This window comes from Durio zibethinus, chromosome 15, assembly GCF_047325235.1.
Source record: "Durio zibethinus cultivar Kanyao isolate XHJ-2024 chromosome 15, ASM4732523v1, whole genome shotgun sequence".
NCBI lineage: Eukaryota > Viridiplantae > Streptophyta > Magnoliopsida > Malvales > Malvaceae > Durio > Durio zibethinus.
The window spans coordinates 22,753,259-23,021,815 of NC_143176.1; the positions used below are offsets into that span (position 1 = coordinate 22,753,259).

Sequence of the window (268,557 nt, forward strand, 5' to 3'; positions counted from 1 at the left end):
AATTTATCGGACAATTTAAGATCTTTTAAGTTTCCGGTTGAGGTGCATAATATGATTTGCGAGGTGGGTTTCAGCTAACAGCACCTTCGCCAGTGGATTGTTTTGTTGGTTTTTGTGCATATGTTGCACAATCCAATGAGGATTCAAGGCATATGTGCTTTTTGTTGCCTTTTAACTAAACCAAGTGTTCTGGAACGAAAGTAACATTTCAGGAGTGGAAAGAGATGCAAAGTAATCGGACATGTATGCAAGAGGGAGTATGGGAGTATTTTGGAGGCAATGAGGAAACAGTCATCTTAACTTATTTTGAAACTGTGGATCAGTCATTTTTTTAATCTGTCTTCATGTTTTTGCAAATTGATAACACTTGGTTTATGTTGCTATCTTTATTCAGATGCCCCTGCACTTGGGACTAAGAAGAAAAAAAGGTGGCGAATTTTTCGCAACAAGCATTTGAAGTCACCAGATGAATATCAATATTGAATGTGCTGACAACTTAAACTACTGTTTCTTTTATCGTGCTTGTTGCTTTTGCTAGAAGCTCATCTCTCGCACCTGCTATTTTCTACCATGTTGGATTCAATGTTGTTTTTAAGCACAGACAGCAAAGCAAGGGCTGAGACTGTAAATTTCTACCATCTTGCTTCAATGCTGCAGTAGACTGTAAATTTCTTGTATGCAAACCTATCCTCATTTATTTTTTCAAATAAACAATGTTTTCCCTAATGTATGACTTGCAAGCTTGTTGTGCATGCACTATTTCCGGATTCATGTTATTTCTTTTGTTGTCGCCCCACATTCCCACTGACGTTTTCTGGTAGCACGCTGAGCAGAAGTATTTTGGTAATAACAAATTTATTAATATAATATATGTTAAATAAATAATAAAATATACAATTTTAGATATACTTTGGAGCTGAGCATCACTATTAAAAAAAATCACCCTTTTCGGATCCGGGGATGGTACAGAACCGTCCGATGCGAATCTTTTTGTCATATCGTATTACAGGTAAGGTCAATATGAAACAAAACAAGTTGAGTTGGCGAATTTAAGGTTAAGAGTAATGCTGGTAAGAGTAATGCTGGACTAACCTGGAAACGTTTAAGAATCGTGACCAAATTGAAAAACTCATCAGCAATAACAAGAAGAAAGACCGACGGCGCCTTGAATTTTTCGTTTGTGAAGGATTTGATGCAACCCTTGGTTAACAAATTCTTAAAGTTTCCTAAACATGTAAGAAAAGTACATCTTCCATCCGAAATTCCAATAAACAAGAGATGAAATTGATTCATTATCACAAACTTGTATAGCCATTCATGAAGCCATTGTTTTTAAAGGAAAATTCGAAGCCATTGTTGCATCCAGTTCTTTGAATTGGTACACAAAAACTTAAAATCCGAGGATAACTGACCTAATAAAAAAAGGACAACAAAGACGGTGAGGGAGAAATGTATATCAGACTCTGTTTAATGTATTTATTCATCCGAAATGACATGCAACTTCTTCTGTTTTTAATAAATTCTCTCAATCTTTCCCTTCTTTGTCATAACTTCCTGTCACCGATTGCAACATTGCTATCTCATTGGGAGAGAACTCCAACTCAAAGTTTGCAACCAAATCAAACTCAAAAGGTGGCAAAGTAGGTTCAGCCCTCGAAACCACGCAGTTCTTCAACGTATCTTGATTGTCAGGGACAACTTTTGGCTTACAAGAATTCGAAGAAGGCGAATAATCCGATAAAAGCAAAGGCGGCTCAGAGGAAAAAGGAACCAAACTAGTGGGGTTTGAAAGGACAGGAGATGAACTAGGCAAAGCGATGCCAGTGCCTGTAGCTGCAATGATCGATGGCTCAGCTTGGCGCAAGAGCCATGCTATGGTCTCCCCATCCGTCTTGTACCCAAGTTCTCGAGTGAGCTGGAAAATTCTAGCAGCACAGATAGGCGGCAGCCTGATGCGCCTGTCTCTGCCATCAACCTTTGCATGGCGGTCTTTAGTGATTTTTCTGCTGGTAACAAGCTTGTTTTGGGAAAAGGGCCTCCGTTTTCTCGTTGAAGCGTTTGACAGAGCCATCTCTAAACTCATGTTCTTCGAGGCCATTGGATATTACAGAAGGAATTCAATAAGATTTTCAGGGTTTATTTAATAACACCTGACTTCGTTTTCTGAGATCAGAAAGAGAAAGAAAAGGCCTTTGAGTTTGAATACTGGAAATTTCAACTGACGTCTTGTGTAATTTTGTGCTGCTTCGTTTACAAATGTGCACCAAAGCCCTTGACTACTTTCTTTCTTGGTAACGTGCCGATGGTGATGTAAGCCCAGCAGTCCATGGATATCTCTCTCTTCCACATGCAGACATATAAATAAAATATATATATATATATATATATAAAACATATTATATAAAAGAAAATGTGCTGTCTAATAAGGAAGGTATTTGGTAATTATTTTGTTACTGAAAATGGATGTTGTGAGAAAGCAAATGGCAATTTTTGAGTTGTGCTGAGCAGACCCTTGCTTTGCTGCAGCTGATATCCCCTATGAACACATTTAAGACCAATACTCAGCCAAACATGAAAATAAATGTTGCTTAGTTGTCATTCAATATAATTAGCAAGTGCATATAGCCATCTTTGGTATACTGATGATATTAGGACAGAATAAAATAAAATGATATTATGAATATAATTTTATTAAATAATATTATCTTATTTTATGTATGATGTATATAAAAATTAAAATAAAATAATTTATTTATTTATCAAAAATATATTTTTTTAAAATTTATAAATTTAAATTATTCATATAATTTTTGAAGATATAATTGGACTTATAAGTTTAATTCCATAAATTAAAAATATTCCTCTCTACTTGAGAAGGATTGAATAATTTTATGCTAGAAAATATTGATCCTCTTTATGATCTTTATTATTTTCTTTAGATACAAATTAAATATGATATATGATAATTATTATCATATTTTATTAATAATTTTATATATCAATCATGATTATAATATACTAACTTATAAATTGCGTGGTGCATACAATAATTTTATTTTTTAAATATATATAAATATTAGAAATTAATATATATATATAATAATAAAGAAAAACCTAATTATGCCATTTGTTATTTTTAGAAAAGAAAGTTAAGTAATACCTTATTTGCGACGGTGAGCATGAGTTTTACCAATGGTCATATGAATAAAAAACCCACAAATATTCGGTCATCATATAAAAGGAAAAAAAAATAGATGATAATATAAAATTTATTTTCATTATATATTAGAAAAAAATAGCATGAAAAATAATTAAATAAATTTAAATGGTTAACTAGAGACATTAAAGAAAATCAAGCAATCAATGAAGAGGGCTCAAAGTTGTTACATGATTAACTAAAATTAAGCCATGCATCTTTTATATATCTGGAAGGGGAAATTATAAGAAGTAAACTAAATTGATGTTTGTGTTAAACACTATCTCCTATACTATTTAGAAAATTTTCTCCAAGAATGATAATAATGGAAGGATTAAATTATATAAATATAAAATAATTTTTTTTATAATTTCATATAGAATTGATATTTTTATAAATCAATTGTTAAATTTAATAATTGATTTATATCGCATGTAAATGTTTTTTATTTTTTAATATATTTTAAAATATATATCATCTTATTAATTTTATTTTTAGAATTAAGAGCTTCACTTACACTGAAATTATTTAAATAAAAAATTAAATTAAATTAAAACTATAGTTTTTACTTTAATTAATGAACCAATGTCTAATCATAATCTAACAAATTTCCTTTTATGTTAAGAGATAAAAGTTGAAACTATTTGAAATTCACACTTATAATATATCACGACTTCTCTTTTAATCATTCAATCAAAAGATTGTTAGCGAATCAAACATTATAATTTATTTATATTTTGTAGATTCGATGATCATATATTTAAATTATATCAAATATAAAATTTTATATATTTATGTCATATTTTATATGAAAATTATATATTATAATTAGTATTATATTTAAGTAAGGGCATAAATGAGAGGTATAAATAATATATTAATAGTTACAAGTTATTTTGATTTATTTTGGATAAAATTTAGATTCGATTCAATTATTATCGAATCAAATTTGAACTCGAATAATTCAATTTATTGAGATAAGTTGAATTTAAATATATTAATATTCGACTCGAATATTCTAAGAATTTAATTGAGTTTTTAAATTTTAATAAATTTTTATTATTTTAATTAAAATTTATTATTTTACTCTTATATATATTAATTTGAGTTTAAACATATAATTTAGTTTGAAATTAAGTATAAAATTAAACTTATTTTTATTAAATAATTTTAATCAAGTAAATTAAAATAATTTAATTTTTATATTGAATTGAGTTTGAATTTAAAAATTAAAATGAATTCAAACTAAATTTTAAATAATAAATTTTAAATTAAACTCAAAGTCAGAATTTATTATTGTATGACTCGATTTGATTATGAACTCTTGGACGGAAGGATCTGTTTCGAGCGGAATCAAACAAAAACAAGACATAGACTGAGGTTTCTACGATGTGGAAGAACGTTCACTCTCACTAAAAATCTATCAGACGCCCTGGTTCTTACTTTCCTACCTGCCTCCTTATCCACTCTGCCACAAAACCAACAACGAAAAGAAAGCATTATTTTTTGTTAGTTTGGGTTATCAAAGGAAAATGGCATCTGCTAATGCTCTTTCTTCAGCTTCTGTTCTTTGCTTTTTCAAACAGGTAATTTTCTTTAATGGGTTCATTTCATTTTCCCTTTTGTTAGTTGCAAAAGCACTGTCTTTTGAGCTACACATGGTACCACCTTATGTTACCTTGAATTTTTTTTCTTTTTTTATTGTTCTTTAACGGAAGAAATGATGAAAGTTTGGTGTTTCTAGAGTTTTTAATGGGTGTTTATGATTGCAGGGGAGTTTGAGGAGGAGAGGAAATCAGCAGAAGAACCAAAGGCTAAACTATAGGCATGGAAACAGCCGATTTGCTGTGAAAGCTTGTGCAAAGGAAATTGCTTTTGATTAAAGCTAAAGGGCTGCAATGCAGGCTGGTATTGATAAGCTTGCTGACGCTGTTGGCCTTACTCTTGATCCTAGGGGTAACTTCTATTTCCATTATTACCCATTGTTCTTATACTTGATTGTATATTTGTATTCATTCATGTTTTAATGTATGAAAATTTTATCTTGAGCCTATTCCTTTTTGGGGTGAAGGAAGAAAGAAGAAAGCTGATTCAAGGGGAATGAAAGGTGGGAATTGCTTTGATTTGTATGTTTTAGAAAATATGAGGTTCATATATCATAATCTTCTATGTATATGTATGCCTTTGACTAATTGTGTTATTATCTGTATCTGCTCGTAGCTTTACAACTCTGTCATGCATCTTTAAGCATGACCTGTTTTCTGAATTGATACAATATGTTTTAATGAAAATTTTCTAGCGAAAACGGGGATATAAAGAGAGCAAGAGGTAGGATAGGAAGACGTAGAAGTTAGAAATATTGCAAGTTGTTTCCTAAATGTTTGAAAAAAAAAAAAAACGTTTTTGTGTGTTTGGTTTTTTTTATTTTTTATTTCAACTTAAATGCTTGTTTTTACTTATTGTGATGGCTAGTCTCAACTCTCAATTATGTTAACTGCAACATGTTTGCTATTTTGAAGGGAGGAATGTTGTCTTGGATGAATTTGGAAGTCCAAAGTAAGTCAATGATGGAGTGACAATAGCCAGAGCTATTTAGCTTCCTAATGCCATGGAAAATGCTGGTGCAGCTCTTATTAGAGAGCTTGGCCCTTAATCTTTTTAGTGTTTGTTCTCCTGATCATATGTGTTGATAAGCATTTAATCTCACCCTGACATGATCATTGGCACTGACATTTTTTGTTTATTCTTTGGCTGTGGGATGAAGGTTGCAAGTAAAACTAATGACTCTGCAGGTGATGGGACAACAACAGCATCTGTACTTGCACGGGAAATAATCAAACTAGGACTTCTGAGTATAACCTCTGGTGCAAATCCAGTCTCGGTAAAGAGGGGTATTGATAAAACTGTACAAGGGTTGGTAGAATAACTGGAGAAGAAGGCCCGGCCTGTTAAAGGCCGTGATGATATCAAAGGTATGCCGCAGAAAAATAGATTGTATTTCCACACCAAACTTATCTGCCACTAGCAAGCAAGCTCCCCTTTCTTATTTGTTTGATTGCATTAGTCATACTTTTACTTTTCAGCTGTGGCTTCCATTTCTGCTGGAAATGATGACCTTATTGGAACAATGATTGCTGATGCCATTGACAAAGTTGGGCCTGATGGTGTTTTGTTAATTGAGTTATCATGCTCATTTGAGACCACAGTTGATGTTGAGGAAGGAATGGAGGTATGTCTTGCTTCAGGTTTCAAACACTTTGTAGAAGTAACCTGGATGTTTTTGGTGGCAGTTACAGTCTGGTTGTTATTCCAATTATCTTTGTTTCTTTTTCTGTCTACTTGCAGATTGAGAGAGGTTACATCTTACCACAATTTGTAACAAATCCTGAGAAATTAATTTGTGAATTTGAGAATGCAAGAGTGTTAATAACTGATCAGAAGATTTCAGCTATAAAAGACATAATTCCCCTGTTGGAGAAGACTTCTCAATTAAGATCTCCTTTGCTTATAATTGCTGAGGATGTAACTGGTGAGGCTCTGGCGACACTTGTGGCGAACAAGCTGCGGGGAATCCTCAATGTTGCAGCCATTAAAGCTCCTGGTTTTGGTGAAAGTAGAAAAGCTCTCCTTCAAGATATTGCCATTCTGACTGGTATATAAATTATTGTGGAGATTTTCTTATATTTATTGGAACATTACTCCATGGTTTTAAGCGTTTGTTTCATTTTCTAAACTGTAGGTGCTGAGTTCCAAGCTAGTGATTTGGGTTTGCTTGTTGAGAACACATCAGTCGGGCAGCTTGATATAGTCAGAAAAGTGATCGTTACCAAGTATTCAACCCAATTAATTGCTAAGGCTGCTTCAAAGGATGAGATACAAGCTAGGGAGGCACAACTAAAGAAAGAGCTAGCTGAGACAGATTCTATCTATGACTCAGAAAAATTGGCAGAAAAGATTGCCCAACTGTCTGGTGGTGTTGCAGTCATTAAGGTAGGGGCTGCAACCGAGACTGAACTTGAGGATCGCAAGCTAAGATTGAAGATGCCAAGAATGCTACATTCGCTGCCATAGAGGAAGGTATTGTGCCAGGTGGTGGTGCTGCATTAGTTCACCTCTCAACTTGTGGTCCCACAATCAAGGAGAAGCTTGAAGAGGCAGATGAGTGCTTAGGAGTCGACATTGTGCAGAAGGCAAACTCAGTGAAGATTTGCCGTCCAAGTGATGATTGAATTTCGTTTGACTATTATGGAAACTCTGTTTTACATCGAACTATATTTGGAGATGTCATAAATGTGAACTTTCAGTCAGTGTGAAACTTAATGCTCTTATCCTATATGATTTAACCGGACCGACATTTATGCTTCAATTTTTAAAACTATTCTGATTCATTATGTTTGCATGCAGGCTCTGGTTTCACCAGCCTCCATGATAGCACAAAATGCAGGAATGGAAGGTGAGGTAGTGGTGGAGAAGGTGAAGAGTAGTGAATGGGAGATTGGTTGCAATGCCATGACAGACAAGTATGAGAACTTGCTGGAGGCTGGAGTTATTGAGCAAAGGTGACAAGATGTGCACTGCAGAATGCATCTTCAGTTGCAGGGATGGTCCTTACCACTCAGGCCATTGTTGTTGAGAAACCCAAGCCTAAGGCTCCTGCAGCTGCTCCTCCTCAAGGTCTTACTATTTAATCACTATGGTCTATATGCTGGTTACTTTTTTAGAGATGAAGAGCAATACTCTCCTTGAATCACAAGAAAATGCCAGATGAATTGAGGTTTTCCTGGTTAGAAGTGTACCTTTTTTCTTTTGTGTGTAACGGCAGGTACAATCTTTGGTTTGCAAAAATGTATTCTAATGATTCATACGTAACATATATGCTCAGCTTGCTTAAGAGTTGTAGGAGGAAATGAAAAGTCTAATTGGGTTGCGTGCATGCATCATTTTGAACCCAACAACCTGGCACCTCGAAAGCCACTTATACCTAGTACCTATTGATACAGAAAAATCCATGAAAATATTTGGTGAGCACTATCCATTCCATGTCTTCATTTTCTCTATTTCCTTGTTTTTCTTTTTTCTTCCAATCTTGTGGTAAGGCTTCTCCTTCCTCCGTCAACACAATCTAGCTAACAGGATAACATGGACCATGGATCATGGTCGAGATGATTGTTCTATGTGCAGGACGCTGGGATCCTTTTGCATTTTATTCTTTATAAAGCAGCATTTGCCTTAGCAATTTAGTTGATGCGGGGGAAAATTTGTTCATAGTAATGAATGGTTTTTTTCTCTTCAAAGCAACATTGGTAGATTCCATAAATCCTTGTATAAAATCCAGCGTTAACTTTTTTTAAATGTGTCGAATCGATAAATAAATAAAGGTTTTACATTAAAATTTGAGGCCTACAACATAAATTGATAGTGCATGATAACCATTAAAGGTAACAATATAAAGCAGTCTCTAGTGTGAATTTCTTTGAAGTTAACCTTAATGTATTTAAATAGGCTATTTTCTCCATTGTTGGTCCCAAGTGATGTGATTCCACGTTATAATCCAAGTCAATATCGAGAGTTCAAGACCAAGGATGAGAATCTACTATTTTCTCCATCACATCTTTGCTGCTTTGTGAAAGTTCTGCTGGGTGCTGTCATGGTCGCTGGCCCATTTCAAGATTCCATTTCATTGGATTTTAACCCTCTGTTTGCAAATTTTCTCTCAGGACAAACAGCTTTGGCGGGTGCAAATGCAAAATCTACACATTGAAGAACCAAAACTAGATAGACACAACCTTTTTCTAGATGGATATTTTTTAGTAGGTTGTGCTTGTTTGGTTTTCCTACATGCTCATTGTTCTTCCCTCGCTGTGAAACAAATGGCTTTTGGCGTAAAGAGACTTAATAATTTAAAATATGTTACGATGATATAATATAAGTATAATATAAAAAAATATATACAAAAGTGATATAATTTAAAATTTTAGTAATAATTATATAAATATTTAATAAAATTTTTAAAAAGAATGTATTAGTACAATTATGTTGTTCGATTCAAAATAATCTTGGTTTTTTTTTTTTTAATTTCAAAAACTTATCAATACAAGTAATTATAAACCTGTTTATTCCCCTTTTGAAATTCTTGTTCTAATTGTATGTTTTGTTATTTGAGCAATGAACCAAATCTTGAGATGCCTCTGTCGACTCAACCATTGATGATTGATTGATGATCGTGTTGAGAAGTGAGAATTTTGTTGTCCTCTGCTGGTTTTGTAAGCTTACTTTTGCAATGTCTAGCAAGAATCATCTGCTAATAAGTTTTCTCAAATTCAAGTGGTCTTAATCTTTATCTGAAAAGTTATGTTTTGTTGCTAAAACATTTGAAGCCGTAGGTTAAACCAACGATTCTCCACCATGGATGCTTTCTTGGCCATCAATTTTAAGCAAAGAAAAAAAATGTAGATAGTAAACGTTCATACAATGGAGAATCAACAGAATATGTTCTTTTCATATATATATTTTCGAAAAGAACATGATCATTCTTTAAAGTTAAGGTTTAAAATTCAAATCCTTTTTCTCTCCCCGAATTTCCTTGTCGACCAAAAACAAAAATTCACATTTCAAATTTTCCTGATTCTTTTGGGTTTTTTTTTTTTTTTTTTTTCATAATTTCAACAAGAATTGATAGACCCTGTTGGAGCTGATTTGCGTGATTCTCTGTAAATTGTAACATGACAAGGGCCCTTCTTGCTGTGGAATATATGACTGTCTTTGATTGAGACTAATTCATAATAGTTCGTCGAATGTTTTAATGGTTACAAATGAAGACCTGTCAAATTGACAATTACGAGAAATATTCTTGAAATTTGTATATGAATCAAATTTTGTTACATTATTATTTATTAGTTTTCTTTTCGGTTAAAAAAATTTAAGAGAAATTATCTCCTTCTTAATAATGAAAAAAACTGTTACAATGAAAATTGAATTTAAATTTTATAAATAAAGCATTTGATTTTTATTAATTTAATCAATCTTCTACCATTGTTAATATCAACATTGACATTTTTTAGATTTGATGATTATATATTCGTATCTTATAAAATATTAAAATTCGTATATTATATTTTATATAAAAATTACATATATTAATTTATATTAAAATAAAAATATAAAAATTATTTTTTTAATTTTATTAAATTTATATATAATTATTACTAAAATTTTAAATTATAATATTTTTATATTATATTTATAATATATCATCATATTTATATTCATATGGCATTATTATATTTGAATTTTAATTTATCTAAAAATTCTTACTGCTATTGGCATTTATCTCCCACGGGAAAATAGAGGGCAATTTGACCCAAGAAGAACACAACATGGGACTTTGGGAGGTCACACTCAACAGATAAGGATGTTTCTTTTGGGTAGGGGCGCCAACCCGGCTGCAATATTTGAAAAAGTCCTATTCGAGAGCAGCCAAAAGTTTGGGTCAGCTCATTCAATTGTGTGCCCACATTGTTTGGGTATTTAACACGTGCAATATACTAAGACTTGTACATGTTGCCTCGTCAAAGTCTTCTATCAACCAGGTTATTATCACGTGGAACAGAAACATATTCCTATTTTAGATCATTTGCAAAAAAATATTTCGCATGATAATTGCAATTTTCTTTATCATAATTTTGTAATTATCTTATTACGACAAAAAATTACATAATAATTCATACTTCACCTTGTGTGATAAAATTTAGTTATACATGATAAAATTATATTATTAATATTATGAGTGTAAATAATATATTAATATCTATAAATTATTTAAATTCGATAAAAATAAAATTTGAATTCAATTATATTATTATTGAGTTAAGCTCAAAATCAAATAATCAACTTATCAATCATGTCGAATTAAATATTTTTATATTTGATTTGAATAATTCAAAATTTTAATAAAATTTTTATATTTTAATATATTTTTATTAATAAAATATTTTAAACTTTAATTGGAGTATAAATAATTAAATTTTTGTTTAATATAAAAATTAAATTTATTTTTTTATATTAATCGAATCTAATTGAGTAAGACCGAGTAACTAAATTTTTACGTCAAGTCAAACCTGAGTTAAAAAAATAAATTTGATTGAATTTAAATTAAATTTTGAATCTTAAATTTACAATTAAACTTAACTTGAATTTAATATTATATCGATTCGAATTTAGTCAATTACATTTTTAATTAATATAATAAATAATTAACAAATTGTGTTGGTAGTTTAAAATGTGGTGTATCCTGCATTGTGTAGAAAGATCACTTATAAATGGTTTAAAAGAAATTACTTATATTATTTAAGTAATTGAGCTAAGTGTTGGAGTGAGCCAAGTCATTTGGGCTTGTTAGGAGTTTTTCTAGTGAGTTGGACAATTTTAAAAATCAAATATGGGCATTTGAGCTTGTTTGACAAATAGATTTAATTTTAAATCTTTATTATTATTATTTTTTATTTATTTCAAAATATTATTGATTTCGAATAAATATGCTTGAACAGTAAAAGACATGATTGTTTAAAATAAAGTTTATTTAAATAATAAAATATGACTATACAAAATGTCATGACTTTTTTAATTGGTTTGATTAATGACTATTCATTTATTATAAATAGATCTTTCTACCTAACTAATTTCACTACTTTTGATTTAGAGAGTTTTAAGGCTTTTTATTGTATCTTATAGGCATAATTGCCTTTAAGATAGTGTTATTCACGCCTCAAAGCCATATTTCCTTCTTTCTTACTATTTCTATTTTTCTTAAATCTACTAATAATTTAAAGGCAATTATGGATACTACATCTACTATTGTCCCTACTACTGCTATGGATTTGGAATCAAGCATGAAGGTTCATTTTCAAAATCAAGATGTAATCAGACTTGATCATTTTAATGGATCAAATTACACTAGGTGGAAAGATAAAATGGTTTTTCTATTAACAACATTGAAGATGTTTTATGTACTTGATCCAAATTTGAAACCAATTCCAAAACCAACTCCTGAAGATTCTGATACTATTAAGGCAACAAGAAGCAAACGTGAAGAAGATGAACTAGTTTATCAAGGTTATATTTTGAATTCATTATCTAACCGTCTATATGACCTATACAGAAATATAAAAACACTAAAAGAGATATGGATTGCTATTGAGCACAAATACATGAACGAAAAGAAAGGTATGGATAAGTTTTTGGCATTGAAATACTTTGAATTTTTAATAACTGATGATAAACCAATCATGGACCAAGTGCACGAGTTACAAATTCTGGTATCTAAGTTAAGTGAGCTGGAAATTAACGTTCCTGATTCACTTCAAGTTGGAGCTATTTTGTCAAAACTTCCTCCTTCATGGAATGGATATAAGAAGAAAGTTTTGTATTCAACAGATATTTTTACTATTGAAAAATTTCAAACTCACATACAGATTGAAGCAAAAAATCATGCAAGAGATGCACTTTTCCTTGGAGGTTCCAATGTGAATTACGTGAGTGGACAAATTTCTAAAAAAACTCACAAGTCTTTTGGTAAATTCCAAAACAATTTTAAAGTCAAGAAGAATGGATTTAAGAAGTCCAAATTTAACAAGAACAAAATATGTTTCCATTGTGGAAAGAAAGGACATTTGATTAAAGATTACAGATTTAAAAATGCTAGAATTAAGATTGATTCTAATTCTAAAAGCAAGGCAAATTTGGTTGAGCAAGAAATTAATAAACTTGTTGTAATGGTGACTGACATGCAAATTAGAATGATCACCGAAGTTCATATAGCTACTACAAATAAGTCATCTGATTTGTGGCTAGATTTTGGTGCAATAATTCATGTTTACAACAACAAAAAGCAGTTCAAGACTTATGAAGAATGCAAGAAACCAGAGAACATCCTTATGGGAAATCATGTTCCTGCCAAAGTGATTGAAAAAGGAACGGTTGAATTGAAATTCACCTCAGGGCAGAAATTAACTCTAATTAATATTTTTCATGTTTCTGAGATTAGAAAGAACCTTGGATCTGTAAATCTATTATGTAAAAAAGGCTTTAAGATTGTATTAGAGTCTGATAAAGTTATAGTCTCCAAAAATGGTGTATTCATTGAAAAAAGGATATTCTAATAATGGTATGTTTAAACTAAGCATTGATGAAATAAATAATGTTTCTACTTATATTGTTGAGCATTCTTTTTCTTTATAGCATGCTAGATTAGGACATTTAAATTATCATTATATGAATCATATGACTAAGCATGATTATATAACATACCAAAAAAATCATGACATTAAATGTGAAATCTGTGTCAAAGCAAAAAATGACTAAGAAACCTTTTTCTAAAGCTGAAAGAAATACAGAATTATTAGAACTTATACATTTTGATATTTGTGAGCTAAATGGTTTATTAATAAGGGAAGAAAAAAGGTATTTTATAACATTTATAGATGATAGTTCTCGTTATACTTTTGTGTATCTAATGAAAACAAAAGATGAAGCCTTTGATAAATTCAAAAAATATAAATCAGTTGTTGAAAATCAAAATGAGAAGAAAATCAAAATTCTTCGAACAGATAAGGTTGACGAATATTTTTCAGATTCATTTTCTCTTTTTTGTGAAGATAATGGAATTATTCATCAAAAGACAGCCCCTTATGCACCTCAACAAAATAGTTTAGCCAAAAGTAAAAATAGAACCTTGGTTGATATGGTAAATAGTATGTTGTTAAATACTAAATTACCTCTGAATCTTTGAGGAGAGGCACTTTTAATAGTATGCCACATACATAATAGAATTCTTTCAAAAAAATTCTTAAAGATACCATATGAACTTTGAAATCATGACAGAAAACTAAATTTGGATTATTTTAAAGTGTGAGGGTGCATTACCTTTTATAATATACCTCATCCTCATAAATCAAAATTAGGACCTAGAGGTATTAAAAGTATTTTTGTTGGTTATGCACAGAATTCAAAAGCATATAAACTTCTTGATTTAAATATTAATGTTATTGTTGAATCTATTCATGTAGAATTTTTTGAAAATAAGTTTATATGTGATACCAAAATTGATATGAATAAACAAATTGAAATGATTCCTACGAATGAAAATAAAAGAAAAGAAAGTAATGATTCTGTTGAAATAGAATGAGCAAAAGAGTTAGAAAAGATAATCTTTTGCTTTCTGATTTTGTTTCTCCAGATTCTATAATATTCATAGTAGAAGGGAATAGAACCAACGTGCTTAAGAAAATACCAATTCTACTAAATGTAGATGAAGACCCTAAAATATTTAATGAAGCTATAACTTCAAGAGATGTTGCTTTTTAGAAAAAAGCTATTAATAATGAAATGGACTTAATCATGTCCAATAATACATGGGTCTTGATAGATTTACCTTCAGATTCTAAACCTATAAGATGTAAATGGGTGTTTAGAAAAAAATATAGTACAGATGGTTCTATACAAACCTTTAAAGCAAGATTAGTTGCAAAAGGTTTTAAACAAAAGGAAGGCACAAATTATTTTGATACATATGCTCCAGTAGCTAGAGTAACATCCATTAGAGTTTTTACTGCTTTGGCTTAAATTCATAAACTGCATATGCATCAAATGGATGTTAAAACAGCCTTGTTAAATGGTGACTTAAAGGAAGAAATATACATGAAACAACCAGAAGGTTTTATTCTTTTAGGTAATGAGAATAAAGTTTGTAATTAAGTTACTTTATAGGCTAAAGCAAGCTCCTAAACAATGGTAATGGTATGAAAAGTTTAATTCAATCATAATAGCCAATGGTTTTAAACATAATGGAGCAGATAAGTGTATTTACTCAAAATTTACTAAAGAATATGGAGTTATAATATGTCTCTATGTGGATGATATGCTAGTTTTTGGTACTAATATGATTTGCATGAATGAAACCAAAATGTCTCTGATTTTTAATTTTAAAATGAAAGATTTAAATGAAGTTGATATCATTTTGAGAATTAAAGTTAAGAGATATAATAAGGGTTTCATTCTTAATCAAAGTTATTATATTGAGAAACTACTTAATAAGTTTAAATATCTCAATATAAAAGAAACCAATACTCTATATGATACAAGTATAAAATTAACAGAAAATCAAGATAATGTAATTGCACAACTTGAATATGCTAGTGCTATTGGAAGTATTATGTATGCTATGCATTGTACTAGGCCAGATATAGCTTTTGCTATTTATAAGTTATCGAGATATACAAGTAAGCCTAGTATAAGTCATTAAAAAACCATAAGAAGAGTTCTAAGTTATCTTAAAAGAACTAAAGATTTTGGCTTATTTTATTTCGGAGATCCGGCTGTTTTGGAAAGATATTCAGATGCAAGTTGGATCACTAGTATAAGTGACAATAAATTCACTTCAGGATGGATGTTTACCCTTGGAAGTGGTGCAATTAGTTGGGCATCCAATAAACAAACTTGCATTTCACATTCAACTATAGAATCTGAATTTATAGCTTTAGCTGTAGCAAGTAAAAAAGCTGAATGGCTAAGAAATTTATTAATGAATATAGAGTTGTGGCCACAACCAATGACAGCCATTTCCTTGTACTGTGATAATGAAGCTACTATGTTTAGAGCTTATAGTGAAATTTATAATGAAAAATCTAGACATATTAGTCTAAGACATGATTATATCAGAGAATTAATAAAAAATGGGGTAATTACCATCATATATGTTAAATTTGCTAAAAACTTAACAAATCCTCTTACCAAGGCGTTACCTAAAAATTTGGTAAGAAGCACCACAAGTGGAATAGGTTTAAAATTCCTTTTAAACACCAATAATAGGAACCTAACTTTGAATTAGTAACCTCTAATTGCAAAGTTTAATAGGTAATAACAAATTATTGTCATGTGTCTATAAACACTAGTCAACCCATTCTATATATTTGGAATACTAGTGTAAGCCATTGCGTAAATGGAGGATGAGATTGAACTCTTAATAGAGTTAACAATTAAATGTCTATAACAATGGAGACATAAATAAGAAACTCTACCTATATAAACATAAAAGTGGTGCTGCTTGAACAAGAAAATTAAAAACTTTCATGTAAATGTTTATGAATAAGGATAAGCACATGGCCATAATAGTGCTAAAGCGATTATAAACCTCTGACAGAATATTAAATAAATATTATGTGTGTTATATTTTCAATTTTAACATTAGGAGTTGAGGTTTAATCTGCGGATACCATCAACTTTGTTAGAATTCTAAGTTATATACGCTAATTGAAGGTTTAAATCGAAAGATACTTTATTGTATTCATAATATTTATTTGTGTGAAAGGTTAACGATTAAGCATCAACATTCCAAACTAGTGGGAGATTGTTGGTAGTGTAGAATGTGGTGTATCTTACATTGAGTAGAAAGATCACTTATAAATGGTTTAAAAGAAATTACTTACATTATTTAAGTAATTGAGCTAAGTGTTGGGGTGAGCTAAGTCATTTGGGCTTGCTAGGAGTTTTTTTAGTGGGTTGGACAATTTTAAAAATCAAAGATAGGCACTTGGGCTTGTTTGACAAATAGATTTAATTTTAAATCTTTATTATTATTATTATTATTATTATTATTATTTATTTCAAAATATTATTGATTCTGAATAAATATGCTTGAACAGTAAAAGACATGATTGTTTAAATAAAGTTTATTTAAACAACAAAATATAACTATATAAAATGTTATGACTTTTTGAATTGGTTTGATTAATGACTGTTCATTTATTATAAATAGATCTTTTTGCCTGATCAATTTCACTACTTCTGATTTAGAGAATTTTAAGATTTTGTTATATTCTATAGACATTATTACCTTTAAGACAATGTTATTCACGTCTCAAAGCCATATTTCCTTCTTTCTTATTATTTCTGTTTTTTTTAAATCTACTAACAAATTGATGTTGTAATTTATATAATATTTTATTTATAATAAAATTTAAATTTGTTTTTTCAAATCTCATAATAAAATATATATATATATGAAATTAAAATTATAATATACTATAAATAACAAAACAAACTTGGCAATTGAAATAACTTTGATATCTCTTATATACACAACGGTTCATATATCGACCATTTCAAAGTCATCTCCAAAATTTCATTAAAAAAGAAAAAAAAAAAAGAAATTAATAGCAAAAGCAAAAAAACAAGGTGGCGGGTCATTGTCAAAGTGTGTGGACAATATCCAATTGAATTAATTATTTGTAAAACGATTTGTCGAAAGATTAGTTGATTTACTCAAATTCTACAAAGATTTAGCAATCTCGAGTAAATGATGACCCAAACCCAAAGAAAGTGGTTGAATTGGATATTTTGATCAGCATTTAAGTGTTACCTAATTTTAATTTCCATATATGAAACTTGTGTGACGCGCCCAAGCCACAGTTACCAATTTTTTTTAGTTTTTTTTTTTTTTCAAACGCATCGTTTAGTATTTTTATAAATATTTTAATTTTTTAATACAATCATAACTTTAAAAAAAATTAAAAATAAAATAAGTCCAAACTTTTGACAATAAACGATAATTTATTTTAAAAGTTATCACATATCACATATAATTATTGTAATATAATTAATTAATCAAAATTTAAAATTATATAAAATTTATTAAATTTTTATAAGAAATTTCTATTTATTAGTGATTAATTTTTATATAATTTTTTATTATAAATAAATAATTATAAAATTATAATAAAAAATTATGAATAAAATAATTTTATGATAAGACGATTCAAACGTTATTATTTCAAAAGGGAAGAAAATTTATTATTATTAATTAATTATTTTAATAAAAACAAGAATCTAACTCGATTTTTCACATTTCCTTTTGTATAACCTTTCACTAATTAAAAAACATTTAAGAGCGAGTTAAAAGTCAATTACATAACTAAAAGGATTAATTATTGTTAATTGGTAATTATTTTATATTTTTAAAACAAAGGACCATAATTTAAGAAAATTAGAGAAAGAAAATGGTAAACATTGAAAATCAAACCTTAGCTTTGCAGAAATGCACATTAAAAAATTAAATAATTCATTCGGATTAAATATACAATTACTTCTTTTTACTTTTACAAGAAAAACAAAATTAAGAGAATTAAGCTAGTAACTTTATTAGGATATTTATTATATGAGCTACGCCGGTGCATAATACCGCTTTACACTGCCGCTGTACTGGATAAAAAAAAATACTGGACAAAATTTTAACAAATTATAAAAAAAAAAAAAATGTATTTATGTGACAAGTCCTTTTCTTTGTCCTCCTTTCTCTTTTCCTTAATTACACAACAAGGACGGCATGGATTGTTCATTGTTTCACCCTCTTCTTATTTTAAAATTACTTCTGTTGCCACTCCTGCTTTTATCTGACGTTATATCTCTATAATTTTTTAAAATTTTTTTAATGTAATATTATAATTAATTAATTATAATAAATAATTATATAAAATTCATTGCAAAATTTTATATAATTTTTTTTTGAACTTAATATAATATTAAACTATAATTAATTATATTATAATAATTATAATTGATATGCTTTTATCTTTTTCCTATACTTTGAAGTGTCAATCAACAAAAGTTTTAATAATTTGTTTACAAATATATTTAATTTTTGTTAATTTAAATTCAATTATTAAATTTCTCAAATAATCTTAAATAATATTTTTAAATTTGTTTATTAAATGAATCGAATATAAATAAATGTATGTTTAATTTATTTATATTTATTAATAAATTCTTTTATTGATCATTTAAAACTCATTTTTTTAGAATTCATTTATTGGTCAATAATAATAATAATAATTATTATATTTTTTATTTTAATATTATTTTAGTATTATTTTATGTTCGTTTAAAATTTATTTATATTTATTTAAAATTTATTTATTTAAATTTATTTAATTATGATTTATTTAATATTCATAAATTTATTCATTTATTTTTATATTTATAAATATATTTATTTAACATTTATAAATAAATTCTTTTAATTTAATTACATAAAAAATAAATTAAATACAAATATCTTATAATTTAAACAAATCAAACTTAAATAAATAAAATAAATTTTTTATGAAACATGAATCAAATCAAATACCTTCAAAAATAATAAAATAAATCACAAATATAAATTCATTCATATCCGACTTATTCGTTCTGCCACCCGAGCGTCCCCAAACAAAAGTCCCGTAACTACGTAATTCCTTGCCAACAAGAGGCGATATCTGTCTTTTAGATTCCCCCCGCAATTGCGTTTTTTGCATAAAGAAGAGAGAGAGGAGAGAGAGAGAGAGAAGAAGGAAATGAAAGGAAAGGTAAAAAAAGAAAGGACCCGTGGAAGCTTTGATTGCATGATACGCGTTATCGTAGTGGCCCGACCAAGAAATGGCTAGTGATCCTTTGCCTCTGCTTTTCTTCTCTTCTTCAACAAAATGGCGTTGCTCGCATTTCATGATCTATAGAAAAACCAAATCCTAACAATCTTTCTTTCCCGTTCGGTCACTTTTTCTTGATTTTTTTTCTTCTCGTCCGATTTCGTTGTAAATATTTTAAGGTTTGATTTCGGATTCATCAAGTGGTCTTCATTGATTCTCGTACATTGCCTTATTTCAAAACGCTGATGTTTTGAATTGGAATTTGTGTTTTTTGGTGCGCAGAGAGAGATGGGAGAGCTAGTCAAGGTTCTGTATTTAGTTGTGGTGGACGAAGGCGAGAAGAGGGAGAAGGAGACGTCGTCGTTTCGGTACACGCGTCCCGTTCTTCAGAGCACCCTCCAACTCATGGGCTGCAAAGCTCGTCATGCCTTTAAGGTTTTCCTTTTTTTTTTTTTAATTTAATCGAATTCATTTTGTAAAGCAATTTGGATGATTTGTTTAATTATGGATTTACGATTTAATGTCGATTTCCGTTTGATCTTTGTTTCTTTCTGTTATATTTTTGTTTGATCGATAAATTGTAATTATGATATAGTAAATCGAAAATGTAGATGATGTGGTGATGGATCTTGATTTCTTATAACGTATTCTATAAAATTCCTAGGTTTCAATTTTACATGATTTTGTGCTTTAATGCTGAGTCAAAACAATACGAATTTTAACAATTTGATAGTACTTTTTTTTTTCTTCTCAGTTGAGAAAAAAACCACATTCTTTCGTTGTCATAGAGTTTTGACTGAATATTTATCTTCTCATTCCCTTTAAAAGTGATCAATTGTGTAGTTTTTAGGTTCCACTTTGTTTCTGTAAAAGGTTTCAGACTTTTGGAAATGATTGAGATCGAAGAAGATGAAATTGGTAATGATCTGTTTCCATTTTTGTTGACCCTCTGCATTGTGGATGCTGTTCTACATCGTGGATTGCCTCATATTGTGCACATTATCGGTTTAAGTTTCAGTCGGAAATTTACTTTCTGCTTCTTATTGGGATATAGAGATCTTCATTATCTTGTTTAGGGAGAGGTTGATACCTAGATTAATTGACTTGTGTAAGATGCATATCGAGTTTGGGACTGTCGTTTCCTCAATCAGATGTCTATATAAAATTCTTGTGTATTGGTCAGATTCTTTGTTGCCCGATCTCTTTTGACTTTATATTAGTTAACTTGTTAATAATTTTAGGGTGTTGGTTGTGATATGTTATTTCTTCTTTAATTTTCTAATTTTCCATGATTGGTTTTCTTTCATGCGTCTTTAATGGTTATGGCAAGTGGATCCTTTTTTCTGAATGTCCTCTTTGTATTTCTTACCAGATTAGCCAGAGGGTTTTTGAATTGATTAGAAGCGAACCTTCTTACAACTCTCTACTTCAAGATGGAATTGAGATACTGAATTCTTGTGGTTTAAAAGGAAACACTGAGAGGGAAGATGTTCGTCCTACCAATGGTGACTTTCGTAGAGCAGAGGCAGGCAGCTGTTTAGTTTCAGACAAAGATGATGAAAATAAAAGTATACCATTTGAATTGTATAAAAGACGTACATCTGTTTCTGTAAAAAGAGAGACTTTCTTAGATGTTGTCTGTGATGCTCTTGCTGAATATAAGTATGTGGGTCCAAACCAGAGGGCTGACTTGGTTTTGGCATGCAGGTATTGTATAACATCTTATACCTACAAAAAAAGAATTGCAATTATACATGTCGTATAATTAATTGCATGCATGGAGAATCTGCATATATTCCTTTAAATTTTTGTCTTTTGTTGGTAATTTTTAGTGGTGATTGTGGTAGCTTGGAGATTGGTAATTCACGCTTCTTAATTTCTTCTATTTTATAGAATATATTTCGAGAGATATTCTATTCAAGCATGATTTTCTCCATAGATGATTGTTCAATTGTCCACCTACATTTTCTTTTTTCCCCTTTTTGGTGGTTTTGCCAACAAGACAGTTCCTTATCACAAGTATTCCATAAGCTTTTAATGTAACATGTATAGATTTTTAATGCCTAGTTGCAGCAAATGCACATATATGATTTGATAGGGGATCGTGATAGTGGGTTTAGAATTGTCTTGTTCAGTGTCCTATACTTGGGGTGTTCAAATCAGATGCAAGCACCTTCTTGTCTCTCGTTGTAACCGAATTGGTCTTCACTGCAGAATCCGAGAGAGGAAGGAATCTGTAACTGTGCTGTTGTGTGGCACTAGCGGTTGTGGCAAATCTACTTTGTCTTCTTTGCTGGTATCTTTGCTTTGCATATTAATGTTGTGTGGCCCTATCTGTTGCAACTGCATTCCCATAAATAGCTAATCTTAGTGCTTTTGATAATGTCATGCAGGGTAGCAGGTTGGGAATTACAACTGTGATTTCAACTGACTCAATTCGCCACATGATGAGGAGTTTTGTAAATGAGAAGGAAAATCCTTTACTCTGGGCATCGACCTACCATGCTGGGGAGTGTTTGGATCCTGTGGCAGTTGCAGAAGCAAAGGCTAAAAAAAGAGCAACGAAAATGGCAGGCATTGCTCAATCACTTCCTAAGGGTGAGCTAGGTGATGGTTCTTCAGCTTGCAAGTCTGATGCCCGACCAATAGAAAGTGGTTCTACTAGTACTGAATTGATCAATCCCAAACAAATGGCAGTTGAAGGATTTAAGGCACAAAGTGAGATGGTCATTGATAGTCTAGACAGACTGATTACTGCATGGGAAGAGAGGAAAGAGTCTGTAGTTGTTGAGGGTGTTCACTTAAGCCTTAATTTTGTTGTAAGTAAACTTTTTGTTTATTCCCTGCAATCAAATGTGTTCATTTCCCCAAACTTCATTTATTCTTATATTGATTTTTGATCTTTGTGTGCAGATGGGGCTTATGAGGAAACACCCCTCAATTATACCATTCATGATATACATTACGAATGAAGACAAACACTTGGAAAGATTTGCAGTTCGTGCTAAGTACATGACATTGGACCCTGCAAAAAATAAGTATGTGAAGTATATAAGGAATATCAGGACAATACAAGATTATCTATGCAAACGGGCTGATAAGCACTTGGTACCAAAAATAAACAACACAAATGTTGACAGAAGTGTGGCGGCTATACATGCGACAGTTTTCAGTTGCCTCCGCAGGCGTGAAGCTGGGGAGCCACTTTATGATCCTATAACAAATACGGTTACTGTAGTTGATGAGGAATACCGGAATCAGTGTACTGCAGCACTGAGCTCCAAGGGAATGTTTCAGTTGATCCAGAGGAATGGTTCTTCCAGGCAACTGATGGCTCTTCTTAACACTGATGGATCTGTTGCAAAAGCTTGGCCAGTCGAATCAGTTGATGGTAATGGAAGGCCTATCTTTGGTCATGGGACTGAGGGTGAAATAGGCATTCCCTTGTATGGACCTCTAAAAATTGGCAAGGCCGAACCCGTTAATCTTCAATTTGGTCACTTTGGAATTAGTGCCTGGCCTAGTGATGGTGGCACAAGTCGTGCTGGAAGTGTAGATGAGTCCAGATGTGATGGCACTGATAATGGCAGTAGATACCAATCCTCTTGCTGCAGCTCACCAAGGATGTCTGATGGTCCTGCAAAGGAGGTAGCATCTTAAAATTTCTTTTTGTTTCTTTTATTTTGATGTGTATATATAGCAAATTAGATGAAATAATAAGCAAATGGAAGCCCCCTTTAATGCTAGTAGTGTGGTATTTTTCTTTCAATTTATTTGGTTATGCTGTGCTTATTTTGGGCTTAGATTATTGATTTTCTCTCTATCTCACAGCGAAAGGAGGAAAATTCAGTGTATGGCAGTGATGAAGAAGTTGACGATCCACCTGAGGTGGACAGTGATGACGATTTTAGTGATGATGGTGATAAACAGGTCCATGAAGAGGTATGAACATGTATTAGATTCTTCTACTAGAGGTGAAATATGTATATCATTTTCGTGTTGATTTTAGAGATTAACTTGCAAATGGCATCGCAACTTGCCATGCAATAATACAAAAAGGAGTTCTTATTAGTTCTTTATTATTCCTCTTATCTGGAAGAGGTTTATGAAATGGCCTATTTGGTTTTATCCATATTGGAAGCTTGGTTCAGTGATACTTTTTATGAATGTTTGATGATCGAAATGGCATTAGGTCCACTTCCACTTTCTAATTTGTATAGATTTTTATTCTAATCTGTCTTCATCTTAGAATTCCAGATGAAAATAGGTCTTATTATTTTGCTTTCAGGTTGTGTGGATTTTATTCTAATTTTTTCTTCTTTTTTTTAATTCAGGTAGGCTCCATTGATGAGGGCTCAACAAAGTCAGATGAAGAGTATGATGACCTGGCAATGCAGGATGTTCAGGAGAATGGATACTGGTCAGATGATGATGAAGGCCCTGATGATAAGGTATTGCCATTTTCTGGGGACCAAGCAACCTGCACAAGAGGGGATAAATATAAAAAGAATTTGGATTTCTTCCTTAGGAGTATAAGTGAACAATTTTCTGAGCCACTATTCTCTCACTCTTCGGTTCTTACGGAGAAGAATGAGAGGGGATTGGCACCTTTTGGCAATGTTAAAATGAGAAAACGCTCCCTCAGCATTCCAGCCTTGGGAAAGCATGGATCAGTAATTAGTGATCCCATACTTTCCGGGGCTTCTCAGTGGAAGCGAAACAATTTTGTTCTTGGTATTTGATGTTTTCTTTATATCCCTTTTGTGGCTCCTATAATTACTAGGTAATTTAATCCAAGATGCTAACCCTGCCCTTCCCACTTTCCCCTCTCATGTATAGTGATGCATGTTATGTTTGCATGATTGGTAAACGGCAATGATGCTTTAATGTTGATTTTTGTTTTTGGATAAATGCCACGAGCAACTTTGGGGTTCAATCTTTTCTTTTTTGGTACAAAGGGTTAAACTTAAAAGCATGTTATCGCCTGAGCCAATTAGGGCAGATGTCATAGGCGAGTCTGCAATAGTTAGTTTTTGTCGATCAAGTGTCGGGCTCTAGCGTCTTTAAATTGCGTTGGAAGTTTATCATAAGATGGGTGTCCTCAAACTCATTGGTTAGCAATGTTGGCTAGCTTTTGCTATGAATTTTGCATATCGTTAATTCTAGTAAAATATGGCTTCGAGACAACAACCTCCAACAGGAGCAAGTTTATTGATACCCACCTCTAGTAGTGCATAGACATCCATGTGGCCAGTGTGCCACTGTCGGATTGTGATATGAATAAAGCATGAAACGGGAAATTGACAAAAGGGAAAAAGCTAAAGAGGAAGAGGAATAATATTGCCACTACCTATCTCATCTCTCAACGTTTTGGCCGAAACCAAACATCATCAGGGCCGGAGACAGGCTCCATAAGAATCAATTTTTGTTCAAAACTTACTTATCCACGGCTCTTCTCTGCATCAATGATATAAGCTCTAAATCATGATTAGATGTTTTGAAGTAGGTTTCATGTACGTTAGTAATGCTTTTTCCTGGTTATGCAGCCCAAGTACAAAGACTATAATGAGGTGATTGCTATTCGAATCCATCAGGGTGCCAAATTTTCATTGCAGGATTTTGCAAGATACGCTCCCCTAGAAGCTTAAACCACTATCAGCACCTCTCAGCAGCATATCCTGTTTGTCTTTTAATGGACATCCACCTTGCCTGTAACAACTGGCTTTAGAACCCTTGGCTTCCTGGAAGTGATCTATCAGACAACACCTAAACCAGTTTTTAAGCCCTTTATTTATTGCATCTCATGAAGCAGCATCCCACTCCACTAAATTTCTTTCTATGAATTATTAGCTGATTGCGGATGTGAAGCTTAGCGATTTAGGGCATATACCCCTTTTAATCATTATGTTCAGCAGCATCTTTGCTTTCTCAGTCTGATACATTTCACACAATAATTTCCCCATCTGATTACATAAAGATATGTCAGCATGAAATCCTTTCCTCTCCATCTCAATTCGCAACTCAAAAGCTTCATCAACCATCCCATTCAGGCAAAATCTATCAATCAACATATCATACATAACCTTGTCCAACTCAAATCCCTTATTTTGCATCTCATGTACGTACTTCATTGCCACTTCCATTTCTCGAACGTTAGAATACGCGTTTATTAGCGGCCAATATGTATCGACATTTGGCTTTATACATCTGTTGCTCATTCTATCAAACAACAATAACACACTCTCTAGTGATCCTGATTTCAAATAGCCATTTATCATCAAATTATACAAATAAGTATCAACTCTCAAACCTTTATCATGCATCTCCTCAACCAACCTGTCAGCTTCTTTGATTTTCCCATAGCTTGTATACCCATCAATCAAAAATTTATACGTCTCAACATTAAATTCCACTCCGCCCTTTTCCATCAAACCTAACACCAAATCTAACTCCTCAAAATTCCATCTTTTTGCACAAGAATCTATTAGTGTATTATAAGTTATTACATTGGCTTTAATCCCTCTACCAGCCATCTCCTCCACCATTTCTCTACCTTTCTTTATATCCCCATTTCTACACAACCCATCAACCACAGCTGTCAGTGAATAAACAGAAATTTCAAGACCTGTTTCTACCATTTGATAAAAGAAATCTAAAGCCAAGCCCAATTCATCAGCTCCCTTAAGAGCAATTAAATGAACAGTACAAGTTCTCTCATCAATCTTAATCCCATTATTCTTCATATAATCAAAAGTCTTTGCTACTTCACCAAATTCTCCATTATCAGAGTAAACTTTAAGCATCAAATTAAAAAACTTTGCCATAACTTTAGACTCAAAACAGCAATTCTCAACAGCAGAAGCTATAACAAGAAAAGGGTACCTGGGATTTTCATTAATCGACAGAGATTTTAACACAGATTCAGCATCCGAAAACAACCTGGCTTTGAGAAGCCTAGAAATAAGGGTCATGTGGGCTTGGAGATCAGGCTTGAAGGAAACCAAAGATTGGTTTTTGACGACCAAGTTGAAGAAATGGAAGCATTTGGAGGGTTTGAGATCTGGGTTTGCGAGGATATCATGGAAAATGGTGGGATTGAGATCGGACAGAGTAGAGGCATTAAGGGGCTTGGAAATTGCTAGGAATTTGGAGATTAAGTCTGGTAAGTGTTGATGATAAGGTTTTGAAGAAAGGGTTGATGGGGAGCAATTTTTAACAGCTTTCAGGGTCTTGAGAAACTTTCGAAAAGTCATTTGTGGGGTTATGGAGTTTGGAACAAGTCTGCAAATTCTGAGCTTTTTGACACCTTAAAATTAGCCACTTATTGTCACGCCTGTTCCCAACGGCAGTTTCCGGCCGGCTTTGCATCTGTTTGTGGGCTGTGGCTGAATCAGAAAGTGGGCCTTATTTGTTGATTGTTATCTTTTGGGTTTGGGTTGAGACTGTGGGCTGCCCATTCCTTCCCACTGAGGATTGTTTCGTGACCTTTTTAAAGTATCGATTGTCTTTAACAAGCATAATAAAACCAGTAAAGAACACGCATTTTCTGGGCAACAAAAAGCAACCTCATATCTAATGCTGGTGTCATCTGAAATTATCACATGACATCATTATTTTGCCCTCAATAATTGATGGCTGTGACTGTGACCAAATTTCTCCTTGATTCTGAGCTAGATGATTCTAAAAAAATAAGTTTCCATTCATGGTATTTCTCATTTGGTCACCTTTGTAGTTTGTATTAAAAACCAGCAACTTCATTTAGCCCTCAACTAATATAGCATGAGGTGCTGTAGGAATCACAATAACTGCTGCACCCTTCAAATTCATTATTATGGGTGCCTTGATTTTTTTATGTCCAATCATGAAAGATCTGTTGGCAGAGATCCATTTCAGATGGTCCTTCACTTGCATGTCTGCCACATGAATACCCACTGTTTCTGTCAGATGGACCACAAAAATACAACATTCGGGACCATTGTGGTTTTTTGGACCCACTCAACCAAAGGTTTGGATCAAGTTTTCATTGGACAAAAATTTGCATAGGTAATGACCGAGCGAGCGAGCGTGCTTTAATTGTCTAATCTGATTTTCATGACATGAAGACTTTTGATTCAACGATTTTGAAATACAATAGTCTCAACAGGTCCTTCACGCCTACAATATAGCTTTTCAAGCAATTCCCTATTAACTTTGATTGGATTCAGATGTCAAAGAAAAGACCATTGCGTGGCTAGCCATGCCCATGTTTCCTCTGAAAATTATCTACAAAAATCACATTATCAAAACCTAAGACATGCTTCTTTAAAACGGATGTGTAGAAAAAGAAATAATAGCTTTGATTTATTTAAATCAGAAACACATGTACAGAAAAGAAATTTTGGAGAGATATATATATATATATATAGTTAAGTCTTAGTCTTTGATTATGGAATGCTAATGCATGGAATTATCAGAATTAACACGGAACGCCTAGGGGCAGAATGAGTAGAGATAAAATGAGAGAGAATATCATTATCCGAAGGATTCAGCTATAGTGACTTGTATTCAGTCTGATCAGAAGCTTAATAAGCTTCAGCTTCTTGAACTTGAACTGAACCATGCATACAAGACTAAAAGGATATAATTTCAATCCTTGTAAACTTGACAGGAAAAAGGGTTTTTGTTAATGAAACATGCATTTCCCATGTATTCATTTGTTGGCTCGCTTGTTGCATGATGTAGCAGACTAGCAGTCTCTTTTCCAAGCCAAGATGGGTTGGAAACCATCATTCATCATTTGTTCAAGCACCAGCTAACATCTGAAATTAAGTGTGGTGCATCTTTTCAAAAGGCATCTATATTATTTCTCGCTCGTCATATCGTAGCATTCAAAAATGTACCAAGAACTTAAAACTTTCATTATCAGAAAATAATGTGCAATCTACGGAATTAAGAAGAAAAATGTATCAACAAGAGTTCATAGTTTCCTTGTATTTTTCCCAAGATTCAGATCAGTTATCGATATCATGGATTATATATGAATCATCTAGCTTTTGATGCAAGTTTCAGAAATAATATAATGGAGTGAGTCTGATATGGAGTTTATATGGTACTTGCAGATGTGTGCGGTGTGAAGATCTCGAATGCAGGAGCTCCCAGTTTGTCTCCCTTCCAATTAGTTGAGACAACAATGCAAAATCTACCAAGCAAAGGAAAGAATCATGGAGAAATCCTAATCCTGTTCCCAAGCTTTGAAAGCAATTAAAAAGTGACTGGAACAATAATGAAAAACACACTATTACTCACCAATAAATTCGGAACTTGTAATTGAATAAAGTTTCACTGTTTCATCGATATTCAACAGTACTCAGGTTCAGAAGTACTGACCATAAGCAAACATGTTATCAATCTTACAAGAAAAATTAGATGGCAGCATAACTTATATTACAGCATTAACTCAGCAAAGAAGTGGAGCAATCAAAATCGAACTGTGATAGAGTTTCTCAAATACCATTACCATTTGACATCAAATTTTGTCGTTGACAGTCCAACATGACATGGCTTGGGAATCTTAGAGCAAGAATATTTTGTACAAAGTAGGGGCCATATATAAAAATTATTGATATCATGAAATATTTTGTTGAGAATATATTAATGTACCTTTGATTCCCAGATGGATCCTATGCTATAATTGTACGTCTTTCTTCTATGATTGTCGAAGCATTTGAATACAATTAAACATACTGATGTTTTATCGAAACTGCAGCATCATTAAATAAAACTGCATGAGAAAATTTGATTCGATAAACTGTTATCTTCATAGTCAACAATGGTTGCTGAACAGGAGAACCCTGGAAGATGTTACGGATTTGAACCAACACATAATAATTAAAGCATTATCAAAACTAATTAATTTCTTATCATCCCAAAAGGGTCCTATTGGGTTTAATATGAAATCATTGGAGTATCACATTGAGTTGCAATTCTTTAGCTTTTTGACCATGAATGCAAATAGAGAAACGAAAGACAAGAAAAACAATATAGTATACCACCGAGTAGTAGATTTTTAATTTTGGTGATCGAAGTTTAACCTTAATCACTTCAAATAAAAAAACAATAATATAATATCGACTACATATGACTCTAATTTAGCAAATGTATGTATACGTACAAACAATGCAAGGCCAAAATCTATGAGAAAAGATATCCCCAAAGATTGAACCATGTAAACCAACAGATTTGACGAGAAGTGAAATTAAATTTAAAGCGAAGTAACTTTTGCAGGAGATTTCTACAGATGAAAAACTAATCATCAGAAACTAATGCTTTAATCTTTACTTGTTGCCTTGAACATTTTCTAGTTTTATTCCTGACTTGGTATCGTACCTAATAACCATATATTAGTATGCAGTGTTTCTGTAGACACACAAATACGTATCCATAACTGCATAAGTGTACTAGCTGGAGCCATTGTACGATATATGCATCAGCTTGTCTATCTTTCTTTTGGAGTATCTGAGAAAATTTAAAATGGGGACCCACCAATCAATGATGATGAGACTTCATTAGTCTAATCCAAAATATTGTGTTTTTTAGGACTAATGAAGGAAATAATTACAAAATAGAAAAAGCACATGATGAGAGTTTTATATACACAAATTTCGTATTCACTATTGATTGAGAATGTAAAAGCATTCTAGTGAATAACATCACAACTGCACCCAAGTGTTTCCAGAAGTCAAATTCAAAAGATCCACCCTTATCAGATAGTATATTTTGTAAGCTAGTTAGCTTGAATGTTTCCCAACTTCTGAACATGAAATATTGAATAAGAAAGTTGCAGATATGATTGTTCTACATCTGATGTCAATAAGAGAAGGCGATGATCACAAATTTTATAAGAGTATGGAGTTCAAATAAGTGACTGACATAACAAGTGGAGAGATAGGATAAATGATGAGAATAGACTAGAAATCGTACGTGAATGATTATTACACTCACAGGCAGAGAAATAAAGGGATCGAAAATTGAAGAACGGATTGGAGAAGCAAAACAAGCTAAAGGCTCAAGTTCCAATGCTGACGAGTTACAAAATTCTACATATAATACCTGCTAGACAACCCAGAAAACCCTGAAAGATTTTTCTGTTAAACTGAAACCAGAAACTGGCTCAAACAGCTTTAGTAAGAACTTGTCCAAATCCAAATTACCTTAGAGAAGAACCCAGTTCTAACTGATTGAAGTTACAACATCCAAAAGGAAACTTGATTTCTAGCTATATGCATGTTGTAGCTAGCTAGATATAATACCATCATTTTCTTGGCTAAACCCTTTATTTCTCTTTGTTGAAAAGCAGACACCACAAAAGATTTTCCAAAATTATTAAGTTAGAACTTGTAAGGGTATTGTATATATTTGTAAGAGTTGATAAATCAGTGGTCCAAACATTTTGAATCGGTTTGGCTTAGGCCTAGCTGAGGGAAATTATAGGCATGTACCATATGTAGAGCACAGATTATGAGAACCAAAGCTTGGAAAGTGATGGAGGCACACAGATATCCATAATTTTGTAGACTGAGTTATCACTTTTATCATGACTGGTGAAGCAATATTATGAAGAAAATTTCACTAGTATTATTGAAGGGATGAAAAAAAGGTGGGACTCAATTGTGTTCAGAGTTCAGAGAGAGAGAAAAGGGTCCAAGTTGCAAGATGCGTTTTCTCTGGTGGTTGGTCCACCAACAAGGAGTGATGGGTGATTAATGCAAAAGCTATCAAACACAAAAGAAAGGCAATGACAATCACACTTGTTCCCACCATGATTCTCTTTCACATTGAAGTTCCAATTTTCAACGATCTATTAATTCTACAGACAAAATCCACTTGGAAGAATGTCCACAAAATTTCTTTAAAAAAAAATAAGTTCATTCAAATATATTTTGAATCTTGCAGTAAGTTATTTAGCTGATATCATCAAATCCCATAAAGAAACAAATCTAAAATACCTCATTTCTCTCACCTTTCTTCAGAGTTCACAGTTTCTGCTCAAAACACTCTCCTGGAGCCAGCCAACACCTTGTTCGCCTTCATCGAAGCTCATCAGACCAGTACCATCTCCTGATGGAAAGATTGCTCCATTGCCTATAGAACTGCAATTTCACAAGCAAAAATCTATAACGAAATAATCAAAACCAAAGATCTGCAAACTAAAAGAATGGATCTAATTTCTTTTAATTACATCAACCAAAGATAACAACAAGAAGAGAGAAGAGACATGGATCGATTGATAAAAAAAAATTCACCTTTTTGAGATATTCTCGCAATAGCTTGAAACAGCATAGTAGACGCTACTTGTTATGGTTACACCTTACCCAATCAAAGTGAAAAATAAGAAGGAACATAATATTATGGAGATAACCTTTATTAAAGAATACCCCATGAAAAATTTGTAGTAATAGTATAACAGAAAATTACTATACCAACCTGACAAAAACAGAAAAAAAAAAAAGAAAAAAACTTGCAAAGAGAGAATCACCTTGTTTTTGCAAAGTGGCACACTATGCTTTTGAAACTGAGAGAAAGAGATTTTTTGTGTGTGTGTGTGTGTGTAGTCGTTTATTGCCGATGCAGCATCATCAAGATTCTCAGTTTCATAGAACTTTGGCAATAAAATTAGAGAGGGAAGAAGGGGGGGGGGGGGGGTAAGAGAGAGTCATCATCAGTGTTATTATCACACAAACCTTGCATTTGCATGTGAATCTTGATGATGCTACACCCGCAAACAACGACTGCAAATCTATGTGTCTATCGAAATACTCATGCACATATATATAGAAAGAGAGAGTGATGGCCTTTGCTAAAAATCAATATATATGAGATTTATATAAAAGGAGAGGGAGAGATGAAACATTGGAGTTTGACCCAAACTCCCAAAGGGTCCAAAGATCATGGATGAACATAAAAGAAAATAAAATAAATTAAAAAGAAAGACAGGAGGACCAGCTGATGTGGCCTGTTACCAGTGGTTGAAACATAAAGTGATTACGTGAAGGCTGCTCAAGAAGTCATCCAACAAGTTGAACTCTATCTTTATTAATAAACAAAACCCTGTTTTCATGTAAGTATGAACTAAAAAGAGGGAAGTTAAGTATTTTTCATTGGAGAAGAAAAAATATTTCTTGTATATCATTTATATATAAGTAATGGGGACAGCTATTCACTGAAAGGCAAAAATATATCTAAACAAATTTCCTTAAGACATGCAAAGTGCAAACGCTAGTGTTTGATTATCTATGAGGTTACAACATTAAATAAATTAAAAATAGTTCATAACTGTAATTGGAAAAATGTGAATTAGTAATTCATATATTATATGAGTAGTCAATTTGGGAATTAAAGTTGTGAATTATGATACGAGTGGCCAAAAATTTTATATGGCTGGAAAATAAATAAAATAATAAAATAATAGTAAAATGATAGATTCCGCCTCCACCTGAACCAGGCCCATGTCCGTAAGATCTAATCTGGCTATGCAGATTTTTCTTTTCATTTTGTTTGCCACTTGAGCCCTTTTTCTTTTCAATCATCATGATTGGAGAAATTATACATATTGGAACAGATGCTTTCTTTTTTATTTTTTTAAAAAGTTAATTTGACGCTGTTATTAAATTTATCACATCATCATTTTTTTTTTATTTTTTTTGTATCATTACCCCTTTATTAATTCTGATAAAAAAATATATCATTCCCCTTTAAATTAAAAATTAATGAACTTTATGAGGAAAATTTTAAGAAATCAATTTGATAATCATAGTCATTAGTGGTCAAAGTTTTAATTTATTATTATTTTTGGACAACTGCCAAAATATAGTGTATTTGATAGGGTTATATCTTAATTGATTCAAAATATTCAACAAATCACATAAACATTTTATTTTTTGGTAGAATGGATATTTCTTGAAATATATTCTGATATGATCAGATACCCATGCTGTCATTCCACAACAACACATCTAGAAATGCCAAAGCCATCAATGGAGATCAGCAGTTAAAGTGCCTGAATCAAGGACAAAGACAGCTAGCACAAAAACCCTTGTACAATGATGAAACTTTTATTTTTCTTTTTGTTCTTTAATTTCAATCTTTTATTAATTATATGGAACAGATCTTGCACACGTTGCATTTAGCAACTAACATAATCATGATGTAAATGTAACATCAAAAACAAGCAGCCAATCCCTTTCTTTGACAATGTAAAATATATACTTACAAAGGCGGATTCCATGCATGTAGTCACAATTAAACAAGAAAACAAAAGAAAGGAAAGGAAAGGAAAAAGGAAGGAAAAAGACGAGAGATTTAGAATTCAATCATGGGATTTGAAGGGTTTTTTCAATTGAGAAATATTTAGAGCCCAGCCCCACAATGTAGAGTAGAAAAGCTAACCAATAAGGAATTGAATTGACTAGGCTTTTGCTTCAAAATGGAATGATGAATTGCACATCATACATAATACGTAGCTTGCTAGCTATATCGTTTTTGTCACCTTGTGAGTTAGTGATTGGATAGATAGAAGGTAGGCGGTTCGCCATAAAATGATGATTGGCCTTTAGAGAGTAAAAAATGTGCCACGCCTTTGACATTTTAGCCACTTCGCCCATTCGTGTACTTCACATCTTAATTTGACCTTTTTTCTGTGATGAAATTGCATGGTGATCATATTAGCACAATGAAGTCAGAGTCACAAGGTAAAGCTGAGGTAGCTAAAAAGGTTGAGGTAGACAAAAAATTGAGTTGGCTGAAAATGTTAAAATAAAGGAAGAAATTAATTATAAAAAGATGATAAAATATTTGAATCAGTCACATAATAAGAAGCAATAAAAATGAGGATGTTGGGAAACTATTATAAGAGTTGACAGAATAAAAATAATTAGTTGATTATTGAATTATTATTACTATGTGCTAAATTTTTATTGGATAAATTTTAGAATTATGATGTCAGCACATAGATTGAATATAATCACTTTGTACACGCGATTGAAGAATGTGAATGAAAATTTACAATTTCATTCTATTTTTTAAAACTTTCTCTTCTCTCTATTTTGATCTTTCATTTCTCTGATTTCGCTTCCTTCAATCAACTGACTCATTACATAACATCCTCATTCTACATTATTACGAATTGTGAAGCAAAAGAAAACCAAGAAATCATACACGAAAAGTAACAAATTTTATTACGTCTTGCATGCAGTACAAACTTGCATGAACACCTGTGCCTCGCATTTTAATGACTTTAAAAAGAATATTGGTTTATAAATTTAATAAACTTTTTTCTTGTTAGTAGTACTAAGTAATATTTAATTTACAAAGATGGTGATAAAAGTTGAAGTTTGAAAGAATTTTGAGAAAAGAAAGGGTTGAGAAAGTTATGTGGTTCGAATGCTTACTTGAAGGAAGAAAAAGAAATAAGGAAGTGTGGGGGAGGAAGTGTCAAGTGGGAAGCACGGTGGTTCAAATGGCGAAAACTGAGAAAGGGTCATGGAGAGAGGCAAGTAGTTAAAAAGTTTGATTTTGAAGATTTTATATTGAAAAAGATTGTACTTTGATTTTTTTTTTTTACTTTTCAAATTCAAGTTATATATTGTAGATGTCATTGTCTTGTTAAAGAGTACATGAAGCGTAATTGGTCCCATTCATCAATCTTTTATATCCGTTATCAAGCCAACAAAAGAGCCAATTGCCATTGCCAAGACACTCCTATGGCTAATGTACTTAGGGTTTGCAGAAAACTTCAATTTTCCTTAATTTTGTAGGGTTTGTATTTGAAATTCAATAAATCACTTATGAACTAGAAGAAAAAAGTGATAATTGTTTTGATATTGAGAAAGAGAAAAATGAAATGAGCATTGTCAAGACCAAAATAAGAGATATCAGTGAGGAACATACTTTAGTACTTCATTTCATTATCATATCATTTATACAAAAATATTAGATGTAATAGTTAAAATATGTCTCATTGTTTCAAAGGAGTTTCACATGGTTTTTGACTAAACAATTGACACCATTACAAGATTTCAAAAAGTTAACATTAGTGATGGATAAATTTCCAAAGCTATAATCCTACTATAAGAAAATCTCAATGTCTAACACTTTTCATTGAGATTTTTCTTTGAAACTCCAAGATTAGCCCCAAGAAATTCAAACATTGCTTTTAGAAGATCTTTGGTCATTATGTCAGGAATTTGGTACTCAAAGTTACAGTGCATTAAATTTACTACACCAAGTTTTTTAACTTCTCTAACTACATAAAATTTCACATTAATGTGCTTAGTTCTGCCATGTTGCACTAGATTCTTTGTGATAGCTATAACAGATTTGTTGTCAATTCATATTATAGTAGCTTCATTCTGGTATTACTCCAAATATTTCAAAACTTGTTTAAGCCAAATCGTTTGATTAGCTACTACTGCAGTAGAAACATACTCAGCTTCAGCTAAAGATTAAACCACCACATCTTGCTTTTTTGAATTTTAGGAGAAAACACCACTGCCAAAAGAAAAAACATAACTTGAAGTGCTTTTTAATCATCCACACTTCATACCTAGTCACTATCTGCATATCCTTCAAGCTTATTACTTTCATTCTTTAAGTACTATATTTCATAATCAACTGTACCTATGATATATCTCAAAACTCTTTTAGCCATACCATAGTGAACTTGACTAAGAGATTGCATAAATCTTGAAAGTAAACTTGCCGAGTACATTATATTAGGTCTAGTGGCTGAAAAATACAACAAAATCCCAATTAAGCTTTTGTATACAGAAGCATCAACCCTGCTTGCCATGTTATTCTTTGATAATTTTTCATTAGCCACTAATGGTGTAGCCACTGATTTGCACTTTTTTATATTGAATTTTTTCAAGATCTCCAAAGCATATTTCTTTTGTGCAATGAAAGTCCTGATATCATCTTGATAGATGTCCATTCTAAGAAAATATCTATTTCACCTAAACCGAACATCTCAAACTCTTTTTTCATATTCAACTTAAATTGCTTCAGAGAACATTCATCACCATCTATGACTAACAAGTCATCCACATATAATGACACGATAAGCTGCACTTCAGTTTCAGACCTTTTTACATGTAGAGTAGCTTCACTTTCACTTATTTTAAAGCTTTCTTATAGGAAATAGGCATCAATTATGTTGTATCAAGCCCTTGGTGCTTGTTTTAGGCCATAAAAAGTTTTGTAAAGCTTGTAGACTTTATCTTCATTACCTACAATGTAAAAACCTTCTGGTTACTCAACATAAATATCTTTTTTAAGCAATCCATTCAAGAATGCTAATTTCACATCTCAATGATAAATTTTTCATCCCATTTTAGCTGCCAAGGCTACTAAAATTTTGATTTATCATGTCTTGCCATGGGAGCAAAGGTGTTTGAAAAATTAACATCTTGTTGTTGTGAATAACCTTTAACAACTAATCTGACTTTAAGTTTGTTTACTGAACCATCTGGATTTAGTTTGTTTCTGTAAATGCATTTTACTCCAATCTCCTTTTGATTACATGATCTATCAATAAGTTATCAGGTTTTATTTTTCTATATCATATTGATCTCCTCCTTCATAGCAGCCCTCTAATCATTTACTTTTACAGCATCATCATAGCTTAAAGGTTTTAAAGCAACTAGATTACATCTGACATAGATCTCCTCTATAGTTTTTATGCCTTTGATTGAAACTTTAGTATCATTTTCAGGTTCTTCATGTTGTTCCTAACGAACTTTAGATTGACTAGAGGTTATGGTTTCTTCTTTCTCTCAATTCCAACTTGCTAGCTCATCCAACTTCACATTTCTGCTAACAAAGATTTTTTTTCAAATTTTACATTATAGATTTTATAACCTTTTAGAATTGTTACTGTACCTCATAAATATCTTAACTTTTGCCTTTTGATTTAATTTATCCCTTTTGACATCGGGTATATGAACATAGCAAACACAACCATATATTTTAATATGCTCAACTGAAGGCTTTACTCTATGCCATGCATCATAAGGAGTTTTGCCTTGCAATGCTCTTGTAGGCAATATATTCAACAAATAAACTGAGGTATTAACTGTCTCAGTCTAAAATATCTTAAGTTGGTTCTTTTTAAACAATAGACCCCTCGTCATTTCTATGATTATTTATTTTTCTTGTGACTCACACCATTTTGTTGAGGAGTATAACAAATAATTAGTTGATATTCAATCCTAGCTTGCTCGCAGAACTTATTAAATTCCCATGAGGTGTACTCAACTCCATTATTAGACCTGAGCTTTAGAATTTGACAGTCAGCTTACTTTTTAACCAAAAACTTAAAATTTTGAAATGCAATAAACACCTATGATTTTTGCTTTAAGAAAAAGACTCAACATATCTTTGTAAATTCATTAATAAATAATAGAAAATATTTGTTGTCTTTCAAATATGGTGTCTTCATTGGACCATACACATCAGTATGCATCAGTCGTAACTTTTTTTAAGCTTTTAAATTTGTTTTAGGTGGAAATGACAGCTTCTTTTGCTTGTCATATTGACATACATCACATATATCATTTTTATCATGTATGCTACATAAATTTTGAACCAAGTTATTCACATACATGTTCTTCAAAGTTGAATAACTAAAGTGGCCTAGCCTTTTGTGCTATAAATCAAAATCATCTACTGCACTGAAGTAAGCATGCATTTTTGTTTGTTTCCACTCAATTGAAAAACTTTTTTATTTCATCTTTGTTAACATCAATTCACAACTAGATGGATCAAATATGATGCAAGACATGTTTTTAAAATGTAGGACATAATTTTTTTCAAGCATTTGTCCTTTGACTCATTTCTAGCACAAACAACACATCATAAATGAGTTTTGTACCTAAGGGAGTCTTTATTGCAACAACACATTTTACTTTGACATCAACATATTCCCAATTGTCAATCTTCATTTTTGAGATGTAGAAATTATCTAGCTCCTTGAAGATGCTAGCATCATGGGTCATGTGATGGGTGCAACCACTACCTACCAATCAAACTTTTTTGCTACTATTAGTTGCATAAAATGTAGCAATAAAAAACTTTTCCTCATATTTTTCATGGTTTTCAGTAACTTAAGCTTGTGGTCCTTACTAGTTTGCTTTGTTTTTACAAATTTTTTCCACATAACCAAGCTAGTTGCATACTCTACATTTAACTTCAAGCCTAAACCAGCAGTAGTTCCCAGTGTGATTTTTCTTTTTGAATTAAAGACAAAGTGGATACCTTCCTCTCTTATCTTTCCATTTATTGCCATCTATTTTTTTTTTACTTTAGATTACTTTTTACCTTTATTATTGATTGCATGTTTTTTTTTAACCTTGCTTGAAAGGCTTCTTTTGATGCTTCTTCAAGTCTGATAGCTTTTATTTGTTTCAAAGCTTAAAAAACATTCATAACTTCTATCAAAACAAGCTTAGATAGATCTTTTAAATATTTCAGAGAGGAAATCTTTGATTTAAACCTCTCATGAACACTTACAAGCACCTTTTCAATAATTCTTTTATATGACAATTCTTCTTTATGCAACCTTAGTTGGTTAATCACCTTTATGAGTCTATCAAAATACTTTTTGACAGTCTCAGTGTCTTTTATCTTTAAAACCTTAAACTCCCTCCATAAGTTGAGCACTTGAATTTGCCTTGTTCTATCACTCCCATGGAATTCTTCTTTAAGTTTGTCTCATGCTTCTTTGGTTGTTTCACAAGTCATTATTCTTATAAAAATCATATCTAACATAGCTAAATGGATGCAAGATAAAGCTTTGTATCTTTTGAAACTTCCTTACTATGTTATTTAATTTGAGCAATTGTTGGATTTGCTCTTAAGGGTAATGGATCTCTCACTGTTTCCATTACTTTCCATAAATCAAATACTCTCAAATATGACTTCATTTTTACTGACCAAATGGGATAATTTTTTCTGTAAAAATAAGAGGTGATAGAGATGCAAAATTGTAACAGGTTCTAAAGGTTTTAAGGTTTTAAAAAAGGAAATTTTTTTGATTTGCACTCTAACTTATAGCCTTTAAGATCATTTCTAATACTCTGATACCATGCTATGATACTGAGAAAAAAAAAATGAAATGAGCACCATAGAGAGCAAAATAAGAGATATGAGCTAGGAACACAGTTTAGTACTTCATTTGACTATCATATCATTTATACAAAAACATTAGATGTAATAGTTAAGATATGTCTCCTTGTTTCAAACGAGTTTCATATGGTTTTTGACTAAACAACTGACACCATTATAAGATTTCAAAAAGTTAACATTAGTGATGAAAAAATTTCTAAAACTATTATTCTACTATAGGAAAATCACAAAGTCTAACAATAATTCCCATATGCTATGCTTGGCAATAATATTAATTTGACCCATTTCATAGTTTTTTAGATCGAAAATCTCTTAAATTTTTATTTTATCGTCAATGCGGGATTATTTGTATATATGTATGTGATACCCCAGCCCAAATAATAATTGGGCTAGACTAATACCAAAGCCCATCAGTTTATTAAGAGATTAATTAGTAAAAAAAAGGACTGATATATTAAATGAAAAAAAAACTTAGCTATTGAGAAACAGAAAGAAAATAAGAGTCTTTCTTTTTCATTTTCTTTAAGATTAGGGAATATGAAAAATCAAGTTGGTGATTCAAAAGTAGAGGCTAAAATCAAGTTAATCTCCTAAAGGTGAGTATATACTATCTTTTTATTTAAAAAAAAAATATCATGTTGATTGCTATTATATAGAGTTAAAGTTTTGAAAGAAAAATCAAGAAAATTATGAAATCTTTCATTAATCTTCATGATCTATTTTAGTAAATTACTGGACTTTATTTATTTCATGTCTTTAAGATTTATTAATGATTATTGAATGGAGTTTAAAGGCTGAAAGTGGGGATTTAAATTTTTAAAGATTAAATGAGAAATTTTATTTTTAGATGAGATTTTATAATCTATAATAGTGAATTAAAATAGGATTTTGTATCAATGGATAAATTATTGCTATGATTATTATATAGCGTTGGAAAGCATGTTGAATCTACTTTCTAATGAAATAAATAAAAGTCGAATCTGAATTTTTTATGAAGAGTTGTCTAATTTTTACTTAAAGATATGCAGGCTATAAGGTAGTAGCATCAGGGTTGAATTTCAAAAATTGTCTTAGTTTTTATACAAGGATTTATAGATTAAGCCATATATGTTTGGAAAGCATATTGAGTCTACTTTCCAACAGAATAAGCTGAATTGAATTTGGAGTTTCCTATGAATAAATATGTAATTTTTATGAAAAGGTATACAGGCTGTCTGATAACAACATATGATGTGGATTTCAAAAATTGTTATAATTAATCCGCAAGGAATCACAAAATGGACCATATATGGTTAGAAACCTTATCGAGTCTAGTTTTTAAAGCATTAAAAGGATTTTAATTCTAAGTTGGATATCGTGAGATATAGTCATTTTAGTGAAAGTAATGCAAGCTGCCAAAATTAGTTACTTGAGTTATTTCTTGTTTAACTTAGTTGTTTTGGTATAAGTGGTCTCAAATGGGTTGATTAATTACTGTTATATTGAAATTATCTTGAATAAGCCATTAATTATTATGAAAAAAAAACTAAATAATGAAATTAAAAAAAGATAAGTAGAATTTCATACACTTTACTTGTTTTTGAACTTATGTATATATATATATATGTGTTTCTTAATGAGTAAATATTTTATTTCATTATTTTTTATATATGAAAATAGGACCAAGCATATGATTATTTTGTGTTTTTCTATATAAATGATGGATCATGCTTATGAATGAAATGAGAAAATGATTTATGTTTAAGGAATGATTTTATGATAATTACGTTTTTACATCCCTGAAAAGTGGGATCATCGACACCAGAACTAGTTCTACAATCCTGGCTAATGGGTTATAATAGTTAGCATAGACATGATCATACAGCCCTGCTAATGGATTATAGTAGTCAGCATAAGGTCATGGCTAGTGGATTATAATAGTTAGCAATGGTCATTAGAGTGAAATTGTTGATACGACCAATGTCACGGGTTATAATAGTGACCATAGCTAACGATAAATAAATGATAATGATGATTTATTATGATTTTAAAGATTGATCCATGATTTGTATGAAATATGCATTTAACCATGATTTATGATTCATAATTCATGAATTGACATGTTTTGATATTGATTGAAAATATTTGACATAATTATGATTTTTAGAATGTTTTGACATTATGATTTGATGAGTATTTTGAATGATCTATATAATATGTATAAAGACGATGCTTGATCTGATAAGGTATGTGAGCCTATACTTACTGAGCTGTGGTTTGCTCATTCTCATTCTTCTTTTACTTTTTCTTTACAGATGAGTAAATAATAAATTTGTTTAATTTTGTAAAAGTTAGAAGATCAAATGAGAAAGATTACTTAGTCTTTGAAGACAATATTGGTCAATGAGATCTTATAAAACAGTTTTATATTTTCATATAGTTTGTATTTGGATATATAGAGATGTATTATTAGTTAGATTAATGATATAGATTTTACTTGACAGACTATATCAATTTATTAAAAAATATTAGAATGATTAAAAAAAAAGTTTCATATTATTTTTGAGTTTACTTCAAAATAATATGATCGTATTGCATCTTGACATCAGGGCACAATCTCTTCTTTGGATTTTATGGTGCAAATGAAGATGCATTTCAAGGAACCAGCCCGTATCCAGGGGAGGGGCCGGGGGTGGTGGTTAATTTATGCTCCTCTTGTTGTTTCTGACAAATTAATCAGCTGTTCCAAGTCCTAGCAAAACTTTTAATAAAATAGCAACTTGGAATCATGAGGAATAAAAGCTAGCCCCTACCAGGTTTCAAGAACAAGACTACTTGATCCTCCTTTATTTATATATATATATATATATATATCTATATATATACATATACATATATTATTAACTTGTACTGTGTCAGCATGGAATAATTTCTTGGGTGGATTAGCTGTACTTTGTAGACTTCCATGCAAACAGGAGAGTGAGATAATAGTTATGGAAAATAGTGAAGTGTGTTCGCTACAATCCACCAATTGTATTCGTCCTGGAAATCAGTTTCTAGGCGTATGACAATGTATCATTCTTAGATTGTACCCATCCAAAGGAATGGTGATGGACAATTTAAGCTTAATCACCAGGCAATCCAAATAAGATAATAAGAACAAAGAATTCGTTTGAAATTCGGCTGTTTTTCAAGCCATTGTGGATGACACATTCAGAAGTAATGATGATTAGTCGATATATACCTTTCATAACGCAAGGGGAGATATAAAATTGAGTGAAACACATACTAAAAGGAAAACAATATATATATATATATATATATATATAGCTCTAGAGTGAAGTGGACGAAAATGAATTATTTGTGATAGCATGCTTCTTCCTTACATCCATGCTTGCTACCCTTATTTATTGGCATCAATTATTGAAACATCAAAATGAAAGCAGGACTACATCTCAAAATTACCTGTGGCTTCCCATGTTGGGAAGTTTGGGTGTGTGTACTATGGTTTATATGAAGTTTCACGTGAACTCAAACCAATTGATTTTGAATTAATAGCATATTTTATCTTTAAACTGAAAATATAAAATATATGATCTCTTTGCCCCTATAAGCCGCCAGCGATAAACTTATCAAAAGTAGTGTCTGAACATTTCAGCTAAATGGGACTCACGCTTCACATTAGGTAAACTTCTCACATCAAGAAATTTGGATATTGAATATGTGTTATATGAGATTTCATGTTAATTCAAACCAATTGATTTTGAATTAATAATACATCCTGTCTCTGAAAAAAAATAAAATTACCTTAGTTGGTTGGTCCACTATATTCTTCCGTTCAAACAATAATTGTACAGGAAGATACCAAAAACTGAACAATCTCTGATCACCGTACAAGCTTTACTGGTGCTTTGGATCAAGCTCCCATGGTTAGCCGATCAACCCCAGATCCATCCACTATTGGGTTAGCCTAATAGCTCAAATAGAAAATTTGGGCTTGAACTCGTTGCCATTCTTGGTCTTGGGTGTAATATATTAGGAGAAATGAGCTTGGGCTACAGTCCAAATTTGGGGCCTTCATGTTATTCTCTAGTAAATGACCAAAAACCCCAGACCCATAAAGGGGAAATTTTGTTTATCTTCTATTTTATTATCATTGATTGATGCATAGTAAACCAATATTCATGGCAGATTCTTGTGGCGGATTCCCTCACCACTAGCTACTCTATTATTTTTGTGGTTTTCTCCAACAATAACTTATTTTTTCCCTTTATTTTTCTTCTGGAAAATTTTCTCTTTTTTCTCAGGGTAAGCCATTCTTTCTATGTATTTTTTTTCTCTTCTTTTCACAGTCTGGTATCTTTTATTTCTTATTTCTTATTTCTTGAAACCCCATCTTGTTTTTGTTTTCTTTGAGCTGAATTTTATTTTCTTATAGGTTTTCAGTGAATTTTAGGGGTTTAAATTGTTGGGTTTTTTTTTTGCTAAGATTTTAATGGGTTGCATTTGATTTAATCTGGGTTTGCTTTAGTTTTGCAGGTAAGCTTGCTGACAGTGATAAATTATTCAATTGATTTGCTGTAAATTTTGGTTTTTTAAGGAGAGACGTGGTGTTGAAAAGCTGGGATTTCGGTGATTGAAGGGGATTGGGCCACTATCAAATCGGGTCAGTCTCTTGTTTATTGTTATTCAACAAGTTAATTTCTCTGGCTTTAATGTTGTAAGGACTTTTGTTTCTTCTTTGTAGCCTTCTGTGGAATTTTATCTTGTGTCTGCTGTTTCTTTTAATGCTTTAATTGAGCTGTTTTCTTTGGGTTCGAATAAGATATGTGGATAGCTCTGCATTGTATGCTTTGAAGATATTTATGTTCTCAATGTTATAGCACTCTTTTTATAAACATTGGTTAGACAATGCCCTAAGAGTGATTGCATAAGGGCACGTTTAGTAGTTGTGTAGAATTGATGCTTCACAGACTTGTGGGGATTTTGTTGCCTATCAAGCTATGAAATTGTATAGAACAATTCAATAGAATATATGAACAGAACTTTATAAGTTCTGGCTTTGGAGCTTTGGTTGTTGATGCAATAACCTCAACAGATGTTTGTGGTAAAGGAAATCTTAAGTATAGAGATTCCGGGTCCCCTATTATTTTACCATCCAAAGTTTGGCAATGTGGCTTTGATTCTGACTTAATGCCAAAAGATATCTCTCTTGTTGCATTGAAATAAAACCAGGATATATTTGAATCCTTTAATTTATCACAGAGCTCTTCTATCAAAAACAACAATGTTTTTCTAATGTTCTTAAATAAGACTGAATTTTATTGCTTATATAAAAAGATCTTTGAAATGATTATAAACTATTTGTGGTAGGTTGTGGATGATTCCATTTAGAAGCCTTAAAGACATATTTTCTGGATAAAGACCTGGCATCAATGAACAGACATGGATTTGCCTGTTAAAGATGAATACATTTTAGTTCACAGGTGAACCTGTAAAATACATTTGAATGTCATCTATAAGTACATTTTTACTAAAAAAGAAGATTCATCTGTGTGACTGTTACCTTTGTTATGTTTCCCGTGGGCTAGGTAAATATGCTTTTCTCATACTCTCTAAATGATTCGTTGTTTCTCAGACAACTTAAGATACTTTGACCATTCTTGATGCTTATGTTGAATGGCTTTTGCTTATGATAGTGACCCATCTGATTCTAGTATCTACAGCATCACATATGATTCATTCTCTGTCCTCCCCCCTCCTTATTAGGAATTTGGGATATAGTCTAATCTTTTTGTCACATTTCTGTTGGTGTTAATGAACCATAGCTTTTTTTTATTTTTCCATTTTCTCTGCAATCTGTTTTGAAACTTTATCCCGCAGTCATCTTAGTTCACATGCTTCATTCTTTTACAAGGTGGCTGTGCTGCATTTTGCTGTCTTCTGCACTTGCTATTCACAGTAGGAAATTTGTTGAGTGGTCTGATTGCTGTGTAGTTTATCTCACGATCTGCAATTTCTGGCTAGCTTAACTACTAGTAATATTTATGCTTCATGAAGAATGAAACAAAATCTGATTAATGCTCAAAGAATTTTGGATTCTCTGATTTAGATGTTATGACACTTGTTTAGGAATCCATCAGCGAGAATTGTGGTTATCAGATTTAGCACTATCCATTTGCTGTTCTTTGATTTGGATGAAATGAAGACTTTGGGACTAATTTTTTGATCCGAGTATGTGGGGCTTAAACACAGATAAGTTAGATGTTTCTCAGCTCCATATTAACAAACATGCTAGTAGCGACTTCAGATGATTTGCATTTTGCATACTGAACTCTGTAGGAGCCAGAATGTGTTTTCTAGTCTTATAGAAATCAATTCAAGATAGCTGATGATCTTAAAGCCTCATCTTTTATATTCTTGACTGCAAAGAAACGGGGTTTAGTTGGCCTGGGCAAACTTTCATTCGGACAAGATGTTTCAGTATTGCTCATTCTTGTTTGATTGGGCCTTCTTGAAATTTTCATGGTTGTTTTTCTTTGTAAAATTATAGGTGTTTGTATGTTTCTTTAGTTGTTAATTTTAAATGTTGCTTTGTTAAACTTTGAAATGCTTACATTAGAAATAATTGCTTTATTTCAGGCTCACTTGTGTTATGATATTGCTCTATTTATGATTTGGCCCTGTTAGCCTCTCGTGTCACTTCTCAGTATGAATAAACAATTTGGTGAAGATCAAGTAAGCCATGGAATCTTGGTGATTATTTGGACTATTAAAAATTTGAAGAGTTTAAACATGCCGTCTTTTGTGCAGGATGAACCAACTGTCATGGGGTTTGAAGTGCCAAGATCACCTGATTCAAGTTATAATAATGTGTACCCTGGGAATGAAGATGATGCACGGGACCCACCAATTGTTCCTCCACACCTGCATCGTACCTTGCTTAGCTACCCCGCAAGCATGAATGCTTCTGAGGATCTTCCTTCGCCAGAAAATGTGATTCTAAATCACCTTTACATTGAAAACCCGGAGGCACCAAGATCTGTTGTGGCACTTGGATTCACTCACCGCTTCCTTTCTAAGTATGTTACTGTTGTGCTATACAAACCAGTTCCGAGAAGGGGGAGTGCCAGTACTTAAAATATGAATAGAGAATAGACCTTCTCATCGGATTGGTTGGTGGTTTGCCCTTGTGATGGAATTAGTTGCAATAGACTTAAATACCGAATTAGCTGAGAATATTTCTTGGTTTCACGGTAGTTGATGACTTAGGGGTTGTCCATTGAACCTGAAAGTTAACATTTGACTTGAAATATCAGTTATGTTGTGAAGGTCGAGTTGCTATACATATAAAGCTTTCTCGTTATTCTTTTTAACCAGTATTTATGGTGTTGTGAGCTTGTTTGCTAGCTAAGTATGGTACTAAACTTACAGCTCTTGTATTTGTGGACATTGGATTAATCGATTGGTTCATTTTGATGGGTATGCCTGCCAATTTCCATTTGCCATTATAAAATAGCTTTATGTTATTTTTAATTACATGAGAAAACTTTTATATTGCTAACACCTGAATCATCCGTTTACCAGCTATCAACCTTTGATAGAAACAGGTGCTTCGAGATGAGCCGACTACCCTCAAGCTTATCTTCATTCTTCAATTTTCTTTTTGTTCTGAGATTGATCAAAATAGATGAAATGTGTTTGTTTATTAGTTGATATGCATTTGGAATTGGTTGGATGCATGAAATCTGAGAAATATTTCATACAATATTATATTGGTTTACGGTGGGTACTATCTTCCAAACGCAAACAAAAGCATTCAAACAATGTTTTCCATATATTTTGGAGTTGCATAAGTCAGTGCCATCTCTGCATGATAATATATTGATCATAGTTCAAACTTTCTGGCCCCTTGATATAATCTGGCCTCTTGATATAATCTTGAGCTGGATTCTTATGGTTGAGTGCTTATATATATTCTGTTTTGATAAGCTTATCTATCGGTTGTGGTTGTTATCATTCCCATTTCTTTTCCTATTTTCATGCAAGTAACTGTTATATTATCCACTTAAACGCTAACTTGTGTTTTTAATTTCTTTGTTTGAAACAAAAGTGTCAAGATAAGAAAGAGAACTGTACCCAAATGGTTTTTAAAGTTAATTAGAACTTAGTTCAATCATAAATATCATATCACCCAAGTACCCTCAATCAAGCAACATCAAGAGACTTTCCTATTTTCTTTGCGTATTTTCTTCTAAAACAAAAACATTGAAAAAATGGCTCAAAATGAAGGTACCTTAGGGACTTCCATGCATGGAGTAACGGGTAGAGAACAAAGTTTTGCCTCCTCAGTTGCATCATCTAGTGCTTTCCCAATTGATACCATGGCCAAATTTGCTCTGCTTGTTGATTCAGAGCATAGGGCCACAGTTTTCGAAGTCTTTTCCTTTGCTAAACCTCACATGAGAACCTTTCACCTAGCTGGGATCTCCTTTTTCATCTCTTTTATCTCTACTTTTGCAGCAACACCCCTTATTCCCATCATTCGTGATAATCTTGATTTAAAACCAGTAGATATTGGCAATGCTGGGCTTGCTTCCGTTTCAGGAAGCATTTTCTCCAGGCTAGTGATAGGTGCCGTTTGTGACCTAATTGGTCCAAGATATGGAACTGCATTTCTTCTAATGCTATCAGCCCCAACTGTATTCAGCATGTCTTTTGTTTCTGGTGCCCAGGGATACTTAGCCGCCCGGTTATGATCGGATTTTGCCTTGCAACATGTGTCATGTCAGTATTGGACAACAATAATGTTCAATGGCAAGATTATAGGGCTTGTCAATGGATGTGCAGGTGGATGGGGTGTTATGGGCGGTGGAGTCACTCAACTCTTGATGCCCTTAGCTTATCATTTACTCAGGCTAGCTGGTGCAACTCAATTCACTGCCTGGAGGATTGCCTTTTTCATTCCTGGGTGTTTTCATCATGTCATTATAGGTATCTTGGTTCTAACTCTTGGCCAAGACTTGCCTGATGGAAACCTTAGTGCTCTACGGAAGAAGGGTGAAGTTGCCAAAGATAAGTTCTCCAAGGTAAAGTTTTTTTAATACCACTCTCTTATAACTTCATATGATCCAACGATATATGGTGCTGATTTGCTTTTCTTGATCAGATATTTCGATACGACATCACAAACTACAGAACGTGGATCTTTTTCCTCCTTTATGGGTTTTCTACGGGCATTGAATTGACTGTTAACAATGTCTTATCAGGATATTTTTATTACAGGTACTATCCGGACCATATATCTTCTGTCCCTTTATGTCACAAATGACGAACCAGCCATAACGATATGATTTTTTTATTATTATTATTTTTTATGTGCAACAGATTTAATCTTGAGCTTCTCACTGCTGGGAGCCTGGGACTATAGCCGCTAGCTTTGGCATGGCCAACTTCTTTGCCCATCTCTTTGGCGGTTATGCCTCTGATATGGCAGGAAGATTGTTTGACATGAGAGGCAGGCTATGGATCCTTTGGTTCTTCCAAACTCTAGAAGGTGTCTTCTGCATCTGGCTTGGTCGTGCTGGTTCACTTCCAATTGCTGTCTTGGCAATGATGCTTATCTCTTGGGATTCAAGCTGCTTGTAGAGCAACTTTTGGGGTAGTCCCGTTTGTTTCTCGACGATCCTTGGGATTAATATCAGGCCTAACTGGCGCAGGAGGGAACTTGGGTTCTGGATCGACACAGCTATTGTTTTTCTCTAGCTCAAGATTATCAACAGCCACAGGTCTTTCTTTGATGGCTGCTATGGCTGTGGTTTGCACAATTCCTGTAGCCCTGTTGCATTTTCCTCGATGGGGGAAATAACTGCTCTGCTGTAGTATTAATTACAGACTTGTTCTATTAATTTCCCCCTTTTACTTTTTCACTCTGTAATTTATGAGCTATCAGATGAATTATGAAGTTAGAAAATCCATTTCAGCAAGCCAGTGTATAAAAATTGGCTTTTTGTACTTTCTCTTTCTTTGTACTTTGATTGTTAATGAAGAATATAGACCCGTATCTGCATTGAAATTTTGGTTTTCTCAATAAAAATGGGACGATAAGTCATCTTGATTATCATAATGCATTAGTTTAACTCAACCTGACAGACAAAAAATACTATTTTTATGAGGCTTAGTGGTAACAAATTAAATTTAAGATCCCAAAGAGAATTGGCTGCAATTATAGAACATGTCAAGGTATTCTAGAATTATAAACATAAAGATCTATTGTAGTGTAAAATACGTTAAAGTGGTACTGTCTCACATTTTGTTATCTTATATTTAAGTAGGATTCTTTCACTTATTATAATATTAGAGTCAAGATTTTTTTTTTTGTCGTTCTTTTCAAATTTGTCACGTAAAATTTTTTTTTCACTTTTACCTACAAATGATGAACATGTTAAAGTGATATTGTTTCACATTCTGTAATCTTATATTTAAATTAAATCATTTCATTTATTATCCGTTAATATTAAATTTGATGCTTAATAAAATACAACTAAAAATTATATTTATAGTAACAAAATTTTCACTTTATTATCGGTTCTTTGGGTGCATGAAACAAGGCATTTATATGATCTCTGAAAGCGAAAAAATAATATTATTTACATCATCAATTTATTAAAAGAAATAGAAGAGGGTCAACTCAATTTATTCCGATCTGCCATGGGGCAGCAACATTTGGGGTGAAAACAACAACGTTGTTTGAAGCAGCAAAATGATTGGAGCAAAACTAGTAGCTTAACTTTCCACTTCCTCCACAGCGACTACAAAATCGAGTGGAAGAACACTTTGTGCAGCAGCTCCATTTCTTGGGAAGTCTGTAATGGGTAAAGGTCAAATACTTCCATCGAGTTTCATAAATTGTTGAGTACACCTATAATTGACAAGAACTAGAGATCCAACAATAATCATCCAGACATCAACCTGCGGACATTCTTTTTCATGTCATGGCAAATAGATCAGAGCTAACTGCCAAGGATAAAATTTAGCAATTTTCTTTTAGTTCCAGACAAGAAAAGGATAAAATTAACCTTATTCTTGAAGTTTCTTTTCATGACATTCTTATGTTAATTTTACAGCTCTATTATCTTTAAGGTGATTAAAGACTGCTGGGATCATGCCATCTCTCATCTAGGATATACCAAGGTCTCAACTTGAGCTTTTACATTATTAACCATAATTAAATCCAACTTTTACCAACACTTAATTATGGAAACCCTGAGTGTAAGCCTTCTGGATGCCTTGGGTGTTCAGTATATCAAAATTTGCTCTCTGACCAATGAAGGTTCTTGATTTCTGGTTTCAGTTTCTGAACAATTATAGCAGTAACTACTAAGTTTTTACTGCATATACTTTTATGTTCCTACCAGCTGAAATTTTGATGAGAATTTATTTGAAGGGCCACAAATTCTGGACGGCCATTCAATGCATATTGGCACGAAACTTAAAGATGCATAGGCAAAACGTGAAACTAGTCTCCAATTTGCACCGTGGAAACTAGTCTCCAATAAATGTCAACATCTCATAAATGGTTTAAAAATTGAAAATTAAACCTCTTCTTGACTTTCATTTAACAGTGCATCTTCTCTCACTGCTAAGTGACTTGATCAATACTTATTTTGCTAGATACTTGCCAACCAGCCGCCATGAACCAATTATCGAGTTTTGCTGCAAGTTATTATGGGTAGGAGCTATGAAAGTCGAATTGTCGGATGCTTTAAAACTATTTCTTTTTTATTAATATGCAAATTATATATGCAAGTGAACACGAAAAGAAAAAGAAAAGATTGTCATGAAATGAAACTAAGGCAACAGGTGAAATTATGATCTTCAGAACTTTGAAGTGTAACCTCAGCTTGGATTCACCAATCAACTACATATGACAAGTGACCTATATATTTAATGTGTCCATGTTCGCAGACCAAAAGGGGATTAAGGTTGACTTTAGAAAGTTGTTGTAAGATTTTCAACTTTTCCTAGATCAACTACATTGCCTCTTTCAGCTTGCTAATTTTAAATGCAGCCCTCAATTAGAAAATCTCGACTCAGGGTTCCAAGTTTTTCATGTTTTTCATGTTTTTCGGTATTTCATTATTACTATCATACATTTGGGTGAAGCTTATTGATGTTTCAGTTCTGATGAGTTCAATTCTTTTTAAAGAAATTTTGCTTTGATTGTGTGTAATAAAAGAAGCTCACGGGCATCTCAACTCAGCATCACCTCACTCTTCAAAATGCTATAGCAATGGCTTATGTCATATCTTCTTTATTTTCAGCTACTCACGAGCCTATTTAAAACCCTCTATGGCACTTTCCTTTGCTTATCCCTTTAAAAAAGCCTCTCTCATTAAACCCTTTCAAAAACCTGTCCATTCACAACGAAACGAAACCATTAAAAAAAAAAAAGAAAGAATTCAAACAGTACTTCTCCCTCCAAAATGTCTGCCACGATATTTTGCTTCATTTTCATCTATCTCCTATCATCAGATGTTGCTATGGCCGGTCGCAACATCCCATCAAGTGTTCCCAGCACAATGAGGCCTGCATCCGTGGATTATGTGAAGATGAATCCTAAAGTGAATCATAAGCACGAGGCTTTCAATGAGAAGGAAGTTAAGGGCTGCATGCCAAAGGGGTCTACGCATTCATCAGCTCCAAGCCGCTATGTTAACTATCAAACCCTTGGTTCTTCTTGTGCTACTAAAACACACTCTGAAAAACCTTGAAGATATGCCATTCTTTTTGTCGGATTTAAGAGAAATATGTGAGGTGATGTATCATGCTCATGTACGTGTAATAAGATCAGTTCGACTAAATTTTTTTCCTTTTTTTTTCCCTTTTCTGAGGGGCACAAGGATACGTGTCCTTGGCCTTGGATTTTTGCCATCAAATTTTGGATTGTATTGGTTTGTTCTCAACTATACTTTGGAATGAACTTATATTATTAACATTACCAATATCCACTCCACTAAGAACTGATAACCTTTTGAAAATAAGAAAATTAAGATGCAGGGACCATGTCCATGGCCAATTGGAAGACAAACACCCCCCCACCCCCACAGGGTTATGCGCCATAGCAGTCACCTGGCTCCAGGTTCCTCAAAAAGCATGTAAAACGAAGCAATGTAATAAGGGCCCTCCAATTAAATGGGCAAACTGGGCTGGATGTTGGCGTCTCCCCACCGATGCAAATCATGGATTTGAATTGGTCTGCCAGACCCAGATTTTCAGACCGAGAGCTTCCTAGCTACTACAACTTTCCACAGAAATCAAGTTCAGTAGTAGCTAATATTTGCAACTTGATAAAGACTTAGCGACTAACCTGACATAAAAGCATTTTTTTTCCTTTTAAAAGGGGTACTCCAACTATTAAATATTACTCAGCTATATACTAACAACTCTAGGCTGAACTTAAGAATCTTAAAAGTTTGAAGTATTGGTAATAAAATCTAAATAAACATTGGTAGCCAAAAAAGATTAAAGAGTAGAGGCTCTTTAAGTTCAAAGTAATCATCCATAATAATAATAATAATAATAACACATTCTAGTACATACGCCTACATTCTGGATTAATGTGCTAAATCCAAAATAAATGCAATATCTAATAAAGACAAAAGGCTTAGCTAAAAGGAAGAAGTGTCCGGACTCCGGCAGGTTACAATTCAACTAAACAGCAGCTGGAGTTGGTGAAAGTTGTTGCAATTAAGGCAAATTGCTTGGCAGTTCATTAAGCTGAAAATTGGAGTAGAAGTTTGGTCTTTTCCGAGTAATAACTATTCTGCTGCTGTAGTATGGAAGATCTTTAGACTTAAGTAAGAAGGTCAGATGACAGGTTAATATTGATTCGCATACCATATTCTTCAGCACTCATTGATACCTTGGATGGATATGCTGAGAGCCGAATGAAAACTGATGACGGGTGCGAGTTATGCAAGACTGAAGAAAAACAAGGGATTATATGCTATTTTGTAGTGCATACTCCTCAGGAAATATGGCGACGGTTGCTTTAATCGCTCAGAGCAGTGGAGAACTGGCGTTTAGAATTAAACTGGGCAACAAATAGATTGAAAGGAAAAGCATTCACATCCATCATTTTGAGAATAGCATGGAATACCTACATATATCAATATGGAGGGGAAAAAACCTCTAGAATACTGAAGCAAAAAGAAAAGACAACACACAACTGCAAAATCAAATTAAAGATGATTGTTCGAATATGGTTATAAGAGCTAAGCCATATTGCTACAGATAGAGTCTAAAAGTTACAATGCTTTGGAACTTAAATGTGGCTATACTAAAGTATGCTACTAATTAATTGTACAGACAGTTGGATAGTTACTTTGTAGTAGAACTTTGCTTTGGATAAATAAAGCACAACTTATCCAAAAAAAAAAAAAAGGGCTTTGCTAAACCTAGATATATTAACCTAACTATACAGATCATCTTCGTCATCCCTAGCAGCAGCGGAAGTTGAAAATGGATCAGATCCAGTGGCAGTGGTTCTAGTCTCTGAAAACCTAAACTCAGATCCGAAACCCCTAGACTGCTGCAAGGTCTGAGCAAATGCCTGGTATTTGCGAATGTCAGCATCACTAACACTCCTTCGTGCAAACTTCATGGACTCCTCAAAATGCGCAGCCTTAATCTCTGCGACTTCTTCCTCCACATCCTCATCCATTGCTTCAGAATTCTCTGTTCTTCTTCTTTCCCTCTCAATGTCCTGCAAACAGTTACCATTTAATTTAATGTTTAGTTATCAAGTTATCAACACAAGACTACATCAATATTTAGTCTGCCCAGCAAGCAAAGCACTCGAGGCATGAAAGTTAGCAGGTGAACAAATTGAAGATATCATTAAGTAGGAGTAATTTTAAACAATATAACGAGACTGCAATCCAAAAAAAACCCATAAAGCATATAACCATGTGAAAAACAAGCCGATAGTAGCATCTTAAACGAGAAGATGAATATCAGGAAATGAGCCACTTATGAGTACCTCAATCATACATATTAAAACATGAAAAAAAAATACAGTTTTAACTTTTTAAAACCATTTACAATGTACAGGCAGCAGAAAGGTACCTTTTCAATATTCTCTCTGATGGCATACTTGCATGCTCGCTGGCAAATCTCAGTAATATCAGCCCCGCTAAACCCCTGGGTATACCTAGCCAGTGACCTCAAATCAGCATCTTTAGAGACCGGTGATTTTCTCAAACAGGCCTTGAAGATCTGATGACGTGACTCCTCATCTGGAAGAGGAATATAAATTAACTGATCAAGCCGTCCAGGCCGTAAAAGTGCTGGGTCAATAATGTCAGGCCTGTTGGTGGCCCCAATGATAAAAACAGTCTTTTTAGCTGACATGCCATCCATTTCAGTTAGAAGTTGGTTTAGAACCCTATCAGCAGCACCACCTGCATCCCCAACACTGCTTCCTCTCTGCAAAAATTACATAATGTCATCAAATGAGTAAAAATAACTATTCAGTATTCTCATTTTAGTGGATGACCAAAACACATGCATATATTGAAACTTAAATCATTGATAGAGCAAATATAAAACCTGTGTAGCAATGGAATCGAGCTCATCAAAGAAAAGGACACAAGGTGCAGACTGTCGAGCCTTGTCAAATATTTCTCTAACATTGGCTTCACTCTCACCAAACCACATGGTGAGCAGTTCAGGACCTTTAACACTGATGAAGTTTGCTTGGCATTCATTTGCAATAGCCTTAGCAAGAAGAGTTTTACCACAGCCAGGAGGACCATAGAAAAGGACCCCTTTTGAAGGCGACATGCCAAATTTCTCAAACTTCTCTGGGTGCTCCACAGGATATTGCACAGTCTGCAAAACCAAACAGAAATACAAAAACAGAAGTGTTAAAAACAAGCTTGAAAATAAACTAAAAGAGTTAAGCTATAAGATGATAAAGTAATGACAACCACCTCCTGAAGTTCTCGCTTAACATTCTCCAGGCCTCCAATATCCTCCCAGCTGACATTAGGCACTTCAACCACCTGGATGAATAAAAAGTGAGCTATTTAAGACAACTGAAAAAAATTCATTTATCTTGAGATAGAAATTAATCATATATACACATCATGATCAAAGCTCAAAGGAAATGAAATAACTTACTGTTTCACGCAGAGCAGAGGGATTGCTAGTTCCAAGGGCAGTTTGGAAGTGTTCATTTGTAACTGCCATTGAATTAAGTATCTCAGCATCAATAGAATCATCCTCCAAGTCAATGACATCCATCTTCTCTCTGATGCACTGCAGTGCAGCTTCAGTGCATAAAGCAGCAAGATCAGCACCAACATACCCATGAGTGTCTTTTGCAATCCTTTCTAGATCAACCTGATGAGAGAGAAAAAAGTTAACCAACAGTAAATGCAAAAGAGAGCAAGACGTGGGGAATTTCTGGCACAGAATATAAGCTGATTTGAGGGCCCAAATCCAACCAATCTCAGATACATCATTAAGGTTAGTGGCTTAAGTAGTTAAATCCATGTACAAACAACAATACAAAAACCATGATCTAATAATTTTATTTGCTAGACATAGAACTACCAATAAATAAATAAATAATGCAGATATAAAACTCACATCATCCGAAAGCTTCATGTTCTTGGTATGGATGCGAAGGACTTCAAGACGACCAACTTCATCCGGAACACCAATGTCTATCTCCCTATCAAACCTGCCAAATCTCCTCAAAGCAGGATCAATGCTGTTTGGACGATTAGTAGCCCCAATAACAATCACATGAGCCCTTGATTTCAGACCATCCATGAGAGCCAAAAGCTGTGAAACAATCCGTCTCTCAACCTCACCATGTGTCTTCTCACGCTTAGGAGCAATTGAATCAATCTCATCAATAAAGATGATAGATGGAGCATTCTTCTCAGCTTCTTCAAAAGCCTTCCTAAGGTTGCTTTCACTCTCTCCAGCCAATTTGGACATAATCTCTGGTCCATTAATACAGAAGAAGAAAGCTCCGGTTTCATTAGCAACAGCTCTGGCTATTAATGTCTTACCAGAACCTGGTGGTCCGTAAAGCAAAATCCCTTTGGGTGGTTTAACACCTATTGATTTAAAAAGTTGAGGATGCCTTAGGGGCAATTCCACCAACTCACGAATCTGAGCCATCTGCTTTCTAACACCACCTACATCATCATAACCAACTTCATCCAACCTATCCTCATCTTCCCTTCTAACAGGTTCCCCCTCACAGAAAATTTCAGTGTCTGGGGCAACTACACAATACTCTGCTGGGTCAGTCTCAATGACCTTGAACTCCACACTCCTCATTCCTCCTCGAACAAGGAATAGATCTCCTTTCCTCACAGGGCGATAAGCCTCCAAGAAATAAGCTGCAAAGTGCAAACCACACAGACAAACATAAAAAAAACACAATCCAACAACACCAAAACAAAGAACAATTCAGCAAAATATGTATATATATAAATATATAAACCAATAAAATAGTAATAGATGTGTGCATGGTCGGCAAAGCTAACCAACAATTATATTTACAGGAGTAGGTTAAAAACTTACGCTTCAAGTAAGCATCAAACAGACTCCCAGTAACACCTTCGATGGTATCGTCAATGGGAAGAATGTGAACACGTTTCCCATACTTCACATCAAGACATTGGTGCACAGACACAACATCTCCAAGTCGAACCCTCAGGTTCGACCGAACAACTTTGTTCATTCTAATCTTAGGCACCTCGCATGTCTCATCAGCAAGAGCAATGCAGATTGTATCCTTTCGCTTCTTTCCCTATAGCAACCAAATCCTCAAATAAGAACAACGCCATCGAAAACATTGGGAAACCCTAAAACATCAAATTTCAGGTTTTTAATTAACACCAATTTTCATCAAATCCTGCTATTAAGCCTCCGATAATCATAAAATCTAACTCCTATCGCGTTAGAATTTAGGTTCTAGAGCTACAAAAGACGGTCTTGAAAGCCAAATATTAATTAAAAAAATAAACGAACCGTAACCAAACCCTACCATCATAATTAAAAAAAGTTACCTTGATGAGAATAGTGTCTCCACGGAAGAGCTGCAACTTCTCCATGGTGTCGGGGTGCAAACCAACAACGGAGTTGTCATCGTTGACAGCCTCATCAACGACCAACCGATTCGGCGACTTTTTCCTTTCCAAAATCGCCGTCGAGTAGTCTTTCCTCTCCGATTTCCTGAATCAAAGCAGCAAAATTTAAGATTAAGCGGAACAGAATTGAAGACCAAAAAATCATAGAAAAAGCAAAAGGAAAACCGGAAGAAGTAAATTGACTCACAGGTCGGACGACTCAGCACGGTTACTCATCTTTCATCGAGATCTGAAAGAGCAACAGAGAAAAGGAGAGAGCAAAGCGTAGTTAAAAGTGAGCGTTGGGAAAACGCTTCGACCGATATTTATCGTCTTTTATTTTCTTTATCTTGACAATAATATATATATATATATATATATATATGTTTAATTTCGGATTCCCAAGTTTCATTTGACATTGGAGTCATAATATATTTTTTTTTTTTCGGGATATCAGAATTAAAGAAAGTTTAAAGAAAAACGCTAGATAAATTAAATTAAATCTATATAGCTTTGGATAAAAAGTAATCTCAAGGTATCGATGGTTTGAAAATTGTGAATTGTTTGTTTGAGTTTTCTTTATTTTTGGGTTGTTTCATTCTAAATTTTGTAAGTGAAGACCATTGGATTTTGAATTTAATTTTTTTTATATATGAAAATTTATGTTATCTCTAAAAGAATTTATAATTGCTTTTGACAATCTTACCCTGATAAATGTGAACGTCATCAGTAATCAATAGTCATCTTATATTAGGAAATAATTATATATATTATTAGGTAAAATATACATTCAAAATTTTTATTAATAATTTTTTATTATATTATTTTTATAACATATTAAAACCTATTTTTGTAAGCATTTATCACACAAATATTTTGTTATCACTCTATTATATTATGAAAAAAATAAATTTTAGACCACACCCAAAAACAAATCATTCTCAAAATAATAAAAAAAAATTTGTTATTCAATTGAAGATCAACAATTACTATTTATTTATTATGACAGCACACAAAATTTTTAAAATAATTATCTATCATGATAATGAATAAAGTTCTCAATAATTAGTTATAGCTACAAACTAAGTATTTTATTATAATTTTTGTTTAACAACTGCTCTTTTTATAAATTTTATGACTTTAAAATGCAAATATAATATTTTCTATTTAGTTTTTAATAACTTTTTTTGTCAATTATTTTAACAAAGTTTTGTACAATTGATAATACTAACTTTATATTAAATTATTTTTAATTTTAATTCAATTAAATATTAATTAAATAAAGTATTAAAAATTAATTTAACAAATAAGACGAAGCCAAAATTCAACACTAGTTAAATTAAAATTTAAGGTTTTTTTAACTATCAATTTTAAATTTTGACCAAAGAAACTATTAGTTATAAACCCTTTTTTTCCCTAGATTTTAAAATAGGAAAGAAAAAATTTTGGGTATTAAAATTTTCATATTTATTTTTTAATTATTAATATAAAATATAACAAAATCAATATCATCACTTTTAGTGTAACAAAATCAAAACTTCAAATTCTAGTGTGTTAATTATTATTATTATTTATAACCTAAATAAATTTTAAAAGTATCAAAAGAATAATTTGACTGTGTTTGTACTTCTTTATCTTTTATATTATCCAACAATTTTTTTGTAAATTTAAATTATTTTTTAAATTTCTTATAGTAAAACAATTAAATTCCCCAATTTTAACTCTGGGCTTTGGCCCAATCTAGGAGTAACTGGACAATCCAGTGTCTGTTAATTTTTTGGATACTCACAATTAACGAGTCCCTTGGGCCTGAAATTTGCCATGGGAAAAGCCCAAAGACCCATTTAAAGTAGTATTTTGAACTCAATAAACTATGGCAGAACGGGGAAAAGGAAAATCAAAACATGTAACACTAGAAATGCAGTATTTTTGAAAAAAATTATTTTTTAAATTTATCAACCTGATAAGCTATTATTGCATATAGAAATGTCAATAAATAAGGTATAAGACAAGCAAAATATTTTTTTATTATTATTTTTTTATTTTAAGATTATATATATTCTTATATTTATATTTAATGGGTATTTTAAATTTATCTTTATTTCAAATTTTGTAGGTATTTAATGAATATGAATAATTTTTGTATACATAACTTTTTTTTTAAATAAAAATAAAAATTTATTTTGTTAAAATTTTTTATTTTTATCTTTCATATTTATGTAACTTTTTACAAATATATATATTTTAAATTAAAATATATTAGTTCTAATTAATTTAAAATAATAATTTATATTATTTAACCAAAAATTTTATTTATTAAATATTTATAAATATATATGTAAAGTTTGAGTATGGTATGAGTACAAGGTGGGTACTATATTACTCGTTTACCTCTAAAAAATTATAAATCATGTCTATTCTCATTCCCATTTTCATAATGTGATAATTATTTTTATATTTATTCAAGTAAAAAATCTTATTTTTTATTAAATATGAATAAAATTAACATATCTAATTATTTTTTTAAATAAATTTAAAATTTTTAAAAACTAATATAATAAAAAAATACACAACAATTTTTTTAATTTAGTTGATATAATTATTTTTTTCTTACAAAAAGCATATAAAATACAATTTCTTCAAAAAATTAAAAAATTTGCTCATGTTCATACATAAATAGTTGTTCCGATTAGGTCGAATCAAAATTGCAAAAGTGTATACATCAAGCACATGTTAAGACACTAATTTAAAAGTCATTAATGAATAAAGCAAAATCACTACTATTAAATTATTGACAAAATAACTCAATATATTATCTTTTCATGTAGATTTTGTTATACTTTTACAAAGAAATAGGTATTAAAAGTTGAAAGACAAAAGACAAGCGCGTAGAAAAAGTAACTATTTAAATAAAATGTTACTATAAACCTTGTCAAATCCTAAATTAAGATCAAAAGCATATCTCTAAGTAGAAGATTGTTTGGACATTTCCCCAACAAGTTGTCTCTTGGGTAAGAAAAAAGGGTTTCAAGTGTTTCATATATGTGACCCACACGTTTTTATTTTTCTGTTTATTTTATTTTATTTTATTTTTTGTTTTTAATGTGCTATCTTATCAACCTTGGTAGTCAAGAAAGAAACCAATGGATAATTGAGACATCCAATCCACTATCCCCTTAAAGCAATTTTTTTTTTGTCATAAAAAAAAAACTTAAATAATTTAAAAGATAGTGTGATACATAAACTACCTTGCCGCATCGTGTGCTTACGGAGACTTGATAAAGTCATGATTTGTGGACAATTAAGCTCTGTTAGAAGCTTCTTGCAACCATAAATCAAAGGTTGAAGAATAAGGTTAGGGATGGATGGATTTGTAATCAAAGCAAATAAATTTTTAAAATTATATGAATTAATCAAATTAAATTTAAAATTTATATATCGGTTTTCTTAGACATATATATAAAAAAATTAGGTTTTCTAACCTATTTATTTTAACAAATTTCTGATGACATTTTAATATAAAATTTTGTTGTTTCTTCTGACATTTTAATAGATTCATTAGTTGCATTGAATATTACGTGACCAGGTAAATAGTGCATTCCACTTTTATCAAAGTAGAACAATAATAATTTAAAACAAGAAAAAAAATGGGACAACGAATCATGGTAACAGCTAAAGTAATGAAGAGGAGCGCTTTTGAAAGGGTCTGTTGGCAAACTAACATCATTACATTCTTCTTCAGAATAAATTAAAGCGAACCTTGAAAAAGAGAAAGATCAAGGACAAAAAAAATTATGTTTATATATAAAAACCTGTTGATAGTTTCTTTAGGTGTCGTAGATTGGGGAAAGCTGAATGAAGAATAAAAGGTAAGGAAACCTAGATTTGCAGTTAGAAAGTCAGGCTAGAGAATGTTGGAGTTGGTTTTTTCTAACGTTTTTCAACGCTTAAATTAATGAGGTATTAGAGTTTAAAAAGAAGAGAGACGAAGTGTATTGAAAAAATTACAATGAAAAAAATTTATTTAGGTTTTACATATTTAAATTTCGATTTTACTTTATATATGAGATAGGGATGAAAAATTCATTGGGGAAATTGATAATTAATGATGAATTTATATAATATTAAAAAAAAATTACGTGAATAATTTTAATAATTTAAGGTAAGTTAAAAGTTAAATATTTAATTTTAAAATAATATTTTGATGGAACTTTATTGAACACCAAGTCGAAACCTTTGATGACAGGCAAACTAATTCTTGGGATAAAATAACGTGATAGTTGGGCACAGATAAGCTGGACGATTTAGAAGGTTGACTTTGTTGACCGAATAATTAGGCCTAACAAAAACAAAAACAATAAACAATAAAGAGTTCAGAGCACACAAGGAGATGCCAAGCAATGAAGCAAAGCATGTTACTATTTTGTGGTATCAGAAGGCAAAAGGGCGACCCGGGAACAGCGGGTCAAGTAATCCAAGAACCGAGTTTTTAGATTACTTATTTAGTAAGACTAATAAAAACTAAGACCTCTCTTTGTTTCATTCATTCACACATTCACTTAACTCTTTGCACATGATTCAACTCTCTTTCTTTCTCTTTCTCATTGAAGTTCTTTCTTGCACAGATCCAGGTTTGTCTCTTCCTTACACTTCTCTTTAGCTTTTGATTCCTCTTATTATTATTCAGGTTAGTTTGTTTGACATGGGTTATTCGCTTTATAGCTTATTTTGTCTGCTGTTGGGTACTTGAGTTACTAAGAAAAGACCAAAAAAGACAGTGTTTGAGTTTTTTTTTTTTTTTTTTTATGTAACCCGGCGAAGGAATGATGGTTTCTGTTAAAAGTTTTAATTTTTGTAAAGCAGGAAGGGTATGGGTTTCTTTTAGTTACTAGAAAGTTCAGTTTTTTTTGTTGAAGGTTTCATTTTTTGAGTATTTTCGTGCATTATTTTGTTTCGTAATGAAATGGAGTAGTGGGTAGTTTGAAATGTGTCAAGTAAACAGATAAACTCTTTTGCTTTCCTATAGTACCTTAGTTCGAATTTCAGAATCATTGCTCAATATTAATTTTCATTTAACAGGTGACATGAGAAATAGGGGTTGTTAAAGCATTGAAAGTGTGGATGGTAAACTCATGCGTGCAGATATAAATTAGTTTGATCCCTTAATTATTTAAGTGGGATACTAGGAAGTTTCCCGATTCATTTGCAAGTGCTTCTTGTACAATAGAAGATTTGAAAATCGGGAGTTATAAATGGAAGAAATACAGTCTCAATCAGACAATTATAGGTCTTCATCCTCTTCAGCCAGTAGTCCCACAAGTAGAATGCCTTCTAGTAACTTTTTCTATTTGCGGAAACCTGGTTCTCTCAGACAAGCTATCTCATTTGAGGATTCACCTGAGTGGGAGGATACTGATGTTGGTGCCAGAGTGGAGGAAGGAGGTGACTCTATTAATGCCGCAACCACACCTGTCTCCCCATCTCTCTCAAAGCTCAATAGTGGGTCCTTGCCATCACCACCGCTGCCAGAGGGTGCAGCTGTTGCAAGAAAAAATGCTGGCGCATCAGTTGTGTGGAAAGACTTGACTGTTACTATAAAGGGGAAAAGGAAATATTCTGATAAGGTGGTGAAGAGTTCGAATGGTTATGCATTACCTGGCACAGTGACAGTGATCATGGGTCCTGCAAAATCTGGGAAGTCCACACTTCTAAGGGCTATTGCAGGTCTTTTAGCATGACATTTATTTTGGCTACTTATTGAACAATGAGGTTTTTATTTCATTTCAGATGTTGAAGACTAAATCCTTTTTCCTCTTGAATATAGGTAGATTACATCCTTTGGCTAAAATGTATGGTGAAGTATTCGTGAATGGGGTGAAAATGCACATGCCATATGGTTCATATGTGAGTTTCAGTTACATTTTCATCAAGGGTGAAATTTTTATATGTTTCTTTTTATGCTTCCTACGGTTCTTCTGTTGTTAGGGTGATTCTTTCCTGGTAAAAGTGACTAATTTTTCTCCTTTTTTTGTGCAAATCGATGTGCATTTTTTTTTCCATTTTCTTACATTAAACTTTTTGGATTTGGTATTTTGAAATTATAATATGTCCAACTGATCCTAGAGAAGTTGAGATATACTTGAAATTGTCAGCACAGGTCTTAATCCAGTTTTGAGTCATAGGTTATAATAGGAAAATTTCTGATGAACTATCATCTTATATAATACCAAAATCCTTGTTTTTTTTACTTGTCTCATTATGTGAAACATCATAGGTGATTAATCCTTTAATACTTGTCCTACTTAGGTTTCCAATATAGCAAGCAGCATGAATTGGGATTCCATGAACTCCCATTTTTGAACTGATAGTTGATTTTTGTTTCACATACCTGTCCTAATTCCATATTATTTTTGTGGAAACCAGGCTAATTTTTCTTATTTGAAAGTGCTAGTTTTAAATCTTTTCCTTTTCAAAATTAATTCTATTTTAGTTGAACAGAAGTTCCAAGGAAGCATTCAGTTTCATGGTTGGTTTTTTGACTTCCAAGCATCCAATCTGCAGGGATTTGTTGACAGAGAAACCGCTCTAATTGGTTCACTTACAGTCAGGGAGTATCTATACTACTCAGCTTTGCTCCAACTTCCTGGTTTTTTCTGTCAGAAAAAGAGTGTGGTAGGGGAAGCCATCGATGCCATGTCCTTGGGTGACTATGCAAACAAACTGATTGGTGGTCATTGCTATATGAAAGGCCTTCCTAGTGGTGAAAGAAGGCGTGTTAGCATTGCTCGGGAACTCGTGATGAGGCCACGTATCTTATTTATAGATGAACCTCTTTATCATCTTGACAGGTTAGTAATTTATTTATTTTCCTTTTTTTTTTTTCTTAAAAGTGTTTTATTTTTTTCTTGTTCCTTGTCTCCTGCATGCTCTACAGTGCTGACTGTATGATTGGTGTGCCACTGCCATTTAATTTCTAAAGAATCAAGATGATTTATGCTGTTATAGCTAAAATTTTTAATATTTTATTTTCTTCAGTGTCTCTGCCCTTTTGATGATGGTAACACTGAAGAAACTTGCAAGCACAGGATGCACTCTAATTTTCACCATTTACCAGAGCAGTACTGAAGTGTTTGGGCTCTTTGATCGTATCTGTCTGCTTTCAAATGGAAACACCCTGTTTTTTGGGGAAACATTAGCTTGCTTGCAGGTAATTCATGATAAGAATATAATTATTTTTGCTACTATTGTCTTTGTTTTGATTTTCTATTAGTAGTGACTTCATAATGTGAGCATCATTTGATATGGAAGAAAAAAAAGGTCCTTTTAAAGATTCTGTTTTAGGCTTACTTGGTTCCTGTAACAAGGAGCAAGGAAAAGAAGATAGAATCCATTTATAAAGATTTGAATTTCTTTTCTTTTCTTTTACCTTATGAATATCTGTTGTAACTTCTGTTTATTCTACTTTATCTCCCTTTTCTTGATGAAGCACTTCTCAAATGCTGGATTCCCTTGCCCGATTATGCAAAGTCCATCTGATCACTTTCTGCGTGCCATAAATACAGATTTTGACAGGATCATTGCGATGTGCAAAAATTGGCAGGTACTTAATGATTCTCATTCTGTGTATTGTAGTTCAGAGCTTCAATGGTAGTTGAAGAGAACAAGTAAAACCCCAAAAATGAAAGAGTAAGAAAAGAGTCTAAAACATTTGAGTCAGATCTCAAAAGCTGTTGGATCATGCTACACCTTGTCCATTATTTTTGGCTGCACCTTTTATGTCACTTAAATTAAAGTGGAAAAATAGTCATTTCCAGTTGTAATCCTACCTGTTTCTATGTGTTAGTATTGTACCTTTGAATGATGGCTTATAGTCTTTAATGTTGCTATAATTTGCATAATTTACTTTATATGAACTGGTACATTGAGACAGGATGACAATGGGGAACTTTCATCTGTGAATATGGATACCGCTGTTGCAATTCGTACACTTGAGGCAACATACAAATCGTCGGCTGATGCTGCTACCGTTGAAACTATGATACTGAGACTCTCAGAGAAGGTACAATATATATTCTGTTTAGTTTTGAACCATTTACAATTTCTTGGCCTTTGCTAATAGGATTATAGGAAGATTTAATTATATGTGTCATCATGTATGACTGGATGTTATACTGGTTGGTTATTTGGGGCATGTGTTAGATTTGCAACTAATGTGCTCCCACATCCTTACTGTTTAATTTTACATTACAAGGAATGGTTTAATGTACCTCAGGTGTACACATTAAAAGTTGGAATGAACAAAGGTAAGTTATGGTGGAGTGTAGCTGGCTGACATCTGTTTACCACGTATATTAAGCTTGCATTGACTTCCTTGAGTCTTATGGTGGCCATAAGTCGGCCTTTCTAATTTTTGTTCACTTTTGCTGCATTCTACAGGAAGGTCCAGTTCTCAAAAGCAAGGGAAGGGCTAGCAATGCCACAAGAATTGCAGTATTGACTTGGAGATCATTATTAATTATGTCGAGGGAATGGAAATACTACTGGCTTCGTCTTATTCTTTATATGCTTCTTACACTGTGTATTGGAACTGTATTTTCAGGCTTGGGACATTCTTTGTCCTCAGTTGTGGTGAGTTAAACCTTTTGTGCATGAGTCAATATCTCTGCTCTTATGTTTAAGGTGAATTTGACTTAAGTTGACCTAAACTGGTTTTATAATTATTTGTGCAAATGTGATGCATATATTTGTAGTTGTTATAGTTGTATCTTGTTTATTCTCTATAGAGTATTTTCCTTATTGTTATGCTTACTGCTTCTATCTCTCGTTTGTCATAGTTAGCATCTGCTAATTTCATGCTCTCATGGTAAGTAGGCTATGTTTTTGAGCTGCACAGGTCCACCTTCTACTAGCTTTCTTTCATGAATGCTGAATTTTCTCCAGTAACTTTAAATAATTTAAAAACTGTCATTCATATAGTGCCTTTTTTTTTTTATATATATTCACTTCATCCAGTTGATGAAGTAATATTTCTAGACATGCATTTCATAGGGATGTTTGCAACAAATTACATTCAGTGTGATAAGCAAATAGAGAATGTAGTTTGATTAACACATATGCAATAGTTCATCATAATGATTCCTGCCTCTTGAATGCATGGTGTAAGTGCTTGTTCTATCTTGTTTTTGGAAGTTTGACTTATCTTTTAATCTGTTTTTCAGAACAATAACTGATACACTCATGAAGCATGGGCGTGTGTCTAACTTTTATCTTCTCTCATTGCAGACAAGAGTTGCAGCAATTTTTGTATTTGTATCATTTACTTCACTTTTAAGCATCGCCGGAGTACCTGCACTAATGAAAGAAATCGAGGTGATCCTACTTGTCTTAGTTACTTTGTCTATTTTGGTTTGAGCGTGATGGCCTTTAAAAGTTGTTGGCTGAGATAATAGGCTATTCACTGCCACGTCTTACCTCCTTAAAGGAGGTCTCCAATTTGAAATCCCCTCATCTCCCATCTTAACTAAAAAATAGGAGAAGTTTTTTTTAATTTTGATTGATAAAAATTTTTGGTTTTCTCTCCCAATTTGGAAAGTTGCATGATTGGTGCCTTTCTTTCATACTCAAGGTGCTTTTCTGTTTTGCAGTTATATGCCTGCGAGGAGTCAAACCAGCATTCAGGAGCTTTAGTCTTTTTGTTTGGGCAACTTCTCTCCAGCATTCCATTCCTATTCCTCATCTCCATATCATCAAGTCTTGTCTTCTATTTCTTACTAGGGTTGCGAGATGAATTCAGCTTGCTCATGTACTTTGTGCTGAATTTCTTCATGTGCCTCTTAATAAATGAAGGATTAATGCTGGCTGTTGCTTCTTTGTGGCAAAATATTTTCTGGAGTGTCTTAACACTAATAACCATACATGTGAGTTTTCACTATATATATAAGACAATTATTTCGTGCTGCACCTAAAACTAGTTGTTCTCAATTTGTCTACGTTTTTAGAATTTTTTTTATTTCCAATATTTACCCTTTACGTAGCCTTTGCTAATCTTATGACCAACATGCATGATGTTCAGGTGATAATGATGCTTGCAGCAGGCTATTTCAGAATCCGGAACGAGTTGCCTGGACCTGTATGGACGTATCCATTATCATACATTGCTTTCCACACTTATTCGATCCAGGTGTGTGCTTCTTAGAACATTAGGTCATCTGTTCCTTCTTACAAACCACATTGCTCAGCATTGCGTGATTTTCTTCATATCAAATTGTAGTTTGCTCATACTCAGTCTCTGTATGCATCGGAGAAACCATTCTGGGCAATTTTATCTTTGCTGAATGGATCTTTAATTTTGTAACCTCTGTATTTGCCATAGGGGCTTTTGGAGAATGAGTACCTAGGGACCAATTTTGCCGTTGGACAGGTGAGGACCATATCCGGGTTTCAGGCACTCCATAGTGCTTATGATATCTCTCCAAGCAGTAATTCCAAGTGGGAGAATATACTGGTGTTGTTCCTCATGGCAGTTGGATATAGAATTCTTGTGTTTGTTTTGCTACATTTTCGTGTAAGGAAAAATGTATCCCTACGTAGACTTTGCCAGTGTCATCGCAATTCAACAACCTGAGATGAATGCGAGTGGTACTATCGATCTTTGTCAGCGATTCAAATGGTATAATCCCTTTTCTTTTGGCTTTGCTTGTCCAATCCAAAGTTGTCATTCATAAATTTGGCTGTGAATGTGATATAGGAAAGGAGTGCCAAACTTTGATGCATCAGAGGACAGATCCACCTGACCCTAATGTAAGGAAAGAAAGTTACTTGTTCTATAAGCAAGAATAGTGACAAAAATCCAAATTACATCCTGTACTAGAAACATTAAAGAAGAAATGGCAGTAACAAAAAGCTGAAGATGATGATTCAAATATTCAAACTGAAATCATCAAAACCCTAGTCATGGATGACGGATATTGGGAGGAGATGGTTTTGCATTGAATTTTAGCCTTCAGTTCCTTGATGAACTGTTCCATTTTTTTTTCTGATGATCCATTGAGTGTCAACTCATCTTCTAATGTTGCCTTCACCTCCTTGAACTTGTCTAATGATCCCTTGATTTCCACTCATCGGACGGTGGATATTATCAGAAACTTCCTCCTTTGTGGTGGGCTCAAATGAATCTCAGTTCAAGTGTTGAATTACCCCCGCAATGAGTCAAAAACCCTCCTGTTCCTGGGTGGGCCAGCACTTCATTTTGACAACACCAAGGTATGATCATCGAACGGTCACGAATCTCCTCCGCAAGAGGATCAGCATCTTCAGAGCTCACAATATCAGGCCTGATCACCCAAATAAAATTCACTTTCCTAAGCAAAAGCTCAATGGCTATCTATTAGGTCAGTTTTTTAAACATGGGCACATAGCTACCAAAAGACACTTACAAAACTGAGCCATGAAGATTTTTATCGAGCCATTGGGTGCAACTGGACACGGACCAAAGGCTACCCATGCATGAACTGGTCATGGTTCAACGACCTGTCGAACCCAACAGGGAGTCCATCATGTTATTCATCACATAAAAAAAATATATGAATAATAGGTCTTTATATTCTTTCTCATTGATCAATAAAAAATATTTTATTTTATATTCTTTTAAAAATTTATTGTGGAGATTAAAAAATTTTCATATATATTAATATATTAAAAAATTGTTAACATTTTGATTTTGTAAAATTTAAAAACTCCATATTTGAAAGAAAGAAAAAAAAAAAAACTCTATCAATAAATTGTAGTAGTAATTAGATAAAAATCTATTATCCGAAGTAAATAAATAAAAGAATATTCTAAGAACATGGGTCCCATGTTTCAGGCGGCAGTCCAATGAACTTCCTCGTCGACCACAATCCGATGGGCTATACCCCTCGATTTCCGAATTCTGACAAAACAGACAATCCAAAGCGCTTTCTATAAAAGGTAAAACAATTGAAATTAAAAAAAAAAACTTCCTTTTGAATCTAATCCTTCCCGCGTAAAGTCACCGTTCAATCGTTTCCGATCTCCATGTGGATCTCCCCGTCGAAGGCGATGAACGGAGAGAGAGCCGTGGTTCTCGTCTTCGTCTTCCGTATTCTCTCCTCTCTCCCCTTCTCCCTCCTCCCCCACGCCCTCTCCCTCTCCCTCCTCTCCCTATTCTCTCTCTTCGTCGAGATCCGCGCTGACGACTCCCTCTTCCTCTTCAAAACCAGGTATGTAAAAGGAACAAAGACAGATCAAAATTTGATTTTCAATTGCACAGCTAGGGTTTTAGAGAATCTCAATTTGTTAAATTCTTTTATTTTTTAATGTGAAAGTTTGAACTTTTGTTTGTTTTAGTAGGCCAGGTGCTTCATCAGAAAATTTGATTTTCACTTGGAGAGTTAGGGTTTTAGAGAATCTCAATTCGTTAAATTCTTTTATTTTTTAATGTGAAAGTTTGAATTTTTGTTTGTTTTAGTAGGCCAGGTGCTTCATCAGGAATAATGTTAGGAGCAATTACGTTGCCAACTGTAATGCTTTCGAAGTTGATTCAGCTCTCAAGAGCTTTCTCTTTGCAACGAATTGAGCTTGATGGTACTCCTTTTCGCCTTGAAAAATGTTCTCTTAGTTAGATTAACAAAGCAAATTATGGATTCACAAATGAATTCTACAAAGAATTTTAGGGAATATATAAGAACATTTTGGATTTATGTTTGATGTTTGTGTGTAGAGCTTGAACATATGACAATGCAATTTTGGGCCACATCAGCTTGTTGTTGCGGTGTGCTCATATTCCTCTCTATAGTTATGTGGTGTGCCGCCAACAATAAGAATCCCCATTTCTCCTGTAGTGTTTGGGATGCAAAGTTTAGCTTAAGCTGTGTCATCTTATATTCCGTTGTTTGCTGTATATCGCTTGCTACAATATCTCATACTGGTAAGTTAGTCATTCTGTTGTTATTGCATTTTTGTTTTTAGTTTCATGCATTGAGTAAGCTGTGAAGATGAAAATTAGCGTTACTTTCTTGCATTGAGTAACCAATGGTTTCATTTGTCTGCATACAGGCTTTAACACAGCTTTAAAGTTACTGTGGTTGCTATGTCATGGATTTGCTGCAGTGAAATTAATTCAACATCTTCTCAATACATTCCCATGTTGTGCTTCAATCGGTTTGTTTCATGATACTCTCTCTAGATGTCAACTTTTATCAACCAAATGTTTCTTACTGAGCACAGTGAAAAGATTTTTTTATGTCCCTTGTTTTTGCAGGGGAAGCACTTTTGGTGACTTCAGGTCTTGTACTCTATTTTGGTGACATGTTGGCATGTACCATTTCAAAGGTTAGGGCTGCTTTATCACATCCAATACAGGCTGTCGTGACTGCAAAATCCAGCAGAATTAGCATTTCAATGTTAACGACATTGTTTGAACAGGTCTGTAGACTCTTGCTTTCACCGGAGTTGGTATCCATACGATATGGAATTAAAAGAAGTGAGATAGGTATTATTATTCAGGTATGAATCTTCAAGTGATAAAATTTTTTGTGAATGGTCTAGCTGGATAGTGAAAGTTGTTCTCTTCTATGCAGGGCGTGCTGCTTGGACTTCTTATTTTTTCAGCAGTTTTTAAATTTGTTATCTGCTTATGGGAATACTTCTGGGGAGCTGACAAGTCTGAATCAAGACAAAACAAAGAAATCGGGAGATCTCTCATATTCTTTACTTCTCTTGGATTTATCATGATTGCGGTTGCCCCATCTTGGATGATGATCGTCCTAGATTTTGATGTACATCCTCTGTTATGGTATATCTTTGCTCATAGATATTTTCAATTTGACTTATAATATAATGTTTTTTTATCAACATCTTTTTCTTTGACTTTTATCTATCCCCTTTTACATTTGGTTTCTGTAGTGTGATCTAATTTTGAGGTAAGTAGGTGTTTATCAAGAGGTTTTAGTGACTTTAAGTTTAACTGTTTGGTGACGGATATAGATATTATTGGTATAATGGGTGGTTTTGTTTCTGTGGTATTTGATATCCTATCTTGCTCCGGTGTTGCTATTAATACTTATAGCCTAGGGTTGCAAGTTATTTGTGCTACAGTCCTTTTTTGGGCATTCTAGAGATAACGGTTGTGCAGCAGAGAAAAAACTGATTTATGCTATCACATGACTTTAACGGAATTATTATTATTGATAATAATGGTTCTCTTCCTATGCTACCATTATTTGGTTTTTCTCATGCTGTCTTCTGGTTTCCCTACAATTTTTCCTAGTACCTTATCTTTACATCATACATTTTTTACAGGATATTCCTGTTTGTTTTTTCGGAACCATTGAAAAGACTGTCATTATGTATCTACTGGTTGGGTTTGATATTTGCTTCTGTATTGCGGTTTTACAATATTTCTAAGAACAGTAAGATTGAGAGGATTCTTCTTCGAAAATACTACCATCTGCTGGCTGTTTTAATGTTTCTGCCTGCTCTTATTTACCAGGTGATCTGAGTATACACTTGACTATCATGTATCTATTATTTAGCAACCTTTTTCCGCTCCTTCACTCTAGTAATGGTTTGCTTAGATATTATATTGACTTTTTAATTTCTTATTGCAGCCAAAATTTCTTGATCTAGCATTTGGTGCAGCTTTGGCAGTTTTCTTAGTATTAGAAATTATTCGAGTAAGTTCACCAAACTTGCAAATATTTTGTAGATGTTGACAATTTATCAAGTAATAATTTGTGTGAAGTTGCTCTACTTTTTGCCCAAATGTTCACTAGTTAAGGTTTTGAAGGGTGGTGTTTTTGCAAGTATCTCAAATTAAAAATTCATATCCTAGTGTTTACGATTTAGAAGCAAGGTCTATGTTTTCTAATGTGCTGGGAAACTGTTGATCTGTTTTAAAGTTTCTTGGTTGATGTTGCATAACCTTTCCTTTGTAGCCAGGTTTGGAGAATTTGGCCTTTAGGGAAACTTGTGCATCAATTTATGAGTGCCTTTACAGATCATCGTGACTCGGATCTTCTTATTGTCAGGTACGGCATGTTACTGTTATTGGAAACTAAAAGGCATATACTTGTTGCAAGCAATTTCAAGTAAGGTCCCTTTTTGATTTATGTAGCCACTTTTCACTCTTATTGGGATGTGCACTTCCTATCTGGATGTCCTCCGGGTTCAATGATCGGCCTCTTACCCCTTTTGCTGGAATTTTAAGCCTTGGAATTGGAGATACGATGGTAAGAATGCTTATTGTTGCCATTGGGGCCTTCAATTTCTTGCCATTACAAATTTCTCACTTTTGTATTTACCTAAGAATTTCTAGATGTTTCAGAAAAAAATGCAGTCTGATATATCACTAGCACATTTGGTCTTCTCCAAAAATTCATGCTCCACTCCTTCAGTCTCCCCCTTCTCATAATTTTGCTGGCAAGCTCTTTAAGTCTTACTTTAATAAAGAAAAAGGTTGCATCATGTTCACAGTTATCATTGGTTGTTGATATTGTGCCACATGTCACGATGGTTATGATGTTGCCAATTGCTGCTCTTTTGCTTTTCTTTGATGTTAAATTTGGCTCTTGAACTAAAACTTTATGCAATTTTGTTCTTGGATTTGCTCATTATCAAATGATTAACAGTGTTAATATCCAATGCGAACATGACCAAAGTTTTTAAACCTAGACAAGCATTCTACTCCAAGCCAATCCAGAAAGAGATAGAAGGGGAAAACCTTAGCCATCTTTAATTAAGGATTAAAAAATCCACCATGACTCTACCACCTCCACCACTAGTGCCACATGAAATAACTGCAGGGAGTCCACTTGTTATGACTATATTGCAAAATAATTTGCTAATTCATGAACAATAATTGGAAACAATGTGGACAATCAACAACTAGTAGAGATATAAATATAAAAAGGTTTACAAAGTATCAAATTAGCTGACTGCCTATTACTCCTTCCAAGTTTATCATACAGTCGTGAACTTTTTGCTTTTATGCTTAGGCATCAATGGTTGGCCACAAGTATGGTGTCCTTAGGTGGAGCAAAACTGGCAGTAAGAATCTTCTTTCTTTCTCTCTTCTCCTTTTATTGCTTTGTATACTTAAGGTTTCTTGAGGGGCTTTACAATATACCTGCTAACAATAGCAAATTTGTTACACTTAAGAGAAAACTATTGAAGGCACTGCAGCTGGTATAACATCTGTCCTTGCTGCTTGCTCTGTCCTGCTTCCACTTTTGGCATCCACCGGATATATTCTAACTCAGGTATCTCTATCTCTCTCTCTCTCTCTCTCTCACACACACACACACACACATTGACTGACACACTCATCATAAGCACATTTGTGGCAACTTAACCAGGAATGAATTTGTTCTCTGAAACATCCAACCTGGCTAAGTTTGTTTCTGTTTTATTAAAGTAACTCCTAAGTTCTTTGAATTTGCACCATAAATGTAGACTTGACTCTCCCGGATGAGTCAATTCATCATGGGACCTAGATGGTTCCATGGACCTAATTAATTGTTTAGGTTATTTATACATATAGTGATGTCTGAAATTCCAATTTCCACAGCACTGGTTCCCTCTTCTCATAGCCGTAACCACAAGTGGTTTATTGGAGGCCTACACAGCGCAACTTGATAATGCTTTTATACCACTTGTCTTCTATAGCCTTCTCTGTTTGTAAATGCACATTTCAACCTTCCAAAAAGGTAAGTATACACGGATAGTTATAAACAAATCCTTCTACATGTGCTTCCATTTAGCATCTTGTTTCTTGATAGATGTTTCTAACCACCCTCATGGAATCCAAAGAGCCTGTTGTATGCCATACCATTTGTAGTTTCAGAATAATCTAGAATTTGGTGTAGGATGAGCTTAGTCTTTATATTTTATTAGGTGTTTTGAGCCATCAGAAAGAGATGAGTAGCAACATGAAAAGATTGGTTTGTAGAGAGTAAGGATTGTTTTATGTAGTTTATTACATCATAAATTGTCGCTGTAATCATTTGAAAATTTCTTTCTAACATTAATCCTAGTAATTCATCGTTGGATAACTTTGTTGGCATCGACCATTATTGAAAATTCTAGAAAGAGTGATACTGCAATTTCATTCATAACATTTTTCAAGTTTCATTTTCGTTATTTCATTTATTAAATGACTTTGAACCAACTTATGTGTTTGTCTCCTGCCTTATCAACCTTAAAGTACTCTTCTTTGGATAAATGATGAATTTGTTTCTAATTAAAAGTATACTTTATACAAATGAATAATGCCGGTCAACATAACAACTAAGAGGACCCCACTTTCCCTTTTGGGGTAGGGGGGTTGAAAAAACTATAGAAAAGTAAATCCCAACAAATTTGGTATGGCACCCAATGGTTGTTTGCATGCCGCTTATACAACATGTTGGCTCTCTGTGGACCTATTGCAGTAATGTTCTTTGTTTCTCATCGATCAGAGAGATGGGGTTTCATTTCATGTCGCCTCTACAAATATCTTACGAATGATGACAGCCTAGACCTGACCTGAATCCCCCACCCTACTCATCCATCAAATGTTTCTTTCATGAATGTTTTAAACTTTTTTCATTTCCCCAACACATCAATAGTTAGAAGAGATTTCAGTTTAAAAGATTTAGAGTCCAATTTTGACAGTTAAGTGATAAAGGGTTTATGAGTACTAGAAGGTTAAGCTTTTAAACTTGCATTTTGAGTTTTGGAATCCGGTAAAAAGTAATAAAGTGGGTAAACATCTGTGAAATGGATAGATTGCTATCGTTTGAGATTGCTAATATAAACCGATTACTATATCAAATAAGATGAGTTATTAGATTAATGGGAACAAATTAAAGGCGGTTGACTGACAAAAACAGCAACTATATTTGAAACATAGGCGTGACTAGACAGAAGTTGTAAGGACCAAAGCCATTGAAGGAAAAAGAATGTTTCATGGTGAGTGGAAACTTGAAAGGCTCGATTGAAATCACCCATATGTGCTGCTCTCCCCCATTGGCTTCTAACTCTGTCCGTCCAACCCGTGTTCTTGTTTCTTTCTTTCTGGCTCTCAAACTTGTGCTCTATATACATAAACCAAAGTCATTAACAATTTAACATTCTAAAGTTAAGGTACGGAATAAATGGCTAAGCTCAAAACTGTTCCTGAGAATTAAGCTATGAGAAATCGAATTCAAACTTGTATGGTCAATCCACCAATGTACCTGAAGACGTTAAGGGAGAGCACTTTGCCTTTATTGCTATATATTTGTAAAGATGACGAGAAAAAATTCATTGTTCCATTGAACTATCTGAACCACCCCACGTTTTTGAGGCTGTTGGAGCAAGCTTCTGGAGAGTAAAGAGTGCAGCCCAGGGAGCTTGAGAGGCTATTGACTTAAGGGTAAGTTGCTCTGCTGTAATCGAAGTGAGCTTGGATTGAAACTTGAAAGTGAAACTCGTGATGAGCTCGGTACAATCATTACAAAAGCTGATTTCTTTATATTCCAATTATAGTTGCAGTACTTAAAAAGAATGGACCATTGCTCCCGATATGTTGCTAATTTCTTAACAAGATTAATCGTACTTTATACTTTGTATCCATACCCTGCCTGCCTTATCATTATCCTTGATGTGAAAATATGTTTTGTTTCATTTTTCGGGGGTATTCTTAACATTAATGGTGTAATTAAAAACTCAACCGTTTTTTTCTTGGTATTCTTAAGAAGTTGAAGTTTCATTCATGGCCTAATTTATCGTCATTTCCAATTTTTCTAACATGGAAACTCTTCATGAAGTTGTATATTTCTCCTTTGGGTTCCGTTTTAACTCCCGATTTCATGTTATCTTAACCAATTCAGGGAAAGGTACAAGGCAAATTTTGAGGCTATTTTTATACTGCAGTTGTCCAAGCTGGGCATAATATTTTCATAAAAATTATTTCTTTCTATTTCCAATTACACATAAAGTTGATTTGGCAATTCAACTAGTCAAGTGTTTGACTGCAGTTACCAGCATATTGTGAAGCAGGAAAAAAAGACAGGTATTGGTTGAACATGGAGTTGTTGTTTTGTGGTTTTGAATAGGTCAAGACAAGGTAAATGTTGTTTTGAACTCATCAAGCTGGCTTATCCATTCCCGGTAAATGTTGTAGGGCCTCTTTGATCACTCATGTTTATGAGCAAAATTTCTTATTTAACAGCACTTCACACTTCACACCTTTGAAACAAGTAGAAAGGACCAAACCAGTGACTAGGACCCCAATTAATATTTAGTTGGTAGTCACACAGTACTGTGAATACCCGGCATCTCAATCTTGGAAAATCCATTTGTTTGCTAACTATTGAGTGTACTGTTGCCTCTCCTGTAGGCCAATATGAATAGTGGTTATATATATATATTGCTGTTGAGTGTTGAATAGACTAGAAGCTAGCAGATAATGTTTGCTCACAGAAATATCTAGAACAGCAGGAAAATTTGATATTGAATCCTCGATGCAGTCCACCTCCCATGTTAAATATGAATATGGTGATGATATATCAATTTTTGCACTTTTTCCTTCCAGCTCATCTTTATGTGGGATCCCACCAAAAAAACTTTCAATCCAATCTGAAGAGACTATAGATGTAAGGGTAAACAATTTGATGTGCAAAATCTGTCATGGACCCTCTCTTAGTCAGCTTATTAGCCAAAAGCAGAGGAAAGGAGCATATCAAATTTTAGTACAGTCGAAAACAACGTATCCTTCATAAGATGCTTGAAATGTATTTCATTTTATCTGATTTTTTTTTTTTTAAATTGAATGGAGTCTTGTTCCATCATTAACATGCTTGAAAATGGTTCTAATATGAAGAGACATCCTTTTTTATGATAAAGTGGTGGGCTAGCTAGCTACATCTGAATGTTGGTCCGAATTGTCTTGGAAGCTAAATTAAAGTAACATTTTCCATTATTTTGTCTATGATGAGTTATCTTTTCACTATAAATCTATGGTATGCAACCGATTTTCATGACTTAAGACAACCATTTTACCTGCACTTCCAGGCCCGCAATCAATTTAAATTTCCATCTATTTTTTCCCCTATATACATACATAAATTGAAGCATTTTCCAAACATATTTTTAATGCAAAAATACCGATCCAACCTGAAGCTTATCTTATGCATGTGGATAGATTTTGAAGGAAGGCAGGGTAAGCAAAGATATTTTCCTTCAGGTTTGAGTTGTAAATTGTAATGCTTTCCCTCTTAACCATTATATAGGATTTCTCTCAGACATTGAGTTTCCTGATTAGGTCTTAGAACACAAAATGTTTTAGTATTAATTTTAGGAATACTCTAAAGTTTAATGCAGTCATTATCTATAATTGGGATAGTTTATAATCTATTAGAGACATTTCTTTAACTTGGCCTATAATAATTGTGGGAAATGAGGTCTTAAAGCATTTCTTAATAGCCGTTTGGATTCCACTGCATCTTTCATGCGGTGCGATTAAGCTCACCACACATTCAGTTAAATCCTAACACCAACTCCAATAAAATCAAATCAGCATAAATTCTTCATTAAAATTTTTTTTCAATCATAATTACAATAATATTTTTTTTAATCACAGTTACAGTAATTTTTATTAGTAGTCATTTAGATCACACCGCTTCTCTGGTACAGTGTGATTAAGTTTACTGCACCTCTAGTTGAATCCAAATGCTAGCTTTAATGAGATCAAGTTAACATAAATTTTTCATTAAAATTTTTTTTCAATTGCAGTTACAGTAATTTTTTTTTAATTGCAGCTACAATAAGTTTTATTACTGTTTTCAATCTCACTGTAAACAATCTCACCGCCGGTCTAAATGAAGCCTTAATATAAGATCCTAACTTTTTTTCATACCGGGGAATTGAGCAAACTGAGAAATTTTATGGTCATGGATTAAGCTGGAAGGCTCATTATATTGACTTTCCTTTGGATTTTCTGCAAGTGGAACCTACAAAATTGTCAAAAAGAACAAGGTCACCATCTTGGTACATCGTTAAGTGAGTGAAAACTCTGAGTTTTAAATTCATGGCATATTGTCCGTCATCTTTGGAAGCTGCATGCGTATTGGGTGATTTACAACTAAGAGCTACCAGAAGTTAAAGAGTATTCGATGTGGAGATATTGAGGGATAAAAATAATGAAACTTTTCCTCATTTTCCATTTATGATCTGGTCATTGGTAATTGATCTTTGATCAGAATTGGTTCATCTCAAGCTTGTTGACCAAAAGTGTGGAGATATTGGCCTAACTGCTAGTCCTTATTTTCTTCTAAAAGGAAGGCATCAAGTTCAAATCTTATCTCCTTAATTGTTAACTACACAAAAATGCACTGTTATTATTTCAAAATGTCATATTGATTAGGCTCTTAGAGATCTTGTTTTCTAAATGTTACTTATAACAAAATGCTACTAATAAAAACAACAGAAGTGGGGATTCATTTTTCTGCCAAATTTCTTTACCTATACTTACCATAGTAATTAGTCATTACAAAGTTGAAAGAGCAAAGATCCAACTTTTTCGCTTCTTAGGTACTTTTACTCAATGTACTTTTCTTCAGGTGACTGTTCAAAAGCTGTTAGCTAGTCAATGCCCAAATGTGCTGCTGATTTATCTGTTTGAACAGAAATACCAAGGAAAACTATGGATCGACCTACCTTTTGTTTTTTTGGCCAAAGAAATTATGAATATGTACTTACTTGCTCTACAGCAATTGCCTGTGACGAGAAGCACTGCTTTCCTAATGAGGAACGACTGCAAATAAACAAGATTTTCTCTTTTAATTATTTCATGTAGTTGCCCCCGTAGAATTAGTACAAAACATGAATTGAAAAAGGAGATGATCAGAAAACAATTCACGGAGTCTACAAGGAAGATCACTAAGTACTAGGGGGTGGAAAATTCATCAAGCTATATATATTAATATCGAAGCCTGTAGCTCCTTTTCTGTTTCGATAGCTTTGTATCGTGGCTTCACAGGCACCCCAGTTGACTTTAGCATTTGAGTCCGCTTCTTGCCATTGCTCGGCTAATATCCTCTCAAGCTCACTTGGACGGCAAGGAATTGTCAGGGCTCCCTCGCGATTGAATCCATACTCCTCTGCTGCTTGCTCCAATAGCATTAAAAACTTCGGATGTGTCAAATAACTCAATGGAACCACAAATCTCCTTGGTTCCTTACCATACTCCGCAACCACAGCAAAATGTCCTTTTTTTACATCTTCAGGCACATAGGTGGAGTCATGAATTTCATCACGTTCGTCGTTAAACGAGTTCCATTTCCTTCCTAAAAAAAGACCCTTGTGCAGCTTCTCTACAATAATCTTGAGCTTCACAATTCCATTCTTCTTCTTGCTGCTACTCCTAAGCTTAGCCATTGACAAAGTTTTGCAAGTTTGTTCTAAGTTACTATTGGCAATCAGGCAATGTGGTTAAATATATGAACTGTTTTTTGGTTGGATATCATTTTGCGTCCTAACTCCATCTATTTATAGACGTGCTTAAGACTCTGGTCTAGAGCCCCTAGGGTGAGAAATAATTGAATTCCATTGAAAGAGCTAAGTCGAAGAAAAAAAAAATTGAAAAGGACATGGTCGCTTGCCTGAGTTAATTGGAAGACCAGTCATGTGATTAAGCGATTTCTTGGCTTCAATAAACAGTCCTTTTCAGTTAGACGTGTTTGTCTGCCTTAAATTCATTAAGACACCGTCATCCTGGTTTATCTGTGATCATCATTACAAATTACTGCTCTTAACAAAGCCTAATTTAAGCATTTATCTGATAAATTCACTTAGAATTAGACAAGATATAGAAATTCTCATGAGAAAAAAAATGACAGGAGAAGAAAAACTACAGTACATTCGATATGTACTTTTGGAATTGCCTGCATATGTAAGCTCATCAGAAAAAGGAACAGTAAACATCTATGGCATCATGGATTCACCATGTGATATTGTTTCCAACAGTTGAACTAAAAAATTAGTAACTTTAATTGGTTTCAATCGTAGAAATAATTGTGAAAACTATAACTTTCTTTGAACCAACTAATGCAGTTCAGATCCTGTGGCTGAAGTTAATGAATTCTTTAAATGTAGTTGACATGTTTGGTTAAGATTTCATAGCATGTTTCAAACTCAATTTTTATTCTCTGTACCCCACATAATGCAATTTCTTTTATGTGGATATCGAACCAAGAGTTTTGATTAGATCAATCTGAATGTCTCTTATGCCAGCACAAACCTCTTATGAATTGCGGCTTTCAAATCAATTAATTTCATGTTAAGTTTTTAAGAGTCTTCAGTTTTGTCTCAAATATAAGTAACAAATAAATATCAGGAGCATATGATTCGGTTGCCTGAAAACAATGATCAGTCATTTTTCATAGAACATTTTTTATATCGACTAAACACCTTTCCAACAACAATCTAAATAATTTCAATGACAAAAGGCACCTTAGGGTTCCAATAGCTGAATTTTTTTCTACTTCTTTTATGGTATCATTATGAGCTACTTCGGAGTTGTTCCACCAACTGCACTAAATGCTGATTAGACCCATCATATTCTTCATCTAGTCATATGCAATATGATTATGGAAGGGTTTTTTTTTTTCTTTTTAATTTTAAGTCATAGGATTTGAATCTAATCATTAGAATTAAAATTTTAATATTCTATTAACAAATTAGGAAATTTTTTACCATGCAATATAAATATTGAGAGAGGTAATGTGTTGGAATTCCTCTTCTAGTCAAAATTAATATATTTATAGTAAAATTTATTTATGAGGCCTAAGGATCAGATAAAACAAGACAGTATCCAGAGATTACAGTTGTACCCATTGATATCTTGATTGCTTTCTCTCACTTTTTTTTTTTAAATACTTGATGCATTTGGAAATTATGGAAACTTGCCCTACATCACCTTGTAAGCAACTAAACCATATCTGCCATGGCTGCCATCATTAGGAAACAACATTTTAAACTGTGTTGAAGGGCAAAATTTTGAACTGTGTTGTGGGTGTTTCTTCCTGGAAGTATATATGGAGCTAGCTATTGTTAATGATCATAAAAAAAGCAAAGTCTATCTATAGAAGAGTAATGTGTAGCAACGTCGAATGCATAGCTTAAAGGTTGTCTAGCTTGAGTTACGATTGCAAATATCATACATATCATAAATGTTTCTACTGACAAGTTTTGCATTCTTATCAGATGACTAATTTTTTTCCTTTTCCTTTTTGGGGTCATGGGGCCTTGCGGAAAGGGTGAGGGAGAAAGGGGTTCAAGTTGAAGGAGTTATGGATCAAACTCTTGTCAATTTTGTTCCAGGGCAAAAGAATTTCATGCACAAAAAGTACTGCAGCCAACGAAGTTATTTATTGTGATAGCAACTGTTAAAAAGGAAAAGAAAAAAAAAAAAAAAAAACGGGGGATATATGGCTATGGCCAAAAGAAATGGTCATTTTCTATCCAAAGGCCTAATTTGGAAATGGAATGAGAAGAAATGGTCAAAAGAATCCAAAAATATAATTGAAAAGAAACAGAAAAGGAAGCTATGGCCAGCATCAAGTAGGTATTTATCTTTATGTTTTCTCAAAGCATTTTAGCACGAGTTACATGATGCAATTGTTCAACTATATATTCCTAAAGGCCACCGAGCATATATATATATATATATATATATATAGTAAGTTTAGTCGGGGAAATATCTAATCTCTCTTATCTTAATTAATCTGAATAATTATATGTATGAGTAGGTATTACCTAAAATGTAAATACAAACCTATTTAAAATAAAAGGGGGGGAGAATGAATCATTTATAATCATCAAATTCGAATGAGTTAATATCATAAATACTCTTTAAATTATAATAAAATAAGTAGTTAAATTTTAAAAATTTTTAATAAGATATCCGAATTATAAATTTATTAATTAAAATGATATTCACTTTTAATGTGATTAATTTCAAATATCAAATGATGAACAAATAATATTTTAATATCATTTCAATAAATAAATTTATAATTTAAATATTACATAAAAAATTTTACAAATTTAAGTATTACTTTAATCATTTCACTATAATCTCGAGATCATTTATAATATTAATTTAATTCAAAAATAAAGATGATCTTCCATACATTCTCTTATTTTCGAATTACAGTCTTTTTTTTTTTTTAAATATAGAGTGAATATTATTACCACATGCCAATGACGAAAATGAAACATTTTGTCCGCTCTGAATCTGCAATGCCGCTGCTCCACCTGTATCATCGACAAGTTTGAAAAGGAAATCAATATCTGACGACAAAGAATTAAAGCATGCAATTCTTATAAACAAGTTGGTCAACTTAAACTTGTATCAAATCAAAATTTTGCTTCACTTAAGCTTAGGGGTTTTCAACTTGCTTAAACACGATCCAAATTGTCAGAATTTCATTTTGTAAAAGCCTTTTCTATGGATCGTTTGTAATCTCATTTATAATTATTCTTTTGGGGCCAAAACCAAATTCTCATTTTCATTTATAAATTTAATAGGGAGATTGGTAAGCCCCTGTTGGGATCGAGTTATAAATCGTGATGTTAACTTCAAAGGCCCAAGTTGAGCTCGGTTTTTTCTTGAAAACCCAATGCCAAACTTTTTATGTAATTGTGGTCAAGACCAAAATTGAGATTTTTTTGGTCAAACCCAAAAAACTTGGGCTGCCCTCCCTTATCCGGGACAACTCTACTATCAACGACCACAGCATTCCAACTAGAGGTGTAGTCCATCGACCGATGTAATATTAAATTTGAACTTGATTTAACATTTAAAACTCATTCGAGTTCAATTATTTTTTTTTTAATTTAAATTCAATTTAAGATAAAAAAATAAATTATTTAAATTTATTCAAATAAATTTAATTAACATATAAATTTTAATTTAATTTTTATATTCGATAAAAATTTAATTATTTATATTTTAATTTTAATTTTAATTTAAGATATTTTATTAATTAAAATATATTAAAATATAAAAATTCGATTAACCTCATAAATTATTAAAATCACATATAAAAATATTCAAACTCGATTCAATTGATAAATCAAATTATTCAAATTTTAACTTGATTTAATAATAATTAAATCGAATTCAAAATTTATTCAAATTAAATTTGTATAATTTATAAATATTAATGTATCACTTACATCTATAATTCCAATAACATATTTCTATTGAACGTTTGCCAGCTACATATAAAAAAACTACTCACATTATCGAATTCAAGATACTGTCAACTACAACGTAGGACTGAATATATGATGCAACAACTCACCGGCTCGAAGCCTCGCATCTTTAGACCTAAAACAAATATCGCTCAAAACGAACAAAACCAAGGACAAAAGCGATGACAACAAATATGAAATACCCGCCTACTAACCCCAACAGAGGATAATGAAACCCGATGGCTTCAAACAATAACAAAGCCCTCGTTACCAGTGCTCTGTAGATATTATCTTAATCCTCCATAGGAGAACCCTCATCCGGGGAGGTAACCATTAGTTGAAGTTATACTAATTAATGCCTGCTTCAATCAGACAAACCAGCTTTACTCTTGAGATGCTCCTTGAAGTCCATAATGTCACCCTCCCACCGTGTTACAGCTTGATTTTCACACACCCAAATCTCCTCTGCTACCTGGTTTATGAGCCTGAAATCATGACTAACAAGTACCAAGCCACCATCCCACTCATTCAATGCCTCAGCCAGCGAATCAATTGTCTCAATATCCAAATGGTTAGTAGGCTCATCCAGCAGCAGTAAGTGGGGTTGTCTATATGCTAACCATGCAAAGATGACCCTACTCCTTTGTCCATCGGATAAATTCTTCATTGGCATCACTTGTGATTTCCCTGACAATCCAAACTTCCCAATTGCAGCTCTCATCCTCTCTTCCTCATTTCCAGGGTACTCTTTTATCATATACTGGAGAGCAGACATTTCCAAGTCTAGTTTCTCGGCCAAATGCTGATGGAATTGTGCAATTCGCAGATGATTATGCCGTCGTACCATGCCATCAATAGGAACCAAGTCCCCCGTCATCAGCTTCAGTAGCGTACTCTTCCCTGCACCATTAGGTCCTACTAGCGCTATCCTTGAGTCCAAGTCTACTCCAAAGTCAAGATTCTTGTAGATGAGATTATCAGGTGTATATCCAAAAGTAACTTCCACAAACTGCAGTACCGGTGGAGGAAGTTTTCCAACATCAACAAAACGAAAGACAAGAACCTTGTCTCTCACTACCTTCTCTGTGAGTCCACCCCGCTCCATCTTTGCCAATGTCTTTTCTTTACTCTGGGCCTGCCGGGCTAGTTTGGCTGACCCATGACCAAAGCGAGCAATGTACTCCTTCATTGAAGCAATCTGTTCCTGCTCCCACTTGTACTGTTTCATCTGGTTCTCTTCCAATTCAGCACGAGTTTGAACATACTGATCATAATTACCAGTGTAAAGCTTAAGGCTTTTGTTTTGCATGTGGATAATATTTGTACAGACTCCATTGAGGAAATCCTGGGAATGTGAAACCACAACAAGGATACGATCAAATTTCTTCAAATTTTCTTCCAACCAGACACAAGCTTCTAAATCTGTTTCAAATTACAAAAAATGTATATTACATCAGAGATGATAAGCATAGTGAAAAAGCTTTCCATGTCAAACAGATTTCAGATGAGAAACAGGAGAAAAAACCATATAAAAGTATCATCCCAGACTGATGACAAACAGAAATAACCAATAAAGACCAACCTAAATGATTGGTGGGCTCATCAAGCAACAGAATGGTGGGATTCATGAAAAGAGCCCGTGCTAAAGCGATCCTCATTCTCCAGCCACCAGAGAAATCTCGGGTTTTCTTTGCCTGCATCTTCTTGTTGAAACCAAGACCAAATAAAATTTCAGCAGCACGTTTCTCAGCGGTTGATGCATCCATGGCATCCAATCGCTCATAGATACGCTCAAGTTGCTCTCCACCACCATCATCCTAAAGCAAAATTTAATATGAAAAGAAAAAAGTTACAATGTAAGTTTTTGAAGAAAAACCTATAGCAAGATTAAAACACTGGTTAACAGAATAAACCTGCGCTGCCAAGGTTTCTGCTTCTTTCTCCAATTTCAACCTCTCCTCATCACAACTTATGACAGCCTCCAATGCAGACATGTCAGAAGCTTCAATCTCCCTCGTGAGATGATAGATATCCATGTGCTCTGGAATTGGAAGTTCACGCAAACCTATTGCAGTAAGCAGAGTGGATTTCCCACAACCATTTAAGCCAAGCAAGCCATAGCGTCTGCAAAGATAACATGAAATAGACAGTGTGGTCTCATCAGATAACAATCCCAAATGAATTACTATGAAATATGAATATTCCCAAGCAATATAGCTAAGGTCAACAAACCTGCCATAGTTAAGCTCCAATACTGAATCAACAATGAGATCATGTCCATGGAAAGTAACTGATAAGGATTCTATCTGCAACAAAGAAAAAATGCCAATTCACCATCAATATAAATTCTGACTCAATTACTCATCTTTGACACACATAAAGCTTCTTGTACCTCCAATAATGGAGTACAACAAAGACACCAAATATGTTCAACTAATTTGTCTATATCCATAAATGGAAAATCTCAGAATAATTAAACCTTCCAATATAGTTGGTGAATGCCTACTAAGCTCGCAACAATAAGCTAAAAGAACAAGCTTTACAAAGGCAAAAAATCTAATATCCCTTTTTTTTTCCTTTTCGTCAAACAATTTATCATAAAAAAGAGTAAAAAGCTAACATTTTCACCAAAAATAGCTAAAAGATAAACATTTAAGCTCATAAAAGTATGCTCTTTCAACTTACACGAATATCTCTCGAAAGAGGGTGCGAGCAGAGAACGCCAGTACAGGTCCGATCAGAAATCTGGAGATCACTGACTCCATCGGAAACCTTATCCACTCCGTTCTCTGCGGCCGCCGCAGAAGCTGCCGTCTTGGAAGATGCAGCAGCTGCAGCTGCCTTCCCTCCTCTTTTCGCGGCGGCAGCAGCCTTCTTCTGCGCTGCCTTCTTCTTGCTCGCGTCCGACACCATCTTCAGTTCTAGCCACCACAACAGACCCAAAAAAAGCAAAATTTTTTTTAATAAATAAATCAATAAATAAAAGTTAAATATATAAAAATTCGATATCTCGATTTAGAGTTACCTGAGGGAGGATCGGAGATCTAGGGTATGGAGGTACGGAGTTTTGGTGCTACACTTCGATGGTGAAGAGAACAGGTGGTAAACTTCGAAAAATAGGGTTGTGAGACGGAGAGTTTTCGGAGGAGGAAAGTTTCTAAAGTATTTATAGGGAAGATGAAAGGCGGAGCTGACACGTGTACGGCGATATCGCCACCGATTAGTCTTTAAGCGGACTGTATTTGCCTCTTAGCCTTTCGTATCCCAATCTGATTGGTAAATGCGTCTGGTCTCGGCTCAGGAAAAATCTACTCTATTCAAACGTTGTCGTTTTTGTTTTTTAAGGGGGGGGGGGGGGGACGTTGTCATTTAAAGTCATCAATTCCGCCACGTTTTTTTTTGTTTCTTGGGCATTGCAGCGGACATATTGACCTGGCCCATTTCTGTGTCTCTGGAAAGGAATTTCTCTTTCGATTGTTGCCATCAATTTGGGCTTCCCTCTTTTGGTAACTTTTTTTAATTTTTGGATTGGAAGTTAAATCTAATTTGAGGTGACGTTCACGGTTGAATTTATTTGTTTAGATGTTTGTTAGAATGTAAAATGTTTGATAATTTGCCTCAGTGAAAATTGGACCGTGTTTTCTTTAACTTGTTTAATTGTCTAACTGTATATTCCTGGTAAAGCCAAGTGGTGTTTTTATCTGAATATGCTAACTTCTGAATCTTTAGTCATTGTGGGATTATTGATTACCGCTTAAGGGAATATCAAAGTGGTGTTTTACTTTTAAAAATCTGGTAAAATCTTGAACTTGTATTTATTATGGGGAAGGAATGAAGATCCGGAGACAAGCTACTGGTGGCAATGGAATTAGACAAATTAGGTGATACATATACTATGAGGCCAGCTCATTGATATGGGCTCTTGAAACAAGCTGATTAGTCTAAGCAAGCAAGCAAGTAGTGGAGAAAGGGATGATCTGCAGGAATGTTAGGGTGACGGCTTAGGAAAAAGAAGAATGGGTAGGGTTTGATTGGCTCGATTGTTGGGATAGTGAGTGCATTTGAAAGGAAAGGGCTAAGGTCTTTGAGGTCTAATGATCTATGAGCCTCTGACATTTCTAGCTTTGGAAATCAAAGCCCAAAAATCTATAGCAAGTTGATAATATCATTCACAAAAATGCTTCATAAAAAATAACATCTAAATATAAAGTTAAGGGCATATGTATTCTTCCTAGTCAAAAATAGAGATGGTGATACTGAAAAATAGAGAGAAGGTCAAGGGCATAGTTTTATCCTACTAATCTATGAGGCAGCCAAATATATCAATCCTACTTTTAGACTCTTTATAACTGAATCTGAGTCCTAAGTTTTGGATAGTAGGTGAAAGAGACACCTAGAAATGCCCAAGTTAAACACCCAAATGTGAGGCTAGTTTTACATACTTTATCATCTTGTAAGTAGCATATCTAGGAATGAAGATTCTCATTCATGGAATTTTAAATCTTTCCTGAATGACTTGGAGGATACTAGTTTGAGGAATTCATTCTACTTGTATGTCCAAATATTCAGGTCTCTGTTACTATGAAGCTTCTTTGTCCTGATCTTTCTCCTAATTCTTAGCATGGTCTTGAAGCCCTAAACCTCATGATTTTTCTGTTTCTCCAGCACGTTATCTGGCTGATGAGACAACTTGTAGCTAAGTTTGACTAGCTTTGTCTGTTGCAACCGTAGTTTATCGCTGTCTTTGGTTCCTTCTAGTAACTTTGATTCTTTGATATGTTGTAGGAGTCTTCACCTCTTTCACCATTCTATGTTGTCTTGTTGCGTATTATCAGAAACTGCTGTTATCTACTATGTTATTTAATTTATGGCCATAATTGCTGAAAGAACTGTATGGCTAGACTATATTATTATCTATTTATCATTTACATATTAATTAACTTTTCAAAAGAATATGTTATTAGATACAAAAGTTTGCTAGTTGCCAGTTGGGGCTATGTAACTCTGTTGTGAACAATTCTTGGAGTCTGAGAACAGCCATAAATGACAAAGACAAAGTGAATATAAAAATTCCTTACATTATTAAAATTTATACAGAACTATCAATCATGTTACCAGAAAATGCTAGGTATGGGTCCTAATATCAACAACTGCACTACCTGAACTTAACAATAGGCATCCATCCAACTTTTCTGGTAGTTGAGGATGCAGAAGAGTTGCTGTTATACTTCATCACGTTCTCCCACTTTTTGTTTAGGAGCAGGGAATCTGCAGCTATTGAAGTGCCAAGAGAACCATTCAGGTCCAATCATTTAAATGTACAACTTTCAAAATTGTTCACAAGATGTTCTTTTGTCGTGATGTGTTGGTCGACTGTAAGACAATTCCTAAAGTTCTATTCAAAATTGGCTATGGTGTTGCTCTTAGGGTTATAACATAGAATGAATCATCCATTATTGAAGCTCACTATAATGTTTGGTAGGCTTATAACATAGAATGTATCATCCATTAAGTATTTGTCAATCAAGTCTATGGAATAACTTTAGAAGTGGTGAAGATGCTCTTGCAACCTTAGTATCATATATGTCAGTATTATACTTGAGTTTGGCCTGCAAATGAAGCACTTTGTTATTATTACGTACTGCTATAAAGTATAAACTGCAAAACTTGGAAACTGATTATGTTTTATTATGTTAAACAAAATGTTAGGGTGCTCAAAAGGATGACAGTACTGAAGAGGTATGTGCCGAGGTTGTTCATATCACTCAAGTACGTCACAGCAAATGTTGTAGACAGAAATAAGGGATGGATGGTTGCAACATCATCAACGGTTGATCACGGCATCAAGAACTCATTAGTGTGGACGGTCTTGCAATGCCAAGGCGGCAACCATCGTTGGAGAAGTGTTGGCTACGCGACTCAAGGTGGTGGGTCTTGAGCAAGGACAGGGAAGAGGAATTCATGTTGATGTAAACAAGGAGGTTGAGAAGAAAGGCTTTAAGAACAGGACCAAGGTCTGGGCTGTAGTCAATTCCCTTAGGAACAATGGAGTTAAGTTGTGCTTGAAGATGATGAAGATAATCCATCCCGGCAAAGTTGCCAATAATTCATGTCATTTTACAAAACTCTAACGTTGATTCATAAAAAGAAAAAAAAAATCTTACTGATTGAACTGATTCATGTGGATATAAATCTCAATATTATTACAATTACGTGATTTAAATATCTTTTCCTTTTTATTTTGGAAAAACGAAATGAAATTTCTTACAGAACTAACCTGAGTGAGCATATTATTACTCAACGTAGTCCCAAACAAATCAACCCGTCAAAAAGTTTCTTGAATCATCATGGGTTTGTGCCACTTGCTTTCCAAAACTCATCATGAACAGGTAGACTAGAAATCCATGCAAAATAATAATAGTAGTAGTACCAGCTTTGAATTTATCAAAACTTGCATATTCTATAAAGTATCAACTATTAATGTCTTGGCAATTCCACAAGCTTGCTTTATACCTCTGTAGGCCAAATTATCAAAAAAGAAAGAACCTTTAACATTTTTTTAATCACTTTTTTTTTCTTTTTATCCCTTTTTCTCCCTTTCTTATGTCTCAGCAATATCCATATATATATATATATATATATGAAAAATGAATCCCATTTTTCTCCCTTTAATCCACCTTTTGATAGTCTACTTCTGCTCACATGGGATTGAGCTCATGCAATCATAACATCCTTATAAAAAGGATTCAAGAGACCCTTTGATCACATGAATTTGGAATCTTATCCTACATAAGTAATTTTTTTTTCTTTTGTCCTCTTGAATTTACAAGGAAGAACATACCCTCAATTTATCCATGAAATCAAATCACACTCTTAATTTCTTTTCTTTACAATGTCAAAGAATATCTTGATCAGAATGATGGGAAATTAAGAATAGACAAGCGTTTTGTACATAATCCCAATTTCTATCTAAGCGAAGATTTATTAATTATTCAAATGATTGTTACCAAAATTTTTGATAACATTCAAAATTAAGTGTTTAGGTATTGTTTGTGACTTCGTGTGCTACCTTTTCCCACCCTTTGTGGAAGGTTCCCCTTTATTTCACAAAGGCAGACAAAGGGAAATGGGGGATTGGAAACATGGTTGTACAGCTATCTGCTGCACGAAGGGCACATTGAGACATTATCACGATGGGATTCATGTACATGCACACCACCCACATCATGATTTTACAGGTGCACATGAAAAAGAGATAAGGGTTTTTTTTTTTTTTTTTTGGGCTTGAAGAAAAGGGTTAAGTCTACATGACACGTAATAATGAGTTTCCTTGAAAAAGGAGTGAAAAGGAATATGTTTGCACAATGAGCTATTTGGAAAATGGAAACAATGACTGAAGGAATTGGAGAATACATCAAGGGCCAAAAAAAAAACCAAAGCTTACAACCAGGTGATGGCAACATCCAACATGAAAAATTGGCTTCTTGCACACTGCTCTGGTGGCTGGTGTGTTCCTTTTACTAAGGTGTAAAACTTCGGCACGGGGACTGGGAAGAGCCCGTGAACATTCCAGGAAATGCCGCATCTGCTCATCCTGTATTTGATAACAAGACAAAAACAAAGCCTTTTTCCCTATTTTCCTATCCAGGACAGCAAAGAAATTGATTAACCAATGCCTCAAGGCTTAGGACACAAAATAAGGACACACAAAATGTTAAGGCGTGTATCGCAGGGTTCAGGGACCAATTTTGTCGAATAATTTGGTAGGTCTATGATTCAAACTCTTTTTCATGTCATTTATGCTGTGGACCCAAAAAGTGACTCCTCCAGCAAAGAGGATAGTCTGCTAATTTCATTTGCCTCGGTCATCGCTAACCAGTTACCAATCTTCTGCTGATACCATAGTGAGCAAGCCTTTGCGCATTCACAAAATCATGCAAAGTGCATTTTCTCTCCTGGTTTCCTACTTTGAGAGCTTTCCTTTACATTCGGTATGCTTGAAAGATTAAAATTTCCCAATCCTGACGTCCCTCATTTGAATAACTGTTATACATGGTTTAAATTGATATATCTTAGCAATTTTCTTCAAAAGAATTACAAATCTGATGATTCCAGATGTATATATTAAGTACCATAAGGCTGCATTTCATGGGAAATGAAAATAATGCTTCACCTAATTTGGCAACTTGTATGTATGTTGATTGCTAGTTTGCTAATACTATGCAATATTTATATCAGATGTATATTTCCCAAGCGTCAGTCAAACTATAGAAACAGGGATATAAATTCTGAAGCTGTTATGACCAAAGAAGACAGCCTCAACAGGCTGCAAACTAGAAAAGGTGAAAAAAAACAACCTTAATTGTTCAACTCATTGAATGGGGTGAAGGGTAGGTGTGAGTGACTAGATTTTTAAAAACAAATAATCTTCCAGGTCAAGCATGCTTTCAAATGTCTAATAATTTTTGTAAAGGTTTTTCTTTCTCTTTCCCCTTTTCCTTTGGGATTAGATGGAAATGAATGAAACAGTAGTGAATATGACTTGAATGTGTGCCAGTGTCCAAATCTTAGTGGTTATACATCACCCAAGAGTAAGCTGTAAACCCCACCCCCTTGTGTTATTTTCCATTTATTGAGTGGCAGCCTCTATTCTTCCTCTTTAGTGTCTCACCCAAAGTAGAATTGCCAGCTGCAAATTAAAACAAGACAAATCCCACAAACCCCACATCACAAAAAAGTTACAATGCTAGTAGCCAGTAAATCAGATGAGAGAACAAAACATTGGTTACATAGCAAAATAACACTAATCACATTAAAAATGCCGACAGTCAAACATTTTTAACAACAAATAACAAGATAAAAACCCTAGAATCCAACATATATAAAACCCAAACAGGCTGTGAAGCTCCAATTTTAACCCAAAATTTTCCTTCCCAAGTAAACTCTCTTCTCTATTTCTTATATACACTTTTCCATTTTACCTTAACCTAAAGAGCTATAGCATAAACCCCATTTCTCATTTCTCCTCACAAAATGGCACAAGCATTAGGATTCTCATCATTGAACATCTGGTGAGGTGGATGAACAGACACCGGGTAACCTGGCACGTAGCCAGGGTAACCATATCCATGTTCGTGCCCTTGTGGGTGCATGTGCCTGTAACCATAGCCGTAGCCCGGGTGCCCATATCCAGGATAAACCGGCATGTATCCAGGGTAACCAGGCATGAATCCAAAATCGGGTTGAACCATAAACTCCATCCTGTTCCCGTCCGTCTTACCACCACCGCCACCAGCTGCAGCATTAGCCTCATTTCCACCATCTCCACCACCACCACCACCACCACCATTGCCACCTTTGTTCTTCTTCTTCCCACCGCCGCCACCACCGCCACCACCACCACCATTCTCGCAGCCCTCATTTTTGCCATCTTTCTCTTTCTTAGGTGGCACAATCTCAACATTCTTCTTCAGTTTGCCCTTCAAAGCCTCAGCCAGGGCTTTAACATCCATAGTCCCCTTAACAGTGACCAGCTCCTTCTGCTTATCTACTTTCAACTCATGCACTCCTGTCAAAATTTTAAAGTCAGAAACTAAAACAAGATTTCAACGCCCTTATAGTAACGGAACGGTGAAAACCTATGCTAGCAAAAGGCAACGATAAAGTCATCACCTTTGGTCTCAGCGACAATTTTGCGAATCTTACCAACGCATCCCTGGCACTGGCATTTCAATTGCACCTTCAAATCCGCCGTCGTTACCTGGGCCTAAACAAAGATAATAAATAATCATCTTAAATGTAAACAACAAGAAAGTTTGTAATAAATTTTTGACAGAGATGTTGATTTGAAAGCACTTCAAAACCAACATGCAAACACAGTTATTTGACTGTCGAAATGAAATTAAATTTTGAGAAAGAGAAATGTAAATTTTACCTCTTTGGGTTTTTTCTCTTGTTTATTATCAGAATCTGGGTTTTTGTCTTTGTCAGGTTTTTTCTCCTTTTTCTCTTCTTTGTTATCATCTTTCTTTGGTTGAGGAGAAATGACGTCAACTTTCTTCTTGGTTTTCTTCAGGAGTTTATCTTTAATGGCCGTTGGATCCATTGCTCCATTTACTGTCACTTTGTTTGAGCCGCTCTCTGTTTTCACTGTCTCCACCCCTGCACAGAGGAAAACATAGTAAACAACAAAAGATGAAACAAAATGGAAATCTTAAACGTAAAAAATAAATTATACCTTCAAAATCACGAATGTATTTGAGAATTTTGGTGGCACAACCTTCACAAAGACAATCAACTTTGAGAACAATAGTTAAGGAACCCTTTTCATTCTTTTCTCCATCCCCTCCTTTCTTGTTTGCACTCTTTTTCTGTAACATAGACAACAAACCATATATATTATCAACCCAAAAGAAAAGAAAAGAAAATGAAACGGCAAAAAGAGAAAGAGAAATGGGGGAGAGAATATTTGCTAACTGACCTCTCCCATTGTTGTGAGTCAAAATCCGTTATGTTAATTGGTTTTTGAGATGAGTGGAAATAGGAGGAAATGAAGGAGCAGGGGAGTTGGAGTATTTATAAAGGGGAAGATGGCGTGGCAGAGTTAAATGCTGATGGTGGTTTAAAGGCGTTAAACGAGGAGTGTGGGCCGTGTGGCGAAGGGGCAAAAGTGGTGGGTTAAAAATGACTACGGCTGGAGTAATGTTTGGGGGGGGGGGGGGGGGTGGGAAGGAGAGAAGGAGAGAAGGAAGATTGGAGGTTCTTGGCTGTTTCTTTGTTCCTGTCCCTTATGCTGCGGTTGGGCTCTCAATAGTTATTGCTCCACCACCAGTACCTACCTCAAAAGTACGAGGCTCTTTAGGACACTGTATCCTTCATCATTTTGATTTTTTCTTTCTTTTGTTTTAAAAAAATTCAAGGGAGTCTTTCTGGGTAGATTGCAGGCCTCATGAAGGATTTGTATTAAAGATCGTCCATCAAAAAATTTTCTTAACAACAGAAATCGAATCTAAATTTTAGAAGTAAAATATTCAATCTTTGCCAATTCAACCAATTTCTATTGGCATCATTTTGTTTTTTTCTAGCTCCTTAATTTTCATTGATGTGTTAAGATTCATGATTTGAAGAATGATTTGTAGTATTTTTAGTGATGTTCTTAAAGAGCATGACCCACGACCATCAGGCATTGAATTTTAGGCACCCAACTCTCAACCTCTAGAATGATATCTGGACTCATGATTACTGACCCAAATAATCGAAATCTCTGTTGATAGTAACATCTCTTGGCCCAACAGGAAACCTAATCTAGGCCTGGAAAGCTATTTGAGCGATTTGTTTAAAAAATTGATGGGCTTGAGATTTGGGTGTACGCAAGGGCCTATCTTGGGCCAGATCTTTGGGTCTTTCATTGTCGTCATGTGCAATAAGTAGAGGATGAAGAAGTGAGGATAGAATCAGAACCCTTCGACTTCGAGATATGAGCATCAATTCACCCCTAAAAATAGAGGAGCTGCCAATGAAATCCATCAAGTCATGGCAGTTGTAATGATGTTGAGTTGAATTAGCCAGTTAGGAGAAGAGGGTTAATGAAGAAGAGAAACGCCAAATGGATGTATGGCAGGCAAAAGTGGAAGCAGGAAAACCTGATTTATTCTGGAACAAACTAAAATTCTGTCACTCTAATCTAATGACAAAAATGATTTTTTCAGTCTTCTTGAGTTCAATCCATAAGCTCTGGTAAAACACGTTGAAGTTCTTGTATTAAGCTGAAGGTAGTGATCAGTACTCTTTGAATTCCCATGCTGATATTTATGCTTAATTTCATCATATTGCATTTGGGTTAACTTAGATTGATTCAAAAGTCTTAATATATTACAGTAGTACTATTTATTTTTCTGTCAAATGATTTACTTATTTGGTCTTTGATTCCCTCCTAGGTCTAGAATATCTAACTATTAGAATAATTATTGGATTAGTAAATTTTTTATGATTATCTTTTTCAATCATTTCTACCAGACAGTCTATGGTTAAAAATGATTAGACGGACACAGAATTAAAAATCATGCATAACAAAGTCTAATTCAAAATTTTCGGCCGCCAAGCGAAAAATATCAAGTATAGTAGCCTCATATCATGGATTGATCTAATATCTTAGGAAGAATTAGTAAACAAGAAAAAGGTTGTTGTCAATGGGCGGCTGCAAAGTTGAACATACAAAAAAGTATTATCCTTTTCAAAAGGAACGTTTTCAAAGCGATGTAAACTGAATTAAGCAAATTGCGAGAGAACTAATACCCATTTGTGGACCAGAAAAATATGGCTAGCCAAGCTACCTTTGTCATTGTCATGTTTTATTTTATAGAGTTAAAACTTGAACGGAGCTCCATGTGCTATATGTGACTTGGATTTTAACGCATCTATCGTATCCAATCTTCCAAATACCAGAAACCAGGTTGGTTTCCAGGATTCAGCCAAGGCCCAAAAAATTTATGGTCCATAGAAAATTCCTGGAGGGTGAATCCCTGACAGCATCCGAACCTGTCGATGTTGTTGTCTATTTCCAGGACTTAAAGCGTTTCCAGATTCTAATAAACAGTGTTGATTGCTGATAATCGATAACAAGTCTGCACGTGCAGGGCCTCGAAAACTACAGGGGGTTTAATTATTTGATGATCCAGGCCCCAAATGCGGTAAATGTTCTATGACACATCTATTAGAACCAAAATCGAAATCTGAAATCTGTTTATGGTAAATTAAAAATAAATAAAAAAAAATTTGAAGGCGTATAACAGTGAGATTTTTTAAAGATTTTATTCGTTCACATTTTATTATTTATTTAATATGAATATAAAAGAGTTATAAATAATAAATTTTTGAAATATAATAAAATTTAGTGATTGATTATATTTTGTATGAAGAAAACAAGTCACCAAATATTTATAAACAAATTATAAGATATCGAATTTTTATAAAAAATTTTTACATTAAAATTTTACTGATAAAACTTTAAAAATTATTTAAAAAAACAGAAAGTTTTGCAAATTATTTATGTTCTACGTTTTTCAAAAACATAGAAGAACTATTTATAATTAATTAAATGTCTTAAAATTTTACAAAAATAACTATTTGTTTTAAATAAATAGACTGTGTTTTTCATTAAATAAAAACTATCTGTTTGAATAAACAAAAACGTTTATTTTTTAACAGATTTAACTGTCTTTTTTTTTTAATTTTAGAATTAAATTTCTTTAAATAAAATAATGTTTTATTTTCTACAAATATCAAGTGTTATTAATTAAATATTAATATATATGTTAATATATTAACTAAATACAAGATTAACCAATCTTAAAAATCTAAACCCATGTTTCATTTTACACTTTAACCATTAAATCTAACTAAAATAAACTTTTATTTCTCTTAATTTGAATGACGCTTTTTTTTTTTTTTCAATTAGAATTACTTTCCTCACTTTTATTTTAAAAATCTCCAATAATATCAGCTTTATTCGACAATTTTCTCCATTATCATCAGTTGAACCTTGTTTGATTCATACTTCCCGCCCAGGGAGGTGTCAACTTTATTCAACAATTTTTTCCATTATCATCATTTTTCAACCTTGCCTGATTCATATGTTAGGAATCATCACAGACTCAATCCAATCATATTAACAGAAGTAAAATCAAATAATTAATCAAATACATAAAAATAATAATTTAATATAATTCGATCCAATTGATTTACGTCCACAAATGAAAAATAATATTTATTAGTTATAAAAAATTATAAATATATATCAAAATATATCAACAATTTAACAATCAATACCCATAAACCTTCTTAATTTCTTTTAGTCTTATAGAGTATTCTCAACATAAACAAACACATCTCATGTATACTTTTTCAACACAAACAGGCATATATCCATATGCACTCATACATCATACATATATAAATCATCTCAGTTTTCTCTATCTAATCTCATACATACACACTTATAAGACGTAAATCTCTAGTAATCTTATAGGATGTTTATCTCATTAAATCTTATAATTTTCTTATATCTTTTTTTCATATCTAATTCTAAAGAGACTTTACTTATTTATAAGCATATAAATTTGTTTATTAAGAATTTTTTTTCTTTTAAAATTTTTCATCTATAAGTTAAACTTGTCTATTAAAAAAATAACTTTGCGTTTTAAAATTTTCTTTTACTAATTTTTTTTATCATCAAATAATATCTAACAAATTTTAAACAAATTTCTTATAAAATTTGAACCATTATTCTTAATATCATACTTGGCCTTAAGCCTGGTTGGACAGTGGGGCAGCACAAAAACTTTGAATGATAAAGTAAAGACAGAATAAATATAAGGAAAGGGACAACATTGCTTTTTCTCTTTATTTCATCTCAACAAAACAAACCACAGCTTACAAAGAGTGAGAGTATTTTGTGCTGCATTGTACCATATAGTAAGAGTAATTAAGCCAAAACTTCACTTTGCTTTTTCATCCATTTAATAATTACAAGGCATTTTTCACTATAAAACTATGCCTATAAGTATAGATAATAGGAATGATAATGGTTCAATTCGATTTGATTTTTTTAAATATTATATAATATTATAAAATTTTAAAATTTGATTCAAATTTTAATTAAAATTTCATTGGATCCAAATCGAATTGTATTTTATCGATTTGATTCAATTTATTAGTTTTTAATTTTTAATTTTTTTAATTTGTATGTATCATTTTAATATAAAATTTTAATATATTTAAGTAGATTTTGATATAAAATTATTACTTTTATTTTATAAAAATTAAAAAAGTACATAAATTAAGAAAAATATATCATTCGGTTTGGTTTGATTTTTTTTTTAAGCTCTTAATTCAAACTTAATATATACATTTAATATTCAAACTTGATTTGAATCAAATAAAAAAAATTGATCCAAACTAAACTAAACACTATGATTTTGAATCTATTTTTTGATTTTTTGATTTTTTTTTCATTCCTAATAAACAATGCTATGATAAAAAATAAAAAAGTACCCACATAAAAAGAAAACATAAAAAGCACTACAAATAAACTAACAAAATTTTTTAGTCTAATAATTAAGGAGCTTTTAGGAAAATATAGAAATCTTATGCCCATATAAAAATAAAAATAAAAAAAAACTCCCAAGAAAATAAGTAAAAAGAAATAGGTTTTTATATAATGCAATTAAAGATATTTTACATTTGTTTGAATTTAGATCTTGTTAATTTTGCCGTCCCTTGCTATGCTATGCTATGCTCATATATAACAAAATCATGAAAATAAGTCAAAAAATATTTTTTTATATTACAATTAAAGATATTTTATATTTATTTGGGTTTAGGTCTCGTTTAGCATTGTTGTCACATGTTATGCTCGCGCGCGCGTGTGTGTGAGTAAATAGTCAGTCCGATCGGTTTAGTTTAAAAAAATCAATAATCGACTTAATTGATTTTTATTTAATAAATAATCAAATCGATCGAATATTATTAAATAATTGATCATAATTGAACCGATTAAGATCGATTCGATTCGGTTAAATAATCGATTTTTTTATCATTTTTTTTCTTATTATGAATAATTATTTAATCACAAATTCAATTCAATAAAATTCAAATTCTAGTATAATTTAAACTAAATTACTAAAGAATTTAATAATTTCAACAATATTTTACAAAAAAAAATAAAAATATTTATCTCAATTTTTTTTTTATTTTTAATTATTAAAAAATCAATTAATTCGATCAGTGCGGTTATCAATTTTAAAAATAAAAAATCGATCAAATTAATCAATTTAACCGATTTAAAAAATCGATTATAACTAAAACCAAATAAACCGAACTATTCAATCAAATTCACTCGATTTCGATCGATCTAGTCGGTTCAAATCAATTTTTGCTCACCCCCATATATATATATTTATATATATATATATATAAACCATGAAAATAAGTCAAAAAAAGTTTTTTTTTTCTTCATTTTTTGTAGTGCTAAACAATAATAACAATAAAAAATAGCTTTTCAGTTTAAAAGCATGATTTTTTAATCCAAACAAAAAATTTATCAAGATATGCTTTTGCGGTGAAAAGTGCATTTAGAATAAAAATTTATTTTATTATTTTATAATATCTTTTTTGATATTTCAATTATTTATAATATATTTTTGGCAACAACATCAAGTACTTGAAATTTTTAATCATATTTTTTATCACACTTTTTAAACATACTTTTTTTTTTATTGAAAATATTTTTCAATTACAATAGTAATGTTAACTAGCTCTTAATCTTCTTCATGAACAATTTAAAAAATGTGCTCTATCAATTGAATACATTTAGATTTCATCATAGTGTTTTCTACAAAAATCAATTCTTAAAAGCTCTTTTTTTTAATTAAGCCCTTGTGATATAATAAATAAATTATAAAAATGTCGTGAAGAATATTATAAAGAAAACAACACAAATATAAAAAGCGGAACATAGAAAATATAAGTCGGTGCTATGTGCAATAAAATATTACACTGAAATGATGCGCTTACATATTTAATTTTATTTAAAAATTTAGTTAGAAAGTAATAAAATTTATATAAATTATAATAAAATATTAAAATTTTATATTTTTCATATATGTATAAAATAAGTTATTATTTTTAAAAGGATTGATTAAGTTACATTAAAAAAGTTTAATATTTTTTATTTTTTGAATTATTAATTTTAATAAATTCAAAGATAAAATTAAATTATTTTTTTATTTAGCTTTGGCTTGGCTTGGCTTGGGACAGGAGGGTGTCGCTATCAGATAGAGAGAGAGAGAGAGAGAGAGAGAGAGAGAGAGAGAGAGAGAGAAGGGTCCTACTGGCAGGCTAGCTTCCATTGCCATTAGTGACTTTGCAAGTGAAACAGAGAACATTTGTGGAAGATCCGCTCTCAAAAATGCCTTTATTTTTTCCCTTCTTTTATCCCATGACAAAACTCAAAGCCACGAGGCAACCAGCTCCCATTCCAGTGAACTGGCAGACGTGTCGTACACGTGGCACTTCCTGATTAGTAGAGATTCCAATGCCCACGTGCTCTTACGTCTCCCATCACGTGGCCATGGAGGAACCCACCCAGGCCAGGCCAGCGTTGGTCTGTGAGACAGGCATAAATATGGTTTACTTCCCTCTTTTTTATTATTATTATTATTATTTTTCACACAAACAAGGACATTAAATAATGGAGGCTTGGCTTGTCAAATCTTATCCCATTCGCAAGTGTTTCCCTTTTTGGTTTAACAATCCCTTTGGCCCTTCGGCTCTTTCTAAAAGGTAGTTTGAAGCCCTCCAGGCCCCAGCTTTTCTATTAGTACTTGGAGTCTTAGATATATGGAGTAGTATTTTTTATTCTCAGAAAAGTGCTAGATGGCTAGCTTTGAGAGGATGGTGCCAATATTTTTGCAGCGGGCAATCCCTTGCCAAGATGTAGCGTTTATCTGCATTTGCACCTGCACCTTCTTGTTTTCATTTGGTTCACTTCAGCACCTTCAGCCTCAGAAACCAAAGCATAGCAGATGGGTTTGTGGTGGCAGGTGGAGGAAGATAGAACCAAGCAAAGAGGTGCAGGTGTAGGTGCAGGTGAATGCCATTTTGGCTTCTGTTTTTAAGACACATACCCATATTACTTTCCATACTTCTATCATGGTGGCTAGCTTGTGCTTCTGATACAAGGTTTTCCTGTTTTACAATTTGAGTTTTCACTTTTCAAAAGCTTTCACAACTCCTTGGTTTCCAGTGTATGATTGTAAAAGGGCCAAAAGGGCTTTCAGTTTTCAGGTCTTATATGGATATAGATCTCAGCAGTCATCGTTACACTACTAGCTAGCTAGGATCCAGCTACTAATGATGCTTTGAAGAGGTTCCATTACACATCTCTAGGGCTTCTTAAGGTAACAACTAACAAGAGTATTCTCTCTTTGCATATATGTGTCTCTTTCCTTCCTAGGACACGCATCTGTTGCTTTGATTTTATTGGAGAATAAATTAATCAAGGAAGAAAAGTTGATTTCCTGATAAGAGGATGACCTAAGATTTGGATCAAATTTAACATTGTCATATACACAGATTCCCCAAGTTTTTTTTTATTGGGTATTTCCCTCTCTCTCTCTCTCTCTTTCCCTTTCTCTTTCTCTTTTTCGTAAGCTTTTCTTCTCGAACGAGGTCCCATCTTCTTATAAATATCTTATGTGCAGAATTATTTGATCAGTCTTTTTCTATAGCCTCAATATTATTGATAAACTTCGGAAAGGGAAATGTTGTGCATGGGGCTTGGGATGTAGTATTATATACCTTAGGGAAACCATCAAAAGCCACATCTTGTCTTAAATATGTTAACCGATTTAGCTTGGTAACCACATCAATATTTAGACATTAGTGTAAATGATGATTTTGTTTCTTCTTCTTTGGAGACTGGAAAGCTGTGGATCTACCTGTGGTGCAAGTCAGTAAGTACTTGCTCCGCATAACTGACGTTTTCAAGATGGGAAGTTATCTTTGAAATTAGACTACACAAGCTCTAACACGCAATTAGCTATGATATACTGGATAAACATGTCTTTGTATAGTATATTTAACTTGACTGATGCTGCAGGTACGATTCCTGGTAAGCTCCTTAACCAAACTTTCAGTAGTTGCTCCTTTCTGTTTTTCTCTCAGCTTTACTGCATTAGGGGATGTTGCCACTTATCCGAGAATCATTAATGAACTTCTGTTTACGAGATATGTTGCTGTCTGTCGTAGCATGCTTTTGAGATGAGCTTTTTACACTAGCATTCCAATTATTAGTTGTCTCTCAGCTTAGCTTTTCAAAGTCAATTAAGCTTTAAATATTAATTTGCATGAGACTGAAAGTTGGGACCATGAAAGATGAGCAGGAACCCTATCAGTCTTGGCTATTCAACCAGCATTGGCAAGCACCAGTGCTTTAAATGATGAATATGAACATTTTGAGCAAATCGCAGTAGATCATTCAAACATTGAGGTAGATGAGAGTTATACCAAGGTACTAATGATCAGTAATCAGGCCTTCCTGGTAATATGCAGATAGTCTGAGGTTGAAAAATGAGATATTTTTTCTGAAAAAACAAAGAGATCAATCTACCGAAACTTTTTTTTATAGTAAAAAAAGTGATAAAGTTGTTTCACTTATGATATAAAATTATAGTTACATGGAGAAATTATACATACTGTATATTAATTGACATGAAAAATTATAGCTACTCAAGCTGAATACTTACAGTTTTCTATCAAGGAATTGGTATGACTTTCAATTGAGAAGTTAAAGTTTTCCTAATTTCTTCATGCACTAATTTTTTTTCAAAATTTTCCTAATTCTGAGAGTTACAGCTCTTTGGGGTAACAGAAATGAAATTTCCAAGAAGAACATATTTAAGTCAGTAAAAAAAACCCCATCATTTATGACGATTGAGATTCAATCAAGCAAGGCAATCATAGAATTGAAAAAAAAAAAAAAGAAGAAGCTCAAAACAGTTTCCATGGATTCTGACTGAAAACCTGGCTGCAACAGTTTGAGAGCTTAGCTACTAGAAGAATCACTTTTCTGCAATATGCTCAATTCTTGCTCAAATTAATCCACTTATGTTGGGAAATATATGACTTGTATGGTTACAAAATCCATTCCTCCATTCATGCTTTACCTTGTATCAAACTTGAACAGACAAAAAATTGAAAAAGCCTGAACAGATGACTCTTTTTACCCGTCTTCTTGTTAATGATTATATATGTACTTCCATGCCTTAAGGTCATTATACGTACGTGGCATATTCCCAGCAAGCAGCTGAGTACTTTAATTTTGGTTGATCTGCTCCATTAATTACTGTCCAAGTTAGTGTATTGAGCCTAATTGGTGAATGACTATAAAATGCATGCGTCCAGAAAAAAATTTAAAACTTTTCATTATTCAATGTTATTGCTTCTTGGAATGAAATTATCATGTTTTGGAGCTAAATAATCCGTGCTGTAACACCTGCTTTGCTTATCTGCATGGATCAATTAGCACACTTTTTGACAAGGTGGCTTTGTGGAAAAGTGCGGAGTTCATGGAGTAGCTAGAAGGAAAAAACAAGAATTTGTTTCAAAATTAAGTGAGGAATTTGTTATGTTTTGCTTCCCCTAACAAGAAAATATAGGGGGCTTGTTCTTGAAGGGATATATGTTCCCAGCTTACAGGTAGATGATTAAAGCATTGCAGCCTTGCTAAGTCTAATTATTGGCCCAGCAATTGTGATAATTTAGCAACAATCTTTTGTCATTGTAATTTTTCCACAATTAAATAAAGACAACTTTAACTAAACCACTAGTTTGTGTTGAAACAGAATCACAGGATTTTACATTTTGGATCGTACTTTGGCTATTAGTTCTCTCCTCAGGATTTTCCCTGAAGCTGACTTTGGGACACTGCTTACGAATGTCACCCTCTGTAATCTTTTGAAAGGTGCCACCTGTAAAGGGGAAAAACATATTCAATTTTTTTATGCAAAGGAGAAAAATTATGGCAAAGGCTTACTAGATCAAAACATAAATCACCTATTAACTATCAGAAATAAGAAGATAAAGCTCATTTGATTCAAATGGAGAGACCTAACTTGAAAATGCTATCAGGCTATCTTACTTGTTTAGCGATGAAATTTTGCACGTCTGCTTCAGTCAGAGAACTGTTGGGGGAGCGTACAACGTATGCAACTGGGACCTCACCAGCTTCAGCATCAGGATATCTGTAGTTTGGACGGTCTTAACTCTCAATGGTGTCTTTACAAGGCAGAACTCCACATTGATATTTTCCAGATTTAAATTATGCAAACAGTTAAATATTTTCAGGAAAAGCTTACGGGATGACAACAGCATCCAATATTTCAGGGTGAGATACAAGTAGCCCTTCAAGCTCTGCTGGTGCAACCTGGTGAGTATTTATGAAGTAAATGAAGCCATTAAATCATGCACATTAACTTTGGGATCACCAGAAAAGGGTTATAAACAATTAAAAACCAGAATACACTGTAAAAACCATCTACTCTACCCAAAATTCAATGACAGAAATGTTATAGAGATTGCTACCATGGGGATATCAATCATTATGTAAGTTTTCAAAGTTGCAACATCGAATGAATGATAACTGTTAAATTTTATGTCAGACATTCATCTTAAAATCAATTGGCAAATAAGTGAAGAGGTTCTTAGGATGCCCAAACTTAAATTGATGTGGAATTTCTGTTATCAATACAATAAAATATAAGAGAACCTCCTAAATGAGTAGTATGAAAGCATAGATCAAAGATAAACAGAAAGGAAACCACATGATAACTCTAGCCATACAAGTAGCAATTATGTGAATCAACTGCGGAAGAAACTTAGAAAAACCATAAATAAAAGGTTCAGCACTCATCAGTTATTTTTCTACTATATATTCTATTAAAATTGTTCCCAAAGGAACAGAGGATGATTGAGACAATTCTTGCATATACAAACTATCATATATCTATCCTTGTTGACATTATTGTTATTCATGAAGATTGAGGCATCTTTCTTTTTTCCGAAACTTTTATTTGATAGAAAATGCAAAGTAGCCATATAAATTATATTTAAAAAATGCAATAAAAATAAGTTACCTGGAAACCTTTGTACTTGATCAACTCCTTAATTCTGTCAACAACATAGAGATTCCCATCATCATCAAAGTATCCAAGATCTCCTGTACGTAACCAACCGTCTCCATCTATTGTCAGTTTTGTTGCCTCTGGATTGTTGAAGTAACCTGAAAATGGTTATTGAAATTATACTAAGAGAAAACAGCATAAGTTGCGAAGAGCTTGCTGAATAACTAACAACCAGGAGATAAATGGCCAAATATAATTGAACACTTTTCCCAAGTTGATTAATTGTTTGCATAGTACATGTAGTTTGCCTTATATCAAATCAAACTCTTAACCCACAACCAATAAGGACTGTTCTTAAGAATTCTACTGATCTACATATGATATGCATAGCTTGGAGTTATTATTATCCTCCAATAGAGGCTTAAGAATTAGCATTTACAATGTGAAATATTGCAAATTATCACATTCAAATGTATCTAATAATTGCTGTTAGCCTTAACCAGGATAGAAATCCTGCAAATATTACCCTAAAGTCATAGTAAACAAATTGAAGAAAAGTATTCGATGTCCCATGGAGATGAAAACAGAACACCAGTAACATAATAGTTTAAGCACATAATTAGATATGGCAAGAGCTAATTATAGACCAGCAGGTCTGCAGAAAGTGCTCTCTATAAAGACCCTGTCAAAGCACAGTTCAGGGGTGGAAGAAGCATAAAGTAGGGGGAGAAACTCTATAGCTCACCCCTAGCCTCCCCATCAGTTTAAGCAGAGAATCATTAGGGGACAATGGGATCAAATTTTGCAAAGAACCAAATTCAGTATCTTCTGAAATTAAATTACTAAAAGGGAAAACTTCTTAGAGTAATTTAGAAGTCAGAACAAGAATTTGACAATATGAATAGCTATTGGGACTGATATTTATACCACAGAATCAATCTTCTTTCATTTCCTCGGGACAAAAAAAAAGCAAATAATATTACCTTGCATGATATTAGGCCCTCGAACCCATATTTCCCCTAATTGATTTGGAGGAAGAGACTTGAGATTCTTTGTACTGACTATTTGAGCTTCAATGTTTGATGCAAGCATTCCAGTTGAACCAGTATGTCGGACACCAACTGTAGGACTCTCCACTGAGATAATGGAACAAGTTTCAGTCATTCCGAAGCCCTGAAACCACAGAAAGCCTCATGATGATAAGGCAGCTTCTCTACCCCAAGCTATTTCTAGAAATTCAAAAAGCATGAATTGGAACACCTTCCAAATTTCTGATCCGTGCAAAATACAGAAGGCCAAAATCTGAACATCCTTTTACAATTACAATCCTACTTCACATACGCCAACAGATTAAATCATGACTTGCAACATCAAGGAATGATGTTCAGCATTCATTGATTCCCATTAGAATATTGTCCAAGAGATCAATTTGGAATTTTAACGCAATTTGGATATTTGCCATAATTTTTTATGGTTAGATAGGACCACATCAGCAGGCAATTTAGTTTTCTTTTCCTTCAGCCTCTTTATCAAACTTTAACTTTTCAATAGAAATTCTATCTCAATTTTATATAATAATTTACTACTAAAATACCTGCATAACCACAGCCTGAGGAAAATTTTTTGCGCACTCCTCCATCAACTCCTTCCTCAGAGGTGCAGCACCAGAACCAATTTGCCTCAGCGTGGAAAGATCAAACTTCTTAACCACACTCTGCTTAGCCATAGCAAGCACAATTGGAGGCACAACCCACAAATGTGTAACTCTATACTTCTCCACGTTCTTCAAAAACATCACAAAATCAAACTTTTCCATCGACACCAAAGCATTTCCCTTCTGCAGCTGCCCGTATACGATAACCGCCAATCCAAACACATGAAACATAGGCAAAACAACCAAGAAAACCCGGTGCATATCCCCAGCAAGTTCTTGATCCATGGTCACCATCAAAGCCGTTGCTATGAAATTCCTATGTGTCAAAACAACACCCTTACTGACCCCTGTAGTGCCTGAAGAGTACAAAAGCGCTGCTGTATCAGTCTGCTTAACAGAAACCGCAGGAAATTCTGTTACATTCCCTGCTAAATAGAGAAGATCATGAAAAGACAAGATTTTTGGGACATTTTTTACAACAGATGATTGTTGGTTCCATTTAGAACCAAGCAAGATTACCGGGAGCTTGAAATCTTTAACTTTGTCAAACAATTCAGGGATAGTGACAACAAGCTTCGGAGTGGAATCCTGGATTTGTTTTGAGAGTTCGTTGACAGTATAATTGGGGTTCGCAGTTGTAGCAATGGCACCAATGGCTGTTATAGCAAAGAAACAAAGAGGGAACTGGATTGAATTGGGTGCAAAGATCAAGACTCGGTCGCTTTTGTCGATACCCAGATTGAGAAAAGCATGGGAGAGCTTGATGACAGTGGATTTGAACTGGGAGAAAGAAAGAGTTCCATTGGAATCAGCATCAACGAGGGCTGGTTCGTCAGGGTAAGAAGAGACGTTTCTGAAGAGAAAAGAAACCATGGAAAGATTTGGTTCCTTGGGAAGAACTAGAGGTGGCCTTAAAGACCTGTAAATGCCATCTCTTCCATACCCAGATTTCTCCATTGAAAGCTTTTCCTTTATCCTTTGGCGCTTCTTTGAGATAGTGAAAAATGGAAGCTTGAAAGAGTTAGGACTGACAAGGAAACTTATTAATTTTGATTATTATAATATTTCTCTTTAATTATAAAGGATTTGCTTGAAGAGGCAACCGCAAGTGAGAATAAGAGGACAAATAGTGATGGCAATGCCAAGATATCGGGACAAGACAGGCACTAACTTGAACCAAGAAAATGCATTTGAAAGTCCGAAGCCAGTGTCAGACGGCTGGATTCATACTTGGCTAGTCTTGGTTTTATAATTTTTCCCTTTTTTTTTTTTAACGCGTCGGGCTTTATTTTATAATTTTATAATTATTAATTTATCTATATTACATAATTCTTAAACTTTTTAAGTCAAACATATATTTTTTTGGCTTGAAAAGTCAAACATTTTATTTGTATTCAAAACAAATCAATTTTACATATTTATACAAAGATAGTGTTAAGAGAATAAGGCTTAAACTCAACAATATCAGATTACCGACAAAGTTTCATGTACTAGATTACAAGGATAATCAAACACATATGACGGTGGAAATCTTTGAATTGCAACTATGAATCTTGAATAATAATAATACTAATTAATAGAAAAAATTATTATTTGTACGTGTTTTTTAAAATGTATTGGATAATCCAAAACTATAGATACTTTTCCATCGCCATTGTTTCAGCTTCACTCTCACCAACTCTTAAAATTCAAAGGTTTTAAAATTCAAAGGTCTCTACCTTTGAACCTTTGAATTTTTTGATTCTTTGTTAATGCTAAATGTCAAAAATGGCTTCATTTTTAATCAGCGCCGCCTTACGTCGGCTTTCTCCGTTTCATCTAACTAGAAAATCCTGCCCATTACGTTCTTCAGTCTCATTTTCTTACATTTCAAAACCCCATAAAGCAAAGGCTTTTACTTCTGAAACCAAATTCATTAAAATTTGATCTTTTCTCTAAATTCCAAAAACCCAACTCTCAGAACGTCTTCTTCTCAGAAATTTAATCGAAAAGTTTGGATTTTGGTTGGAACAAACCCAGGTTAGGTTGCATTCAATGGCATCATCAGGTTCAAAAGAATCAGCTGCCAATAACCCTGGGCTTCAAACTACCCCTGATGAAGCCACCAAAGGCTACATCATGCGGCAAACTGTAAGTTTGTTTAGTGTGTATGTATGTAAATATATGTTTTAAAGGAATTTATGTTAATGCTTTTGTTTTATTTATTTATTTATTTATTTGTTTTTGGGTTGCAGATGTTTCGAATTAAGGACCCCAAAGTCAGTCTTGATTTTTACTCTCGTATATTGGGCATGTCGTAAGTTATACTTAAGGTTTTTTTTTTTTTTTTTAAGTAAAGTCTACTGGTTATTTGTTTTCTTCTGTTTATCTAATTTGATTAATTAGTTGGTTATTTGTTGAGGAACCAAGCCTTTTTCCTTTTTGGTGAAATATCTCAGTGTTGTGGAAATTTATGTGAATTGGAACTTTCATTTCTCATAGCGTTTTTGTGCTTTGGTTGCTCTTCGAACTTTCATTTCTTTCTTGTCCATCTTTTTCAGATTGCTTAAGAGGGTGGATGTTCCAGAATTGAAGTTTACCTTGTACTTTTTGGGCTATGCGGTAAAATCCATTTAATTACTCTGCAAGAAGTAATCTTGTATTGTAGCATCTCTGTATTCATTTCTTCCATTTAGGTGTCACCGCATTTGCTAATAATAATGATGTTGATTCTAGATGCATATTTCCTTTGATGTAGGATGTTGCATCAGCTCCAAGTGATCCAGTTGATAAAACAGTTTGGACCTTTGGAAAACCGGGGACAGTTGAACTAACACAGTAAGAATACATTATTATTGTTATTATTATTATTTAAATTTAATCTTTCTTTTGTGTTTGCAAAGTCATCATTCTTGTGCTCTAGCATGCTTAACAGTTTAATGCTTCCTACAGTTATTGGGGTACTGAAAGCGACCCTGAGTTTAAAGGATATCACACTGGCAACTCAGAACCTAGTGGCTTTGGTATGAATAGATTTTACTCATCATTTTGTTTATATCTTCTAACTTTTTGGTCCACAATTCACAGAAAGAGACTATTTGATGGCATATGCCATTCATTTTTTGTGCCTTGTTAAATCCCAAAATGCTTTTATTCAATGATATTGATAGGGAAAAAAACTTCATGCTGTTGGTACTAATCTTCATTAAGGTGCATTTGTTTTGGTTTATCTCTTATGGAGACTGCCATCCTATGTTGTTTTTATTGCAATAGTGATTTTTATTGGTCAGGATTTACTGAATTTCTTCACCCATGGACTTCTTATGATTTGTCAACCGTACATTGTGGGAAAGGCTTAGTTTGGTGTTTGTTCCTGTAATGTCTTATGATTTTCTGCTTCGAATAAGAGTAGTTTAAAATTTCACCATTTCGTTTCAATTAACCTGCTAGCTTATCTTATCAACTATGCTGTAATTGATCAAACAGTTGCTGCTTCTAGGTGGATTCACTTCTACATTCAAGTTCATAGAAGAAAAGCTTGTTTACTTTATATGTTCTAAATGTATGGATTCCGTATTTAAGGAGTTTTTGGGGTATTTAGGTACTAACTATTGTTTTCGCCTTTTCAGGGCATATTGGCATCACTGTGGATGATACATTCAAGGCATGTGAGAGATTTGATCGCCTTGGAGTAGAGTTTGTCAAAAGACCAGATGAGGGTAAGCCTTCTCATTTAGATTATAGAATTTATTAAGAATAGTATGATAACTCAATGGATATTTTGATTTCCATTTAAGTTTTAGATGGGGATTTCTGGTATGATCACTGTAAATTTGCTAGACAAATTGTGAAATTGTCTTTTGAGGAAGTTAATCAATTGTTAAGGGAACTTGTTACATCAGCAAACTTGGGTGGTTTGGATCCTGAGGTTTGGTTAGAGATTTTGAGTTTGAGCCATAGTGCCCACCATTTGGTCTCCGAAAGGAGTAAAACTAATGAGGGATGGTAATTTAGGTCTAAAATGATAAGTAGATTTGAAATAATATGAGAATCGGAAAAAGAGAAAGTAGAAAAGCAAAAACAGTTTTGCTTATATTTCACTGTAACAAAAATAAGTCATAATGTCCTCAAACAGAAGTGGAGAGACATAGCTATCCAAATGGACTGTTAAAGTACTCATTATCTTCCAAGAATGATGAAGAATCAGAAGGGAGCATTTCTCTAGTTATGCAACTACAATCCTCTTCTTGACCTGCCAAATAGGATAGTTCTCTAAACAAGCTTTGGCTGTGTGCAATTTGCCTATTTGATAACATCTTTCTCTGTACAGTATCTTAATACCCCTTAATTGACACACAAGTCAAATGGTCACTGAACAAATGGCATCCTTTTTACTCTAATAGCACTTAATTATATTCATCTCACACATGCATGGATGCACTTGGTTTTGGTGTATATATTTGCATGAATCAGCATGTATAATCGAGCATTACTCCATGGATCAATTTTTTGCTAACCTAGAATGAAGAGCATTCTCTGCATACCAGGAAGCAGACATTTTTACTCAAATTTAAAGTATGATTACCTTTTATCACATATGATATCTGGGATAGCCAGAGCCCCTGTAGAAATGCTACTGCTGCCAAAATACTAGGAATATGAATCCTCATGTGCCCTCATATAGTCAAAGTTACTTTAATGAGATTCCTGAATTAGTAGCAAACTTGTTTTTGGTTCATGAAGTAAAAGCACTGTAAGCATTATCAGTTTCTATTGTGACCAAATATTAAGCTGTAGTTACAAGGCGTGAATGAGAAAAGACAGCCTCTGAAATGTTAGCTTTCAGGTTTTTACCTTTTTAAAATGCTTTTATTCATCCCTAATCTATCTATCTGATTTGCAGAGGCGAAAGGGTTTGCATTCATTAAGGATCCTGATGGTTACTGGATCGAAATCTTTGATTTGAACACTATTGGAGAAATAGTTAGGGGTTTTGCCTGAGTTAGTGCATCAGAGTTCAGGTAGCTTTTTGAGTTTTTATTTTGCTAATCTTCTATCGAATCTAGGTCCCATATGATTGAATTCATAATCTTCGTAACGTCAGTGAAAGCTATGGCTTACTTCTGTCAGCCACTGCCCTTCTTTGATGGACTTTGTGACTTGTTTCCATAGCCATACTGCTTGAGTGTCTGGGACTATATATATTTACATTTTACAAGTATGGTAAAAAGAAAGATTTATTTCTAATTTTCAAGTGGATAATTGTGTAAGAATCCATTAATATTTAACATCAGATAGCAAGAATAATATTTCCAGGGAGAGTCAAGACAGTTCTTTGATGTTGGAATATGTATTTCTGCGATCTGGAGTTATGCATTAAATTGAAGAGGGCTATAGGTCTTAACGAGGGGAAAAGAGAGTTATCAAATGGTTTTGGTTGTTTACCATTTATGATGTGGAAGTTTTATTGAACAATGTCGTAACATGGAATAATCAAGAACCTTATATCTTCATAGCTTTGAGAATGGTACATTGCTTTATTGATATATGTTCCCTGTGGAATTAATCATGGAATAATCAAGGACCTGATGACCCTCCTCTCAGTCCCTTTCTTGAACTTGAACTTTGCGAACATAAATAGAGGAAATGTGGTGAGGTGGGTCGTATGAAGGGTAGTTCTTATTGCTTTTTTCTCTTTTTAGATCTTTGCAAATCAATCTGATACGTGTTGGACTTAATGCAGGAAATAAGGATGGCAGGTTTCACTCAATCGTATCAGTTTCAGTGTATATCCCCCGATACATCATTTCTTTTGCTTTCCATAAATTTCATGGATGGGGCTGAAATTTCAATCGAAGAACATTGCAGTCCAGTGTGCGTTTCTTCTGCTTGTCGTTGTCAACTATTTCAAACAGGATAATGAGAGTTGTTATTGTGGCAAATAATTAATTTGTTGGTTTTGTGAAACCAAAGTGAACTTTTTAGACTATTTTCGCCTTTTTGTATGAATTTTTCCTAACATTATCATAAAAAGCTCTGGTCAATCTCTCGAGGTTTTTTAAAATCTTTTGAACAATATCACCGTGGCAAGAACTGTGACACTGTTAACAAAATGCTTGCCAAGTCAAAGCATGAAGTAGATAAGTGGAGTGTGGGAAAGTACAAAACTTTGAATCCTGGAAAATTGGTTCTTTCGGGTTTCAAACATCATTTGCAATATCGAGGAAAATTGAATTCTATAGTGTAATCTGGTTGAAATGTGAAGGGCCAAAGGGTTTTGATTAGTTTAGTAGTAAACATCAACCATACTAATCTTCCACGCTCACACTTCGAAAAGTGATGGCTAAAGCCATTTCTTGCAATCTTTCAAGGCCATATCCAAAGAAGAACGAAAAAGTAAAACTTTTATACGTTGACAACAGATCATCTATTTATTATTTATTAAAAAAAAAGTTTTAAAAATTCATATTAATAGTTTGAGTGTCAGTCTGTGAGTAGGTACCACACTCTTTTGACCTTCACTAGAAAACGCATTCCTGGAAATGCTCTCAACATTATTTCAAAAAAAATCTATACCTAAACAAAATTATAGCAATACCAATTTATTAAGCAAAAATAGGTGGCAAGTGGCAACCTAGGCTTGCCACAAAACAAGGCTGGATCTCATGATAGAGTGATGCAGCCTGACAAAGATCTTGTGATGATGCAATTTTGGAGCCCTTTAAACTGTTTCCCAATGGGGATTCCCTGTCAATCAATTACATTGTCAAAATATATAACTTCAATCTTTCTTGGTTTTATACATACAATTTTTCCATCCCAAATTCATCCACAAACATCTAAAGATTAATGGTAAGAAAATGATCATGAGTAAGATATTCAAACTCACATGAAATTTTTGATTCAACAACTTCCATATTTTCTTTATTGTAACTTTTTTTTTTTGCTATACTAGCTAGAGTATGAAATTTTGGAATAAAATATGATTTGAACCGATTGAAGATTTGAAGTCTCAACTACCATCAAATAATAGGGAAAAAACAATAAACAAATAACAAACTACAAGAAGAAAACATATATTAGACTCCTAGCCTTAGGCAATTACAGCATGCATCCATGCAAATTATTAAGGTATTCTCCTGTAATAATTAGTATATTGTTGAATGAAGCTCTTACAGTTCGAAAAGAAATAAAATGACCAAATTAAGCAAAACACACAAGCTAACTTATTATCTCATAGCATCTGCAAAAGATTTAACAAGAATGATTTTCATTGGTTTCATTTTATTGTATATATGGTGGTGTTTGAACCAAGGCTTTGGTGGAAATGTGGCTCACGGACCTTCAGTTATCACTCCTTAAAACACTTGGTACTTATGAAAAATCAAAGGAATTAATATAACTCCAAATAAAAACAAATTATAATGGAGAAAATGGCTTTTACTATCGTTTTCTCTGATCTTGTTGCATCAATTTATTCATCGTTTTTTTTTGTTACGTGTCCTAAAATGGAGATCATCTGCAATATTCAGAGTTCAGACTCCTATACCTGCCTTGAATCCAGAATACTACCAACCAAAAGGTCTTCTTCACATTTAGTTTTCAAATGGTGATTAATTGATGAAACCAACTTCCAAACAAACATTTGAATTGTTTATTTTGTGTTTCTCCTATCGAACACATATGCATAGAGTTGACCTTTTCAATTCTTCAAAATAGGTATATATATAAATTTAAGAGGATTCTGCTAGGAAAAATTGAGATTATGTTTAACCGTAAGTCATTTTTAAAGCTTTGCCTCTCCATAAAATTCCAAAATTTCCCCCATCATCCTTAGTTTTTAAAACACATGGTAAACAAGTTTCCACCTTAAGTCTGACTTTAGCTTACTAAAAAAATTTTTGGACCTTCAATATTATGGACAAACACTGCTAGCAGAAAATCGTAAAAAGACCCTACTGCCCTTTATTGGAGGAGGGACAGAATATTTTCCTGAGGGCTATAATGGGGTTGTCAGTTGGATTTGGCATCCCACTAATTACTGGCCAATGTCTTTAAAATTCAGGATAAAAAATGGGGAAATTAATTAAAAATAGGGAAGAACAGTGCGTGCTTGGTTTATCTTGACATCAGGATTCTTGTTCTTGAATGGTGATTATTAATTTGTCTAGTTTTCATAAACTTGATTTCTGACTGGGGTTTGCAGTGAGTTGATGTCCGTACAATCATAAATCATCATCACCTTCTAAAAAGAAAATTGCACAAAATAAAAAGCTTTACCATGTACTGTCAAAAGAAGAAATGTTTCATTTCATCAGAACACATGACCCCAAAAACTGAGTCTTTATCTATCCATCCAAAACCCCCACTCCCCTTACCTTTGCCCCTTACCCCATCAAATCTTTCTGATTTTAGGTGCAGTTAGTCCATCAGTAGTAGTAGTAGTGCATGACTTTCTCTTGTGTCTTGTTTTCATCAATGAAGCAACTATTACTGCTAGAGCTAATCAGTCGCCTAACATCTTCAAGATCATAGTCTAATGGGCATTCTCCATAGGACCCACTTAGCTTCTCAGTCCATTGGTTAACATTTTCACCTCCATTATTGGTGCCATAACTTAACATGAACTTGTGATTTTCTTCATACCCATTAGAGACACCAAAACCTTGAAACCCCATGTCTTCTTGCTTGATCTCTCTGCCATAGCTGATCTGGCTACAGCTACCATCAGACGAGCTGCAGCTTGGTTCACTCCCAAAGATGAGAAAATTTTCTTTCACTGGATAATACTGCGTGTGACTCACCAAACTCTCTGGGGTGTGAATAAGAGAAGAATTGGCAGCCAAATTAGTGTTGTTATTGTTCAAAAGATCAGATTGAACAGATGAGATGGGTTCAAAGGCTGTGAAAGATCTGGTTGGAGTGTAAAAAGAAGTGCAGCCCTTGTACAGTGATGGAAAAGATTGAGAAGAAACAGGTGGGGTGTGATGAGAAGATGGGAATGGTGGTGGTTTTCTCTGGGATTGAGAAGTCATGGCCATGAGCTTCTTCCTAAGCTTGGTGTTCCAGTAGTTCTTGATATCATTGTCTGTCCTGCCTGGTAACTGAGCAGCTATTACTGACCATCTGCAAATTGCATGTTAGAAAAGAAAACGTTCCATAAGAAGTAAAATTCGTGCTCCTTCGTAACAGTTGTAAGTAGGTGATGATGATGAATCTAAACTTGGCATGCATGCAGAAGAATTATCCAAAAATAGCAGATTCTCGATGTAAACAAGTTTCTGAAATTTGGTTTTTAACCGAAAAAAAAAAAAAAAAAACCTAGAAAAAGAGTATTTCTTTCTTTTCTTTGTTACCCTTTTAGTTAGATTTCATTAACTTCCCTTCATCAAGGTAGCTGATAATTTTGGTAAAAAGGAAAAAAATGATATTGGCCTTAGAAATTTCGATTTTTTTTTCTTTTTTAGTTTTGCTTTGAAATCATGAGCCCATAGGATGAAGAAGAAGAAGAAGAAAGAAGCTCTCATCAAAGAAGTACCTGCTTCCAATGCTAGCAAACAGGGTGCAGATAATCCTATCTTCCTCATCAGTGAATTCACCATGTTTAATGTTGGGCCTGAGATAGTTTAGCCATCTCAATCTGCAGCTCTTCCCACATCTTTTCAGACCTGATTCAAAGACAACAAAAAATTAGCTAAAGAATAACAACTAGAGAGATAGAGGAATCTTCATTTCTGATTAAATCTTTACCAGCTTTCTGTGGGAAAGCTATCCAATTCCCACCAGTTCCGTATTTCTCTATGTACTCCTTAAGCTTGGAGTCTTCTTCAGGAGACCATGGCCCTTTCTTCACATTTGCCTTGTCACAGCAAGGAGCCCTCCCCATCTCTCTCTCTCTCTCTCTCTCTCTCTCTCTATCTCCAACAGAAGTCTTGTGATCTGTTTGATATCTGCTGACCTCTTTATGAAACCAAATGTCTCTTTTCTACTAATAAACTTTGGTGGGGGAGGGGGTGTAGGTGCCTCCAGCTGCCTTTTAATAAAAAAGACTTGTGTAAGAAAACAACAAACATTTTTTTACTTTAATTATTTTATTCATAAGTACATTTAAGTCAAAATGATCAACCTCCTATATGCCTAATTAGCTAAGCTCATAGAACTTTCTAACTCTAGATTTTTTGGTTCCCTTTGCTTTCTCTTAATTCCTTTTTCAAAGGTCTAAATTTTTTAGCAGAAAATCATACATCATTCACTAAATCAAATGTTTTAGTGGATGTTAGAGTTATTATCATTTACCTTCTCTTCATTTGTTTTATTCATTTTCAAAATCCAATTACCTCTGCTTCAAATCATTCACAAATTAATTTATATATTGCCATGAAAGGACAAATTGAACCCTGTTTGTTGATGTTTTCAGATACCATTTGGTCCATTACTTGACGAGTTGCTGTTCATAATAAATTGTACACAATTACATGTGCTAAATGGGATCGATGATAATGAATACAACATTGAAAGGAAGGGTTCCCATCTATCAGACTCTTTGTCCTCAATTTCATCTGATCAGGTGTTTCCGGCTGACTCATCAATGCTACCTTTCAAAACTGTTGACCCATCATAGGCTATTGCCACACAGTACAGGAAATAAAAGTAGGCAAACAATACTTACTGATTGTTTCTGCTACATTGTAACATTTCCCAATCAGGGAGCCCTTCTTTGTTGCCAAGTGACACAAGGAAATAGACCCCTAAGTAAGGGACCCTTGCGAATGAGTACCCTACTGGATGTTCTAGCTAGGGTCATAAGAAAATTCAACTTTGTTTTTCCTTTCCTTGATCGTGCTGTAATTAGACTTCCCTGGGATAGTAAAATCTATTCTAAAAGGAGAAATGTTTTCTCATTTATGGTGAACATTTTTCTAGGCACTTGTGCATTTTATATAGGCATTTGTATAGCAGATAAAACACATGCTTCAATCACCATTCCTCGTCTGTCTGTATGGTTACTGCCCAATACCGACACGAAGAATACAGGCATATATCCGATAACTAAAACCAACTTGGTGACTGAAAGAGAGTTCATTAATAACCATGTTATTAAATATTATGAGTCCTAAAATGGATCTAACTACATCAAATATAGGAAATCATTTAAGTGAAAAAAAAAATTAAACACATTTGATCACATATTTATAAAAGGAAAATTGTTAATCGTACACTAACTTAGTTAAAGCAATCGATATTTAAAAAATATTTTAATTAATGTATTTTTTTAATTTGATAAAAATTATGCATTAAATAATTTTTATAATAATATTGTAATTGATCGATCATAACTAAAGTTTTTAGATACTCGATAACAAAATTCATTAAGGAAAGTACTAATTTGTTTCGATAAGGATACATGTAGGGAACTTGAGAAACCGAATATATTAAACAAAGCCTATGTATTAATTTGACGGCATATATTAAACAAGTATTTGACAGCATAACCATAAGCTATACATTTATATTGTATTCCTTCCCTCATTTAGAAATATTATCATTCTAAGCAATAATATTTTAGCATGTCTTTCCCTGCTAAAACCTGGCTTTGTATATGTTTGCATGTTACACAAGATGTAATGAAACGTAGATGTATGAAAATGATGTCTTATTTTCTTGCATTCAAATTTGCAAACATGGAAATGATAAAAAATTTTTAAAAAATGAAAGATTTTGAAATTAATTAAGATATGTTGGGTTAGAAAAAGAATTGTATGAAGAAATTATGCTACATCAACATATATTTCTTTCATTCAAATCATACCATATAATTATATTATTTTTAAAAATAAATTACTTATTATAAAATAATTAATAAATATATTGAAATAAATTTCACCATTTAATTTTCATATATTATGTGTAATAAATAATTAATTTTTTTAATAATATAATTATATAATATGATTTAAATAAAAATAATATATATTCACGTGAAATAACCGTCTCGTACTTTTCTTTCTTGAAAAGGGATTCTTATTCAACATAAAATCGAAATGGTTGTGTTTTTGTTAATGATTGTATTTTCGTTCTAACTCATAAAGGCAATTCACTTTCGTTTTTTTTTAAATGAAAAATTATAATAATAATATCCTTTAGATGCCTACGTGCTAGCTTTCTGAATAAGGGATATCCACATAATAAATTTTTTTTATTTATATAAATTTGACTAAAATATAGTTTTATGTTTGTTGCTAACTTTCTGTATGAGGGATATCCATATAATAAATTTTATTTTATTTATATAAATTTGACTACAATATGGTTTTATATTTGCTTCTATGGATAAAGTACATGGCTGCCAAAAACACCTAAACCCGAAAATCTTACTTTGTATAAGGGTGTATTTATAATTAAAAAACAAATTAAATTTAATTAATTTGATATTTTAGATTGAACTCCAATGTCTTTTCTACAAAACGGATTTTTTGGCTGTCTTTTTCTTCTCATTAGAATCTTTCAAATTAAAATAAAATTGCAAATATAAGCAATTAGTTAAATTAAAATGTTTTCGTTATTAATTAATAATAGTTCAGTATCAAGATAACAAACAGATGGTTAGTTAATCAAATCAATATATGATTGGATCAAATAAAATAAGCATTAAAAAAAAAAAAAGACAAGTGTCGTTATCTGACTTGGACAAGAAAGAGCGATCACTTTTGTTTTTTCTTGCCTTTCTCAACGGTTGGCAAACTAAGCTAGAAAAATTTGCATGCTATACCCGCTTTATTATTATTGTTTATTATTTTATAATAATAATTTAATATTATATCATATTATGAACTAATTAAGACTCCGCTTATTTTCAACTCTTTGCATCGTTGCCCCCTTCTTTATTGCTTAATTTTCTAAGTGCTTCTCAATGTTTGAGATTTAGGATGCCTGAGTTAGAGTTTAATTCCTTATTTAATGTTTATATTATCTTTAATTTATATGATTTTCATTTTTTTATTAAAAATATAAAATTCAATTGATTACAATGAATAATATTTTATAGATTAATGTGAATTATAAATTATAATTGTAATTTGTTTCGAGATATTAATTATGTATTATTAAAGATAGTGAATTATGCATTTAATATTTTCATTTTTAGTATGCAAAAATTTTTTATGAAATAAAGTCATAAAATTAAATAAATAATAATAATTTATAAATTAGTGTGAATTATAATATTATATATTTCACGTTGAATATGGAGTTATATAAACTGTCAAGAATTGAAATCTTTAAGAATAAGATAAAAAGTACAAATCATAAGATTTTAGAAAGATTAGGGAACAAAGAGAAAATTATGAGAAAAAGAGGGTCTTCCTTTTGAAAAACAAAACACACAAACAAAGAGACAAAAGTCAAACAAAAGTCATCTCAGGGCTTCATCAAATGAAAAACACTCCTGGAACTGGGATTCTGAGTGGACAAAAGGCAAAACCCTTTCCTCGCTAGCTGTCTCCACTGACGTAACATGTTGCGTATGCCATGTTACAAAATCAAAAAAAATATTTAATAGTAATGAAGTTTATTTATTTATTTTACTTACAAAAAAATGAAAGCTTTTTTTTTTAAATTAATAAAAAATAAATCATTTTCAAGATTCGTGGTTTTTTAGACGTCGAAACGTGTCCGTTTCTTTCTCGACCTTCGTGTCCGCTTTTTCATCTTTTTCTTTCGTTCCTTAATTTCTCTCAGCAGTCCCACGTGCGGGCGCCTTCGCTCGTGCGTGCTATACCTATGCTGGCAGGCTTTGGGTCAGTTTTCTTTCACTCAAATCAGACGTGGTGAACTGATAAAGCGAGTACGTGAGTTTTGCCAAGCGGATGAGGACTGTCATAGAATGACGTGGGCGGTTTTGTTGGTTGAGAGGTGGCTAAGATCAGACGGTAACCAATCAATCAATCAACACAATGTAAATCATTTTGAAATTTATTTGGACCCGGGGGATTCTGATTCCTGTCATCTCCTCCTTCCTTACAAGATCTATGCGTTTGATTTGGTTGGTAAGAAAGTTCAATGTCTTGCAAAATAGAGGTAAGTCCTAGGAGTAGGGGTGAACTCATTTTGCAGACAAATTTGTAAGTAACTATCTAATTCACACCATCAAATGGATTATTCAACCGACAAAAATAATCTTTTTCAATATGAAGATTTTAGATTCGAATTTAATAATTATTTATTAAAATTATTTTGAATTATTTATTTTAAATTATTAGATATAATATATTTTATTTTAATTTAAAAACTAAATAATTTATTTATTTTGAATTCTCATTCATTTTTTTTATAAAAATTATCTTATTCACTTTTCATAAAAAACAAAAAAAAAACTATCTAATTCACATATCACAATCTTGAAAATAATAAAAAAAAATATTTACATGTCAATGAAATAATTGAATGTATTACGCAATTTAAAGATTTTAAATTTTGAATTATATTGCTCGTTTAGTTTAGTTTTTAAAATTTTTTTAGTTTGATATTTTATAGTAAATATTTGAACTTTTCTTTCTCATCAACAAAATTTAGAAATAAGTTATATCGTAATTTTTTTATATCGTAATTTAAAAATTAAAAAAAATATGCATGAATTAAAAATTGAATATAAAATTTATTAAATATTATCTTTTAAAGTTGATTGAATACGATTTTGAAATCTATCAACATAAGATTTGATCTATATTTTAAGCATAATTAGTTATTTGCAACGGACACTGGTTCGAATTTCCATCAAAATAGTAGCCATATCATAAAAAATTCCACTTATTAAAGAGACAGCAACTTATATACCACTATGTGGGGTATATGCTTTTTTTTTTTTTTTTTCCAAGCAGCCAAAGTGAAAAAAGGGAATATTCTGTTTCCTCAAAGAAATATAATACTTATAATTTTGATTGTTACTATTTGATCTTAAATTCTTTTGTGAACTTTTTGATTTTTCCTCTTCCAACCCCATCCACGTCTCCAACCAAAACAACTATTTTGTTCATCATTTTGATACATGTAAAACTACAATAGTTTCTTCTTCTTGCTCTTCCTTTTGAGTTTGTTGATTGACAAAAGTCAAAAGCCTTGGGTGTTGGTTTTATTGGTAATTTCGTTTTCTTGGTCCGATTTTGCCTTGGAAAGCCTAAAAATACAGTCCACTTCATAGTGGGCTTTAATTTGAAGGGTCAACTATATTTTAATAGATATAAGGCCAATTCATAGCCCAAAGCTTCTGGCATCTCCTCTGAGTATTGCAGGCTTTTAGCCTACAGCGCAGAAAATCTGAGCCCATATTCTTTTTTCTAATAATAATAAAAAAAAAGGCTAATTGCTCGGTGTATAATTGAGTTGAGTTAAATCTATTTAAGAAGAAGTTAGAATTTAAGATTGACTTAAAATTTGTTGTTTGACATTTTAATTTTTAAACTTGATCTTGATTCGAGATAAAAATTAAATTAATTAAATTTATTCGATTAAATTTATTTATTGAATAAAAATAAGCTTAATTTTTATATTTAATTTTAAATTTGATTATTTATATTTGAATTTAAGTATGAACTCAAATTGATATATATAATAATTTTTAATTAAATTAATAAAATATTTAAAATATATAACTTTAATTAGACTTACGAATTACTCGAATTGAATATTAAAATATTTTAATTCAGTTCACTTAATAAGTGAAATTACTTAAACTTGAATTCAATTTAATAATAATCGAATCAAATTTAAATTAAATTTTAATAATTTATGAGTACTGATATATTATTTATATTTTATAGTAACTATATAGGGTTTGAGGGCTTAGGAATTCGGGAATTGGGTTTTTTAACTCTACCAAAAATGAAAATGGTCCTTTGACCTTGCTTTGAAGTTACTTACTCACACATGGATTCATCCTTTGCCAATTCGGGAAGCGTATCTCACTTTGGTGAACAAGGTAAAGTAACCCTTAACAGCCCGAAGGTTTAAGCGCCTGCCAACCTTTGCGTAAAAGCCTGGGTTGGGAACACTCTCAAGGCCACTGCCTGCCCACAACAAACCAAACCAATGTTCTAAATCCTCATTGCCAAGCCTTGATTACAACAGGGAAAAATTTTAGCAAAATTCATTTTACAGTAAGTTTCGCTCGAGAACTCCATGTTCACAACTATTTGATTCAACTTATTATGCTGTAAAATTTAGAATATATGAAAGCTATTATATATGCACTGTAAGATCAAAAAATCATTTCAAGAATATATGTTGCTGAGAGGTCAAACGAATTTTACAAGTGAAATAAATAGTGTTCATACCTAATTTGGCTATTTCTAATGGGATAGTTTTGACTTTTGAGACTCTAGTTTAAATTGTATATATAATGAGTTCTTCCATATCGGGATCTCTGTTTTATGATTGAATGCAGATTTGAATGCAGTGGGAAGGTTCCATCATGCATTCAAATAAGGCGTAATAGTTTGACTGATAAACTCTAAAAAAATGTAGTAGTTTAATGTGTGCTAGTGTCATTTATAAACGTGATATTGACCACTTTGTTTTATACAAGAAATAAAGTCATACCAGGCCAAGATTTTCTCTACAGGAGGCCATCGGTGATTATCAGCAAGACAGCAACAGCCAACAACCCCTTTTTTGCTTCATCGTATGTCAAAACTCAAAAGACTCTTCTTGAAGTAGGATGAAACCCACCATTGAAAGCCAAAATACAATATATGTAATTGCAAGCGGAAATTGTTGTACAGATAAGCGTTAAAAACTATTAGTAAAATTTATCGTTACAAAATTTGGGCATTTTCAAATGCTGAAGGCATATATAAGTTGATAGAAAATGAAAAAAAGAATTGGATCCATTTGATTAGTCCTTGTAATCTCATTTTCTTGGAATAAGGTATAAGCCACAAAGGTGTGGATTGTTGAGAACAATGAAACGCTTTGAAAATCACAATACTTTACATTGCATTAGTGCCTAAATCGACATTGTTGAACAACCAGTCGTAACTTGTGGGGTCACTATTTGGGAGTGACTCTCTCAGCTATCTCAGACGATGCTAGCTTCCCCTGCATCCAGTTCTGTAGCATCTGTAATGATGCTTTTGGTTGATCCATTGGAACCATGTGACCAGCATCATGGACCTGCAATTAAGGTCATCATCATCAGCCAGCTCAATTACACCAGAACAATTAAGAGACATTAGAAAAATGGAGAAAGCGGCATGAAGTGGCACATATAAGTAGAGAGAGCTGTTTTGGACCTTGAGGAAAGTGAGAGGACCATGGCTTTTCAGTTTTCCCGCTACTGCACCATCAACTACGAAGGGAACGATGTGAGCTGCCCCAAACTTTTTCTGTCCGGACCATGTCATAGCATGAACCCACTTAGAATTTCCTATCCAAAGCCAAAAAAAACATTAGTTTAGAAGAGTAACCAATCTGTTGTTTTCTTTAAATTTTCCTTAGTTAACAAGTCAAAAAGGGACTGTTAGATGACGGAGAGAGTCTCACCAAGCCAGTTGCATATAAGATCATACTCTCCAGCATATATAAGCACCTTGATGCCATCCTCGAGAAGAGCAGGAATGCCAACTTCAAAATTCCTCATCCAGTCCATAATCATGGCTTCATATACTGCGCTGCTGCATGACACAAAGTCGATGTCTCCGACCCCTAGTGCATCCCTAACTGATTTCAGATTGAGGAATGTCTCAACGTCCGAGAAGTCGTAGCACAAGTCAACTTCGCATTGCTTTCTAATGTCATAGTACTGTACATCAAAGATATGACAACTGTTATTTCTACTTTGATGTTCCTGCACAATTGAAATCACTTATAACAAGCATAGATGTTGAGTTATCTTACATTTACATTACCAGCAATCCCCATGATCTGATTAAATACATTGTTGCAGATTTGATAAGAATCCACACAAGCATCTCCGCTATTGGAGCCTGACATGGTTGTTTAACATGAATACCAAATTACAGAAGAAAACATAGAGATATTGTTTTAATTTTTTATTGCTAAGAGGAACTACCACATCTTTTGATTGCCTGCACACACGATGGAACCAACTTCTTAATGCTGACATAATCAGATTGTGTAATTAAACTTGTTTTCAAAGCATAATCTGGGTATGCTTGATACTGGATTTCAGGATTTGTTAGCCCATTACCGATGGCAAAACCCTGTTCAACCATTCAAAATTAATCTTAAATCCAGAACATGAAGAGGAAAGGTCCGTATTCAAAGGGTATGAATGAAGTTAAAGGGATGTACACCTTGAGGTTAACATGAATTCCCTCTTTTGCTTTGTTTCCCTGGTGAACTCGAACAGCAAAAGCAGGAATATAATGCCCAGCATACGATTCTCCGGTTATGTAAAAGTCGTTCTTAACATACTGAGGATGTTGCTTGAAAAACTCCTAAAAGTACAGAGACAGTTCACTGAATTCTGAGCTGAAGTGTTAATTCTGATAAATTCTGAACTGTTTCTGTTATGGAAGGAATGTCAGAACATAACTTAGAATCGAGCAGACCTGCAAGAAGTCATACAAATCGTTGCTGACACCATTTTCATCATGACGAATGTCGTTCTCATCTGAAGTATAACTGAAACCAGTTCCAGTGGGCTGATCTACAAATAAAATGTTTGATGCCTGCCAAGGGACAATAAAATGTGGATTGAGAAGGGATAAGAGTATAACTGAAGCATATCAGAGAAATTTTTTTTAACTCTATCAGATACCTTGTCCCAGCCATAGTCATTCCATATAAGTGACAAGTTTTTAGCAAGATGGAAAGGACCATTTTCATAAAACAATGCTAATTCACTACTGCACCCTGGACCTCCAGTCAACCAAATCACTACAGGGTCTTTTTTGCTGTTCCGTGATTCGAAGAAAAAGTAAAACATCCTGTGACATTAGAGAAGAGAGAGAATCCATAAATAGTTTAAGAAGCGAAATACGACGGATGTTAGCAAGGTAAGTCCATCAATTTCGCATTAGCACCAGTTCTTATTGTGCCATCATGTTCAAACTTGTACATGCAAGTAAATCATCTGAAACCAACATTATTAATGTCTGCATTAGGTATATTAAAGCTTTGAATCCTACCTATAACTACAAAAAAATAGGGCATGATTGTGACTAATCCTGTAATTGAATTGATATCATTTGACGGAAGAAATGGAAAAATGTTGATATCTCTAGTCTAGATTGAGAAAATTTGTTCCAGGAACATGTAATGCTTATCATACCAGAAACATAGTTTTCTATTCCAGGGATTTATTGTTCCACAATTTACTTACATATATATGATCCAAAAACAGAGTCTTGTACATATGATTTGGAACTCATGGCATACCTTGCAGCTTTAGAATGTGGAAGTTTATAGTATCCAGCATGGTGACCAAACTCCTTAACAGAAGGCCCAGGAGCACCGAGCACAGGGAACCTGAATTGCTTTTCAACAATCTTCGAAGTCTCAACCGTAAGGTCATCGGTACCAGCATTAACAACATCTTTTGGGAACAAGTTAAGTCCTCTAATAAGCTTTTCCGCCGGTATCTTTGCCAGGCTAGAAGTGGGAGAAAAGTGAAGTTGGTTCTTCCTTGGGAAAACAGCTTTAGCGGAGAATGCTGAAAAGAGCAGAAAAAGAGAAAGCAAAAGGAGTTTTTGACAGAAAGTTGAGGCCATTCTTGAGAGATAATGCAACACAGCAACAGTAACAGGTCTTGTTAGGTTTATATAGAGTTTAAGTTGATCAAACCCCACTAGGAAACAAAGTCCAAATACAAAGAAAAAGGATAATTAACTGTCACTAGCTTTTTCTGTTCTCTCCAGCTGTGTGAAACTACTGATTATTTTGCATACTTAAATCTTAATGAATCTCCATAGTGATTTACACAGCTGGATTTTTTTTTTTTGACTTTTTTCATTACCAGTAAATGTTGCCAAGAAAATGAAGCATACCAAATCTTTAGAGTCAAGACATAATAATTTTTCCTCAAGAATTTCACAAATATATATTTTGATAATTTCACAAATATTAATTTAAGGCTATAATTATGACTAATAGCATGAAATCATTAATAAGGAAATATTGTTTCAGTGACCCACTCATTTGTCTTAACGATTTACATAAACAGTAACTTAATAATTTGTACCCATTTTTTTCTCATTAACAAGCAAAGGTAACTTTTGTTTTAATATTTGAAGTAGCAAAGCTCAAGAATTTCCTATAACCTCCTTACACCCCCACTAACCCCACTATTTCACCAACTTCCCACTTTTTTTATACAAAAAAATTCAATTTCTACTTTCATCCTAACGATGGTAAATTTTTTTTTTGTCCACAGCAGATAAACTACATTCATGAATTTGTCTCAGTTTTTCTTATATTAAATTTAGCTTTCATGAATTTGAAAAAGGGTGATTTGAATTTAAGATTTGGAATCATCCAAAAGTTTTAATTTAATTTTCAAATCTTACAAGAATCTATATATAGATTCATCAAACTTTTATAAAGGAAATTATGGACCTGAAATAGTGATGATCCTCAAAATCATTAATCCTTGACTATAAAATAGATAGTTACATCAGACAGTTGATTTTATTATCTTCATAATTAATTCATTGAATTTAACCAACAAATCAAATTAAAGTTCATCCTAAACTTTTATTATTCAAACAAATCATCATTAAACTGATTTGGAGCATCGAAGCTAATGTCCCATATCAAATTGCTCGTCTCTATCATCATGTTATTAAAATTTGCGCTCATTAAAACTTGTAGAAAGATTACTCATCATAAGTTTCATTAGGCAAAAGTTTGTAGTACATGACTTGCCTTGGCTTGTAAGGTTCGCCACCTTTGCTTTTCATTCAGGTTATGTATATCTTTTACCATGACAATATCTTTTTCTTTTAGAAAGAAATTGACTGAGACAGCTTGGGTCAAATTTGTTTGACATGAATAATGGAGTTTGTGTACAATATTCACGTTTTCTTCTTTATCCGGAATTCTTGTTTCATGAAACCTAGCTATAACAGGCTCTCTCCTTCTTTATTTATTTTTCCTGATCCTATTCAATAATAGGAAATTGGGCTTTCAAGACAAGTTTAGAACAACAATGTTGCGTACAAGACATCGAAAACCTGATAAAATAAAAGGACTAAAGGATCCCCAAACATGGCAAAACATTTGACTTCACTCAATGTTTGAATTGACTGAAGAATGAAATGAAAGGAACCTGGGATCTTCCTAAGGACACTTTCCGGTACCCATCTTATTTATGCCTTTACGAGAATGTGATTTGATCATCGATGGCAGCAAAGCGAAATGCCATTGGCTGTGTTCTTTCTCCTTTTTTTTTTTTTTTATAGATTCTGCAACTTTAGAAGCCACAGTGTTTGCAACCTTTGTTAAGAATCTTAACTCTACTTTTGACTAAACAGATTTGGCGTCACTAACTTTCGCATTTATATGAATTATTTGGTGCGAAAGAAAGGGCTTTCAAGATTAGCAAAGAATTTGAAAGAAACGGCTAAGAAACCGGGAAATTAATAAACATGGAGACTTGTCTTGTATATATGTGGCATTTGTAAAATGTTCAGTGTCATGTTTGGGTTGGGATTATTTTTAACAGATTCTTTCGTTTCTGCTAACTTTTAATTGCAATGCCATCTCACATCGTTTGTGTTGGAAGATATATGGTTCACACGAAAACATGAAGGAAGCTGATATTTTTGCAGATCGAGAAGTATTTATTGTTATTCTCCTGCAAATGTCTTTGCCATCTCTTGTCCCCATGTTTATCAGCTTTCTTTTTCACCCTATCACTATGCATGGTAAAAAAAAGTACAAAATGCACAACCATGACCATTTGCCAAATATAAAAATTTAACTAACAAAATTACTTAACAGATATATACAACAAATTATTAAAAATGGTTTCCCAAATGGTTTATTCTTTCATCACACTCCAAAATCTCCAAGATATAACAGATCTTGCCCATAGGAATAATTAAATAACAGCCGTAGGCGTAACACGATACTATAAACTATGCTGATTTATGGATATCCTGTTTGTAATACATTATACAGAAGGTTGCTTTGTCTAATTAAGTGTTAAATTTTGGTTCTGCCAGCAATTGCAGTCGAAGCCAAAGGCAGCTCATTAAGCAAGGAGAATAGGCAAAGGCTAAAGGCTTGACTTATGAGTTATGACATAACTTTTGCAAGTCTAGCCCTTATTTCTTTTAGTTCTTCCTCATTATCAACTTCTTCGGCTATAGCTACTTCCTGTGGTGCTGCCTGAGCTGGCTGCTTCATCTTCTCCTTCCTGACTGCTTCTGGGAGCTGTGGAACAGTCTCACCAGCAATTGCTGTCAAGACCTTGTCAACTTCTTCTTCCATCTCCTTCGAATCCAGTGCATTGTCAAGATTGACTGACCGCTAGCACCAAAAGTTTAATCTATTCGAAAATCCCCTAACATTTATATCCAAGTTACCAATGGGAACCACACGTAACCAACAAGGCTACATTGGACAATAATAGCTCAGGCTGACACATAACTTACAGTTAAAGGCAACAAGATAGAAGCTCAGATATCATTAGCAATAAAAATATATACAGCCAAAACAAGGTGTTCTGGCCAAACGAAAGGTCATCATTTATCTATATTTTTGGTATTTGTAAAGTCAAATTGATTAAGAACAAATTCGTTTTTCTTATGTTCTTCTTCGTTCTTTTAGATTGGATCGGTTGACATTTCATGACCAGAAAAGACTGTTAACTGGTCAATTATTTTCTTTTGCTCTTCTCACATTTCCATTTCCCCTCTTTTGGTTTCCAATTACTATTGCAGAATGGATCAGGCAGGCCCAATTACTACATGGCTTAAGTCGTAGGATCCTTTTTTTGGACCCAAATTTTCCCAAAGTTTTGGGCTATTGTTAAAGACTAAGAAAAAAGCCCATAACTTCCCTGCTTGTAGAAAAGAGCTGAGTGAGCTCAAGTGGAAAAGATTGTTCACCAAATTACAAGAAAATATGTCCACTTCTTTGCTTTTCATGGAGGAAAAAAGGTTGTTCTATCTATTGCATGCAAAATATGAAAAATTTTCTTTTCTATAACTAATGTTTGGTTCATATATATATATATATATACACACACACAAAAGATAAGAAAGCGAACCCCATTACTCATTCCCAATCTTCTTCCATTGTTTAATAGGAAACCCAACCTTGACTTCCCCGATGATGATCATATTGATTGGTCTGAATATAATTTTGAAATTAAAGAATATATAAGAAAAACAACAAACTTATATATATCCAAAATTATATATATCATGTACCTAAACCTTCTTACCTTGTCTTTTAAACTTTTTTGTTTTTGTTTTGGTTTTATTAATTCATTCCCATCCAATTTATGTAAACTATATATTTATATATTTCAAATATGAATATAAGTGGGAATGGAATTTTTTAGCTTTAAAGCCTAATTTTCATCAAAGGGAATTATCCAAGAGTCGATAGAGCATGATGCCTTCATTTTTTGGACTTAAAAGACAAGCTTATAAAATTGTATATTACAAAAATATTTATAAGAAGATAATAAGCATTTTCTCACCCACTTGTTGAAAATTTTTCTTTTTATTTATTTATTTATACATATGGTTGGACATTGCACATGCTTGGCTTTCCAATTTTGAATTTTATATATGTAGTCAAGTTCTCTTTTAATTCTAAGGATAATTCATGTCTTTCATAGAAAATGTTTGAATTAATCAATATACACCAAATTAGACTGTCTAATTCAAAATAAAATAAAGGACAAAACAAAAAATATTTTATGGTTGTATACAATTTGTCACTAAAAAATTAAGTTTTAAACTGAAATTTTCTGTTTACTTTTTTGCATCAAATTTGAGTTCAAGCATAGGACAATTAATTTGTAGAAAAAATGGGGCTTAAATTAAATAATCAAACAATTAAGTTGGAATTTCTTTTATTATTATTTTTAGTTGTGAAATTGGCAAATGTTAAAGGACCGATGATTCATCAACTTGTGTATATAGGCAGCTATATTGTAGGGGTCGAGACATTGTCTTCAGTTGATTCGAATCCTGTCATATCATGTCAGTTAATGCTTGTGAAGTCATGAAAATCTTGATAAAAGATAGCATGAAAGCTATGTTTTTGGTGGCCAAAATGCAAAAAAAAAAAAAAAAAAAAGAAGCACAAATTTGACCTAATCCCAAATTTAAAACTAACATTTGTAAGTGTATGCATATAATATTTTATATATGCAGTGGATGAATTACACTGACAATTTCTTTTTATGATTTGGGTCGTTAAGAACTAATCTTACCGATGAATAATTTGCACGATATAAACAAGAAATTAAGGTGAAAATTATAGAAAGTAATGGATGCTATTGGATTTTTTTTTCTTAATCACACCCTAAAAAAAGCTATAACTAATTAATTTCTTGCTTTATTGGATTAATGTATACATCATTTTTTGAGTTACCATTGAATTTGAATTCGGAACCTTTAATCTTAAAATCAATTTCAATACCTCTAATAAAAAACCTAACTAACAAATTAAATAGTTGTAAAAGATGAAAATGGATAATGAGGCAGAGTTAATTTTGTGAAAACATATAGAAGATCATCTATGGGGCCCATATATCACATTCAATTCTTTGAATTTCCATGTTCAATTATTTTTGTATATTTTTTCTTCAAAAAAAAAAAAATTCTTTCTTTAAATAATAATATGACTCCTGCTTTTATTGGTGCACATTTTGCTTAGTCAAGTATCTACTCATTCAAGTGATTCTATCGGCTTAACAGTTGACATCATTTTTAACCGTCTCAAAACTTGTAAAGCAATGCCGTAACTGTTTTGACATTGAAAGTTTCGAATATGATTGGCTTTTAATGCTAAATCCGTACAAGTACTTCCTGGATTTGTTCAACTTAAATAAATTTGTATGGGTTTGAGGGTTTGGGATTTGTCGGTGATCGAAGAGGTCCCATGCATTCATTCACGTAGACCACAGCCGGCCCAGCACTCGAACATAGACAGTTTTGTCAACTTCTTCATCGTGTTTAGTCTACAAAAAGAGGCATTCTCATGCAATATTGATATACCTGTCAGAAAAAATGTCTTTGAAAATTATTAGATACCAAATTAATCTGTGAATTGATATCTATCCATTAAAACAGTTAGTAACGTTTTCAGAACCAGCCAGGACAAGTTGTCTAGTTTATTGAAATTTGCTGAGTGTAACTTTCATTTTGATTTTGAATGATGTAAAAGACGTAGGAAAATTATGCATATATTATCATAAAGTCTGAATGAGAAGACATATATATTATAATTATAAGATTGCTAAAAAGGAAAATAAAAAATCTAAACCAATTTTGCAATATATAGAATAAGTAAGAACTAAAAGCTGATTCATATCTGTACATCACTGTAATGGTATATAGCACAGAAGGAGCAGCATATTTTACATTAAATCCTGAATTTCATGCCATATGATCTGATTGAATACATTATAATTAACCACTCAACCACCAGCTTTTGTTTGAAGCACTGAAATTAATCAATACTCGGATGTTATTACTTTTTTTTTCTTAGATAGGAAACAGTTTTAGTTAGGCAATTTAATGTTACTTGTAACTAATGTTTTGTTGATATACTGTATTCGTTTTGGGACTCGAAGACGTGCTCTAAAGAAAAAAAAAAACCCTTACTTATAAAGTCACAACCCAATTTATATTATTAGATGTGATATGTTTCCTTTTCAGCATGTTTAATTGATAAAATAAATCATCCCATCACCTGTTGAGTATTGCCAATTTAATTTCCTCTCTGATTATCTTTTTGTTCATGCTTCCAAGCAACCATTGCATTTTTCTCTACTTTCCGTCTTTTCAGGTTACATCCCCTGATAAACAGCTTTGGTCATTTCCATTATTTCGCTTTGATTACGTACTTCGGATCTTGTTTCCTGTTCAAAAAGTTAATTAATCAACATCATTATTCAATTTTCTTATTACTAATCACTTTTTGTCAAACATAAAACAGGCGTTTTTATAGGGTAGGTTAGGTCTAATTACTTATTTAGTATTGGAGAGAGAAAGATAAAGAAAATATGATTCTTCATTCGCTAGCATGCAAAGAACAGGTGGCCTGGAGAAATTGCGACCTACCGATCAGAGCAATTATGAAAATTAAACCAGGAATATTATGTCTACCCAAGACTGCCTATTCACTTGCAAGCAGCTCAACAAGTTTGAATTCTTACAACTTACATCCAAATTCCGACAACTACTTTGCCCCCATATATCCCCCATGAAAGTCCACTAGACACGATAAAAACTCCACTTGTATGAGAAAGTCTCGAGTTCTTCAGTCACCCTAAACCGATGAGGAACTCAATTAATAGTGGTTAATGTGAAGAGTCAAAATCAAATAAGTAACTATATAATAATAAGAAACATATTAAATCGTTTCACTGACAATCTAGTGTCGATATATGGCTAACTGGTACAAATACAATGACTTTTGATCAACCGATATGTGATAGAAAATAAAGAGGCCCCAAGTCAATCGTTTTGCCAATGAAACTTTGAAGCAAAGCTTAAATTAAGAATTAGCCAACAGATTAAACAAGGGTGGAAATAGGAAATACTTTAGCAGATAGGAGTTGGATCGAAACATATCCAACCTTTGCGCTAAAATGTTGACTATTTATCAATCTACGAAGCAAAGATTTAACATTCCCATGTGCATTTTCCTAAAAAATCCTAATTTGAACCTTGTCGTATAACATATAACACACTAATTGCCCGACCTCAATAAATCAACTTTACTAGTTGTGGATGAAATTATTAATTAGCATATTGCAAGCTTATGCAAACATCGATCGTACCATAGTTTTTGATTTGATAAATACATGCTTAAATTCTCTCAAGCTCACAATTTCCAAAGATCTAACCAGCATCAAAATAAAAACATTGTTGTAACAAGAGATTTGCTCATGTCAGCTTCATACCAACATGAATATATAATAGCATTTGTTAATGGCATCCCTCAATTAGATTTTTAATTAAAAACTACAATTTGTATAGACACATTATTTGACCAAAGTGACTGCAAAATATAAGCAGTGTTACTATCGTACTTAAGTAGAAGCAACTTATACATCATTTAAAGCTTGAGATTTTCAATTTGGTAATCTTAATTATATTTGAATTTTGAGATAAAATGGTGAAATATATAAGATGAGATAAGATTTACTCAATAAATTAAATCTTCATGTGTTGAAATAAAGAAAGAAAAAGCAACAAATTTGAGATGGTAAAGACATTCATCAGTCATCACAATGCATCACAGTATAATCTTCCCACAACATCATTTTCCCAAAACAAGTCAAAAACATTTTTACTTTTATAATATGTCCAAGAATTCATTGATCATCCTCATTTTTTGTTAACTGTAATCAAACCAAAACTGCTCTGCCCCATGAAACTTTCCATTAATTTTTTTTTCCTTCCTTGCGTCTCTTTCCTTTACTTCTCAAAGTGAACAAACAGAAGTAGCAAGTTTTCTCATAAAAGCAATGAAAAGGAAAATAACTGATGCATCGTATATTAGAAGATCAACAATCTTTCCCCATATTGATGATCAGTTTTTCCATGTTTTGTCACCATGTATAAGTCCTCCATCAACCAACTTATCGCCTTACCTGTATGATGGGGCCATTAATCTACGTATTTATACCAACTGCATTGCCACACTCTTCCATACATAAACCTATTTTCAACCTTCAATTTTTGGTCCCTAGATCCCAATCTGCATTTAACCATATAGCCACTTTTTTTTCACTACTGCTAGTCTGATAGTATTCTATGCCTTCTCATTTCTGTCTCCCCTTTATGGCTTCCATTTTCTCTCTGTTTCTTGCTTTTCTCATGATTTCCTCAAGCAATGGCCAGGGTCAACCTTCCCCTGGATACTCCCCCAGCTCCAGGGTTAGTTCTGTGAACTTTGATCAAGGGTTTAGAAATCTATGGGGTCCTCAGCATCAGAGAGTAGACCAGGGTTCATTAACAATATGGCTTGATAAAAGCTCAGGTTCTTGCGCTTGCACATCCCATTGTGTTTTTCTTTTTCTTTTTTTTTTTTCACATGGTTTTTTTCTCCTGCTCCTAGAGATGATCAGTCACTAGCATTATGTGCTTATTCTTTTCATTATGGTGAAAACAGGAAGTGGTTTCAAGTCACTTCAGCCGTACCAATCCGGATACTTTGGTGCTGCCATAAAGCTCCAATCTGGTTATACAGCAGGAGTCATTACATCTTTTTATGTAAGATTAATAATATTAATTAACATACACAAAATTATTGAGGTAAACTAAAATTGTTTAACTAGTCTGACGAAGTTTGATGTTCTGCAAATCGACAAATTGGCAGCTTTCAAACAATGAAGATCACCCTGGAAACCATGATGAAATTGATATCGAGTTCCTTGGAACAACACCAGATAAGCCCTATACTCTGCAGAGTAATGTGTATATTAGAGGAAGCGGGGATGGAAATATAATTGGAAGGGAAATGAAATTTCATCTATGGTTTGATCCAACACAAGGCTACCATAACTATGCTATACTGTGGACCCCTAGTGAGATTATGCAAGTATCACCTTTTTTCAATATTCAGATTATCAATTTTAGCTTTTCTACGCTTTAATTATACATTCATCGCATGCCCGACTGCATCCATTTCATGCATGCATGCTTTATCTTGATTTTTATTTTCAATAATTTCGCTGTGAAATTCCACTAATTACACAAAGCAACCTTATTTATTTTAGCTTGTTTCACCAAAAAAAAAAAAAGAAAAAGAAAAAAGAAAGAAAAATCTATCCTAATAAAGTAAACTGGAACTGAATTCTAAACTTGCAAGTTTGGTTAATCTCTGCAATTCTTCCCTAAATTATGGAGTAAATGTTTTATGATTCATTCAACAGATTTTTCGTAGATGATGTGCCCATTCGGATGTACCCAAGGAAGAGTGACGCCACGTTTCCCAGAAGACCGATGTGGGTGTACGGATCGATATGGGATGCTTCATCTTGGGCCACGGAGAATGGAAGATACAAGGCTGATTATAGCTACCAACCCTTCATTGGTAGGTACAAAGATTTCAAAGTAAGTGGCTGCACCGCCAATGGCCCCGCCTCCTGCCGCCCGCCCTCTGCCTCACCATCCGGCTCTGGAAGCCTTAGTCGACAACAAGTGTCGGCCATGACTTGGGTCCAAAGGAACTATTTGGTGTACGACTATTGCCATGACCCTAAGAGGGATCATACTCAAACACCTGAATGCTAATTAAGAATTGGTTATTAAAATTTTACAAGATGCAATATTTTTATAGTTGTTAAATTGGGGGGTTCCTTTAGATGGGTCCTGCTTCCAGGAACAGGTGCAAGAGTGGTTGAGCGTCCAAAGCCCTCTAAGATTTGCATGTCTCTGTTGTTTTGTTATTGGAATAAAATGATTATAAAAGTGTTTTTATAAAGAAAGAAAAGTACATAGGAGAATTTGACATGAGACATCAAAGAAGGTTTTCAATGTTTGTATTCATTTTGCTACTATTAATGGAAAGGCATGGTTTTTCTTTCTTTTTGTTTGTGTAATAACGAATTTGCCAGCCTTTACCAAATCTAAAACAGAGGAAAATAGTTCGGGTTTTTGATTGGTGAACCCCGGTATTGTCTTGCCTCTCCTTGCAAACATGTGATGTTTGGATTGCATTTTGGACCACAAAACGATTGTGCGGTAACTTCACGCGGGTGAATTTTGCTAGCTATATTGTGAACGCTTTGGTTCCTAGGCCCTCATCTTTGAAATTTCTGGTTATTCACTTTATCCCAACTGGAAATGGGTTATTAGGATTTGAATTTATGTAGAAGGGGGAGTAATTTGGAGCTAATTAAACATTGAAACTAGAAATACTTTTCAGGACCTGCTTTCTTTCCCAGCTCATAGTAGTTACGAAATATTTCATCCTGGTTAGAAACTTGGAGATCTTATCTATTTAGATTTCAGTTGGAAGTGGAATGGAAATTAAGGGGTGTAATGTGGATTCTCACTGATCTCCTTCCAAATAAAGCCTTACATGGCTAAAGAGGCAAAATCTCTACCAAGCAGCTAGTAGCAGGAGCAGCTAGCCAACTGGTTTTTTGGCAACTTGTTACAATCTTCAACTGAACTCATGATCAGATCAGAGGGCAGTGCCTAATGGTTTTTCCCATTCCTTATCCATATAAGGTGTATAATACGTTGTAGCTATTGGGGAACGTGACATCCCATCTTCCATTGAGTTAGTTTTTTTCTTCATGATATTGTTGAATAACATATGATTCTTATCTCTACAATAGTTGAAATTAAACCTGCTAAAAGAAATGCCTATCTGTTGAGCAATGTAGCTAAAGATTTTTAAGACTATAAACTAGTATTTAGAATTAAAAGTAGCTAAAAGAAGAAATAATGATGAGCATGGTTGCAAATTGAAAACGTATTGTTGTCTGTTTCCCTACTATCAAATAGTTATGAGAAGCCACATTGTGACATAGAGGATAACAAGCAACAATTAATTCCAAAATAATCAAATGGACATCTGACATGTCTATATCTATATTATGTAAATATCCGTAGATTTTTTTTTTAATTTTTTATGATTACTTGCGTGATTTGGTAACTAAGGCATCTATTCATGGCAAATAATATTTTTTTAATTATATTTTCGTTTGCTAGTCTGGACTTTGAAGGCCCAAAAACATTACAACCTACAGTTTCATGTCTATCTGGGCCCATTAAGCACTTTAAGGTAATAACAAGCCCAAAAAAGCTTTTTCTTTTTTGAAGAAATAAGCCATTATGAATAAATAACTTGATAATTTTTTTGAGATAAATCAATAAATTAAGTTAATATCTAAAATAAAAGCTTAATTTTTTCCCTAAATAGTGCCATTATAATTTTTAATTAAAACCCTCAACAAACATGGCTCAGGATTGATAGCAACCATCACATCTTTCATCAAGGAAATGATGAAATCTATTGAAGCTGCGTCCAAGGGATATTGCTTTCTGCTGAGCTGAACAGGAAATGAGACCCTGGCGATTACGCGGTCGCATTTGAATTGCTATATTCTCATTATAAAACGCCTGTAGCTGAGCTTGGGATGAATATCTGGAAGTAGACTGTGATCCACCCTTACTGTGAAATTCGGAAAAGGATGCAGGAGTCTCTTCTTCAGCAAGTTCATATGAAGCGAATGAGTGAATCTGTGGATCAGGAGTTGATGAAAAAACTAATCAAGATGTTGACAGATTCTTCTGTCTTTGAGGAACCTTTTCTTAAGCATTCAAGCTAGTTTTAAAGGCTTGAATCTCTGAAGCTCGTTGAAAGATGCAATAGTTATGAAAACTACATCAATGAAGTTGACCGGAATTGTGATCAAGAAAATACGAGAGTGACCACCTACTTGGATTCCAAAACCAAAGACAAGATAGTTCAGGTCGTAATGAAGGAAATGGTACAAAAGCAAATATTCACTCTAGTTTTGGTAGGTTTGTTCCATGTCAGAAAGGAATTCCTTTGAAGTTTTTTCATGGATAAGTATGTACTTAATGTACATTGTACACACTTGACTTTCATTTTGTTAAGAAAAGGGATCAACGATAAACACTATACTATACATAGTTTAAAACTAAATTTTCACAGGAAATGCATGGAAGATGCAACGCTAGGATCATGCATTAGCAACTGGACTTTGTTCTTAATTAAAAGTGAAGATAGTACAGTAGTTTACTGCTATACATGGATTCTGAAGGCATATGAAACAGCAATGTGTCAATTACGTTGTAAACTATACTATTAGGTCCAATATATATACAAGTAAGCCCACGTTCATCTGCTTAATTAGATTCTGATTCATCAATTATTCAACTCAAACAATTTACCCAAATAAGAATCGCAGGCATGCATCCAGCAATCAAAACTTGCAAATCTGGTGGTACGTAAAATGAGAAACTGTCAACATTAATTAGATTCAAATCTCAAATCTATTACGATTCACTTAAAATTTACATATCAGGCTACAAAACATGTCATTTGTTGCTTTTTCCATTTTTGGTCAAGGCTTCCTTGAACAAACCGACCTTAGCTCAGTTGGTAGAGCGGAGGACTGTAGTGGGAATAATCCAACAGATAATCCTTAGGTCGCTGGTTCGAATCCGGCAGGTCGGATCTTTTTCATATTGCTGCACTTGGTCAATTGTCAATTAATCTAGCTGATTTTGGCACCTCAGAAAACAGAGTATAGATTTCATATTTCTTGTTCGTCGAAACATTTAGACCAAACAATATAGAGAGGAAAGTTTTCCTCAACTCCCTTTAGTTGCATCATTCATAAGAGTTGGAATGATGCCATAAGAATCACTGTTTTTTACCAATATTGAGCTGACAGTAGCAAAATTTTTCACAACGAGCGCCTTTACGATGCCGTAAGAAACACTGGTTTTACCACAGGAAGCAGAACCTGATCTTCCTATCAAGTGATTTCAATAGAATTAGAAGTCTCTTTTTAAGTTCAAGGTTCGTCGATCACTCAAAACAAATGAAGCAGCAAACAAAGTACAAATGCAGTGAAACAAACAACGAAGGAGCCGTTGCTGCTGACACCGGAAAATGAAAAGAACCCCGAAATTCAAAACCTATTCAGCTATCAACAATATGGCGTTGGGCCCAGTTAACCCAGCAATGCATGGTTCTGTTTGTTAGTTTTCATGACAACGTGTTTCGTGACCAGAGACTCCACCCAGTGGCCCCCCACTACACTTTCTTTGAGGCACTCAGACATTTTTAGCTCTTCACTATGGCCTATTTTAACTCTCTCTCCTCTGACAAATTCTTCTCCATAGAAACTACCCTCGTTTCAAGCCATTTGCAGGGCAATTCCCTTCTCCCCATAACAAAAGCTAATTTTTTTAGTTTTAATCACATTTTTCTATTCAAGGTATGTGCTTTTCCAAACTTTTGCAGGATTTGGGCATTTCTCAAAAGTAATCACTTCAAAGAAAATGTACAAAATAGATTTAAGTGGATGGCCAGATGGGCTGTCTTGTGTTGTCCCTAAAACTATCTAATGTGTATTAGATACCAAAAAAAATTATATTCTTTAACCATTTACGAATGCCATACCCTTTTATATTTACTAGTATTAAGCATTTCTCCGATGCTTTAAGTGGCCCCAACGAGTCACCGTATAAAAATAAAATTCCATCCGAGCTGTCCTCCATTATAAACCCCATGCAGCATGCAATCGCATCCTTGTTGGGAAGAGCACCTCCTTAGCTGGCAACTCAATCGCCCATATCTAACCCATCTGACGTGTTTTCTTCCTATTGGCTTGAAACCTTTGACCTTCTGTACGATCGGTCTAGCTTACGGTAAAGCGAGTCGAGAACCTGCCATGTGGCATCCCCTTCTTGCATCGGATCATTGAACAGTAGGGCCCGCGTGACAGCTGGGTTCCACAAGTTCCTCTGAATGGTTGACAAATTAGTCGCCGCTACGTCTTCCAGGATTCTCCCTAGCTTCCCAACGTCCCTTTCCGCCGCTGTGAGTGAAATCTCTGGCCACTTCACGGTGGAGGGAAATGGTAACCGGATTCCATCAGCTATAATCACCGGAACGCAGCCCAAAGCCACGGACTCAACAAGCCTTGGGCTCCAGGGAGCCCACCCAAGTGGACACAAACAAAAAACCGATCGGACAATCTCTGACTTGTAACCAGCAAAGCCATGTCTTTGCAAGTAAAACCTCCGGTCTCCATTAAATCTTCGCCAAATTTCCGTTCTCACCCTCCTGAAACCAATAAAAAATACCATTAAACATGGATAAACACGTGATTTTCAATGCAACGATAAAAGCCAACGTCGAACATGATTGAGACTTTGTTTTTGGAATTTACTTGCTATAAAATTTTCCACTAATGTTTTTGGGGTGGACCTCCATTTTGCCCCTGAAAAAGACTATGATGTCTCGGTTCCCGGTCAACGGAGTTTTCTCGAGGGTCTTCCTTACACTTTCCGGCGGTATATAAGGCGGTATAAGAACATTTTCTACGTCCTGACAAGGGTGCTTGTATTTAACCCCGAAAGTTTGTAATATTATCGAGTTCTTCAAAAACTCTGGAATCCCATCATCAATAGCTCTATCCTCCTTTAAAAAGAAGAACAGAAATTAAGAACAGATTAAGGGTTCTTAAAAAAGGGGTTTTGTTTTTAGAAATTAGTTTTGCTTACCATGGCATGGAAGCAGGCTCCATAATCATGGGAGGCAACGAAGATGTGGTCGGAACCTAGAGAGCGGTTCCAGAAAGGGTGGTTTGTGGAGATATATTGGATTGCGGAGGATAAAAGAGAGCGAGCATGGCCAATGGCAGGGAAACCATTAACAGTGCTGAAATTGCAGGAGACGTAAACAGGAACGAAAAAGAAATCAGCTTCGTAAGGGTTGAATGTTCTCAAGTCGTAGGTGTTCATCAAGGCTCTGTGAATAGCCACCTCCGAGGCAAACAAGTGGTTGCTGCACCGCTTGTTGGAAAGCCAGTCTTCGTTGTATCCTGATGGCAAGTCGTAGATGTATATCTTAAGGTCTTTGAACGAAGCTGCCAAAGAAAAAACAAATCACTAAAAAGATTGCTACTAATTCAAAAGAAAAAAAATGGAAAAGCTTGGTAATAGAAGAGGAAGGAAAAAAAAACCTGGATTGGGTTTGGATTTATGACTAGTTTTGTTGACAGATTCAAGCAAGATACGAGAAGCTAAGGAGGATTGGGAACCAGAAACACGGGTTTTTGACAAAGAGATTGACTTGTTACTAATGAAGAGAGAGGTGAGAAAATAGAGGGTAAAAGAAAACCAAAGAACCCATTTGTAGTATTTGAAAAAGAGACTTTTTTCAGATTGTCTGCCATTATGTAATATCCTCATCTTAACATAGAACCCTCTGTTTTTCTTGGTGGGTTTATCTCATTTATTAAAAGAAAAACACCAGGAAACACACAGAAGAAACAAGAAGCTGAAACAGAAGATTTGCCCACGGATGATGATTAAAGGGCTTAGCTTTGGCTAAAGCAAAAGCAGTAGAGATGGGGCTTTAGCTTTCTGGTTTTGATGATGAAGTGGAAATTGAGTGATTGAAAGATAGATACAGGTTGGTTGGCACTTCGTTTTTGCACAAAAAAAAAAAAAATTAAACAAATTGGATCATCTTCGAATATGTTATTACATAACAAGTTTGGCTAGGTTCAGCTTTCATCAATGGAAAAATTAAGAACTTTTTAGAGAGAGAGAGGTCAAATGGCAGTGGAGCAGAATTGAACTCGGCGTTGGTCTCGGTTTCTATGTTCTGTTTTTGGTCCCGTGAGGATTTTTCAGGTTTAATGAAACAAATGCCATTGGCGAACTAGTATTAAACATGGCATGTTGGGATTACTTTTTGATAAAATGAAATGATAGTCTCGTGTTAACCGATAAGCTCACGCTAAGCATTGGATTAATGAAGCTGACAATATAATAATAAACCTCCGTCTGCTGAGTTTTTTAATGAATGAAAGGTAGGTCATAGTTGTTACATTGGTGTTTGATCAATGGTTGAAATCTTTTGGGTTTGATTGAAAAACACTTGAATGCTTGGAAATTGGAAGGGAGAGACCATGTGATATTTATTATTGGCCTGCGTTCTTAAATATGGAAATTAAGGCAGTTGTACCTTTTTAATAGCCAAATGAAAAACAAACTCAGAACTTAACTACCGGTATTATTCAGTTAGTTTGTTAGGGATACCTTTGTTGTTAGTAGTTTCTCGCACCGATGACATGTTTTGTCTTTTGTCAGTTAATCATACCATTTCTTAGAAAAATGGTGAATGAAAATGAAATGCATGCATGGCCACACACAGATCATCAACAACCAGATGCTTCTTCTACAAGAAGAATATGAGAGTGGGACGACTTTGATTGTTTGTTGTTTTTTTTAAAGTCTCGTAGTCGTGCACTGCAAGGAGAGAAGAGAAGCTAACATAAATGGAGGACCGGACAGTTGGCACCCTCATACAAACATGAAACAGCAATAGCTGTTATTATAACAACAAAAATTGTAACTATGTAAGCTTCAATTTCATGGTGGGAAAGGTATATTTTCCTTGAAACATTCAAGATTTTTATTAATTGCGGGAGTGTCCAAAGCACTTCCCCATGATGGTTGGACTTTGGGTGCGTTTCTCTTACTTTATCTTACTTACCATCAAGTATTTTTTAGACTTTCAGTTACCAAAAAGAAAATGATTTAGTGGCACATGTGTGAGTGCATTATAGAGGCGTACGGTTGGAGTTTTGCAGCAGATTGAATAACTGAATTGTTTACAAGCAAAACATTCGTCAGAATGGCTTTCTCAACAAAAAATTCGTCATGATCTCTGCACTGAAGTGAAGTTAGGAGGATGTTGCCTCTTTTTCTCTTGTTGGCAAAGCAACAGTGTATGATAGCAAAAACAAAGCAAATGGTTTCATTTGAAGGGAAATGTAAACTGTTCCTATATGTCCAGGAGCAACATTACCAAATTCCCTAAAGTACAAAGCAATGATCACTTCAAATTTAATTTGAGATTCCAAGTACAAACCAAGGAATTACTTAGGGTCCCTCCAAGACAATACCTTGACCCCAAAAAATCAGCTAATAATTCATTCTTGATGAAGTTTTGGTTGGACAATAGACCTGTTTCATTTCATCATCATGGGTGTAATTGTGGAACTTTTTTGGGAGTCATTATCATTAATGTGGTGATCTTGAGTTAAATTATGCTCCTACAAAACTTTTTGGATACTTTTAATGAAGATTAAGGAGGCTTTTGCTTCTTAAAAAATTTTGCATTTTGTTCTAAGTACTGTTATAGATTTCAATCTTATGCTCTGACATGATGAAATTGTAGTTTTGTTTTACAGTCACCAGGAGTGAACTATTCAGAACAAGAGTTGAACAGAACCTGTGTTCAAACAGGGTGAGTGTGATCCATTCAATCATTTTTTTTGTGCAGAGAGAAAAGAAAGAAAGGAAACCTAAGAAACAGATGGACCATCGTCCGAAGGGCTAAAAGCCCCATTGATAATATTTGTATGAAGGAAACATTCAATCATCCAAACTATAATATCCAGGTGGATGGAGCTGTGCTTTAGGCTTGCATCCTTTCATCTCATTGCTCTCAACGGATCATCTGGGACCATTGCAATTATTCAATTAACCTTTAAAAATGTGGAAACACGAAGGCCCCTTTCTAGTGTTTATTTGGATCAAATTCCTCTGCCAAATAATCTCTTAACAAATTGCAACCATAAAATTGCTTGAAATAGTTGCCCAATAATTAAACCTGTCTGTCTAATGCAGGGCTGCGCTCCCTGCCCTAAAAGTTATGAACGCGTTGAAGAAAACGGTTTGAAAGGGTCCCCCATTTGAGGACCTTAAATCTAAGAAGCCGAAAATTTTGTTGGCAGTACAGGCCCTACTTCTTTGATGAGTGAACTGTCCAAGCACATGCTAGGCCAAATATTTGTGCTGGAACAAGAAAACGAATGTGCTAAATTATTGGTAAAAGGAACCGTTTGTCAAAGGAGACAAACATATAACATATAAGCAAATTGCCATGTTTCCACTTGCTCATGGGAGGGAACACTGAAGGCTTAGTTCAACCCTCTTCCTTGACACGACAAATCATTATTTGAGGTACTCATTTTATAATGGATGTTCATAAGACTAGTTAATGATAATGTGGATGACAAACCAATAAACGTGTAGTAGAATTAGATTAGGTGGGGTTAATAAATTGGAGAGTTATTACAGTTTCCCATATTTCTTTCATTGGTCTTCTTCTATCAGAAGACAATGATATGGCTTGTGAAATGTTACAGATTGATATCTGCCATTTCCTGCTTTTGAAAGAATGGGCTTTCAGTCCATCTGGTTTTGTAGAAACCCAAAAGGCTATAACCTTGGAGAAAGGTCAAAAAACAAAAAACAAAACCAAACCTACTTTGCTGCAACTTGCAATGAATCATCTTATTTAATGGGTTGGGCCCTTCTCAAACCCTAACATTTGCTTTCAATTTGCAGGATCTGAGCCTAGAATTTGGCCCAAAGCTAACCCAAAAAAGTCGTAGAAATACTGGGCCAATAACTGGTAACTCTTCGTAACGACATTATTGACATCTTTCAAAGCGCTTGCTTCTAGTTTTGCCGCTAATTGGCACCCATATAAAAAAAAAGGGAGGGAAAACTATATACAAAGGAGGAAAGATTACAGAGGAAGGAAACTGTATACAAGTGTTGACAGAATCACACCCAGCTTCAAAAGCCTGATATTTTGAAGAAATATTGAAAATTTTTTGGAAGTTTGTTTATTTTGGAATATATCATTTCAAGATGAAAGCCAGGGAATAAAAACCTCAAATTTATTAGTTTAAAAAAATTCCCAGAAAAAAAAAAAGAAGAAAATTCTTAAGCAAAACAGGGGAAAAAGAAAAAGCAAAAGAAAGAAGGCAGGCTAGAGACAAGGTTCGGAAATTCAAAATTAGGCTCGGTAGCCACTTGGCGCGATGCTTCAGGAAGCCGTTAGAGCTCCCAAACCTCCCATCTTATCTTTCTTTACTTTGCCAGTTTTGCCTTTGTTCCTTTGCTTTCTTCTTTTTTTTTCCTCTTTATTTTCCCTCTTTATTTCTTTCATTCAATCTTTCCCTTATTCTCTGGGAATCCAGTCTTTATTCTCGATACATGAAAGATCTTAAATTTGCCTCTTTGTTGTTCATTCTAAAGAACAAATTCAGTTCTTTCTATATCTTCCCACTTCCTTGTTCAATATTTTCCATTTTTTCCTTGGTTCTTTGTCTCTTTAACATTAGTCTTCCTAGTTTTAGGGGTTTCTGAGACTGTTTTCGCAGAATGGGAGGCGAAAAAATGGCGAAAAGATCATCTTTTGGGAGCATTGTGATGAAGAGATTGTCCGATATCACCAATTCACAGTCACATCCCAAGCATTCAAGCCACGAGGAAAAGCCTCAACATATTTCTCCTGCTGCTGAAAACTACATTAATCAGTTAATCAAGGTATTTTCTAATATGGGTCTTGTCTATTTTATGTTTTTTTTTTTAATAATTATGTTATTTTAGGGGTTGGGTTACTCTGCTCTTTTTCTTTAATGGTTGTTTACATTTGAACCAGGAAAAGATGACACTGATGGAACTTATTGAGGAGAGAAAGTATCCTTTTTTTTGTCTTCTACCAAGTCTTAAATGCTACTTTGATTCTAGTTTTCTGGCATTAAATAAATGGATACAGATTTTTTTTCCTTAATTTTTGATTGAACAGTAGGATTATTGAATTGAGTGGAACTGAGCTGCAGAACCTGAGAATTTGTCTACAAAAATTACAGCTACAGAATTGGAACCTTGCTCAATCAAACAGTCAGATGTTAGCTGTATGTTGGCTTTGTTGATTTTGTCTAAGTATGATTCCATTTCTGAAGTATTTAGTTATTATTAATATTGATTGTCTTTTGCTGGTATTTCAGGAGCTTAATTTAGGGAGAGATAGGGTAAGTTTTTTTGGAACTTTTTACGCTTTTAGAAAAAGTGGTGTTTTGCTTCCTGGAGTTTTTAAACCTATTTCAATTTGGATAAGTTGGTATCATCTTTTCAGGTCAAAGCTCTGCAGCATGAACTTGTATGCAAGGATGCTTTACTTAAAGCAAAGAACCAGGAAAAAAAGGTTAACATTAATCTTACTTTTCGTGGAGTTTAATAATGTTACAATGAACCCATAGCTTTGTACAACCCAGAGGTCTAATAAGCTGCATCCTTACTTGCAAGAACTGGAAGACTTTACTGTCATTTGCTGCTACTGAGATTGGTGTAATTATTTTACATTCAATATGCCTGGATGGAGGAGGAAATTTTCAACAAGAAATGATTTAATTTCACTTCAACCATTTTCCCCCTAAAGAATTCACCTTGTTTTTTCTATTATGAGAACAGGAAAAAGCGGATATCAACAGCCAAAATACTGGCTCACATGGGGGACAGCAAGAAGCTAAGGAGTGCATGCCTAAAGCTAATGATGATGACAAGCCTTGTACCCGCAACAGAAGACGCAATGCTAGAAGTCAATGTAATCATTTAGATTCTTAGATGATTCGCTTGAATTTTCTAGACTACCTTTAATTTTTATTTGTTTTTTATCTCCTCTAAATCTGTTATGTTGGCATATATATATATATATATATATGGGATTTGTGAGCTACTTGCAGCTATGGGCCCCTCAACTACAAGCCAAAGAGATGGAGATAAAGAGAAGATTGAAAACAAAAGGTCAGCTAACAAATGCGTTTTAATTGTATTGATGCACTTGAAAAGCCTGTGACTTGCTACTTCCAACATAGAAAACCAGTTTTGAAGCGCTGCTTGATTTTCTAATAAAAGTGAAATGCAACTTGTTGTCATGTTCTTGGCCCTTTGTGTGGTTTCCACATCATGCCTCAAACTTTTACTATCTTTTTGAATGGTACATTATCTATCAGTAGCTTTTAGCTTTGATTTAATGTTTTCCCTCAACAGAATTTTAACCATCCCCACAGCATTCACCCACCTACTTAATAGAACAAGTCTGTATGTATTTCTTCTTTGTAGGCGTTGTTTGAGAAGGCAATCTGCTAGGTTCAAATCCCAAGAGTCAGAACCAACAGCAGAGAATCTATTTGAGATTGATAATGTTAAAGTTGCGGCTACTCCTATGCATGAAGGTGGTTCAACTCTATTAGGTTCATCCATTATAACGGAAGAAAGTTGTAACCCAAGAGCTGAAACACAAATATTGAAAAGATCTTCAATTGGAAGACCATTACGCAAAGCAGTTGAGAAAGTGCAATCATATAAAGAAGCTCCAGTTAATGTTAAATTGCGGAGAAAAGACTGAACAGCAATCATTCCCCACATTCCTAGAACCATTTCATGTTTATGGCATCTTCCTGTAATCTATGTATTGTTGTCTGGTGGAACTTACATTTTTTTTTAATGATTTTAAAAAGTTACTGTAAAATGAAAAAGTGGAGTGTAGAAATGTGGAAGGGTTTTCTGATTATCAGTTCAGAATATTGTGGCCAAAACTTCAAATCAGAATGGCTCGTGACTCACAATAAAATGCAAGCATTTCGAAACTCAATGCTGCTTAAATGGAGTGTTAAAACACTGTTAGAATCTTTTAATTTTGCCATTTATTTTGACAGCTTCTTCCAAACAACTGGTTTTGTCCTATTTAACTGCGGAATGATTGTAAAATAACAAGACAAGAAGCATGGAAAAAGAAAATCTTGCATTCTCAAAATAAGATTTCCTCCTTTCCTCTTGGCCAGCTGGAACGAGGCTACCCACGCAACTTGAAGGAACCCAATATCAGATGATGATGGACTGAGGATGACCCTTTTACTCGATTGAATTTGCGATTGATTAAAAATTGATGTTGTGTTCTTTTGTTGGTTCTTGCACGTGTTTGAGAGATATGGTCATGAAGAAGTGGTCGGAGCCACCCAGACCCTCTTTGTCTTTTCCATTTTTACTAACTAGTGTTATTTTTAGTAAGGGATCTGATCTGATCATTAGCCCAGTTAAAAATCATGGGCTTTTTGTGTATTTTTCATTCTGCATTGGGCTACAAGGATGAAATGACATCTCCAAAAGATAGTTGAAAATGGTTGTACTACTAACTAAAACGCTTCATAAGCAGACGATTAGCAAGTAATTGTTTAAATATGATAATTTAAGATATAATTTAATAATATAATATAAAAATAATATAATTAAAAATTATATTAATAATTATATATAAATTTAATAAAATAAAAAAATTATATTTTATATTTTTATATTTACAATAATTATGATAAATAATTTTTATATAAATTTTAATATTTTATAAAAAAAAAACTTTATATTACTAAATTCTTACGTACAACTCAAACTTATATAATAATAACAAAACCGTGTGGGACCACACCCTTTTAATCCGCTCAAAATATATTCCCGTTTAAAGTATAAATTCTTACACACCTCATTGTCAATTTTAACCCTATGTAAAAACAAATGGTAGTCTGCATTTTTAAGACAAATTTGTTAAAAATAAAATAAAATTTAGATTAACTAACGCCTCACATGCAACAAAATTATTGCCAATGTTTAATTATCATTTTAATTCTTCTAATTGCAAAAAATTTAAATCCATTTCCACTTACTATAGTCGAAACTAATATTATTTAAAAGAACACGTGCAAGAATTAAGTATATAATTGTAAATTCAAATTTTTTAATAAAAATAATTGTAATTTAAAAATAAAAAATTTTAAAATTATTAAATATCACTTTTTAAAATAATTAAATAAATCGATTGAATTAAATTTTAAATTCAATTAAAAAAACTTTTAACTCTAGATGCAAAATATGTAATTATGAAATTAACCAATGAAGCTTTAACTTGTAGCTAAAGCATGTTCCATGACATGTAACCATATAAGGAAAAAAAAACATGTTTCATAATGTAAAACCAAGTAAAATCCAAAGGTAATAATCAAAAGAATATTAAAAGAAAATGTAAAATTTTAAAACCCAAACTAGGGTTAGAGGGCTTTTAGCTTTTAACGACCACTTGGGATTCCAAAGATCCAAAACAATGATATGATTTGAGGTGGAATCGACGACCCACCTAAAGACTAAAGTGGCAAATGAAATCCCTCTATATTTTTTATTTTCCATATTTGCCCTTTTGTTTTGTTTTTTTCAATGGGACCCCACACGGTTTAATCAAAAGGGGTGGCAACCACGATTTTCCACTGGCTCCCACCCGACAGGTATTAGCCGTTGGGACCACTTGGGTAGAACTTTTGATCATCCATTACAAAACTCAAAAATGTAGATATTTATATAATTATATATATTTCATTTAATAATTTAAAATATAATATAATATAATATAAAAATAATATGATTTAAAATAATAATAATAATAAATATATAAATTTAATAAAATAAAAAAATATATTTTATATTTTTATATTGATAAAAATTATAATACGTAATTTTTATATAAAATATGATATAAATACATAAATTTTAATATTTTACATAATATAAATACATAAATCATCAAACTAGATGTTACCCTAAGTTCGTTTTTAGTACTTGTAAAAAAAAATTAGGTTTTTGTTCCAAATTTTCTTTGGGCAATTTTGTTGGGATACGGGTGTTGTTGCAATCATATACCATCAAATTGATTTGATTTTCAAAAAATTCTATAGGTGATATGTTAAATCTTAGTTTTGGCCATCCGATCTTCAAAATCAATCACTCAAAATTTTCTATTTTTTTGCCGGGAACAAAATCTAATGTTACATGCTAACAGCATAGTATCAACAAAAATGTGCCTTTCACTTCTTGATTTAATAACAAAGAAATCTTAAAAAAATAGAAAATTTGGATTCCAATCAAGCCATCTCTTTTTCTTGTAATAGGGTTTTGCACTCTTATTTAAAAAAAAAAAAAAAGAAGATATAACTGGATTTGGTGGTTGAGGCCAAAGAGCAACATAATGGGTACTTGGTTGAGTCACACTTCTAAAATAAGAAATGAATTGGAAAAACATATTATATGCCAAAGTTAAAAATAGAAAATATTCACTTGGATCAATTTACATTTATTTGGTAAATGGAGGAGTTCTTTTATTGTGGATTAGAAAATATTTTAAGAGTAAAATCTTAAATGCATTAAGTTGATATATATATATATATATATAAATCCTTAAAATTATCTTAAGATGAGATTAATTAAAATGGAAAATTATAACACATTTCTTTTGCCTTTATACACTACAATTATATGAATTTAGGGTTTTATATACTATTTTGTTTCACAATAATTTACACAAAAGTGACAGTCAAAGGAATATAAATAACCTTTTGTTACTTAGATGATTAACAAAGTGATAGTCAAAGGAACAGTGTTATATAACAAGTTGCTATCTAACTTTCTGTAGAATTGATTCCTTTAACCGTCCTAAAAGGAAATTGGTTAACCCCTTTTTTCTAAAAAAATTTCAATCCATGCCTTACCTTTGATGGGTCATTATAACTTTATAGTCACCTCGATTTAGTGAAATGCACGTTTCCTTTACTTTTTAACTATATGCATGTAAAAATTTAGTTACCACCACAAATGGTGGTGAAATCACTTCCCAAATAGCTGGTGATGGCTTCCTTAAGCATTAAACATACCTTTTTCAACATTGTTATGAAACTCAAATTTGGCCGACCAAAAATTTTGCAAAGCCAAAGTCTCCACTAAGTTATCAATTTGATTGGATAAACCCATGTTTGTCAAGCAAATGGGATGCCTTTGTAGCCTTGTTTAGGGTTCAAACTCATTAACCCCTTCTTTCTTACCTTTGAATTGCGCTGTGTCTTTGTTGCCAACCAGATTATATAGTTTAGGCACTACAACAAATAAGATAATGTGGGGGCCATGGTGTAAAAAAAAAAAAAGGGAGGTTGGCCACTCCAAAATTCCTCATATTCGGTTTTTTTTTTGGTGTGAAAATATTTATTGGTTTAAAGCTTGGTATTTTATGTTGGTAAAGGTGGTCCTATAATGATAAATCTTGTCTCCTCTTTGTGTATTTGAGGATCACTTTTTCTACATATATATCCTAGAAGGAGCAACTAGATGGGTCTAGGGTTTATACAAGGAATCTTTAGCATGTCATTAAATTATTCGGTTTATTAAACTAATAATTACAATTATTATGACTAATGACTATCATGATTATATATTATTACTATCTCATTACAAAACACATGCCTCAGGCAAATGATACTTTGGAAGATATTATTCATTCCAATGGAGAAGGTAGGGGGGGGGGTTGTTTCGCATAATGAATCATCACAAGAAATAAGCTCCATTTTCAACTCGACATATGATTTATATATCTTAAAAGCAAATGGCAATGTAGATATTGAGCCAATGTAACACAATATGTAGGCAAAGGGCAAAAGTTGTGGTTTTAGAAGCCATAATATATATAAGCAAGAAATTATCTGAAAGCCTATCATTAATCTTTCTATCTCAAGCCCTGTCTTTGCCTGTCCTAGATGGGGAAAAGAGGATGAGTGAATTGCGTTGGTCTGATGCTTGCGTTTGCAGTTTTCTATGGCAAGCCCACATATGCAGGTTGATTTTGATAAAGTTAAGATATAATACAATAATGCATGCACATAGATAATCACTACTCACCTTTAGATGGGACATAAAGCCAGGCGCGTTGCCCATTTTATTCCAGTTGGATTTTACTCTCTTGGAATTTCTTCACACGGCTTTTCCCATAGTTCAAAAATACTTACTAAGAGTACTATACCCTTACTAAAAATGGAGAACCATTGAACCATTTTTATTAAGGGTCATTTTTTTTTTTAGGTTGCATGATTTAGGACTTTGTAGCCTGCATGTGTCCTGGATTAACAGAGGTTTTTCAACAGCAAAGGGTCTTGAATTAGTCAAATGGAAGCCTTCACTTTCCTACAATGAGGACTTTATTGTTCGAAATTGGGTCCATTGGCTTTCTTGGGCAAATATTGGTGGGAAAGTTTGGTTACCAGCTCCCTTTTTAGACCAATGAAACAATAAACCATTGACCCCAATATATGAACTTGATTGAGAGACAATGACACACAAAGAAAGAGATTAGATTTTGGGATGGGAATTGTCTACATTGTAGGGTTCTAAATTGTGTTCTATTCCCACAAAGAAAATTGCACATGCAAACATTCCCTGAGTCAAAAACGAGCTCCATGGGTTTGTAAATTTGACATCATTTTTCTTTGTTTGTCAACAAACGCATGCTGATTTCTGTTTCCTAAATTTAGCAAAAACTAATTAAAAAAAAAATCAGGGCATTCTCCATTAGATGGAAATAATAATTGTTTTGGGAGAAAAGTATGCTTATGACAAGATGAAATCAAACAAAATGAATTTCTTCATTTTGTATCAAAACTTTAATCTGTTTAGTTGGACTTGGTAAAACATTATCCTCTGTTGCCAACTCAAAGAGACAGGCCATAAGAATTATTCAACCAACAAAAGAGAATAACAAAACAAGACAATAGAGGCAGATATTATTAATTCAATGAAAAGATATTCTTGTAGCCCAACAAAACAAAAATCCTTTCCAATTTCCAAGTTAAAGTTAAAGGATGCTACCTAATATTATTTTACGTTGACTTTGTAATAATATTTTTTTTTATAAAAACAACATATGATTGACAACATCGTTGTCTTGTTCAAGATTCTTGGGCATTGACTGTTTAGACAAAGCCCTTCCATTTACTATAGGTTGGGAAAATATTGTTAAGCAAAGGGCCATGACATCTTAATCAGGATACAAAATCCAACTATATTGGTAGGCAGGCTCTGACCTTAGTTTGATTTTAATAGCGTTTAAATCTTTACATGTGTCAAGCTTTCCGGATTAAACAATTTGGGTTATGGTTAAAAGACTAATGATCTTGTTTTCTACTATAAAATATGCAAAGGAAAAAAATTCAAAACTTATGGTTTTCAAAATCTAATAAATGGAAAAGAGAAAAAGGGGAAAAAAGACAACACGGTTTCAATTTACCCAGCAAGGTAGCCTAAGCCGTGCTAATGGCCATAGGACCAAAAGACGAGGTGCGGTTGGAGTTAAATATCGAAAGTGGTCAGTTAAAAACATATAGAAACAACCAATTTTCAACCCCCGCTTTTGGCGCTGATATCTGATTCTTCACGCTAGTTGGTGTTGGTGCGTGGTTAAGATAAAGAACCCAAGTAATGGACTGAGAGTATAACAGACTGACTGACTGCGTATCAATTCATAGAAAGAGAAGATATCAGAGCATTGGCCTATTGGTAGGTTTTTGGCCTTTTGTGCTTTTGTCCAACCCCGGTAAGAAAAAAAGAGCAACAAAAAAGAGAGAGGGAATCAGAGTGAGACACACACACAGAGAAAAAAGAAAATAGTAGCTGCTGTTGCTATTGCCGTCCCTTCTTATAAGACTTGGAAGAAACCGCTCCTAAACCCCACCTTTGTTTATCCTCTCTTGCTCTCTCTCATTCTCGCACTTGAACAGAAAAAATCACTTTCAAGTTCAGTTCAGTTCTTTTGAGTGTTCCTTCTAACTCCGAGAGCATGGATGCTCAGAGAGGTCCTCTTTTTAGCTGGGCTTATTTCTGTCAAGAAAAGGTAACACACACATCTTGTTTCTTCTCCTCAGTTTGATTTGGTTTAGTTTGAACTTTTCTTTGGCTTAATTATGCAAAATAGGGTCTTTTTGCATGGAGTTTTGGGCTAAATTGTTAATTGGCCGTCTTAATTTTGCAGACAATGGAAGAGCTTAGGCATTCTCTTTTATATACTACTCTGGAGCTGGAACAGACAAGGTTGGCAGTTCACGAGGAGCTGAGAAAGAGAGAAGATCAATTGATTCAACTCAAAGAGTTGCTGAGCAAGGCAATGAGAGAGAGAGATGAAGCGCAGGAGAAATGTCAAAGACTTTTCCTTGAGAAACTCCAGCTTCACCAACAGCAACAGCAACAACAGCAAGTTGCTCCTCGCTCTGGAGTTTCTAGCATTGAAGATGAACCCAGAAGAGGAATTGACTCCAACAATGGCTTCTCATCATCTGATTGTGAGGAAAGCATTGTTTCATCTCCTGTTCTTGACCCCATTCAACAACCCCAACTGCCGCCAGCACCACCACAACCATCTCAATCCATGCCGCAAGCAACCATAGAACTAGTGCCTGAAAAGCCATTACCTGAGAAGGGAAAGCTTTTACAGGCAGTGATGAAAGCTGGTCCACTCTTGCAAACCCTTTTTTTGGCAGGACCACTGCCCCAATGGAGACACCCACCACCACCACTTGAGTCCTTTCAGATACCACCCGTGACAATTCCTTCACCACCACCACCACCACCGCCACCACAACTCGTCCACCTAGACTCCTTGATCAGCATTAACGGTTGCAATACTCTAGACACCTGTGGTAAAGTCAACAGGAAAAGGGGTCTTTATGATGGCTTTGATTATCCTGCAGAGACCAAGTTCCAAAGATTAGTTCTCCATTGACTGCTGCTGCTGCTGCCGCCGCTGCTACTACAACAAGAGTAGTCTAAATAGTATTAATTTCATAAAATTTTCCATTTTTAAACTTATTATAGGTTAGTGAGGGTGAAATTGCAAGGTGGGAATCAGCCTGTCAGGGTATGGTGACTGATCTAGCATTTTTGTACAGAGGTTTGCTTTAGAGGAGAGAGTCGGAGAGCGCTTTTGGTTCTTTGCTTTTTGCCAATGTTTTTCGGTGAAGATTTTTTGTCCTTATTTCCCATTGTTTTCTTCATTTCTTCACATTTGGTTTTTGCTCCATGATGTGAAAGGGAGCTTTGATTTCTCCAAAATTGCTGTGGCATGTAAAAAAACTTAGTAGTATTACTTCAGCTTTCTGTAGTCTTTTACTAAAGGTGTGTGCTTTGTCAAGTGTGGGAGAAGTGTGGACTGTTTGAGAATTGAGAAATTACAGTAAAATTAAAAAGTTTTTAAGCAGAAATGGGTGTGGAGTTGTTGAAAATAATGGGGAAAATGGGTATGGCCAACAACCAAGAAGGTCTAAGAGGCTTGCTTTTGTCGGATTAGTGGATCCCATAAATCAGAATCAGGATCTGGTACCAGTTTGATGTATGATTATATTACTTTTTTTTCTGTTTTTGGTTGAGGGAAGAATGATTATTTACATGTTAAGTCTTAATCTTCTGTTTCTCCAAATTAAAATTTCCCTCTTCTCTATTTAATTTAATGGTAATATTAATGTACTAATATTCCTCAAAGCTTCTTTTAATCTATCTGCTCCCACTTATTTATTATCATTTCATCATAAAAACTTTTATATCCCTAAACTAAAGCAAAAGATAATGCAGGGTTTTCCTTTTCAATGTCTGGGAAACATTTTCCATTTGCTAGTACTTGTGAAAAAAGCAATCAAGCTACCAATGAAACCTTGTGGAAATGAACCTTAAAGATTAATCTAAATGTCAAATACTGAATAGTTATGCTTCCAACCTTGTTAACTTGGTATATGTATCTTAATTTAATACGAGTAATTCAAATGCTTGATGATTTTTTTTTCTGCTGAGCCTCAAAGTTAAGGATTTGATGGTGAGTCAGATTAAACAACTTCGATCCTCTGCCTCTTACGTATTTTGTCAATGCAAATCACAAATGAAAAGAGAGCTATTACAAAGTCAAGTTCACATTTACATTCTTGAAGGCGATGGATTGATTTAATTGGTGAAGCCAATTGCATGAGAAACGACGGACTTGTTTCTAGTGTATCTTAACATATTTACTAGTGATTAAACCAGCTCATATTCTCGATGGATCACTCCACCCAGCACAGAATTGCGGAAAACATCGACATTAACCCAGCAAATTATTGGAAGCAGAACGCTTTTTATTTGTTCCATCAATATTGACAAGGCCTAAAACAGGGGTCAAGCCCATGTGCCAGTAGAGGGATCCAGGTAATCACACATTGCATTTTCTATAACCCAAACTGTTTTAAGTATAAACATGATTTTAAAATTGAGGGCTGGCTAACATGTTCCAGGCTAAGACGGGATTCAGCTAAGCAAGCAGGAGCAGCTATGGTTTCCTAGGCAAATTCTAAAAGAAAGGAAGAATTGCAGCATTCAAATGCCGTTCATGTAAGACTTTGGTTGAAAAGATAGGCCGTAGATCGGAAAACCTGTTTTTCAGGGAATTGTCCAGTCAACACGGCAGTGGCTTGAAAATGAACAAGCTAGCATGTTTTGCTTGACTGAAGATTCATTCCAACCTCCAACCAATAGCAACGTGATTTGACTAAGATTCCCCGCTTCTAGTTCCTCCACTTGTAAAGAGACTAGAGAGATTATCACAGCTCAGAAATAAGAAGAAAAGTACAAGTCTAGAACAATTTTACAGGGCTTAGAAATAAGAAAAGTACACAATTTTTGGTTCCAGACCTTCTGCACCCTGTTAATTTTGGGTCAAGAGACTTGACGTCTAAAGATTCCACTGGAAAGGGCAGTTATTCCAGGCCAGACCCAATACGGCGCAGACATTGTCTACTGCTGACAATTAGTCGTTCCCTGCTTAACATTTATCCCCTAACAATATTATATTAAAAAGAGGGAAGCAGTTATAAGGCTAATACAATGAACATGATAAAACAAGATTCAAAGAAGCAATACCAATCAACAATTACAAAAGCATTACACGATTTTCATTAACATAGGCAGCAATTTGCCTGAAAATTTTGATAGCTTGTAGCTTTAAGAAAATCGACAACAAATTAGCCCCACATAGCGAAAGGAAGCTTCTTGATTGCAACTGAGAAAAGGGATGTTCGTATTTACATTGCAAAGTCTAGAAACCGTAGAACTATCAGAGTCCCCTTCACATTTGAAATCAACGGAATTCACCTACCCAGGGAGAAAATATTCAGACACGTATCATAATTCCTCAATCATCCTCACCATCATCTTCGTTGTTAGTTTGATTGTGTTTTTGAGCATTATACATCTCAGCAACCTGCAAATATTCAGGAAAAGCAATTAAGCAAAAAGATAATAAGTGAAGCATATACATATATATTTATTTATTTAATCTTCCTTCTCTTACCAAGAGAATAATTTCTTTCTATTCATTTTTCCAGTATGCAGAAAAACAACAGTTGCAGGATCCAAACTAATGAGTCAACCTTAGAATTGAGTCATCATACAATATATTTATGGAATAAAAGGAAACAAGAAATGGGAGTAACGAAGAAAAAAAAATTGTAAGGCTTCAACTGTAACAACTTCTGTCCCACCTTATCAGGATCCACAATCCCAATTGCTGCACGATGAACAGGGCTAATGGTCAAGTCTGCAGCTTTTACCTCCCAAACCTACATGATATTAAACAAAAAAATATCGAACTCCTGAAAACATGACTAGCAATAACCTAAAGCATATCCAATCAGCATTGATTGAATGCAACGGGATGTAAGCAGACCTAGGACATCACAACAATAGCTAACAAACACTAAACTGAGATTTCAATTCATAATCCATTTAGAATCCAACAAATGGCTTGTAATTGTTGCAGGACACAACAATAATTATCTCCATTGAGTCCACTGGAACTATATAAATTTGTTTCCGTAAGACCAAAACTACTGATAAATTTTATAGAAATATTCAGCAACCCAGATTTCAGCAAATGGTAGCAAGTACACAGAATGAGAAGAGAATTTACAGCAGTCAGTGTAAATTCAGTTAATAATTATTTCAAATGGAAACAAGAAATAGATCCTTGAAGAAGAAAAAGCATGAAGCCTACAAAAGCCCAAGAGACTTCAGACATAGGCAGATAGGGTGAATGGAAAACATGGAGTAAAAAATGTGACAACAAATAACACAAGCATGCATCATAAAGTGCTGAAATTGAGAAAATGCACCAATCCTATAGAGAGGCTTCAAATAGAAATGCGTGGCAAGTGTCCTGATCAAGAGAACTGAGAATTGATTTTCACTTTTTGTATCATATGACATATAAAGGAATGGTGCTTTGCCCCATTATAGCGGAGAGTAGGGCACACACTTCCCACCCCACCCTATTAGAAATTCACAAACACCCAAAGATACTTTTGTGAAAGAAGCAAAAATTTACCTCAGTGGCTTCAAACCATACATGGCTTTATCATCTCTGCATAACGATAGTATGACTGTAATCAACAAGAACATTAGAATTTGTATATTAATCATGAATTAACTCTATTTGCTCACAATTTCCTTTGTTCCAACAGAAGAAAATACCAAGACACAAACCTTTGGTTCTGGAATCACTTTAGAGAAGAGACTGGCGGAACGTTCTTCAAGCTCTGCTTCAGTAAATCCCGTACCTATTGAGAATCAAAGAAGGAAAAGGGAAGGGGGGACAGCAGATTGTCAGCAGGAAAGAATGCAACATGTCAAACAGTAGCAATTCAAATTTCACTAGCCTATTTTACAGATACTCTGGAATTCTTCTTTACTGTCATCATAAAAAGCCAAGAGAAAGGCACCATAGAATCCTAAGGACATACATTATTGCACCATCGACACATATCAGGCATCAATTGAGGACAGAATCACATAAGACCAAGTTGAGAACCGAAAACCCAATCAACAGATAATAAACTCTATGTGAGCTCTAGTCATTTGATACCTTAAATAAACAGAAATGACTTTTACCCATCCGTTTCCCATGGCCATGGAAAGCAGCAATAGTTACTAGATCTAATGTGTCTCCAATACTGCATGAAACAACAAGGAGCATAAAAAGTTAAATATGAGATAAATAGAACCATATCATAATTTGAACAGAGAAGCAAACATTTCTTAGACCTTACCTTTCCATGTAGTCTTTCTTCAATTTTAGCCAGTTGAGTGACCGCTTTGATGGCTCATATGTAGTATCTCTATCCAATGTTTTGATAATTAGACCCTCGCAACTGAAAACTAAGACTAGTTAGCATCATAGAAATCCAAAGTACTTTGTGAGAAAAAATTATTATTTCCCTGATTTTATTTCCAATATTCATTGGGCTCATTCTAGCTACCTGAAGAAATAAACAAATACCTTGAAGAAACAGCAGAATTAAGGATGCTTGTATTTCCTCAAGATCATTTGATATTAAGGCTGTTGCAAACTGAAAGAACCCAGCTTCTTCTTCAAATGAATCAAAAAGCCCCTGCAAAGGGCAAACACAACAAGTCACTAGTCAATTAAATAGGGCATATTATATGCAGTGAACAAGATAAACACTTAATCAACACAAATAACACTCCAAATCAATTACATAACCATGCAGGGCAACAGTATCTCCTTATAATTAACATAACATAAATCTTCACCATGGATTTTTATTAATACTACTACTATTGAGATTTTGCATTTGAGACAAAAAATAATTATATAAGCTTGCTATCAAAGATGTTAATTGTGGGGATACAATCACTTAATAAATCCAGATAAAAAAAAAATTTATTACCAAAAAGTTCAGAACAATGTGTCGAATTAAAAGGCATACCTCTTTACGAACTTTCAGTTGTTCCCGAAGAAGTGATAGCCCATTAAGATAGAGGATGTCAAAAGCAAATACGCACACATCAACTTTGATGTCACTCACTACAACATTTTTTCGAGCTCTTGTACTAAGGATCTGCAGAAATCAACTCAGAAAACATATCATCAATAATATCAACTTAAGAAAGCCTGGACTGAAACTACTTTGGTACACATCTTCCACAACATCCAAAAAGGAATCAGTCAATTATTGCCATGACAAATTCCAGCCGGTTTCACAATAAAAAACGAATGCAAACGTTTCAGAACTTTTGATAATACTGAAATGCTAGATAGTAACTAAATAAAGTCAAAATTTAATTCCTCATGTATTGGCACTTTATGTAGTTAACCATATAGAACAATCCCAGGCTGCATTGGTAAGGCTTACTACATGCATGGCTTCCTTCAAAGTAGTATTCATATATTATTCTCCCATTTGTAATCTCCATGCTACACATATAACCATTTTAACTCTGCAACTTTAATGTAACAAATGTTTTCCTCTTTGTTTGTACAAGATATGTTTTGATTATCGAAGGATCAGCCAACTGATACAAAAGGAATGGCATTTTCAAAGACAAACAAATTTCTACACAAATGTCTAGCATTGCACCATAAATTGTAATGCAAAATATGCAAAACCTTACCTGAAAGGGTAAAATTTTCTTTTGAACCCTATCATAAGCAACAAGCTCACAATCCAAAACAAATGATTTTACAAAGGACTTTTTGAATCTACACAAGAAGGCAAAATTTAGTAACTAAACCAAGATATGCAGAAGCAGTAGCATGCTATGCTCAAAAAGTTAATGGCTGAAGCTTGTAAAAGGGTTTTAAAAAGAATTTAGTAAGCGGCAAGCACCCACAAGCATGACTTTAAAGGATTATATCTGTATTAAAAACGTGTGCCTAAAATCTGCATCTCCATTGTCCAGCTCCTTATAGGAATTCTTAGCATATAATGCCAATACCTAAGTTTTCACATATAACTCAATGCAAGCCATGAAGTTTTCTTGAGGTTTTCTCTAGATAATTCTAGCAAGCCATGATTTTTACAAAGGAACAGGACCTGGATCAGTAGACAACTAGAAGCAAAGCACCAATTAAAAGTTAAAACTAATACATAAATGTTGAAACACCATCTAACACCACCTTAACAACAACAGAGGGAACAAATACCCATAACTTATGACCACTACTATAACTTTTGACTACCAACACCTTTGAACAGTCAAGCCAGGATATAAGATGAAGAAACAAACTCAATGGTCAGTACAACAATATTAAATGGTAATATCTGGATCTCAATTAACTATAAATTTATTTGACATGCATTGTAAGAAAACTCTCTGAAGATAAGTTTTGACCAGTATGCTTTGTTTGGTGGGGGGGGGGGGGGGGGCAACAAAGAAACATTTATTCAGCACACACACAATAAAAATATAGAGCACATCAACACAACAAAATCACGATAATAATAGAAGTCTACCTAGAAATTGCAGCAACGACATCAGGAAACTTTCCAGTGTTCTGCTCAGCATTTCAACTATATATCTCAACTGAACCATTCTCTATAAAATGCATCTACATAAGGCACGTAGATATATATATATTTTTTTGGTTTCACGTAATGTATTGCTAATAACAGAAACAAAGAAACCAGAAGCAGCACTAAAAATTCTATTACCTGTGCACACGCTCCATCATATTTGTATTCACATACAAAGTCAATATCCTGGAATTTATTTATAATTTCAGCAACCCCCTTGGTTGGTTTTGCTAGCATAGGTCCAATGGGGACACTGGGCCTAAAGCTACAGGTCTTTGGAAGATCCCATATACCACCAGTCAAAAGAGCAGGGACTACTTTATCATAGACTGGAAGGATAGAAAAAACTTGTTTGACAATCTTAGCATCCTGCATGAGAGCAAGCAATGATCAATACCAGTACATTGGTTAAAGATCAATAATGATGAGCAAAAGGTGATTCCTCAACACACAACCATACAAGAAATAAACTATCAAGTAGCAATTCAAGGTAAAAAGCACAACTCTTGAGCAATGAAAACCAAATTTTCGAAATGTCAACCATCTGCAGGTCTTAATAGATGTTGACCTCTTTCACCAGCCAATCTCCCTTGCCTCTTCACCGCTATCAGTCAACAAAGGTCTTAATCATAGCACTGCAAGCCAGCTAATAACTAGGTATCAAAAAAGGTTTCCCTCGAATCCAAATTTCATAACATGTCATTCCATGTATGTCTAAGGCACATGCTTTCAATGGCTTTATGGAATCCTAAAATGCAATTCTCATGCACAACCTACAAACCGCACTATGTATTGCGCTGATAGACTGCACCAATGATTCGGGAAAAAGTAACACGTGAATTTCTACATCAATAAAATTTACTCACCTCTTCTAAAGGAGGCTGAACGTTTGGAGGTGGCTTAGAATGTTGTTCATCATATACAGCAGCCTGTCCTAATGCAACTAACAGAGTCTGCTCTGAAAATCCAATCTGCAATTTTGTCTGCAAGATGAACCCAAGAAACCTTACAGTAAAGGAACAAATATAAAATAGTACCAAATTGCTTTCCTAGTTACGTTACAACCTGAAGTAGACCAATCAAATATTGAGGTTCACAGTCACTTGACAAGAAGTGCCTTGATACGATTCTTTTTCTTCTCCTGACTATCCTTTCCAGATTCCTATATCAGTGGAACAGAAAAAAAGAGGGCAAATCAAAAACATTAAGTGTGTAATATTGACCAACAAAAACCTCATAACTACTGCATTTTCTTCCCCACATATTAGGCCAGAAGGTACTGTAGAATACCCCAAGAATTATAGGTGCGTCGACAACAGTAATATTGGAAATAGTTTACCTACTTATCCATGTATTGTACTGGTACCAGACAGACCAAGTGAATACTTACATTGGCACAGTGTAAAATGTCCTCAGTAATGTCAAAATGAACCCACATTCAAGGAAGATGGTCACATGCAGAATTCATGAATTACGAAGCAACTCAACATCCATTTCAACCATGACTGTCAAGATCAAATTAAGGTTTCATTCGTTGGAACAAAATGCATCCCAGAATATCAAAATAATTCAATTAGTGTAAGAAGATGGTGAACCTTAGCAATTAGCCGAAACGTGTCAAACACTTTGACAACAGTTAATGGATCAGGCTTGCGCATCATCGATTGAGACGAACGGCTAGCTTGTGCAACAAGGCCCAAGTCTCCCTTATCCTGTCAAAAAGTAAATGAATACAGTTACACACCAAAATTATCTATTAAGAAGCTTTAATCAAACCCAAAATTAAAGATTAACAAAAAATTATACCTTTTACTGACTCTTAACCTATGATTCCGTCCTCCCACAGGCCTCCGCGAGGGCCTTGATAATAGAGGCATCCCCAATTCCCAGCTCTAATCCCTCATGCGCCGAAGCAACCTTATTTGCTGCCAAGTAAACCGTCGCCACCAAACCATCCAGTGTGGCATCAATAACGGTCCTCAACATATTACAAACAATATCGGTTATCACAATCCGACCCGTCTCATTTGATATCGAATAAAACGCCAAACACAGGAACAAAAATGTCACCCTCTCTCCTTTCTCCCAACTCGCCACCATTTTCGGATCAAAATCCGACGGCTTCTTCTTCAACAACCCAATTTTCCCCTTCAATTCCGCATTTCTCTCAGAGACGTTCACCAACTTCATTTTCTTCGAATCCGGGGGCTTCTGCGTCTCATCTGAATCGGGTTTTGCGGAGTCTTTGATGGGCTTTTCAATTCCATCACTAGCGTTTTCTCGGTCAGGCTTGACTTCGGTGGAATCGAGGGTTTTGGTTGGATTAGGGTTTTCAGTGGGCGACGGCGATGAGTCAAGGGATTTGCGTTTCTTGGTGGGTGAAGAAGAGGAAGGGTTTTTCTTAGCGGCTAAACGGCGAACGTTGGACATGAGAGCATCGAAGGCGGAGGGGTGCGAAGACATGTTGGAGAAAGAGTTGAAGGAGGAAAGAGATAGGGGTTTGGGGCGAAAGAAAGAGGGTTTAGAAGGGAGGAAAAGGGAGGAAGATGGAGAGAAGAGAAGGTTAAGGGAACGAGAAAAACAAGAACAGCAAAAGAGATTGCATGGACGAATTGCTAGCATGCAATTCGAAGTAAAAGAAAATAAAAGAAAAAAGAAATCAGAGAGAACTGCGAAAGTTTCTAAGATGAGTAGAGAAATGGCGGGAACTGGACGGATTTTATAGTTGGTTTGGATATTGAAATCCCCTTCCTTCGCTTCATTCGATTTTTCCAGCCGAAGAGAAAAACAGCACTTTCGGAATTAATTAATTATTAAATTAACTTTAATTGATTAACAAAATTAACTTTTAAAAAATTTTGAATTTAGGTCAATTAAATTCTAAAATCAAATTTAAAATTTAATTTAAATATATTTATTATTCAATTAATTAAATAAATTAATCAAATTAAATTAGATTAATTAATTTTTAAAATTAATAAAATCGATTCAATTTTTAAATAATTTGATAATAAATACCTCTACTTTTAACAGATTTTTTCTTTTTTTGTTTCATTCATAAACGAATATTTACAGGCCCATGAGTTTGCAACGGTGGATCATGAACTCTCAACTTGTAGATGGATATGTGGGCTGAAAAGAAGAGAAAAAATGGAGGCCCAAAACAAAAGTTTAACATGGATATTTCTCATATTCTAATTTTATTTTAGGTTTTTTTTTTTTTTTTTTTTAATGAGAGATGGCTATTTATATGCTCCAAACAAAGAAAAAAAAAAAAGATCAAGTTGGAGTCTGAAAAGTTAAAAATTGGTTGAGTATAAATCTCATGGGAGCTGTGGTCTGAGTTCAAATATTTTTACTTCAGATACCATGTCAAACACTCATGACATTAATTCCCATCGAATCGGCCAAAACACTTGAAAGCAAAGCAGCCACAACATAAAAAAACGAAGAAACTATGTTTTTTTCCTTTGGAATCTTCACTTCACGAATCTGATTTACTTCAAAAAAAAAAAATGTAAGACTCCATGATTTTCAATTGATTTAGAGATTTTAAAGCTGTTTCGTTAGGGTTTGAAGCGATGTTTGGATCGGAAATGGAGACGAAAATGAAGAAATGTAGGCAGTTGAGTCCAGAGAGAGCCAAAGTTTGGACTGAGAAATCTCTCAGGTATTATCAGCATAACCGGAAAGTTCCAGTTGTTTATTATCTCTGTAGAAATCGCCAGCTTGAACATCCTCACTTTATCGAAGTTCACCTCTCTTCTCCCGATGGCCTCTATTTGAGAGGTAATTATTAATTAAACCTTCAAATTTTGTTCTTTAATCCTCTTTTTTTTTTAAACATTTCTTAATTGATTCTTTTAGAAATTTCTGTGTTGTGTAGATGTGATTGAGAGGCTTAATATTCTTAGAGGCAGAGGAATGGCTTCCTTGTATTCTTGGTCTTGCAAGAGGTAAAAAATGAAAATTGTACTTTATTTTCATTTTTCTTAAATAAAACTTTTAAGTGCTGTTTGGTTGCTGAGAAACATTAGGAATTCTTTTTCAAGTGAATAAACCAAACAGAGAGCCTTTTATTTTTACTTTTTTTTTTTTGTCTTTTGGCTGCTTAGTTTCTTGAGTATTAATTATTGCAGAAGCCATAGGAATGGATTTGTATGGCATGATATTTCTGAAGATGATTTAATTCTTCCCTCCCATGGAAATGAGTACGTTCTCAAAGGCTCCGAATTATTCGAAGGATCTAGCTCAGGTTTATATCATTTTATATATATTTTTTAGTAGATTTCATAGGGGAGAAAAAAGAGATATAAGTCTAAAACTTTAATGCTGGTGAATTTTTGTGTTCAGATCGATATAGTCCCGTTGGGAATAGCAATAGATTGCAAAATCTGAAGCAGTTACCTGAACCACCGTCTTCTAGAAGCCAAGATGATTCTTCGTCATCTTCCAGTATGAATGGAAAGAGAACAAAGCATTCGCAGGATGATGAACTCTCTTCTCCAGTTAATCACCCTGCTCCTGGCTCCTCTGGTGCATCACCGGAGTCTAGATATGAAAAGAATTCTTCCTGGGGTTGTTCACTTAGCTTGAGTGAGTATAAGGTTTATAAGAGTGATGGGTTAGCAGATGCCTCAACACAGACTGAGGATAACACCAGCAGACTGAAGACACGGGAAAGTTGTACAAGGGGTATTTCAACTGATGATGGGTCATTAGAACCCAAATGCAATGCTAATTTCCAAAACCTGGTCCCTAACCCTTGTGTTAAAGATAATTCTGAGATATGCAGAAACTTAGTTTCTCTTCCGGCCACTTCTAGTGCCTCAACTTCAGGAGGGAAAACTGAAAAGTTGGAATCTCTAATTCAAGCTGACGCAAGTAAAATCAATAGTTTTAGGATTCTTGAAGAGGAAGAAATTAGAATGCCCACCAATGCACGGCTCAAGGCAACAAGCATGTTGATGCAGTTGATCTCATGTGGGGCGATCTCTGTGAAAGACCATCCTTTTGGCCTTGTTCCAACCTATAGACCTAGGTTTTCGCACTCAAAATTTTCGTCGCCATTGTTCTCTACTTCAATCATGTTGGGAGAGCTTGATTGTTTATCAAAGAATCCAAGGCTGGTAGGCTTGAAATTGGAAGGCAAAGAATATTTCAGTAGTAGCTTGATTGAGACGAAAATGCTCAAAGAAGATGGACATGCCAGTTGTTCTTCTTCATACAATGCTTATAGGTAAGTTTGTTTTCGAATCTTTTCTTATTTGATTATTCACATGCTCCTGCCATTAAACAAATGAACCATCTTGATTCCTAATAGCAAAACATTTTAATGGGCAAATGCGCATATTACACTTTTTAAATTTAGTTGCATTGCAAAGAATTTTGAAATGGGCTCATAATCACTTACACTTGTCACCATACTAGTCCTAGTGTAAGGGAATGGGAACAAGTTAAAAATAACTATGAACTTGGCATAGTCAAATCAACCCATTTGCTTCAGATTAGATCTTTTAGACTGGAGAGTCAATTTGCCTATGAATGAAGGCCAAGCCATGCATTACTAACCTTTATTGTTTTAGTTATGTAGAGATATTTCTTATGGCAACAAGATGCTTCTTTCTATTCTATATAGGATGCCTCATATATAAGATCTTCCTTTATGTATGTCTGTAATCATTTATGTGGTGTTTGAAAGCATAGTGAATCTTCTTGTTAATACTTGCATATTCTTTGACATCGAAACATTTCTTAGTGGATGTCATAATGATGGCTAGAGCAGGGCTCATAGATTGATTGGTTTAGACTTCTTTTTAAAATACTTTTTCCATATTAAATAGTAGAAAGTAGCTTCAGCTGCATTTCTTTTGTAGCTCATGCTAAACCTATGAAACTAAGTGGAATTGCAGGACTTGTAAGGAGCTGGATTCAGCTGAAGACAAAGAAGAGTTGAGTCTGGGACGTACAAAATGCATCCCACGTTCTATCAAGGCTTCACTAAGCAAGCAACCAAGAATTGAGTCTGTGAGATGTCCTGTTTCAGAGAAACCAAGAAAATCCCATGAAGGGATTGATAACTCGTGCTCTATATTGAGTAGCATATCCAATGGTGGCAGTAGAAGAATCACAGAGCCCGTTTCTAGCAAAAAGCAATCAAAAAGGTTAGAGTCATTCAGAGAAGAGGAGAAGGTGATCAAAATTGAAGAAAGGTAAGTATAGACTCCATTAGCACTTTTAAGATAGAGATGGTCAAAATTATTGTTACGTATGATATTATTGTTTCATATTGGTTGACAAATTGGTGTGATTTACCTCAACAGGCTTGCTTCAGGAGCTCGGGTTATAATCCAATCCAAGGCGCCTTGTGATACCATTATTGCTTGATCCTAGGAAAGGAAAGGAACATGATTAAGGTCAGGTGAGGCAAATGGTATCCTGCTCGGATCCTTTTAGGAAAGCTTGTTCAATGTAAGACTTTTGGTTTTCAAATTTGGTTTGAATTTCAAATGATGTTAGATACATTGGCGGGTCCAATGTGATGATTGTGTAAATCTGGAAAGCTAAAAAAAGGCAGAAAAAGAGAAAGGTAGATGTCACTCCTGATGGTTGGAGTAAATTTTTGGTTCACCCTTCTTTTCTTATATGAGATTGGGCTTTTATGTTACTACAGTCGCAATATCATGGATTCATCTCTTCTTTTTATAAAAATTTTCATTTTGAGGTCATTGTCGCCAATTTGTACCTGAAATAAAGTAAGCCCTTTACACATGAATCTATGTAGAGGCCCAAATCAAAGTAAGGTAAATTTAGCTATTCGTATATTTATATTAAATAAAATATTAAAATTTGTATATATTATATTTTATATAAAATTTATGTATTATATTTTGTGATAATATAAAAATATAAAATATATTTTTAAATTTTATTAAATTTATATATAATTATTATTAAAATTTTTAATCATATCATTATTATATTTTATATTTATATCATATTTATATTATATTACTGTTTTATATTGAATCACCCTTTTCTCTTTTAAATTATTGGATCTTAAAATAGTAAGCGCATACCCAATACAAAAATTCCAAAACCTATAAATTTGAGGTTAGTTTCGTAATCTTAAAGGTCAGCAAGAGATGAAATTAGGGTAACGCAAGCTATAAAATATAAGCCGTCCATCCGATGAAGGACTCGTATCAACCGTCAAAAATCTCCAACGCTCCCTCTCTATAATTGGCCTTCCATCACCTTGCCGGCTAGAATTTCAGATTTATTCGAAAAGACTAACCTTTCTCAGCAAATCTCGTGTTTAAGGTTTGAAGTCTCGCTATCTGGTCAGTGTGGACTCAATCCGTTCCGATATGACTCGTTCCTTTGGAGCGAGATTCATTGTGTTGCTTTTTCCTTATCTCTCCCTCAAATCTTTTCTCTTTATTTTCGGGAGAACACTTGGGCAACTACACTTCCAAATTTTTAAAATTTCAATTTTTATTAAAAAAGGATTTAATTTTGGTGGAATGTTTGTTTGAGAACGGTGACGAGTTATAAAAGACCTGTAATGAATTACGAACATGATCGCAGATATTTATGAACATCTAAGGGACTGAGTTCTATTATGATAAAAACACTCCAAATTTATTTTTCTTTTGTTCTTTTAATTTTGGGGGGTTTTTTAGTTGATCCTTCTTTTTTTTTCAAAGCTGAAACTTTTTTTAAAATTTTATTTCTACTTTTATTTTTTAAAAAAATAATTTGTTCCATTTTTTTGAAAACTTTAATTGAAGTTTTCATTTTGCAATTTTCCTGTGTAATTTTAAAGAATTTATAGCAATAAAAAAGATAAAAAAAAAAAAAAAAAAAACATTTTCCATTAGAAAATATCAAAGGGATGAAAAAAAAAAAAAAGAAAAAGCAACTGAAAGATGCAGTGGAAAGTGGATTGAACAATTGAAAATTCCCAACTAGTGAGTATTTACTTAATAGTAGAGAATGAGGAAGAAAAGATTGAATAGAAACATTGTTGAAGTAGAAAGTTGAATTCAAATCCATTGAACCAGTCTTTTAGTCAAGGCCATAGAAAAACTAAGTCATTTTAATTGCATTTCTTTGTGCATGCCTTCCTTGACAAGGTTAATTTTGTACAAGTCAAGATACTTTATTTATTTTTTATTTTTAAAAATAATGTTGGAGGGGATGATGATGTCAGAAGCAGGCACCGTAAATGGGAATGCGTGTAGGCAAGGGTAAAGTGGAAAGAAACTGTGTGGGGAAGTGGGACGCCGGCGTTCAGTTGAGTGGACTAGAGAAGAGAGGAGTCAAACACACACTCTTTAAACACTGTATGGTTTGGTTCCTTAATGAGTTGTCCAAAAAAACAAACGCTTACTACTCTTACGTGTTTGACCTTATATTACTTCGCCTGGCACCTTCCCTCACTTTGGCCACTCCTTATTGCTTTTATTCAATTACTCTTTTGCCCACTCAACTATTTTTTTTTTGTTTGCGAAAAGGATGGTAAAAGACTAATTTCAGTTAAATTAAAAATAGTAGTAGGGTGAGATTAATTATTATAATAATAAAGTTAGATATTATAGTGATAAAATAATATTTAGATGTAAAAATAATAGTAACGGTAAAATAAATTATAATAAAAAATTTATTAAAAATAATAAAATAAAAATTATATTTAAAATTTTTTAAATCATTTAATATTTATAAAATTAATATATTATTAAAAATTAATAAATTATTTTTAAATAAATTAATAGTTTGACTGATAAAAATTAAAAATAAAAATTAATGTAAAAATTAATAAAATAATTATTATCTTAAACTAATAAAATAATTATAATATTAAATTAATAAAAACAAAGGTTAGTGTAAGGATTTTTTGTCACAATACTATAATGAAGAGGGTTAAAAGTGAAAAAAAAGTTGAAATATGGGCTAAAATGAAAAAGGTGGACTGCGATTGGAGAAGAAACTTCCACCGGACCCTTAAGATCCAGTGGCTCCCTGGAGTTTGACTGTGATTGCCAAGTTTCAATCTCGCAACACTTTCTTTTTTCGTTTCCTGTTCTCATCACTGGTTCATAAAAAATGGCCAGTCATCCACCACCATTGAATGGATTCGGATTTAAAATAATTTACAACTAATAAAAACAACAATTAAAATCACAACCATTATAAGAGCTTCCACCATACCACCTGCAGTTTTGCACATTCATTTTTCAGTCCTATTATTTTCTAATTTTTGTACTTCGATTGAGTATTAGTTTACCCATTTACATTTTGCTAAAAAACCCTGTTATTTTTTATTTTGCCGGTGAGCAAGTATGGAGGCCACCATCTACACCTCTAGTGACGTTGAACAAAGAGCATAGAGCTGGAGATTTGGGAGTTGTTATAAGAGACTCGGAGAGTATTGTCCTGGCGGCACTAGTTGCTAAAATACAGGGAGTTTTGGATCCCTGGATCGTGGAAAGCATGGTAGCAGTCAAAGCTCTAGTTTTTGCAAAGGACATGGGTTCACAAAAGTTATACCAGGAGATGCATTAGGAGTGATAAGTCAGTTGAGAAATGATGAAATTGATCTATCCCCAATTGGCATCATCATTGATGCGGCTTGTATGCACGTGAAAGAGTTTCAACAGTGTAACTTATCTCATGTTAGACGAACAAAAAACAGAGCAGTGCATGAGTTGGCAAAGTATGGAGTGAACTAGGTAGCAGATTCTTATTGGATAGAAGTATGTCCTAAATTTTTTACCAATTATTTTTGCGGATTGTAACCAAGCGGTTCAGCAATGAATTTAATCGATCTATAATTCTAAAAACATATATTTTATTTTTTCATGTATGTGAACCAATTTGAAACTTCAAATTTGAATTAAATAAATTTATTTAAATTTTAGGGTTGTTTATCGGTGAATTCATTTGGGTAATAATTAAGAAATATATTAAAGACAAAAAAAAAAAGAGAGTAAATCAACATATTCAAAGAAAAAACACAAGATCTGGATTGTTAGTTAGATTCAAACAACAGATTCATGATAAAGTTGTAAACAAAAAGAGGATTATTAGTTACATTTGAGAAGTAAGTATAAAAACAAGTTTTCACTGATCTCATCTAATTTAAAAAAAAAAAAAATCCAAATCTCTCTCTCTTTTTAAGTAGATAAATTTGACCTATAAAAGCAATCTAACATGGATTGCAAATATGGTTGGGCAGGGAGTTCGTCGGCAAAAGAGAAAACAAATTGAAGGAGAAAGAAAACAAATGTTAGGGAAAAAGTCAAGAGCTTATGTGGTCATTATGTGTTTACATGGCAAAAAATACGAAATAAGATTACGAATACATTATTTTTGAAAAAAGAGATTTTTAATTACCTTAGGATAGGAAAAAGCTCGGACTCTAAGTGGGTAAAAATTTATGTTAAATGTTTTTAAAAAAGCTTGTGAAATATTTTTAAAAATAATTTAATAAAAATTTTATTATAAAATTTAAAGTAATGATTGATAAAATTTTTTATGAAAGTAAATAATAATAATAAAATTATTAAAAATATATTTGATCAATATTTTTATTTAAAATATTTAGGATATATCTAAATTTATTAAAATTTTTTGCATTTAATTTGTAATAATTATTTTTAATTATTAATTACTAATTATTTATTTTAGTGACGAATTTCATAAATTTAATGTAAAAAATTTTATCTAATTTTTTATTTTTATTCAAATGATATCTATCAATCATCAAAATCAAATTAATTTCATCATTGTATAACAACAAGAAAATGGAGTAATTCCGAATTTAATTAAATAGCATCATATAAATATTCCAAACCAATAAATAATTGGCTGATAATTTTGCAGTCCAACAGAAGAGAAAAAATCTAAATAAAATCCCCAAATTTCCATGCGAGATAATAGTAGGGGCAACCTTGACTTTCCACACTATAAAAGGAGTGGCCAACGGTCAAAGTCAGTGGTCAAAATCTCTAACCATAACCTCTCCGCCATTACACGCAAAGCCAAGACCGTTATATATCTCCTCTCCACGACCCAACACAACCGCTAAAAAATAAAAGCACAAATTCGAACGTTGTAAAAAACAAAACGCGATGTCGTGTTCGGTGGCCGTATCTAACTCCCCGGTGTTTTCTCCGTCGTCCTCCCTTTTCTTTAACAAAACATCGATTATCTCTCCGTCGTCCGAAGCTTTGAATTTACCGTCGACTCACCTCAAACCGTCATCTTCTCCTGCTTCTCCCCTTCCTTCTTCGCCTTTTAGGCTTTGGCTTCAAAAACCGCCGCCTGGGTCTTTGTTATCGTCGTCTTCTTCGGCTTCGGGTTCGGGTTCGACTGCAGGTTTGGGACCGTGTTCGGTGTCGACGATATTGAAGAGGAAGAGGCCGGCTAGGCTGGATATACCGGTGGCGACGACGGCGGTGTGTTTGGGGGTTCCAGCGACGCCGTGTGAGGTGAGGAGAGAGGTGGAGATAGAGGGAGATGGATATTCTGTTTATTGTAAAAGAGGGAGGAGAGAGGCTATGGAAGATAGGTTCTCAGCTTCTGTTAAACTCCAAGGAGATTCCAAACAGGTATTTTAATGGTTTCTAGCTTTTTTTATTCTTTTATTATTTTGTTTGATAACATGTTTTCCTTGAATTGATTGATTGATTTTAATGAATTTAAAACTCTTTTGGGAATTCGGAAGTTTTGCATAAAAATTTAGTCTTTGGATGGATTAATTAGAATTGTAGGAAAAGGAATTGTCTTTTTAGAGAAGAAAAGATGGATAGTGTAATTGATTTTGGAATAAATCAGGGATTTAACATCAAAATATGATTTTGATTTTGAATGAACTTTAAGTTGGTGGGACTCATATGGTTTATATGATAATTGCAGGCGTTTTTTGGTGTTTTTGATGGACATGGAGGTGCTAAAGCCGCGGAGTTTGCAGCCCGGCAATTGGAGAAGAACGTTTTAGATGAAGTCGTTAGAAGAAGAGACAAAACTAAGGTAAAGGAAGCTGTTAAACAAGGGTACTTGAAAACAGATGCTGAGTTTCTCAAGGAAGACATCACCGGCGGCACATGTTGTGTGACAGCTTTGATCCAAAATGGAAGCCTTGTTGTATCGAATGCTGGTGATTGTCGTGCTGTTATGAGCAGAGGTGGTGTCGCCGAAGCTCTCACATCTGATCACCGACCTTCAAGGGAGGATGAAAGGAACAGAATTGAGGCTTTGGTAAGCAGTTTCTCAATAAATCAATGACCTTTGCTTTGTTCACAAATTTCATTCATGATGTGCATTTTGCAACAAACTTTATCTGAACTGTAACTGATGCCTTGTGTGAAATTTGTTTTTGCAGGGTGGCTATGTGGACTTATGCCATGGTGTTTGGAGAATTCAGGGTTGTCTCGCTGTCTCTAGAGGGATTGGAGATCAGCACCTTAAACAGTGGGTAATAGCTGAGCCGGAGACAAAGATCATTAGTATCAAACCGGAGTGCGAGTTCTTAATATTTGCCTCTGATGGCTTATGGGATAAGGTAGGATGTTGAAGTTTTTTCTTTCTTTCAAAGTACTTCATATCTTTACTATCTTTACAATAGATGATTTTTCATGGTAATCTAAATTGATTCTTTCTTCTCTTTTTTTCAGGTTAGTAATCAGGAAGCAGTTGACATTGCTCGTCCTTCATGTCTAGGCGTCAATAAGCCAAATCCATTGTTTGCCTGTAAAAAGCTTGTCGACCTTTCTGTTTCACGAGGCTCATCTGATGATATCAGCGTGATGCTGATTCTGCTGGCGCACTACATGTGATTGTCTAATTTCTAAAATAGAGGCAACCAATTAACTCATAGGATTGACTCTACCTGGTAGTTTCCTGAGCGTTGTTATACCGGGGGCAGAACACAGTATCTCAATACGAGAATTCTTCATTTAGAGCTAGCTTTTGGGGGTGTTTTGAAACTCAGACGCTATATCAGATGCACTAGGGGTGGAGGCTGGGTTATTTTAGTAGGGCAGCAGGATTTAGTCTTTGTTGACCACCCTTTGTGGGGATTTTTATACCCACTGCTGAAGAAAAGATCACAAAGACTTGGTTGTAAACTTGTTTATACATATATGACATTTATTGACCTTAGAGTTGTAAATCAGCATATTCTTTATAGAAACAATTTTCCAATGATTCTTTTCGATGGCGCCGATTCATTTTTGTACACGTTGTTATCAACTTCATTTAATAAGAATTAGTTCATTAGTTTGTGTATGACTCTTGTCACTTGCTGCCAAGCATGATTCTGCATGAACAAGAACTTATGAAACTATACTGCCTTCTTCCTGGTGAATTGAGATTATGGAACTGTGGTTCTTGCTTATCGTGCTGTTTTACCTAAAAACTCGTATGTTCGCCCCCTTATGTCACCTCCGTCCATGAAGGAATTTAAGCATTTCAAGAGTTTTAGGCATTTGTGAGTGTTCAAATCATATACAGGGTATAATCATCATTTAATGTGTGATTACAACAGTAGTGCACTTCTGAAGCACAAGATCGAAGATGGGAAAAGCACATATTTTTGGTTTGACAATTGGCTTGATAATGGTCCAATTATTAACTATAGTGGAGGAATTTCATCACAAGTTGCAATCCCTGAGAATACGACTGTGGCTTCTGTTCTCTGGAATGAAGATTGGACTCGATGACTTACCACCTTTCGAGAGTTGAGAAACGTGTATCAGGCTCTTACAGATATACGTATTACTACAGAAGAGGATGATGTTGTTTGGCAAACATAGAAGTCAGGCAAGTTTGCACTTTCTGATACTTGGGAATGGATAAGGAGCAAACGCTCCACAGTGGCTTGGCAGAATTTAGTTTGGAACTCGTCTTCTCTTCCAAGACATAGTTTCATCACTTGGCTTCTTGTTCTTGATAGACAGAGTATTCTTTCTCGCATTAAAAATTGGGGTATTCAACTATCAGAGACTACTGGCTATTTTTGCAATATTGAGGAAACTCGAGATCATCTTTTCTTTTCTTGTGATTTTTCAAATGAAGTTTGGCGTTTGGTTTTGGTAAAGTGTGGCCGGCCTTACCAGAAGAATTCGAAGTTGATAGGAGGAGCTTAGCTGGGCTACAGACCATTTTGGGGGAAAACTCCCACTGCTAATTTTTTTTTTTTTTTTTGAGAACTGCATGACAGCATGCATTTATCACAAATGGCGTGCAAGGACCGAGGGATTTAAAAAACGGTGGAGTAGCGGAATAGCGGCCGTTATTTTACGGTAACGCTGATATCCGTTATAACTATTGAAAAAATATCTGATGAAAATGTCATTCAAGACGACAATGACACGTCAAAGCCGCAAAAAATGACCTAACAATAAATAACGACAAAAGTGGATAGCTACGTAACTCCGTTTTTTGGTCCAAAAAAAAAAAAATTTTAATTTTCATTTGAGAAAAATTAAAAAATAAAAAATACAATCCCAATCAAATTTAAAACTTATATTAAGATCAAGCACACGAACAAATGAAGTTTCAAGTTTAAAAAAAAGGTGCATTGCAAAAGGGAAGGAGGAAGAGAAAAGAAAATAAAAAAGGTTGTTTCAAGTTGGATAGTGAATGGAGGAGCAACAACAGGTGATGGTTGAAAGTTGCATCTCGGGTTCAGGTTAGGAAAGAAGAAGAGGCGCCGCTCATGAGAAAAGAAAGAACGAAGAGAAGAAAAAAGGATTAGAGATTTATTAGGATCTAAACGGTATAATTTGAAGATTAAGAATAAAAAAATTAAAAAAACAAGAGGGTTTGGATCAGACCCATTTTGACATAAAAGTTCACAATTTATTTTGTTTTCGGCCTCATTAGATTTATGGTTATATGTTTTAATATCAAAATTTAATTGAATATAATTTTTATATTTTTTAATTTTTTAATTTGTAATTTGAACATTTTTAATTTATAAATATAAAATATTTATAAATAAAGAGATATATTATTAATAACTAGATAAATATAAAGTTATTTGGAACACGAAAAACTCTTGTAATGATAAAAAATTATGATTATTATTTTTTATATATAAATAAAAAGGTCATAAAATTACTTTAAAATTTATTAAAAATTTTTTATGATATAATTATAATTATTATATTTTATAATAAATTATATAAAATAAAAAAAAATTCATGATCGTGATGAACGTAATAACCATGATAGTAATTATTATATCTGTAATTATGATAAATAAAACATAACCGAAAATGAAACTGTTATCACAATTTGAATCAATGGCAAGGAGTTTACAAAAAATTTGCCTTTTTTCTCCATCCACTTAAAGTACTTTGCAAGGCATAAATTTTGATGTAAAGTTTCGTTTATCTAACTTCGTAAAAAATACAGCAAAACCTTCTGTTAGATCCTTGTATCAAAATTGGGAGATTGTACAAAAACTCCCTATAGTACATTTAGTATTGTTTTTTTAGCAGGTTTTCCTGCTTCTTTGGATAATGAAATACTACTTATCCAAAATAATATAACAGTAGTGCACTCTGCTCTTTCTGATATTTTTATTCCATTTTAAGCCTTACGTTATGTTCATGTATGCTGTGGGAATTTATGCATATTGAGATTGGATAACCATTACTCCCATTTCAAGAGTTTCAGGAACTGTCAACGTTCAATTCTTGGTTAGGTTATAAGAATAATTTATACTCTTTTCTCTTCTGATACTTTCAGACCATTCTAAGCCTAACTTTGTGCTTATGACATGATTGTTGACCCGAAAACAACTTGCCAATTAAAATTATTGTTTTGTTGGTGAGCTCAAGATAACGATCATTGACCACATTGAAGGTGTCAACCAGCTTCTAGAATGTTTTATGTGGTGGATTCATATTAAGAAACGCAATCATGAAACACCAGCAAGCTTAAGATGGCATAAAGACCAATACACATTGACCAAATCTTTATCACAAGAAAAAAAGAAGAAAAATATCCTGATGCCAGAAAGAATGCAATTTATTTCCCCCACATAAGTCAGACGGCATTTGAGAAAGAATCATACTTTTCATGGGTTAGTGATCAGCTGTCTAATTAGGACTTCCTTCTTCCTTTCACTAAATGTGACCCACAAATAGCACATGAGAAAAATGACCAGATATCCAATTGCTTTTGTTTTTGTTTATCCTAAACACATGTTCCAAGAAATACTGCCGTCTTTCGTGGAAAGAGCGACTTGGGTTTGCTGGCTTGCATCATGTCTTCATGTTCGGTATGTGTTCTAAGTGTTCAAACTTATTAATGTCTGTCTAACCAACACACATGCAATGAATATTAATGACAGAGTTCCAGTACGTTTTTTATTCCTAGGCCCTGCTCATGATCGAGCAAACTAACAAAATCCTAAAGAGGGCATCAAATTACGGAATGAGGTTTGCATGTCAACCGCACAACATGAAAGGCTTTGTTGTTGATGCAAGTTAGACTGTCGAGCATCCTATTAATGTTTTACTGCTTTGTCTTGCTTGCTGTCTTACGACAAATATTGGCAGCATTGGAGACAAGCCCCGCTGTCTTATGCCTTCCTAACAAACTTAGTCGGCTGTATGTTTCAGAAGTAATAATACACTTACTCCAGGCTTTGATCAATTGAATTTGAAATTAGGTTTCATAGCTTTTTTTTAAACAATTAAGTAGTAATGTAGAGATTCGTATCCAACCTGCGAGGTATTGTTCGCTTTGACTCGAAGGTCTCACGATTTTATTTCACAAAAGGTACCTCACAAGATTGAGATTAAATCTCTACATATATATCATTCTTTATCCACATATCCTCCTAATGTGGGATTGGGGGCATTACAATCTCCCAACCTTTAATGCTTGACGTTCCTGTCAAGTCGAGTCCATCCACAGGACCAAGATCACACCAGACTATCGTGTAGCACTTAGTAACTCCCACGGCTCCATCGTGTAGCACTTAGTAACTCTCACGACTGCGGATTGGTGACCGCTCTGATACAATTTGTAGAGATTTACACCCAACCTGCGAGGTATTGTCTGTTTTAACCCGAAGGTCTCACGATTTTATCCCACAAAAGACGTCTCACAATATTGAGATTAAGTTTCTACATATATATCATTCTTTATCCATACATCCTCCTGATATGAGATTGGGGACATTACAAGTAATGTTCCATCAGAATAATGATTCTCACGATTTAGTTTAGTTAAAAAAAAAAAAAAGGGGTCTAACTCTGATCTATTGTAATTCACTTCTTACAATTGGTAAAAGCCAAAAGTGTTCAAAACAATTAAAGACCTGGATTTGGTAAACATGGAAATCAAATATGGAGTTTTTGGGCTTTGGATAAGTATGTCATGCACATGATAATCGATGGACATGAACAGTGTCATTGCTTAGGAAGTTTTGTGAGATTAACTTTCCATTCTAACAGAAATTATGCAATTCCAAAACTCCCAAGATATAGTTATGGATTCATTTCGCGTAATAATACAAAATGGCTCTATTATTTGCGAGCAAATTGGCTTTTGGAAAAAGGGTTTAATTGATCAAACCCCAGTTTGAGATGTTCTTCACTTTTTCCTTTTAAAGCATTCGACGGGCAATTGGCGGCCCCCCCTTTCTTCAATTCCCTTAGTTTTTGCCTATTAAAGTTTTACTTGGACAACAATTCCTCTCCTTTCCGTTTCCTTTTCCCTTTGAGTAAGGAAAATTTTCTGGCTTGTCCAATATTCAGGGCCTTGTTTGTGATGACAATTGACAGATAAACAGTTAATTAACAAGCTTTGGGAGACATGGCATATCCTCAGCCCCACTGACTTGACAATACATTCAAAAGCATTATATATATATTATAAAAGCACCACCCTGGTGAGTGATGATCACAATCCAAGTTACACTTCCCCCAACTATATAACTCAGCAGATGCATGGTCGTCAGATTAGATCGCTTCACTTGCATGAAAATATAGTCTGAAAGGCAAAAAAAAAAAAAAAAAAAAAGCCCGACCTAATTCGCAATTTTAAGCGTGATTATCTACTTAAATAACTTGAATCTAGGATATATCGGCAAATGCCTCAATAGGGTATCCTGTTTTTTGGTCATAAAATCTTATCCTATCTCACTTGACCCTTAACTAATGCAATAGCGATGGTCCGGGACCCCTTTAAACAACAATGCCCCAATTTGGTTTTAAGTATGTGACTGCCAAAAATTGGTACTCTTCAGTGAGTACATCGAATAGCGTCCAAAAAGAAACTGATCTTTTGAAAGATTCGAATGGATATTGCCTTGAAAGATAGAGTTGTCAATTTCCAGATTATTAAAGATAAGATTATTTTAACAAAAAATTTATCTCATGGAGATTGGGGTTGCACCGTCAACAGACTTGTACTCAAATTGTCACTGCAAAAGCCAGATAGAAGCATCATGGGGGAGATTGAGACAGGTAGGGACCTCTGTCTTAACAAACAGCCTCAAGCTCTTTCTTGGTGCGACGTGCACTAACCATTTTCTGCCATGTAAGCTGATCGTTAGGCCCGACATTTATTTATTTGGTTTCAAACGACAGTCTCTAACCAAACTCTGTCCTCCCCTTGACCCCATCTAGTGTACTTGCCTTTTGGCCACCGCCCACCAACTTGGCACCTCTTAAATTTTTTATTCCATTGTTTTTTTTTCCCCCTTTCACCCCCCTGCTTCTCAACCACGTTTGACAATTCCTCCATCTTAAATTAATACAATTCTGTTAATTTTGTAGAGGTAAACAAATTAGAGTGACAGAAATACTTGGGACTGGTTTTAAGAGAGCAGTTTTGGAACTGGAAATGTTCTAATGCTGCCAACCAAACCCGCCAACAACCAATCAATGGCGAGAAAAAAACCAACGATCCCCAACCAAATCAACGGCTTAGGTCAACTCCGCATGGCTCCTCGGATAAGGATAAAACCCAGAATCACCATTCACCTCCCCAGTTCTCACTTTTAACTTTTACGTCCAAATACAACGCCGGTTCCTAACTGTCTAACTCTTATATATAAATAAATAAATATATATATATATATAAAAGAACTCGTGGCATAATCAAACCGTGTTCCGAATTATCCATTTATAAATTCCACGTAAGACTAAATATAATTCTTAAAATATTTAGCTTAGACGTATTTAAATACCCATTTCGGCCCTCAGAAAAAACTCGCCACAAAGAATCAGAGTAGAAAAAAAACGGTTGTGAGAGATGGGGAAACAAAGCAATACCCAGAAAATTTCTTGGACTAGAGGGAAGTGTTTAGGCAAAGGCTCCTTTGGTAATGTAAGCTTGGCAATCAACGAATCAAACGGTACCGTTTTTGCAGTTAAGTCCGTTGATTTAGCGACGTGTCTTCCAAACCAGCTGGAGTCTTTGGGGAACGAAATTCGGATCCTACGTTCGCTTTCCTCTCCTTATGTCGTTGAGTATCTCGGTGATGACGTGACCACGTGTGATTCCCCGACGACGTCTTATCGGAATCTTCACATGGAGTACTTGCCTGGTGGTACCGTTGCCGACGTGACGATGATTAAACGCCGGTTGGCTTACATGGACGAAAGTATTTTGCGGTGGCATACGCGGTGCTTAGTTTCGGCTTTGAAGTACGTCCACGGTGAAGGCATTGTACACTGTGATGTGAAAGGGAAAAATGTTTTGGTGGGCCCTAATTTCACCTCCGTAAAGCTCGCGGATTTCGGCTCAGCGATTGAGATTAGAAAAGAAAGCGCGGGTGACAAGTGCAGATCCTTGATCACACCACGTGGAAGCCCTCTCTGGATGGCTCCGGAGGTGATGCGTGGTGAGTATCAAGGACCGGAGAGTGACATTTGGTCCCTGGGATGCACCGTCATCGAGATGGTCACGGGGAAGCCAGCATGGGAGGATCGCGGTTTCAGCTCGCTGAGTCGAATAGCCAATTTGGAGGAATTGCCCGAGTTACCGACTCAGTTATCCGAACTTGGTAAGGATTTCGTGGAAAAGTGTTTGAGAAGGGATCCGAATCAGAGGTGGAGCTGCAATCAGCTGCTGCAGCATCCATTTATAGCAACGGCTTCGGAGCCGAATATGATCGGGGAATCATCTCCACGTTGCGTGCTTGATTTCGCCGGCTCGGATTTTGAAGATCACGAAAAGACACAGAATTTTGAAGCTTTGGCGAGGGAGAGGATTGGTAAATTAGCGACGGAGGAAAGGGTAATTTGGGAATCGGATGGATGGGTGGCGGTTAGGAGTTACGCTCGTGAATCAGGTGTCAATTGTGAGGAAGGCGCAAGTACGGAATATCCGGAGTTGATGAGGACATTGAAGGAAACGGAAGGGACAAGTTCGGTATATTGGGGTTCCATGGGGATTAGGCAAGGAAATGAAAGGACATTTTTGGAAATTTACGATTGTTCTGAAGTTAGTAACTCAGATGAGTGGCAGTGTGGTAATTACGATGATGTGAGAGGGTTAAAATTGTCGAATGGTGTGCTACGGTGCGGTGGGTGGCGGTGCAAGTACTTGGCTGGTTCGAGTTGTCGGTGTGGGTCACAAAAGGTGGAGTCAGCGGTGGAGAAGGGAGAGTTGAGACTCTACAGTTTTTGTAATTTATTACAATTATTTTTATGTAATTTAAGACTATTTAAATATATTTTATTGGTATTTTTATAAGAATTTTGATTTTATGAACCCGTTAAGCTTAGCATGAAATTTTCATAAGATTTAATAATAATTATGAAAATTTTAACTCATAATAAATATATTATTTTAAATATTTAATTAAATAAATTTTATTTTGATCAATTTAAAGGGTGATGGCTAACTGATTATTTAAGTTGGTTTAATGGGGTCGAATTTATTCACTTTTATTGGAACTTTGGTATCAACAGACATTTGAACAGTAACAATAAAATTACTGCGAGAAAATCCTTTCTTTTTTTGGTTTAAAGTGATATTTTAGATGGAAAGGATAAGTTCGAACAAAGGGAGGATATTTAGGGTGAAGAGTGAGACTGAAAGGGGGCATCAAAATCCTCTTCCTCTTGTCCTCCCGTATTTAGCTAATAGGTTGCTGTTTTTCACGGATGGCTTCTTTGGTGACTCGGAAGAAAAGGTTAACAGTTCATATTGAATTTGATTTGAATTTTATAGATGTTATATAATATTATAAATATTTAAAATTTGATTTAAATTTAAATTTGGTTTAAATTTTTATTTGATTTAAATCATATTGAATTAAATTTTAATGGGTTTGATTTGATTCATTAATTTATTAATTTTTTATATATTATTTTAATATAATATTTTAATATATTTTAAATAAATATGGATATAAAATTATTATTTTATTTTATAAAAATTAAATATATATAAAAATTAAATATATATATATAATTTGATTTTGATTTGATTTTTTTTAATTTTTAATTTTTAATTTTTTATCTGAAATTTAATTTGAATATAATATATATTTAATATATAAACTTGATTTGAACTAAAAAAAAATAATTTGAATCAAATGAATATTATAATTTTAAATCGATTTTTTATTTTTTTTTATTTTTTTCTCCCACCACTACTCAGAAGCACAAAAACAGAAGATTGGATTGGATTGGATTGGATTCAACGCACGAATTGTTGGTGTGGGTATGATTGGTTGACAGCAAACGATTCTAACGAAGGGCTAACGAAAACCAAAGAAAAGACCCAAAGTTGCTTGCGAAATGAACCAGAGTACGAGACCGTCTTTCCAGGTTCATGGTAGCTACAAAGTTTTTCAACGCTTTATGGTAGTTTTGGATGCTTCCTCAAGCATCCTCTTCATTGTCTCTCCTAGAACAATATGCTTTGTCAACAAACGACACGGAAATTTTCAAATATGAAATGCCAACTAATACTTCATCTTGATTATTGTACAATATTTAGATTCCTTCGTTGGTTTGGCATTTGAAGTTTCCCACGAATTTGCTCTGTTCCTTACATGGACGAAATATTTTAATACTTTTTTTTTTTTTTCATTTGGTCGCGTGGTCCACTTTTGGAAGGTTCAACGTGTTCCATTAAATACAGAGCATAATCTGTGGAAAGTATGGCAAAGATTTACAACTTTTTTCATGTGAACAAAATACTAAAATTTTGTGCTATATATGAAAAAAAAAATCCATGTTTTGACAAACAGGTTTAGGCTTCTAAAGTCAAAATTAGAAGAAAAAAAGGAGTTTAGGGAATGAAACGTGAATGTGTGGTAGTGAATGAACATATGACCTGATGAAGGTTCTTTACTTGCGTGGAAGTTTAGTAGGATCTGGATTGTTCAATGGGGAGCATATTCATCACATTTACATTGAAAATGAGACGTTTTAAATTCAATCGATGTCCCTATGTTAGTGTGAAACGTATTATTTGACCTCTACTTTGTTGAGTTCTAGATATTACTACTATTTATTTATTAATTAATTAATTATTCTTAATGTGAATTTTTAGTTTTCCTATATAAATATTAGTATTTTCATTCTTAAAATGACATTTTATTGATGACTTTGTGAACATGTTCAACCTTTGATAAATCATAAAACTTAACACTTAGGTCAAATGACATTAGTGAAAACATAAATCAGGTTAATCGGATTAATTATTCGACTCTTCTTTTGACTGATTCATGCATTTGAAAATTAATTACTTTGAATCGATTTAGTCGTAGAACTATCGTTAACTTGGTACACAAAGCTCCTTGTAATATTAAAAAAATACAACAAAATAGTCTTTCTGGGTAAGTTTTAAAATGTTTAGCTTTCAATATTTGATTTAAGGACAAGTGCATATATATATATATAGTTATTAAAAAAATAAATTTAAATTCTTTGTTTTAATAAAAACTATTGTTTAATCAAACCCAAAATATTTAATCAGGCTTAATTATTTGAATCCTCAATCCAAATAGGATCCATTAGATATTGGGTGGGTTTCACAGATTTTTATGCCTCTGAGTAGCCCTTTTACAAGAAGCCCAGTCTCCTCTGCAGATTTGAGACCAGCTTTGGTTACAAGTTAACAATAAGAAGCCCAATTTAATTTAAGCGGAGTAGTTGTTTGCCTGCCAGGCGTTTTTTCCTTAAGCCCAAATTCGTAAAACTAATATCCACTGCATTCCATTTTGTACAGGTTTTTCATCCCAAATTTATCTCGTGGGTCGGTCTAATGTAGGGAAAGAAAGAGTGTTTTGCAGCATGCATGATTCTTTGTTTGTTATGACGCAATCAGGGTCTAATGTACTACAGTCTTTGTTTGTTATGCCTCTTGTGCTTGCCTGGATTAATAATATGATCGATTTTGTCTTTCCATATCTCTTGCAGGTGATTTTCCCAGCTGCCATTTTTTCTCAGTTGTTAGTTGCATTTTGAAGTTCTTGGCGTCAATCTTTTTGCTTCGTCCTCTTTCATGGTTTCTTTCTCTCCAATAATGTTTAGCCTCAATCAGGGTCTCACTTCTCACTATTAGTGGTGATCAAGAACTTATTAACTGCTATCATTGTCAACGAACTATTGTCACTTCTCTCACACAATCTATCCATCATGTCTTAGAACTTCAATTAAACCTTGAATATGACCTTGGGAAGAAAACCACCTAATGCTACCTTGACAAGTACGAAAAAGACATAGGCTTACATCAGTCATCACTGCAAATGGGCCACAAACTCTTATTTATTTTCCTGTCCTGTAAAGAATTTATTGGCAAATCAGATCAGTGTGAACTCGAATGCTATTAGCACACTGAGACGTCTATCTTGTTTTCTAAATTTGGTCAGACGCACTTATTTTCAACAAGGCAATTAACTGCCAATACCACATGATTTCTTCCTTTTATTCTAAATTTAACTAGACACCGGAGGTCTCTAATGGATACTAATCTTCTTTCCGAAGAAGTAATACCCTCCCTTGTTTTTCTGTCACCTGCAGAATATGTAATGCGCAGTTGCTGCCTCTTGCTTTACCTCCTCCACCAATGCCTGGAATGGTTGGTGGGGGGATCGATGAGTTGAACTTTCGCTCCACCTCCTCCAATGAGTGGGATGAGGATGCCTATGTTGGAAGAGGTACTCCCATCATCTCTGCCCCAATTAACTCAAGTAATAAAGTGTGGAAGGAGGAAAGCATAATATTCAGCAAACAATCAAGACAAACAGTTACGTAGTCAAAGATGGAGCTCTCATGTCCAACGATCAACAAAATAATTGGAGCAATAGTAGCCTAAAAGACTCATGACAGATTTCACATCCCTTGATTATTGTAAACTCACATATATTGTATTTAATTCTGTATCATAATTTTCAATTTTATCAAGGAAACTAACATTTGTGTTGTAATAAATTTTTCTTACAAAGGAAGGACAAGTTCTTAAAGATTCACAAAAAACTTAGTGAGATCATATAATTGTTTCTTCTTCTTAAATTTCATCAGCTTCCAATGGCCCCCTATGGCATGGCACTAATGTGTTCCTATTGATATCTTTGATTTTTAATTAGATTTGATAATTTTACATACGATACAATAACACAATATAAAAACGATACAAAAAAAATTATGTATAAATTTAATATAATCGTATTTCATATCTTAATCATGTCGATACAATTAAGATACGATATAATTTATATTAAACATTAATAATACGCTTGAGACATGATATTGTTCATAATATAAAAAAATTTTAAATTTATTTTAAAAATAAATTAATAATTATATTTATCATATTATTTTGTGTTTAAATAAATTATAAATATTTAATTTTAAAATTATTTTTTAAAATACTAATTTAAATGATATTTTTTTGTTTAAATAAATGAATTAATCATGTGTAATTGTGTTATTCATATATAATCGAGTTAATTGTATCGTGTAGTGATATGTTAGTTGGATATAAATTAATTTTAAATGTATTAATCGTATTGTATTATGTGTAACATATATAATAAATATGTCATATTTGTGTTTAGTTTATATAAATTAAAAAAAATGAATTTCATGTCAAAATTATTCATATCGTATTTAAAATCATGTTTGACATAAAATATAACACGATAATTCAAATTATCAAATCTATCTCTAATGAAACAAAGGATTCGTAGGCAAGAAATGTGTCAACTTCTACAAGGTTGAATTTCTAAGTGCCCATAATTTCTTGTTTACAATTTACAATTGAGTATGAAATTGATCTTCTCAGTGATTGTGAAATACCGAAATATTGAGATGGAAGCTTGCATTCTTTCCTAATGGTTCTGGCATTGGGTTGTGGTAATTTATGCCCAATGAATTGTGTCAAGTCTGCCGCATTTACATGTTAGTAGAAAATTTTAAGGTAAATGTTAACTAATAAATTTATAATTCAAATATTATATTAAATAATTTTAAAATTTAAATATTATATTAAATATTTTATTATAATTTGAAAATTATTTATAAAATCAACTTTTTTTATTATACCCCAAAAATAATGATTTTGATTGAATACTAAAAATCGTGTAAAAGTAAAGCTGAAATCTAGTAACAATGAAAGAGAAATAATTTGGAAAATATACTTGATTACTGTTTACTAATGAAACTTATTTTTTTGATTAGTTGTTAGCTTTTTATTGATGGAAAGGTGTTTTTTTTTTTTTTTAAGAACAATATTGAAAAAAAAAATTCAACAACAATCCAAACAAGTCCTTGTCCTTGGCAAGTAAAACCTTAGTCCCAACTAGAATAAAGCGGGCCCACCACACAAACACCCTACCTTCTCTCATTATTATTGAAAAAAAAATTTTACATTCTGCGTAACCATCACGCCACCTTGCACTTGCCACAATTTCCGTACGCCCCTATATAAATCCCATAAACCTCAATTTTCTTCCACTATCGACAAACCAAACGCCTCCTTCTAAAAATCCAATTATGGCAAGCAAGGAGCCCGATCACGAGCACAGAGAAGACGAAGAAGCCCCCACTGCCGACGATGAAGACACCGGAGCTCAAGTTGCCCCTATCGTTAAGCTCGAGGAAGTCGCCGTTAGCACGGGCGAGGAAAATGAAGATCAGATACTCGATATGTCTGTATTCTTCTCTTATTTATATTTCCGATTCAAATGTTCTCCGGTTTATCTTGAAATTGGAATGATCTGAATATATATTTTTTATTTATTAGGAAGTCGAAGCTGTACCGATTTGATAAAGACGGGAATCAATGGAAAGAGAGAGGCGCTGGTACTGTGAAGCTGTTGAAGCACAAAGAGACTGGAAAAATTCGCCTTGTTATGAGGCAATCTAAGACTCTCAAGATCTGCGCCAACCATCTCGGTTCGTTCTCTTTGTTCTTTTTCTCTTCCTCAATTCCATTACTGCCTACGTTTTTTTTTCTTTGTTTCATAGTTTTATACAAAAATATTTGTGCAGTGTTGCCGACGATGACTGTGCAGGAGCACGCCGGGAACGACAAATCGTGCCTATGGCACGCTTCTGACTTTGCGGATGGTGAATTGAAAGATGAACTTTTCTGCATTCGTTTTGCATCGGTGGAAAGTAAGTATATTTCACTTTGAATCACTTTACTTCCTTTTAATTGCTCAATGAAATTGAATCAATTTTGTTTAAATTTTTTACTTTACTAAGGCAAATTGGAGTTTAGTAACTCAAATTATTCATAGAATGTTAGAGAATTGGGCATTGATATATTCTTCAAGTAGTTTGTGACTATCATTTAGGTTACTAGTTGTAATATGTTACCTTAACTTTGTTCTCTTGACCGAATGAATACTTGGGTGGGCATAATTCAAGGTTTTATACTTAAATTTCAAGCAATTGTAATTTAAAATTGCATTCGTTCTGCTTATGCTTGTATCGGTTTCAAATAAGTATTTGGCGTAAAAAATGATTGGATTACAAATTTCTGGTATGAAGTAGGAAACTGCACTCATCTTTTATCAACATATTTCAAAGCATATGAGAATAATAGTAACAGTTATTGTAGTTGGGTTCAGGTTGTAGTTATAGATGGGTGCATTGGTTCTTTGTAATTTTTATTCCCTTTATTTGACAGTTCTCATTTTTCCTTTGAGGGAACAAAGCCTTGTGGATTTTACTGAATTTTCTTTTTTCTTACTATTAGATTGCAAGACCTTTATGGAAATGTTCCAAGAAGTTGTTGAATCACAAGCACCGAAAGAGGAAGATAGAGATGCATCTGCTGCTGCTGGACTACTCGAGAATTTGAGCGTTGAGGAAAAGGAAACAGAGGATAAAGCTGGAGAGGAAGATAGAGATGCATCTGCTGCTGCTGGACTACTTGAGAATTTGAGCGTTGAGGAAAAGGAAACAGAGGATAAAGCTGGAGAGGAGAAGCCTGTTGCAGCAAAGGGAGAAAAGGAAACAAAGAACGATACAGAAAAGACAGATACTGAGAAGAAAGATGGGGAGCCAGCTTCCTCAACTTAAAAAGGAGTTGCGTTTGTTTTCCATGCCATATGCTTTTGGCGTATATGGTGAGATTAGTCACCTGACCTCACCTCCCCACCCGTGTCTTAGACATACTGATGAAACTAGATGGGTCAACTTATGGGCTGGAATGGTCGAGGTCCTTTGCGTCCTTAGTTTGAGTGTGTCTGTCGAGGATTGATCAAACCTTGGGTCATGTCAGTCATATTTGCATGTTGAGAGTTGTGTTTCCCGGTTTGAGTAGAGTCAAGGAGGGTTCATTCAACAGGTTTTTCCCCAATATTACTACTGTGTCCAAGTTGTGCTCGGTCAATGCACTGAAATAGTACTTGGTATAGACATATTTTTTGGGATTTAATTTGAATTTTTTATCTTTGTGTCGGATGCTAGTTTTGGCAAAACTTCTATTTTACCGTCTTAAGAAATGATCGCATAAGGGAAACCTAAAAAAAAAAAAAAAAGATAAATAAAGCAAATTCTCTCATATGTTTTTTATGATTCACAAATCTTTGTGGATTGATTCTTTTTCAAAAGCGATGTAGGTTTGGTAACAAACAAATGCATGATTGGAAGTTGCCTGGCCAGTAATTTTGTTGGCACTTAGAACTTCAATTTTATTGGGCCTGGGCATATTATGGATTGCCCAATCAAGCACCTAAGGGCCTATTTGCAAGTTGCCGTCATATTTGAATGGCAAAATCGAGTGCATGGCGTCGGCCAATGGGCAACAATCAACATCTTCAAATAACCTAATGCATATACCATCTTCTGAAGGAAAAAAAAAATAAAAATTCCGGTTTCATCTTCTGAACAAAATGCGGATACAGTCTTCAACTTAATTCTGGTTGTCCAACATGCTTTGAAGACTTCCCGGTCAATCAAGTGTTTGCTTGCTTGCCATGCTCGCACTTATACCGCTCTGGCTGCATTCATCAATGGCTCAACAGGAATAACTCTTGCCCTTTGTATCGGTTTAAGCTAGCTAGGCCTTGGTCTCAGTTTCGTTATGTTTCGCTGTCATTCCGTTAATGTGAGTTTGCTTTCTTGTTTTGTTTACATGCTGGATATCTGTGTTGGTTTATTTTCTCTCTTTATAATTGTATACTGCTTCTCAATTTTAAGTCATTGATTAATTATGCACTGAATCAAAATAATTTGATATAAACATATATATATATATATATATAAACTATAGTCGTCGGAGAAAATTTTCATTCATCTCGTTCTCCATCTAATTTAACATATCATCGATCATGTATTATTATATATACAAATTTTTGTTTTTCATTTCTTTCCCAGAAATTGTTATGCAGACTATAGTCTTTCATTGGCAAACAAAAAAAAAAAAAAAGACTATAGTCTTGAATTTTTATTTGAATCCACCCGATCGGAGCCTTTATGAAATGAATAGTTAAATTAATAAGATTCTAAGTACTAATTACAAATTACAAAGACTTTTTTTTTTCTTGTGATTCTCGGAGAACGCTTAATTACCATATAAAGTGAAATGGGTCTTCTCCAAGAAAGCTACCCTTAGTTTTCGTTTAACCAACTATAAATACCCTCCATTCTTCAACCAACACTCTCTCAACAGCAACTCCGCAGAGCAATCCTTCTTATTTTCATTTCACTTTCTTCCTCCAAAGATCCTTTTTTTTTTCTTGTCATTCTCTTGATCAAGCAAATCCACGTAAAATGCTATCCAAGTAGAATCTCTATCAATTTTTTTGGTTGTTCATTTTTCTTGTTTGTTTTACTGATCCGACATGGATGCCACCATTGGTTCTCAGCTTGATTCATGCAAGGCTGGAAAAGGCCTTCTTAGCTGCCCATCCCAAAGTGGTTCAGATTCAATCCAAGACTCCCATGCTCCTTCCGCTATCTCATCAGAAGCCACCCTAGGGCGCCACCTGGCTCGCCGGCTTGTTGAAATAGGGGTTAAAGATGTCTTTTCTGTTCCTGGTGACTTCAACCTGACACTTCTTGATCACCTTATTGCTGAGCCAGGGCTCAACAACATTGGCTGCTGCAATGACCTCAATGCTGGCTATGCTGCTGATGGATACGCCAGGTCTCTTGGGGTTGGTGCATGTGTTGTCACGTTTACTGTTGGTGGCCTCAGCATCATCAACGCCATTGCGGGTGCTTACAGTGAAAATCTTCCTGTTATTTGAATTGTTGGAGGACCCAATACAAATGATTATGGGACTAATAGGATCCTCCATCATACCATCGGTTTACCAGATTTTACCCAAGAGCCAAGGTGCTTCCAGACTGTCGCTTGCTATCAGGTATGGCACATTCTTGAATTAATTTTGTTCAAGATTTTGGAAAGTTCTATTTTTAAAACACGTACTCGTCATGTTATACTGGTCCAATAAATTACTAATATCCTTTATTTTTTCTGCTCGCATTCCATTGATACTTAAGTTTGTATACGGTCGAATTGGATATTGCTTTTTTTTTAGTTAGGCCCGACTTAAATGGCTTTTATGTACTAATCCGATCTTTTTTATTTTGGGTCTAATTCTAGGCTGTGTTCAATAACTTGGAAGATGCGCATGAACAGATAGATAGAGCTATTTCTACTGCTTTGAAGGATAGTAGGCCTGTATACATCAGCATAAGTTGTAATTTGGCTGCAATTCCTCATCCAACTTTCATTAGAGATCCCATTCCATTTTCTCTATCACCTAGGTACAGTCTTTTTTTTTTGGTTCCTGAAGTTTATGAAATGGTTTCTTATCTCCTGATCTTCATGTATGGATACGTTTTGAATTTGTTGTTACAGTTTGAGAAATAAGATGGGTCTAGAAGTTGCTGTGGAGGCAACTGCTACCTTTCTGAATAAGGCAGTGAAGCCAGTCATGATAGGAGGGCCAAAACTTCGAGTAGGTTGAACTGGCTGATGCTTGTGGCTATCCGATTGCTGTGATGCCATCAACAAAAGGATTAGTGCCTGAACACCACTCTCAGTTCATCGGAACTTACTGGGGTGCTGTAAGCACAACTTTCTGCGCTGAAATTGTGGAATCTGCTGATGGTTACTTATTTGCTGGACCAATCTTAACGACAACAGCTCTGTTGGGTATTCTCTCCTCCTTAAGAAGGAGAAGGCCATTATTTTGCAGCCTGATCGTGTAGATATTGCTAATGGACCAGCTTTTGGGTGTGTCCTAACGAAGGACTTTCTCCATGCACTGGCAAAAAAGTTTAACCGCAATGCAACTGCTTACGAAAATCACCAGCGTATTAGCTTATATTCGTTCCAGATGGTGTTCCTCTCAAATGTGACCCTCAAGATACTTTGAAGGTCAATGTCCTCTTTCAGCATATACAAAAGTTGCTTTCAAGTATGTTAGTGGTTGAAGCATGCTAGTACTGAAGCATGTTAGTGTGTTAGTGGTTGAAGCATGTTAGTATGACATTTCTGCTGAAACTTTCTGGCAGCAGATTAGTTTAGGTAAAATGATGGGTCTGTGCATGGTGATCCATGCTGTTAGGCCAACAACTTTTGTATTTTTCAAGACCTATGCTGTTAGGCCAACAACTTTTGTATTTTTCAAGCCTATAAATTAATGAAATGAAGCTCATGATCAAATGAGTCAATTTACTTCAAGTGAGAGATTAGTTTCTACTGTCTTTGTTTGTTCTTCCTCTGCTCTAAATCTTTCAATTGGTATCAGAGCATTCTTTAAGTTCTTAGAGGATCTGTGAGTTCCAAAAATTGAGTGAAAAGCCATCAAACACTTTCCAACCAGCCTTTGTCAACCTTAAATGGCCTCAAGCAATTGCTCCTTACCTCCACCTCTTATTTTTTCTGGTGAGAACTACCAGATATGGGCTGTCAAAATGAAGACTTATTTGAGTGCTTTTGATTTGTGGGAAGTGGTGGAAAATGAGAAGGAATCACCACAACTTCCTGCAAATCCAACAGTAACTCAAATGAAAAATTATAGTGAAGAAAAGGCAAAGAGGTATAAGGCTAAAAGCTGTATTGAGTCTTCAGTTTCTGATGACATATTCATTAGAATTATGACTTGTGAAACTGCAAAACAAGCTTGGGATGTGCTCAAGGAAGAGTTTCAAGGCAGTGACAAGACAAGACAAATGCAAGTGTTGAATCTTAGAAGAGAGTTTGAAGTCTTAAAGATGAAGGAGTCTGAAAATTTAAAGGAGTACAATAACAGACTCATGAAGATAGTAAACAAGATTAGATTACTTGGTGAGGAGCTGTCAGACAAAAGAATTGTAGAGAAAGTTCTTGTCAGCTTACCAGAGAGGTTTGAGTCAAAAATCTCATCCCTTGAAGACTCTAAGGACCTGACCAAGATAACTCCAGCAGAATTGTTCAATGCTCTACAAGCTCAAGAGCAAAGAAGGGCTATCAGACAAGAGAATTTAACAGAAGGTGCTTTTACAGCTAAGGAGAAAGGCAAGATGCAAACAGAAAGCAAAGGCAGAAAACAAGGAGACTAAAGAAACCAAGGTTCTAGAAACAGTGAAAAGAAAGGAAAATTTCCACCATGCTCTCACTGTAAAAAGATTACTCACTTGGAGAAATATTGCTGGTACAGACCTAACATACAATGTAGGTACTGTAAGCAGCTTGGTCACATGGAGAAGGTATGTAAAAAAAAAAAACAGCAACAGCCAGATCAACAAGCCAGAGTTGCTGACAATCAACAACAGCTAGAAGAGTAAGTTTTTGTTGTAACTTGCTATGGAACCAGAACCTCCTCCAGTGCATGGCTCATTGACAGTGGCTGCACATACCATATGGCATCTGATATTAACATATTCAAAGAACTAGACAAGACCTGTACCTCTAAAGTCAGAATAGGTAATGGTGATTTCATAGAAGTCAAAAGAAAAGGAGTAGTGGCAGTTGAGACACCAACAGGTACCAAACTCATTTCAGATGTGTTATTTGTGCCCAAAATAGATCAAAACCTGTTAAGTGTAGGACAGTTGCTAGAAAATAACTACTCTTTAGTCTTCAAAGACAAGGCATGCATAATTCATGATCCCACTGGCCATGAACTCTTTACTGTTAATATGAAAGAAAAATGTTTTTCCTTGAATTGGCATGAAGCAAACTCCTCTGCATATGCTACTTCACATGATGAATCTTCTTTATGGCATAAAAGGATGGGACATTTCAACTACAATGCATTAAATTTCATGCATAAAAATGATCTTGTATTAAACATGCCTACTGTTGAAGTCAGTGCTGGAGTGTGTGAAGTCTGTCAACTAGGAAAACAAAGTAAGTTGCCATTTGTAATTAACAAAGCATGGAGGGCAACTGAAAGATTACAACTTGTTCATACTGATGTTTGTGGTCCTATGAGAACCTTGTCCTTGAATGGCAGTAGATATTTCATTGCTTTTATAGATGACTTTACTAGAATGTGTTAGATTTACTTCATGAAATAAAAGTCTGAAGTTGCAAATGTATTTTGGAAGTTCAAGGCTTGGATTGAGAATCAAAGTGGCTGCAAAATCAAGATCATAAGGTCAGACAATGGTACTGAATACACATTTAACAGATTTAATGAGTTTTGTGAAGTTGCAGGAATTGAACACCAACTGACAGTAACTTACACTTCACAACAAAATGGAGTCAGTGAAAGGAAGAATAGAACAATCATGGAGATGGCAAGATGCATGCTGTTTGAGAAGAATCTTCCAAAGAAATTCTGGGCAGAGGCAGTCAATACCTCTATCTACTTGCTCAACAGGCTGCCCACAAAAGCTTTGAAGGGAAACACTCTTTTTGAAGCCTGGAATGGAAGCAAACCATCAGTGCACCACCTCAAAATTTTTGGCAGCATCTGTTATGTGTTCGTTCCTGATATCAAAAGGGACAAGCTTGATCAAAAAGCAGAAATATGTATTTTTTTGGGCTATAGCAACATCACCAAAGGCTATAGGACTTACAATCCACTTACAGGCAAGATGATTGTAAGTAGGAATGTGAGATTTAATGAGCAAGCTGCCTGGAATTGAGAAAAATCAAAGGGAGAATCAGTCAAGCAAATTGCTGCAGACATGATAAGCTTCCAAGATCAAGAAGATTATATGTTTAAAAATGAAATCATTGATCATGAACCAGTGAGAGGAATCAGACCACTCACAGATATTTATCAAAGATCAAATGTTGCCATTCTTGAACCTGCAAGCTTTGAAGAAGCTGTCAAATTTTCAGAGTGGAAAAATGCCATGAAGGAGGAGATTCAAATGATTGAGAAAAATCAAACATGGATGCTGGTTGACAGACCAAGTAACAAAAACATCATTGGTGTCAAATGGATTTTCAGAACAAAGTTGAATGCTGATGGTTCCATCAACAAACTTAAAGCTAGATTGGTAGCTAAAGGCTACTCCCAATAGCTTGGTGTTGATTTTTCAGAGACATTTGCTCCAGTTGCAAGGTTGGACACTATAAGGCTGTTATTAGCCTTAGCAACTCAACAAAGTTGGAAAATATACCAACTTGATGTCAAATCTGCCTTCTTGAATGGTTATCTTGAGGAGGAGATCTACATTGAACAACCTAATGGTTTTGTTGCCAAGGGACATGAAGACAAAGTCTATCTACTCAAGAAGGCTTTGTATGGATTAAAACAAGCTCCCAGAGTGTGGAATTCCAGAATTGATGATCATTTACTGAAGTTAGGATTAAAGAAAAGCCTCAGTGAAGCAACATTGTACATTAAAGTTTTTAACAGTAATGATCTGTTGATTGTTTCTTTGTATGTTGATGATCTTCTGGTGACAGGTAGCAAATCAGCTCTTGTGGAAGATTTTAAGCTCCAAATGCAGGAAATTTTTGAGATGAAAAACATGAGAAAAATGTCTTATTTTCTTGGAATGGAGATTCATCAAGACCAGCAAGGAATCTTCATTTGTCAAAGAAAATATGCAAATGAAATCCTGAATAAGTTTGGGATGGAAAATTGCAAACCAATCAACACTCCTTTGGCTCAAAATGAGAAACTTGTTAATGAAGATGGAGCTAACAAAGTTGATGGCTCTATTTATAGAAGCTTGGTTGGTTGCTTATTGTATTTAACAGCAACCAGGCCAGACATCATGTATGCTGTAAATTTACTCTCTAGGTTCATGCAAAATCCTAGTGAGTTGCATTTTAAGGTTGCAAAAAGAGTGTTGAGATATGTCAAAGGAACCAATGAACTTGGAATTTGGTTCAAGAAGAATGACAGTTCAAGATTGGTAGGATTCACAGATAGTGACTGGGCTGGCTCTCATGAAGACATGAAAAGCACTTCAGGCTATGTGTTTTTCATTGGATGTGTTCAGCTGGAATTCAAAGAAACAAGGAACAGTGGCTCAATCAACAGCAGAAGCAGAGTATATAGCTGCTGCAGCTGCTGTTAATCAAGCAATTTGGCTAAGGAAAATTCTGTTGGATTTGAGTCAAAAGCAAGATGATCCAACAGAAATTTTTTGTGATAATCAGTCAGCAGTTGCAATGGTCAAGAACCCTGTGTTTCATGGAAGAACTAAGCATATTAAGATAAAGTATCACTTTATTAGAGAAGTTGAAGCTGAGAATGAAGTGAAACTGGTGCATTGCAAGTCAGAAGATCAGATTGCAGATATTCTGACCAAAGCCTTACCAAAGGCAAGGTTTGAAACATTAAGGAAATGTCTTGGTGTTTTCAGCAGAAATACCAAGGAGGAGTGTTAGTGGTTGAAGCATGCTAGTACTGAAGCATGTTAGTGTGTTAGTGGTTGAAGCAAGTTAGTATGACATTTCTGCTGAAACTTTCTGACAGCAGATTAGTTTAGGTAAAATGATGGGTCTGTGCATGGTGACCCATGCTGTTAGGCCAACAACTTTTGTATTTTTCAAACCTATAAATTAATGAAATGAAGCTCATGATCAAATGAGCCAATTTACTTCAAGTGAGAGATTAGTTTCTGCTGTCTTTGTTTGTTCTTCCTCTGCTCTAAATCCTTCAAAGTAACACAGTTGTGATTGCTGTGACAGGGGATTCCTGGTTTAACTGCCAGAAGCTGAAACTACCAGAAGGATGTGGGTACGTAAGAAATATTGTAGCTGCCTAGCTAGTATTTAATGCTTGTCTGACAAACATAAGGGAGAAAAAAGTTGGTGTTGCAGGTACCAATTCCAAATGCAGTATGGTTCAATTGGGTGGTCTGTTGGAGAAACTCTTGGACATGCACAGTCCGTGCCAGACAAGCGTGTGATAGCTTGCACTGGCGATGGAAGCTTCCAGGATAGAATGGATATTTTGGCTGTCTAATGGGATTAATCATAGTTTTGCCTTTTTCCAATTTTTTCCTGGCAATTTTCCTATACACAAAGGCCTGTAACGTTGATTCCGGGTGTCATATTAACATTGTTCTTGACAGGTGACTGCACAAGATATATCAACTATGCTGTGATGCAAACAAAAGAGTATCATATTCCTAATTAACAATGGGGGCTAGACCATTGAAGTTGAGATCCATGACGGGCCTTATAATGTTATGAAGAATTGGAACTACACTGGATTAGTTGATGCAATTCACAATGGTGAAGGAAACTGCTGGACAAAAAAGGTTAGAATGTTTAATTGGTTACATGCGTGCTTGTTTGCTGTACGAGGAAACTAATCTTCAGGACCTTGTTCTCATCTGTCTTTCTAGGTTCGCTCTGAACAGGAGCTCACTGAAGCAATTGAAATAGCCACAGGTGAGAAGAAAGATTGTTTATGCTTTACAGAAGTCATTGTTCACAAGGATAATAAGAGCAAAGAGCTGCTTGAGTGGGGATCCATGGTCTCAGCTGCAAATAGCCGCCCCCCAAATCCTCAATAGAGAAACTGATCAGGATTTTGATTAAGAGTACGTCGCAGAGTTGCGAATTTATTAATTCCATTTAAAGTTTTTTTAGTTGTCAAGAAACTATATCTTAATTGATAAGTGGATAACAAGAATGTTCTACTTGGGATTTTTGGATGTGCTATGTCCTATGAGCTTTCTTTTAATATTATGAAAGAATTTGAAGTTTTCTTTCATTTTTTAGTGTGCCTTATGAAGTTGGAACTGTTTGAATACTTAGTTTTCCCCGTTGGCTTAACATAGTCCGCTAGAATAGTTTCAGAAAAACATAGTCCGCTAGAAACAGATCAAACATAATATCATTCGAAGCAATGATAGATTGAAGCTGCCACTGGTTTTGGTTTAAGTCTTGCAATTAAAGTAAGAAATCCGTCAAAATTTTGAATAGAAGGGATATGCTGGAAAAGCAATCCAAGAACCAAGATATATGACATTTTTTTTTTTTGTATAATGCAAGTATTTCTACAGAGTGGTAAGAACTGGTAAAATATTCAAAAAATTAGGAAAAATAATTTAGTAATAGTGTGTACATATAAAATTCCTTACTTTTAACAAGTTTTGGCAACTTGATTCATAGTAGAACGAAAGGCTTAAGAATCTTTTTTTTTTTTAGTTTTCCTCTCATTTTCCATCATTTTTGACAGCCTTGTAAAAAAGAAAGATAAATTCTTCCCAGTTTTGTTAATCCATGATGTCTAATGGTGCACAGCTATGGTGTTCTAGTCAAATTAAACTTCATCTATGGCTTCTATATTCAGATTGGCTCAGCCTCATGGGCTAGGCTTGCTTGTACGCAGAATTATTCATTTTTGGGAATCCCTTATCCTATGGTTGCATGTAGCAAACTGTCTCAATCAGTACCAAATGATGAATAGTCTTAAGTCTCACATTCCCCTTGTCTCTGGGCATATGCCAATCCCTTTTTTCTTTTCTTTTTTTTTTGCATTTTCTTCCCTCTCAGAGAGTTCAGAAAGGTTCCCTGGTCACTAGGGAATTCACTTATGAGCTAAAGATGGCCATGGAAGCATGGACCCTGTGGAAATTTGGGGGCCTCCCAGAAAGTAAAGCTGACCTGTGCCGGCTAATTAAATCCTCCAGGGTGTTTTTCTTTCCATCTTTAGAATGAGTAAGAGTATAGCCTCTGAAAGATTAATCCCAAAGTTCTGCAGCAAATTTCAAGTCTTTAAAAAGCTTACAGAAGAATAAAGAGATCATTAAGGAGCACCTGAAAGCCTAATATGCGCTTATATTGTTTACTTAAATTATAATATCGTGTGATTCTAACTCTCTGATTCAACCAACCCCGAAAACAAAACCTTGCCATTTCAAGTATTTTGTCTTTCCCCAACCTGAATAATTAGCCATTATATTGGAAATTGATTGCAATGAAATCAAATAACTTTTTCCGTACTGTCGTATCAATAACAACTTCATTCAACATTAGAAATTAAGAATGTCTTAAAATACCTAGCAAAACCAAAGAAAGCTATGATCGCTAAGAATATAAATCCTGATAGCTTTTCTAATAGCAATATAGAAGCATGTGTATAAATGTAAGTAAAGGAAGAAATATATAAATATGTAAAAGACAAAGGAAGAGAGAAACAAAGTAAAACTGGAGATCTTATTCTGATAAGCCATAATAATCAGTACCTTTTCTTTTTCTTTAATTTTGCACTGTCACCATCCTTCACCATCCTTTATTCACCCTTCTTTCTTGATTCACAAGCAAACTCCAGCCAAATGCAATTCAGTCTAACAAGGAACTCTACAACACTATAAAGACGGGCAGTACAGATTTGATCTACTGATTCCAACATTCCAGTCGAAGACTCACACTTGGTTGGAAGGGAAAGCGCCACAAAAAGGCGGTTGGCAACTTGCAATCAGTCATGTGTCAGCCCCTAGTTTTGCCTAAATAAAATCTGCTTACCTAATAAACTATGCTGAATAAGTCTTGGAATTCAACGTAATAGGATCCAGAAGCTGCTGCAATATAATCTGCAGGAGTGTTAATTAATTTAAGAAACTAGAGTCTTAAGGTAAATTTGATCGGAATTTAATGGCGCACCTAACATGGCTTGCCGAGGACAACTACAATGCAGTAGCGACTTCAGTGCCAGCAAGCTCAAGAAAATCTCTAATCAGCCACAGTCCATATAAAAGTGAACATAATAATAAATCTCATCTGATGAAATGAAATTAGCAAATGCCAAAAACAACCCTGGCTAGAATATTGCCCATTGCTTGCTTCAAAATTGCAAATACCAGCACAAGAATGGACATTTTGTGAAGTATCACTCCTCAGACTTAGGTAAGTATACCTTGCTTAAAAAGTAAAGAGCATGAATAAATGGAGAAATATTCAGCAAATCAATATGCTCAAGCTCATCCTGTCACCCTTTTGAAGAAAGTGGAAAAAGAGAGGAAAATGCCACTTGAAGATGATGAATCAGAATTCTGTGAAATCACCCGCCTCAAGATGGAACTTGAGACTTCTCTGGCTAGAAATGATTCAATGGAGAAAGAAAACCAGGAACTAAAACAGGAGGTAGCTCGTCTAAAAGCACACATCAGTTCCCTCAAGGCCCATGATAACGAGAGAAAATCTATGCTCTGGAAGAAGCTGCATAACTCCAGCGACAATAGCAATACGGATCCATCTCCACAGAAATCATCAGATTTCATGAAAGTTTTGGAACAGAGTTCTGAAGCAGAAAATGTATATCCAAGGCCAAGTTTCCAGGAATTAGCAGTGAGAAAGGATAGGCAATCAAAAGTACCAAAATCACCACCGAGGTCTAATCCTTTTATCTCCCCTTCTCCAAAGGAAGTGAATGAGAACAAAGTTAACGCGCCATCAGTACCAGTACCACCACCCCCTCCATTACCATCAAAACTGTTAGCTGGCTTTAGATCAGTGCGCCGCGTACCAGAAGTTGTGGATCTTTATCGTTCACTAACAAGGAAAGATGCCAACATGGAAAACAAAACCAACGCTACAACAACTCCCGAACTTGCATTTACTAGGAACATGATAGGAGAAATTGAAAATCGTTCAACTTATGTTTCAGCTGTAAGTACAGTAGCTTTTTTACTTCTCAACTGAAACCAACATTTTTTTCATAACAGTATGCCTATTTGAATTAATGAACAGATAAAATCCGACGTACAAAAACAGAAGGAGTTCATAAATTTCTTAATCTCAGAGGTTCAATCCGCATCCTTCAAAGATATATCAGATGTAGAGGTATTTGTGAAATGGTTAGATCAGGAATTATCTTCCCTGGTTGATGAAAGGGCAGTTTTGAAGCATTTCCCACAATGGCCAGAAAGAAAAGCAGATGCTCTGAGAGAAGCTGCCTTTAGCTACCGAGACCTAAAGAACCTTGAAGCTGAAGTTTCATCGTTTGAGGTAAATCCCAGAGAGTCATTTAATTCAGAGCTTCGAAGGATGCAAGCATTGCAAGACAGGCGAGCATGTATAAACTGAATTACTATAACTTGCTATTTTCAATCAATAGTATAAATTAACTGCATGATGAAATATTAAATTTACAGGTTGGAGCAAAGTGTGAACAATATAGAAAGGATAAGGGAAAGCACCAACAAAAGATACAGAGATTTCCAGATCCCATGTGAATGGATGTTGGATCATACAGGACTATTTGGTCAGGTTGGTAGCTCATTCCATGATGGTTCAACATAGTAAATTGAATAAAAAAAAAAAAGTAACATTTTCCCATTGCCCTATCTATTTTCAACTATGAAGTGCATTTAAAGGGATTATCAAATTAATGAACTTAACCTTGCTAATGAAAGCTCCTCGATACCAAACTAGGGAATTCATCATTTTAAGCATACTTTTTTCCTTCTATCATTGCTCTATAAAGAAAGCTCTAAGAGAACTTGTATCTCGAAGACATCCTTGTTTTAATTACCACTAGAACAATAATTACATTATTCTGCTTGCAAATGTTGCAGATGAAATTTAGCTCATTGCGGCTAGCCAGGGAATACATGAAAAGAACAATCAAAGAGCTGCAATCCAACGAAGCCTCACAAGAAAGCAGTCTCTTGCTTCAAGGAGTTCGATTTGCATATAGAGTTCATCAGGTACTCCTTCAATCTCTCGACAAACTTCATCTCTTTCTTTTAAAAATTTATTTTTTAGCCATTAACAACCATTTTAAGGTTTCAGTTTGCAGGTGGCTTTGATGCAGAGACCACTCGAGCATTCGAAGATTTAAAGAAGATATGCAACCTTGGTAATCATAAACAATAGCCTGTTTTAAATGGAAAGAAGGCTAAGGGGCCTTGGAAAAAAAACACTACCAATGATCAATATTTGCAAGCTGCCGAATAGTTTATACATATAAATACAATTTGATTTCAAGTTCAACAGATATTATATTTAAATGAACAAACCAACTGAAAATAGTGCTCCATTGATGGGCTAAAGCCCAAAAGGAAAGAAATCGACTGAAGAAGAGGTTGGAATGAGCGGTAACATCAGCTACTCAGATCTCTGCCTCATATTTCTGTGCTTTTTTTTCAACCTCCTCATCCGCTTCTTCCTCCACTGCAAAACCAATGAAAACCCATAATCAAAGTTATTTTCCATCTCTACCAATAAGCTCTATTTCATGGCAAATAAGAGATTTTGAATTTGGATTAAAGGGTTTTGCCCGTGACATGTAAATAAAGAACTTTGTGTACAATGGAAGCTAAATAGAGATATGTTTGAGCTGTGAACTGAAAACAAGATGTAATTACATCTTTGTAACAGATTTACTGCTTATTGGGTAATGAATACATACTCTTTGAACATTCTTGGCACATAACCTATTTCATTCTTTATCATATTTAACTCTTCATGCTCTTCTCTCACTGAATCTAAGATAATTGTTTCTTTGATTCTGATCTACTTTTTACTCTTGTTTTTTTAATCAACCATTACATTTGCTCCCTTGTTCCTCTTAATACTGGTTGCCTTTGTCTAAACTTTTATTTCCCTCGTACAAGAAATTATTCTATATTTTTTCATGTTTAGTGAGTTTATTTGAAAATCTTTAAAATAAAGTGAATTAAATATATATTTGACTTAATGTCTTTTTCCTTTTGTTTTTAATAAATTTCATTTATTTATAAAATTTAAACATGGTTTGTCATTAATTAATGGATTTTGTTAAAGAGTATTTTAATGATATTTTTGAAAATTATAAAAATAATATTTTTATTTAATACATTATAAATTATGTATAAATGAGGAAAAAACAAAAAGTTGTGCCCTACTAGTTAACTTTATTTCTCTAATTAAAAAGGTCTCTAAATGACGTGGCAGACAATGATTGGTAGGAAAAGTTGACCAGAAATCTAATATAACTTTTGTTATATAAAATTAAATGTTAACAATATATGTTCCAATTTGCAGGTTCCACTTCATACTATCATAGAAATACAAATGGGAGTAACAGGGGCTCAAGAGAAAAGATACAGACCCATGGATTGAACATGCTTCAAGAAATTTGTTTTTCTTGACATTGGATTGACTAAATGTTAAGAAGATGATATTTTCATTCATTTTATTTCAATTCTTTGTCAAAATATAACGTTAGTAATAATACGATAATTACTAATAGAATGTGTAAGGATTTCTCCACCAATTTCATAAAATATATATCAAATTCATCTTCTACATTAAATATGACAAATTTCCTAACATCAAACTATGTTTGATCTAAGCCCTGAATAATCCAGGGGATCCACTCTGTCGCAGGCTTGCAGGAATGGGTTCCTTGCAGAGGGATTGGGTCAAGGAAGTCACGAGCTTACTCGCTCAAAAGTTTGAGAACTTGCCCGAAACATGCAACAAAAAAAGGTGGAAGCTGAGCAAGTTATGGTTTCTACTATCAGTGGACTGGAGGGTGTTATGGAGTCAAAAAGGGAACTCTGTCTGGTTGGATTCATATGGGATCCCTGAGCCCAAAAAGAATTGACCCCTCGCCCAAAGTTGTGTTCGGTGACCCTACTTTGCTTGCCCTCTCAATTGTAGCAGAAAAGACAGAAAAGGAAGTGGAATTATAAAGAGATGATTCAATTAAAGGTCACAAAAAGATCTTAGGCATTGGGATCCCTAAAACAATCACATGAATCCAATAGCCCAGTACTCAGCTGCCGTCGCCTTCACGAGTCCTTCATTTCAGCCTTTTTCTCTCCTATGCAAGAATCTCGTTCGTCCCTTGGATTAAGGATTCTCTTTTGACTTAAGTACACTACATTATATGAAGATTATCATACATTACTTTACAAAGAAGAAAGAGAGAGAGAGAGAGATAGCTGTTGTTGCAGGCTAACACACGCAAATGTTTTAGGGTAGAATATCCATAATTTAATCCCCCAACAAACAACTTGACTTTCACGTAAAATTTCCTAATATATCGAAGATTCCATTGATTTTTTATTCTTGTTCAGCCATTAATGACCATTTAACCGCACTTCCATCGCACCCTAAACCTGTCCATCTCTATCACGTTCACCTCTCTTATCTTTACTACACAAAAATTCAACTTTGCATACTAAAAATGTCAGTTTCGCTTGACTCTCCAGAACATACCCCAAACCCTTTTTCTCATCTCCTCAACAGCATTTCCTCCTATAATGGCAACGTAATGCTAGCAGCTGTGATATCTTTGCTCCTTGTAATCCTCTTTGTGCTGCTTCTCCATGTCTACGCCAAATGGTTCTTGGCTCAAGCTCGCCAGAGAAGTCGATCTTCTTCCATGTCTGTATCTCACGTCTTCCGCCCTGAGCGATTCCAACATTTCCATGCATTCACATTTGATACTAACGTTCCAATCTCCCCATCAAAGGGCCTCGATTCCTCTGTCATTTCATCCATTCCATTGTTTGTTTACAAAATGGAAGAATATAAGCATGGTTTAGAGTGTGTTATTTGTTTAAGCGCATTTGAGGACAATGATGTTGGAAGGAATTTACCCAAGTGTGGGCATGGTTTTCATGTGGAGTGCCTTGACATGTGGCTACAGTCTCACTCAAATTGCCCCATTTGCAGAGCTCCTGTGTTGAGTAATGATAAGGCTTCAGTTGTAACTTCAGCGGATTCTCAAATAATTTCTTTGGAGAGTGTGGGGGAATTATTGAATGGTGAGATGGGAGTGATGGATAGAAACTCTAGATTGGACAATCTGATAGATCTATCCGATTCTGATAATAGTCTCCAAATTGCGGCCACCAATGATGATAATCTTTCAGCATCCTCTTCTTCTTTGACTCTGTCATCTTCCTTTGGTTGCACTTTGAAGAGAATGTTGAGCAGGAACAGATCAGAGCGCAAAGTTTTTCCCTAATCCAATGCCAGCGAGCTCGAAGTTTGAGAAAGACAAAGAGTGTTCTTTGCCTGTTAATGTTCATAAACTTCATCACTTTGTAGACAACTTTGTATAGGTTTCTTGGAAACTTGTATCATCTTTCTACGAATTGCGATTGAGCCAGGTGATTAAAACTATATCATTTTAGTTCATTTCATTGATTGCAAGCTTTTTATTTGGCCTTAATCATTTGCTGGCTCAATTATATGTTTGACTTACCAATTCCTTCTCTGACCAGAAAAAGTTTTCTTGGCCATGATTATCCAAATATACAAGCAGCCCATGACCTCCATCACACATTCACACTAGTCATGACTTGACTTGACATCACACTCAGTAGACTTACAGAGAAACAGTTTTGGTAAATTTTGTATAGTTAGTTACAGTCTTCTTTGAATCTCTCATTTTTCACTCCTTGTAAGATTAGATGTTACAAAACGTTTATGTACAAACAGTACATCTTAACTATAAATTAATAATTTTATAGTTTAGGAGCTCTAAAAACTTTTTTATGTAAATGAGAACATTGAGCAGTGGCTGCTTTTGGTTGTTACAAACTAGTAATTTATGACCAAATATAGGTCTCAAAAGTCATGATGTCTGAACTCTGAATGCAACGGGGACATTTTTGAGTTGAGGACAAAAGTTATCGTACAACGGTCCTTGTTTTCTGGTCAATATTGTTGTTGCGCCTTATCAATCAATCATGTGAGGTGAGGGAGAGAATGGTCAAACAACTGCCACACATTTATTAGATATCCTATGCTTGGCTCAGGTCAGGCCCATTAAATTTACTTCCTTGTCGTCTGCTGGTATCTCGACTTTACAAATGCTTGAAAATGAAAGTTGAAAATAATGAATGGTTTTTTATAATGGGATATGATCTTTCCTTTGAACTTTTTTCATAGTGGGATTTTTTATGGCATTACAAAATGCAAAAATGTCAAGAATGATTTCAAGCTAGTCCAAATCTCAGGCAAAAATGTAAGTATATGATATGACTGCAGGATCCTGTAAAAACATTTTACTGATTAGTACGTACACAATGGGGTCAGCTGCAGGTTGCAAGACTATTCAATTTTTGTCACATTTTCGCATCATGGCATGGCATCTGCTACAGAGTCTAATTTGGTGCACCAGACAACAGTTTTTTTTTTTTTAATCATAATACCTTCTGTCACTGACAGACAAACGTCAGCATTACAGTTAAGTTTTTGTCAGACGAGGGGAAGTACCTAGGGTTGAAACAAAAAAGTTAAAACATTTTGAATATAGTGGGCATATTGACATGTTTAAGGAGAGGGGTTCTGTTATTATACATGCTTCAATACTTGGATTTGCAGTTGGTCCTTCACGAGGCATTTTCAATCATCAAGAAGTGCACTTAGTTAAAAAGGAGAGAATTCAGATGCTTGTGTTTAATCTCTTCTATCTCTTTAAGAATAACCTCGGTTAAGTTGAGCCATTTGAGTTTTGACTCCAAACCACCATACAAAAGCTGAATATCAAGGTTTACGAGAGTTGAATTCTAAAATGGTAGCAATTTTGGAGTTAATTAAAGTGGTAATAATAATTAAATTAATCTTCTTTTTCTTAATTACTATAGTCAAATTCAACTCCGGTGCCAATAACTTTGCTTGAAGTTATAATTACCATACATAATTAAACTAGGGAATCTTAATTAATTATTATATACCATAAAAACAACCTTTATAAATAATTACATGCCATACATAGAACATTTTTAAATGTTAGTAGCTTGTTCTGGATAATTAAATGATTTAATTCATTCCAAACCAGCTATGAATTATTCATTGAATAATGAAAGAAGTTGTATGTATATTACAGTTGCTGAAAGGGTCAAAAGCAAAAACAACGTGCAAAAAAAAAATAAAAAATGAAAGCTCACTTCAATAAATCAGCCAGTTGATCTTCTTTAGTTATCGAACGGGCTTTCATGGTTCACTAATTAGATGTGATATCGAGCTCATGGAGTGATAATTGGACTCAAAGAAGCTCTGCAAAGAGGACAGCTTGACTGAGAATTGAGCCACTTGTCAACACACTCAGAATGATATGCATGGTTACATTCTGGCAAGACCTTTAGGTTCTCTTCATCTTCAAGAACACCTAGACAGATAGAGCATTCAGTTTCTTCAATTAATGTTTTTTGTTACTGTTTGTAACCCTAGAGTGGTGTTGACATCGGAGTGTGTGCATAACATATAACTTGGGTTAAGACTAAGGCAAACTTATTCAAAAATAAGATAGGCTTATCCTTGATCCAAATCCATCAAATAAATACATAAATAAAGTGAACTGAAATAGAGAGATTATGTTCACACTAACTGAAAAAGAAGAGCATGAATATGAATGAAATTATGATCAGATTCATTATCATGTAATCTGCATGAGTAAATAAGTAGATTATGTTTACATGCAAATCCCATGATTTTAGGCATAATTCTAGTAATACAATCTGAAAGTTTCTATGCTTGAAAGGATGTTCTTAGCCTATATATTTTCTATTATTCTTTGGTAGAAGGAGAATAGAGTTTTATTTATCATTAAGCAATCTTTTAGATTGTTTTTCAAGTTCTGTATCTCCTAGGTGGATTTCTTAAAGTAGTGAACTTTTATTGTTCTGTATCCTTGATTAGAATTCTTAGGGTGATGTTTTTGTATCCTTTAGTTTCTAGTCTTGATGGTAAACTTTTATCTATTTTAATCTAATAATCATAATCTATCATTATTCAAATTCTTGTGAGTTGTCTTCTTTGTGAGTTTTTCTGTTTGCAGTTAATCTTCATATCTCAAATATCATTTCTTGATATTAAATTGGTATCAAAGCTATGGCAGGTCGTCGTCATCAAGCACTAAGCAAAATCGATGTTGCAGCAACTATCAATGTTGACCCAAGGGATGCCCTTATAGAGGAGATGCGACAATAGATCTTTTAATTACAACATCAATTGTATATACAAGAAGAGATAGAGAGGAGATAAATAGGTAACGAAGGAAGAATGAAGAAGGTGAAGGAAAAACCAATCCAAACCATGGAAACAACAACGATTTTAATGATAGCACCCTATCTCACCCATGGCAAGTTAGAGACTATCTATGTAAAAATCAATTTTAACCTAGCATATTCAATTTGAAGATAGAAATTCTTGAGTTAGAGGAAAATATACAAGCTGAAGAATTTTTAGATTGGCTATACACGGTGGAATACATATTTAAATACCATGATGCTCCTGAACATCATAAGGTGAAGCTAGTGGCTATCAAATTTAGAAAAGCATACATCTTTTTGGTGAAAAAATTTGAAGAAACAAAGAGAAAGAGAAGGTAGGGAAAAAATTACAACTTGAAAGAAGATGAAAAGAGAATTGAAGAGAAAGTATCTCTCAGATAACTTTCGATTATATGTCTTTCTTAGGCTTCATAATTTGAAGTAAATGGATCTTTCAGTGAAAAAATACATTAAAAAAGGAAGCACATCCAAAACCAGTATGTCTACCAAACTCTCTTTAAATCTACCACTAAAGAAAAAAAGAGTCATTCTCAACAAATCACAATTTAGTGCTGTCAACACTCAAACCTAAAAAGACTTTAAGTGCCAAAAAGTTGGGTATACACATTTATGAGTGTCCAAATCTCAAGATAGTTACGTTAGTTAAATATGAAGATCTTGAAGATGTTGAAAGAGAATCTATTGAAGTACCTCAGGATCTTGAACATGGTGTTAAGGAGACTTAGGGTAATCTTCATTTGTTATACAATGTGCATGTAGAGGAAGAAAATTGGTAGCACAAGAATAAATTCCACACTAAAATCACTATTTATAGTAAGATATGCGATGTTATGATTGATAGTAGGAGTTTTGAAAATGTTGTTTCTACTTTTCTGGTGCAAAAATTAGGCCTTAAAACAGTGGATCACCTTCAACCATATAAGTTGTCTTGGTTGTAAAAAGAGAATGAAATTAAATTAAGCAAGGGGTGTTTGGTTTCTTTTTTTATAAGAAAAAATATCAGGTAGTGGGATATTATTTTACCTCAAATAGAGTTTGCCTAAAACTGCTTGTCAAACCAAACCACTAGTTGCAGCCCTTGTAATGTGGTATATGGTAAAAATCCAATAAGTATTCTAGATTTAGTTCCTCTCCCTACTAATCAACAATTTAATGGAGATGTAGAGGAAATGACTAAGGGTATTAAACGATTGCATGAACAAGTCAAAATTAGAACTTTGCAGAAAAATGAGAAATATAAAAGGGCAATAATCTTGCATCGAAGACATGTGAAGTTAAAAAACAATGATTTGGAGTGGGATTACTTGCACAAAAAAATTTTCCTCTAAGAAAGTTTAGCAAATTACAACATAAGGTAGATGGTCTATTTAGAATTCTCTAACGTATTAGGGAGAATGCCTACAAGATAAAGTTTTTTAACACTTATGGAGTATCTTTCACCTTTAATGTTATTGGTTTATCACTATCCCATGGAGAGAATACTAGTTCAGACTTGAGGACAAGTCTTTTCTAACCAAAAAAGATTGACACCAGAGTGTTTGCACAATATACAACTTGGGTTGAGATTAAGGTAGACTTATTCAAAAATAAGATGGGTCTATCTTTCGTCCAAATCCACTAAATAAATATATAAATCAAGTGGACTGGAATATGGAGATTGTGTTCACACTAGCTAGAAAAGAAGAGTATGAATATGGATAGAATTGTGGTTAAATTCATTATCATGTAATTTGCAAGAGTAAAAGGGCAGATTATATTCACAATCAAATCTCATGATTTTAGGCACGATTCTAGCAATGCAATATGAAAGTTTTCATGCTTGGAGAGATGTTCCTAGCCTATATATTTTCTATTATTCTTTGGTAGAAAGAGAGTAAAGTTTTATTTATTCTTAAGGAATCTTCTAAATTGTTTTTCAAGTTCTATATCTTTTAGATGGATTTCAGAGTGGTAAACTTTTATTGTTTCGTATCCTTGATTAGAATTCTTATGGTGGTGTTTCTGTATCCCTTAATTTTTAGTTTTGGTGGTGAACTTTTATTTCTTTTAATCCAATAATCATATTTTACCATTATTTAAATTTTTGTGAGTTGTTTTTTTTGTGAGTTTTTTTGTTTGTAGTTAATTTTCACATTTCAAACATCAATTCTCAACGCCAGGTGCAAAATGATCGGCAAATTATTAATGGTATCAGGGTCAAGCCCAAGGGAATTAAGAGCTAGTGTTGCATTAGTCTATCCAGCAGCAGTTGAGAAGAGGCGTTGGCCACAAATCCAATGAGCAGAGAGGAATAATGTGGTGATCAAAATAACTAGGGAGAAAAAGATCAGTAAGAGAAAAAGGCCTTGGCTGTATGAATTGAAGAAGCTGATGTGGTTCAGGCTAGTGAAGTCCCACTGTAAGATTTTGGAGCCTCCTGGTGAGGCCATAATACCGAGAACTGGCTAATTAATCGGTGGATTCAATTTCCTTTTGGTTGAGATTGTAGAATTTAAGGTGTTGGATGGGCGGTTTGGGGGTTGAGATGAAGTACGAAATGCCCATGCTGTAGTTAATCTCAGGCAACTTTACATCCTGGTTGGTTGCTGTCAGCATTTGTTACCATTTCTGCTCGCACACAACTGCCATCAAACAATTTCTGTGATATTTCCATATCAATTAGGTTGGGTTAGCAGGCTAAATTTAGCTTGGATTCAATTCCCACATGAAAGAACGACTTGGATTTGAGGTTTGACTTGTTTTAATTGTCACACCCCTTGAATTATTGACAACAATGTGATCAGATGAGGCTTAGATTTCTCTTCCTATTCATTACTTGTGATTATCTCAAATAAAAACCATACATATAGGTCTTGCATTGATCAGCTTTCTTGGAGGGTGGGTGATGCACTTTGTGCACGTAAAAAATGAATTTCCAAGGCGTTGGTGGACTTTTGGTTGGGTCTGAATGAAGCGGGCCAAGGGATGAAATAGTTCTAATTTAGCCCAAAAAAAAAAAAGGTTGTCCAAGACCTAGAGGAGTGTTAGAGGATTCCAAAGGATGGCCCTGTAAGTACTTCAAATTAAGCAGAGATTGTCGGCAGCAGCAGGAATTGATTTGTTATTTTATTGCGCATATGCTAATGCATTAGTGTTATACGTGTTCTATACGTGTATGACTGAGGAAATTAGCCATTTTACTGAAGCAAATGGCCTATTCCCACTTGATATATACTGCTTTCACGATGGTGCTACCATGGAGTATATGATTTATTCCTTTTTTTTTTGCCTAGAATATGATTTATTCCAATTTAATTTAACCATTTTTTCCTTAAATTTTCTTTGATTTTCTTAAACGTTTGTCACAAAATGCAACATCAGATTGTTTATATTATTAGAAATATTGATTCGAGTAGTCCATAAACTATATAACCTTGTCAAATACTAATATATCTTGTCGTTTTTCACGATGAGTGCATTGTAAGTTGTTAACTCTTGAGTTTAGAGTGTAAAAAAATGGGTTATTTCCACAATCATCCAACTAAAACAAGTTGTGAAATATTTGAATATTTAAGTTCCAGTTCGGTAAAAACTAGAAAATGGCCAGGATACGGGTGGTTTCAGCATGAATTAATGCTTACCACTCTGGCATTAAAGGCTTGATTTGATTGTTCAAATCACTCTTCATTTCATGTCTGTCCCTACTTTAACTATATCTGTTCCTACTTTTAACTCAGGATAAACAAATGGTCCCTACTTTAACTTGGAATTAACAAAAATTAATTTTGGTCCCGGCGAGGCTCGAACTCGCGACCTTCGGCTCATAAGACCAACGCTCTAACCAACTGAGCTACGGGACCTAGATATTTATTTTTACTAAAGTTTCCTTAGTATTGATATTTTATATTTTCTTGTGACGCGTTTGTTTTATATATGCATGTATATGGTATGGTGCTACTATACATACTATCCTTCTGAGTAAACCTTAAAGATAATGGAGAGAAATAGTAGGAAAGTAATAGATATTCATATAAGCATAAATTTTATTATTTGAAAAATGAGGAAATAAGAGAATAAATTGGGGATATATATATATGTATATATCAAGCTTGTTCTGCTGAATACAAATTTTAAATTAATTTATTCCTCCATTTGCCCTTTTTTTTTTTTTTTTTTAATTTTCCCTTGAGAAACGTAGAAGCACTGTACTGCTTATAATTTTAAGTGGATGGAACCACACAATACTTTGCATTATACCCTACAAAATTTCAGATATAAGAAATGCAAGCAAATATATTACATGGACCTCAACATTTTTATAACTTAATAAAACCTTATTTAAATATATATAATTTCGTAAAAAAAAGAATTACCTAGTTTGAGGGTTAAGAAAATAGATTTGTACATCTACCAATATAATTAGACAAAAAGAAACATGTCATTAAAAATTTCTTATGCATACATATATATATATATATATATATAGAGAGAGAGAGAGAGAGAGAGAGAGAGAGAGAGAGAGAGAGATGTACAAAATCTCTTTCTATATTGGGCTAACGTGTACATGCATGTTTGCTTTATGAATTTAGTAGCATTTCACTCTCAAGTTGTCTCAGCAATGCATTTTCACTTTACTTTTGTGTTAATGGAATTATAGCAAATCAAAGAAGTTATAGAAAAAGTTCAAAGTGGATTACACGTCTCTCCCACATACCCATTTCTGAAATTTGTGTTATTCTTTTGCTTTCAAGATAAATACAAACATTTTCAAGCCCAAAGTGCAAGGATAGACATGGAGGTAGAGCCGAGAACTAAGGCAATGAATGAAGCCTTCTTCAACCACTTTCGTGAACCCATCAATTTGTTGTGGAAAAAGTCCACAGCAATTAGATCAACCAAAGCCATGTAAATGAGTATACCCGATGACAGAGAACCCAATACACCTTCCATTATCAAGGCATTCCGGCTACCGTCGTCGTATCCCGTTACTGAAAATACTATCATTCCCAACACTATTCCCATCGGGGTCGTCACTGAAAACATAAAGCACATGTATGCAACTGTTCTCACGCTGAAACCGGCCTGATATCATTCACAAATCACAATCCTCAGTGCATCAAATAATAATACACTTTAACGTTTTCTTTTATTTCCTTTATTAGCAACGGTTAAGGATGCAAATACTATTACTACTAAATACATCAATACGGATACTTTCTGTTCTGTGCTTAAAGGATAAAGCTTTCATACGTAAGATGTACATATGAGTTTGTATTAGAATAATATCCTCTTATTAATGAATAAACATAAATTTTTACAAATCCTTAAAATAAATATTCAATAATTTGATTTTTTTTTAAGAACTTTTTCATTAACGTGTGACATCATATTATACACTTATGTTTTATATTATTTTCTTTATACGGAATGTCTATTAAGGATAAAATGCAGAAAATCAGATTGAACAAGTCAAAGATATTGAGCATCGAATTAGCAAGTTATCTCGCCTTCTGAAATCTGTTGTTGTCATCCAAATCTATTTTTCTATTTAAATTGAAGACTCTTATACTCTTACCTTGTCAGCATGTATGTATATGTATAAATAGAAAATGAATATCAGAAATGTGATTTGTACTACTCAAACAAAACACTTATTAGAGTTATTAATTTATACAATCATGTAGCATTAAAACAACATTACGTATACAATAATCAGATACTATAGCATGCACTTGCTAAGTTGCTAAATTTTTTTCTTAAAAATAGTAACTTCAATAAATTTAATTAATGAAACTATGAAAGGACTAGACTAAATAGTATAGAAGACACCAGTCATAAGACTATTCCAAAATAGTTAACTCCAAAAATTTTAGGGCCAGGAATCTGCTAGTCCCATTCCTACATAATTTACTTGTAATTGGAATTAGGGAACGTCTCATTAAGCCAGTGATAATCAATAGTCAAAACAGCCATCTCTGGCCCACCCCATCAAAACCCAGAAAGCCGCAAATCTATCAAACACTAATGTTGCTGAAAAGCAGCAGATCACATTACGGAAGTTACCTGAGCAATGCAGCCACCGAGGCCCATGCCTTCAAAGATCTGGTGAAAGGCGAGTGCAGCAACCAGTGGCCTGATCGTACACTGATTTTGCGACATCCCCATCGTCACTCCGATTATCACCGAATGGAAAATGATCCCAATCTCCAAAACCTGGGAAACCAGCTTCTGCTTAAGCTTCAGCATTTCCTCGTTCGAACCCACCTTCTTTCCCACTGTTCCACCCTGTGTTCCCACAGGTAAATAATCCCCACTCGGGTTATGACTGTGTTCGACGTGTGAGCTAGCGGTTAAGTCCACGAAAAGAGCCAGCAGAGCCCCGAGTAAAGTCAGCAGTCCGGCGAAAGGGAAATCTTTCCACGGATGACGAGACGCGACGTGACAGTCGGATAGGGCGCTGAAGGCTTCGGGTAGGACATGGACTAAGGAGGTTGAAAGGATGACTCCAGCAGCAAAGCACTTGATTATTAGGATCGCCTTGTCGTACACAGGTTTGCCTTGGAAATAACGAGCCAGGAGGACAGGGGAAGATATGCCGCTGACACTGGTGAAGAAGATTACTAAAAGTGAGATAAGCTTGAGGTGAGTGGCGGCTGCACCGTCCCTGCAGCCGAGGGTTCGAGCCGTGTCGCTCACGCACGAAACCATGGCTAGTGGGCCACCCTGGAGGAAGGAACACAGAGAGGAGAGAAAGGGGAGGCGAGTGGGGATTGTGTGTGGTGCGGAAATGCACTAGGGAAATTTTGATGATTTAATTGTGGGTGGGGTTAATGGGCTAAATCCATATGAAAATTGTATTTATAATTTGAAATATGAATAAATATAAATATTCATAATTTCACAAAAATTATAATTTAAAATTAAAAAAATTAATTGCTCATCAAATTTAAATCCAAATGCAAGTCGGTGACTTTTTAATAGACCACTAAAGAAATCCTAATCCTAATAAATCTATAACACTTGATCTAAATCCATATTTTATCCAAACTATATTGTATAAAAAGATTTCTTTTTATACTCTTTAAACTCGATTTGTCTAAAAAATCGTGGGATTAATTGGTTATTCAACAAAATTATAAAACTGCTAACATTAAATGTTGATGGAGTTTTTATGTTTGGCAGATTGGTGGGAAGGGAAATTGGATGTTTGATGAGCGTGATTAGCAAGTTGCATTTGTGAAGATTTGCGGAGAGAGTTACGTTGAAAGCAGTTGTCAAAGTGGAGGAGTATTTTTTTTTTCTTTCTTTTTTTTTTAATGATAACATCTTTTTTCTTTTATATCACTGAGACTCGTAACGATTGGTTGAAATGAATATACTTACGTATGAATAAAATAAAAATATTCTAAATTTTTCTTTCTTTTTTTTCCAAGTTATTTTTATTATTTGTATATTTTTCTAAAGAAAGGAAGCATGCAGAACTGATCATGCAATATGACTATAAGTTCAAACATTAACCTATTGTCATTGGGAAATATGAATAACGTTATGTTTTGTCCTCTAATTATTGTAAGTGAAATGTTAGGTCCGTTTTGGAACATGAGTTGTGAAATTTGCAAATTTCACCTATGTATAAAAAATAGTTGTTTAATTACATAAAAAGTGTATACTCCATGACTATTTAAAAGAAAATTTTGGTTTTGTGTTCATCAGTTTGGTCTAATAGGATGACATGGGCTTATAATGTTCTGCTGCTTCCTTTGAATTTTTCAATGGGCTCGCTGCCAGCCATTTGGATTTGACTTGGGCGATGGCAATCAACCAAGACTGGATTTGAGTTGAGATAAGAATGTGTAGTTTATGATTGGCTACATGGTATATGTAATCTTCAACTACATTATTGTTTTTTGGCCAAAAAAAAAAAAAACTACATTATTGTACAATTCACTTTCACTATTTGTCGTCTTAAAAAGTAGAAGCTGTCTGAGCGTAGATGTAGGCTTTTTTGCATGTTCATCATCAACAGGACATAGCCACATGGTGACTGGAGTTACAGGCTTTCTGCGATAAGTTAGGCCATAGAATTGAAAAATATCTCTTTACAACAGCAAATGCAATGTTTCAAAAGATTTTGGGTTTTTTTCTTTTTTTTTTTTTTCAATTGAACTTTTATCGGTCAGAATTGACGCCCAGTGGCCTAAAGAAAAGGATATAAGAAACAGATGGCCCAAATAGAGGAAGCCACTGAATTACAGACATAACAATTGTCTTGTCTCCCCTAACATGCCACTTATGACTTTTGAACTAAGCTTTAGGATCAATTGATCTTAGATTTATTGTTTATTAAATCTAGCCTTTCCTTTTCCTCTCTCCTTATAATGTGCAACTCCAAAATATGCAAAGGCATCGAAGAATGTGAAAAGGTTTTCCATTTTCCTATATCTAAAAGTTTTTGTACAAAAAGAAACAATACAAAGGCACAGATCAAGACACAAACAAGCAGAAAGGACATGAACAATGAGGGGGCCCAGATGGTGATAATCCAGAGTACTTGGTCACCCCCATGATCATTGATCTTCTTCAAAGACGGATCATGGCAAAAGCCCAAGAGTTTTTCCAATCAAAACTCATATAGAGTCAAAATAGATATGGGCCCCTGACCTACAAAAAGAATCCTGGGCCAACCCCTATCATTTTCCCTTGTGTGCCTGTGGTAAGCAGGAAACCCCAGGAGATCACACAAAGGGGATTGCATATGCAATTCCAAAGCAAACTTTCTTCTACTGATAATTGCACAACTTTTACTTAAAAAAGCAGGGTTTATTCATGCACGACTTAATTTGGTGAACCAAATGATGAGACAAATTTGCGAAACATCGGCCAAACGACGAGAAAAAAATAGTGCCTTCTCTCCTATTCTTACGTACCTTTCACTGTTTTTGATCGATCATGCATGGAACTAGTTCAAGGAATATTATTCAAGCAATCTCTGTCTCTGCTCACTTCCTGTACGTGGAAACTATTTGATTCAGTAATTTTTTCCCTCCTTCCTCAATGTCATTAACACTTCGTCTGGTACAAAGGGAAGAAAAGGGTAAGAAAGGAAAAAATTCTAATATAATGGTTAAACTACGTAACAACATGTGACTAAAACAGTTTAATCTAAATCTAATCTAACTGTAGCTTAGCAATTATATTAAGGCTTTTTCCTTCTCTTCATCTTTCTTTTTTATTTTTCCTACCAAATGAAGTGTAAATTTCGATAGGATTAGAAACTTTTTAAGAAATGACATTGTGAGGGTGATCATACCAATAAAATCTAATTACAGACTTCAATATTAATTTCTCTTCATCAACTGCTAGTTAATCAGCCCAATCTAGTAGTCCCATTAGGGATAATTTCCTCTTTAGTTAAGCAGCTGATATCAAAGCTTTCAATATTGGACTGTTCTCTATGAAAAACTTACCCGAATGTCAATTTTCTATAATGTGATCATCATTAAGATCATATAGGAAATTAAGTTGAAACCTGACCCTTGGATAAAACAATCAGAACCCTGATTTTGCAATGTCAAAGCCATTGAACTTATTTATATGTACGTACATCTAATTTACGTCATGTGCAGATGTGTATGAAAACCCTTCCAGGGCGCCTTAAGTTCAACAATGAACATCAACTGATGAAGCTAACAGCTTGGAGTTTTTAGTGCAGCCAGTCTGATTAATCCAATCCTACAATATACCTTACAAAAGTTTGCATACCTAGCACTTTTGTCAAAGAAAGGTATTAGAGGAAATTTCAATAATAGAAGCTCAGGGTCAGCCATCCCAATTGATTTTCATTCTCCTTGTGACTATTTGTACATTGTGGTTCAACATCGTACACATCAATTACTGTAATATTCTTGCTCATAATCTCAAGGGATATTTTTAAAACTAAATACCACCGAGGAATGTTTTCTGTTCACACATTTGTGTGTTGCAATGTAATCAAGTACGCTGGCAGGAGAAGAAAAATCGGTGTACTATACTGGAAAAAGAGTTTGCACTATTTTTTATAACGTAGATTTTTTTAATGGTATTTGAAGATGTTTAACCACTGAAATTAAAAATTTAAGAAAGCATATTCTTTTGATGTAAGGCAAGTTGAATTAGTACTGGTTCACAATATAGAATAACCACTTATAATTAGGTTAGAAATCTTTTACATATAATTAATCAAAGTTTTTGATGTATGATGTTAGCTCAATTCAAAACTTGTCTTTTTTTTTTTACACAATGAGCATTAATTATCATCATTGGCGTACTGTTAATAACCAATTACCAAGTTCTTATTGGCACACAAGGGGTTTTGAACGAAAAGGAATCAACAGTGACAATGATGAGAGAGGCTTCCATGTTTGGTAGGAGAGAATAGATGCCTAACTCCTGCTGCTTTATCAAAAATTGGTCTCATTGACTTGACAACTGACCTAAAACCCTGACCAACTTTGTTCCTTCTGCATAAAATAGGGTTACTGAAAATGTAGGGTGCCGTATTCAAGAGTGAGATTGACATCTTCTCTACTCGGAATACTACAGCATAAAACAAAGAAAGAAATGCGCCGAGATCTTTAGGTCGGAAATGTTTTGCTTGAAGCATGAAAGGCATAATTTTCATAGAGAAGTCAGCTTTTTTTTTTCATATTTATTTTATAGATTTTTTTTCTTTCATGATAACGGGAATCCCTCAATCTTTAACAATAGTATGTTAGGGAAGGCAACAATATGCGACTCGACAAATGGAAGGAGGTCCAGATAAAATATTTATGTAAGGCGGAAGGGACAAAGTTTGGACCACAGAGCTGCTTGATTAGTCGGAACCATGAGGTGCAAAAACGAGTTACAAGCAAGGACACTGAGGGTGGCACCTTATTAAGGAAATTTTTTGAGATTTTGTGTCACCGACGTGAAAGGAACAAGAGAAAAGCCCTCACCAGGAGAGATGGATTGGACTTGTCAAAGAATACATGAGGTGGGGTGTAGCTCAAGGCCAGGCAAAATTGAGTAAAGATTTCCTTTGTTTATGCCTCTCTTGGGTCTACAAAAAGAGCTCTTGTTGGTGAGGTTTTTGTCAATTCATGCAGTCTGTTCCTCTCTTCATTCTTTAAGGCCTTTATGCACCACAAATCTTCTGGACAGGACAGTAATTTCCAATGTGGGATGTGAAGTCTCAATGTGTCGCTACCTTCAACTTCTGTAACAATAACCTTACAATCATTAGACTTTGAAGCCATGTTATGCACGAATCGGCACAGGGTCCGCACCAGCTTGCCAGACAATGGACCTTCACGATATACTCCATATATGAAGTAGAACCCGAACGGACGGAAAAAATCTGGTATGGCTGGAAATTTAAAGCAGGGAAGAAATTTTTCGATCAACTGTGAGCTCTTCGTGTACATCAAACAAGATAAGGGTGCATTCCCTAACCTCAACTTGAAAAGCTCCCCACTATTCCAAACGCTAAGCATTGCCCAACTACTAGGAACTCCCCCATTTGGCCCTGAATGACCCCATGATTCACCTCTCGGATAAGCCACCCAAGTCCCCAAGCTTAGCTTGTTTCTCAGTATATTGCCTATATCAATTGGAAAGAACTCTGCTGAAGACATGAATTTACGGTAGAGAGATTCAGCTTCTTCAATCTTGAGCTTTGCTAATTCAAAGTTCGATGATATCCTAGATATCCGACGGCTAACAGGATTTACAAGAATGGCTGGCGTCCGGAACTTGATATAACTGAGCTTGTCTACAAAGAGCTTGAATGACGCCTCATTGTCTTTTTCTGTGGCCATGTATGCATAATCAACATCACTTGCAATGAACCATTCTTCCAATTTGATCACCAGGCTCGAGCCAATCCCTCGTCGCCGATAAAGAGGTTCAACCCTTAAGCCCAAGATATAGCCCACCCTGGCTAGATCCTTGGTAGGTTTATGAACTGTTACAAGCTTTATAGAGCCCTGTATGACACCAACCAACAGGCTGTCCAGCTCGGCTACCTAATATAAAAATAAAATGATCAGTTTTATTTCTCCATAAGAATCAATATGACAAATAATGGTTCGATCATATAGATAAAATAATGTATAAAAAAAAAGGAAAAGAAAGAATAGCTAGAGACGGGAGAAATGAAAATAGTGCTACCAGCATATTATAAATCGGACTGTTTTTGATTCTGCAAATGGGGTCACCCAAAGTGTCTGTGAAGAGAAACATTCTTTCAGCTGGGCCTACCTCACATCTTCTCTCGAGATCTTCCACTCTAGCTCTATCGTTTTGGGCTTCATAGCTTCTTATAATAAGCTCCCCGTATCCCATTCTAATAATTTCAATAAACTTCCACCATAAACACAAAGGACTAGTGTTTTCTTATATATAAGAGAGAAAAAGATAGATCAAGATGAAAGAGAGAAAAAGAAAGGGCACCGGGGAAAAGAGTAAAAAAACGTAGCAAAGCAATGGTATTGTTTGATTGATACAGCTAGCTAAGCCCGTTGTGGCACTAGAAGACTTTGCTTGGAAATTCATGCTGATCATGATTTATAATAAGGAAGGGGAAGGGTAGGGAATTGTGGAATGTTCTCTATCATCAACATCAACCTATGCCTTCAAAAAAAATATAACAGTACTAGACAAAAGGTGATTAATAATAGTTAGGACATATGTTTTTTTGTCCTTTGTCTTTTGTAATTGTTAACCTTAATTAAGCCAATAATCCGAGTTAGGATAACCTCATCCTCAAGCATCGTCTGTGCACACCTAAGCTCCTATTTGTTGGCCAACTCCCATAATCCATTTAATCACCTATATTAGTATATATCTTGTAAATGCATAATTCTCTTATTAAATCTTGACGCATACACAGAATTTAAGCGTATTTCATATATGCACGAGATCTTACTAACCTAGAACCTAATCCTATAGTTTTAGGATAGTTAATTAATAATTGAATCAAGTAAAGGAAGTGTGGCCTTGGGTGCTCCGTCTTCTCTCCTTCTGGGCACTCGAGATTCGAAAATGAAAGTGAAAAGTCCACTATAAGTAATGCTTGGCTTTCTGCTAATCTAGAAATAATTATATCATTATTATATTATATGGGTTAATGATAACAATGTGGGGCAACGCGCATGCCTTAAGCGCGTTTATTGAACATAACACATCCTTGAAATATGCTATCACCACAATAATACACCCAAAGGACATTAGCTGATTGTTGTTTTTGTTTAGTGAAATCAAGAAAAAATTTTTTGTAGATTTAAAATGAGACAATGGTTCTTTTTACCCAAGTATGCTTGTAATCTTAGCAATCTTTGAGGGTTCTATCATAGTACGAAAAGCTCACTATACGAACAAAGAGGACGAAATTTCTTGGGAAGGACAATTATTTAATGCCTTTATAATATGCATTTATTGTAGGAAGCATAAATTTTCTCAATTCTCGCTACAATGAAAAGAGTCGCAACACAACATTCTCTCCTAAAAGACTGTACAAGGAAAATTAAGGACCGTCTATATTTTATAGACAAGGTATGAGTGACCAACTCAATTTATTGGATCATGCATAACCCAATACCTTAATGCAGGATCCCAGCTCTCAAGCTTAGATTTAATTTTGGTTGATTTAAACTTGCTTTCATAAAATGAACAATTCCCATTGTCGAGTGAACCAAGTGGTTTTGGAAAAAAATCTAAAATAATTGTATAAATTAATTGAATTAAAAATAAAATTCTCTTTATTATTTCAAAAAGAAAAGAAAAGATCACTTGGTCCTTTTATGTCATTTTATTCCCGCTGGAAACTTTCATGAAATTACAGCACTTGCAAAACCACGGTACTACTAGGCAAGCCATGGCAAAATAGAAAACTCCAAATGGAATTAATGGCGCTTCTGTCCTTTTTCACCAGGCTTAGTGCCCTATATGCCCATGTGATCTTTTTTTCAACATTGCATCATTATGGATTCATGTAATAGGCGAATAGTGGTGGTCTAAAGGGTCGTGAGTTAAAAGTTAAAAACTTGCTATCTCTGCCAAACCTCTGTGAACTGATAATATCAACCTTGATCATGAGAAATCATCATTATTTAAAAGAGTCAAAAGTTTCAAGAAATTGATTGAATTGAAACCAAATATGATTATATAAATTATTCAATATTCATTTTGGAATCTCTTAATGTTGATATTGTAGATAAAATAATTTATGCACCAAATTTTATTCACCCTAATGTGATTTCTTTTTCTTTTTTGAGACAACCAACTGTGATTTTTCATGTGAACAGTGCAAAGGACAACGTGGGGGTTGGGATTATCTGTACGCGCAGCTTTGGGTTTTGTTGTAAAGTTACATAAATCATAATCTTATGTGATTAGTCCACCGAAAGAAACAAAGTAGGAAAAAATATATATATCAAACATAAACCCCAATAAGAGAGACATTCCACATTTTCACTGATTAAAATCAATATTTCTCACAAAATGAGACGCCCACGAAACCCAAACTGTCGCTACCATACTCTTTAATTCTTTCTTTTTCATGATGGACTCTTTAATTCTTTCTTTAATTAAACTGATCATATGTCCTTCCAACAACCCTTCCTTTTTCTTCATTAATTAATCATAATAATCATCAAACCCCCCATTATTAAAAGAAAAGACAGTAAACCCAATTACAAACTGCACGTGAAAATCCTCACTCAAAACACCCAGTAAAATTACAAAGGGGCTCCCCCACCCACTATATATCCACCCAAAGGGCAGTGAGAGCTTAGCCTAAAAGAAAATAATAATAATAATAATAATGGGACCTTAACTCATGATTTAACCCTCCACAAAGAAAGTGAACAATCTGTCTTTGTGTTTTTCTTTGCATGAATTATGTTGTCTGCATGTTTCTCTTTGATGGGTACTTTGGAGGAGCATTTACAATGGGGGTCCCACTCCTACCCTTAACATCACTTGGGGGATGTTTTGCAGGAAAATTTTTGCTCATATGGAAGTTTCTCATTGGCGCGAGGGTGGTTGCTTGCTTCCATTTTTTCTTCTTCTTTATTTGGAATTGGATCAAAACTTATTTGCAAATATCAAGCTTTAGTGCTTTTAAAAAAAATTCTTAGCATGTTCCAAAAGAGTCCCTTCCTTAATCATATAAATAATTGATAATTCTCTTTCTCTCTTTTTCTTAACCTAACTTAGGATGTTTACATTAAGTCTTTATATGCTAAGTGCCCTCGAATATGTGATGAAAACTAAAGATAGATAATATAATCTAGCTAGTGCCTGCAGCCTGTTGTCGGTATTGTAGAAGAAGAGAGTTTAAAAATCATATGGAACCTAGCAGCCAGCCAAGATGCCAAAGCATGAATATGGAAAAGAAATGGAACAGGAATGAAAGAAAAGAAAATAGCAGCTTACTATACCAGACAGGATACCATATATAATCTGAATCTTGAAGGATTGGTGGAAATAACTAATGGTGCTAAAGGACATATAATTTTTAGGCAACAAAACAAAGGACAAAATGGATACGCAACCATATGTTATCACATTCAGATAATAGGGTAGGAGAGATCAGATCATCTAGACGTTCTTTTTCCAATTTTCCGAACAATCTTATCATGGAAACATCACATTCAATATTTGCAGAAATGGGCAATTGTGGGTGTGGGTATTCACTGCACTAAGGCATCTTCTCTACTTTCCCAGGACTTTGGTTTACTCCTAAAGAAAACAGATGCTAGTATTTCATAGACTTGCATGTCAACTATATTATCCTTTTGTATTTTTCTTTTCCTTTTTGCTAGGCTATTATCCATCAGACTTACCCATAAACAGCATGTGAAATGACCAAATTTACCAAAGAAAGGGGAAAAAAACCAATGATTGTAAGATTATTATATTTAATGAACAAATATATCTGAAACAGAACGTTATCCATGAAACAGACCAAGATTAATTACAAAGAGAAATTAGTTAATTACAACGTTATTACTTTTGCAAGCCATCGGTTATGGATAAGACAGTATTAGCTCATATGTATCCATCATTATTTACCATTTTATATTGGCCCTAATAAGGGTATCCTAAAGCAACAGGAAAACTAGCTTGATGTGATTAGAGTACATGGAAAAACAGAGAAGTTACATACTGATGAGTTCAATGTTATAGATCAGGTACTGAGGTTATTGCCAAATACAATTACAGCTTTTATTCATCTTCATTAACCATGCCAGATTCAAATGCAAAAAGACTGGCTGAAGATTCTAATGATAACTGTTAAGTGTTTTTGCTTCTCATGTGTCAACCACATCATCAAGACTGAACTTTCAAGAATTCCACTTCTAATTTTACATTTAATAATATCAGTAGGCTACATTTACAATATCACAGCCTCACCTTACCTTGTGAAGAAGCATCCCATTCCTCCCATCCCATCCAAATATTGACACTTGGTAGTCGTTAACCCATCTATCTTGGGGGCTTGGATATAATCCAACTTTAGCCTAACTATAGAAAAGAAGCCCATTACTCAAGATTGGGAAGTATTTGATTGATTAAGCGGAAGTTCACATTGACATCTATCAGTCAGCAATGTACAAAATGCAAAACAAACAAAGCCTGTATACTGTTATAGGAACATCTTAGTAAAGTTTTATTTATTCGTTTTGGTTGTGAATAGCTGTTTTTTTAAGTATAAACGTAGATGCATATCCTGCATGCATGCTCAGTTAGCTTACTATTGTTATCTTCAATCCATGCTTGGGTGAAGCAGGATATGTAATTGTGATCATTCATGAATGTTCAAGTCAATACTAATCTTCTATTAATCTCATTTCCGCTGCAATGTACTCCTGTTTGCAAGCTCCTCATTCTAGAATCTATTAGAGAATAGTTAGCAGTATTGGGTAGCTTTCTAACTGCATTAGTGGTTGTAGTGGGCGTTTAGAAAACAAATTGAAGTGTTTTCGATATGTAATTCTTCCAAGTGGATTAATAATTTCCAGTTTTAATTTTATTTTCGAAGAAATTCACCAATAATTTTCATACAATGTCTAGTTAAATGATTTTTTGTTTTAAAAAAAAGGATTTGAATACTTAAGATGGCATTTAATTTAAGAGACAAATAAGAGAGTGAGAATTGAGGGAATTAATTGATTTATTTTTATTATTAGTATTCAAGTATTTCTTAAAATAGATAAATGAAAAATATTCCTTTTTTATTACCGCACACACAAACAATTGCAAAGCTTTCATTTCGACGATGGATGATTTAACTCTCTCTGAAATCATTTACCCAGAACTCAAAACCAGTTCCAGTCTGAATTACACAGGCACCAACTTCCATATCTGGAAAACCAAGCTAGATTTTGTCCTTGAAGAAAATAAACTCAAGTATATGTCCTAACTGAACCAAAGCCCTCCAAGGACAACCTAGACGATGTCGAGCGACACGACAAATGGGTCGATGCCGACTTCACGGCTCGCCACGTCAGCCTAGGAACCCTCCGTGACAACCTTTACATGACGTATCATGAACGCAAGACAGCCAAGTCCATGATGGACACTCTCACCAGGTTTTTCACGAAGCCTTCGATGGCTAAACGGATTAATCTTTTCAGGCGATCAATGAATCATAGAATGAAGGAAGGGACAAGTGTTAATCAGCACATTATTGAGATGAATGCTGTGGCTAAGGAGTTGGAGTTGGAAGGTGAGAAACTGCCTCAGGAGTTGCAGGCTGTGGCTTTGATCGAGAGTTTACCGGAGTCGTGGGAAGATGTGGTGACATCGATCACTTTGAACTTGGCGAGAGATGAGTAGGATTTGGGGTTGGACAATGTTTGCAAGAACTCGATGAATGGTGGGGGTTGGAAGGGGCGTTTTAAAAGGGCTCGTGATGATGAAGAAATTAGTTCAAGGGATGGTTCAGGAGGAGGGTTTAATGGAAAGTAGTGATCAGTTAGGGATAGCAGTGAACTATTCTCATTTATTACTATGACCTTTTGTTGTTTAAAGGAATAAGATCGTACTTGAAATCAGTATTCTTGTCAATTCCGGATTTCATTTCTTTGTTAATAACTTATTGACTTTAGTTTACCACGTGTTTTGCTTCAAGATTCTCAATTCCTTGTTCATTGATTATGGACAAACAGTGGGATGAAGATGATAGTTCAGTTGATGATGATACATGGGTTTTCATACTTTCACTTGCTAAGTTAGTCTTCGAGTTGCCAATTAGTTGGAAGATTGTTCTCCCTGGAAGCTCTATTTTGACGTGTTCTGCTACTGTTGGTTCACTCAAATCTTCCTTGCGATGGAACTTGTTACAATTACAGCAATGTTCTATGTATGTTTTAGCCTTTTATGGTTTTGTTTATATTGGTTAATTCTTCAATTTCTACCGTTGGTATTGAAATTGAATCCCTTGTGGCTAAGCGGAGGAGTTTGTGATAGCTCTGATGCAGACTACTAAAAACAAAAATTCTGTAGATGATCCTCGGTTTCAAGGAGCAAAATCAAATTCTCCTCAATTTTATAACGTATTGACAAATAAGAGAATAAAGTTTTGTTGGTGGGAAGGACTGAAAAAATGTGGCTTTCCATCGACTTTTTTATCATATTAAACCTCGGTCATTATCTTAGAACTCGTTTGGTTTAAATCTCCCTTGGAAGTTATCTTAAAGTAAAAGAGAAGGAGGAAGCATTAAACATCAGTTGTGTATGAAATACACATTCAGCCGTCTACCGGAACCCAACAGAGTAGTTGAAATGAGAGTTCCATCGACTTTGATGTCTCCTCACCTTAAGAGACATAATCAGCTAGAAGAGCAGCCCAGAAGGCCAAAATCAACCTGCAACCTTACCTCCCCCTCATGTCTTTATTTCTTTCAGCCCCTTTTCTTGCTTACTTACCCCTTTTTGCCTTTGATAGAAGTTTAACCCATGACCAAGAAAGTGAAAGACATGCAACATACAGTTCAAACGAATTGGGAAGCTTCTCTAAATCCAATCTTTCTTTTTAAATGTCGCCTTCAATTTTCCAAACAAGCATGAACTACCTCTTATCCGAAATTAATGGCCTAGTTCACCTAAACAATGTTAAATATTCCCAACAAATTCTCAAATAGATGTGGAGAAAGCTTGGAATTTAATTTAACTAGGTGCATTACTCAGGTTGCTCACACTGAAGTTTGTGACATGTTAACTGCCTTTGCTCAAGTTTGCTTCATGGCTCTCCCTCGTATGTCCCATTTGAATATTCCTCACCTGCAAAACCAGGTGTTCCATTTGATAACCGACTTGTGCTGGTAGAATTTGTATACGAAGAATATGTCGAAACAGGGCTGCCTCGTGAATACTGGTTTTGTGCAGCTGTGCTACTCCTAGTAACCTTGAGACGAGCCTTTCTACCCTGTAGCAGAAATAAATAAGGCATTTTTATCATCTATAAGGTGTGCAATTTCGGAGCATGGCACATCAATGACAACTGCAGTAACTAAATCACCAGCAGAGTTTATCATCGTGGATACGACCGGAATATTATATTACATCTTAAATAAGAAAAATATATAGGATAGGAATTTAGGGATGGCAATCACCTTTCCCATGCATTTCTCCAAGTGAGGAGCAAACCTCCCAGCCGCAATTGATCTCCCACAGTTCATGCATTTAAATATTTCATTGGCTACAGGAGGGTGTGTTTGTCCAAATATATCCACCACATACTTGTTGTTTGCTTCTCCACTGTTACTGGGATCAGCTACCGATGCTCGGGCTTGTGCTGACAACCTCAATTCTTCTTCCTCTTCCTCCAAGTTACGATCAAGGCCCACCTTTGCTATCCGGTGACACTCAGATGCGACATCAACAATTATAGAATCCAGGAGATCCCCAAAAAAATGAGATGAAAGCTGCAAAGGCAATCACCCAAATCAAAGAATTAGGCCGAATTACCAGTAAAGCATCACTCACTTCTAAATGAACTCCAAAAACCAAAAAGAAAATATGCACCCTAATCCTTGTTCATCTCATATCAAATTGTACAACGTAAAATCATGAATTACCAATGACTTGAGGATTGATTCTTCAGTTTTTGATTTAAAAAAGGAAAAGAGTCAACTGAATGAACAAGGGTACCTGAGTATTATCTTCATTTGGTGCAGACATGTATGAATTATAAAGAAGATAATTTTAGCTCAGAATAATAGCTACCAATCCAAGCTTCAATCAGAGACGGAAGAACCAATCGATCACAGAGCAAGCTGATCTAATACTGATAGAATGAAATGATTAAATTTCATCAAATAGAAAATGAAAATTCAAATGCACTAAATCAACTGCTATTATTAACAATAAACTCACATGAACGCAAATTCCAAAAAAAAAATAAAATTGTACTTACGAGTAAAAAAGAGTCATCAATTCGGCATCAATGATAATCGAACTTAATAAATCTCAGCAATTATTTTAATCATAAAATGATAAATTCATCCAATTTAATCCGCAATTGTTGACAGATTGAATTTGAAATATTCAAATAATTTCGGCTAAATTTTACAAAATAATTACTTTTATTATATAAACCGATCACGAATTTAGGCTCAGGAAATTTATTCTTCGATCAATCCACAGTGCAAAAAGCACATTAATTCAACAGATTAAAACATTTACGGTTAATTATATAAAAAAAGATCTCTACCTAAGATTTGAGAGAAAAGGAGTGAGCTTACATGTTGGAAATCGTTTCTACTTGAGCGAGTAGAGAGGGAGCGGCTCTTTTTGCTTCCCGACTCGACTCGGCTTCCCCAGTGAAGGAGGAGAAAGGTTAGAATCCAGTGAATCTATTACGCATTGGCCGCATCCACGTGGAGGAAATTAATGTTCAGAATACTACCATTTACAATCACAACCGTTAATCTGAGAGTTGGCATTAGCAGCAGAGGCATGAAAATCTGCTAAACCTTTGGATTGTAAGGCCCAATTTCTATAAGATGGGCCGAATGAAGAGACAAATTGTCTGTTTGGTGGGCCGTAGCCCATTGTTTCATTTGCAGTCGGCATTTGCCTGTTCTTCCTTACGCGACCTAAATATACCCAACATCTACTCTTCCTTCGGTATTTCCCTTTTCTACATTGTCATCTCATCAAAATTTCCTTCCTTACTAAGAAAAGAAATCATATTATAATAAATAGGTTAATTTAATCCTATTTTTCTCATGTAGCTTACTATTTTTTTTAGAAGACAATTACGGATATCTCAATTTTTTTTTTTACAAAAACAATTGTAATTTCGAAAATAAGAAATATGATTACAAATGTTAAAATTTAAAAATTAAATTTATTGATATCACTTGCTAAGGGTGTTTCGAATTTTACTTAAACTTAATTATCTCTTCAAATGATCTTAAGAAAAAAGAATTGCTAATTATCTAATAACTAAATTGTCTCTTAATTTGAAAATATTAAACAAATTCAAACATTTAGGATGAAGTATACACGATACATACAACACAAAATTAGGAAGGAAAAGATATTTAGGGGGATCACTACCAAATTATTCTTTAATCCATCTTGTAAATTAAACAAGTTATTTTTATGTTTAATTAAGTTGTTTGTTATTTTTAAGACTTTGGCGCCATCTAATTTTTCTTATTGGTAATAAAAAGCAAGTGGTTTTTTTTATACAATGGAGGTCGAAGAATTATTGCAAATCATCTAATTCTCTACCTATAGGGTATGTAGCTAATGTAATTCGTTAAGTTTCGTTAATGCAAAGCTTTTTTCCTCAAAAAGAAAAAAGAATAATTTGAACTCCAAATTATTGAAGTAAATGAAGCTAAGGAAGCCAAAAGAAAGAAACAACAAAAGGAGCATTGTCACAACTCACAAAGTTAGGCCCGCGTTTATATCAATTATTCTTCTTGCTCAAAATTTAGATGGCAGAAAAACAAAAGACAAAGGAATACTTGTTCATATTTGGTCGATTTTGTTATGCAATTAAAGTCATATGTTTCACACGAAGAAAGGAAGATATAAAAACAGCGAGATGGATAGGCTACGCTCGACCAAGCTTTCGATTTCACCATCAATGGAGCCTTCAACTTCACAACCACCAACTCAGCTTGTGATCTCCCACGACAGGCATTTCGCTTTGCATGGCGAAATTTGGCTACTGGTCGTTGTCCTTATTTTTTTTGTCTTTCTTGCATTCATCCTCTTTTATTCCCGCCTTGGACGTGGTAGAAGCCCAGAGTCAGAAGTTTCAGATTCTAACAATAGTCCACGGTGGAGGAACTGTCTTTTGATGTCTTTGAGGAAGTGGAGGAGGACAGACGAATACGAAGTAGAAGAACAACAATATCCGAATCGAATCAATGAGAAGTCTACTTTGTAGAAAACGTAAGCTAAATGTTTCAAGTGTTGTTTTAGATTGAAGGATTGCTAACTTGTGGCTCTGAGTTTCTCCTTGTTCTTTTATATATATCCTACTCAGTCGACGTCTAAAAACTAGAGATATATGGACTAATCTCGATCCTGTAATCCTCAAATGGTGTTCTATAATCGGAGATATACCAATACTTTTTGCTCCGTATTCCTCTTGTTGCATTCAGTTTCTTCAACAAGTCTTGATTCTAAGTGTAAAGAACAATACCTCTTCAGCTGTTTTTTAATAATTGAACCGGCCACTGAGGAACCCAATTGCTTCCTCTTCCTTGTGTCATTTTCATCTGATAAAAGACAGAGGATGTGATTGTCTGCAAAAAAGAAATCGCTTGAGGTTTGAGCGTCTGCAAACGAAAAAATTTGTTTCAGCATTGTAAAAATTCATTGAGATGGAGGGCAGGCTGTGTCGGCAATCACCACCTCACGATCAAATAGGCACTAAGCACCATTAAATGCCATTCATATCTGACTTGTCGCTTGTGCCGTTTCCGGACTACCGTAAGGCACAGGAGACATTGTCTAAACACCAAGTCAAATTCGGCAAATATTTGAACACTTAAATTTATGCCGTAACTTTGAATAGGATGTCTATCACAAAAATGTAAAGAACGAAAAACAGAACACTCATGGATAAGAATTAAGCCTCAAATGCTGTCATTAGAATGCCAGTTTGGGACTTGAACTTCAATGTCATCAGTGGAATCATCATTGGCTACATTTGATGTCACACAAAAATACAACATCTTTTTTATAGTAAATTGGCCCCTAAATAAACAATGCTCCTAAAACTCACCTCGGCCATAATTAGCTTACAAGTTGCAGTTATTCTTGAATCAGAAAACAAGACTGCCAACCAATATTGACGATAATGTAACTGTGAGGTTGTCATCAAGCTCAGTACTAATCGGAAGTGACTCCACCAGGGCTGAGGCAAGAGACACAACCAAGAAACCCAAAACAATCTCCCAACTCTCTTGAATATATCCACAGTAGGAAAAATAATACATAAACCTGTTACAACATTGCTTGGTATAAATGAAAATGCTAATCATGTTGAGGCTTAATCTGGACAAGAAATGGGGGAAAATATAAAATCCAGCCAAAACTTACCCAACAGAGGCAAAAAAACCAGCTGTAGCCATTGCAACACTACCAGCTATGGACTTGTTCCTATTGTAAGGAAGTTTCCGTCCACCAAATTGCCTTCCCACAACATCCGCAAAACCTTAACAGTTAAAGAAGGTAAAGTTTGCTTGTCTAAGGCATTTTGATTAATAAGCACCTCAAAATTCAAAATAAATCACCCCATTCAGCTTTTTTTTTTTGGGAAGTACTTGAAATGTTCATCTAGAGGAGCCATTTAAGTCCGGCTAAATCAGAACAGCAGAAAATAAAAAAATAATAATTGATTTAGTTAACAATTACCATCTCCAGCACAAAGGTTACATATTGCAGCAATTGCAATAGGTGAAGTCCTCCAATAGAGTGCACAAGCCAAAGTAATTGTTGTAGCATAATAAAGTGGTCCTTTAAGAAGTTCCCTGAGGTAGTAGGAACTAAGTTAGGGACAAGTTGAAGAAGTCGTACAAAAATGGTTAATAGGAAATGATCCAAAAAGGGATTAAAAATAACACATTATTCTAGCCTCTTCCATGCCCTGTCTTGTCCCGTCTTGTCTCAAGACCATTGCTCATGTGATATCTAGAATTGTATACAACTCTATTTTCAGTTTGCTTGATCAAATAACAGCAAGTTGTCAACTTTGTACAAACAATTTGATGGATTAGTTTGCCTGATTATATAAGTAGAAGCACCAAACTGGTCTATGTGACTGAAGCAAACACCTAACAAGTGAAAGCTACTAGTAAGTAGCAGTATTCTGATACTTGTAAAATAGTCATCAAAAACTAAGCTTTCATCTTCATTCTAACCTGTAGTCTCCATATCTGCTCATTGACTTCACTGTGGCTTCATCTTTCCATATTCCAGAACCTATAAGAAGCATTCGTATAATGTTGATGCCAGGAGTAATAGCTGCCAAAATTGCTCCCCGATGCCCAGAACTGTGATGTTAAATGTTAGCTATTTCATTAGCCAATATATGGTAAAACAATATAAAGCTGCCTCAGTAAGGAGACCACCTGAATAATGGCCAGCAAAGCATGAAAACCAGGCCGATGCTGATATGCACAAGCTTCCGATTCAGTTTCTGAACAAGGAAAGAAGTTACGAAACTGTTAGAAAAACCAAATTCTGCTAATGGACTGGTTTACTTAGGAACAAACTGAATACTTGTAACATCTTAGCATTGTTTCTAGAAAGAAATCAAGAGAATCTAATTCTTTACTCAATATATGAAGGATAGCAGTTAACTCATTTATCATTTTATATTGAATGCAAGATCAGTCATAAGGCAGTAATCTTATCCCTGAAACGATGAAAATATTCATAATTATCACATTGCTATCCAGAAATCAATGGGAAATGAGAAATGTGAGTGATTTGAAATAGTTTATAAAAATCGTAAATCCAAAAATACACATATAACTGAATTACAGGACTTCAATCGTCATTTCATCATCATTTAATCTGTTTTTCTCTCTAAGCGGTGAATTATATCAAACTAAGCTTATCCGGTGACCGAGCTATAATTTTTTTTTTTTTGGTTAAAGAAAAGGAAAAGAGAAAAGGAAAAAAAAGCTAAGTACTGATGGCAATAACGCCGTGTTTGGGAGCATGAATTTGACATTAGAACTGGAATCGGATGGAATCATCCAAATCCCAAGAGATCGACTTTGATGCAACCAAAAGAAGGTATCTTTTAGCGAGAAAAGCAAAGCGGCTAACTGACCTGATCAAGGCCTCTTTTGGCAGTTTCTTGCCAGCGTAAAAGAAACACGAATATACGCCGCAGCAAACCACGGCGAAAAACAAATCAGACACCGCCGGATTTTAGCTCACATTATTAACCACCACCAATAATAATATCTCCCTCAAATTTTAGCTAAACGACGATCTCTCCTTACCAGATCCCGCAAATAACAAAATAAAAAGTCGTAAGCTGCCAAACATATTGACTGCTTAGCTGGAAAGAGTCTATCCGAATTGACAATAAAACCGAGGGAAAGAAATCAAGGAAGATAAAGAAAATATGAGGAGGGAGTTTGACCTGGTCAAAGAGGCGGCGTTTGGCGGTCTCCGCCCAGACACGGAGGACCGAGAGAGCGACAAAGCCTGAAAATACAGTTGCGCAAATGTCGGAAAGGACAGGATTTTGAGGAAATATCATGGCAGCGGCGGGAGGGCTTGGATTTCGTCGGTGGAATTTACCGGAGTCAGTAAATCGGAAAGTGAAACGGTTAGTGGTAGTAAAGGATAGAGAATAGGGAGTGAAAGAAGGTGTGACGTGAGGGTCAAAGATGATTGGAATTGCTGGAGAAAAGACAGGGACAGTTGTTGCAGCCATTCGAAATTAATTTGCTTTGGTTGAAGTTAGGAGTTGAGTTTCACTAAAAAAATTTCGTTTGTATTTGACATATTGGTAGTTTTCAGTTTCGAGCTTTGGCAAGTATGGTAGGTCATGTTAGTAAATATAAAAATTAGTTACAGACCAAACTAGTACTCTCGACTCTCATGTTCGCATTTGAATTTAATTAGGTGAATATTTATCAGAAGCTTTTTTTTTTTATTTAATTGAAAAAATGAGAGTGTAAGTGAACAAAATTTTTGATGAATTATTCATTCGATTTTTATTTTTTTGTATTTATTTATAAAATTTAATAAATAATTTTAAATATCATTTTAACATTAGTTTATTAAACGAATTAAACACAAATAATTGTTTATTTGTTTATTTATGTTCATAAACAAATTTATTTATGATTCGTTTATAATAATATTAATAAAATTATTTTTTTATTTTTTATCTTAATCATATTTTATGGTTCATTTATAGTTATTTGAATTCGTTTATGATTATTTGTTTAAATTTATTTAGTTATAATTTATTTATTATTGATGAATATATTAATTTATATATATTTATGAACATATTTTTAATTATGTTCATTTAATATTTACGAATAAATTCGTTTAATTTAATTAAACAAACGTAGATTAAATACAAATAATTTATTATTTAAATAAATAAACAGAACAATTTTTTTAATAAATACTAATCAAATATAAATATCTTTAAAAATAAATGAATAAATACAAATATATATTAGTTTATTTATATTTGATTCATTTTTAATCCTTATAGATAAATGTTACAATATTTTTTTACATAGGTTATGAGGAGGTAGCTGACGTGTTTATATATACAACAATAATCGCTGGAAAGGCAAAGGCCCACTAAAGTTGTACTACACTCGCTTTGTATAACAGTTAACTCTGTTTGTATTTTTTAATAGGTGATTGATTTAATTAGTTAAAGTTTATTTTTTTTAACAAAAAAATTTTGAGTTTGAATTTGTCGGTGATCACTTATTAGGATCATCTCGAATGCATGATTTACAGCTATTTATTTTAAGCTGTTAAGTATAATACATTTTATCTTGACATAAAGAACTAAACAACCTATTTGTTTTTGACCCAAAAAAAAAATCAGCTTGCATTTCTTTGAGGTGTCGTTCAATGGATATTTTTGCTTTTTATTTTGTATTTTTAATAAAATTAAAAAATTTTAAAATAAAAAAATGCCAAAATGTAAAAAAATTAAATAAAAAATCTAATGAAGCCTTTTCTACTATTAATTCTCGAGTACATAAAAAATAGCTTTGCTACAAAAATAAATAATTCTTTGCAGGATAATTTTTTTAAAAATTAAATTCCCAAAAAAAAAAAAGAAAAAAATGATTAGGGGTTCATATCATTTATACTCAATTGTATACATTTGATGAGTTTGCAAAGTTTAGGTGGTCATTATTATTTATGCATATATATATAATTCATAAATCTCATTCAAACTTTTCATAATTCATGGTTCTAAATTATAATGGAAATGTAATTTTAATTTTTTTGTTGTGCCCTAATTGATGGATCGGATGGATCAATTGTTTTTTTTTTCCTTTTTTTACTAACTAGTTAAGCATGTCCATGTAAAAATTAATTAACTTTAATCTAAAAAACATAGATGAGTATAGGCAACTATCATAATTAGTTTGATCCATCTCATTATTTGCCAATTTGTCTAGCTAGTTTGTATATTTTGTTACTAATCACAATCAAAATAATTAACAATAAATGCCATTACAAGAAAATGAAAGATTAGTGCAATTTTGTAACGGCGTTTCACTTACAAACGCAGCTAGTTTTCGTGTTTTTATAAAACTTAAGGCGTTTATTATCAAAACGCTATTAAATATTCAAATAGCAGCGTTGTTACTTATAAATGCACTAAAAACTTGATATTAGCGATCTTTATCAACTAAAATGCCTTAAATAATCCTGTCTTAAAAATTTGAGTGAATACTAAATGTGTTTTTGGCAGACAACACCTTCAATAATCCCCTTATAAAAAATGTATGCGATTATTAAATGTATTTTCTACAAGAAATGCCTTTAATAATTCCTCCAAAAAATTTCACAGGCTTATTGAATGTATTTTTTTTTATAAAAAACGCCTTCAATAAATATCATATCAAAATTTTAGGATCGTAAAGATGTTAACTATAAGGTGATAGGTTCGATCTCTCCCTTTAACCTTTTTTAGGTTTTTGTAGAGATTATTTGTAATTGATTATTCTAGGCATTTTTTGGGCACAATTGCCTTCACCAATTGCTTTAAAAAATTTTGAAAAGAATATTGAAGGCGTTTTTGGTAGAGAAACACCCTTAATAATCCATAGGAAAAATATTGAACCAATTTTTGAAGGTATTTTTTACCGAACTCGCCTTTAATAATCCAATTAATAAATTTTTAGTTTGGATTATTAAAGGTAGTTTTTGTCAAAAATGCCTTCAATAATCCATGCACAAAAGTTGGAATGGATTCTTGAAGGCATTTTTTGCTCAAAATGTCTTTACTATTCCACAGTATAAATTCGAATGGTCAAATTATTGAAGGCAGTTTTTTTCAAAAACGCCTTCAATAACATTTTGTTAGGAATTACTTAAGGCCTTTTCGACAGAAAAATGCCCTTAATAATCCATATGAAAAATATGGCACAGATTATTGAAGGTATTTTTCGTCGAAAATACCTTTAATAATCCATTCAATTAAATTTTAGTTGGTATTATTACAGGTAGTTTTTTTTTTAAATATCTTCAATAATCCATACAAAAAAGTTAGAACAAATTGTTAAAGGTATTTTTTTGCCCAAAACGTCTTTATTAGTTCACACAATATATTTTTAGATGAGATTATTGGAGGTGATTTTGGTTAAAAATACATTCAATAACATTTTGTTAGGAATGATTCAAGGTATTTTCTTGCTAAAAATATCTTCATTAATCCCATCAAAAAAATATTTTTGATATTATATATGTCAAATCAATTGTAGGTTTATGCCTAGAAAACATTTGAAGTCGGTTGTATATTTATGCCCAGAAAACATTTGATTTATATATGTAATACTACGAATTACATTTTGAAATTTACATAATGAACATTGTTGTATTTCAATAAATTGACCATATATTCAAATTTAAAGCTGATAACGTTGCCATATTAATATACTTTTTTGAAATAATTGTACTTAATAATATATTAAGTACATATAGTGTATTCATATTAAGTATACCAATAATATTAAATCAATACCTTAATCTACAAACTTAAATTTTCTATTCAACATGGCATGTTAAAAACATTATAACAATTTGTTTCTCATATATTTACATTTAACAAACAATATCTAACCTCAAGATTTATCAACATTGATAAATGGTAATACATACTTACACCATTCTTTACGAACTTCATCTAGTTCCTCTACCGTGAAGCTTTCTTGACTCTTCCACTAAAAAAAATATTAAAAGTAAATATTAATAAATGAGAACATAATTTAGCTTTTTATTTTTATGAAGATATAATAAGTTTATGAAATTTATACTAACCTTAAATGGTGTGGTCATAAAATCATATAAAATTATCTCCTGCATAAAACGAAGGACATAATATCCACATTCAGTATGATTGAGTTGACGAGGTACCTAAAAATTAAATTGAGTGGGTTTAGGAAACATTTATCTACACAAACTCAACATAAAAAAATCAAATTTACATTTACCTGTAATGACACCTATTTCAGTTTTTTTACCTTTTTATCGAATGCAAATATTATCTTAAATTGAAAAGAAAAAAATTAATTAATACATAAATAAAATTACTTATGAAGAAATAGAATATATATAATATAAGAAAGTATAATAACTCTTTTATAAAAGTTTGAATATCGATTTTAGGCATCGCTGTTGGATTAACTGAATTAAATAAGTATGACATTAAGAATTTGCTGTCAATCATAATAAGCACCTAATAACGACTGCAAAATAATAACAATGATATACTCAGATTACGCATTAGATTAATTTTGTGTAAGGTTGGAATAATTAAGGTTGAAATATAACTTACTATGCATTATACGAGAGCAAATAATAATCAACCGATCTTTTTATGCATTTAATCATGTGATTAGCACGATAAGTAACTGTGTCACTCTACTCACTAATGAAGTTGGGATCAACGAATCTAAATCTGTTGGTCAACTGTCTCTCATTGAGCTCTCTACATAAGAAGCTGCATGATAACAATCAATAATGATAGTTAGTATTACACCATAATATAGATTAATACATATTAAATGTGCATATTTGTATTTATAAGCTAACCTCATATAAGCAACAATATCAACAGCCGATAACTCATCTAGTTCACAAAATTCTTTAACCTTTTCCATACCAATGAAAAAAAATGATGATTTATCAAATAAGCCTTTTTCGAACTCAATGGTTATGAAATTTCCTCCGAATAAATGCTTCAACAAATAATTAGATAACTCATCAACGATAGCCTGAGCAAGGGTCATACTCTAAGTCACAATATCTTGCTACAATATTTAATAAAATATAAGTATTAAAACCTAATTAATAGATATAATAAACAAATTAATATTAAACTTATAAACAAAATCATACTTCATGGGTGGTAGCGAAAGTTAGGTTCACTGTCTGACTTATAATGGAAGCTTATCCTACATAGACAATGCTATCAGATTGGCCTACTAGCATGCTATGCTGCATTGCTGCCAACATGACCTCTAAAGTAGTGAGTTTTTGCTGTTGCTCATTGAGGCATTGCTCCTGGTCATCAATTCATTACTGTTGTTGCTTAATGATTACTTCATATTATACATTTCTCATTCGTGAAGTTTTAGGTTGATTACTAAAAAACTTTGATAGCAAAACAAATTTACCAACCCCATGAACCCGATTAAGCTTTTCTTTGGCAACTAATTCTAAAGACAATGGATCTTCGTCATACTGGATTGCCAGTTCAGGGGATTTGACTTTGGTAGCATAATTATCTTGAAAGACAATAATAAGATAGGCTATAATAACAAATCTATACAAGCCAGTATACAATCATGCACACAACCACAATGCCAATCATACATGATATTAAAAAAATAGTTATACATATAATCTTTTTTGTCATTTTTTTGGTTGCTTTATCTACAAAGGATCCATCCTTTTGTAAATGTCCTTGTTTTCAAATATCCCATCTAAAAAATTTAGTGCTAGAGCTCACTGATTCTTATTAAATTACCACAATATAAGTATCAGAATGTATAAAATGAATGTTCATAAATATTCATTAATGAGTATAAAACAAGTGTGCAAATACATACAAGCTCATACTTTACATTTGTATATCTTTTTCTCGCTGTCCAATGGTGATATTGTTGTTTGACCCGAATGTTTTGTTGGTTTTCTTTGATTTTCTACAAAAAAAAATTACGTCAATTACATATGAAGATAAAAAGGATATATTGCATAAAGACTTATAAATATTTTTTTGGGTAATGGGTTTGCGTACTAAGAAATCTTCTAAAAGTAGAATAAAATTTATCCAATTTTCAACACTTATTATATTTGCATATAACGCAGGTGGAACAGTCAATACATCACCTTGATCAGCCAATGATAAAATATATTGGATTGTCAATCTGCTTTTAAAGCCTTTAAATGCTTTTCCAGCAGATTATAACATAATTTTTTTACAATCAATTGAGACGTCGAACCATTCCTAAATAATTTAACACAATTAGTATGAATACATTAAATTTCAATTAAATGATCATTTAATAAATTTTATGAAATAGTTAAATAAACATATCACAACTGACTACTATATATCATCTTTTAGATCATCAGAAACTCATCGTCAATTGTTGTATGTAATTGAAATCCTACTACGGACGATGGTTCCAATATGAGTAACTAACTTAGCAGCTCCTTCAGACACATGTTGCCTACTTTGATTGAAGTCAACTTGAATTTTTGTGTCATTCACTTTAATTTGTTTATTTGGGCCCCTTCCCTTTTTTTTTTGACCTACAAGTGTGTCTTGTGCATGTTCAATAGAAGGAGACTGATGTTGTTCAAAGTTCATAATACCTACGATTTTGATTATAATTATATGAATTACATAAAATGATTATCTAAATTTAACACTGTATGTAATAAATACAACTAATACCATACTATGTATAGAATCACCATTCAACAAACTAATCAACAATGTGCTTAGACACATCCTTCAGCAAACCATTCAAAAATACCATTCAACATATGATTCTACATATCGATATCATACAATACCATTCAGCAAAGCAATATCATACAACAAGGTTAAGTAAACCATAATATTTAAAGAAAACTACACAGAAACAACATACATGCAATGAAAGGTACTTGGATGACTATGCTTACGGTGAAATTAATAAAAATATATATAAACATGTAAATAGTAAGAAATAAAAAAAATAGCTCTATTAAATAATATAAATAATACAGTAAACAAAAAAATAAAGACATACCAGTACATAAAGATGTGTGCGTCGTTGATTCATTGAAGGTTGGTGGCGATGATAGGGATAAAAAAACTAAAAGTCTGATAAAAATGTGCTTATGGGTTTGGTTTGGTTGATTAATATAATTTTTAATCGTTTTCTGTACTAACAGTTTGTGATTCTGATGCTCAATATAGGGAATAAATATAAAAATTATTATTAAAGACTTTTTTCTGAAAAAAACCCTTCAATAATCCCCTTAAAATTTTAGTTAGAGATTATTAAAGGTATTTTTTATTAAAAGACACTTTTAGTAATCCAAAAAATAATTTTCAAAGAAAATTATTGAAGGTGTTTTTCCTTAAAAAATACCTTTGATAATTCTAAACAAAAATTATTAAAGGTGTTTTTAGTAGAAAATTGCCTTCACTGATATTCTTGTGATAAGAATGGAGAGAATTATTGAAAGCGTATTATGTAAAAAATACCTTGAATAAAATTCCTTCAAAAAATTATAACAAATTATTGAAGGTGTTTTTTTGGAAAAAATGCCTTCAAAAATTGCTTTAACATTATTGAAGACGTTTTATATTAAAAGACGCCTTTAATAATCCTAAAAATTTTTAAAAGAAAATTATTGAAAGCGTTTGTTCTAAAAAAATACCTTTAATAATTATGTACAAAAATTAAAACGAATTAGCAAAGGCATTTTTTTAGAATAAACGCCTTCACTAACCGTCTTAAAATTTGAGTAGTAAAATATTAAAAATATTTTTCACTAGAAGATGCCTTTAATAATTTTAAAAATTTTTTTAAAAAAATTATTAAAGGCGTTTGTTCTAAAAAAATACCTTCAATAATTATGTACAAAATTTAAAAGAAATTATTAAAGGTATTTTTCTAGAATAAATGCCCTCACTAACCATCTTAAAATTTGAGTATTGGTATATTGAATGCGTTTTTCATTAGAATACGCCTTTAATAATCTCAAAAAATTTTTAAATAAAATTATTAAAGACATTTGTTCACAAAAAACACTTTCAATAAGTATGTACATAAATTAAATGGAATCAATGAAGGCATTTTTCTAGAATAAATGCCTTCGCTAACCGTTTTAAAATTTGAGTAGTGAAATATTGAATACATTTTTCACTAGAATACGCCTTTAATAATCTCAAAAATTTTAAAAAAAATTTATTAAAGGCGTTTGTTCACAAAAAATACCTTTAATAATTATGTACATAAATTAAAAGGAATTAGTAAAGGTATTTTTTTAGAATAAACGCCTTCACTAACCGTCTTAAAAATTGAGTAGTGAAATATTAAAGGCATTTTGCACTAAAAAACACTTTCAATAAATTCCTTCAAAAAATAAAACAAATTAGTTAAGGTATTTTTCTAAAATAAATGCCTTAAATAACCTTTTAAAATTTATGTACTATAATATTAAAGGCGTTTTGTATAAAAGACGCCTTTAATAATCCCAAACAATTTTTAAGAGGAAATTATTGAAGATCTTTTTAGTAGAAAACCACATTTACTGATATTTACAAATAAAAATAAGAAAATTATTGAAGGCGTATTATGTAACAAATGCCTTCAATAAATACACCATAAAACTTAAACAAAATTAATGAAGACGTTTTTGGGACGTAAACACCTTTAATAATCTCAAACAGTTTTACTACGACTCTATTGAAGGTGCCTATAATATATTCAAAAAATATTTAGGAGGAAATTGTTGAAGGCATTTGTTTTAGTAAACGCCTTCAATAATCTGATCCAATAAAATTATCTCCAAACTTAGCACATCCAATCACCAACTTCAAGCGTTATCTTTATTATTTTACTATTTCTCTTTTCAGACCAACTACAATTTACTTTCTTTTTTCTTCAGCTTTTAGTATTCGAGCATTGTCTTTTAGAATCCTATTTTGACTATTCATTAGTTATTTACTTTAGCTTTTACTTCATTCAACTATTCTTTCAGCTTTTACAATTCACGATTTTCTTTTTGGTTTAAACAATTTTCTCCAAAACCACCTTTTTTAAATACCCATTTGTAACCCATCATCTCTTTCCCTTTTCCTTTCATTTTTTTCTTTTTTTGAGTTTTCTCTATACCTGTTTTACTTTATTTCAACCTCAACTACAAATACTCTTGGGTACTGTCTACATTAGCAGCAAAATTTTAACATTCATAATATCAGGTAGCTGATAAAATACTTCATAACAAGGAGTTCTCATTTTTTATAAGTACTAGTCTTGTTATTATCTTTTGTTTAAAACATAGTAAACTTAAGTATTTTACATGTTCGTTTTCATATAAATTATTTATATACATTTGGTCTGATAATATAGCAAGTACTAAATGAATAAAAGTTGGATACAAAAATCAAGATTAAGTCAAGGGTACAAAGATGAAGTGAAATTTTTTTTTTTAATTTTGCATTTGAGAATACAAGTGAAGATAATATGATATTATGCCTATGTGTGAAGTGTGCTAATATCAATTAGCAAATGCATCAAGTTGTTTTTGACCATTTAATTTATATTGGATTTATCTCAAGATATGTTAATTAGTATTTTCATGGAGAGTTTGTACCGTCAAGGTCTTTCACTAGAGTTCTTTCAACTTCAAGGGCTTCTCAACACTAACATGATCCTTTTATAGCAGATGATATTGAAAGCATATTGCGAGATGCTTTTAACATTCATAACCAATATTTTCATAATCTTTTTCTCCAAAATGATGAATTTAATCAGTCCAAGATTGAAATAAATGAATTTGGTAAACTTGAGTTAGGTGTACATGACCAACAACCTAAATGAGAAGCATCAAAATTTTATAGGTTGCTAGAAGATATGAATGAAAAATTTTACGAGGGATCGAACATTCAAGGTTATCTTTCTGTGTTCATTTTTTTCAATTGAAATGCTTATGTAGATGGTTGAAAAAATCTCTGACTTTATTATTAGAGTTTATAAAAAAAACATTTTTTTTTGTAAAAATTCTTGAATCTTATAAAAAATAAAAAAAAGATGATCAAGGATTTAGGTCTCGAATATGAGAAAATTCATAGTTGTCCCAATGATTGCATGTTGTAGTAAGGTGATAGAAAAAATCAAGAATTTTGTCATTTGTGTGGTATTTCTTATTGAGTAGACAAAAACTCTGATGAAAGGTTAAATGAGGATGATGATGAAGTTTATGTCAAAAAGAAGCCTGTTAATGTTTTATGCTATTTTTCATTAATATCAAGACTTTAATGACTCTTCATGTCTTTCAAAATTACAAATTTAATGAGGTGGCATCATAAGAAGTGGACAGATGATAGATCATTGAGGTATCTTATAGATTTTTTAGCATGAAAATCATTCATTCTAGATTTTTAGACTTTTTCATTTGATCTTCAAAATATTATGCTTGAACTAGCATCTGATGGATACAACCCGTTTAAAATGATAAATACTTCTTATAGTACTTAGTTAGTTATATTGATTCCTTACAATTTGTCACCTTGGATTGTTATGAAGAAACAGTCATTTATATTGTGTATGATCATTTTCGAGGAAAAAAGTTTGGGTAATGATATAGACAACCTCTTATTAAAGAGTTAAAGTAATTATAAGAAGGAGTTGAGACCTATGATGTATAAAAAAAATAACTTCAATATACGTGCTACTTTATTATGGATTATCAATGATTTTTCTACTTATGCCAATTTATCTGGTTGGAGTACAAAAGGTCATTATGCTTGTCCATGTTGTGTTACATAGATATGTTTGAAGTGATTACCTAATGATAGGAAGTTCTGTTACATGGGACATCATCGATGGTTAGATGATAATCATTAATTTATATTCCAAAAATATCTTTTTGATGAAATTGAAAAGTTGAGGATATCACATTTACCCATTAGTGTGTCTAATATCTTGTTAAAATTAAAATATATCAAATTCATTTATGAAAAAATGACTCCATTAAGGAAAAGAATGAGGGACATCTTTAAAGGTGTTTGGCCTCATATTACGTAAGTTGGTGATACTGATACTAAAGTTAGTGATTTTGATATTCAAAGTGATGAAGAAGATGACCCTAATGAGTCTAAGTTGTGAAAAAAAAAGTATATTTTTTAAGTTACCTTATTGAAAATATAATTCATTACATCATAACCTTGATTTAATGCACATAGAGAAGAATATTTACAAAAATTTTATCGGGACATTTCTCAATGTGAATAAAAGATCAAAAAATGACTTAAAGAGTCGGCTTAACCTAGTTGATATAGAGATTCGTCTTGACCTTCATCCGAAGTTACTTTTTAATAACAAATATCGATTGTCTGCTGCTTGTTTTAGGATTTCTAAAGCTAAAAAAGATATGTTTTGTAAGGTTTTAAAAAATGTCAAAGTTTCGGATAGCTATGCATTGAATATATCGAGATGTGTGAATCTGAAAGAGCAAAAACTTTCTTCATTGAAGTCACATGATTATCATATTTTGATACAAGACTTGCTTCCAATTGCTTTATGTTTATCAATGTCAAAGTAAGTCACTTCTATGGTAATTGAATTGAGTAACATATTTAAATCTCTATGTGAAAAATGTATGAATGTGGAAGAGTTTGACAAACTTCAAGATCGAGCCGAGATTACTTTATGCCATTTAGAGAAGATTTTCCCTCTAAACTTTTTCATTATTATGATGCATTTGGTTATCCATTTTTCATATGAAGCAAAAGTCGGTGGGTCGATTTATTATCGATGGATGTATCCTATCAAAATGTATTATTGTTTAATAGATTGATTAGATTTTTATTGATGATCATACCACTCTAGTTAAAAAGATATGATTAATATTTTATACGATAGGTTTTTGGGGAGGTTAAAGTCTTGTTGTCGCAACAAACGCTATGCAGAAGGTTCTATTGCTGAAGGATATTTAGCAAAAGAGTGTATGCCATTTTATTTTTGTTATTTGAAAGATGTTGAAACGAGATTTAATAGACTGTCGAGAAATATTGGTATGTAACATACTAACTCTGCCTACAGTTATCTTTTTCAAAGTTTTGGACAACCAATAGACAAAGCTGAAATGGTGGAATTAGATGATAAATCTTAGGCAAAGCACATTGATATGTTCTTTTTTTATCATGACTCTATTGAATCGTTTCGCACATAAGTTTTTTAGCAAGGAAATTATTCATTATATTAAGTATAATTTATTATATTTTTTTATTGTTAATATTTTATCATAATGCTTTATAGTGAGTATAGAAATAATTTGAAAGCTCCTGCATATTATCGATGATTAATCCCTCAAGAGCTTGATAAGTTGTTTGTCAAAAACTTTCATGAATGGTTAGGAGCAACTGTAAGTAATGTCATACTTTCCATTATGAAAAATCTACATAAATTACTTATGGTATAACTAAAATTAATAACATATATATATATATTTATTTCACTTTTATAAGTTTAGAGTGAAATGCTTGTTAGTAAACAGGTGAAGTGGTTTTTACAAGATCTGAATAAGATTGTAAAACGATACAAGGTTTCATCATCAATGGATTTAAAATTCACACTAAATCCTGTAAGAGATTTAGAAGTACACAAAATTCAAGAGTTGTTACTTTATCAACTACTAGCTATGCTAGTGCTAGGGACACAAACCCTTTAAAAGAAAATATTGACTCTTATGGCATGAGTAATAACATCATTGAGTTGGATTATTATGGCAAATGAAAAGTTATCTTATTTCGGTGTGATTAGGCTGATGTGAATAGTACAAGGAGTATTAAGAATGATTAGTATGGATTTACACTTGTGAATTTTTCTTGATTAATTCATACTGAACAACAACTAATCGATGAACCTTATATTTTTTCATCACAAGTTGAACAAGTTTTTTATTCTGAAGATCCCAAAAAATTGGGTTGGTTTATTGTTCTTCGAAACACATTTAGAGATTTATTTGATATAAGATTAGATACAAGAAATGATGTTGATCATAGAACCGAATGTTATCCTTTTGCTAAACAAAACTTGGATGAAAATATCTTCAGTACCTACGCTCAGTGGGTCTACAAAGATGTTAATGAAGACATTTATGAACCATGATGGATCATTTATATTTTGTAATTCAAGTGTTTAAGACATAATGTAGTAAATGATTGTATGTAATTAATGTCGCATTCACTATTGTATATTTATTGTATTGTAAATCATACATTATCTTTTGATTTAATTAAATCGATATGTTCTTTATATATCGTAGGTTATGATTTCTTAACTTCTCAATGTCTTTATATATGTTCTAAACTAATATCTTTTATATATTTGCTTTTATGATGCAGGAAAGCTACAATGCAAAAAAGTAGATTGAAAGAAATACATATAAGAGATATTAGTTCAAAATTGTTTGTGACACCTATTGATATTGGCTATGGACTAAATCATTTGAAGGGAAATAAACATACTGTTGGATCTAACTCAGTCACTTTTAACCCTTCAACTGATATTGGATCTGATAATACGAGAAGTTCAGGTTTAGATAGTATCCCGTCAATTGATTATGCTTTAAATTTGAATGCATGTATCATATACCCCATATTTAGAATTCGATTATAATGATAAAAGTATTACCATTTTATAAATTTATTTTTTATTTTTTACAGTTGATAACAATGGTTAACGGAGGATCAAAAGCCGGAAAACTTTGAAGGAATTATTTGTACTACCTCTGAACGAGCGTATTGTAGTGTTTGCAAAATCTGATAAGCAACCAATTGGTGAAGAGGCTCAACTGTTGGTTAGATTTCTAGGCATGCTTGCCCGTAATGGAATGAAATTGCCTATTCATTGTGAAACATGGCATAAAGTTACAGTAGAAGTTATGGCTGATGCTTTAAACTTTATTGAGGTATTAGTATAATTAATTACATGTAAAAAATTAATTATTTTAAATTTGGTTTATTGATGAAAACTTTTTTTTGTATTATTACAATTAAGATTTGTACTTGAAATACCAACTTTATTTGCGCTTAAGTCATTGAGAAAAATGAAAAGATTATAAGCATAATTTAAAGAATAAGTATTTCGATCGAAATACTATTGTAGAGGCGACGATGGAAAATCTATTTTGGAATGTGATTAGGTGGCAATATGAACAATTAATTAGATTTTGGTTTTCAAGAAAAGGAGAGGTACTAATTTATAACTTTGTATAGTAGAATGAAATAATGAAAGTGTTTTATGCTTTAAGTTGGTAACATTTGTATTTCTACCATATACGCAATTATTTTTTATGACAGAAAAAAGAATAAATTGAGATTTGTAGCAAAAAGCAATAGAAATATAGCCACACAAGTGGATCAAAAAGTTTTGGAAGAAAGTAAAAAGAAATAGTAAGTTTATGATTTCAAACTTATTCCAATGAATGAACTGTTTGTGCCGTTAAAAGGTAAATATGCAAATTAACAGTTATTGTTCTATTTTAATAGTTTTTGTTCTATTTTAATAGTTTTGATAGTTTCAATACATGATATTGAACTTAGCGAAAGTTTTAAACTTAGTTGACACGGATGATATATATGAAAAAGTTATTGTTTACGTCTATTTAGGTAAAAATACAAAATTGTTGCTATTGTTCTATTTAAATAGTTTGGATAGCTTCAATACTTGATATTAAATTTGTCCGATTGATTGAATTTGGTTTCTACGGTTGATATGGGTGAAAAAGTTATTGTTTATGTTTATTTGAGACTATTTTTGCCTTTAAAAGGCAAAAATACAAATTAAACTTTTGGATGGCTTTCAACAGTTTGAATGGCTTCAATCTATGATATTAAACTTATCCAAATAATTGCATTTGGTTGCCATGATCGATATGTGTGAAATGCCAAAATACTTTTATTGTTTGCGTCTGTTTAAGACTATTGTGTTGTTAATGGGCCAAATTATAAATACATGATATTAAAATTATTCAAATTTTTTGAACTTGATTGACGAGCTTACTATACATGAATAAGTTACGGTTGAAATGTATCCTATCAAATAACATATGGTTTTGTACAAGAGATTGAGATGGGCAGTAAAATTAGACGTGTGAAACTTTTTTGCTTAACCCAAGAAAAAAAGATAAATCTTACATGAATGTTGAAACACAAGAAATTATAGTAATTTGTAACATCTATTTTAACAGAAAGTAAATATTTACTCTTTTTAACATATTAATCAATTAATCATTAAACTTGATAGTTGTATATGACTAATTTATAAGAGAAAGTAAAAGAAAAAATGACTGCTGGGATTGAAGTAGCATATGATGGTTCTCTTAACATGCAAAAATTGAAAAATCATATATTCATAGAAGTTGCTGGAAAAGAAAGGCATGAATGGGTCCGAGGCCTTGGATTGGGTCCAACACCATATACCTACTATGGACATAGGTCTTAGCAATTTACATTATTAGCAAGTTAGTCTTCGCGAGACATTTCAATATTGAGAGAGGAATTGCAAACTATACAATAATGTTTCCAGCAAATGGAAGCAAAAAGAGAACAGGAATGTATCAAAATTGAGAAAAAACGTGCTAGAATAGAGCAAGAGCGTGTAAAATTTCAACAATTGTATAATTAATTCAATCATCTTATGAATTTTATACAATAGTAATTTTCAGGAACTTATCTTGGTGGTCCACCAACTCAGGTATTATATTTAGTAAATATTTATATTTTTTAATATAAAAAAAAGTTTACAATGAAGTGTTAAAACTTGTATACTATTATTTAGTAAGTTCTTGAGCACACTAGTGACTAAGGTAAAAAAATTCTTTCATCAATTAACAGCCTTCAAAATCTATGCAGTGTGCTTAAATATTAAACGTCGCTAAAAACTTAAACCCATGTAATGCAGTGTGCTTAAATATTTGTATGTAAATTGATGATGACGAAATCGAAAAAATAAGGTGATCATCATTAAGAGTCTGCAATTTTCATGCATCTTGCAAAAAGATTAACAAAAAAAAATTCATCTTTGTCAATGAAACACATGTTGTTCTAGTTATTACATTTTATAATATGGGTCGGACACACAAAAGATACTACTAGTCTTTGCTTAACCATTTCTAGTGCTCATATAAATTAATTCATAACCTTTCATATTTTATTATGACACACCATAATGATCCATACATAATTCTTATATGAAAAAATGACGGAAGTATTTCTAGCCAAAAAAATCTCGATCGAAACTTTTCGATTTCTCCCAAATCGATAACTATTTGGAGCCCCTTATTCACTTGTAATCCCTCTTACAAGGTAATTTGTTTATAAGGTAATAATAAATTAGAAAGGAAAAAAATATATTTCTAAGACAGCTTGGATATTTACCAAATTATACAGGGGAAAAACTGCAAAGACTAATTCACCCAAACTAGAAAACATCTCCGAAACATTCATTTTGTCAAATCTTGGACATTTTAGATATATTACATGCTTAATTATATATGGAAATCAAAGTAATATATTGGAAATATATTCCAATATGCATGTACATACATTTTCTAATGGAAAATCGATTAATTGGCAGCCCTGGTGTATAAAAAGGAATGATCTTCAGGCTTGCTTATTGACTCACCCCACTCATTTCTTCTTTGAAGAGGTAAGTATATACAGCAAGCCACAAACTTTGACAAGATTGTTAGTTGTTTAATTCTCTTTAATTAAGCTTGATTTTTGTAGGTATAGAGACTTGTGAAAGTAATGAAAGGAATTTATGGTAGAGATGTTAATCAAGAAACACACAATGCTACTTTACGAATGTTTCCATCCAGCGCTGAGAATCAGGTTGGTCGAGGTCAAGGACAAGGAGTTGGAATGGACCCGAAGACGTTGAAAAGGTGAAAAATATATTGTATTTTTACTTAGGGAAAATTAATGATTTTTTTTTTCAAAATTTAAAATTTTTAAAAGATAAATCCAATTTGTCTTATCCACTTAAAAGTTTCAAATATGTTTGTCAAAAAGATAAGATTTATGAATGTAAAATATTTTTCATGCTTTTTTCTTCTTTTCCGACCACGTAGAGTCGCCGGAAGCCGCGAATATTCACGAAGGCATCGACTCAAACAGCTACAGTACATTGCACAACTGGAAAAAGAAGTAAGAGATCTCCAGGTGAACAAAATTCTACGTAAATAATTCATGCATTACTTTATGCTGTCATTGAGTTTTGACATCGAAAATCCAAATAAAAGGTTATAGCTTTTGAATGTGAACCGAATGTCTAGATCGGATGTGAGAAATAAAAGAGCCGTGTGAGATAAAAGAACAAGAGAGCTTCCAAATTTGCTCTGACGATGTTTTTTCTACAGTCAAAATTAATGAGGAAAATTCAGAATGAGTAGGGAAAGAATATATAATATCCATAGAAAGTTTTTTTTTTTTACCATAATTGACGTTTTATGTCAAAATAAATCAGAATATGGATAAGGTGTAATCTGGTCTTACTAGTTAGAGCTTCTGTATACAAAAAGGACTGGTCATGTTGCATGTAGCACATAGTATAGGGAAATGGCACCTGATCATGTTAAATTAGCAGGGAACTGTGGGAGGCTTCAAGCAATTTTACGTATTCTAATTTCTTTTCTCATCAGATTAATTATAATAAAAAAAATCATTAAAAATATCTTTAACCATGGCTATAGGCTGAAGTGGCAATCTCCTTCCCAAGGATCAAATGTGCTGATACTCAGAACTCATTGTTGCGAGCAGAGAATGGTTTCATGAAGCAAAAGCTGTCTGCGTTCTCTGGAGAACTTATTTTGAAAGAAGGTTTTCCCTTAAATATTTCTTTGTTTCTGATGAGTGTGAACAATGAGTCAAAAACTGATGTTGTTGTAATAACTTCTGCAGCTGAATATCATAAGCTAAAGAAGGAGAGGGATGCGCTGAAGCAAATGTCTATGCTGTACCTAGCACCATATGCAGAAATCTCCAAAACAAAGCACTACAGTTACCAGCTGGTGAATATCGCCTTAGATCAAACAGGATTCAATCAATTTAGAGAAGCACCGGTGGCACCAAATATGTCGAATCAAAACTTGGGTACCCGGTTTGGATCTGATGTCAACAACGGAAACGATCGTAATCCGATGTAAACTTCCATCTTCTATCGATACCTTTAATATCTTCCTGTTCTAATCTTTATTTTAGTGTTGGTTTGTATCTTCAGTTTAATTTGCAAGGAATTTTCAGAACTTTTAAGTATTTTTCTCGGCCTTAAGTTGGAAGCTGGATTTAGTAAAAGGGAGAAATAATTCGGACGTGCTAATTAATATTAATTGAGTTTGACTTACGATTGGATTCTTCCTAAAAATAAATCGCCACTTATTTTTGTATTAAGGTGATTAAACATACGGGTTTAAATTCATCATAAAATTCAGAATAAGATAGGATCGGTAAATTTAGTTGTGGTTTGAAAAGGAAGGATTTCATCAATAACAATTGTATGAATATTCAAGTCAAAATACTCTCTTTTATTTTTATTTTTTAAAATTAAGATGGATTAAGAAATTTAAAAAAATGTTACATTGTTAATTAGGATATCGTTCTGGGGCATGGGAGCTTAATATAAAGCTGAAATGCTTTTGAAGAAGGAAAAAACTAAGAAATTAAAGCAAATATCTATAAATAATTTGGAGTATATTTTTCCTGAGAGAGACCTGGGGTTTATTTAGATGTATTTGATTACTGTAGTTGTGTGAAATGCAGTGTACTATAATTTATGAGCAAGAGAGCGCTGCAGATAGAGCCTTGAACTATACTGAAAACTTCCTAGTCCTAAACCACCCGATCTTAGTAAGAATTGCTGGTGTCTCTATGAAATAATTTTTTTGTCCTCCAATTTGTCTCTTACAAGTTTGCTACTCTCAGCTATAGTATATCAAAGTAGAGCTCTTTTTATTTTTATTTTTTGGGAGAGACAAACGGAGGTCTCTATAGTACCTGCATGTGAAGAACATCAAAACAGGACAGGAAAATTTCTATATTTGATGTGCTTATTGAGACTTGAGAAGCTTAAATCAGTGCAACAGTAGCCACCTACCATTCTCTCCCACTAGTTCAAGTTTTTAACCCAAGGCAGGATATACATTTCTGTCTTTGAGCTCATTTATACATTCAGAGAATACATTTCTGCCATATACAATATACTGCATGAGAATTTGTACCCCTTTTTATGCGGATCAAACCAATATTCCAGAATGAGTATTTTTGTCCTTTCTCTACCCATCACATTTGCATTCTGGATAATACATCATACATGCATGTCATGACAACATCATGCCATGCACAAGGCAAAGGCATTCTACCATCATCCATGATTAATAGATAAATATTTACTGGACATAGCCCAAGAAACATTATGGATCCAGCAAAACAAAAGCTAGTCCTGGCTCTAGTTTTTGCTTCCGCAACCCTGTCCAAAATGATAGCATCAAGACCCAAAATCCCACTATTGACCCATCTCTCTGGGGTTCATTCAATTGGGTGGGTTGAGGTCCTTTGGGAGAAAAAGTTAGGAAAGAGATGGGCCCTGATTATGGCCGTGTGGTTTATATTGGATTTTGAATGGTCCCAAGCAGGCCATAATCAGGCTAAGTTTTATAAAAGAGGTGAAATAACCGAAAAGGACTCCTCGACCTCTAGTCCAAACGGAAGACCACAAAAGGCAAAACGCAGAGGCAAATCCATAAATAAAATAATAAGCGATGCTTACTAAAATTTGCTGAGAAGTCTTCGTTCGGACACGTCTACAGTGTAAACTCAAAAACTTATTCGACAAGGCCATCTTTGTAGTTGTCTTGTGGGAGTTGGTGAGGCAAGCTTCAACCTTCAACCTTTAACCTTCAAAAACACTGCCATTTTGACACACCATCACCACCCAATTCCCAAGCCTTTTTTCTTCGTCATAAAATTTTTCCCTTTAATTGAACTCCAAGAATCTTTTTATTTTTCCCCCGTGTTTCCCTTTTCATGGATTCCCTTTTTGTCGTTGTTTGCCCTTCAGGAAACCGTGAGAAAATAAAAGAAAAGAGCGATACTTTGGACTCCAGTAGGGAACACTCGAGTATCATTTGACTCATATTAGGCGTGGGTTTTCCTTTATTTTGTGAGAACTGAAGCTAGTTTTTGTTTCTTTTTCCCTTTAATTCTCTTGGAAACCAAACGCTACACATACCCAACAAATGGAAATGGCCTTTGCTTGTCGGTTCACGCCGTTGACTGAATTATCTTTGCATTTTCAACGGCACCGCTTTCTGGCTTCGCAATTTTATCAGACTTTCTTCTGGAAACATAGTCTGAGAAGAATTTCAACCAGGATCTGCAACCACCAAAATTCAAGCTTTGTTCTTAGGAAAAGACAACCAAAAACAAGAGAATACAGGCTGTTCAAATCGGTGGAATTGGACCAATTTTTAACGAGTGACGATGAAGATGAAATGGGTGAAGGCTTTTTTGAGGCAATTGAAGAGTTAGAGAGAATGACTAGGGAACCCTCTGATATTCTTGAAGAAATGAATGATAGGTTGTCATCAAGAGAGTTACAGTTAGTTTTAGTTTACTTTTCTCAAGAAGGAAGAGACTCTTGGTGTGCACTTGAAGTCTTTGAGTGGCTCAAAAAGGAGAATAAGGTTGATAATGAGACAATGGAACTTATGGTTTCAATTATGTGTAGTTGGGTCAAGAAGCTGATTGAAGGAGAGGGTGATGTTGGTGATGTGGTTGATCTCCTTGTGGACATGGATTGTGTGGGGTTGAAGCCGGGTTTTAGTATGATTGAGAAGGTGATTTCGATGTATTGCGAGAGGGAGAAGAAGGAGGGAGCAGTTATGTTTGTGAAGGAAGTTTTAAGACGGGGAATTTCATATGAAGATGATGATGGAGAAGGACAGAAAGGAGGACCAACTGGTTATCTGGCTTGGAAGATGATGGTATGTTTATTTAAGCTCTGATTATTATTATCTAGATATATTAGTTTGAATGTTAGAGATTGAATAATTTTTCTTTTAGTGTAATAGAGAATTGGTTGAGTCAAATTTGCATGTTATTTGCTGATTGAATTTTTTTTTTCATTCTTAATATTGCTAACAACTTGGTCATTTTTCCTTCTTATTCTTGGAATTAATGATCACTACTTTTTATTCTTAATAATCAATTGTTAGTATTTCTTGTTTTTGTTTGTTGCCTCTAGGGTTCATTACTTTCTTGACTGTTTATCAGGTTAGGAAGTGCAACTATACTTTGATCGCTCTGTTATACTTGGTCAGAACATTATGCTTTTATGTGCAGAAAGCATACAGTTTTATGTTGTATCTTTCTTTTGCTGATTGTCTGTAAGGTGGTTTCTTAATTGGCGTTGTCATTCTTCATTATAATCTGCAGTGATAACAAATTCTTAATTTTTCTTACAGTTTATTGCTATTCCAGATTATATATTTCTGACTCTGTCTCAATAATCAATTTACCTATGTTTTGCCAGGTTGAGGGTAACTACAGGGATGCCACCAAATTGGTGATTGACCTTAGAGAATCTGGGTTGAGGCCTGAGATTTACAGCTACCTCATAGCAATGACAGCAATAGTCAAAGAGCTTAATGAATTTGCAAAAGCCTTGCGGAAGTTGAAGGGTTTTGTTAGGTCTGGTTTGGTTGCTGAACTTGATATGGAAAATATAGAGCTTATAGAAAAGTATCAATCTGATCTCCTTGCTGATGGACTAAGATTGTCTAATTGGGCAAGTCAAGAAGGAAGTTCTTCACTTTATGGGTTGATTCATGAGAGGCTTCTTGCCATGTATATTTGTGCTGGTCGTGGAGTTGAGGCCGAAAGACAGTTGTGGGAAATGAAGCTTGTCAGTAAAGAGGCTGATGGGGACCTTTATGACATCGTTTTAGCTATTTGTGCTTCCCAAAAGGAGGCTAGTGCCATATCACGGTTGCTTACTAGATTGGAGGTTTCAAGCTCTCTGCGTAGGAGGAAAACTTTATCATGGTTATTGAGAGGTTACATCAAAGGAGGGCATATTGTTGATGCTGCAGAAACGGTGGTTAAAATGCTTGATTTGGGCTTATATCCAGAATATTTAGACAGGGCTGCTGTTCTGCAGGAACTGAGGAAAAAGATCCAACAGCCAGGAAACACCCAAGCTTATATTAATCTCTGCAAGCGACTGTATGATGCGAGTTTGATTGGACCTTGCCTTCTATATCTGTATATAAAGAAATATAAGCTTTGGGTTATAAAAATGCTTTAAAAACTGATGAATGGAAAGGAAAATCTTGAGCCCAGATTTTTTTTTAGAAGTATACTTTCTGGGTGAAGAATTCATTGGAGAAGCTTAGGAGTTTTATAAACCTGAATCTTGTATGGTTTAAGATGGCCCTAGAGCAGTAAAAGGATAGTCAGTAGAGGATATGCAGACCAACTGTGAACGCTGGAAATACATGGTGAGCATTTTGTTCTTTGGGTCATTTAAATACTTGTACACACTGTGGCTACTGTGTAAATGAATAATGAATGTTCCTCCATTTGTAACTAATAGGACTCCAAATCTGTACTACAAGTATGTTCTTGCATTATTCTTCTCCTCTTCCTTTCATCCCTGGAATATATCATATTTGCATTAAGCTTCATGTACATATTTTGCTAGTGCCACACATGTTGTAATCAACTTTATTTCCAATCTGGAATGATGGGCTTACCTAGCATCCGGCTGCTGGGTGACCATGGTAATTAGAAGGACCATGAAAAAAATAATAATAGACCAAGAGCGCACGAATATATGAGCCTTCAAACTAATAAAATATAGTGGTGAAATAGAGCGAGTGCCAGGCAGCCTATCCACCATCTTCCTGGAATGTAGTTTTAAGCGATAGAATCAGGTCTACTTGATACTGGCAAGAGACGTAGGTTAAAGGGTTAACACTGTTGTAACTTACGATTTTTCAGGACTTCGTCTTATCTCTCTTTGTTGATCTTGTACATGAAAAACGTTAAAAAAGGTCTAAATCTCTTTTTGTAACTGTAATTTTTTGTTCTTAATTTTCTTCCTCCATGTTTGGCCAAAAAAAAATCTTCCTCCATATCTCTCCTTCCTTTCTTTATCCTTCATGAAATTCAAATGATATTGCCCCAGTCTATTTCCAACAGCTCCCCAAGGCCACCTGTCACACCCCAAGATGTCATGTTAAAATGAAGTAAAACCTTAAAATAATAAAAAATCTTTTTTTTAATCATTTTAAAATTTTTTAATAAATTGATATAATTTATCAAGTAAAATTCATATCTTAAATCTAATTAATGATACATCTTTATATACCTAATACAAATCATACAAAAATAGAAAATTATTTCATAAGATCTCATTGGCCAATATTGTCTAAGTAATCTTTTCCATTTGATCTTCTAGCTTTTCACAAAATTAAGCAAACTTATCATTTACTCAAATATATAAAAAAAAAAAAAAAGGAGAATGAGTAAACCACAGCCAAGCAATTATAGGTTCACACATCTTATCGGATCAAGCATCATTTTCATACATATTATATAGATCATTTAAAATATTCATCAAATCATAATGTCAAAATATTTTCAAAATTATTAGTGTCAAACATTTCGCAGATCATAAATCAATATTAAAACACGTCAATTTATAAATCATTACAAAATATGCTGCCATTCAAATATCATAATCAAATTAAATCATGGATCAATTATTAAAATCATCATAAATCATTAGTTTATCGTTAGTTTTTTATTAGTTACATCACTGCTATAACCCGTGATATTAGTCATATCGACAATTTTATCCTTATAATCATTACAAACTATTATATCTCGCTAGCCAAGGCCTTACATTAACTATTATAACTCGTTAATATGATCATATGATCATGTCTATACTAATTACTATTACTCGTTGGCCAAAATCATAAAACTAGTTCTGGTGTCGATGATTCCACTTCAAAGAAATGTAAAAATGTAACTATCATAAAATTATTTTTTTAATATAAATCATTTTTTTATTTCATTAATAAGTATGATCCATCATTTATATAACAAAAACATAAAATAATCATATGCTTGATCCTATTTTCATATATTGAAAATAAAGAAATAAAATATTTACTCATTTAGAAACATATATATATATATTAAAAAATAAGTAAAATATGTGAGATTCTATTTATCTAATTTCGATTCCATCATTTAGTTTTGCCCCCAAAATAATTAATGACCTATTCAAGATAATTTCAACATAATAAAAATTAATCAACCCATTTTAAGACCAATGATACTAAAACAATTAATTTAAGCAAGGTTTAATTCAACTAATTAATATTGATAGTCTGAGCTCCTTTTACTAAAACAACCATATCTCAAGATTTTCAACTCATAATTAAGATCTTTTTGTATGTTAAAAACTTGACTCGATAAACCTTTTAACCATATATGGCCCATCTCGTAATTCCTCGTAGATTAATTATAATAATTTTTGCAATCCATGTCATATACTGCTGTTAGATAGTATGTATACATTTTAATAAAAATTATACATTTATTCATAGGAAACTCCAAATTTAATTATGCTTACTTCGTTGAAAAGTATACTCAATATGATTTCTAAACATATATGGTTTAATTTGTAATTCCTTACATAAAAATTAAGAGGAATTTCTTAATTCCTTTCTGCTGCAACTATTAGGCAACTTGCACATCATTAAATAAAAATTAAACTACCCTTTATAGAAAACTTAGAATTGACTCCCGTTTATTTCAATGGAAAGTAAATTCAGTAAGCTTTCCAATGATATATAATAATCATAGCAGTATTTTATCTCTTAATATAAAATATTATCTTAATCCATCACTGCAAACACTAAGGTTTATACGAAACAGAAATTTGATGGAAACAAAAAATTTTCTTTTTAACTCCATCAAATTTCTGTTTCCTATTTTTACAGTAATAAAGTCACATTATTAAACTCTCTCAACACTTTATTAGACCCTAATTAAAATCTAAATAATTTGCCCAAACTAATCTTGCCTAAGGATAATAGATTTCCTAAAATTTTAAGATTTTTTGATTATAAGTTAAACCTTAAAACTTAACAATTAATACTATTTCTTCTAAATTGAAAAAAATTATTTACTCACATTTGAAAGACAACTCTTCTTGTAGACTTTATTCTTACCTTCACTTAAAATCTTTTGATTTATCTGTTCTATATAAAAAATAGAGGAGAATAAGCCTTTTTTTTTCTCAATCAATTGTCGACCAAATAAGTGGAAGATACTAATCCTATTATAAGTTGGTTATTTTATCAATAGGTCTTATGTATTTCTTATTTTTTATTAAAGAGTTCTTCTACTTATAAAAATACTTAAAATAAATTTTTTTTTTTTACGGGTATTACACTACTTGACTTGATGCTTAATAAGAATGCAAGAGAAATAGAAAAATTATGGGGTAAGACTGATCTTATTAAGTTAGATGGTTTGAAATGTTCTAATACGGAATGATAAAGGAAAAAGGGAAGAGAATCAACATTTATTCATCTCGCAAGTTGCTACATTAATGGAATGTATACAACCCGCTTTGGCATATGAATGAACAAATGAGGAAAAGGAAAGGTAAGAAACAACGAAAAGTATGGAGAAGGAGCAGCAAACCAAGGCCCAATAACTCTTTCTGTCTCAATTATATACAACAATTCATTTCTCTTACCAGGTATTAGATTAGAGAAAGAAGAATCTACCCGCAACTCCACCGCCTCGGAGCCCAACAATAAAAACAGGGAAAAGAGTACGCAAATTTATTAACGTTTCAACTTCATGGATCAACTTGCTTCAGCAGACAAGATTTCAAGCTCAGCCCACCAAAGGGGGGATAGTTTTGGAGTTGCCCCATCAGGATCTATTGCTGTGATCTCTTTTAACTTAGATGCAATTTCTTTCATTGTTGGTCTTTCTTTTGGATCGGGATGAACACAAGTTTTAATCACTTCAAACAACTTCTCTAGTTCATCTTCTTGGAAAAATTTAAGAGTTGGATCCACCATTTCTTTCAAGGGTTTGTCCCTTTTCAAATAATCTGATGCCCAGTCTGCAAGAGAAGCATTGCCTACAGAATATGGGATCCTACCTGTTATCATTTCAAACAATATTACGCCAAAGCTGTAAACATTGCTCTCTGCATCTGCTGACGGGGATTGTAAGAGCTCCTTGGTAGCTGATTCCACCTTGGCTGCAGTGGCATTATTCAAGAGGCTGAAATCAGATATTTTGGCAGCATAGTCTTCAGTCAGATATACAGAGCAAGACTTCAGGTTTCTATGGGCTATAGGAGGATTTTGCTGATGCATGTGCTCAAGGCAGTATGCTATTCCCATGGCTATTCTCAGTCGCATTCCCCTGTCCAAGTGCTCGGCCTCTTGTACTGCAAGAAATCCAGAATTCAGTATCATCCAAGCCATATATCAATTCATTTGGCATCATTTAATAAACACTTGCTTATGCTACAGATTAAAAAGTTGAAGGACTTACTATGTAGATGCTCAAAGAGTGTTCCATTAGGAGCATACTCGAAAACCATCATTCTTGTGAAAGGCACATTTTCTTCACAATAGCCGATAAGGTTCACCAAATTCTTGTGGTTCACTTTAGACAATGTTTCTATCTGAAGGAATGAATAAATTGATGCTCAGAGATGGTCTAAAAAGTCTTTAAGAATGTGGTGATTTATGATATTGCAGTACCTTCTTTCTAAATTGTGTTTCTAAATTCTTTGACCAGTCTTCACGAGATGCAACTGCAGTCGATGTCAAAGCTATTTCAACCCCACTTGATAAAGTCCCCTTATAAACGGTGCCATCAGAAAAGGTGCCAATTATATTGCTGAAATCCTCACAAGCGGCTTCAAGTTCTGATCGCTTGAGCTGTGGTACACCTGAAATGCAGACACCAAAATAAGAGAGGTCGAAAAACTCCATCTTTGTTTCACCAAGTATAAATTTTAATCCAAAGTTTGAGTTGCACAAGACTTCTATATAAATTGCCTAAAAGAATACTTTTTGGGCTGCATAAAGGTTCAGCAATTTTAACTGGGTCCACAGACACTTAGAACTGCATGGAGAGTATTCTGTAACAATGGAAACATACCAGTTACAAATGCCTTCTGCAGCTGCCCACTTAATCCTGTGGCCCAAGGTTTGACAGTAACCACCTTACTTCTTCGGAAGAGGAAAATGCTCAGGACCGAAATCAACACAAACAAGGAACCCCCGATACTTCCAACCAAAATTAGAATCATATGATGTTTTGAGTGAGCACTCTCATCTTCTATTAGGTTTGGAGTTGAAGCAGGGGAATTGGTTGGGACACTGTGTGTAAGTGGTGGTTCAGAGGTAAATACTGGTGGATCTACGGGAGGTTGTGAACCTGGAGTCGGTGCTAATGTAGGTGAAGGTGAAGGTGAAGGTGCTAAAAAGATACTGGAAGGGGATGCTGATGGAGACAAAAATGTTGAACCCAATGGAGATAGAGATGGAGACAACGGTGATGATGAAGGTGAAAATGGGGATTCTGACGGTGAAGATAGATGATTAGGTGCAAGTGAAGGCGATGATGACAGTTGAGAAACTCTTTCATTGGATTTGAGTGCATTTGAGGGATCTACCACCTGCTGCAGCCGCCTCCTGTGAGCTACATCTCCTGGCTGGGCAATGTTCCTAAGAATGACATGTCATGAAGCATATACTCAGAAACAAAGTTTATGCGCAGCAAGACTGTAATTTCATTCAAGCTAATTTCTAAGTCCCTTAAATAGTCGCATTTAGAACATTAAGATCTTCCTTCTCTGACACAGTTTTTAGATGGATGCATCAAAAAACCACTCAAAGGAAAAGGAGATGTTATGTCGGTTTTGATTGCTTACCATGGAAAACCTCCGCTTTTACAGGACGGCCTAGTAGCAGCATTGGTTAGCTGATTCTCGTCTTCTTGAAATTCAGAAAGCATCTTAACCTCATATAATTCAGGTGACATGCTGCCAAGAAACTCATTGTTGTCGAGCAAACTGCATTAAGAAGAAATAAAAAAAAGAAAAGCTAAATAAAAGCTCCAATAAGATAAATCTAAATATAAACAACTTGAAAAGAGGATCTTACAGTGTTGTCAGGGAAAGATTATCGCCAAAATGAGATGGAAATGGTCCACTAAAGTTATTGTATCCAAAATCCAACACCTCCAGCTCCTTCAATTCCCCAATTTCCTCAGGAATGTTTCCAGAGAAAGAATTGTTGCGCAATATACTGCGATGGAGCAACATCGAAAGCAGCACTAAGAAAATGAGTGACATAAAGGAGATTTATCAAACTATAAATCAACCAATGATGGACTTACATAGATTTTAAATACCCCAGCTTCCCAACTTCGGGTCCCAAGGTCCCAACAAGGCAAAGATCTTTCAGATTTCTGCAAGAAGCATAGATCTGACTTCAGTGTTACCATCTAATTAACTACATATTTGGAATCACTTCACTAATACAGTGAAAACCATGGTACATCTACAGAAAAACCATAGAGTGAAAAGCAATGAAACTGCAACAAGAAGTAAATTATTTTCAAATACCTAAAATAAAAACATCACATGTAGCATTAAACCTTGGGTTATCTTATCAATATCAAGCTTTATATCAAAATTTAAATTCTCCATAAACAACTACAACATCAGACAACAACCAAACCCCTCTATATCCCTTCAGAGAAAATCAATCTGACAAAGACTTCATTTTTAATTTCAAGAGCCGAATTCAGCAATTAACCCTGGGTGCCTTAAAATTGTTAAGCAGCATACCATGACTGGAATCTAACATGACCAACTACCTACCATATACAAAAGGGATTCCCAATATTTTCATATAAAAACAATCTCCCTCTAAATCCTAACTGAATTTGGATCTAAATTTGCGAGATATACAATGAAAGCCCATACATTAAAACGAGACTGTAAACTGCTGCACTCTAATAACGTTTACAAACCGAACAAACTTCATTTTAGGACAGCATAGTTTCAAAGTCCGATGGCAGACAATACGTCCAGAATATTATAACCAGCGAGATAAAAGATAATGATAATAGGGCCTCTAATTGTACAATTATATGACAAATTTGAAACTATTTCTTTCTTGATTTCAGAGAAGAACACTTTAAACAAATAAACACAAAGAGTTAACAATTTGCAAGAAGAGAAACTCACAAAGAGATTACTTTTCCATCGGAGCACTCGACCCCGAACCAAGAACATGGATCAATCTCTCCATCATTTTCCTTCCAGTTTGATAAAGCACCAAAAGGGTCGCTCACCACCCTATCTCTGAGCCTCAACAAAGCCAAACCTACACCATTTTTGCACACATATATATTCTCGTAAAAAAGTATAAAGAAACTCTCTTCAAGGCTTCAAGAAATTGTACGGACATGCAAAGCTAACCATTATATATACCTTCACTATTCAAAGACAAGGAAAAGCTCATATTCTGATCAAACAGTGATAAAACCAGCATTAACATCATCATCACCATCATCCTGAACTTGAACCGCTTGAATCCCCACCGTCCATCCATCTCCAACAAGAAGATTTTCTAGCTTCTTCTATCAAGTTGAGAAGATCACAGAGACGCAAATGTATTGCAGAAATAAAGAAAAAATAAAGAATGTAAGAGAGCTTCTTGGCATCTACTAACTGCTATAGGCTGCTAGGAAATTTGGACAAGAAGAGAAGAAAGCGCGTGTACATAGCGGTGATAAATTATTTTTTATAAAAGGAAAGTACTTTCTGTAAGTTAAAACCGACTGAACTTTTTTAAGAATAAATGAAAAAGGGACCAAGATACGGACACAGTACGCACGGCTTTTAACAGTCAGACAAATAAAACATAAAATGTAATTTGGGTTCCGAATCTGGGTTTGGTCTTCTTCGGCGATTTCACTATCGTTGCTGGTCTGATTTGTTTGCTTGCCGGTGGATTGACCCGCTCCTTCCTTTCTACATTTATAGCGCCGTCCTATGAAATCCCCCACGTGCTTCTCACATGCTAATATTCTTTTTATTAAGTCCTAGTTAAATAATTTCTTGTTTTCCTAACTTAAATTTTTCTGAAAAAAATAAAACTCACTGTAATCAGTTTTGAAGATTAAAAAAGCTGGTAGAAAATGTTGGAGGATTTACTAAAGGCGACATCTCAACTATGGCTTGAATCCAAAGGCTTGTGGTACATTCGTACGTATGGGGTTCGTGAAACCGAATCTTTGCCGTTCATTTGATTGGCACGGCACAGGGTGGTTGATATGTAAAGATTTTTGTCTTGATTTGATATGAAAGTTTCAAGGTTTTATCTTAAAAGGGAGACTTATATATCATAATAAAATTTTAGATTTAGATATCTATATAAATATATTATAATAAAATTTTAGATTATTCCGTCAAATTTAACATCAGATTATCTTGTTAAACTCAAAATATAATATATAAATCTATCGAATTATATCAAATATTAAGTAAATCCAACATAAAACACGTACAAATCACATGATCACATTGATATTGAGATTTTAGAGGTGACTCACAATATGTACTTAGTTTTCATAGGATTCTAAAAATGGTTTCCACCACTGAATCACATCAAACGTTAAGTAAGAGCAACATAAAGCATATATAAATCACAAGATCACACCAAAAAAAGAGTCATAAATTTATATTTAGATTTCTACATATATATCATAGTAAAACTTCAGATTATCCCGTCAAATACAACATCAAATTATCTCATCAAACTTAATATAAAGCATACAAATCTATCAAATCATACCAAACATTAGGTAAACCCAACATAAAGCACATACAGATCATAAGATCTACCGATGTTGGGATTCTAGAGGTAGCTTCATCGTGTATTTAGCTTCCACATGATTCTAAAAATGGTTCCCACTACAGACCAAATTTTGTAGAGACTCACACCCAACTTGTGAGGTATTTATATGCTTTGACCCGAAGACCTTATGATTTTATCTTATAAAAGGACTCTCACAAGTACATTAGGCAAACCCAACATAAAGCACATACAAATCACAAGATCACACCGATATTGAGATTTTAAAGGTAGCTCTCATCGTATACTTAGCTTCCGCAAGATTCTAAATGGTTCCCACCACCGATCAAATTTTTGTGAAAACTCGTACCCAACTTGCGAGATATTGTCTGCTTTGACCCGAAGGTTTCACGGTTTTGTCTCACAAAAAAGACCTTACAAGTTTGGGTTTAAATCTCTACATATATATCATTTTTTATCCATGCATTCTTTTAATATAAGATTGAAAGTATTACAATCTCTCCACCTTACATTTAGAACAAATGTTTGTAAAGACTTGCACTCAACTTATTATTCGCTTTGATCCGAAAGTCTTACAAATTCATTAGAATTTTGGGGCATTACAATCTGTTCACCTTTTCAATATAGGATTGAGGGCATTACAATCTTTTCACCTTTAAAGCTTGATGTTTTTGTCAAGCCAAGTTCAGTTACAGGACCAAGATCACACCAGACATTAGGATCTACACATTCTTTCAATCGGAGGCATTACAATGACGTTCCTGTCAAGCCAAGTCCAACCACAAGACCAAGATCACACCAGACGTTAGGATCTACACATTCTTCCAATCCCATTAGAGGCATTACAATCTCTTCACATTTCCAATTAAAGCATTACAATTTCTCCACCTTTCTAATGTGGGATTGTGGGCATTACAATCTCTCAACTTTTAAAGCTTGATGTCCTTGTCAAGTCGAGTCCAACCAAAGATCACATCAAACATTAGAATCCTAGAGGATTCCTTATCATTCCTTATCCATACATTCTTTCAATGTAAGATTAGGGATATTACAATTTTCTCACCTTTAGACCAAATGTTTGTGGAGACCCACACCCAACCTATAAAGTATTGTTTACTTTGAACCAAAAGTCTCACTGTTTTATCCTATAAAAGACGTCTCATAAGTTTGGGTTTAGATATATATATAATTCTTTATTTACACATTCTTCTAATGTGGATTGGGAGTATTATAATCTCTTCACCTTTAAAGCTCAACATCTCTATCAAGTTGAGTCCAACTACAGGACCAAGATCACACCAGATATTAGGATCCTAAATGTGGCTCTTTACCGTGTAGTATTTAGTGACTCCTATGATGTGACACTTAGTTCCCGTCGACTGGTGATTGTTCTAATACTATTTGTGAAAACCCACACTCAACCTACGAGGTATTATCCGCTTTGACCTTGAAGTCTCACAGTTTTATCTCACAAAAGGTACCTCACAAATTTGGGTTTAGATATCTAAATATATATAATTCTTTATTCACACATTCCTTCAATGTGAGATTAGGGACATTACAATGTTAGGCCAAACATTAGGTAAGAGCAACATAAAGTATATATAGATCATAAGATCACATCAAAAGTTAAGATTCTAGAAATGACTCGTATTGTGTAGCACTCAACTCATGCAGAATTTTAGAGATGACTCTTTACCGTATAACACTATAGCACTTAACTCATGTAGAATTCTAGAGTTGACTTCTATTGTGTAACACTTAGCTCTCGTTTGATTGGTAACTGTTTTGATACCATTTGTAAAAATTTACACCTAACTTACGAGATATTATTCGTTTTGACCCGAATGACTTAAAGTTTTATCTTACAAAATGGCCTCACAGATTAGGATTTAAGCCTTAACTTATATATCAGAGTAAATCTTCAGAATATCCTGATAGAAATTTGGATGTCACAAACTCTCCCATTACCTATCGAATCACATCGAACGTTGGGTAAGTCCAACACAAAGCACACACAAATCACAAGATCACATAAGATGTTAAGATTTTAGAGGTGACTCCCACTATATAGTACTTGGCTCTCACAAGATTTTAAAGGTAGCTCCCATAGTATAACACTTAACTCTTGTCCAATTGATGATTATTTTAATATCATTTATAGAGATCTACCACCTAACAGGTATTGTCCGCTTTGATAAAAAAATTTTACGATTTTATTTTATAAAAGATGCCTTATAAATTTAAATTTAGATCTTTACTTATTTATTATAACATAATTTCAAATTATTTGAAATTGAAACGTCATGCATTTGATAGCATATATTATAACATAACTTCAAATTATCTAAAATTGAACCGTCATGCATTTGATAGCAGTGACTTCCATTTGATATTAAAGTTTTCTTTTTTGTTTCTATATAAAATGAGCAATGTTATGTGATTGCAAAAAAATGAGCAATGGGTTTTCTTTTCTTTTTCCAATGATTGAAGAATAATAAGTAATATTTTTTTCCTAATGGGTTGGGGTCAATAAATAATTTCAAAGATCATCGATCATAAAATGTGCACAAGAAGAAAAGCAAATACTCTGTTCAGAAAAAAAAAAAAAAAAGGGTAAATACCTACAACTTTTCAGTGTTTGAGTTTTTTTGAACTCGGTATAGGAACTCGGTTTCGTAGTAGTAGACTTTTATTAGATCAAATATGGTTTAAATCATAGTGAATTTCCATGAAACAGAACTCATGAGGAGAAAGCTTTTGACACCTTCTGCTAAGCTCCTCAATATAAAATAAAGAGGGTTGTTCTTCA

The 268,557-nt window shown here is 33.7% G+C and overlaps 33 protein-coding genes, 3 non-coding genes and 6 pseudogenes across 74 annotated transcripts in view; 25 read left to right on the forward strand and 17 right to left on the reverse strand.

Moving 5' to 3' along the window:
* LOC111302202 (OVARIAN TUMOR DOMAIN-containing deubiquitinating enzyme 12-like) overlaps positions 1-726 on the forward strand; it is a 4,771-nt gene extending 4,045 nt beyond the window's left edge. Inside the window, exon 11 of the mRNA XM_022898140.2 lies at positions 395-726. Coding sequence (XP_022753875.2) covers positions 395-483 — 89 coding nt within the window. The 3' untranslated portion in view covers positions 484-726. The remainder of the gene's footprint in view (positions 1-394) is intronic.
* A 628-nt stretch (positions 727-1,354) lies between these two features.
* Positions 1,355-2,315, reverse strand: LOC111301867 (uncharacterized). Its single transcript, XM_022897870.2, has one exon. It carries the CDS (start codon positions 2,096-2,098, stop codon positions 1,526-1,528), a length of 573 nt encoding a protein of 190 aa, XP_022753605.1. The 5' UTR covers positions 2,099-2,315; the 3' UTR covers positions 1,355-1,525.
* Positions 2,316-4,543: 2,228 nt separating this feature from the next.
* LOC111302203 (ruBisCO large subunit-binding protein subunit alpha-like) lies at positions 4,544-8,129 on the forward strand (annotated as a pseudogene). Its single transcript, XR_016328353.1, has 8 exons — positions 4,544-4,782; positions 4,969-5,152; positions 5,716-5,835; positions 5,959-6,168; positions 6,280-6,425; positions 6,542-6,848; positions 6,936-7,386; positions 7,601-8,129. The product of XR_016328353.1 is annotated as a ruBisCO large subunit-binding protein subunit alpha-like (transcript).
* A 5,382-nt stretch (positions 8,130-13,511) lies between these two features.
* LOC149514784 (uncharacterized) lies at positions 13,512-14,557 on the forward strand. The gene is made up of 3 exons (XM_089744256.1): positions 13,512-13,629; positions 13,849-13,944; positions 14,430-14,557. Exons 1-3 carry the CDS (start codon positions 13,512-13,514, stop codon positions 14,555-14,557), a joined length of 342 nt encoding a protein of 113 aa, XP_089600382.1.
* A 5,011-nt stretch (positions 14,558-19,568) lies between these two features.
* LOC111301470 (P-loop NTPase domain-containing protein LPA1 homolog 1-like) lies at positions 19,569-24,469 on the forward strand. The gene is made up of 8 exons (XM_022897149.2): positions 19,569-19,829; positions 19,933-20,085; positions 21,023-21,357; positions 21,865-21,946; positions 22,044-22,469; positions 22,564-23,298; positions 23,482-23,592; positions 23,985-24,469. The coding sequence occupies exons 2-8, from the start codon at positions 19,939-19,941 to the stop codon at positions 24,390-24,392; spliced, it is 2,244 nt and encodes a 747-aa protein (XP_022752884.2). The 5' UTR covers positions 19,569-19,829; positions 19,933-19,938; the 3' UTR covers positions 24,393-24,469.
* Positions 24,470-24,827: 358 nt separating this feature from the next.
* LOC111301471 (uncharacterized) lies at positions 24,828-32,802 on the reverse strand. Of its 14 annotated transcripts, XM_089744925.1 has the most exons (6): positions 31,932-32,124; positions 31,649-31,778; positions 29,290-29,389; positions 28,936-29,011; positions 28,743-28,828; positions 24,828-27,912 (listed from the first exon to the last, which is right to left on the reverse strand). In XM_089744925.1, exon 6 carries the CDS (start codon positions 26,901-26,903, stop codon positions 25,497-25,499), a length of 1,407 nt encoding a protein of 468 aa, XP_089601051.1. In that variant the 5' UTR covers positions 26,904-27,912; positions 28,743-28,828; positions 28,936-29,011; positions 29,290-29,389; positions 31,649-31,778; positions 31,932-32,124; the 3' UTR covers positions 24,828-25,496. The 14 variants fall into 14 exon arrangements, 11 of the variants coding, with proteins under 11 accessions (XP_089601051.1, XP_089601050.1, XP_089601047.1 ...); XM_089744924.1 differs by adding an exon at positions 32,165-32,695 and having other exon boundaries at positions 28,743-29,389; positions 31,932-31,995; XM_089744921.1 differs by adding an exon at positions 32,165-32,695 and having other exon boundaries at positions 28,743-29,389; positions 31,932-32,047.
* An 11,122-nt stretch (positions 32,803-43,924) lies between these two features.
* Positions 43,925-47,281, forward strand: LOC111301472 (SNF1-related protein kinase regulatory subunit beta-3-like). 9 transcript variants are annotated; one of them, XM_022897155.2, is made up of 5 exons: positions 43,941-44,094; positions 44,326-44,452; positions 45,160-45,272; positions 46,429-46,524; positions 46,600-47,281. In XM_022897155.2, the coding sequence occupies exons 4-5, from the start codon at positions 46,498-46,500 to the stop codon at positions 46,924-46,926; spliced, it is 354 nt and encodes a 117-aa protein (XP_022752890.1). In that variant the 5' UTR covers positions 43,941-44,094; positions 44,326-44,452; positions 45,160-45,272; positions 46,429-46,497; the 3' UTR covers positions 46,927-47,281. The 9 variants fall into 9 exon arrangements, with proteins under 9 accessions (XP_022752891.1, XP_089601062.1, XP_022752890.1 ...); XM_022897154.2 differs by lacking the exon at positions 45,160-45,272 and adding an exon at positions 45,919-46,020; XM_089744933.1 differs by having other exon boundaries at positions 43,942-44,094; positions 44,387-44,452.
* Positions 47,282-47,414: 133 nt separating this feature from the next.
* On the forward strand, positions 47,415-49,882 carry LOC111301869 (high affinity nitrate transporter 2.3-like; annotated as a pseudogene). Its single transcript, XR_016328357.1, has 3 exons — positions 47,415-48,875; positions 48,956-49,071; positions 49,174-49,882. The product of XR_016328357.1 is annotated as a high affinity nitrate transporter 2.3-like (transcript).
* Positions 49,883-54,001: 4,119 nt separating this feature from the next.
* LOC111301473 (cell division cycle protein 48 homolog) lies at positions 54,002-58,238 on the reverse strand. Of its 2 annotated transcripts, none has more exons than XM_022897157.2 (9): positions 58,150-58,238; positions 57,882-58,047; positions 57,394-57,622; positions 56,443-57,209; positions 55,972-56,193; positions 55,782-55,853; positions 55,399-55,680; positions 54,916-55,275; positions 54,002-54,553 (listed from the first exon to the last, which is right to left on the reverse strand). In XM_022897157.2, exons 1-9 carry the CDS (start codon positions 58,176-58,178, stop codon positions 54,260-54,262), a joined length of 2,421 nt encoding a protein of 806 aa, XP_022752892.1. In that variant the 5' UTR covers positions 58,179-58,238; the 3' UTR covers positions 54,002-54,259. The 2 variants fall into 2 exon arrangements, with proteins under 2 accessions (XP_022752892.1, XP_022752893.1); XM_022897158.2 differs by having other exon boundaries at positions 57,394-57,677.
* Positions 58,239-62,486: 4,248 nt separating this feature from the next.
* Positions 62,487-69,010, forward strand: LOC111301474 (ABC transporter G family member 3-like). Of its 2 annotated transcripts, XM_022897160.2 has the most exons (13): positions 62,487-62,572; positions 63,021-63,665; positions 63,766-63,845; positions 64,503-64,789; positions 64,977-65,148; positions 65,428-65,541; positions 65,872-66,000; positions 66,378-66,569; positions 67,224-67,310; positions 67,586-67,858; positions 68,014-68,121; positions 68,314-68,610; positions 68,689-69,010. In XM_022897160.2, the coding sequence occupies exons 2-12, from the start codon at positions 63,194-63,196 to the stop codon at positions 68,563-68,565; spliced, it is 2,166 nt and encodes a 721-aa protein (XP_022752895.1). In that variant the 5' UTR covers positions 62,487-62,572; positions 63,021-63,193; the 3' UTR covers positions 68,566-68,610; positions 68,689-69,010. The 2 variants fall into 2 exon arrangements, with proteins under 2 accessions (XP_022752895.1, XP_022752894.1); XM_022897159.2 differs by having other exon boundaries at positions 68,314-69,010.
* Positions 69,011-69,746: 736 nt separating this feature from the next.
* On the forward strand, positions 69,747-75,075 carry LOC111301475 (dolichol kinase EVAN-like). Of its 7 annotated transcripts, none has more exons than XM_022897167.2 (14): positions 69,747-70,180; positions 70,432-70,544; positions 70,681-70,887; positions 71,016-71,120; positions 71,221-71,291; positions 71,385-71,465; positions 71,540-71,754; positions 72,261-72,450; positions 72,569-72,634; positions 72,900-72,988; positions 73,075-73,189; positions 73,955-74,006; positions 74,118-74,218; positions 74,527-75,075. In XM_022897167.2, exons 1-14 carry the CDS (start codon positions 69,996-69,998, stop codon positions 74,638-74,640), a joined length of 1,704 nt encoding a protein of 567 aa, XP_022752902.2. In that variant the 5' UTR covers positions 69,747-69,995; the 3' UTR covers positions 74,641-75,075. The 7 variants fall into 7 exon arrangements, with proteins under 7 accessions (XP_022752902.2, XP_022752901.2, XP_089601063.1 ...); XM_022897166.2 differs by having other exon boundaries at positions 69,807-70,180; positions 70,429-70,544; XM_089744937.1 differs by lacking the exons at positions 74,118-74,218; positions 74,527-75,075 and adding an exon at positions 73,276-73,379 and having other exon boundaries at positions 69,859-70,180; positions 70,429-70,544.
* Positions 75,076-79,735: 4,660 nt separating this feature from the next.
* Positions 79,736-80,470, reverse strand: LOC111302204 (protein SMALL AUXIN UP-REGULATED RNA 51-like). Its single transcript, XM_022898141.2, has one exon. The coding sequence runs from the start codon at positions 80,355-80,357 to the stop codon at positions 79,860-79,862; it is 498 nt and encodes a 165-aa protein (XP_022753876.2). The 5' UTR covers positions 80,358-80,470; the 3' UTR covers positions 79,736-79,859.
* Positions 80,471-84,166: 3,696 nt separating this feature from the next.
* On the reverse strand, positions 84,167-87,321 carry LOC111301476 (ABC transporter F family member 1-like). The gene is made up of 6 exons (XM_022897171.2): positions 87,205-87,321; positions 86,865-87,100; positions 86,412-86,485; positions 86,093-86,303; positions 85,762-85,996; positions 84,167-85,601 (listed from the first exon to the last, which is right to left on the reverse strand). Exons 2-6 carry the CDS (start codon positions 87,090-87,092, stop codon positions 84,544-84,546), a joined length of 1,806 nt encoding a protein of 601 aa, XP_022752906.2. The 5' UTR covers positions 87,093-87,100; positions 87,205-87,321; the 3' UTR covers positions 84,167-84,543.
* A 269-nt stretch (positions 87,322-87,590) lies between these two features.
* LOC111302205 (uncharacterized) lies at positions 87,591-90,404 on the forward strand (annotated as a pseudogene). Its single transcript, XR_016328002.1, has 2 exons — positions 87,591-87,685; positions 89,889-90,404. The product of XR_016328002.1 is annotated as an uncharacterized LOC111302205 (transcript).
* A 2,565-nt stretch (positions 90,405-92,969) lies between these two features.
* LOC111302207 (heavy metal-associated isoprenylated plant protein 5-like) lies at positions 92,970-95,028 on the reverse strand. Its single transcript, XM_089744318.1, has 6 exons — positions 95,005-95,028; positions 94,660-94,945; positions 94,417-94,549; positions 94,114-94,340; positions 93,852-93,945; positions 92,970-93,747 (listed from the first exon to the last, which is right to left on the reverse strand). The coding sequence occupies exons 2-6, from the start codon at positions 94,666-94,668 to the stop codon at positions 93,206-93,208; spliced, it is 1,005 nt and encodes a 334-aa protein (XP_089600444.1). The 5' UTR covers positions 94,669-94,945; positions 95,005-95,028; the 3' UTR covers positions 92,970-93,205.
* A 9,306-nt stretch (positions 95,029-104,334) lies between these two features.
* On the reverse strand, positions 104,335-108,717 carry LOC111301477 (putative CoA ligase CCL7). Its single transcript, XM_089744942.1, has 6 exons — positions 107,454-108,717; positions 106,843-107,032; positions 105,872-106,017; positions 105,095-105,162; positions 104,878-104,980; positions 104,335-104,707 (listed from the first exon to the last, which is right to left on the reverse strand). Exons 1-6 carry the CDS (start codon positions 108,468-108,470, stop codon positions 104,594-104,596), a joined length of 1,638 nt encoding a protein of 545 aa, XP_089601068.1. The 5' UTR covers positions 108,471-108,717; the 3' UTR covers positions 104,335-104,593.
* A 630-nt stretch (positions 108,718-109,347) lies between these two features.
* LOC111301479 (lactoylglutathione lyase-like) lies at positions 109,348-113,568 on the forward strand. The gene is made up of 8 exons (XM_022897175.2): positions 109,348-109,643; positions 109,748-109,809; positions 110,054-110,114; positions 110,251-110,330; positions 110,445-110,515; positions 111,122-111,211; positions 112,396-112,513; positions 113,236-113,568. Exons 1-7 carry the CDS (start codon positions 109,548-109,550, stop codon positions 112,491-112,493), a joined length of 558 nt encoding a protein of 185 aa, XP_022752910.2. The 5' UTR covers positions 109,348-109,547; the 3' UTR covers positions 112,494-112,513; positions 113,236-113,568.
* A 2,135-nt stretch (positions 113,569-115,703) lies between these two features.
* On the reverse strand, positions 115,704-117,483 carry LOC111301478 (uncharacterized). Its single transcript, XM_022897174.2, has 3 exons — positions 117,243-117,483; positions 117,031-117,160; positions 115,704-116,618 (listed from the first exon to the last, which is right to left on the reverse strand). Exons 1-3 carry the CDS (start codon positions 117,376-117,378, stop codon positions 115,922-115,924), a joined length of 963 nt encoding a protein of 320 aa, XP_022752909.2. The 5' UTR covers positions 117,379-117,483; the 3' UTR covers positions 115,704-115,921.
* Positions 117,484-124,375: 6,892 nt separating this feature from the next.
* On the reverse strand, positions 124,376-127,269 carry LOC111302208 (serine carboxypeptidase-like 48). Its single transcript, XM_022898143.2, has 9 exons — positions 126,888-127,269; positions 126,268-126,436; positions 126,059-126,178; positions 125,801-125,944; positions 125,557-125,707; positions 125,382-125,470; positions 125,028-125,286; positions 124,778-124,911; positions 124,376-124,658 (listed from the first exon to the last, which is right to left on the reverse strand). Exons 1-9 carry the CDS (start codon positions 127,217-127,219, stop codon positions 124,536-124,538), a joined length of 1,521 nt encoding a protein of 506 aa, XP_022753878.2. The 5' UTR covers positions 127,220-127,269; the 3' UTR covers positions 124,376-124,535.
* Positions 127,270-135,352: 8,083 nt separating this feature from the next.
* Positions 135,353-137,233, forward strand: LOC111302209 (xyloglucan endotransglucosylase/hydrolase protein 31-like). The gene is made up of 4 exons (XM_022898144.2): positions 135,353-135,683; positions 135,816-135,916; positions 136,023-136,240; positions 136,579-137,233. Exons 1-4 carry the CDS (start codon positions 135,458-135,460, stop codon positions 136,937-136,939), a joined length of 906 nt encoding a protein of 301 aa, XP_022753879.2. The 5' UTR covers positions 135,353-135,457; the 3' UTR covers positions 136,940-137,233.
* Positions 137,234-139,769: 2,536 nt separating this feature from the next.
* On the forward strand, positions 139,770-139,862 carry TRNAY-GUA (transfer RNA tyrosine (anticodon GUA)). Its single transcript has 2 exons — positions 139,770-139,806; positions 139,827-139,862. It is a non-coding gene; the product is annotated as a tRNA-Tyr (tRNA).
* An 834-nt stretch (positions 139,863-140,696) lies between these two features.
* On the reverse strand, positions 140,697-143,171 carry LOC111302210 (putative glucuronoxylan glucuronosyltransferase IRX7). The gene is made up of 4 exons (XM_022898147.2): positions 142,384-143,171; positions 141,923-142,287; positions 141,589-141,839; positions 140,697-141,482 (listed from the first exon to the last, which is right to left on the reverse strand). The coding sequence occupies exons 1-4, from the start codon at positions 142,610-142,612 to the stop codon at positions 141,017-141,019; spliced, it is 1,311 nt and encodes a 436-aa protein (XP_022753882.2). The 5' UTR covers positions 142,613-143,171; the 3' UTR covers positions 140,697-141,016.
* Positions 143,172-146,038: 2,867 nt separating this feature from the next.
* Positions 146,039-148,896, forward strand: LOC111302211 (uncharacterized). 2 transcript variants are annotated; one of them, XM_089744319.1, is made up of 8 exons: positions 146,039-146,776; positions 146,892-146,929; positions 147,042-147,147; positions 147,241-147,264; positions 147,369-147,437; positions 147,704-147,836; positions 147,976-148,036; positions 148,355-148,896. In XM_089744319.1, exons 1-8 carry the CDS (start codon positions 146,612-146,614, stop codon positions 148,638-148,640), a joined length of 882 nt encoding a protein of 293 aa, XP_089600445.1. In that variant the 5' UTR covers positions 146,039-146,611; the 3' UTR covers positions 148,641-148,896. The 2 variants fall into 2 exon arrangements, with proteins under 2 accessions (XP_089600445.1, XP_022753883.2); XM_022898148.2 differs by having other exon boundaries at positions 146,043-146,776; positions 147,039-147,147.
* A 5,575-nt stretch (positions 148,897-154,471) lies between these two features.
* LOC111301481 (uncharacterized) lies at positions 154,472-156,536 on the forward strand. Its single transcript, XM_022897177.2, has 2 exons — positions 154,472-154,982; positions 155,121-156,536. The coding sequence occupies exons 1-2, from the start codon at positions 154,929-154,931 to the stop codon at positions 155,865-155,867; spliced, it is 801 nt and encodes a 266-aa protein (XP_022752912.2). The 5' UTR covers positions 154,472-154,928; the 3' UTR covers positions 155,868-156,536.
* Positions 156,537-157,983: 1,447 nt separating this feature from the next.
* On the reverse strand, positions 157,984-165,261 carry LOC111301480 (DNA ligase 1-like; annotated as a pseudogene). The gene is made up of 15 exons (XR_016328358.1): positions 164,284-165,261; positions 164,073-164,189; positions 163,543-163,639; positions 163,344-163,460; positions 162,616-162,846; positions 162,418-162,512; positions 161,576-161,663; positions 160,891-161,022; positions 160,440-160,551; positions 160,210-160,311; positions 160,052-160,113; positions 159,647-159,720; positions 159,489-159,543; positions 158,647-158,724; positions 157,984-158,366 (listed from the first exon to the last, which is right to left on the reverse strand). The product of XR_016328358.1 is annotated as a DNA ligase 1-like (transcript).
* Positions 165,262-165,595: 334 nt separating this feature from the next.
* On the forward strand, positions 165,596-169,213 carry LOC111301483 (protein SOSEKI 3-like). Of its 2 annotated transcripts, none has more exons than XM_022897178.2 (6): positions 165,596-166,266; positions 166,364-166,433; positions 166,617-166,732; positions 166,831-167,716; positions 168,390-168,689; positions 168,801-169,213. In XM_022897178.2, exons 1-6 carry the CDS (start codon positions 166,059-166,061, stop codon positions 168,862-168,864), a joined length of 1,644 nt encoding a protein of 547 aa, XP_022752913.2. In that variant the 5' UTR covers positions 165,596-166,058; the 3' UTR covers positions 168,865-169,213. The 2 variants fall into 2 exon arrangements, with proteins under 2 accessions (XP_022752913.2, XP_022752914.2); XM_022897179.2 differs by having other exon boundaries at positions 166,134-166,266; positions 166,345-166,433.
* Positions 169,214-170,013: 800 nt separating this feature from the next.
* Positions 170,014-170,099, forward strand: LOC149514785 (small nucleolar RNA SNORD25). The gene has a single exon (XR_016328438.1). It is a non-coding gene; the product is annotated as a small nucleolar RNA SNORD25 (small nucleolar RNA).
* A 3,379-nt stretch (positions 170,100-173,478) lies between these two features.
* Positions 173,479-175,697, forward strand: LOC111301484 (putative protein phosphatase 2C 25). Its single transcript, XM_022897180.2, has 4 exons — positions 173,479-174,092; positions 174,400-174,741; positions 174,866-175,045; positions 175,158-175,697. The coding sequence occupies exons 1-4, from the start codon at positions 173,613-173,615 to the stop codon at positions 175,317-175,319; spliced, it is 1,164 nt and encodes a 387-aa protein (XP_022752915.2). The 5' UTR covers positions 173,479-173,612; the 3' UTR covers positions 175,320-175,697.
* Positions 175,626-176,630, forward strand: LOC149514786 (uncharacterized). The gene is made up of 4 exons (XM_089744257.1): positions 175,626-175,723; positions 175,795-175,886; positions 175,996-176,174; positions 176,298-176,630. Exons 1-4 carry the CDS (start codon positions 175,626-175,628, stop codon positions 176,628-176,630), a joined length of 702 nt encoding a protein of 233 aa, XP_089600383.1.
* Positions 176,631-181,611: 4,981 nt separating this feature from the next.
* Positions 181,612-183,210, forward strand: LOC111301871 (mitogen-activated protein kinase kinase kinase 18-like). The gene has a single exon (XM_022897873.2). It carries the CDS (start codon positions 181,762-181,764, stop codon positions 183,205-183,207), a length of 1,446 nt encoding a protein of 481 aa, XP_022753608.2. The 5' UTR covers positions 181,612-181,761; the 3' UTR covers positions 183,208-183,210.
* Positions 183,211-188,425: 5,215 nt separating this feature from the next.
* LOC111301485 (ran-binding protein 1 homolog b-like) lies at positions 188,426-190,385 on the forward strand. The gene is made up of 4 exons (XM_089744944.1): positions 188,426-188,620; positions 188,716-188,867; positions 188,964-189,089; positions 189,676-190,385. Exons 1-4 carry the CDS (start codon positions 188,466-188,468, stop codon positions 189,999-190,001), a joined length of 759 nt encoding a protein of 252 aa, XP_089601070.1. The 5' UTR covers positions 188,426-188,465; the 3' UTR covers positions 190,002-190,385.
* Positions 190,386-191,382: 997 nt separating this feature from the next.
* Positions 191,383-199,130, forward strand: LOC111302212 (pyruvate decarboxylase 4-like; annotated as a pseudogene). Its single transcript, XR_016328360.1, has 7 exons — positions 191,383-192,292; positions 192,535-192,698; positions 192,793-193,358; positions 197,996-198,070; positions 198,154-198,292; positions 198,408-198,596; positions 198,684-199,130. The product of XR_016328360.1 is annotated as a pyruvate decarboxylase 4-like (transcript).
* A 5-nt stretch (positions 199,131-199,135) lies between these two features.
* Positions 199,136-203,837, forward strand: LOC111301873 (INCREASED PETAL GROWTH ANISOTROPY 1-like protein 1; annotated as a pseudogene). The gene is made up of 4 exons (XR_016328359.1): positions 199,136-201,954; positions 202,036-202,554; positions 202,863-202,994; positions 203,080-203,837. The product of XR_016328359.1 is annotated as an INCREASED PETAL GROWTH ANISOTROPY 1-like protein 1 (transcript).
* Positions 203,838-204,629: 792 nt separating this feature from the next.
* Positions 204,630-206,585, forward strand: LOC111302213 (RING-H2 finger protein ATL2-like). Its single transcript, XM_022898149.2, has one exon. The coding sequence runs from the start codon at positions 205,463-205,465 to the stop codon at positions 206,246-206,248; it is 786 nt and encodes a 261-aa protein (XP_022753884.2). The 5' UTR covers positions 204,630-205,462; the 3' UTR covers positions 206,249-206,585.
* Positions 206,586-213,068: 6,483 nt separating this feature from the next.
* On the reverse strand, positions 213,069-213,142 carry TRNAI-UAU (transfer RNA isoleucine (anticodon UAU)). The gene has a single exon. It is a non-coding gene; the product is annotated as a tRNA-Ile (tRNA).
* Positions 213,143-213,811: 669 nt separating this feature from the next.
* LOC111302215 (zinc transporter 6, chloroplastic-like) lies at positions 213,812-216,118 on the reverse strand. The gene is made up of 2 exons (XM_022898150.2): positions 215,346-216,118; positions 213,812-214,364 (listed from the first exon to the last, which is right to left on the reverse strand). Exons 1-2 carry the CDS (start codon positions 215,988-215,990, stop codon positions 214,050-214,052), a joined length of 960 nt encoding a protein of 319 aa, XP_022753885.2. The 5' UTR covers positions 215,991-216,118; the 3' UTR covers positions 213,812-214,049.
* Positions 216,119-219,909: 3,791 nt separating this feature from the next.
* LOC111302216 (putative N-acetyltransferase HLS1) lies at positions 219,910-221,876 on the reverse strand. The gene is made up of 2 exons (XM_022898151.2): positions 221,472-221,876; positions 219,910-221,326 (listed from the first exon to the last, which is right to left on the reverse strand). The coding sequence occupies exons 1-2, from the start codon at positions 221,643-221,645 to the stop codon at positions 220,346-220,348; spliced, it is 1,155 nt and encodes a 384-aa protein (XP_022753886.1). The 5' UTR covers positions 221,646-221,876; the 3' UTR covers positions 219,910-220,345.
* Positions 221,877-228,328: 6,452 nt separating this feature from the next.
* On the reverse strand, positions 228,329-230,212 carry LOC111302217 (SAGA-associated factor 11-like). Of its 2 annotated transcripts, none has more exons than XM_022898152.2 (4): positions 230,054-230,212; positions 229,461-229,596; positions 228,923-229,234; positions 228,329-228,735 (listed from the first exon to the last, which is right to left on the reverse strand). In XM_022898152.2, exons 2-4 carry the CDS (start codon positions 229,488-229,490, stop codon positions 228,550-228,552), a joined length of 528 nt encoding a protein of 175 aa, XP_022753887.1. In that variant the 5' UTR covers positions 229,491-229,596; positions 230,054-230,212; the 3' UTR covers positions 228,329-228,549. The 2 variants fall into 2 exon arrangements, with proteins under 2 accessions (XP_022753887.1, XP_089601071.1); XM_089744945.1 differs by having other exon boundaries at positions 230,023-230,123.
* A 964-nt stretch (positions 230,213-231,176) lies between these two features.
* Positions 231,177-235,384, reverse strand: LOC111301486 (putative phytol kinase 3, chloroplastic). Its single transcript, XM_022897185.2, has 7 exons — positions 234,937-235,384; positions 233,909-233,976; positions 233,699-233,830; positions 233,193-233,308; positions 232,878-232,992; positions 232,561-232,778; positions 231,177-232,078 (listed from the first exon to the last, which is right to left on the reverse strand). Exons 1-6 carry the CDS (start codon positions 235,231-235,233, stop codon positions 232,601-232,603), a joined length of 906 nt encoding a protein of 301 aa, XP_022752920.2. The 5' UTR covers positions 235,234-235,384; the 3' UTR covers positions 231,177-232,078; positions 232,561-232,600.
* Positions 235,385-251,547: 16,163 nt separating this feature from the next.
* LOC149514787 (transcription factor VIP1-like) lies at positions 251,548-253,040 on the forward strand. Its single transcript, XM_089744320.1, has 4 exons — positions 251,548-251,690; positions 251,877-251,967; positions 252,498-252,624; positions 252,706-253,040. The coding sequence occupies exons 1-4, from the start codon at positions 251,554-251,556 to the stop codon at positions 252,948-252,950; spliced, it is 600 nt and encodes a 199-aa protein (XP_089600446.1). The 5' UTR covers positions 251,548-251,553; the 3' UTR covers positions 252,951-253,040.
* Positions 253,041-254,577: 1,537 nt separating this feature from the next.
* On the forward strand, positions 254,578-257,432 carry LOC111302218 (pentatricopeptide repeat-containing protein At2g30100, chloroplastic-like). The gene is made up of 2 exons (XM_022898153.2): positions 254,578-255,785; positions 256,334-257,432. The coding sequence occupies exons 1-2, from the start codon at positions 255,039-255,041 to the stop codon at positions 257,105-257,107; spliced, it is 1,521 nt and encodes a 506-aa protein (XP_022753888.2). The 5' UTR covers positions 254,578-255,038; the 3' UTR covers positions 257,108-257,432.
* A 2,888-nt stretch (positions 257,433-260,320) lies between these two features.
* Positions 260,321-264,879, reverse strand: LOC111302219 (inactive receptor-like serine/threonine-protein kinase At2g40270). The gene is made up of 9 exons (XM_022898154.2): positions 264,359-264,879; positions 264,113-264,251; positions 263,257-263,328; positions 263,022-263,165; positions 262,790-262,930; positions 262,015-262,583; positions 261,612-261,802; positions 261,400-261,532; positions 260,321-261,292 (listed from the first exon to the last, which is right to left on the reverse strand). Exons 1-9 carry the CDS (start codon positions 264,477-264,479, stop codon positions 260,694-260,696), a joined length of 2,109 nt encoding a protein of 702 aa, XP_022753889.1. The 5' UTR covers positions 264,480-264,879; the 3' UTR covers positions 260,321-260,693.
* Between the last annotated feature and the right edge of the window lie 3,678 nt (positions 264,880-268,557).

What these genes read in the sequence shown, in the direction of transcription:
- LOC111301867 (XM_022897870.2), bottom strand. Translation starts at nt 2,098, where the DNA reads ATGGCCTCGAAGAACATGAGTTTAGAGATGGCTCTGTCAAACGCTTCA.
- LOC149514784 (XM_089744256.1), top strand. Translation starts at nt 13,512, where the DNA reads ATGACATTAAATGTGAAATCTGTGTCAAAGCAAAAAATGACTAAGAAA. An exon ending in TGATATTTGTGAGCTAAATG is followed by an intron (nt 13,630 to 13,848) that starts GTTTATTAATAA and finishes TTTTTTGTGAAG; the next exon opens with ATAATGGAATTATTCATCAA. An exon ending in CTTGGTTGATATGGTAAATA is followed by an intron (nt 13,945 to 14,429) that starts GTATGTTGTTAA and finishes TTGTTTCTCCAG; the next exon opens with ATTCTATAATATTCATAGTA.
- LOC111301470 (XM_022897149.2), top strand. Translation starts at nt 19,939, where the DNA reads ATGGGAGAGCTAGTCAAGGTTCTGTATTTAGTTGTGGTGGACGAAGGC. An exon ending in AAGCTCGTCATGCCTTTAAG is followed by an intron (nt 20,086 to 21,022) that starts GTTTTCCTTTTT and finishes ATTTCTTACCAG; the next exon opens with ATTAGCCAGAGGGTTTTTGA. An exon ending in ATAAACAGGTCCATGAAGAG is followed by an intron (nt 23,593 to 23,984) that starts GTATGAACATGT and finishes TTTTTAATTCAG; the next exon opens with GTAGGCTCCATTGATGAGGG.
- LOC111301471 (XM_089744924.1), bottom strand. Translation starts at nt 26,903, where the DNA reads ATGACTTTTCGAAAGTTTCTCAAGACCCTGAAAGCTGTTAAAAATTGC.
- LOC111301472 (XM_022897156.2), top strand. Translation starts at nt 46,498, where the DNA reads ATGAATAAACAATTTGGTGAAGATCAA. An exon ending in AACAATTTGGTGAAGATCAA is followed by an intron (nt 46,525 to 46,599) that starts GTAAGCCATGGA and finishes TCTTTTGTGCAG; the next exon opens with GATGAACCAACTGTCATGGG.
- LOC111301473 (XM_022897157.2), bottom strand. Translation starts at nt 58,178, where the DNA reads ATGAGTAACCGTGCTGAGTCGTCCGACCT. An exon ending in CCTCTGCTCTGCGTGAAACA is followed by an intron (nt 55,854 to 55,971) that starts GTAAGTTATTTC and finishes TTATTCATCCAG; the next exon opens with GTGGTTGAAGTGCCTAATGT. An exon ending in TCAGAGAGAATATTGAAAAG is followed by an intron (nt 54,554 to 54,915) that starts GTACCTTTCTGC and finishes AACTGTTTGCAG; the next exon opens with GACATTGAGAGGGAAAGAAG.
- LOC111301474 (XM_022897159.2), top strand. Translation starts at nt 63,194, where the DNA reads ATGGAAGAAATACAGTCTCAATCAGACAATTATAGGTCTTCATCCTCT. An exon ending in TACTGAGACTCTCAGAGAAG is followed by an intron (nt 66,001 to 66,377) that starts GTACAATATATA and finishes TGCATTCTACAG; the next exon opens with GAAGGTCCAGTTCTCAAAAG. An exon ending in TAACACTAATAACCATACAT is followed by an intron (nt 67,859 to 68,013) that starts GTGAGTTTTCAC and finishes CATGATGTTCAG; the next exon opens with GTGATAATGATGCTTGCAGC.
- LOC111301475 (XM_022897166.2), top strand. Translation starts at nt 69,996, where the DNA reads ATGTGGATCTCCCCGTCGAAGGCGATGAACGGAGAGAGAGCCGTGGTT. An exon ending in GATGTACATCCTCTGTTATG is followed by an intron (nt 71,755 to 72,260) that starts GTATATCTTTGC and finishes CATTTTTTACAG; the next exon opens with GATATTCCTGTTTGTTTTTT. An exon ending in TCGGATCTTCTTATTGTCAG is followed by an intron (nt 72,989 to 73,074) that starts GTACGGCATGTT and finishes TGATTTATGTAG; the next exon opens with CCACTTTTCACTCTTATTGG.
- LOC111302204 (XM_022898141.2), bottom strand. Translation starts at nt 80,357, where the DNA reads ATGGCTAAGCTTAGGAGTAGCAGCAAGAAGAAGAATGGAATTGTGAAG.
- LOC111301476 (XM_022897171.2), bottom strand. Translation starts at nt 87,092, where the DNA reads ATGGTGTCGGACGCGAGCAAGAAGAAGGCAGCGCAGAAGAAGGCTGCT. An exon ending in CAGAAACCTTGGCAGCGCAG is followed by an intron (nt 85,997 to 86,092) that starts GTTTATTCTGTT and finishes ATTTTGCTTTAG; the next exon opens with GATGATGGTGGTGGAGAGCA. An exon ending in TGAGCCCACCAATCATTTAG is followed by an intron (nt 85,602 to 85,761) that starts GTTGGTCTTTAT and finishes AATTTGAAACAG; the next exon opens with ATTTAGAAGCTTGTGTCTGG.
- LOC111302207 (XM_089744318.1), bottom strand. An exon ending in AAGAGAAAAAACCCAAAGAG is followed by an intron (nt 93,946 to 94,113) that starts GTAAAATTTACA and finishes ATCTTTGTTTAG; the next exon opens with GCCCAGGTAACGACGGCGGA. An exon ending in AATTGTCGCTGAGACCAAAG is followed by an intron (nt 93,748 to 93,851) that starts GTGATGACTTTA and finishes AAATTTTGACAG; the next exon opens with GAGTGCATGAGTTGAAAGTA.
- LOC111301477 (XM_089744942.1), bottom strand. Translation starts at nt 108,470, where the DNA reads ATGGAGAAATCTGGGTATGGAAGAGATGGCATTTACAGGTCTTTAAGG. An exon ending in TCAAGTACAAAGGTTTCCAG is followed by an intron (nt 105,163 to 105,871) that starts GTAACTTATTTT and finishes AATACTCACCAG; the next exon opens with GTTGCACCAGCAGAGCTTGA. An exon ending in TTGGATGCTGTTGTCATCCC is followed by an intron (nt 104,981 to 105,094) that starts GTAAGCTTTTCC and finishes TCCAAACTACAG; the next exon opens with ATATCCTGATGCTGAAGCTG.
- LOC111301479 (XM_022897175.2), top strand. Translation starts at nt 109,548, where the DNA reads ATGGCATCATCAGGTTCAAAAGAATCAGCTGCCAATAACCCTGGGCTT. An exon ending in GCTACATCATGCGGCAAACT is followed by an intron (nt 109,644 to 109,747) that starts GTAAGTTTGTTT and finishes TTTGGGTTGCAG; the next exon opens with ATGTTTCGAATTAAGGACCC. An exon ending in CTCAGAACCTAGTGGCTTTG is followed by an intron (nt 110,516 to 111,121) that starts GTATGAATAGAT and finishes TCGCCTTTTCAG; the next exon opens with GGCATATTGGCATCACTGTG.
- LOC111301478 (XM_022897174.2), bottom strand. Translation starts at nt 117,378, where the DNA reads ATGGGGAGGGCTCCTTGCTGTGACAAGGCAAATGTGAAGAAAGGGCCA. An exon ending in AGCTTTCCCACAGAAAGCTG is followed by an intron (nt 117,161 to 117,242) that starts GTAAAGATTTAA and finishes TCTTTGAATCAG; the next exon opens with GTCTGAAAAGATGTGGGAAG. An exon ending in TTTGCTAGCATTGGAAGCAG is followed by an intron (nt 116,619 to 117,030) that starts GTACTTCTTTGA and finishes TGCAATTTGCAG; the next exon opens with ATGGTCAGTAATAGCTGCTC.
- LOC111302208 (XM_022898143.2), bottom strand. Translation starts at nt 127,219, where the DNA reads ATGGCCTCAACTTTCTGTCAAAAACTCCTTTTGCTTTCTCTTTTTCTG. An exon ending in ATGACTATGGCTGGGACAAG is followed by an intron (nt 126,179 to 126,267) that starts GTATCTGATAGA and finishes GTCCCTTGGCAG; the next exon opens with GCATCAAACATTTTATTTGT. An exon ending in GGATTGCTGGTAATGTAAAT is followed by an intron (nt 125,287 to 125,381) that starts GTAAGATAACTC and finishes TTTGATGTACAG; the next exon opens with TACTATGACATTAGAAAGCA.
- LOC111302209 (XM_022898144.2), top strand. Translation starts at nt 135,458, where the DNA reads ATGCCTTCTCATTTCTGTCTCCCCTTTATGGCTTCCATTTTCTCTCTG. An exon ending in ATGGCTTGATAAAAGCTCAG is followed by an intron (nt 135,684 to 135,815) that starts GTTCTTGCGCTT and finishes TGGTGAAAACAG; the next exon opens with GAAGTGGTTTCAAGTCACTT. An exon ending in TGGACCCCTAGTGAGATTAT is followed by an intron (nt 136,241 to 136,578) that starts GCAAGTATCACC and finishes TTCATTCAACAG; the next exon opens with ATTTTTCGTAGATGATGTGC.
- LOC111302210 (XM_022898147.2), bottom strand. Translation starts at nt 142,612, where the DNA reads ATGAGGATATTACATAATGGCAGACAATCTGAAAAAAGTCTCTTTTTC. An exon ending in GAGCCTGCTTCCATGCCATG is followed by an intron (nt 141,840 to 141,922) that starts GTAAGCAAAACT and finishes TTCTTTTTAAAG; the next exon opens with GAGGATAGAGCTATTGATGA. An exon ending in AGTGGAAAATTTTATAGCAA is followed by an intron (nt 141,483 to 141,588) that starts GTAAATTCCAAA and finishes TATTGGTTTCAG; the next exon opens with GAGGGTGAGAACGGAAATTT.
- LOC111302211 (XM_022898148.2), top strand. Translation starts at nt 146,612, where the DNA reads ATGGGAGGCGAAAAAATGGCGAAAAGATCATCTTTTGGGAGCATTGTG. An exon ending in ACATTAATCAGTTAATCAAG is followed by an intron (nt 146,777 to 146,891) that starts GTATTTTCTAAT and finishes CATTTGAACCAG; the next exon opens with GAAAAGATGACACTGATGGA. An exon ending in CAAACAGTCAGATGTTAGCT is followed by an intron (nt 147,148 to 147,240) that starts GTATGTTGGCTT and finishes CTGGTATTTCAG; the next exon opens with GAGCTTAATTTAGGGAGAGA.
- LOC111301481 (XM_022897177.2), top strand. Translation starts at nt 154,929, where the DNA reads ATGGATGCTCAGAGAGGTCCTCTTTTTAGCTGGGCTTATTTCTGTCAA. An exon ending in CTTATTTCTGTCAAGAAAAG is followed by an intron (nt 154,983 to 155,120) that starts GTAACACACACA and finishes TTAATTTTGCAG; the next exon opens with ACAATGGAAGAGCTTAGGCA.
- LOC111301483 (XM_022897178.2), top strand. Translation starts at nt 166,059, where the DNA reads ATGTTTGGATCGGAAATGGAGACGAAAATGAAGAAATGTAGGCAGTTG. An exon ending in CGATGGCCTCTATTTGAGAG is followed by an intron (nt 166,267 to 166,363) that starts GTAATTATTAAT and finishes TGTGTTGTGTAG; the next exon opens with ATGTGATTGAGAGGCTTAAT. An exon ending in TATTCTTGGTCTTGCAAGAG is followed by an intron (nt 166,434 to 166,616) that starts GTAAAAAATGAA and finishes TAATTATTGCAG; the next exon opens with AAGCCATAGGAATGGATTTG.
- LOC111301484 (XM_022897180.2), top strand. Translation starts at nt 173,613, where the DNA reads ATGTCGTGTTCGGTGGCCGTATCTAACTCCCCGGTGTTTTCTCCGTCG. An exon ending in TCCAAGGAGATTCCAAACAG is followed by an intron (nt 174,093 to 174,399) that starts GTATTTTAATGG and finishes TGATAATTGCAG; the next exon opens with GCGTTTTTTGGTGTTTTTGA. An exon ending in CTGATGGCTTATGGGATAAG is followed by an intron (nt 175,046 to 175,157) that starts GTAGGATGTTGA and finishes TCTTTTTTTCAG; the next exon opens with GTTAGTAATCAGGAAGCAGT.
- LOC149514786 (XM_089744257.1), top strand. Translation starts at nt 175,626, where the DNA reads ATGACATTTATTGACCTTAGAGTTGTAAATCAGCATATTCTTTATAGA. An exon ending in GCCGATTCATTTTTGTACAC is followed by an intron (nt 175,724 to 175,794) that starts GTTGTTATCAAC and finishes CTTGCTGCCAAG; the next exon opens with CATGATTCTGCATGAACAAG. An exon ending in TGGTTCTTGCTTATCGTGCT is followed by an intron (nt 175,887 to 175,995) that starts GTTTTACCTAAA and finishes AATCATATACAG; the next exon opens with GGTATAATCATCATTTAATG.
- LOC111301871 (XM_022897873.2), top strand. Translation starts at nt 181,762, where the DNA reads ATGGGGAAACAAAGCAATACCCAGAAAATTTCTTGGACTAGAGGGAAG.
- LOC111301485 (XM_089744944.1), top strand. Translation starts at nt 188,466, where the DNA reads ATGGCAAGCAAGGAGCCCGATCACGAGCACAGAGAAGACGAAGAAGCC. An exon ending in GATCTGCGCCAACCATCTCG is followed by an intron (nt 188,868 to 188,963) that starts GTTCGTTCTCTT and finishes ATATTTGTGCAG; the next exon opens with TGTTGCCGACGATGACTGTG. An exon ending in TCGTTTTGCATCGGTGGAAA is followed by an intron (nt 189,090 to 189,675) that starts GTAAGTATATTT and finishes TCTTACTATTAG; the next exon opens with ATTGCAAGACCTTTATGGAA.
- LOC111302213 (XM_022898149.2), top strand. Translation starts at nt 205,463, where the DNA reads ATGTCAGTTTCGCTTGACTCTCCAGAACATACCCCAAACCCTTTTTCT.
- LOC111302215 (XM_022898150.2), bottom strand. Translation starts at nt 215,990, where the DNA reads ATGGTTTCGTGCGTGAGCGACACGGCTCGAACCCTCGGCTGCAGGGAC. An exon ending in TCGGTGGCTGCATTGCTCAG is followed by an intron (nt 214,365 to 215,345) that starts GTAACTTCCGTA and finishes GAATGATATCAG; the next exon opens with GCCGGTTTCAGCGTGAGAAC.
- LOC111302216 (XM_022898151.2), bottom strand. Translation starts at nt 221,645, where the DNA reads ATGGGATACGGGGAGCTTATTATAAGAAGCTATGAAGCCCAAAACGAT. An exon ending in GTCCGATTTATAATATGCTG is followed by an intron (nt 221,327 to 221,471) that starts GTAGCACTATTT and finishes TTTTTATATTAG; the next exon opens with GTAGCCGAGCTGGACAGCCT.
- LOC111302217 (XM_022898152.2), bottom strand. Translation starts at nt 229,490, where the DNA reads ATGTCTGCACCAAATGAAGATAATACTCAG. An exon ending in CAAATGAAGATAATACTCAG is followed by an intron (nt 229,235 to 229,460) that starts GTACCCTTGTTC and finishes TTGCCTTTGCAG; the next exon opens with CTTTCATCTCATTTTTTTGG. An exon ending in TGGAGAAATGCATGGGAAAG is followed by an intron (nt 228,736 to 228,922) that starts GTGATTGCCATC and finishes TTTCTGCTACAG; the next exon opens with GGTAGAAAGGCTCGTCTCAA.
- LOC111301486 (XM_022897185.2), bottom strand. Translation starts at nt 235,233, where the DNA reads ATGGCTGCAACAACTGTCCCTGTCTTTTCTCCAGCAATTCCAATCATC. An exon ending in AACGCCGCCTCTTTGACCAG is followed by an intron (nt 233,977 to 234,936) that starts GTCAAACTCCCT and finishes TTCCTTGTTCAG; the next exon opens with AAACTGAATCGGAAGCTTGT. An exon ending in CTTTGCTGGCCATTATTCAG is followed by an intron (nt 233,831 to 233,908) that starts GTGGTCTCCTTA and finishes TTAACATCACAG; the next exon opens with TTCTGGGCATCGGGGAGCAA.
- LOC149514787 (XM_089744320.1), top strand. Translation starts at nt 251,554, where the DNA reads ATGAAAGGAATTTATGGTAGAGATGTTAATCAAGAAACACACAATGCT. An exon ending in GACCCGAAGACGTTGAAAAG is followed by an intron (nt 251,691 to 251,876) that starts GTGAAAAATATA and finishes CCGACCACGTAG; the next exon opens with AGTCGCCGGAAGCCGCGAAT. An exon ending in AAGAAGTAAGAGATCTCCAG is followed by an intron (nt 251,968 to 252,497) that starts GTGAACAAAATT and finishes CCATGGCTATAG; the next exon opens with GCTGAAGTGGCAATCTCCTT.
- LOC111302218 (XM_022898153.2), top strand. Translation starts at nt 255,039, where the DNA reads ATGGAAATGGCCTTTGCTTGTCGGTTCACGCCGTTGACTGAATTATCT. An exon ending in ATCTGGCTTGGAAGATGATG is followed by an intron (nt 255,786 to 256,333) that starts GTATGTTTATTT and finishes ATGTTTTGCCAG; the next exon opens with GTTGAGGGTAACTACAGGGA.
- LOC111302219 (XM_022898154.2), bottom strand. Translation starts at nt 264,479, where the DNA reads ATGGATGGACGGTGGGGATTCAAGCGGTTCAAGTTCAGGATGATGGTG. An exon ending in CTGGGGTATTTAAAATCTAT is followed by an intron (nt 263,166 to 263,256) that starts GTAAGTCCATCA and finishes GCTCCATCGCAG; the next exon opens with TATATTGCGCAACAATTCTT. An exon ending in AAAAGCGGAGGTTTTCCATG is followed by an intron (nt 262,584 to 262,789) that starts GTAAGCAATCAA and finishes TGTCATTCTTAG; the next exon opens with GAACATTGCCCAGCCAGGAG.